Consider the following 226391-nt stretch of genomic DNA (forward strand, 5'->3'; position numbering starts at 1 on the left):
TGACTTTTAACTGAAAAAAATGGAAACATTTGAAAAATATTTGTAGTATACAGTAGTTTCTAAAGGTATTTCGATATTTAAGAAGCTGATTTTCTGAGTTGCTTTAAGAAGAAAATGTTAAATAAATGTATATCCTAAAATGACTCTTTTTCAAGATACATAATGTTAAATTTTAAGAATTATATTTTAATTTTCTTAGTATTTTCAAAATGACGCAAGACATTTTAAAAATATCTTAAATAAACCTGTGTAGCGGTTAATTTTTATAGGGGAATGAGGGGTACGTCCCTGGTATTTTCCAATTGCAATGAGCTTCACTACTCGTGTAATGAGAAAAATAATGAACTTTCAACGAAACTTAATTGCAACTTCAAGATTTATGTAGGTACTTTGAAAATACGATTCTGGAACATTCCTCAAAAACTGTAGGATATACCGCTATACCAATTCATTATGGATACTTTTTTAGCTTATTACTTGTGGCATTAGTACCTACCTTTAAATTATTAGTACCGTTGTATTACACATACACTTCTTTCCTTACCTTTCATACTACTTTTCAAGAAGCTTATTTGCCATACAAACATTTATATTTCATTACAGTGTAGTATGCAAAGTTACACCGTTTTCTTTTTAAAGAAAGGGAATAAAAAATGAAGGTAACACTGAGAAAATGGAAAAAACGTGAAAATGCTATTCGCTAGAGCAATCAGCAGATGACGTTCGAATATTTAAACCATGTCACCCTTTGAGAGCGCTCTAATCAACTTAGTTTACAGAGTTTTTGGGGATTATTTTGAGTGTATGTTCGATAATCGAGACTTACCCGACTCCACCAAAGCGGAAAAATACATCACTGCGGCTAACACAAAGAAAACCCCCCATTTCGCAACCCAGAGCATTTATAAGCAACTAACTGCTCGTGTTCTTGTTAGAGTGTATTTATTTTTAAAAATCTACGTATTTAATTGGAAATATATTTCAAATAATCTGAAAATACCAGCCGTTTGACGAATAAACGAAATCGTTTTATGAACAGCAGCAGTATTGTGTGATTTTAAAAAATAAGTTTCAAATATAACATTTTAAAGATTGATCCTGGTTTAATCCTAAAACCAAGCTGTATAGAATAATTTAATACCCCTTAAGGTCTTCGCAAGATTACTATCGTTTAATATCACGGGTAAATATTTATCCGCGGATAGTTCCAAAAGTGCCCGATCTGATATATAGATGGTGATTTTTTTGTTAAAAATTTGCTTATACTAGAACTACTGGAAAGATCTAATCTTAGAAAGCTTATGTTTGACGTTTAAGGGAGCTCCGATGATTTGTGTTTGTTTTGGAGCCTTTTTTAATTAACGCTTCAGAGACTTAGGGTACATGAAAAAAAAAGTCATCAATACGTAATTGAATACTTTCATTTCAAAGGTCTTAGTTGATCTAAAATAAAAGCCGAGTTAGATTCTACTCTGGGGGGATTTGGTCCTTCGTTCGCAACTGTAAAATATTGGATAGCAGAGTTTAAATGTGATTGTACGAACTGCTAAGACGAACCCCGCACTGATTGACCCAATGACACTCCAAATCTGACCACTGTAGATATTGTGGTCAAAATTCAAAAAATTGTGTTGGATGATAAGCATTTAAAAAAGTACAATACATCTTACTTTGACCGAACAATTTGATATAAGAAAGGTGTACGTAAGATGAACAAAAATGGGGCCGTGAGGATGTTTTAAGGGAGTGTTTGGCAAGGTTTTGCAGCAATAAAGTCGAGTTTTTGCATCGTTTCATAACCATCGATGAAACATGGGTTATTTTATACCTGAGATGAAAGGGCAATCGAAACAATGGATTCAAAGGATAGAATCGGCTCCAGAGAAACTCTTGTTTTATCAAGACAACGCACAAGTTCAGACTTTCGTCATCACGATGGTCAAAATCAATCAACTTAATTTCAATTTTTTTCCTCATTCATCCTATTTGCCTGATTTTAGCCCCATCAGAATATTTTCTATGTTTGAACTTGGAAAAAGGCTCTGTGGCAGAGATTTGCCAATAATGAAGAGGCGGATTCCGAGGTTGATGTCTATTTTGAAACATTCGAAGCTTGTTAGTGTGTGCCAATTTCAAAGGAGACCATATTGAGAAATAATGTACTATATTTTATTATTTTTCCTTTAAGGGTCATGTCGGGTACTTTTGAAACTCTCCTCGTATGACTATGAATAACTCATGTATTGAGACAACAGTTAAATAGTTTTATTAATTCACATAGATATGACATTTTAAAGGCCTATATCTCCTAATGCGAAAGGAGATTCAGCGTTGGTTTCCAGATAATAGGTCCCATCAATACTAAAATGAATAATCCAAATTATTCCTTCACTAATTTGCAATGAAAAATAGCTTACGTGGCATTTACAGAAACTCCCCCCATGACAGCGGCTTGATTTGTCTTACATTGACCATCAATATAATATGAGTAGCTATCACAGAACTTAGCAATAAACTCCACTGAATTTAGAGCTTCTGTAAAGTACATGTGTGACCTGCTATGGGCACAAAAGCCTGTTACATCAATCCCACATCCAGGCTGCGACATCCCTCCATTGGGCCAATAATCTGCATCACCCACGTCGTAATTTACTCCCAAAAATCCTGCATTGGTGTGAATTACTTGTACGTACTGCGCATCACCTTGGTTTAATCTCTCGTCAGGGTTCTTTTCGAGGAATAGTGGTCCAGCTGGATCCAGGCCTGTGATGCTGTGCAATTTTCCTTCAGTTTCTTTACCTAATAAAGTAGTAGACAAAATGGTGGAGGATTATATTAAGCAGTGAGGAATTTGCTTAAAACAACATACCAACAAAACCCGTAATTTGAGCACCCAAACTATGACCAACAATAGAAACTTTGTTTAAAGAATAGTCGTAAGCTGCTGATATGCCCTTTATAAATTGACCAACGTACTGGCCAACAGGCTTTGCTGAATCGTAAGCCTTGATGTAGAATGAAGCTGCTAGTTCATCCCAATTTACAGAGATTATGTTTGCATCAATTCCTTTCAAATAAGCATGCCCGAGTTTGGTAGGGAATGAGGAACCGTAAGCGCCGTGCCAGCCATGAATAATAAATACAGTTGGCAGATTTATATCAAAGACAGATATTTCTGTGATTTTAGCAGCCTCAGAAAATTTGACTTCAGTGGGAGTCAGATCTTTCTTGTTATAAACATAGAAAGAAACGTCTTCTTCAGTTATTTGTGGAGGATTCGAGTTCCAAGGAAGGTTTCCCCCAGACTCCTCAATCTTCTTTGTCAAGGCAACGAGAACTTCGATTTCCCTTGCGTCAGCAATTGAAATGCCTTAAAAATTATGAATTATCAATAAAATTTCCAGAAATTAAAACTTGTAGGTTCAAGTGTAAGTTTCTATAGTTATTATTATTTGCTCAAGTGGCGATCTTGCAAGTTCGTGATCAAGAACAATAAAGTACTTCAGAATATAGATGTTTTGAATTATATTTAGTTGTTTTTATTTAAATAAAAAATAGTACTTAGAAAATAAGTTTTAGAATAAAAAATATATAAGTATTAAGTTAATAATTTTCTTGATAAAAAGGAAAATGGGAGGTTACCAGGTAATTAATAAAAAGAACATTTTTGTTTTTGATCTTTTTTGGCTGTATGAAACTGTTATTCTAGTGGTTTTGATGGATGTTTTAGTACATGTTTAACAACTTTTCATTTTTTTGTCAACAAAAAAATTTCAAGATGCATTAAAGAAATTTTAATTTCAATACCCTATATATTGCAAATACCTCATTCTATTTACATAAAATGAATTGTGTCTGAAAAACCATTTCTCACAGAATCAGTCAAGCACAAAAAAGGTTGAGCATGATTGTTACTTTTGCAATAATGGTGTTCGTACGACTGTATGTATAAATTGAAAATAGAGCTTTTATTTAACACCTTTTAGGGGCCCTGGAAGATATCTTGGTACGTATTTAAGGGGTTTTTGTCTCTTGGTCAACAAGAAAATGGGTTTTCGCAAAGTAAAACAGAAGAATACCTAATTTTTTAGAGCAAAGATTGATCGTATCGTAGACAATTTATCTGGAACTAAGTGGGTTTTCAAATTAAAAATATATTTTTAATGTTATACGAGGCAACGAAAAATGTTTTACCCTTGTCATTTTTATTTTTTTCCAAAATTTTAAATTGCATTCTTCCTTATCCATTATAACATTGAAACAATTTTTTCACAAGGTGAATATTTGTCAATGATTCTAGGAGAAACGAACTTTTGAAATCTGTATTGTTCATGAAAATTGTCGGTTTTGAAATACGAGCTCTCACAAATGGCGTAAAAATGTCGATTACGAATATTTTTCTCAGTAGTTTATTAACTACTGTAAAGTCCCCTGGTGAATTAGTGCAGAGAGTTGTTAAAAATATAGAACTTCAAAAAATATTTTTACATGAGTGCAAAGTACGTGAAAAATAATAAAATTAAAAAATTACTAAAATAAACTAAATTATTAGTTTTGCTTCAGTGTAGAACAAGTCATACCTGTCTCATCATCAATTGAACTATATGGTACTCTTGCAAGGACCACGGCTGGCAGTGCAAATATCAGACAAAGGAATGATGGTATATTCTTCATCATGATGATCCGTCTCCAGGGTTCTTCAGGGAACTGATAGCAAAAATGTATGCCATTCAAGATTTAAATATACTTCGCAACTCGATGTCTCAATGATCTATTTATTGGTTTATCTTAAGTTAAGTAACAATTGCGTAGATACCAATCAAAGCGCATAGCCTTAACAGTATACAATCGCCTATTCTCCCTTATCTGATACGCATCACTCACTAGAGTGAAGTACGATTTAGTTTTATTTTGAAAAATTGTTTGGTTGTATAACAATTTGACCTTCAGCAATCAAGGCACAAGGAAATTTAAGTAAAGTGATGGGTCCTATTGTGAGTTTCGCGCAAACTTGACTTGAGGCAATGTTCACGTAATTTACTGTTAGGCATACAGGGGATAGTGTCGGGCATATCGGAGCAGCACCCGGATCTAAATTCGATGACTAAATCAAAAACAATTAAAAACAATCTTTGGATATACAAACCTATTTTCGTATTGTAAAAAATTTGGCCGTTAACTTTGAATTCTATGTTTAAAGTCAGTTCATTGGGCACAGCTTTGATGTTGATGCAATCTAAAAAGCACCATCATATAGTGAATGTGAAATAACAGCTATATAAACGCAGAAGAAGGGTTCGAATAATGAAAAAGAAAGATGCGAACGGAAAAGGTTGAACAAGGTATTCGAATGCAAAAATTTATCGGCACTAGAATTCGACATCGGAGTACTGCGCAATTTTCAGATATCGAATGGGTTTCCCGATAATTCGTGTTTTGCAAGTTATTCTATAAAATCGATATTTCTAATTTTTGACCCAATTATTTCAGTTTGCCTCTGCTCAGGGCTGTCTGTAATCGAAATAGTTTAAATGAAAAATACAATAATTGTATTACTACATTTATTTCTTTGAACTCTCGCGCCGGCTCTGCTTCTGCTAATGCAATCTAATTATCAACAAACCTATTCGAATAAATTAGGTAGAGAAACATAACTCGTTTACATAGGTCGACAAACAAAAATTTTTATTTTTGTTTTTGTGCTTTAATGGTCATTTTCTGATTTTTTTATTATCGAAAATAACTATAAACCTCGTTAGTAATTAAAGAAGTTTGCTTTTGGCCGTTTTACAATGATCAATCGAAATATATTTCGAGTTTTATGAATATTTAAAATACAGCTTATTAATGTTTAAGGATTTTGATTAGTTCGAAAACCACGTATGAAATTTCGTTTTATGTTACATTTTGCTGAACTCGTGCAGGTTCTTTCAATATAATATATCCATGCTCTGTAGTACGCGTTTATGCGAAACAAGGGCGAAGGTATTTTACGAGGATAGTCTCAGAAGCACCTGACCTAAAACTTAAAGAAAAAAAATTGGAAAATATTACATTTTTTTTCAACATAGTCTCCTTAGAGATTGACACATTCTTCCCAGCGATCTACTATACCCTGTTTATAGTAAGAAGCTTCGAATGTTTTAAAATAAGTACAAACCTCGGACTTAACCTCTTCATTATTCGCAAATATCTTTCCACCGGATCATTTTTTCAAGTCTGGAAATAGAAATCAATCTGAGGGGACTAAGCCTGGCGAATAGGATGGCCGAGGAAAAAATTCGAAACTAAGTTGATTAATTTTGGCCATCGCGATGACGAAAGTGTGGACTGGTGCGTTGTCTTGATGAAACAAAACTTTCTTTGTTGTCAAATGTGATCTCTTTTTTTCTAATTTCTTCGCTTAACTGCTGCAATAAATTTGCACAGTATTCTCCATTTTTTGTTTTTCCTTTAGGACGATAGTAAATCAAAATTATCTCACGTGTATCCCAAATAACGATCACCATCACCTTTTCTGAAGATGAGAATTCACCTTCTTTGGAGCCGATTTCCCCCTTTAAGTCCATTGTTTTGTTTGATCTTTCGTCTGAGATGTGAAACGACGGAGCCATGTTTCATCCATGGGTGTGAATCGACCCAAAAACTCGGCTTTCTTGCTGAGAAATTTTGCCAAACATTTCCTAGAAACATCCTCACGGCGCTGTTTTTATTCAACTTGCGCAAAGCTTACTCATATCTAATTGTTCGGTCAAAATACGATGTGCAGTAATTTTTAAAAAGCCTATTTTCCAGTAGATTTTTGTGAATTTTTACCACAATTTCTGGAAAGGTCAAATCTGGTGTGTCATTTGGGTTGACCACTGCGGAATCCGCTTTGGCAGCGCGTACGACCGTGTTTAAACTCTGTCACCCAACATTTTACAGTTATTAATAAAGGACCAGATCCCCCAGAGTAAAATCTAGCTCTGCATTGATAGTGAATGGACCAAGAACCTTTTGAATGAAAGTATTGAATCATATATCGATGACCAATTCGTTTCATGTTCACGAAATTTCTAAAAGCGTCCACTAAAAATGGCTCCAAAATAAGCACAAATCACGGTAACACCCTCAATCTTTAGATATAAGCTTTTTAAGATTATTTTTAAGATCTCAGTATCTCTCTTAAGATTTTTAAGATCTCTGTAATGTGGGAAAATTTTTAACAAAAAAATCACCATCTATACATATGTTAGGACGAGTATTCTGGAAACTTCTGGAACTATCCTCAGAACTCCTTTTTCAATAGCTCTAAAAATAGTAATTTCTAATTTAATTCTTTTGTAATTGGACTTTTTAATGTTGTGATTCTGCTTGCAAATGTAAGTTTAGCTTGTTCATTAAAGAGAGTTGTCCTGTTTTTTCCTGCAATAGAAGTGAGAAGAAAGAATATGTATGTAAATAAATATTGAATTTCACTCTAGCTACCACAACAGCAAGCTTTTTGGGTTAAAATGTTTTTTCTATAATTAGTTAGTTGAGAAAAATGAAAATCAGCCTACTAACACCTAAACGCAAAATTCGTGCTGTCCGATATTCGAGCCTTATAATATGCCATCACCACCTACACAGTTTTGCCAAGAATCATAGGCGTACTTACATTCACTTTCAGGAGTGTGAGCAAAATTGACAGTGGCGCAACATTCATATATCAAATTTGATATGATTTTACATCCGGATAAGCCAATGTATCTCTCCTGTGTTGCCCCTTTCGCTTTGACAATACACAGGGCAGTTATAATGCAGGAAATTAGATGGACCTCCATAGTGGACGTTGAACGAATGAATGCAACAAAGGTTGCGTGAATAGCCACAGTGTTCCAATTATTTTTTGAATTTACATGCACAGCCGTTTTGTATGTTATTAAATTGAGCTAAGTGGCATTGTTAACGCAGCTCTTATTGTTTGAAAGTTAGAAAAATTGTGTTAAGTTAGACAAATTCGCGTGTTATTTTTTCAATTGCCCTGTACAGCCATTTTGTGTACTGTTAACTTTTTAAGGTGAGATGTAAGTTTCCTAGACTCACAAATTTCAAAACAATCTATTACCACTAGTTTTGTTTACGGCCAAGTTCGAGCTTGCTCTTTACCACCTTAATAAATCTTCCTGCAGGGAAATTTCCTTGTTCTGTTGTAAAACTAGGCTTTTGGAGTTAAAGGTTCTGTCTTGGAGGGCCATTCTTTGAGATAGGTTGCTTTGATTAATTTGGAATTCGAGGTAGAAAAATGGTCTCTTTACTCCGGGGTTTGAAGCTTTTAGTTTTATTGATATTGAAGCTCGAAAGTTAAAGCACGAATGGCTAAAATCATCTGCAGTGGCAATGGTGAACAATACGGTTTCGATTATATCCTAAAAACCAAACTATTTATTTGACTTGACAGGATTAATTTGGGGAAGGACCCTAGTAAGACCTTTTCAGGGTAAAATTTGTACCCCACATGAACAACTGTAAATCAGCTGCTCTATCTGTTCGTAGACAGACCGAAGCTACGCTAAGTGACTAATGATGTCACAAGCATCTTTAATTAATTTACCACACCGATGTTGATAACTAAGATAAGGCCGAGCTGTCACCCAATACTTAGGTTTTAGGTGACCCGGATGGCTTTGTCGTAGTACCATTATTTTTATCTCACGGGTCTTTTCAAATTAAATTTCGACATTTTAACAACCCGTTTGAATTTTTGGGGCTGATTAACATTCTTAAATTCCTTGTCTCCCTGAACGTGGAATAACCATTCTCTATAATGTAACGGTTTCAGATTAGTAAATTGCACGTTGTTCTGTGTCTCCTGTATATCTAAATAAGTGAGGCAATATTTTGCGCAAAAATTGTTATGTATATGAAAGATTGCCTTCTCGACCATTCTCGGCCAGTTTATTATCACCTGCATGCCGTAGCCGATTGGCGCCTTACTGCCCACACACTTCAGTACTACTCAGTAGAAACTAAAGAAAATTCGATGTAAATTATAACTTGTTTTTAGCTTGCCATTTTTACGCCACTTAAGAGATTGTTCGACAAAATCCTTAGTATTAAACATGGCTTAAAATATTCTCTCTTGCTATGCTGACACACTTCAATTGCTATTATTACTATCTACGAAATTTTCGTATACATATACGCTTTATAGAAATCTACAAAGCCAAAAACCATGTAGGTTAAGTTCCTTCAATAAATTCAAGTGGGAGGTACCCACACGATTTTGCACCTTAGCACCAGCTGTAGAGCAGTAATTTCTTTATACAATAGATTATTGCTTAAGCAAATACATAGCCCCTAAATATAGAGTGTAGTAAGTATCACTCAAGCTGCCGCATTCTGAAGAATTTCTGATATGTCTTAAACAAAATCTACAATCTATTTTCCATGCGTTGCTTTGAATAGTTCATTTTCATGTTGTATATGCGCAAAGTGGACGAACATAAGGTGAATCGAATTGATTTTTTTCAAATGATTCTGGTCAGATAATGCTGATCAAGTGTCAAAAAAGGAGATTTTGCTGCACACTAGTTCACCAGAGGACTCCTTGTGATGATCTTCACGATCTAAGTTGAATACGGACCGGTTCAAGTTGGTTAGCCGGGCCTCAGTCGTCAGGCCTAGTCCAAATTATTTGAAAAAGCGAATAACGAAACTTTTTAATAAAAAGACGGAAATCGGTGAAAAATTCTTTGTTCGTATTATACAGGATGTTTCAAACACTGTGGCATAAGTTAATATTGGGTATTGGAAGATAAAAAACAAAGTTACTATGTTAAACATATTTTGCGCAAAAAATACTTCTTTTTATTACTTGTGGGACGTTCTAGGACAATAACAACAAAACAAATAATTGATACACAAAAATGTGAAAAAATATTCGTAGTCAACTGCGCCTTCTTGGTTCACACTAATACTACCTTTTTTGAATTGGTACTATTCGGGATGGGATTGAACATTGTCGGGCATAGACCGGGCAAGGTCGGGTCTTCAACTTTTCGGGTTCATTGTAAATCAGTGACGTCTTTGAAGCAAACCAAGGCCAGCAAGAAAAAACCTCTAGAAAATCAAGGAAAGTGGACTTTATTGTAATTCATTTATGTATTTCTATTTGGTGTTAAAATGTAAAGGATAATGGCTTCTCGTAAAGGAACGAAGATTTTTAATTAGTTTGCAGGAAGTATGCATTTTTCGCCTTAGACAAAGTATAATATTCTTTTCTCATATAATGGAGAGATTATTATCTCCTCAGGGACCAAATTGATGCATTTGGGAATAAAGAGTTTCTAAGAAATCATGTCAAACGTTGATTTCTTTATGCCGGCACCATTTCGTAAAATTACATAAGCTAAATAAAATTTTATAAAGGATAAAATTTCACTTCCACATTTGATAATAGTTCTTATTATAAAAGATTTTTGATCCAAGGGAAAGTGAAATGGACAATTATTTCAACGTGAAATATCTAGCACATTATTTATATGTTTCTTGTGGGAATAACTTTTTACATTTCACGAAGATTTCTAAAATATTCGTTTTGTTTGGTTTTAAAATTGAATAGTTCTTTGAAATTGGAAAGGTGTCGATCATCATACATTCAAGCTTTTAAAGTTTAGATTTTTAGATTTTCAGACATGGCCTCTTTATAATTAGAACTATTATTTTATAGAGAATGCTCACCTTTTCTTTTACTTTCGTTTATTGCTTCTAATTTTTTAAAAGTAAAGACAACGAGGACACGGAAACTTACGTTACAAGTCATCCATTGTAAGTACCACGAGGAAGCATGGAAATTTAACGGACATAATATAAAACATAAAATACAATATGGTCTTTACTTAATGGGACAAACTCTCTCATATACCCTTTGTGCAAAAATATTACAGTTTGGATAAATGTGTCTTACCCGAAAATTGATGGTTTTCAATATACCGGATGTTAAAGTTTCAATTATTTTTCCGAATTTTGTATATAAATATGATAATTTTTTAGATATACAATTGAAATCTCGGGCAACTAAATAAATCACAGAGTTAATAGAATCTATATGATGACATTGTTAATGGGATCGGATACATTTTAGTCCCTCCCCAAACTCTTTTTGCCACTGACAATTTCTTTCTATGAAATTCAATTCGCTATTTAGTTCCGAAAGCTTTTTATCCTGTTTATTTCAGCGCACGGTTATCATCAGTTAGCATTATTTGCTGAAGTATATGACTAAATATTCCATTTTTATTACCCTTTTTTAGGAATTGCCTCGGAAACTTTGATACTCGTTGTGCCGAAGACTGTCAACTCTTGTAAGACACAAATTTAACTAAATTGTAATATTTTTCCAGAAAAATATGAGGTTGAAGTTTGGATTATTAAGCGAAGACCACCCTGTATAAAATGCAATACTAATAATCATACATAACAAAACAACGAACAACAAAATTTGCTCAAGCAAAAATGTTTCACCAGTTTGTCGAGAATTTCGGTGTTACTTAACACACTTTCAGGGTAAATTCGCCAGTAATAATACACTTAACGCCTGAGCGCATATATATATGTATATATATATATATATAATTTTGTATATTTCAAATTTATTAATGTACAAAAAAATTTTAAACCATTATTGATAGCTATTTGTGTATATTATGAAAGAACTCTTAAAATGTTCAGTTTCTGTCGTTTCCTAGATATCACACTGTTTTTTCAGAAATTCAGGATAAAGATGTACTCTCTAGGGTTTTCGTAAACCATGAGGGATGGGGCGGTGGTTAAATTAGAGAAAAAGTGTCTTTCTTTGTTCTGCAAAATCATGTTTTCAAATTTGAAAAATTTTGAATGGATCCGAATTCTTGTTGTTTTGTGTTTAATAGAAATCAGATCATCAAATAATATTGCTCTATCAAGTGGCTTGATTTTGCAACTTTCTGCCACTCTTTAAAATGATGCAAATTAAAACCGAAACATCCTGTGGTCGGTAGAATAAAATCAGCAGCCATCAATATAAATATTTACTCATCTCAAACAAAAAAGTCCACGATGACACTTAGCACTAGAAGGCCTATAAAAATTTAGTTAAGCCTTGTAAATATTGTATGTGTTTCAGCAATTCCCACGAATTGTGAAATGTCTTAGCTAATAAAAACATAGGCGCAGGTATTTACACTAAGTCATAAAACTGATAGGCTTATTTCACGCATATCCTTTTTTGGATCTTCGGAAGATGGTAGACCTTTGTAGATGTGCCTTGTTCGTCCAAGTTAAATATTTTTCGAATAATGTCAGAGTCGGTGTTCCTGCAACTGGACGATGAAGTATTTAATACAAATACAACGTGCTGCTGTGGAGCTGAATACGGAATTGCCGTTAAATGGTTTCATTAAATATGAAATAATAACTATTGCCTGTTATTACATTTAATTACTTGGAACAATATTACCAATTTCCGGTACTCTGCACAGTTGATGTTAATATCAAACAACTACGTTGACAATTAAAACCCCTTTATAAAGTAATGCGCATTTCGGGGTTTATTAAATTTTTAACTATTCCATAAAATGGAACTGATGTTACATTTTCCAATGCATTTGTCGTGCATTTTGGAATTTGTAGCTTTCTGATCGGCAATAAATTTTACAGGCTTATTTTTTGAGACAATTGAAAGCAATCAGAAACACTTTATTTCTTGCATAGCTTACGAGGCAGAAAAATAAGCTTTTATGAATGTATCAAGCTGTTTATCAATAGGTGTCCAGAGATCCTCATTAAAATTATCCTACGCGGGGCATTGTTGAAACGGGATTAAATTTTTAAAGTATAGCGAGGCTTCCTATACATGGAGATGCAACTAGATCATTGTAATATTATTTCTCTTAGAGCTCAAACAGCTTTTAATTAACTCCACCTCTCATAGTTTATACGTACAGTGAAAGTACGGAATGTGCAAAGGTGTTGGACGAGTTGTTTGATTTTTCTTAGACCTTTTCTGGCCTCGTTAATAAATCGTTAATATTCCGTTTTCTTGATTTCGTCGAAGTTCAAAGATTCATAAATTATGCTCTATAAATTCTAAATTGACACGGAGATCTTCAGCACATAGCAGTCAAAAGGAAAATTGCTCTCTAATTTTCTGACGTTCGTTTACAGCGATTGCTTCTTGCATCGTGTCTAATCTCGCACACTCCGATTGCTGTTTATTGATTGGCCATGCTTGATTTCAGGCAATTTTCTTGTATTTCAGTTTCATCATTCAAGCACGCCGGATGTTTACCTCATTAGCGAATGTCTGAACATTTTCTGCTTCAATTTGTTACCTACATCAAAACAAATTCATTTTAGGCTAGTACCATGAGGATTTCACAAACAGACTCAAAACCAGTGCTGTTTTGCCAACTTTTCCCTGCAATTCTTGGCTGAGGCCAATAAGTCATAAAACTTATGCATTTGTGTCTCTACTGTAGTTACTGCTATCTCTCTTCGCACTTCTCTTGTCCGAAGACCGCAGATGTCCACATTTTGCTTCCTCATCTTCGATATGCGCATTTGATTTTCTTTAAAATTAGACCAATCGATATATCATGGCAACAGCAAGGATATGTAAAAATTTGGTTGCAATATGCCTTTAGGTCAACGGGGTTTTGGTGTTTTTACATATCGGGCTCGCCTCAGGCTTAACTGGCAGCCTTGTTGTCAAGTTTGGTTCGAAATAAGTGAAAGTAGTCGAGTCTTAATCTAAGCCTTTTTGTGTTGAGAGTTTTATTTTGATGATTTCCTTTTTAATATGTATTTTTAATATACTTAATACCTGATACTGTTTTACTTGTTCGTATGTTCAATCGTAAACTTTTCAAATGTTGTAGAATTTAAGTAGTAAGTATGGACATGGTACATGAAATATACTTATAATTCCATTCATATTCCGAAAACGAGATAAAAAAACAGATGTTTCCATTTCAAAACATGAGATTGACGGTCGTAACTTATTTATGGGTCAACCGGTATCATAAAAACCGCATAAATTAATTAAAAATTAAATATAATAATCGACGAATCCAAGCGTTTTTTTGAAAAAACACATCGCTGAATTTTAAATGAACTTAAACATTATTTTTGGGACTCACTGTATATAATTTTCTTCACTATCTACAAGTCACCATACATGCGTAAAATGACAAAAAAACGATTTTTAAAGAAGGAGAGCTAATTGAAGATTTTTCGTTTTTTTTTTGTTGTGATCCATGAATTATTGAAGCACTTTGAAGACTGTAAATATCAAATAATTTGCATTACACAAACGTAAAAAGTATATCATCGTGAACTCATACCGCCTGTGAGATATGGAAATTGAAAATGTAACAAATGCAGCACTTCAAACATCGATAAATCAAAAACAGGTACCAACAAGCCGAACAGGAAATTTTGGGCAGTAACTTGATCCTGACTGAACAGCAATTTACATGAAATTGGGAGTAACCAATATCAATGGGGGTTTTCATAACGTCTGGCTATCTGGATCGTCAGAAGAGGAGGTGATCGAAAATTTTTAAGTTACTCAGGGCGGATTAAATTTTTAAGAAACGTGTATAAATACAGACGCCAGAAAAATAAAATCGAAACCACGAAAACTGTTTATATTATAACCATTAACATATATTGTCATGTCTTTGATCGTGCTAGAATTAAAACAAATAACCAATTCAAAGACATGCGTTTATACCACCATCTTTGTTCAACCCATATACGCTCTCAATATCAATTTTGACCCGCTGTTCTAATATGTTGAAGGCATGCGTATTATATATCTGTCGTAGTTATTTGAATATGACGTTTCTCCACACACCGTAGGCATGTCCGTGCTACCTAATTCGATACACACCCAAAGATATAAATTACAAACTATACGTAATCTCATCCGAAGTGAACAGAAATTTTCAGAAAATTGAAAGTAATAACCCATTCTAATCTGACCGGAAACTTTTAGACATGTTCGAATAAATAATAGGATTCAATCTTTGGACGAATTTTCAAAAGGTTCAGAAGTGTTCGACAGTAGTGACGTAACTTAGATCGATCTAACCAATTCCGAATGGGAAATTTGGGCAAACCCAATGCAGGCAGAGGAATATCCTGGCATTCTGAAGTAATCTACACCGAGCTGATAAGGATCGTTCGTAAAGTTTGAAGTAATCTATTTTAACTTTAATAGAGAATTTTAGAAAATTTAAGCTAATTTCGACAGATTTAGATAGGAGTCTTTAGATATTTTCGAATAACGAACCTACTGGAGAAGGGACGACCGAGAAACTTGAAGTAGCCGGGTCTGATTAGAATTTTTTTAAAATAAATTTCAGGAAACGCTCGAATATAAAATTTCTAAAATATCAAGTAATATGGTTCGAGATGAACAGGAGCCATCCCGTCGAAAACCTCAGAAGGAATTTTTGAAAAACTTGGATTCGAAGTCCAATCTCAACACACACTATCAACAATTTTCAGCTAACACGATCCAATTCGAACTCACACGAGAGGAAATGTTCGAAAGTCTTGAAAATTTTGAAAGTAACCCGATTTAATCAGACAAGAATTTATTGAGAAATTCGCAGTGCATTTATAAACCAATCTAAATAGGAAATTTCAATAATATTTCCAATTCAGATCCCTATTCTTTAATTTGGTGCAATCTAAACAGGAATTTTCGAGCATGATGAATCAACGTCACCTCATTTTGAATTCTTGTCATTCTCCTGATATGGGTACTAGTAGGAATATCTTAAGAGTTTTAGATAGACTCATATGTACTGAGTAAAAATTGAAATTTTCTTGAGTACCACCTAAGGCAGAATATCGGTACCATGAGTTGGCAATGCAGCAGTACCAACTCTTTACGACAAAGCAGGAACCGTGGGGCAGAAAGACTGGTCGACTACACACGTCGAGAAGAACTTGCCGCCGACGTGCGTTTCTCTCAGTTAATTATTTGTTGTGTGGGCAGAGACGAAAGCAAAGAATATTTTTTTGCTGGCGAAAAATTGCCATCATATAAAAGGCAACCGCAATATGTCTGATTACTGAAAAATCAGTAGCACCTATAAGCAGGCAGCCACATAAAGAACCTTCGTTGCAATAAATAACTGTTGGCAAGAAATTTTTCTATGGTAGAAATGGCCTTAGTGTGACAATATATATCGCAGCGAATCTGTCTGTCGCAGAGCTCGAGCCAGAGCAAATTACTTTTCACACCTTTGGGTGTGAAAATACTTTATTTGTTTATATGACCACTTTTTGTTTTATTATAGGACCTGTAGCTGCCAGAAGCAGGACTCGAATATTTTAAGAGTCACTCGGAGAGGTGGAGTGAATATTAAAAACTTAAGCAACAAGTGTTGACTATTATTAACCCTCAGGGCCAAAGTTGTTCTAAAAAAACAATAGTATTGTTCAATCACTCTGTTAAAAGCCGATTGAAAATTATGCGTTGTACATTCAAATTTGCAGCATAAAATCGTCCTATTTTATTCAGAGCAAATTCGCTCCATGAAAAAAGTCAATTTCAACTTTATTTCAGCCAATTTTTACACGTGTGAGGCTTCAAACGCAAACGAACGAAGGGATAATAAATGTAGATTAATTATTCAAACTGGTAGTGCATCTGTTTAATTCGATATACATTTGAATTGGTTATTCCTAATGGTCCAGACAAAAACGTCCAGCTTTGATTTGATATCTGATCGATTGATTCGTAATTGATGATTCTCTGAAACGACTTTAACACCAACCAGATTTCACGTTACTGATAATTTCTTGCTCTAGTCAAATACTGTTGATGTACTTCTTCAGTGAGTTAAAATGGCTTTCAAGGCAGTCTGGGTAGACGTCTCGCTGTTTAATCATTCAATAAAATCTAATGACGGACTTAAAAATATAAACATCTTAATTTTATAATCTTTTGTTTTGAATCTCTGGTTTATAGTCCCGTATAGCGTTTCGTTCCGTGTACAAGAACAGTTTGTATTGTCGATGTCCGTAATGTATGTCAATGAGCCAACATCTTTCAAACTTATGACTCACATGCACAATGAAATTGTGTTGTAGGCGAAATCATTCTAACATTTTATTGTAATAGATCTAACAGGCTTTGGTATTATTAATTGATGCAAATTTAATAGTTCATTTGAATGCTGTGTTAGCTAAGAGAATTACGTTGCCTCGACATCAGATTTATGGCCAGTACTCCTGCAGATGGATTACAGGAACAAATTATTATTTCTTAAAGTCCTGCATGGGTTCATTGTGATTGGTAAATTGTATCTGTGCCGCTGATAAAATTTAGTTTAGGTTAGTTCAAATTGTGCCGATGGTTGGCGTGTGCGGCACGTTCGTCAAAATTATGAAGAGGAAGTTCGGCTTCGAGAGGAGATAGCTCTATACCAACCCTACCTGATGTAGTGCGCTAACGGAATTCTCTGGTATGGATGAGCAGTTGTAGAGAGGCAAGGGGGTTTTAGTGAACGTTAGACAAGAGCGTGTAGTGAGCCTTGTACTACCGGATCGCACAGAAATTTACTGTTAACGGCCTGGTGTGCGAAAACGCATTTCCACAATTTCTATAATGTGTTGGAATAAAAAAAAAGAAGAAAGAAATTTGGATGGATCGGCATTATAAGGGACAACGCAAACTATGAAGTACCAGAAGAGAAAGCAACAAAAGAAGACAATGATAAAATCTGTTAACCAAATAAATTTAAATTGGAAGAAGGTTTCACAAAACCTATTAAGAAAAGACACATTCGAAACAATGACAAACACTGTATTGGGACAAGCAATAAAGACAGCTTCATATGAGCTACTCTCTTTCGACATGTTAAACCACATTATGATTTAAAAATCATGTTTCATTCCTTGTTCTGAAATACTAAACGTGGATCATATATGATCATATACGTATCATATAGCAAAATAAGGACCCAGTTCTGTAACTTTTGCCTTCGCTTCCGAATCGTTAAAAAATTCTGTACTAGAGGGGAAAAGGGGGGATTTAAAGATAACGTCTTGCTCTTTTTCGACGAAAAAAATCGGGATTGTAATGGTTTGGGCCTGAAAAGTCGAAGTCACCATCTCTTGATTATGATTTCGTATGTGTCGAAAGTAAGCGACTTTGCAGTGAACAGAACGGAATCAATTGGTAGGTACTCTGGGAAAGGATTCAGCAGCAGCAGTTAAAACTGAAGATAAAATATGGATATTGTGCTATGTCTGACGAAATAAGGAAACGAACATCTTTAAAATATTCATAAATTCATTAAGCTCATATGTAAAGAAAACATGACACGGGCTAATTGTAGAGGGGCGACGTTAACGCAAAATCTGACATGTTAAGTGGACAACAGAGTGACAGACTTGACGTAATAATAAAGGAGTTTGTGGAGATCCGTGATTTGATATTACTTAACTGCACAAATTAATCCATATTCTAGAATTTACATGAAAGTTTGATGATAGAGGACAACTATTAAAATTGGAAACCAAGCCGAGAATTGGAAGATTGCCGACGAAGCCGAGAGCAGGAATAGATGACGGTATATGGAATTTGAAATAAACAAAATCCAAGACAAACTGCTTGAGAGACAGAACTAAAGTTGATGAAAGATAACAGCTTCAACAGGACTAAACAATAAGAAAAGAGAAAGGAGCAAAATGGTAAAAGTACATATTCCTTCTGGAAAGTTTTTATTTTATGTGTTGTCCTATCATAGATGAAAGTTATTAAAACAATAAAAAAGTTATTAAAAAATTGACAAGAATGAATATGCACTACAACGCTATTACAAGTTTCACATAATAAAGCAGCTATTTCGAAAATGGCATGGGTAACACAGACACAGGTTGATAGAGAATTACATTCTTTACTTGATGGTGCCTTAAGTTATAGTGTTTCATTAAACAAAAAATGGCTTTTACAACATAAAAAATATGAATGTTAGAAGCTTAATTTTGAACATCCTGTAGACTACTAAGACATATAAATAGCAAGGGTGTAAACTTAAAACTATATCTTGACATTTTGCGAAATATGGAGATTATGTTTTTAATAACTGTAGAAACACGGAGACACGTTTTTAATTCAAGGTCAAATATCTCAACAACAACAAGGGCTAAGTATAGGATATTATACAAAAAATGTGTCTGAAATATTACGTAGAATCTAAAAATAAACTCATATACTAGAGGTCCCATTTGAAGTAAGCAAGTTGACAGCTATTTGCAGTTAAACCGGAAGTGACAGGAAGTTGAAAATATTTTTTAAAAACAGTACTCGACGAAATTAACTTAACTTAAAATTTTAAAATTCGTATCACTTTTAGATCATAGTAGACTTTTTATGAAAGGGCTAGGTGAATAACCCTATATAGACAGTATCGATACTAATACCAAATAGAAACATTAAAAAAATTCTGATGAAAAGAAATATTTTTATGTTATATGTTCATGCTCGTTTAGATAAATATAAAATTATCAGTGCTTTTGAATATTTAAATACAGAAACAGAAAGTTTTCTGCAGCAACTGGCAACATTGTACTCGGCATTAACCATCATTAACACCACTTTAGAGTTTGCAATTTTCTTTAACATTGCAGTAATTTTAATTGCACATATGTGCATATGTGACGAAAAATAATTTGCTGTAATTTTTCTTACACTTCCAGCTCGCAGCTCTGAACATATAATTTATTGCAATTACGCGCTATTTAGGTGACTTTCCTAGCAACTTTCAGGGCGACAACTTCGTGCTCTCCAAGATTTCAATATTTAATGTCATCACTTATTAAGATCAGTTTCTTTTTTAGCTTATTTTTTGTGACTGTCAATTGCAAAAATTAAAAAAATAGTACATCATGCAAAACTATAAACACAAAATTTTACAAGAATGTACTTGCAACGTTCGTTGTAGTGTTTTATTGTTAAAAGCAATTTCTTGCTGCAAGAAATGTTACAGCAATAAATCTTCGGTAGGAAAATGGCAAACTATAATACGGTCTTTAAAAACAAATTCTAGGCGCCACGTTGCCGTTTCCGCTGAGTTTACTCAAAATCGTAGAATTTACAAGTGTTCGCTGCTGAATTATTTGCGAATAAAAGAGATGGTTCAATTTTTGCTGATGTACTTGAGACACATATGATTTAACATATTTCTATTCATCGCTATTCAAATGCACCAAAACGATTAAAAATGGTGATTTTTGATCTGAAACGATAAAATTCATGCAAAATATCCCTAAATCGTCCAAAGTAATCACACCAAGCTTTAAGTATGTTAAAACAGTGAAAATTTTGTGTAACTGTTTCAAAACTATCAGATATTGAAGATATTAAATAATCAAAAGATTGCAAAATTTTACTAATTAGGTCAAATCTATCAAACTGAGCTTCGTATCAGATCGAACACGGAAAATTTCTATTAAATGAATCAAAACGATGCTTTAGTTCCGAAACCATAAAAGCAATGCGCTAGAAGAATCTTCAGCAGGCGTTGGAATATCCGACGTATGTCTTGGATAAATTCATCTCTCTAATCTCTTGTCAATGTAATGTGTGATAGCAATAGTAAATGACTTAATCGATGCCCTACGTCGGCTGTTTTTGTTTTTGATCACCCGTTATATAAACCAATGTATAATACATTAGTTCACAAATGTTCATAAATTCAATCAATTAAGTGTTTCCCAACCAATCAATTAACGGGAATTTCAGATCTTTAGAAACTTCTACGTACATGTATATGAGCTATTAGATTTATGTATCCCTGATGGATTCATCAGACATCTAAATCTCTTACGCCAATTGGAAAAGGGACGTATTAGAGAGTCAAGCAAACGCAATGATAACAATTATGTGAGCAAGGGTGGAGAGAATAGTTCCTAATACGTCTACCTTCAGGTATTAATACCTCTGCATATTAATTATTAACGTATTATTAGGTTTCGCGCCCCATTTTGTTGGTGATATAGTGAGCAGTGATAAATTTGAACACGTTACATTGTCGCGAACTATTTGAAGCAGAGATTTCATCTCATTATAACTTTTTTCGGTCTTTAATTGATCTTTTGGGTTAAATTAGTGACAACTTAATCAAAATTCTTCGAGCAATAAACGAGTTCAAATAGCCACCCAGATGCAATGATGGATTTAAGCAATACTCATTAAACCACTCTGGACTGTTATATTAATGAAGGCCAATTTAATGCAATGATTTTTAAAAGACCTTATATATTTAGCTTCTCTTCGTCAATTTGAAGGGCCTGTGTTTTGAGGATGATTACATGTGACTTAATGTCAGGTTTATGAGGCTCTATTAGGTAAACCTAAGTTAAGTTTTAGCAGGGATTCAATCCCGTGAGGACTTTGATTGGTAGCGTCTTTTATATCTGTAAAAGCCCGTAAATACTGTCATATGATATTGTGTTTCCATGTGAATAATATAAGTTCTAATGCGTGTCGTTTATTTGTGGAATCCCTGAAGACCATAAATCAACCTAGAAACAATAAATTATTCCATGGCAGATAAATAACTTTTTGGCACCAAAACCTAAGTTATATATCGCTTCCTGTTTTACAATCTAAATCATAATATGTATCCAACTACCTTAATTAAAACATTTTATGAATGCCTATAATTAAGCCATTTTTAAAGTGGCCTTTCCCCCTTTGGGTCCGACTTATGATTTAATACTCCTAATAATAGTCCCATTAAATGTATATTATGGCTATTCCCACTGCCCATTGAAGTAACTTCGATTCAGCTACGTATTGCCCTTTAGGGGTTTTAGCACCACTCAAACCATTTTTTTTTAGACTGTTCTATTCAGTTTTTCATTTATTGATTTACTGAATAAATGTGTTTATAAAATCATAGGCACTTCACGAAGGTACATAGACTGGTACTCTTGCATAAAGCAATTCGAATAAGGTAAATTTACAGAGTCCTGTCCTGTAGTCAAAAAAGCGACAAATTTATACGAGTGAGAATCTAATAAAACCTAACCATTATTTAACAATAATTTATTCGGCGAATAAAAAAGAGAAACATCACTTCTTTCACGGATCGACATTGGGTGGTACTGATTTTACATCCAGTGTCAATAATGTAGTATCGATGGCGCCTGATATAAAAAAATGCGTAGGATGGATTCGATTGCCTCGAATTTTAGATGGCGCACTTTAGATGATTTTACTGCGAAATAAATTAGTTTCTAAGGTTATTAATCATCTGAGCTGTGGATTTATTCAGTTTTTCGGTTTCTTGCGTGGCGACAGCAACAATATTCATCCATGTGGAACCCTGAAGTTGTTCCAAGATAAGGGCTTAACATAAATACTCATTATCAAGTCTCCACCATCTGAAATAACACAAATATACTTTGAGACATCGAATTCACTCGTTAATCTTAAACAAGTTTAAAATCAGGTACGTTTTCCATTTTATTTAATTAGGAACTGTCGTAGAAGGTACCCGTCTAATTAAATGGAGTATTTGTCAGACATCGTCATAAATAACTGAGTGTCATGTAAAGTTTTCCTAACAAAAATTATGATCAAACTAACTTGTACAGTAAGGTATCTAATCCCAATTAGTATGTAGGACGCTGGGAAGTGTATCAAGTCCATATGTGTGTGGAATACAACGAATGGATGTCCGGACATTAGAGATTCATAAAACGATTTTTCCATATTTAGGACTTATTAACATGAGAGCACTTTGGCGGACATTTTGCTTTTCCCACGCTTCAGAGCAGTGTAAAGATTGCCGAGTTATTGCATATAGCACAATTTGATCTAGTTTACGATCTACTTGAGACCTCGAACTTCTACTTTTCTAGTTAATTAGCCGTTATTTGTAAATATTTATATACCTGCGTCTCTAAAGGGTAATATGGTGAGCTGTTGTTTCGACCAACCATAAACACCCTGTATAAAATTGAGTCCATATTTGCTAAGTATATTGCTGTCATCGCACTCACGCAAAGGCGCAACCCATAATACACAAGCTATAACGTAATTGCACATTGAAACAAAATATTAAATTTCAAAGTTAGTAGATAAAAGTCATTATGTATGCTAATTTATATGCAATTAAATGAAGATGTCAGGAACTTTAGGTTGGTAATGGTGTTAGATGATACTTTAAATTTACTTATCCTATATAGACTTTCAGTCATAAACCATCTTATTAGCACTTATGTTTTGAGGTGGGTAACTAGGAAGGGGGTCAAGTTTAGTGATAACCAGTACCAACCAATTTAGGTTTATTACGTGTCAAAGGACGTAAGATCACATTCAAATTTGCGAAAAATTGAAGTAATATTTTTAGCATTTTTTGAAAACTTGGTGGCCTGAATGTAAGAGAAATTGCTAAAACTATTATGTACAGCCATTTTGACCAGTTTCATTGAAAAATCCTAATAATCTAAATTAACGGTTTTTAATATTCAAAGAATGTGGAAAATTGACCAACGCAATTTTTCCCGATATTCTCTCAAAATCTAGTGTACCATAAATGTAATTATGATGTAGATACTCGTTATTTTTACAACATTAGTCTGCAGTTTTGCGTATTAAATGTTCCTTCCGAAAACGACAAAATCGCTCGGATTGATAAAAATATGGAGACATTAATTGTTACAAGAACACTCTGTGCTGATGTCTCGGTAGTTTGGTGTCATATTTACATAAAAAATCGCGTTACCGAAGCTCACAGTATTGTGGAGGGAGCTAGTATTGCCTAATTTCGTAGTTCTACAGGGTGTCGTACACATATACATGCATGGAATGGTTTTATGGAAACCATGGAGGGTTTTATGGACTTTAATATTTAATCGGACCAAAAATGTATCATATAAAAGTAATTTGGTATGTTTGTTTCTATTTTTTAAGTGTGTGACATTTTTCATCTGTCAAAGAATTGTGGTTATTTACTAGTAGGGTAACTGAAATATTTTTTTAAACGGTCGACTTTATAAGTCTACACTTTTTTGGAATCGCCCGGAAATTTTGAATACATTTCGTGTGGCATGCTGTGTTCGGATTTTCAATTTTTTTTTAAATATCCACGTTTGAAATATGGCGTCTTTTTCAAAATAACTAAATTTGATATGTGTCAAATTTTTAAAAACTTTTTGATTCGTTTCAAAACACGTCATCGTCATTTTCGTCTAGAAAAGTTAAAATTGAAGTGTAAATACCATTTTGCCATGATTCAAACCGCTCGAAATTTAAGACTGACGAAAGTGCATAAAGTGCTATGTTTTTTTTTTCACTCTGTAGAGGGTAGCCTACGAGAGGTGATCCGACAACTTCAAATGATACAAAAAAAATTAAATACAAAAGTTGCTTGGCTTAAATAAGTTTCTTCTTGTTGTTTTGTATATACAGGATGTTTCCATTTTCGTAGACAAGTGACGATGTTATTTTTATTTCAAATAGCATACGTTTTATATTATTGAGCTTTTAAAATTAAATTAATTTGTATGTAATCACATACAGTTATATATATATATATATATATATATATATATATAGCAGTAACTAATTAAAGTAGTTGATAAGTAATTTTTAAAAATGTTTAAAAAATGGCTGCCGTACCATGCTGTGGCTATTTCAAAGGAGTAATATGTAAATCAATTTTTGAGGGTCGTTTTTATACGGTCTTAACTTAAAGAGGGAACCAAACCGCAACGGAACCTTTTTAATGCCTTAATTTGAAGAATCAACCCTTAAGCCACGCTGTATAGTGTATTCTATTTAACATAAGTAAAGTAAGATTTAGGAGAGTTGAGGATCGCCAAACAAAAGTTGATACTTAACAGGTAAATGCAATTTGAATAACGCAAAGCATCAAGCAAGGACGTTTTATTGTTGTATTGCATTGTTATTGTGTCTGGAAAATTTCTAAACGCATTTGAAACAAGCTTACAAGACATTCATAGCATCAACTTCTATTCTTATCGACGTAATAAGTGGCAATTGATTTGTCAGATACATTAGGATATGACAAATGACTGTGACAGCATGACTTTGACAGCAAATTTGTGTTAGTTTTCTGAGAGAGAAAATAAATAATCTAACTATCATAGTGATTATTATAAAATGCTGTGCTCTCAGATGGGTAAATATATAGTCACTCGTTGAGTTTGTTTTATACATAGTGTGTAGAATCTACAAAAGAAGATTTTAAAAAGCGTTTTTAATATCTAGAGAGTGGTAAAAATGTATGGATCAAATTATAACTCAACAGAGAGTCTGTCTCAGGAGACAAACCACCGTGCAGATCTTAAAAACGATTTATTGAATTTATTTGTGCAACAAAACGTTTGCAACATCGGATTTAGATACATAATCATCTAAAGCTATCCCAGAGAATGATCTCCCAAAAATAACTTCATGCCATTTCCAAGCACCTTGCTTCTAAAGCAATAAAAAAATAATCATTTACATGTTTAAGCAAGAAATTATTGTACAAAAACATTTTTTAGTCTCTCATAGTTAAAGGTGGCAGAGACCTTTAGTGGGTCACTCTGTAAAGGTAAAACCCAGACAACTAACATTTGCATCTTGAATCGAAAACGAGAGTGTTACCTTTTTTCCGCGCATGGCTACCACCTTATTGCCAAATTTACCTTTTCGTCTCAGACCCTCCTGAATTGTGATATTTCATGTTGCTGTAACGGACATCGTGCCGCAACGGCAACTCGATAAAATATTTGATTAAATGAAACTTAAATGTGGATTTCTTTCCATTATTAAAAATTTAGCATAATTCGCGGCATGACACGAGTTCATGATATCAATCACATTTAAAACACATTTGGAAACTAAAACGTCAGTATCAAAACAAATGCAATTTTTAATTTTGGGTTGACATACTGGAGTATGCGCACTTCAAACATGTTACTCTTCCCTTTCGAATTTTTGGCCTCAATACAAATGCATTATTTTAAATGGGTCATGTGCGGGGAAATTAGAGCCATTTGTATTTATAAATACGTTTTTTAAGTAACAAACAATTAATCCCAGCTTGAAACCAAATTTATTTTTGAAACTTTGTTACTACTACAAATTTTATGAAAATATAACATTTTTTGAGAAAATCGTAATTTTCGGAAACATTTGGGATAAATTAAATCCATCAAACAAAAATAAAAAGAAACAAGAAAAGTGTGGTCAGTTTGACGATTAATTCACTTCCCTTTGTCCCTCTTTGACATGGGACATTGGATAAGGGTATACTTCATCAACATCCTTATTATGCGAGTTTATCAGCAAAAGGAGCAAGTAGTGATTTATAAACATTAAACTGTCAAGTGCATAACGATCTGGAATATCGTGAAGAAAAACAAAGGCGAAGTGTCAATGCAAAATGCGCACTTATCGCATGAAGTGAAATAAAAATAATGAGAATATCGTACTTAATTGCGTCTTCAAATCAGAGTGTGTGGGCAGTGGTCATAGTGGCCAATGAGATCCGAGTGGTGAAGAAAATTCAAAGATGTTATAGCACAGGAGGAGCTGCGGTAAGAACTTCAACACTAGAACGGAACAGTCAAACGGTGTTATTCCACGCGGTTACTTCTTTCACCGCGATAGAGACACCCACGTGTAGGCCGCCGAAATGGCCCGATTTAAATCCATGCTCTTTTTTCTGACTTTGTCTGCGACTGGGGCCTTTGGAAATTCGCGATTTCTTTCCGAAAACCCGGTTTATTTGCCAAGATGCAAATTCAACGAGCACATTTTGAAAAACGATGATAAGTTCGAAAAGGAAATTTCTAAAGCGGATTTCGTTTTTACCGGGAAGGTGACCAATGGTGAAATTTTCTATAAAGACAATTCGATCATATTTAGTGTGTCAGTGCGGCGATATTTTAAAAATACCTTGAAATATCCGAAGTCCCGGGAAGTGCGGGTTTTGAAAACGTTAAACGAGGGTGAAGGTGTGAAGTGCAGACAGCCCATTAGACCCAAGTTTACAGCTATTTTTATCGGGAGAAAGTTGAAGAATTTCAGGGACACAGACGTTTTTTTGGCAATTGGACCTGTGCCTGTTACCTTGTATAATTTGGATAGAGTCAGTGCTGCCACTAAAGGTAAGTCTGCATGAAATGGTAAGCTTTGTTCCCATATTTTCAAACTATATGGCATGGGCACGAACTTAAATCAATAACTTTGAGAACCTTAAAGTACCTTCATGGGGAGCTATTTGTAAGGAAGTATTTATTATTGCGGCGCATACTGAGATTTTGTGAAATTTGCTATAAACACAGCTTGATTTAATATTTATACGAAGGCATTGTTCGACGCGTCCTATAGGGCTGTATAGCTGCCGTAAAACATATTTTCCTTTATGTATCTACACCTTTTCTTTATGAAACTAGAGCAGTATTGGCGTGATATTATACTTCAACACCTCGGAGGCGAATGGGAAATTGTTTTTTGGCTCCTGAAAATCAAATGACGAAAAATAGATATGAATAACAGCCAAAAACAAAATTTAAAAACCTTAATTAAATTCAAGTACCTCTTGTTTAGTTACGACTCTTTAAACGTATAAATCTATGCTCAGGCGCATGCTTTTTGTTTGTTTGGCGGGGACACATAAGAACCACTTAAATTCATACTAATAATGCATCACTTGTTGAACATTAACACACTTGACCACCCATATGTTGAGGCCATGTATTCAAGGTCCATTTTGCACTCAACTGAAAGAAGATTTGGAATTGGTGCAAATGAAAGTTGATTAAGAAATGCCTAATCGTATGCTGTAGAAAGCCATGAAACGGTTGAGATATCAAGGAAAATGGTTGAATGATGGATGAATGAAGTTAATGGATTTATTGGGTAGTTTAAGTGAGTCAGATTGCATGTAGTAGCTCAATCAGTCTCATGATTGTTGATTTCGATTTCAGCTTCGCTCGGATATTCATGAACAGGCCTCTAATAAAATTAAACTGTACATAGCCGACAGAAAAAGAATGGCAGTTACACATTTCGAAATTTCTTTTTTTCCCATTTTCAGTATTTACGCGATTAACTAAAAAAGAAGTAGTTGAAAGCGCGCTCAAATTTGGCATTTTTAAATGCTTCAGAAGCTAAATTGAGTTATATCCAGGCTAAATCAATATTTGACGAATATTGATGATTTTCCTGAAAATTTTCAATGACAGTTCTAATTATTGCCATCTATCAAACTTTAATCGTTGATATTTCAGGAAGTTGAAAAAGGTTTTAATCAAAAATATATCAAATTATTAATCAATCTTAGAGCCTGCGCAAACGGGGTTAGTTAACGTTAACTAACCCCGTTTGCGCAGGCAACCAGAACTAACCTGAACTAACGTTAGTTCAGGTTAATTCAATATATTATTGCGAAAGGGAGTTGCTCTCATTCCGAGTTTTACGATTTTGGAAGTGCATGAAAATTAAATTGTCTCAAAATTTTGTTTTCACTGTTCCAGAACGTGTTTGGATCCTCCCAATAATTAGATCCAAAATTACCACCTCAAATATTTACAAAGACCACCTACTTATTCCTACTTTGCGCGCCAATATCTCGGGAACTTGTGGATTGCTCTTAACAATAGCTCCAAGTAATGGATGAGGTTTCTGATCCTGGACGAAACATGTTGGTGTATTTCTTTTGGTTTCTGACATATCACTTTCCCTCTCATTCATTTTAGGGTCACTTCGATTCCTATTTTCGCGATTTTCAAAATGTCTCAGAATGAAAGTTTGTCAAACTGCTTTTGCAAGGCTTTTGTTAGGTAGGAGTTTACTTAAAGTATTTAGGTTCAATATAGGTCATGGCAATCGATTAGATCGAATGAGTGTACTTCAAAAATTTAAAAGTTTGTGAAAATTTACAAATTAGAGAAGTATTTCATATTTCAAGGGTCGATATAATGGGAACCCCCGTAACAGCTTTAGATAACAACTAAAATTAATCGAGCTTTATAAGTCAACGCAAACCGGGTTGGAGTATCTCTTTTGCTTTCTGAAACACGTAGGTACTATTTTATTATCGCTATTTTAGAAGTGCATCAAAATAAAAGCTCTTTAGACTGCATTTTTAACACTCTGGACAGAATTAAATTGTTCAGGTTCCCTTGAGGATCTATATCAAGGGATTATTCCGAAGATCTAGAATATTTTTTGAAGGGGGAGAGGTACATACGTTTTGCTAAAAATCGGAGAAATACCTCGGACCCGGATGATCGTAGTAAGAGATTGCACTCCTATATTGAGACATGCTGCGTATTGCATCAGTGGACGCAGAATCCCACGTCGGGCCTATTAGTTTTTTGCTTGTTAGCACTCAGTACGACGACAATCGTCTGATGAGTGCCAACAAGCTCAACACCGGTAATGATCTGTCTTGGGAATCTGCGTCCACTGCTGGAATGTGGAACATTTCTCCACATGGGAAATTTTTTGATGTCAAGTATTTCCCCCAAGAAATCAGCGGAAAAGAGTGAAGTTCAACGGTGGTAGGGGTATTAGCCCCCGGAGTAGTTGTTTCTGTTTTCTCTTTCTTTATTTTTTGCAACTTCTCCGAGATTAAGGCGAATTAAGCTAAAAACAGCTCTTAAATAATTTCGAACTTTCCCCGAAAATTCCCTTAAGGCACTATTCACTTAAGAAGAGTTTATTTCTAGTTTTTCACTCAAGCCTCTGTGCTTTATTCCTTGCTGATTTCTGTTTTTCCCGTCCATACTCGCCAAATTTGGTCTTAAACTGGTCATTAAAACCGGTAATTTGAAGAAAAACAAGTAAAGCGGTTGATAATAATAAAGCAAGAAGAAACAAGATGTCGAGCTGACATGCCAGGAAAAATGATGACATGTAATACTTTGGGACATATTTTAAAGGGAAATTAAGCTCAAATAATTTTCGGTTTACGAGATACCGGCTATAGGCTGTTCAATATATAACAAGATCACGGTTGGCGTGTAAGTTGTAAAATTTGCATTTTTACTTCCTTAGGGTAAACTTTGGCAGCAATATCTCGACGTTTATTAAGCCCATGACCTTTTCCATTCCAAGGAACGTAGCCAGAAGACAAAAACGTCCTTATTTTACACACAGTTTGTGACACTTCAATTTTCTTTAATGTAGAATTAATACGCCGACATGCACAAAACCTTTGCATGGTTAATAAATTGTATTAGTTTATACTCTGCCTTCTTTTCGATCACGATGTTTGCAACTTACAAGGTCAAGTAATTTTACATGAAGTGTACGCACTTCATGGAGACCCCACTTAATATTGAAACGTGTTGTAACCCGCGATGCCCAAGATTTACTAAAGGTAATTAAGTATCACATGTCACGTGGTTTGACATCACGCATTTGTGATGTATTTGAAAATTTTTGAGGATTTAATTAAGCTATAAGAAAACGAAATTTGCTTCCAAAAGCTGCGGTACATATTTTTATCAAATACATTTTATGAGGTCTATAAACTGTCTAACCAAAGGCCACCGAACAATTTTATTAACGTTAAAGCTACAAACAATTGTATAACCCGACAGAGTCTGAATATATTTGATGTTATAAACATTTATCGTGGCGGTGCATTTTAGGTTTTGTTGATTATTAGTTTATTAAAACAATATTAACAAAACTTTTTTTTGCATTGTGGCGGATTGCACGGAAAAGCTTCAAAACAGTTTCATCACTTGCGTAAATTTGCTTTTCATATACTTTAAGCTCTAACAATTTCAGTTTAACAATATGCTTAAACTTTATTCATAATATTGTGTACATAAATAATGTATCAGTTTTCCTATGGGGATTGTGTGTTTTGGAGAGGTTTCTCAATGTTAGCTTAGCTCTCTTGCCGCACAGGAATATCGAGAAAGTTGCAGTATAAGCTGAAATTTAAATACTGTTGTTGCCCGAATGCGATATTTCAATTTCACACAAAAGAATTTAATTAACTCATTTTTTAAATATGTCGGTGAGATAAAGTTTCCTTCTTATCCTTCTATTGATTTTCACCCCAACTTAGGTACAGAGCCACTTTACTTGTCATTTTATAAGTTGTTTGGTCTGAACCTTAGAGGAAGACGTCCGATTTTCCTTTGAAAAGTCACCCCTTAAGCTGTGACCTTTTTGACCTTTCAGTAACTTCAATAACTTAAATTTAGTTGTAAATATATCCAGGAAGTTTTAACTATCATCGACAAGGAAAGAAGAAAGGATATTTTATAGTATTTTATAAGGCCAATAAATGAAAATATACGGTAACTTCGCATTCAATGTTTTATCCATATGTATAGACAAATGGTCATCACATACAGAATGTTTCTTGTGCATTCCGACAGACGTTGAGAGAATGTACAGCTTATTGAAACAAATATTTAGATTGAGTAAAGTTAGGTCCGAAAATAATTCTTTTCTAACATATAGAATCTTTAATTTCTTTTTTTTTATATTTTTTAAAATTTTTCAAAAACGGTTTGAGATAATGATATTCAATTAGGGATACGCTATGGCGGGGTAAATATGAATGTTCTGGAGTGGTCAGAATACTTCCACCTTCACCAGTAGCGTCCGTGCGGCGATTCGATGGGATTTTTTTAATGAAAAAAATGGTAGGCTACTGATTTTTTTTTAAATGCGATTATATTTTTTTTTAGTTTTATCAATTCTTAATAAAACAGGTCTCTTAATGTTTTGTTGCTCAAGTAGTTGTTTTCAAGACAAAAAATAATTTCTCATTCCTGTATCTATCAAAAAACCGATATAGGTTTCTAAGTGTAATTTTTTTATGCTTTAGGAGAAATTACTTTGATTTTTTTTAGAAGAGGTAGAAAATATGAAAGTAAACATAGATGAAACATGCCTCATGGCAAAATAATGGTTTTCTTCCAAAATATGGTTCCGTTAAATTCTGATCCCTTTACCCATGTAGAAACGCTTCTATGCGTCATAAAGCTGCACCACAGTCCATTTATATTTATATTTAAAATAAAATTGCAATAGATTTCCATAACAATGACAAAACAAGTGACTTGACTATAGTGCAGCATCATAATGGATTAAAACGTTTCTAAATGTGTAAATTTGTAATTCACAATTTAACGGAACCATACTGGAAAATATTAGTTCATAAGTAGAATATTTAATCGTAATAAATTTTACATTGTAAAAGCGAGTGGTTTGTCAAAGAAATTTAAAATTACGGGTCTTATTCTCCACCGGGGATAACAGCCTATATTATATGCTGGTTGAATAATATGTTATATACATTTTCCATTTGAAAGCTTCTAATTATGCCAGTTTAATGATATAGTCTATAGTAATAGTTGAGAATAAGTAGCTCGACCATGTCCAATGGTCTTACTCAACTAAATAACTTTCTATAGGAAGCACTTTATTTAAAGCAGTAAATGCATTAGACATCTGTAAATATTGTCATATACACCTACTACAGCACCAAATATGGACCTGTCGTTTGCAATATCAATTGGCAAGTAAGTAATATTTCTATGACTTCCATGAATCTGTATTTATTTTGGAATGAACATAGAGCAAGAAAACACAATAACTTCGTATTATATTTGTATTATTAATTGCATAATGTTTGAGTTGAAAGCGAGTTTAAAAGATACGCTCTGTCATGGAGTGGCTGTACTAATTGAGTCAGAGACATTAGGTCTGTTCTTTGCTGCAAGGCCTTGTTGAAACTAAATTATTTGAGAGGCAAACTGGTGATTATTTCGAGTAAGCAAAAAGCAAATAAACATAAATCATAAATTAACAATAATCACTTTAGCTTTAGCAGTAACGGACGGACTGGCTTGGGCAAAATGAAAAACTTGTCTTTGAGTTATAATTATTTTCGCCGTGGTACGCCCGAAGGAAAAGCAAATAAAGCTTGTAATTTACTTGAAAAAACAATTAATTATTTTATTTATTAATGCCGTTTAGGTATTGGCGCCACAACAGTCAGAAATGTAATGGCCGAGATAGAGACATCGTTACCGTTAATATTAGGTGGATCAATCAATGGTACTTAAACATTAACACTATATTTCAATCGTAAACAAATAGACAAACTTTCTTCGTAATAACTTATTTATCAAAATTTATATAATGTATATCTCGAGAATTTGCAGAGCCATTTTTTCAAATAAAATACATATACATATCACGTTATTCTTCTGGATGAGTGTCTAGGAAATCGTTTAGCACAGCATCATTTGAAAATAACCAACAGAAAAATTTGGCTTAAGATTCAAGTTACATACGATTCTCAATTTCCGAATAGAGTAAATTCCGCATTATATTCGACTTAGCCGGAGGTTATCCCAACTTTCTTATTTTGAATGTGTATATTTTTCCAGATTCGCGAGAAAAAAATGATTTATTTTAATTTAATGCAAAGCTAACTACAAAATATTGTATTATAAGCACCATTTACATTAGTATATTGTACAGTCAGCACGAAATGCTGCTCACACAGGGCGCAGGCGAGTTCAGTAAGGTCTGTCTGTGTAGAAAATGGTCATTTTGTGCAAGTTGCAAATGATATTTTTCCTGCGGCTACAAGTATTTGTGAAAAATGAAAGGGAATTACTGTTTAAAACTTGTAAATTCGATTGAACTGCCCTCGAAATTGCCGCCGTGCTATTGATATTTGTTTGCCGTGGGAAATAAGCTTATTTCTTTATTGTAGCGCGCTCAACGCGTAGGAAATGAAATTATACGGAAATCGAGGGTCTTTCGATATTATTTTTGAGTCGGTAACAATGCTATATCCTGGCAGTCGCAGGAAAATTTATTTTCTTAAAAGAACAATTTGTCTTATTTTTTATTTGGAAACTTTAACAATGGTTATTTGTTAGATATTTCAAAAATTAATAGCTTAAAGTTTACCTACAACTTCAAGTTGCGGTTTTTCAATTTAAAATTTAAAAAATATAGGGCATTGAAAAATGAAAAAAAAAAATTTAATCAATTTTAAATTTAAACAATCACCGTATTGTGTCTCTAAAGCGTGAAGATTTAAGGACGATTCGTATTAACGGTCAAGTCACGGCCTAATGCTAGAAAGTTGCACAAGGAAGTACCTATTTTTTACCGTTTTTGAAGCTTGGATTGTCAAGGTTATGGGAATTGATGGGCCAAACCGGGTCAAAAAGTATATCAAATTAATCTTCTCGATGATTTCTCCATGTTACGACAGCGCCGCAAAAATTTAAATATTGACTTGAAACTTCCATAGGAGCAGGTAAAATATTTCCTAATTTTTTATTTAAACTTTTCTCCATTTTTAAGCTTTTGTCGTCGACATCATAGGAATTTATAGAGCAATTAACTCCACAAAATATGTCGAACTAATTTTGTCTTCACTTCCTCTATGAACTTATTTCAATTTAGTTGCGATATCTCTTATAGTTTGCAAGATATTACACACATATTTACATATCAGATCTATGTCCTCGATATTGATAAGACAGTTTAGAAGAGGATCTCGCAAGAATTTATCTTTAACTTTGTGCTGACAACTGAGGTATCCAGATCCAAGTCAGCTGAATATAGACCGATCATTTTTCATTTCATAAATCGTGATGCAAACTAGATGCGACTTAAATATTAAAACAATGATTCGATGATAAAGAAACAAGAAAACATAACTTGTCGGTAATAATAATTGCTGGTACTGCCTATGTTTGGCTGCAACAATGTAATTATGCTACCGGCGAGCCTTAAACAATACTAATACAGTTGTTATCTAGCTGGTAAGATAAATCATGGTGATTAAGTGCCATGCACTGGTACACTATTAAGCGCATATTGCTGGGGCTAAACTCAAAAAGGGAATTTTTTATTGCACACCGATGCTTAACAACACACACGTGGCTTTTAAATGTATTGAAAACGGGTTAGGGCGTAGTAAAACATACAAAGTTGTGGGCTTATTGGGCAAATTCCTTATTCTCATTTGGGTTTAAACACTTGATCGTTTGCTTCATCTGACATTGCAGTACCCAGAAGTTCTAAACTCATAAATTGGCCGTTACACCTATATGATGTCATATTATTCAAATGCTATAGGCTCTCTTAACCTGTCTTCGAACTTACCGACTTCTTCGAAGCGTTATTTACCCAGAGGGGTACACGGGGTATTATGATAATTAACAGTATGTGGTATTTTCATAAAATCGAGGCCTTCGTGTGTCTGCATTAAATTAAACACACTGGACGAGTCTAGGAAAAGTGATTACGAACATCGGGATGTTTGGACAACTGTTAGAGACTTGTGAATAGAGAACTATTTGGCTGATAAAGTGATAGTGCAAACTAACGCTGCTTTCGTGCATATACATACGTGTTCAAATCAGGGTGTGTGCCTTGGAGCTGTCGGGAGAGTGGGTTAAATAATATATTATCGTCTTGCTCTAATAGGAGCAATAACTTTTGTGCCCTGCATAGTTTTCTTCCTATCTTGCATCTTATTTTATAAATTATTTTTGCTAAGCGTTCAGAGCAAAATCGTTTTGTTCCATTTGACAGTGACAAATTTACTCCCCGTTGTATTGGGAGAGGTAACACATAACCGTTTATTTGAAATCAAGTGTTGGCGAGGAAAAAATAAATGACACTTGTCAGCGACGCGATTGGTGGCGCAATCGAGATTTATTTCACGACGAATTTTCTCCTGAGTTTATCTCCTGCGTCGTTATTCGCTCCAATTCATTTTTCCTCGATTTAAGACTTTATTGAAATAAATTAATGTCACACGCATTTACGTCCAGTCCAATAGAATCGACGGCTCTAGATGGTAACTCCTTCCATCACGAACGTGTGATAGTCGTAGGTCCTTACTGCGCAACACATACGGGGTGTCCCAGAAGCAATGGTGGAAATAAGTATCTGTTGGTAGAGGGTAAAAAAACAGAGCGATTCAGCCGAACGTGTGGTGTATAAAAGTTGCAGATACGAAAAATCGACTACTCTCAAACGACTTGGATTTGAAGAATAAAAATTTTCACTGTGCATCTAGAAGAGCAAATCTTCGTCTTAGGATTAGACGCATCTATGAAGCTGTTTCGATATCATTTTAGAGCTTTTTAAAACTTGTTCTTTAACACTTTTGATTTAAGAAGGGAACATTTGTGGTCTCCACGAAGTCCCGATTTAAACCTATAGGATTTAGTTTACTTTATTTTTTCATCATTGGTATACAAATGCCTATCTGACACCGAAGAGAAGGTATGGGATAATATTTCGAAAGGTGTAAGCAGCAGTAATAACCAAATCGTGTTCGTGGTGCGACAAAATTTTTGAAAAATGTATTGTTGTAGATGGTCGACATGTCGAAAATTTACTTTAATTTTTTTTTTGTATTTTTTTTTGAAATAAAGATAAGGATCTTACTTTAACCAAAGATAGTAGGCTATAATTTTTTATTCTGCTTAACCTAATTTTAACATTTTCATGTGATGAGCGAAACCCATGAAGAAAGAAAGATATTACTTATATGAAAATATTTCGAAAACCGTTAGAGATACAAGTTTTTTTAAAATACCCTTTGGGTGTAGCAAAGTTCAGGATATCAGAGTTCGTAAAAATATTGACGTTATCGGCACTGACAAAAAGATAAGTTGATTTTTTGTACCTTGGCAAGGAAGTGTGGATGACGCCACTTGTCACCCAGCTTGAAATAGATACTCAATTTATGGAACCGCAAAACCACCCGCGTAGCGATTTCAAATTTGTAAATCAAAAACTATAAGACCAGTTCCCAATTTACAGAATTACAAAAATACTTTGACACCCTCTCAAGTATTTTCCTAATTCCAAAACAAGTAACTCCTGTATAAGACGAGCTTAGTTAAATCGCTCTGTATTTTTTCTATCTGGCAAGCAATGCTCATTTGTACTAATGTTTCTGGGACACCCTATAGAAGCACGCTTGTAACACAAATGCAAATTCTTCGCGTAAGACTGGTCACTGGTCGATTTGTTTGAAAAAACGAAGCTCTTTATCTAAACTAGTTCTGTAATGACAAAATGGAATTTTAAGTAAGCTTGCAACGTATACATATGCACATTATTGCTCTTTTACTAACTGACTATTCGTTTTTAATATATAGTTTTAATTGCGGTTTCCTATTTATGGTCTAGTTAAGATAAGGAGGTGTCAGGCTAGGTGAGATTTTCAAAGTGTTCTCATAAAAATTACATAAAGAAATAATATATGGATTTCAGCGACGAAATTTGGGGTCCTATATGTATAAAACATACAAAGGGGACTTCTCACAGTGTTAACATTAATTTTATGCAACCACCCAGGTAGAATTCTTTTAATTGTATATTATATGTATTCAGCAAATTCGCAGTATAATCAATCGTTCGCCAATATCATTTTTTACGTTTAATAACGTACGATTAAAACGCGACGAAGAGAAAGCTGTTGTGTCAATCAAAACCTCAGGCTACGTTAATGTTTCATTCTGTATATGATGTGCATGTGCAGAACCTTCGAGGGATGAAAGTGCATATGTGTTTATATGGTATGAGAACACCCTTGAGGTGCATGGTAGTTATCACTTAAATAAAACCAGTGATACCTTTTAGTTTTTTGTATCCTTCTAATCATTAAAATTCTAAAAATTCTTCTCTAAAAAAGTTTTAAAAATTTAGTGGATGTTTTTGTTCTTTTCGGAGATACGAAGGTATTTTAATCTGAAATTCATACAAATAGCCTGAATTAATTGTCTCGATTAGTATTCTAAACCTGCGTAAACCGGGTTGTAAACTCAAAATCAAAGATCCTTAAACTGTATTTTCAACGCTGGAGAACCTTAATTATTGAGGTATCCGGGTTCAATGTTCGAGAAACGACTTAGGTATTTGATCAAACTTCCAATAGGGTAACTTCGCGATATTCTCTTTTTCGCCTGAAGGCCGAAACTGAATATAAGATATTACCATATTTTTTTTATTCCACCGGTCATTCTAAGTATTTCTTATGACGAATGTTCTATTTTTATCTCCAATGGTTTTTGAGATAATGAAACTTAAAAGTTCACACTGTCACAGACAAGAAAAACAAATAGAAACATCCTATCCGAATTTCTAAAAGTCCTTTTCTAAAAATGTCAATAAATGACAAAATTTAGAAAAAAAAAACATCTTGTCATTTAACAAATCTTTAATAACTAGCATGGACAGATACAAATCGTTTTAGTCTGCCTCAAACCGCTGCGGAGCATAAGATCTTTTAAAAGTAACAAATCAAAATTCTATGCACCGTTATCTCAACAACCAGTGGAAATAAGTACAGGACTTGGTTTATAGTGTGACGAGAAGACTTTTGTTTGGTACTAGAAAATAATGGGGGGATCGAAGGATAAGATAACTCCTACTCTCTCTTCGATTGTGCAGGTTCGCTCAGATGGTTCCATGACGTTTTGAAAATAACGGGTTCGGTACCAGTAGCGATTGCATCGCCTCCAGAGAGCCTGTAATTTGATATAAACTAGAGGTACGGTTTAGGGTGTAAAAAAAAATCAAGAACGGTAAGGTCAGACTGATCAATAACCTCTATTGTTCTACTGTCTTAAAACTAAGATTTTCGTACTCTGAACGTTGCCTTAACGCCTTTTACGCTGTTTCTTGGATAGTGAAAGACCTTTCACGACTGGATTCCGGCACCAACAATTTCGCGCCCGATTTACGTCCCCGTCACTCATAGTTGGTCGTGTTTCCACGTTCTCCCAAATATTCAATTTTAGTCCTTGACGACTCGTCTACCGGCCGGTTCAAGATTCCACCTTCGAGAAAGAGTGCTTTGTGAACAGGAAGTTAGGAACACTTAAGTTGGTACGGGAAATGTTTTTTATGACAACAAAAAAGACACAGGAATGACGCACAAAATCAAGGAATGTAATAATGTCTTGGGTATCTTATTTGATATAAGAAAATTTATGCTCTAGAGGAAAAAGCTTAAAATTGCCAACATCGCCGTTGTCGTTATCCGAGCGGCAATACGTTTAACCCCACGGTAAGAAAGTTTGATATTTATACGTAAGCTGTTTTTAGAATATTAGACTATTTCCATTCTTTGAAAATATATTGTAGAATTCATATCAACCGATTATGACTTTTAGACTGAGAAATAGTTTTTCGAAAACTCGAAAATTTACCAAATTTCACCAAATTTTTAGGAAAATATTCAAATAATTTATGCGAGCTAAATTAATATATTGGTTTAGCTACTGCTTGATTACCTTCACAGGTTTGTTAATTTCTAAGGAAGTTCAAAAGTATTTTTAGTCCGAAACGGTAATTTTCTGGGCTATAGGCGGGGATTTTAACGACATTAAGATAGCTCTGTCTTATCAATTCCATTGTTAAATGGACATTTTAAACCCGAATGTTAGCAGACGTGTGGCTTTAGTTCAAAAGACAGACGGTAGTTTTTCGGAACAAAAGAAAGATAATAAACGCCCCTATGGTTGGATAAATATGAAACGTAATTTCCGCAGTGTTGGTGTGCAATTGTGTAGGTTTTCTTTATTTTGCTTTTATGCACGATACATTAATATAAATCTTAAACTTTATACTCGGTCTACCAATCATCGCTGACAAACGAAATGTCGACCGTCTTCAGCAATAATGTTCGCCAGCTCTGTTCCGAATCAATTTATTTATCTTCTGCGAATCCTCTGATGAATCAACTCCGTAAAATATTATCCCTTCATAAATAGAAGATTTTTGTATGAGTTTTGAATTTAAGTTTATGATTTGTACACTTTATTCCAACCCTCTAGTAACCGAAAGTCGCACGGTAGAAGCCGCTACATAGATGAATATCTAAATACACAGCTATTCCAATTGCGTTCTATGGCCATCGATCTTCTCTCGCCAAAAGAAAAAGTAGTAGCTTGACGAATATGCTAATCAAAGATAGGATTCTTCGCGCTTCCAATTATGCGCACAGATACAATTTAAATGATTTAATTGCTTAGTATGATATAAATCGGCCGTATCAATTCTGTTCTGTAAAAGCCGTTGTTGAGGAATTCAACGAATTAACAAACTAGTTATGTGTTAAATTTGTGTAGGCGGCCGGAATAATGTAGCGTCATCGATCTTCCATGCTGATTTTTATGGAACAATCAATTAGGCCGACGTACACAAACGATCGTGTTTTATATAAACACTTATTTCATACCTTAATTCGTTAGCTAGATCATAGCGGTTTTGCCATAAATGCTGCCAGAAGTACTCAAACTGCGACTACCGGCCTTAACAATAGCAACAGAGATTAAAATTTATGTATAAAATTACAGAGGTAGAACACACAATGTAAATAAACAGTCTAATCTGGTGTTATGTATAACAACTGAAAAGAACTAGCTCATGGTAGGTGTATAACTTGTATGTCATGCTCCGAAGTTGGAACTAATCTCCACTTGACGCACCCAGAAATGCACAGCAAAATAAATTATTTAAGGTTTTAAGTGCCTGCTGCCTATGCATCAGGTGTATTAATATTTTAATTAGCCGATTACAATAATCCCTTATTCATTAAACCCGTGGCAAGCATGTGATTTTGCCCAGCTATTTAGTGTCACGATCATTCACAGGTCGGACTTTTTAATGCTTCTAATGCCTACCTGGTTGTTACCTACACCCAAGACGTTCTACTTTAGACAGGTTAATTTAAATTAAGACTATGTGCTGTCAAGGATATTTATTAACAATTTCTATCTCACCTTGAAGAAAGCATACAAGTCGAAGCGCCTTCTGTGGCTGTTCATTAGTTCTCCATTCTACACCTTGAAATACATACAGATATACATATACAGGATGTCTATATAACAGGACTTCTACCTGATTTCTATGAGTTTATTTGTGATTTCGTAATAAAAATAGTTATGGGGCTGTATATGAGGCTAACGAAGATAAATTTAAAAATTAGTTACAATCCTACAGGGAATCCCAAAAAAGCGAGGCGTTATAAAGTGTCATTTTTATTAATGGGACCATGTGCATTTTTTTTACGCGATAGAATTTTCTTTTGATCTGGTGTTAATTCTTAGATTTTTTTTACTATGGGGTGTAGTGACTCGAAGCTAAGATGTTTTACAAGAATTTTTAATATTTGCAATGCTACATAAAAGAAAATGTATATCGTATTAAGCTTAAGATAGATTTTGATCACTTTAGGATAAATTGTCATGAAAGATTTTCGTAGAAGGAGCAAACACTTATTTAGCCAAAAATACACACAGGGTCTTCGCCTTAAGAACTTTAATTTTCACCTTTTCAACTTCAATTTTATTGATTTTTTTTAATAGCATGGTGTTGTTTTTATGACGTAAACGAAAGAAAATTAAATTGTTTTTATTTCAAAATAATGCCATGCTAATCTTAAATTTTAATAGAATTATTAATAATTTCAGGAAAACTTGCATTCATGGCCACGTGCTCAAGTGCTTAGCATGCGTTGTCATAGTTTCGATATGGTTTTGTTTAAATTTTGACAACTCATTCACCTTCTGACTAATTTCTCTTACGCTATTGCTTGCGTTTTCTGTTACTGATAAAGCGATATCCAGTTGCTTTTCCTTTCCTGAGACCCTCTTGTTCAATTTTTTATTTTCATAGTAAACATTTCCTTTATCTTCTATCATTGTTAACATATCCTGTATAAGTATTGAATTGTTTCACTTTCAAACAATTTTCAGTTGAAACCACTTACTATCAGGTCTTACTAAATTTTGAAAACTTTTTAAGCGCTTTTTTTTCACATACAGTCATTGATTTGAAATGTGTATTGACTCACAAGATAACCCATTTGGGAGTTCAGTTTTGAAATTTCTTTTTCTGTAGTTTGACCATACCTCATTTACAGATATACAGATATAACTGGATAGGAAACTGATACCATGTATACCTTGCAAACTAAAGGAAAAATTGTAACTTAATACACAGGATATTCCTAATGTCGGGTCAATATAGCTCAAATTAAGCATCGTGACGAGCCCTATAAATTCGGTTGTAATATTCAGAAATAATGCGATACTTTGAGATATAGAACCGCGTAGTCCTTTTTTTTGAATTGTGAGAATTCCTTAAAATTAAAGTTTCTTAAACTGCATCGGGGTATCCACGTACAATATATAATCCATATCGGGCGATTACGCTAGGAAACACCAACTAAAAAATTTCAAAATTTTCCTAAAAATTTGCAAAGTGTGTCAAAAATATCTACCTACTTTTTACCACGTTTCAAGTTTCGAGTGCCGATATCTCGTGAACACGTAGAGTGATTGCTTTATATAATCAATGAGCTCTCGATGAGCCTTTTCAGTATGCACGAACCGGTAATATCTCTTTTATTTTCTCAGATATGGGGTCACTTGTCAAGCGCCTTAAAGCACCTCAAATTGCATTTTCAAGGCTCTGCGATCTCAATTTAAATTCTTGGTGACTTTCCTAACGTCTAGTCTGGGTATTATGTTCAAGGTTCACTTTTTCTTATACGGTACTTTCTAACCCGACTTAAATGTTTATACATATACAGTTATATGTCTATAGCCCCGGATATCAGTCTTAAACGTCATAAAATATCTGCAAATCTTCGACGTTTTACGATTTTTAAATTCGTATTATTAACAATATTATTTAATTATCTTTTAATATCCTTATTAAAGAGCAATGAAATGCCATATGTTTATCAATCGACACTTCATACATTTAAAATAAAACCTTTATGATGGAGATAATAATTAAATATGCACTAAATTGGACATAAAAGAGTGTACATTCGTTTGAATAAATGCTGTAAAGGAATATCCCTATTTGCGAGACAATGTTCACAAGGTTTTAAATTTCAGCCAAAAAATCGGACAAGTACGTACTAAATGTCGATCTGCAGTGCGATCGGGCCAAGTTATATGTCCATTTAGGCACTCAAACTGACTTGTTTTATTTACATTGCTTGCATCTATTTATTATATTGGTTTTGTCTCAATGCAGAGGAGTTATTTCAACGTAGAAATTAGAATTCCAGTTGAAGGTACGCAGATCTGCCGCAAATACAAATATTTATTGCCAACTAAAAGAGTTCAAGTTAGTAACTAATTACTGTAATTTAATTACTTATTAAAGTTATACTTATTTAGCTGCAGTAGAGACGATTTATCACTGAAGTTGCAAAATTTATATGTCCGATTTTAAAAAGTCTATCTACACCTGGATTTCAAAACTCAACGTTTCGGTGCTTCGGAAATACGGGGTTTCACAAAAGTTCGGTCTACTGCTTTAGAAACATATTTCACATATTAGATGGGAAAGCGTTTTTTTCCTGATGCCCCAACGGTAAGTCATAAACTCTAGAAATTTCACGTAATTAGATTCGGTATAATCCCGTGGAATAAAAGTTTTAAAATAATAAGCAATGTGAAATTTAGGGGATGTACACGTTCATTTTTGTCAAAAATTGTTAAATTACCGGATGGGAGTGCCATATTCATAAAAGCATTTTTTTATAATAATTGGTTACTATTCATCAAACTGGCTAGAATTTACCTTAATCTGAGCTTTATTTTAAAATTACCGTGTAGAATACATTTCTGTAGTAACAGATCGGGCTGTTGTGCCATCCTGCATACGTACTATGTCACGATGAGGTAACTAAAATGCGATATTTTCTAGTTTAAAACGAAAACGAGCTACATCCATATGGCGCTATTGAAGTACAAATATTTTCAACCTTAAAAATAATTTTAATTTATTTTGTCTTAATTTACCAGTTTTTTCTCAATTTCGTTACTATGAATGTTTTTTAATTTTTTGTTCGAAATATCGATTAACGTCACGTAAATGGGAATTTGATTAAACATTATCGTTTTTTTTTAAGTGTCAAAGGTTGGAAAAATAACTGTCAAATGTCAACGTGTCTCTGATGGGGGAAGAAAACTACTTCTGTTTACTAACTGAAACAATACTTTGCAATTACAATTATTAAGTTTTACTGATAGTTTAGTTCTTGCTCGTGAATTGCATCGGATAATGACCGGGTGAGCACTAAAAAAACTCCATAAAAGTTGTCAGTTTTTTCTATCATTCGATTCAATTCCTGCCCATAATTACAGAGGCAAAACAAACGACTTGCGGGTTACGGGGGTAGGGACGTTTCCACTTTTTTGGTGTTATTATCGAGTAGAGAAATTGCCTAATAAGATATGTGGTGCTATCAGGAAGTCATTTGTAAAATAGGTCCCTGACACCTGTTCGGACGACACTGTCACAAACACTTCTCTCTTGGTTGGGTCTGCGGCGGTTCAACTTCTGCCCACACGAGAAATTCAGTGTAGGCTGATTAGTCTTAACATGTAACAGACCGCTATCTCTAGGCTTCTATCGGTTAAGTCCGAACATTGGGTCGAATTTTTCTAAGAAAAACTATCGGCGCCAAAATGCCTACTTTGCCACGAACGAACACTCCAAGGCACAGTTATTCATTACAACAACCTGCTGACACTTTTAAGAAAATTTAATGCATTCATTAAACCCATAGTGTGTGTTCTCGGAACACAATGGACTTAATTTATAACGAAGTATTTACTATGGGAATAGCAGTGACCATTAGGATTTTTTAGGCATGCTGGTGCATAATTTTACCAGTAGTCCTAGGGCTCCTTAACCAGAAGGAATAAACAACAGCTCTGCACCAGTGAAACAAATGACCTATAAGCATAAACCTGACAGTGTTAATGTTATTGTTATGATATTTATGCGGACATTGATTGTTCATTCATTTAAAACCAACTCACTGTGACTTGCTTCAATAACTTAGGGCTTGACTGAAACAGGTAGACCGATCAAGATAAAGCACTGGGAATAGCGATGCATTTTAATACGGTGGATCAATATCTGCCTCCACAATAATAGTACTAAAGCCAGGAATTCTGAAAGAGGCATTCCGCATTGTTTTTACGCAAAATGCAGATTAAATAGAAGTGGGTATAAATAACGAAAATTAACTCCCAAGCAACTCTAAATCCAATAAATAAATCTCCGATGCACTTATAACGCGGTTATATAAAATAAATAGCATGATTATCTAAAGTGCTATATAATTTCACAGTAGTTTGCGCACCTATAGGCGTAAGGCTAAAAATTAGATTGAGAGAACCCTGTATAATAGATAACAACACTTGTGCAAGAAGTGATAGGATCTTAAATACTGGATTATATGATGGAAATATATGTGAATACGCACATAGTGAACAAAGAGGCGTATAATTTTGCACTTCATCAAAGTGCTGACTGGAGGCGATGTTAGAAAGATTGTTGGTGTGGAGTTATTAAGATACTCTAGTTTGGTGTTTATTAGTTCTTTAATTAAGGCTTAGAGCCTTTCTTTGCAATTTTAATTTTTTTCAGTAGTAATTCGTTTACGAGTATGAAATATATTTTATTTATTTTCAATAGAATTCTTTCTGCATATATATGTATATATATAATAGCAAAAATTTCATTAAGTACCATTAGAATTTCGAAAATGGGGAAATATACAGATCTTTTTCAGGCAACACGGTTGTCTGTGTATCTGTACGGTGAACCAATACCTTAATATGAATCAGAAATAAGGAAGGACATGCATTAACTTGTTTTAATCACGTTTAAAAAATATATTAAAAATATGCCAACAATACTGCTGCCAGTTTTGCATTGAATTGTTAATTTTCTCCGGATATCTCCAGAACCACTCAATTTTTTTTTGCTTCAAAGGGGACAACTTTATCACAATTTAACCAATCTAGTATTTTTTACGGTTTAGAAGATTTCATTATATCTCTTGAATCCTCGAAAAAAGATCAGTTTAATTCGAAAGAGAAAACCAATACAAAATATTAAATAATTCATAAATACTTCCGATAAATTGAATAGGTTCTACAGTTTTTGAGATATTTAATACAAAATTTTAAAGAGTAATTTTAATAAATAATTCTGGTGGAATGTTTATGGTTTACGAGATATTGGATACTATTTAGTGGAAGAAATGACAATGCATAATGATTCATCTTCGTCACACTGAAATTTCTTTGCTTATGGCCGTACAATAGTCTATCGAGCGATTGCCCGTACTTCAGAAATAAATTTTTTATTCAGTTTTCATTAAAACTATTGGTAGAAAACTACCATTTATTGCGACTTTGACATAGATTTTTTTTCTTCTTTTTGACATAATTTTTGTTTTTATGCAGTACAAACGTGTTGAAAGTCGCAAAAATTTTCCATAAGAAACTATGGTTCGACGTGAGTCAATAAGTGAAAAATTTAAAATACCAAGTTCAAATATTCCTCTTGAAATGTTGTGGTAATAGGTAAACTATTTTTCGTTTATACCAATTGATTTAGCTTCGAAATTTTCCTTGATTAGCTCAGTTGTGGTCCCTTCGTATTAGAGCCACTTTTAAAATTCACAAATAGACCTGCTGATCCGAATATCTCCGAAGTTTAGTATTTCGTTGCCAAAATGTATATTTTGCTACGTAAAGGAAACAAAGCCGGAAAAATCAATTTTTAAAGAATTGCATAAAAGTATAAATTAAAAAATAATATTACGCTAATACTAGATCTCGGATTCAAAAATGAACCGAAAATAATTATAGCGCCAAGAGCTTCACATTACTTTTCGCTTTTTTTTAATTGAATTTATTTTGATCTTCGAATATGTTAATTATAAAAAGCTTACGATAATAAATCTCTCACCCTTTTTCAACCTAAATAAACTTTATTATCGTCAAATAGGGTAAAATCTGATTTGAGGCTGTTTAAACCTGAATTTACTCGACCTGGCCTTAACATAATAAGGGTATTTGAGGAGCTCAAACTGAAAATATGATGAATAATAAAATCAATTAACCTCTGCACCATTTTATAATTAATGTGTTCTATAACATTGTTTTAATAATTAAAAATAAATATTGATCCTGAGGTAGTGAATATACCGTTTTATCGAGAAAGAACCGGACGCTATCGTCCATCACCATTAAAGTACATTGTATTAGCAATTTTGCCAAGAAATATTCAAAGCCAAGTATTTTCTATACTTTTTTACAATGTTTTTCCTGTCAATTTCAAACAAAAACCAAACATTCTTCTTATTAAAGCCACGTGCCTTTTTTTCTGAACTTTTACCTTCGTTATTTCTGTCTGTGATTTTTGCCTGAATAAAATGAAATTCTCTAAGTTATTATAAAAATGTTGTTTCAAAGAGCTCCTTTAATAGTTCATCCAAAAAGGAAAAAGATATCTCGTAAAAGTGAACGATCGACTATAAATATGATTTGCAAAGCTGTAAAGAAATTATTTCGAAAGTGGCATCTTAAATTTATCCTTTAGCATAAAAGGGCAGAAATCTATTGTCGACAGGCTATATACTTTTTACGGTTTTTATACTGCCGCTTATACAGAACCCGTCGAAGGGATTTCAATGTGTTCAATTTTAGTTATTACATTTTATCACTCTCCTTTGTTCATAAAAGCGGAAATTCTTCACAGAGGAAAGTGTTTAAATTGGCTATTTGAAAGCAAGCAAAACTCGATTTAATTTGTTTTTCAAAAATCCTTTAAAGATTAAGCCGCCCAAGACCGGCATTCATTACCATTGTCCATATGCCTCATCGGCCTACGCTGGAAAACTAACTATTTGAATAAACTGCCTCAAACAAATCATTCACAGGGTGCATAAATGTCTCTACAATTGAATGTAATAAAGATATGTAAAAACGTGATGATTTTGTTTTTGTAGTACTGCCAGGTACTGCCAACGCAGAATACAGCACTAAACATGGAACCTTATGTTAAGAAAAGTTGTCAGTTGTCTGGGAGTGGTTTTGTATATACATATTCTTTAAACCCAACGCACCTAAAAAAGGTTTATATTGTAAATCTTTCGTTTCCAATATTAGGAATGCAGATAAAAGTACATGGAAATGGTTCTTATTTACTTCGAGTCGTAAAGATTACCAAATAATGATTATACGTAGGCCAAGGATGTTATAGCGGATATAACTGTGGTCACTGAGAATATATGCTTGTATTGAGTAAGAATCGTAAAAAAGTTTGAACATTCAGATTAAGTTAGAACTCATCTCAAAGCTTTATCCCACTTCCATTGGTTTCATTTTCAGTATCAGCATCCTAATAAATATATCTAAAAATTCTTGCAAACCACTTTCGACACACTTCGTTATTCAGCCCAGTATTTCAACTTCATTATTTTCGAGCCTCAGGCCCTTCAACGCTTTCCCATAAAAGGAAATTTAATACCCTTTTTAAATAATTTATTTTTAATAAGTATGAGGCAGGAGATTAATTCCTGCAAAAATTATACATTTTTAATACATCGCGAAAGACACATCGCCGCACCCTGAGGGAGGTTACATCTTCTTCGTACCCAGAAAAAATATTTATTGGCAGGTACCACCACTGAACAAAATCCCGAACGTGTTAAGGAATGTAAACTGTCCGCCTACATAAAGACCCAATTGATGGGTATCAATAACCGCACGCATTTATAAGCCAAATAGCATCAAAGGAACTTCCCTGGCTTCATCCTTTGATATAATAAAAATTAGTTTTCGTTATAAGTGGCATTAAAGCACAACATTATTTACCCCAGAACACGCACATAAAGTGCGTGTTCTGTATTTTTAGATGTTGGAGTAAACGTAACTTTATGATTCTGTCAGTGGTTTTGTGGTAGTGCAATGCCGAGCTATATATTGTTGTCATATCGCCTTTGCGACATGACTTGTGATATCATATCGCGAAGACGTTCGTGTGACAATTACACCTTTGTGAAACTGTGATATATCCAAATTCATTGAACTGACGAGTTACGAGATTATTATATAAAATAAAAAATATTACAAAAAAAATAAATGGGTGCTAGCAAGGGAATCCCTCCAATCTTCGTATATGTCGAGGCTTCATCGTCCAACATTGATCTCGAGAAGCAAAATTTGAAACTTCTATTAAATATCACAGCGAATAACATGGCATTTTTTGTAACGAGAAATATAATAAAAAAATGATTATAATAATTGCATTGGTAATGGGAACAAATAATTCAGATTGAAAGAGTGAAAGCTCTTTGTCGTGCTTCGCCCGATTGCTGGCCTCAGCTTCGCTTCGGCCTTTAATCACTGGGCTCAGCATAAAAAATTCCACTTTTACTCGTGGTAACATAATTTGCTATTTGATGATAATACCTAACATATGGCTTTGCAATTTTTTGTAGCCATTGGGGGAAGCTGCAAAGCATGTTGATTTGTTTTTGTATTGTTGCAATATTTTCATGTAGAAACATTTTTTAATGACGTGGCATTAATTTTAATTTTACTAAAATAATGTAAAATATATCTTTTTTCAAATGTGGTTGAAAATAAAAAGTATCCCAAGTTCGTGACTCAGCATTATGATCAAAAAAATTGTAAGAAAAACAACTCAGGTAGATGGTATTAAGAGTATATCTATTTTACATATATGCTATTTCCGTATGCTAAAAGGAAAATTAACAACTGAAAGTGAGTTGGCATATATAGTGTGTCAAATTTGATATACAGTGAGAAAAAAAAAATTTTGTATTTATAATTTATAATTTTGCTAATTTTTAGTAAGGTTTGTAACTTTAAAATTTAAAGGATTTTTTTACTCTTTCGGTTTAATTTCATGTATGATTTTTTTTTTAATACATTGCTTTCTTCATCTTCGACGCTCTATTTCCCGATAATTGCAATTGAATGCATGTTATGAAAAACTTTGTAACGTCCGAAATATATGGACACAAGATAAACTTAGGTTTGTTTAACACTTTAAAATTTCTTTTATTTCAATTGGACATTCTAAATTTTGTTTGTATTATGGGGTAAAATAAACTTTGTTCTATACCGCCATAATATCGCCGGATTAATTTATATTAGCGTCACAGGGTCGTTATTTATTAGAGGTTTAAAGAGATTTGGACGTGCAAAATATCACGACTGTTGTGAATACGTAATGAGCGTAGTCCCTGTAGGGAAAAACGTACGCACCTTGCAAAATAGATTGTATAATCCGACTATATATTCTGGGGCAAATAATGCTCATCCCCAAAGGGCTTGTTTAACTCAATTATGGATCCAATGTCTTGCTTTTATAGAAAATGCTGCAATTTTTTGTTCATGATCATTATTGAGCCTCGTTCCTTCACTCTTTCCGCATAATGTTCAATAAATATTCGCCTCGCAAGTTTTCAATATATTGTAAATTCTAATATATACATGTTGTTAATTACATGACTTGAAATGGTGGGATTGCAAACTTACGTTGCCTTTGTATTTAAACCTATTATGTTAAAGCCCACATAGGTTCATCTTTTGACATAGTGAGAGGTGGTGGGTTTCGAGAATATAATAGTAATGATAAATAACGGCAAATTGTCCGCAGAATCGGAGGCAATTCAAGCTGGCGTTTTTAAATAATGAATGCAAAATTACCGCCATTTTTATTCGTGCAGAAAGGTTGTGCCGCAGGCAAGAACACCAGACTAGTAATTTCTTCAGCGATGGTGATTTGCATGCCCGAATTTCCGCAAAACGCTTTTATTATTGGCAAAGTATGTTAATAATTAGAATAATTCCAAGGCGATTATTTGTTTGCCATCTGTTCCCCCGGAGTACTTAAATCCCAGACATATTCGATATAAAATTGCTGCCTATATGGAACTACTTTTAAGGGAAAATCCTATTCGTTCAACTTCTTTTATTTTTCCTTTAAGTGGCTAATTCTAGCTGGGAACAGATCAAGAAACTACTCAATCAAATCAAAAACTACAGTTACGGAAGTGTCTTCTAATAAATCTGAAACCTCAATAGACAAAACACAAAATACATATATGTATGTTTAGTCTACACATATATCCGAAGGATTTTCAAATTGACAATATGATAAAAATAGCTGAGATTAATGATACTTTGATTTTCACAGCTCAAACGTAAAACAGAATTTACATCGGCCCAAAGTTCTAATCGTAGTTTTAAGCATGAGATTTTGAACTCATTTGATCGATTTTGCCACGTCAAGCGATTCTGGACATTCAGATTGAGCTGTAATGATTTAAAGTTATTTTTACATGCTGTAGGAGACTTGAAATTTTAATGTAATTTTTGAGGGTAATTTTTTTTGCAAATTCCATTGGAATTCCGAGACGTTTTGACGAGTCTTCGACCGTCTAAACTGTGAATTGGCACTATTTTGGAAGCGTTTTGACTTATCTGAGTAATATTTTTAGTACTTGGATGCAGTTTCTGAAGTATTAGGAGGCATTTTCTTGAGGTGTCAATGAAATTTTGGCACTTTCCTCAAGGAACTAATCATGTTTAAAATTTTTCAATTTCGTCAATATGTCACAATTCGATACGATTTTTAAGGTTTGATTAAATTTTCTGGGGAAAGGCAGAAAAGCTTTCAACGAAATTGTAACGTATTTGGAAGAGAAATCTCAGGAAATATACTGGGTTACATAGGAAAGGCAACACCCTGTAAGAACGGTATTATTTAAATAATTTTTGGTATGTATGCTTGTATATGGGAATACAAAAAACTTTTAATTTTCAGCCGTATTTATCAAAGTATTTACGAGTTACCAGGAATTTTTTATTTTTTGTACTATTAAAATTGCAATGAAATATCAACAATATGATTGCAAAATATCATTTATTGGTGTAGTATGCCTAACAATTGTTTTTAGATTATTCAAATATATCTTAACGTAGAATATAGCGAAATTTTCATGAATTAAGCGAGTTTGAGAGAGGTTAAATAGTGAGTCTACGAGAAGCTAGTCGGTCATTTAGGGAAATAGCCACTAGATTGAACCGTATTGTAAACACTATAGTGAGACGTTGTCAGGCCAAGTTCCAATAAGAGCAAATAGGCAGAAGGAGAGGGATTGGACGATCCCGAAGAAGTAGAGAATTTCAAGATTGCCATAAGTTCGTCTCGTCGAGGACGCTGGCAGATTAGTGATTTGCGGAATATAGAAGGTCTATTGGGATTCGAACCAGTTATCGTCAGATAAGAAGTTTTGGAGTAGTCTCCAACCGTCTCCATCTTATGTTACCTCTCACCTTAAATCATCGTCAAAATCCATTACAATGATGCAAAGAACGGCTACATTGTAATCTGGAATGGGACAATATCGTGTTTAGTGACGAATCAAGATACTATGTGAGCATGCATGGTGGTGGAGTAAAAGTAAGAAGAAAACGGGTTAAAAGACAGGATTCTGAGTTTACAATACAGAGACATGTTCATCAGAATGTTGGCGTAATGGTTTGGGATGCTTTTTGGATATTGTAACAGCTCACGTTAACTTTTAATTAGAGGTAGTATGACAGACCAACGATACATCCAAGAAGTCTTAGAACATCATCTAGTGCCTTATCTAAAAACTCTTGTTAATCCAGGTTTCCAGCAAGATAATGCACGGCCACATGTGGCTAGAATGACTATAGACTTTTTTCAACAAAATGCAATCAATTTTCTACCTTGGTCACTTCAATCTCCAGACCTCTCACCGGTTGAACATGTATGGTATATTATAAGCAGAAGGTTATATAATTTACCCCATCCTCTAGAAACCCTAGCGGCACTATGTCATGCTGTCCAGTTAGCTTGTAATAAAATCTCCCAAGAGGACATCAATTGCCTCATTAAATCCATGCCTAGACGTGTACAGGAATACATAAGATACCGCGAAGGACCAACTTTTTTTTTTTTTAATTTTTAACAATAAAATTTGTTCAATTTTTTTATGAAGTTATTTTTTCGTAAGAAATATGCATACTAAAAATTATTTCAATAAAATCATTTTTACGGGGTGTTCTCTTCTTTTATGTCACGCAGTATATTACAGATGTAAGTGGAAACTTGAAGGTCGACTTAATTTTTTTCTAGTTGAGATGATTATTTTATGTTCAAGCAACGTGATAAAGAAACTCGAGTTTCACAATCACAGTTTAAAACTCAGAAAAGTGAATACCTACGAAAATGCTCCTAGGGGAATTCCACCTAACAATGAAGGGACAAAAATTGGAAAATATTACATTACTTCTCAACATAGTCTCCTTTGAAATTGACACACTCTTTCGAGCGATCTTCTATACCATGTTTATATGAGTGGTAAGAAGCTTTGAATGTTTCAAAATAAGCACAAACCTCGGACTCCACCTCTTTATTGTTCGTAAATCTTTTTCACCGAACCATTTTTTCAAGTCTGGAAATAGAAAATAATCTGAGGGCACTAAGTCGACCGAATAGGGGGTCCGAGAAAAAGTTCGAAACTAAGTTGATTGATTTTGGCCGTCGCGACGACGAAAGCGTGGACTGGTCCGTTGTCTTGATGAAACAAGACTTTCTTTTTCTCCAAAAATGTAGTTTTTTTTCTAATTTCTTTGCTCATACGCTACAATAAAATTTCTAATATTATTCGTTTATTGTTTGCCATTTAGGGAGATAGTTAATAAATATTATTCCCGGTGCATCTTAAAAAAATTGATACCGTCACCTTTTTTGCAGGTGGAATGGTTTTTGCCTTCTTTGGAGCCGATCCTCCGCTTTAACTTCATTGTTTGGCCTTCTCTTTCGTCTTAGGTGTGAAAGTATGCACGCATGTTTTATCTATGGCTATGAATCGACATAAAAACTCGGCTTTACTACCGCGAAACTTTATCAGTCTCGAAAAACATCCTCGCGGCGCTGTTTTTGTACAATTGTGCGTAATCGTGGCACTCATCTCGCGCACAGCTTTCTCATATCTAATTGTTCGGTCAAAATACGATGTACAGTACTTTTTGGAAAGCCTTTTTTCCAATACATTTTTGTGGGTTTTTACCACAATTTCTAGAGTGGTCAAATTTGGATTGTTATCGGGTCAAGCACTGCGGAATTCGTTTTGGCAGCACTTACGACCGTGTTTAAGCTCTGCCACCCAACATTTTACAGTTATTAATAAAGGACCAGATCCCCCAGAGTAGAATCTAGCTCCGCTTTGATGTTGGATGGACCAAGATCTTTTGAATGAAAGTAATGAATCACGTATCGATGACCTATTTTTTTCATATTTACAAAATCTTGAAAAAAGTTCACCAAAAACGACTCCAAAACAAGGCGAAATCAATGAATCCCCCTCAAACTTTAGACGTAACTTTTTTAAGGTTAAGTCCTTGTAATATAGGCACTTTTTAAATAAAAAGATAGCTATCTACATATCAGGTCGGGTACTTCTGGGACTATCCTCGTACTTCCTTTCCTCTGGAAGTTTTTTGAAATACCTGACGTGCTGTTCTTCGGTAAAAAGCACGAATCCAAATGAGAGATATCGTGCTATATTTACCTAATAACGGCTTCGGCTCTCCACTCACCAACTAATTTGCAGCCTTTCTTCATTGATGCCCTGATCGATCGGTGTTTTCAGTGGCTCATTCTTTCTGATTGACGCTAAAATGCTAAGTAAGAGGTAGGTGAAATGAACAGGATATATTCGTTTTTAATAGAGTTCCAGTTTGAGCAAAGCGGCTTTATATGTTTGCATATTAATAAAAGGTACAATGGAGCTGTAAAGAATGCATTTGCACAAGCTCACGCTGCATTGTAACTATAAAATCTGACAAAGATTATACCTCTATTTTAAAAGGAATCCGTTGTTTGGCAGTAAAATACTTTCTTAGTACTTTGCCGTGAAAATACGTACGGCACAGCCTTCAAAATCTAATTAACGAAGTAACTAATAACAAGTGCCGCGTTAAACAGATTTAATAAAAGGAATTTCTTTGTGCGACCCCCCTGGCTACGGTCCTGGGATAAATTAACTCATTAAGGCAGCTATTAATATGTTGTCAGGTACCAAAGGGAATGCGTAGGAAAAATATGTCAGTTAAGAAGCTAAAGCCACGTTATCGCCAGATCTGTGAAGCGACCGCAATTAATCAGGCTGAAGTTTTCGACCAAAGTCTGAAAAAATCCCTTATGCGTATTTTCAATATAAACTCTTTATAACCTTTAATCATGTAATGACTTTGTCTCCATGTCGCAATTTCTCAAAAAATTATACTTTGAGATTAAGCCAGTTTTAATAATTAAAACTTAAGTTGTTATGTAGCTTCCAGTGGGTGGACGTAATCCGGTTACTCATAGGATGAGAACATACATCGAGGCGATGTGGTAAGATTTAACGATGTTTGACGAAATTTGTATATTGAAGGACGTTTAGTTTCCATACAGTTCAACGCATCAACAGTCAGCTGAAACAGCTTTTTTCTGAAATTACCTATTTCAACCGTGCAAGTGCATACCCGCATAGTTATCTTAATTTCATCATAACAATAATGAGTCAAAATGGCAAGCACCGCAGGCCTCTGGTTGGTCGCGGACGATTCCTCAGTACCAATCAGACTTGGCTACTTTAAGTATATGGTTAATTTTTTGTTGAGCCAATTTATATTATATGATAATAGGGCGATAAATCCTGTCGCATTAAAGTAATGGTGTCGGTAACAGTTTTTTGTTTATACACATTCGCCTACGCGTATCTCCGCCCTCTACAAACGAGTTGGCAAGGCCAAAATGGCACAAAAGAATATCAATGTCGCGTATGTCTGCGAGAAAACAAGATAAAAAATCCTGTAATTTATCAAGGTGCAGATATCTCGACGTCATTATAGATATCCATTGTATATATCTTGCACCTCTTCAAAATTCACATTACGGGGGTGGCAAGATAATTATTTTTTAAACCAGATATGGCACCTCCAACGTCGCGACCCATGCAGGCTTTGTAGCATTTTATGGCTTGTATTATGTTAAACCGGTCATATACAAAGCGGCTCAAATTAAATACATTGATTGTTATAGTCCCCGATTTTTGCCATTAATTATCGCCCTGCGATGTTAAAGGCATACGGGTCCTTATCTCCATTTGAATCTGCTGGCTTTAGTGTAACGCAACTTGACCATTTTGGGTGTTTTATTGTCGCAACAAAATGCAGATTGTATAACCCGATAAGGCCAATTATCTCTTTTGCCTTTTTAATGAAACGGCAAGGATTAAACATACAGTTCCCACCTACGTTACCTTAATTGGTCGCCAATATGCTTTAATAAACAACATATCCTATCAGAGGGCCAATCTATCGGTTTCGACGGAAAGTGTGAAATGAATTTGAAGATAAAACGCGAACCCGAACAAAAACGAGTATAAATAATTAAGGTAATTAAGGTGTGTTGTCAACTTTTTGTTTTAAAACTGTTTTATTCACCTCGTCTTTAGCGAATACCGGTGACAGCGGGGCTTTTGCAGCAACTGATTCATGCAACATAAGCAAAAATACGGCATTAACTGGCGAGTATCACGAAATTTCAAATATTTCTGTGACAAATCCCAAGTTTAATGTCCGTTCGAATTTGGAAAAGGGCTTTTGTAGCTTTACATGAATTAAACTCAATGAAGAAACGTTTCCAAAACTTTCAATAAATGTGCAAAACTTGTTGCAGAAAATATGAATTTTCCAGTAAAAACGATTCAAATATGAAAAACTTCCAAAATTTAGAATTTTTTTAAAGAACCACGCATATGGGTGTCACGAAAATGGCATCTTATTATGGCGTTGAGTTAATGGAAGGGAATATTATGCTGTTGTTTTGGGAATCATAAAAGTTTAAATTTATTCAAATAAGCACTTTCTAATTTATTAATTAAAGGCAGTTTATTTCCGCCTTTAATTGAAAGCTAATGTATGGTTCAACTAGAAACTGGTCCATAACCGGCTTCTGAAACGAAAGCAAATTTGGTATGATTCAATTGTAAGTACATAATCAACATGAACTTTTCAAGCCTTTTATTTGAATAATCTTATTGATATTACCCCGGGATATTTGCTTTTAGTTTTTATGCTATTTCTAAATATTGTGTAACGATACTTGAGGCACCGTCATTAAGATGAACATATTTTCATAATTTCTATTTTTGTTCTTAATAACTTCGAACGGCCATGGTAAATTAACCTTAAGGATATTAGTTATTCAAATTGATTTTAGGCATTCAGGTGGAAATTTTTAAATTTTAACTGTAGTTTTAACGATTTGGAAATTTCTCTGAGCACCAAGAAAATTCGTAAGCTGATTTATTTGCAAAAATATTTTCAATGAACAATCTCGTATATCAACAGCCTGAGGCCCCATGTTCTACGCCAATGCTAAATAGTTCCTCTAAATTTTCAACTCACATAGCTTCGACTTCTACGAAATGACTTAAGAGTCTGCATTATTTTATGAAAGCTGATGAATCAACGGTTGTTCTGGTGGAACCTACTTAAAAAATGCTATATAACTTTTGACTTCTGCATGTTTGAGTGTTTTATGGTCTTATGGATAAAATTTATGTCCCTGATACTAGAAAATGCTACCGACGCAGTAGAAATATGATACTGGTATTTTAGATTAAGTATCTAACTTGTTGGCCTCAAGACCGCTAGGCATGTGGCAACAGAATAATTATAAGGATTTATTCATCTCAACTCATGTTTGGCTAATTTTTATTGCCCTTCCCCGTCATTAGTCTTTTATTTCAGATCTTCACACACATATTCCTCGTCGTGATGCCTTTTGATAACCTCATCAATATAAATATTCAATAAGACACTTCTCGTTTATTTGTAGCTGGAGGCTGAAGAGTAATTACCATGAGATACCATACTTCTCAAGAATGCCAGAACGAACCAAAATAACAAACTGTAGTTGAGAGAAGGGTAATAGCGGAAATTGCACGCCAGTTCTGGTGTTATAATAATATTATCCTGCGTGTATAACTATTTAATCTCGTTTTTTTAATACGATTACTGCATAAAATAAGCAGATTATTCATTATAGCATTAATAAAGTATAAGCTTCCAATGCAAATGCTTTTGCATTCTAAATATATGCTCAGCTTAAACTAGATCGTAAAAGTTCACTTTGATATATGTTTATATTGCTGGTCAATATACAAAACTGGTTTCAATTATGTAGGTAAATTGTGCTTCCTAGAGGGCAGTTTTGGCCATAGTAGGCCAAATTCATTTCATCTCAAATATCTGATGAGCAAAAGCGATTTGACATCAAAAATATCAATTGATCATGTTCAAGTCAAGTTGAGTCAGTTGAAAAACTAGAAATTTCGCTAGTTTAGTCAATATAAATTTTCATCGAGGTTGGATATAAATTAGGAAATTTGCTGATCAAATTAATTCAGGTTAGTTGAGAGTTAGTGGACAAGTTCAAAAAAACAGTTAATTCAATTTTGGTTAGGTTATATTTATGGTTCAGGCCAACATGAATCGATCCAGGAAAACTAGAACACTTTCTCAACAAGGTAATTCAGGTTGCTGGGAAATTTTATAATTTTTTTATCTGGACTAGTCTCATTTTAGTTGCAAAAAAATTTTTAATCATATCAATTCTTGGCTTCAAAAGTTGTGCCAAACTTAAATAGATTATAAGGGACATTATGGTGAACAATTTTTGAATAGAAACCCTGAGTCACAAATAAGCCGTTTTGGCTCTAGAGTTATTTTTATTTAAAAGATTTGGTATTCAATTTAAGAGAATAGAATAAAAACCATAAAAAAAAACCTTTTTTGTCTCCTGATATAAATTTATCAATTGCATTCCTAAATCCAAGGTTATTCAAAATGGATCTTAATGTTTACGGTGCACCTGTACATTTTGTCCGTCCTGTGCAATTTCATCTGAATCAACGTTTTTGCGGGCAATGGATCGGAAGAGGCGGATTTATTAGGTGACCAGCACGAAGTCCCGATTTGAGGCCATTGGATTTTTTCCTCTGGGGGTACGTCAAGTCGTTGACGTATCAAACCCCTGTAGCCAACAACAACAGGAACTGTTAAGGAGAGTGATGACACTCCTTTCGTTCGGTAAGATCCGCACATTTTCCCACGGGTGCGTGATTCAATGGTTTAATGAACAAATTTGTGTAACCAGATTGGGGTTTGTGATTTTGAACCTGTATTATATTTTTTTGTGTTATTTTTAATTAAATTGAATTAAGTATCGGTCTTTTGTTTATTTTCGCAATATTGGAACGTGTCACCGAAATAATGATTAGGACCTTAGTTGAGGTATATGTATTCAAAATATCATATTTTGTTATTTTTCGAACATTAAACATGAGTGCCTCGAGGATATCAGAACCAAGCTACCTTGACGAATGTACGGAATTAATCGATTGATAATAATTGTCTTCAACTTTCTTGAAAACATGAGTATTGCTTTCGAATATTTTTTTCTTAAGCAACTTGTGGTCGTTTCCATAGAAGTCACACTGGATTCAACGTTATTAGATTACATGAAATATTCTAAATTCCGCGAATCTCGCCCGAGTTTTTCAAATTACCCTCCAAGGACTGAGAATATACCATGAAATCCTTTAAAGTATTATATTACCCCATAGCCTTTGGTGATATTCAATTACGCGCGAACTGCGAGTGCCTTTCGAAATTGGCCTGACACAATAAAAACTGAAAACATATTTACATACGTATTAATGTTAATAAAGCTCTAAAATTTACGGTTATCTCGAATTCCTTCTGGTATTACTTAACTTAAGGATTGTACGTGGGATTCGTGTATTTAAATATCACCCTTTAAATTCTAACTGCACGGGCTTGCACACAGTTATTAAAATACTTCATATGCAAATATAATTCTACAGTAGATGCTTCACGCAGTTCTTCATATTCTTGAAAATCACCTTATTAGCCAGATGCTTTACTGGTAATATCCATGACTATAATAGAGTATAATAACGGGTCTGTGAATAACCAAATAATCCACTGTACTAAAATGTCACAATATCAGGCAGTGGTCAGAGTGACTGAACATCATGGCTAATGCATAAAATTACTGTTTGCTGAACATGTAATTACAGCAAATATGCCAATATGGCTTTTTGGTTAATGGCTTCAGAGAATATCAAAGAATCAATAAATCTTTCTAGGTTGTAGAATAGTGGCCAATATTTTCAAGGTCGTTACTGTCAACTAGAGAATCTTTATTGACAGTAAAGCAAGAGTGACGGACATTACTTCAATACCTCTATCCTGTTAGAAGGAAAATGGTGTTACTATAATACTGAAATTCGTCTGTTAGGGAATAATTATTTATTGTCTTCTGTAATGATTTTGATTAAATCTACACTATATTTCGAGGGTAATTTATTTAAGTAACGGTCTTAAATTTAGCTTTTAATAAGACAGGGCGTTATAAAACGAAGTGACGTATTATAGCAACTTTATAGTGATTATTGCTATAAATTCCTGCCTTACAAATTAACTCTTTATCGCGAGTGCTGTGACCAGATTCGAAATGAAGTTATTATGCGAAGTTTATTATTATTAATAAGACTGCAAGTGCCTGAAAGTAAAAAAAAAACATCGATATATTTTAATCATGAAGGTAAACATAAATTACAGCTAAATAGCCGTGTTGATGTCTGAGATATAAAACGTTAATAAACTTTGGAAATCATACAAGAAGCTAATTTAAAATGAAACGATGGTAATGTTTAACAAGAAGGAAATTCTCAAATGTCATAATGAGTGTTAGTCTTTAAACAATCAATTCTTTTGATGTCGGCAAAGCGAGATAAATGATGTTTATTCGGTTGCTTGAAATGAAAAGTTCTCTTAAGCGCAGAGCAATCTAAATACCTTAATCTAGGGATGATGTTAGTTCGAGATATAATTCTGGCATTTTAATCCGGGCCCAGTGTTCGAAGCAATTTATGATTGTAAGAATAGGTTTAAAGATAAAAGTAAATTAGGACAGGTAGGAAGAAGGAGAGAGACTCGAAATATCAATAAAAAATAAGGGGTCCACTCGAACACCGCTGTGAATGGGAAATTACGAGGTGGGCTATAGAAAGAAACGGATTAAAAGTGACCCTATGGGGTAGCCTAGTTTATATTTTATGTCCCCCTTAACCGAAGTTATTATTTTGTACTCATCAATTTTGCTAATATAAAATCACCGAAGTCACCATAACATATACAAAGTTAGTGAACACAAAATGATATTATTTTCAGCCCTCCAGGGAAAGCTATTTATTTCCACTTTTTAAAGGGAAAACTTGGCCAGAAACCCTTCTCTTCCTGCCCTGTCAGCTCTGCAAACAGCCAGGGACAGTTTGCAGTTTATGGGTTAACCAACATTGTTATATTTTATATCGATTTTTCGACGAACTAAGAAATACAATTAATCTTTTATGTGTTACACGTCCACATGACACCTTTTAAAAACTTGTCATCTTCAACAATTTATACGCGATATAATGGTTATTAAAATTTTGATTTATTATTTGTATTGTGCAAATATCAAGAATTCTTTTAATCTAAAATCGCCCTCTTGCTTCCAAGAGATACACGTTTTATATTACTTCTAGTCATCTAGCTATAGGGTTTTGTCTTGATTTTAGAACCTATAGAGGTCGATTTGATGGACGCAATTTAACGAATTCTAACATCCAATAAATTATAACGAACCGACTGTAAATTTTTATGGCTGGTTGTAAGTTGTGATTTTTATTAGCCATTAAACCAAAAATCATCCCTTAACCCTCATCTAGGATTTTAAACATATTTAGGTGTGTCTTTTAAAATCAGAAACATCCACACTTCAATAAAGTTATTCTGTCATTCACTCTCAGGCTTGAACTTACAAAAATCTTTGGACCTGTATCAGAGTGAGGTAACAGGTTACCGATTAATAATACGAACAAGAGGAAATATCCAAAAAAGACAGAAATATATATGAAACTTGCATTTTAGTAGTTATTTCGGTTGTAACAATGCCATCAATCAGTGATAATCAGGCCCAATGCTATATCCAGAGGCGGATCAGGCACGAATTCATATTAAAATAATCATAAGGCAAAATCACAGTTAATGTTCTATACTAGATTACTCTAAATTACTTACTGAGGATTACGCGCAGCCTCACATTAGGCATTTCAGCTCTATACGCAGACTTATTTATTATCATGTGTTAAAATATTTATAGAATTCCAGGACGGACCATGAAATGTAATTTATATAGCACTGTAATTAGATACGTACTTCTCAGAATCCTCCAGACACCCTACGATTGGTGTACATTCTCTCCGGAAAAATGACGAAGCGAGGAAATCATAAACAAAAAAAATTGGGGAAATAACGAAATGAATAAAAGCTCCTCCTAATATTTGACTGATGCTCAAATGTTCAGCATTCCAACGCAGGACTAGAGGGGCGAAACTCCCCCTAAATTAGTATGTCAATTGATATGCAAGGGAGAACTTCTAAACCTACATCAGAGGGAAAACGTCATACAATGGGGTTTTGTTCAACAGGCAGTAAATAGGGTTGAAGTCTCTTAAGCTGTTGTGAGAACTGATCGATACGAAAAAGAGTTCTTAACCCTTAAAATGCATATTAGAGGTTAAAATTTACACCCTTGGGCACTCCGTGATTTCTACTAGAAGGTAGAACCCATCCAGTAATACCCCAAATAGTTGATGACATTACTACGAATGCCAACCAATACGATTTCCAATATCTTATCCATCAAAATTACAACAACTAAAACCATTTTATCGAGATTAATACTTTATAATTTCATTTTTTCTATGATACCACCGTTCCTATTTTTATCCTTAAAAGACTGAATGACCGGGATGTGTAGCACCACTCTTTCCCTTAACATTTCAAATCTCCTGATCCTGTTTCTCTGTACTTAAATAAATGTTTGTCTCTCTCATTGATGTAGGCGTTTTTACAGAACTTTAGCACTTGATAAAGTAATAGAGGATTTCTTAAATATTTAGAATTCCTATATTCTCCAGAAAGTGGGTTAGTGGTGAAACTAATAAAAAATTAGTAAGATCTAAAAATTTAAACATGTACTGGATGTGAGAAAATTTCATTACTGTCTGCTTGTGAGGACAGTAGCAAGTTCGCTTCGAAACTACGGTGCACAGCTAAAGATCATGGAGGTTCTTGATGTGAACTCCTTTAATCTATGCTACTATATTTAATTCCGTTGGGGCCAAAATTTGCTTCTGGATCTAACACATAGAGCATCTACAGTGGCTCAAACTGAAAATGATGCATCTCATAAGTCGATAGATTTTATTCATAAATTTGCATTATAAATAATTATAAATAATGTGTTAAATAAACAACTAAACAGTTTTCTTATAAATAAACAAGCACATGAACAACTCGACTGCGAAAATAAACCTTTAAATTTAAATAGTACATATGATTAGTGAGTACATTATATCTTAGTAAGATATGTACATATATATACATATGTAATTTAGTACTTCGTCGGTAAATCTTTGTTTAGTATTACTTCTCGTTGACGATTTGGAATTGATCTTCCACTAATTTTGAGTGTAATGGGACAGTAATTTTCCCATTCTTCCATTAGCACTTTTTTAATTCCTCTTGTTGTATATTTTGTGTTTTCTAATTTCTGTTTCAAATTTGGTCCAAGATTTTTTATTACATTAATGTCTGGTGATTCATTTCACTGTGCGTTGCAAGTACCAAACAGGAATGTCGAAGTTACGTGCTCGAGAGAAACTAGGAGATGAATTTTTTGCAGTATTTATCTGATCATTCACCAAGGGTTCGCCAAACTCAAATGAATCTCAGTCAGTACAGAACTAGAAATGGGGCTCCCAGGGTTCTCTGTTTATAGATGTAGAACTAATGCCAATGTAGCATTACCCCTCACTCAAAACCAATTACTTGAACCCAAAATAACTTCTAATACATGATGGCCTATTTCCAGGTTTTCCATAGAATATATCTAAACCCGATTTAATTGAAATCTTCAACTCAACTATATACCACATTAAACCTTAACCGAACTTGACTCATGGGAGAATTTAAGGGTTTGCGATTATTTATACAAAAATTGTTCTCCAAAAGATTCGTATTTCCTCCAATTTTTTGGCACTGCAATATATCTCTTGAACGGTGGTACCTGGACCAGGACTACTCCCCCTTCAAATCGAACGTTTAAGTTAATTTAATAATTATTCTGATAATTACAGATTTAATGCTACATTAAGGTCATTGCCGATCTCTTGCTACAATCAAAACTTAGAGAATACACAGAAATCCTAATACTTTAATAACAGGACACGATAATATTAATTGTATGTGTTTTATATTATCTGTAAATATACCTTATAGCTTTGAGAAAGCAGAAATTCACTAGAGTCTATTATTCAAACATCTAATCCAAAGTGTTACCAATGTAAATCGAAACGATGTATCACAACACATTCGTTAGCATTTTAAATCAACTACCATCAGGCTAAGAGCTCCGATACTGCTCTCGATAATTTAATATGAGCATAATGGCCTGACAAATCGCAAATCTGTCATCATATAGCTATATTAAAAAGACCTTACAAGAAACTGTACTTAATTGCAATATGATGCAGACTTGGTTATGTTTGTTTTAATTTTACTAACATTGTCACGTATCGTGATTGGACACTCATAAATCATTCGAATACTTGTATGTACTGCAACCCCCAATATAAACGATAGGACATACCTTTATGTAATATATTGCCCAACGGTTGCCATTAAATGCATTTTCATTTACTTTTGCTTTCTTTAGTCCCTTACATAGAACGTTGAGTTGCCGCACCTAGCTTTATTCATAGAATTCCAGCAGCATTTATGGAAAGCTTGATCCATAAACTATCCTGGAGAATTCACTGAAAGGGGTGGTTAAATGAATTGGAAAAATATCTGTGCAAGCCGTATGATAAAGTGTCTTTTTCGCTACGTGGAGATATTATAGGCATGTGAATGGAAGGCGTTATTAAATTACGCAAACACTCAAGAAGTACCCTCATCACATTAAAACATTTCAGTTGTGAAGGCCTTTAGAGCTCAGTTCGCTTAACGAGGGTTAAAGCAATACAGGGTGTCCCTTTAACACCCGTTATGTCTTCTATAAGTTCGTTTGTGATTTTATAAAAAAAATGACTTAAAAAATTAAGGGAATCTATGTGAGGTCAATGAAGGCAAATTTTAATATTAGTGACAACCCTACAGGGTATTTCAAAAACACAAGGCGTCTTAAAGTGTTTTTTCAATGGGTTCACGTGCATGTTTTTCATTTGATAAAATCCTCTCTTGGACCTGTATTAATTCCTAAATTTTCTTTGCCCTGGAGTGCAGTGACTCGAAACTATAACGTTTAAAGGGAAACTTTAGACATTTGCAGCGCCTCATAAAAAATTAATATCGCAGTTAGCTCAAGTTAGAAATTGATAATTTGAGGATGGATTCTCATATAAGATCATCGTAGGAAGCACAAATACTCAATTAGTCAAAAAGACAGTACATACAGCGTATTCACAATAATTTTAATTTTCACTTTTCAACTTCGATTTTCTTGATTTTTTTAAATGGGATGGTATATTTTTTAAGACGTAAATCGAAAGAAAATTTCATTTTCTTAATTTTGCCATACCATAATGTCATATTATCACGTTAAAAAATAGCAAATAATTGTTCAAAAAAATGATGCTTTTTTTGAACGTCCTGTAGGGTTGCTAATAGCTTCAAAATTTACCTTCATTAGCTTTATATAAATCCCCATAATTGATTTTTTCATGAAATTACAAATAAACTCATGGGAGTCCGAGGGACTGCTAAATGGACGTCCTGTATATTTAAAAATAACCTATTCATTCATTTCGTTTTCTTTGGGCCACACGAGCTGACAAGTTAAATCATCTCGAAAATGATTTTATATCTATACCACGCACGATATATCATTTTCAATTAGTTATTGACACACGAGTTGATGGAATAAATGATTATGCAGCTATAAATGTGAATGTTTCAACACTAAATGGATAATTTCTAAATATAAGTTTTTTGTAAATAGCACAGTTTCAATTCTAATTAAATCGATAAATATTCTAGTACATACATATAAAGTACGATATTACACGGCTCAAATTTATGGCGCAAACAATTAACATATCGTGGATATAAGCACTAGGCAGAAAATCCTATTATTCACGGTTAAGTTAAAATCAAGAACGATAAAATCAATAATGGAGATAACATCTCACCTTCCATGTTCGACGCATTAGCGAGTAGCCGTTAGCTTAGTAAAGTTGTAACTATAAATTAATCGGCTATGGGGGTAAACCGTGAAGTTTTCTAGGATTATTGAGATTCTCATGGGGATTGTTCTAGGGGAGAGGCATAGGCGTATATGACGTCAAAGACACCTACCTAAGCAGCTGTGCTTGCTTCAATTAAAACAGTCGCTCCCTGAGAAGGAATAGTGAAAGCTGACTACTTTCACCATTTCCCAGATGTTCTGGTTTCCGTGAAGGGTAAGTGGAGGTTCCTTGGAAACACTTTCTGGTCGTGTCAGAGAAATGTGATTGACATTAATGTTAAAGCAATGATTTTTTTTTTTTAATTTCTTTACTAAAAATGATGAGACTTCTATATTTCATCACAGCAAGTCAATATACAAGCTAATTTACAAGAAAAACCGATAATATTCCCATACATTTATTTAAACTTTGCGTAGCTTTCGCAGCTTTTTTAGCTCCATACCTTCGTCCCTCTTATTCTTCATTAGCCCTAGTCTTCCGCCTCAATTCATCTTTTTATTCGTGCAAACTAAACATTTCATCAGAGCGAGATGTAGGACTTCAATGCGTATATGCGCCGTTTTGATATAGAAATTGCAGATTCTGGGTTGGCTTCACGGTGGTTTAGGATCGAGTTAGTGTTTAAGGCCTATGGGATAAGACATGTTTTTTGGCGATTCATTTTCTCTTTTTAAAATGTTTAATGCCAATTCTGATTCATCGCTAGACCCCGTATATTAAACTAAAACAGCAATACTTTAATATTGGCATGCAGAATTGAGCCCTGCGGTTTATCCCTCGTTAATCGTGCCAGCTTCAGAATAAGGAGAAATGTCAAATAGTTTCTGTAACTGTAATGCTGGACTTAATATTGGTTTGCAATTAATATCGGGAATTGTTCCTAACTAAAACTCTTTATATGAGCTGATTAATGCTTTGGTATTGGTATAGTGCTAATACCAACAGTTTGAAGTTGGAGTGCAAGGAAACTGTGTATTGTTAACTGATAAGGAAGACATTTCGGGATTTTGAAACTGTTTCAAACTGCTTCATGAGATCTTCAGAGTTGGGCAGAAGTTGATGTTTAAATGAAGTAAACATAGTTGGTTCTATAAGTAATATTTCACAAACAAAGGGATTTATTAAAACTGGGTGTGAATGATGATGAGTGGTTTTGGCCAATTTGCATAATATAATATTCATCGTGTTATTTTAACAAACACCGGCCGGTTATATTTGCAGATTGTCGACGCAACTTCTGCTCAGCGGTTTTGTCGACTGATCACTTCGTAAATCAGCCTTAATTATTTGAGAAATTGATTGTACACCCATTAGGCTATAACTCGAGACCTACCGCGCAGTCCTATTTACATAACATACAGGGAAATTTATCTATATGAATATCCCTTTGAAGTGACCATCTCTGCTCTTATTCGTGGTCAATGTCCAATTTATTTAAGTGACTCAAAATACACAATAAAACTTAGGATACTAAATTATACTATAATGTAAGGCGGCGTTTCTGTGGGACTACTTCTAATAAATTTCTTTGAAATAGGTACTAATTTACAGTGACGCTTAGGATTTATGCGTGTGGAGGAATTTCTTGTTATATAAATTTCTCAGGTGAAAAATCTCTTTGTCGACCGTTGATGTCTCGAACTTCTTAATTAAATAATTAACGTACCTATATCTCGAACATTATCCGCAGATTTGCAAAACAGGCGTATACCCTCGTTTACTTTAGATAGTAACTATCTCTCAGACGTACTTTAAGATATGCTGCTGTTTCATTAAACTGTCTGAGCTACTTAGCTTCTGTATATCGTCCGCTTCAACAGTTTGTAATTAAACGCTACTTACCTAGTTTTGACATTAACGCGCCTCCTGGTTTTAGAACCCAACTTCATGTAATTCTCTAGCACTCATAATATATGTATTTGCAATTACATCAATACATTCGGCAATTTTGCATTCCAGTGTTATGATAGGAAACGAAGAGTTAAATCTCCGAGAATTAGTAGAGAAATAGAGTCGAGAATAAAATAGCTTTAAATATGAAAATATCTTCTTGTTTGATCTCACCGCAAACGAAAGTGGTAAAAAGGTGGAGTGTAAATGCATCATGTTGGGTGGTGTAAGATGGACCATTTGTAAGACTACCCCATTCATTCCAGAGACATATAACCTATTGTTGTCATTCATAAAAGGTAACTTAATGCTTTATATCACTGCGTTTATTCATGGGACTTGGATAAGGTACACATAAAAAGCACAGTAGGTGTTTGTAAATTACGGTAATTCATTTATTTTATACAGCGATTGGTCGCAGTTTATAGCTTATATTAAATTATGAGTTTTTCTCACAATATCCTTATATGGTAGTGTTTTCTATTTTGGATTAGCTTACTTTAGAAAATTAATTCATGCCATGCTCTCTATCGCAACCATGTTGCGTTTGGTGTCTACAAAACAAACGCTTCTTTTTTCTATTAGTCAACAATTTTCAATAAGACTTGAAACTAAAATGCGCGAAACTCTGAAGCGAGAAATGTCTAAATACGCTGAATCCTTAAACTTTGAAATTTCGTTTTTCAACCCATTTTATGGCTTTCCTATTAAGGATGAGAGGTGAGTTTCGGGGATCTAAAAGGCGTTCTTTAAAGACGTGCTAATATTTTAGGGTGTAATAAAAATATTATAATTTATAAATACCTCGAAAACGGTATGTAACAGATGTGAGAAAAACGTAAAAGATAAAAAGTTTTTAAATCGGGCCGGGAATTCGATACGAATGGTTCGTATCATAAAAAGTTTGGAGTGATTACAAGGGTCCTGACCTTCGAAAATGGATGATATTCTATAGGTTTCCACAGTAATTTGTAGAAATTCGTCTTGTATGTCCTATATGAGGTAATATATTGAGTGTTTCAAAATTTCCTACCCGGGCTATAACTTTTCAGTTCTTATAAAGATAAAACTTAAATTTTTTTTGAAAAAAAAAATTACATACTGTATTAAAAATCTAAAGAATGCTCCAATTCTATAACTAGAGGTTAACTCAAAAGATCTGAGATGTATATAACTTTTGTTCTTCAAGCAATAGTTGTTCCTGTATTATTTTCTAAAATTGGCGTTCTCCGTACCTTCATATACGGGGTGGTTTCCAAATGTGCGATTAGGTTTAACGGAATACTACTTGGGCAAAAATAAAATAAAAATCTCCGATAATTTCTCTTTAAGGTATTTTGTAAAAATACAAACGTTGAATAAAGCAATCTCAACTGTCTAATTTCAAAAATTTTAATCACTAAAACGCCTAAAAAGCACCAAAAATATCCGTAATCATGTTTTATTTCCTTACCTCTATGATTAGTAATCCTTAAATTATTAAGAATAAACGATAATCACAACTTTCGAATTTTTCGCGAATATTTCCGGAAGTAGGTAGAAGTTTCCGAGTCTCAGAACAGATTTTAAATGATCGTTAAATTACGCATGCTTGTCTTAATTAATTCTCTTATCTTCAACAGTTTCCACCCACACACCACATGGACATATGAAATGAAAACGGGCAATTTAAATTTATTTAAATACATAGTACGAAAAAATATTACATCTGACCTCTTTTCAAGTCTCCTTTTTAATATTTTATTGTCTATAAGAAACGGTTTCCAGCGTCCAGTTAGAGAGCGACAGCTGTCAGCTAGCAATTAACTGGCAGATGAAGCGCTTCTCAAACTGAATTTAAAGCTTAACTAACTGTGGAAGTAAGAACAGCTCTCTGAAACGCCTCCACAATTAACAAAGACACTTTGACTGATGACAGAGAAAGTAATAGCTACAAAGCTTCGTGAAGTTATTATTTTCATTGCTCATGGTTACCTCTGGCTGCAAGCTACTTCATATGCAGTTTTAGCAGAACATTGAACAGCCGACCCTAGGTCGTGTAGACGTTCTAAAACTTGACGGATTTAAAGAGTTTGAACACGTTTTCCTTCCATTAGAAAGAAGCCGTTTTCTCTTTTTAATGGAAATATGAAATAAAAAATCCGTGTTGTGAAAATTCCGTAGTTGTTTGATAATTTATGATCTTTAATTACTGCTCAGCTCTCCCTCGTCTTGCTTTGTGGATTGAAATGCATTGAGGGCACCTCACTTAAATTCTTAACTAATTTTAAAACATATGTCTTGGAATCGAGGAAGGATTAGTTGATCGAATAGAAATGTAAAATAGTGGGTTTTTCTCTTATAAATAGAATATTAGTGCATGCATTAATAAGATCAAAATTTCAATATTAGCGGATAAGCATTGGTAAAGCGAATACCTATCTCTAATTGCCTTAAGTACACTAGTAATTTGCATTTTGCGATACTTATTTGACATGCATTAAATTATTCCTGCCTTTCCACGTTACATATCCTTAATCGATTAACCACGGGTTATTAATAATAATTGTATTTGAACAAGCACTTATTTATCATATCTACCATTGCCTGGTAAACTGTTTTATCTTTGGCTTGACATTTCCTTTCATATTTTTAACTGCCATTAATCAGGGGTTATTTTCAGCAGGTATGCCGCCCAATCAAGAACTGGGAGAAATACATTCTTAATATTCCAAGAGTATTATTAAGGGGTAAATTGCAAGTCACCACTAACATATTGTTTTCCTTAATCCTTCGAGCTTGACATTTAATTTATTTTGGAAAGTCTGACAAATCGTTACAGGTGAACAGTTTCGAATCATCTTAATACATCTTGCAATTAAGCTACGCATTAATATTCTTCATTTGGGTATCAATAGATAGGAGTCACTACCAGCTGATGTTAGGGTGTAATTTTCTAATCAAATTGAAAGACGGCTTGGCAAAGTGAAATTAAAAGTATGTTTCAAAACTATCGAGGTCACAACAATTTCATTGTGGTGTGTAGGCATTCCCGACAATAGAATTTAATGATAAGTTAAAATAAAAAATGCTCTGTTAGCCTCCTAATTTGGAATAAAAACAAGATATCGAACTGCACTAGGCGCCAGTGTTGAAAGATATATTAGATCCGTAGGTGTGAGATTGAACCAAATAAAAGACAACAGTGGAGCGCAAATGGAATATGTGTATTGAAATAAATTACTAATCGACGGGATGGGCGACTGATACGTCCAAGCCCACACTTTCATGAGATTCCTTTTATTTATAAAAGGTACCTTCCGTTATTATTTGAAATATCTAAACGATTTCCTCCGACATGTGGTCTAAATATTTCATTATGCAGATTTTTAAATTTCAACGCCTCTTTATTCTTGGGTGTGCCAGTCATGACATAATGCAGTTAAACTAGTCGGCGATTGAATTGGTACGTGTTCGAGTTAGTTCCAGTGTACTGTTCTTTCACGGTCAATTTAGCAAATTACTGTTTATCGCAAGGTAGTCTAAGAGGAAATTGTCACCAGCAATGTCACGCCAAACTATGATTAGTGTACTTATAATCGTGATTTCATTGTCTTTTTAAAAGGAATTTATTACGACTATTTTTTATTCGAAGGTTGTTCCAATGAGAATAATTTCCCTCCTACACCGTCCTCTGTAGCCATATTAATATGCTGATTTTTTTAGAATGCATTTGAAACAAGTTTTTATTTGTCACTCGGTCAGCATTAATTTCGAAAATATTTTAATTACCTGATATGCAGACATTCCTGGTGTACCCTTGTCACAGGCTTTAGATGTTTTATGTCTTTTTAAGTGTGCCTTTTTTGGAAGATACACGATTTTTATTCGATATTGACTTTGCGATTGCCAGTAAATTTCATTTTCAGTTTCAACAGTGTTAAATTTTCTTCTCGTGGTATATTCTCAATGGTAATAATATGCGGATAAGGACATTAGTTTAGAGGAAGAATTTTAAAAATTTTAATATCTTTTTTTGCGGTTTTGACCGGTAGTTGATCGATAATTGAGGCATCCAGTATTGACATATGATTCAATCAGTTTACTTAAGCCAAAAGCAGTTCCTCAAAAATACTTTTTTGATTTTTCAAATTTTGATTACCGATATACGTATGTATATGGAGAATTTGTGAATCAAATGTTGTTTAAAAACACATCCTATGTAATGTGAGTTGTAAGATTTGCTTTAATTTCTGCCATCCGTTGTCCTTTTGATATGCCTTAAAAAGTATTGTCAAGACTACGAACCCGCGACTGTATCCAGGGTGAAGATAGGATTAACACTAATAGATTTAAATGAGAAGCAGTTCCTCGCAAAATATCGAGAGTTTTCTGAAAACATACAAGGAGGTGCCGATATTTTTCCACTTTTCCAAGCTCAACCATCGATTCTCGCAAATTTCTGAGCCAGAAGTGGTTAAAAGATACATCAAATTAATTTTCTCTATGGGCCCCATAAGCCAATACAAAAAGGTTCTACTATATCCTTTCGTATCCAAGATACGGAGTAGCTTTGATTCCTATTTTCGTGACTTTCAAAGTGGCTTAAAATCAAGGAGTTGCCTTAAAATGCATTTTCTAGACTCCGGACCCATAAATTCGTAACAGGCAAAGCTTATTGACACATCGGGCTCAGTCTGAGCACTTTAGAAATGAGGTTTCCATTGTCAATATAGGATCCTCCAGATCAATCATTTAAGAAGAAAGAGCACCTAACAAATTTGGAAAATGGGAGGGGGGGAGGTAGCGGGCAAAGAAATCTGTTCTTGCCACTTTCCAGCTTGAACACTCGATATATCGAGAATTTGTGGTCTCAATATGTTTCAATAATACTATACATCAAATTAAATGTTGCAATGATGTACAAACTTGTGCAAATCAGAGTTTAAATGTCTTCTTCAATTTCTTATACAGATAGTAACTTTGATGATTTGGTAAGTTGAAAATGGAGGCACTTAAAAATGCATTTGTCAGATTGAAAGATAAAAAGTTGAGAGCCGACAACGTTTTTAGCTTTTTAGATATACCGGATGTCCCAAATCGAATGCACATAATACGGAATTTGGAACATAAATATGACATATTGGAACGAAGATTTCGTTAATGAAAAATGTCAAATGTCAAATGTCAATTTACTATTCGTCTCCACTAACACCAATTCTTTTTTTAATAGTAAAGAATATCTTTTAATTAAAATCGCAATTTGCGGGAAATCCAATTTTTAATTAAGTGATAAAACTTTTTGTTTGCTCCAGAAAGGTTTATTACGATTCCTTAGTTTTCGGTTGATCTGCAACAAAGCAACATTGGTTATACCCTGACAGATATGTTTTTGACGTATACAAATTAATTTAATCTATTTTTTAAATATTGCTTTTAAAACATGAGAAAAATCTAAAGTTTTTCGATGAACGGTTTTCGTCATTATTACTAAAGTTATCATCAACATCAAACATTAATGTCGTGTTGAAAAATTTGAATTTTTCAATTATTTGACCTTACGTTGGGTAACGATGAATGTTTACCTCTTCTTTAATATAAAATTGGTGGGGTTTCTCTTAGAGGTGCGTTTATCAAACAGAATATTTGGTTTAGTAAACTATTAGTATTCCATAGAATTTTTAATTTTTTTTTGTATTTTAAATCAGCAAAATTCTAAAATAGTTGTAAAAATAACCGCATAGTGATCAAAGCTCTGAAAGACATATTGGGGATAAACCAAAAGTTTAACTATTCTCATCAAAAGCATCAGTGTAATAGATCGTTGAAAAGGTAATTTGGTATAGATTTCGATTTTTAATTAAAAATTATAACTTGTCGATTAACAAACAAAAGTTAGTGTTAATTGGGACTGTTTATAAAACGATATAAGACACTTGATGACAGCAAAATGTCAGTTCCATTATGCCATTTTGATGTTCCAAATTTGAAATCTCTATCAGTAATATCAACTAAACTTGACTATGTACACTCGATTTGAATCACTCGGTATAGAAAAATTGTTAATCAGTTAAGCACGATATCTCTGGACACACAAAAAAAACTTAATTCAAAGGGGATTATCCACCTCCAATCGCCGTCAGTTAAAGGCATATAAATTAATCCGGTGCCTCGCAATTAAGCAAAAATTTTTTAAGCACATGGTAAACAGAAGTTATTAAAGGGACATGAGAGTATCGTTCACGATTTAATTTAACAAAAGCTCGAACTCTGCAATTAATTACGCGTTAAAACGTACACCATTGATGTATTAATAACCTGTCAAAGGTGTCACGGACACGTCAGGGGCGCCACAAAAAAAGCCAGGGTAGAAATCAAGGGCTCGGTTTAAGTGGAATTGGACATGTATTATGCCCTAAAGCAGAGCGCTCTTGCCCAGGGAGATTACTTCCAGCATTTCGAGGTTGTCAACGGCACCTGTTCCGATTCCATACTCGGGATCAAGCCTTATAGCGTCTTCTTGTTAATTATATAAAAAAGATCAATATGAAACTGTATGGACATGTAAGAATCTTTTATATGTTTGAGATAAAGTACACACACTTTTTAAAAAATTATTTGGGAGTAAGGTCTCAAGCACAGCAGACGTTCTTGTAGCGGTCGAATTGTACACTGTTTTCAGTTAAAATTAGTTGACAATAACATTCGCTCTTCGCAAAGGGTTCTGAAGAACACTCGTGTTAACTTTTTGGTGGCGAATCACCCACCGTTTTTAGAAAAAGGGAAAAAAAGTAGAAAAACGAAAATAAACCGTAAACTAAAATATGTGACAGATGTGTATTTAAATTGGGTGAAACATTCCGAAATTTATCTTTTGAATCGTTGAGCAATGAGAGTTCCCTTGACTCGAAGTATTTTATCATTCCAAAAAGTTGATTGAAGTCATGTTTCTTTTTATGTGTCCGAGGTTCACCTCTTGTTCAAACACAGAAGCAGGTGTTATTCGTGTTTACCAAACAACAGGCTACACATCGGTTTTTATTAAGTAAAATATATGCACTTTTTTTATTTTATACTTGTTTGATAATGGTTCTTTAGTAATGAGTAGCAAGGATCGTGCCTTTTAATCCTGTGACTATTATCAAAGACGTGCCGGAATATGTTTGACCTATGAAATTCTCTGTTTTTTTATGTAGTTTTGGTGTTTTTTAATTGTCTTTTTTAGAGGTCTAGATGTTACACCAATATAAAATTTCTCATGTTCGCAAGGAATTTTATATATGACATTTTTTGTGTATCGTTTTGCAACTACCAAAACTATATTAAAACTAGAGAATTTCAGAGGTCAAATATTTGCTAACATGCCTTTTATAATGTTCACAAAATTAAAAGAAACGATGCGTTGTTACCAAAAAAAAAACATTAACAAGGAAAGTGCTTATACAATTTTACTTAATAAAATGTGATGTGTTTTAAGTTTGGTTACTTATGCTTGAACGAAAGACAGTTTTCAACATATAAAAAAATGCTAAACACATTATTTGACTAGTGTCACAAAAAGGGTCATCCCTCGGCGATTGAGAAGAGTTTGGTCGATTTCACACAATTTAAATATTTATGTCTCATATATTCTACTTTAATGTTTCTTTTCGTTTTCCACTCTTTTTCCTTAGGTTCTGAAGACGATGACAGACTTGTCATCGAAACATTAACAAGGCTGTTTGCCCGAGTCCTTAGCAAACAGTGGATGCTTTTCTCAGTTGGTTTTAACCAAGAATAGCGTGCAATTCTACCTCTCCAACAACCAAAATTGTAAAGACGTTTGGATACTTATAAAAAAACTGTGGTTTGAAAAATTGTGTAAATATTTGAATAGAATAGGATCGGTTGGTTGAACTAATCTAAAATTTACCAAGCGTTTGGTTCACTTAGTAAATATATCTGACCAGAGACTAGAAGGGACGTAATAAATACATTTATCACTCTGTCCGGAAAGGATAATAACTTGGAACGGAAATGTCTACTAATCAAAATTTTATTAGCACGCCTGACGCGAGTAGTAATATAGAGAGTTAGTCTGTTGCTCGCAAATGGAAACTTCGGATAATAAGATTCCTTTGTCGGCATTAAAAATTGCTTTTATATGGAAAGCTCGGTACTTTTTATTATTCACAAATAAGCAAGGAGCATCTGGAAATCTTATTTTGGAATTGCTCATACTTTTCTTGTTCCAACGCCAGTGCAGAACTGGCGGAAGTGAGTACGAAAAGAAGACAATTACAATATTGAAGAGTAAAGTCTGAAACGACTGTATTGTGCTATAATTCTGTGGAAGTAATGAAAGAGAATTCTTGATGAAGAAAAACAGTTTATAAAAGGACATATATGACTGTTTGTGTTACACCAATGTTGCAAGTTAGATTATGGTTCGTTCCCACTCCTTATACGCTTCACAACTGAAATTTATTGGTATGATCTTTGAGCAGTGGCAGTCCATTTTACTAAGCATGAGGTTCATGAATTTGATGCTTTGCTGTTTTCCTTCTGATTTCCTCTTTTTGAATTATATGTTACTTTTTATAGATCTATTCAAACACACCCTGGTACATGCAGCGTCCACAGTATCGGATTTTCAGGATTCTTAAAGGACTTTTAGAACTTGGAATGTTTTTTTAAAGAAAATGCCGTAGGTAGTTTCCAGGTCCCCCAAAAATTTTTGATAATTTGAATCCTTTGATGGACAATAATCATCAACTGAATTTTCTTTGGTAGTGTATCATTGAATTCTTCTTTTCTCAGTTTTGATAATGCCTTTAATAAATAAAAGTCCCTCATTAAAAAATCTTGGTGCAATTTGGGATCAGAATTGTCGTGGAATAAAAAAAATATTCCCTGAAATTTTTCAACACTAGGAGAAGGGTTGTCGGCGTCTTTAAATTTAATCGACTAATTAACACCAACGTATACATTATATTAATTAGCTATGTCAGCTGTATACATCTAATTCAACGAGGTTGCAATTTGTAGTATTTTCTTTAGGTTTGGAAGACACTAAGGTTTTATTTAAAAATTTTTTTAAATCCATTGAAAGCAATTAACTTCTCTGAAAATGAATTTTCAAGATTCTTTGACCTAAGATAAGATAGAAGATTTATCATGGTCAAGATACGGTCGAAACCAGCGGATTTTTCGGAAAAATTTCGGAAATTTTAAAAAGCTTCGAGAGAGTACATTCCGAACTACATGAAATTTCGAATACGTTACTAAAGCCACAATATGGCTGGCGCAAAATTAAATTAAATCAAAAGCGCAAATTCAGTAAAAATTGTCGCTATTGTCGCCCAACATGATATCATTTCCTCGTTTCTTTTTGCAGACTAAAGACTGGAATTAGTCTCACGGAAATTTAATATTTCTGAGACCATTTGAGAATTATATATTCAATAATAAAATCCATGTCCCCAGTTTTAAGCATGTATAATAACACAACACGTATCCGGATCCTATTGTTATCTGATACAAAATGGGTTTGCGTGGTATCGCGGCCCATATATTCTAAACCTGGTAAAATTTGCGGTTGATAAAACTTTATAACGAATTAGCCCTATTTAAGCCCAGAGCATGTTTTATGTCCCATTAAGGCTTACAATGTGGCCGAAACATTGAAGGTTAGGCCTGCACGAGATTGCGGACTTCAAAAGGCGATGTGTGGGCTTAAAAATTAGTAAAAACGGGACCTTAATCGTCGAAAATAAACAGGCCGGATGTAAATACTGTCAACTTAGAATAAGATATTCATTCAAAATAACCTTTTGGGCCCTGATTCGTTTCGGGATAAACCAGAAATTAATACTGTCTGATTATTTTCGCATTTTTTTTCGGCTTTAAACAGCGTGCAAATGATGGTATAATTTAATCCGCGGAACACCCATACCCAGAGTAATCTCGGGACAGGATTAATTTTTGAGAAACTTGTTCTTAAACGAAGCAAAAAAGATGTATTTGGTAGCTGACGACCATATAGATAACTGCTAAATACGTCGTATGAGGGCATTAAACGTGTTCTTTTTTAATGGTAATTACAATAAGCATTTTCACCGAAGAAGAATAATCATGGTCCATTATCATCAGTGAAATTGCCGTTTTTTTAAATAAGAGATATTGTAAACAGCCTCGCAATACATTTGCAGCCACCTCCATCAAATTATTCTCCTTAAAGACAAACTGTCGGTGATTGGTCCGTTGTGATAAATAGATTAGAAGGATCAGTCTTTGCAGCGGCACTGTATAGTTTAACACCTTCCTAGAAACCGATATCTAATTAAGGATTATCCAGCAAGGGAGGATATTATCGAGACGTGCACTGTGGCTTGTCCAAACTTAATAGAGAGGTACCAGGCTTGCGATGGATCAATAGAGCAAATATTCATTGAAATGTTAGTACTCTATGTTTCTACTAAGAACTTAATTACACCCTGCAGCTGAGGGGATAGTTTATTTGCGGTAAACACAACAATACTACTGCAAATTATCTCAGTTAGGATGGAGCCGAGTTATCGACTAAATTAACTAGTTCAGACTTATTTAAATCGAATTCCCGTCTAGCCCAGCTCTAACTACCCTGTGTATATAAAAGTAGCCCAGTAGGTTTACTTCGTTTTGTTGTGAGACTCAGTGTGCTGATTTAATCCGATGGGATATCCAGTGATGTTAGGACAATTAGAAGTTGTGGCGGCTGAACAAAATCCTCTGCCAGGCAGGATTGCAGGCGAATAATTTTAATGCAGCAGGTACAATCAGGGCTGGATTCAGGATAAGTCACAATAACACCCAACCCTCTGCATTTCGTATCATCCTGGCAAAACTGTTCGTTTTATTATTACACAAAGGTGGTTTTACCTTGCTGAAATTCCTTAAAATGCGGCAAAACGTATAAAAATGGTGAGAATTATTCTAAAACTTGACTATCAACTACCGAGCGCGACCGTCTCGTCGGTACAAATGATAAGTTTCCCCCGAAGTTATGGTTATGCAAATTGTTTTAGAAGTTTCCCGAGGAGCAAAGGCGGTTTGCGACAAGAGGAGAACTTTTTTAAGCCGGTGAAACTAATTGCAATACACAAATCGAAGTCAACCAGAGGCGCAAGAGAACCCGTTCAACCCCCTTGTGGTGGTTCAAACAATATAATATAAAACTTAAAAGCTTGTTATACTTACTCGCTATAAGCTAATAACAGTTTTCAAAGAAAACTTTCCTGAGCGAAGTTTTCTAAACAAATTGGAGATCCTCTAATGCCCACTTATATTGCACTTTTAGCGAGATTAAATGTCTCTATGTGCATAAAGCAGCGTCAGGATTTTGATTTAGAACCGCAAATATTATACGAATCTCAAGTTTATTTAGATTGAATGATCGGAAGATAGGTAGGATCTGGTTCTAGAATATAGTGGTCCTTTATTTCCTGGTACATAAGCATAAAATTTAATGTGGACTCGCATTAAGTAATGAGATATACTTTAAGAATTAATTTTTTATTTGAAAATGGGGAAGATTAACAAATCCGAGTAAATGCAGTATCACATCGTGATCAAACCCTTAGAAAAATCTCAGTCGCGCGACTATTTTTGCAGTGTAAATTTTCTGTTAGCGCAGACGATCAATTAGAAGACGAAGCTGAATATGTCACATTGAATGAAGAATTACGCATTTGCATAGCTGTTTTCTGTTGGAAATTACAGCGGCGTCAAAACTCTGAAGTACAGAACGACAATATTTAGTACAGGTATATAAAAGTATTGTAAATTATTTATCAGAGATGAGGAGTGCCATACATTTGAAAGTTTAATGTAAAGAAGCTTTAAATATGCTATCTCTAAGAGAGATTAATGCACTTGCATACTACTGTCTTTTGAAAATAACATCGGCGTCGAAATCCTGTAATACAAGGTGTAAATATTTAATATGTGATGTATAAAAGTATTGTAAATTATTCAGCAAAAATGAAAAGAACTAAAGACGTGAAAGCTGAATATAAAGAAACTTAAAATTTACTATCTCTAATGGAGAGTAATGTAGTTGTATAGTAATTTTTTTGAAAATTACCGGATACTGAAAATTTAAAAATCCAAGCTGCCAATATTTATGAAGAAGTATGTAAAAGTTTAAAGAACTTAAAAGTAAACAAGCCTACAGCTTGCTGTATCTAATACAGAATGATGCAGTTGCGTATTACTTTTTTTTTTTAAATAACAGGAGTTTGAAAATTTAAAAACCTACAGTGTAAATATCTGGGAAGTGATGGGTAAAAGTTATGGAAATTATTTTTCGCGGACAGCAGCAACCTACAATTTGAAAAGAGGAAGTGCTCAACCCTCGAGTATATTAGATCGCATAAGGAACGACACAAATGTTTTTCTTTAGAAATAACAGACTTCGAGATTGTTCAACATTATCCCTTATAAACCTTTGACTTAGAAATAGAATTTTGAAACGTTGTATAAACAATGAAGAATAATGCAGTTTCACAGGTAGTTTTTTCTAGAAAAAAAAATCCTCGCTATTTTTATTCTTAGAGATGAGAAAAGTTTTTGGATTTGCAAATAATTCCTGAAATGTACTTTCCGGTAAACGTAACGGCGGCTTCAAAACAATTCATTTCATCAAGTTATAAATTTTCAAATGGTGACAATGGTAATATTTGAAAAGTTATATCTCAAAAATGAGAAGAGATTTTAATTTAAAAATGGAAATTAGAGAAACCTGAATTGTGGTAAATGAATGAACGCAGTGGCATCACGAATAATTTGAATATAACGTGTGTTTTAGAATCTTGACATTCGATGCTTGCATCGTTCCGAAATTGCAGGTATTTTTTCAGAGAATTTTTAAGAAGCTTCAAGCTAATCCTAAAAAAAAATAAATCTCACAAATGAGAGGAGCTTTCGGGTTAAAAATGGATAGTAAACAAACCTGAAATGTGCCATCCTAAATGAAAAATGAGGCAGTTTATTAGTTAAGTTTTTTAAAACTATTTCACGCAGATGAGACCAGTAGCTTATATAATGCAAATAATTTTTCTCACCCACTGTCATTTTCCGTTAGACGGTAAACACTGCAAGCAAAAGACCCTTCCTGGATCGATTATTTATTTGATTTATCCTTCAATTGTATTTGACTGACATCCACTGAACCAACAGCCATTGCAAAGACTAAATAATATTCTAAATCCATGGAGGCATTAATGTTTCAATAGATAATCCGAAAACAAAAAAAGCCGACCGACAGCGATATTTTATCCTCAATAGCACCAGATATCCAGCCATATATATCATCCTAACGATATTTGATTTCGACAGGTATAATTGCATATCCCGAAAACTTACAAAAGTGTATAGTTCCTGAACCGTATTTGCGAGTGATATTTTTCTATTCTTGTCGGTTTTGCTTTTCCATTTTCCGGAAATTAAAAATGCACACAACCAAAGTGTGATTTGATTGCTGGCTTTTTGTTACTTGGTTTGGTACTTGATGGAGCGTAATCATCCCATTTCAATAAACGAAATAAGGATCGTTATTAGGTCTCTCTGAAATAAAATGTTGCGAAGTAGCAACTCGATCCTTTTTAATGTATTTTTGTAAACCTCCCTACATCCTCGCTGAGTTAGAACGAAGGAAGAGAAATCAAATAAGACGGGCATGCACTTGTTGTTTCTAACAAGCAGCATCGTTCATCAATACGTAAGACAATATAATTTCATAAGAGTAAGCTAGAGATAGGAGGGTAAATTTATGTTGTAGGTAATCCAGTAACATCGATTCTCCGGAAAACTGAAACACAGCATGGGCAAACTAAATTATGACACCCTGGAGTTCACAAATATCGCCAAGGTTGTGTTAGGAATTTAGTAATTCACGAGAATAATGCGTATAAAGCGACTGCGATTAATTAAAATGATTGAATATGCATGAATGACTATTTGGACTAAGATTAAGCCAGAGCTGAGGAATATAATTTGTTTGGAGGGCACAGACTTTCAAAGGAGGAAATCACTCTTTGCGGTGCATTTCATTGTGCCCCGTTTCGAGCTGCAGAAACGTCCATAAAGAGATTGCAAAAATTATAACTTATAAAGTAATTTCATTCTCCACTTGGCAAGATGGATTTTTACGCCGCTTTGAAAGCTTAGACGTATTTATGAAACATTCCATTCCATCCCGATATTGTACTTAAAATTCACTATCTGTGCCGCGAAATATGGTCTCCGTCCTGTGTAAATTTTCACAGCTGGTTTCGATCTGGCAGTTCTCAAGGAGATACAAGAATTGATCATCTGGCAACAATACCTCCATTTCACACCCCCTTATTCAGTTATGAGTGTATTTTACATTTCATTTGAATTCTGACGTTGTTTACATTTTCCCAAGGTACCCTTCTCCATTAGCCTCCGAGGATATGTTTGTAACTTTTAGGCCGGTTTGGCTTCCGGCAAAACTGTTCACCTTCCCCGCATTCCGAAGGCAAGCTATTAACGGGCTTAATAAAAAAATACAAACGGAGAATAATTTGTAAACTGTTCTTCGCAGAATGGCAAGAAGACGAAGATATCGGGAAACTGTCATTTATTAAGCCAGTCAAACGACTGGTAAAAATTCGATATACACGCTATTTCAGTTTCGGTCAAGCTTGGGCATTTAGAGCACGCCTTCTTGAAGGATAGCACGACAGACGAGTATAATTGCGTCCGGACGTGATCTGAGTTAATCGGAAGTAGAATAAGAATAGGCAACTACGGTTAAGTCTTGCAGGGATAACCCAACTGACGATCTTTAAATTTTCATTTGGTACATTCATCAATTACCTGCCCTCTCTGTTCCTTTCTGTTTTTAAATTAATAAAAAAAAATTGTAGTTTACTCACGTTAATGGGAATTCGTACAGAGAATCGGAACACGAAATATACTGCGTGTCATAGAAAAGGCAACACCCCGTAAAAATGATTTGATAAATATGCCTGAAAATTCAATCGTTTTTTGTATTTCTATATGCAAACATACGTACCAAAAATTATTTGAGTAGAATCATTTTTACAGGGTGTTCTCTTTTCCATATCGGACAGTATAGAACTCGGTGCGATGAAGGATTTCTTATGATTTTCAGTTGTGAATGTTAATAGTATAATTAAGGAGATTCTATGTCCCTCTGGAGTATTATAACGTCTCAAGTAAGAAAAGTTTGTTTTGAATAATTTACAGTTTACGGAAGAAAATTCTTTAATGAGCGAGGAGTTGTCCCGCAACATCATCTCTAAATTGAAAGAAAATCTTAGTTAAACAGCTTTTCCATGACCTCACTGTCACTGTAATGCCTTGGCCAGATTACTGTTCTGTCAGATGTTTTATCTGGTCGTTTAAAAAAATAATGTTTGTTTTCATATATATCATTTGCTCGAGGTTATTTTGACAGAACCTTTGTATGGTTTTGATGGATATTATATGTTAATTTAAAGTATTTGATTAGTTTTAAATTTGTGTTATAATTTTTTCATTATTTAAAATATACATAACGGGCTTATTAATTTTATAACTTAATATGGATTACAAAACAATCGAAACAAGTTGCAACGTTAACAGCACATTCGACGAAGAAACGACTAAAGAATGTACGGTACTACGTTGGTTCCAAAAATTTGAGACATGAGACGTTCAAAGATGAGGAAGACTGTATCCGAAGGACGACCATCGATAATGACCACTTGTAGGCTTTGGTGGAGGCGAATTATAGTAAAACATTTCGAGAACTTGCAAGCAATTTAGGTGTTACAATTAGAACAATTTCGAAACACCTGAGAGAACATAGAAAGTAAAAAAAACTCAACAAGCAGATTCCACACGAATTAAATGAAAACCAAACAAATCATCGGTTTAAAGTTGCCTCTTCCCTCACTTTGCGCAACAATAATGATCCTTTTCACGATCGAAATGTGATGTATCACGAAAAGTAGATACTATACGATAACGGACAACGGTCAGCTCGATGGTTTGACCATGGATCAAGCCTCACATGATATTCTAAAGCGAAAGTTGCATCAAAAGAAGGTAATGGTCACTGGTGGTCTGCGTCCGACTTCACTCAACACAGCTTCTTGGACTTGGGCGAAATAATTACGTCAAAGTTAGACCGTCGTCAAATTGACGAATTGCACATAAAATTTTGACGTCATCCAGCATTAGTAAATAGAAAAGGGCCGATTCTGCTTCAGGACAAAGTTCGGCCGCACATCGCACAATTGATTCTACAAAAATTAAACCAGTTAGACTATGAAATCCTGCCACATCCGCTCTACTCGTCAGACCTTTCGCTCACTGACTACCACTTCTTTAAACATTTGGATAACTTCTTAAGGGATAAATGTTCTAGAAACCAAGACGACGCCAAAACTACCTACAGTGATTTCATCGGTTCCAGAACTCCGGAATTTTACGTTACTGACATAAATAAACTTGTGTCGCTTTGGTCACTGTGCATTGAATCGAATGGTCTTTATTTTGAATAATAAAGTTTTGTTTTACTTCAAATGCATATATTAAAAATTTAAGATTGAAAACCGACATTATTTTTTAACCAACCTGATACATCTAACTGATCCAGAAAACAGATATTCGATTATTGAAATACCACCACATTCCCGAATTCTAAGGTTGACAAATTTCGCCCCAATTTACACGGAATATTGATAATTTAGATAATCTTCCTGCGTAACGTTTAGAATTTTAATAACCATCCGAAGGATTTCAAGGCTTTAATTCCCATCAATCTTAACTGAGTAAATATTGATATATCCATCACTTCCCAGTTTAATAAAACACAAATTCCAATTAGACAGATCGTTTTATTTTAATTGTATTTCCTCGAGCACCCTTTCGGCTGTGCCTTTTAATTTGTGATATTTATAGCTGGGCCCAAAGCCGGTGAAGTTGATTTCAAATCCGAAATTTACTGGCGACGCTTAAATCTCGATCTGACGCAACAAAACAATGCAAATTGCCCTAAGAGTGAAACTGGCAGAAATTCGTAAAGGACTAATCTCGTGCCTTATTCCGCACGCGTAATTGCAGGCTTTACCTCTCGGTCTGGCTACGAATTATATAAATGTTGAAATAGACCAAAACTTGTGACATTCTGTCTAATTAGCTAGATGAAAAGGGTCGTTTGTTGGTATGGTTTTCAAGTGTGGATTTGTATATTGTCAAATTAGTATAATCGCGAGGATAAGCCACCGTATCTTGACTTAGCTCCGTTCTTCAAACATTATGCTTATCCAAAATAATAGAAAAAGTCGTGATCTCGAAACAAATACATTTTTCTCATGACCAATCATGAAAGTAATTTCATACAGGGAAACAAGAAGTGTTAACACACGCTTATGTTAGAAAAAATAAATGGATTAAAGAAACAATGTATTAAGCAAATAGGCAACGGCGACTTAGCTACTAGTCAATATATCTTAAAATCATCGCCTATTTGGTCATTCTAAAGCATGCGCAAATCTGTACTGACCAGATTGAAGTAGTATCGCATTTGTAATGCGATAACCCGGGTTCGAGTCTTGGTCGATTAAACTTTTTTAATCACTTTTTTTGTATATGGTCTATGATCTTTGGAAGTACTATAGCATAAGGAGTAAAAGAGTTTCTGAACACTCGCCTGATTGTTGTCCGTATCTGTCATGCGTAAGCTACATTTCACGCTCCTGCGGTAAGAGTTACTTTCTTCGCCTGTTATGGAAATAACTACATATTACCTGACTTTAATACTCAACCACAGAAGTAATATATATTTCCTTTAGCCGTTAAGAATCTGGGTAACTTTGAGAGTGATTTTCAAAATTTTTAGTTTAGTTCCAAATTAAGGTTGGTTCATAATGCATTTTTAAAAATTTCAGACTGGAAAATGTCTTATCCCGTGCTAAAATAGGACCCAAACTGGTGGATTTAAGGAAAAAAAGGTACATAAAATATTTCGAAGCTTTTCAAAAAATTTCCATTAAGCGAACTAGCTCCTTTTTGCTTTTTGGTTTAGAAATTGTCAGCGATGATGTTTCGTGATGAATTATCCTAAATATTTGAATTTTCGCTGGTTCGAAGGGGCCCCAAAATGAAGGTCTCTCAATCTCCCAGCCAACACAAAACTATGGGTTTTCTGTATTAAATGTACAGCGCGACTTGCAATAATCCACCAGCCTTGTGCAGCAAAAAGGGTAAAGAGCCGCTATCAATATGTCCGGGCAGCCGTTAAATCACCATGCTGTCATACGCCGGTACGCGCTGGTGCTGCAATATGCCAGCAGTAGACCTGGATATGCCAACGAAGTGATATTTTTATTGGTATCTTTGTGAGCGAATATACCATGGACAACTAAATGGTATTGAACAGCATAGTAGATGGGAATAGTGAATCGTTTGGTTTGTCTGGGCTAAACATCAAGACAAGAAAAACAATATGCAAAAGAGAAGGTGCATCCTAACAAGTACTAATCCATGGGTCTTCTGCATTAAATGGACATGACAACTTATAATAGATTGTCCACCCTATACTACAAAACTTGTAGTGGGCCTTTATCAGTAGGCATCTTCGGACGGCCTTTAAATCACCGTGCTGCGATACACAAATACTGAGTCGCTAATATGTACCTATCAGAAGTATACCACCATAAGCTTATGAAACATTAATTGGTTTTATTGTTGTTTTTGTGCAGTGTAATATGTATAAAGTTGCGATTCCCTCAAAATCGAAGTTTTTTTGCAAGATATCGTGTAACGAACCCGCATAAATATTTGTATATTTCCCTAACCAATAGACTATTATACAAAATACATACAGGCGATATGCAATAGAGTATGTATGATCTACATGCTCAGGTAGACCACAGTTAGTCTTTATTTCATTGTACAGGCGATTTCATACTGCTGTGAATTTGTGTTTGCTGAGCTGTATTTTTAATGCTTCAGGACTTCAACTGCAGCTTTCAAACTTTGAGCGGCGATAGCGTGGGAACCCGTGGGGCAATTACCTTAAATAACAGCTCAAATTAATTGCCTCTATGAGCTCTATAAGTTTAAGTAAATCGAGTCGTAAAATCTTTAGTTTTCGTGATAGGTGCTGAGACATTTTCATATCTAGATTCACTATTTTGAAACGTTTTCAAGTTTCTCAAATTGCATTTTCAAGGATTCAGCATCTCAGCTTAGATATTGAGGTTTAATATATGATTCATATCAGCCCATTAAACTGAGAAACAGCATCTGAAAAATTCAAAATTGAACCTGTAAATTTCTAAAGGGGAGCGCTGATATCTTGGGAATTCATAAAGTAATTTCCTCAAATAATAACTTAAACAAGTTTCTTCTCTGACGTAAGATTACTCTGATCACTGTTTTTGCGAGCTTCAAACTGCCTCAAACTATATTTCTAAGATTCCTGTGGATATGGATGTCGCTTTAGTTGTGAAACTAGTAGACCGTTTTGTATAGTTTACTCTGTATATGATTTAGGAATATGTACGATTTTATTTAATATATAGGGCATTTTTGATATAAATTAACGTAAATATATACACCTCAATGGAACATATGTATTATTCCCGAACTCATTAATTTTTATGTAAATTTATGGCAAAAACTTGCGGCAACATTTAGTGCGGAACGCTCAGTATTGACTCTCAAAATGCTGTTGAAAGTTATTAAATTTTCTGGATTTCCTTACCAAAGAAATTCGGTTAATAGATTGTTCCTATTCCCACAGTTTCCCTATTTCATTTAGAAACAATATTAGACATCGCCTGGGAACAAAAACTTGAAACAAAGTCGTGGATTAAACCAGCTTTTCCACTTTAGGGTCTAATAAATGAACTGCTGTAGCCTGATTGTGCCCAAAAGCACTGAAACTCCCTCCCTGAAGACACATATACTTAGAAACTGGAGGTGGTAATAATTCATTTCAGTTAGTTAACATAGGTCTTATATTGGTTGTATGTCAGTGCCTTGCGAGCATGCGCCAGGAGACTATCTGACACGACTGTCGAGCAAGTAATATATTTTTGTTTCAGATGAGAAAGTTTTTAACTTGGAAGTGAAGACCTACGTTCAGGACGTTGTGGGTAAGTTAAAACCCTATTAAATTTAATTCGATTTCAGCTCTTCAGTCAACTTAATCCCACTGGTACAAAGTTTAAAATTCATTTTTCCCCTTGAGTGGCTAAGCAACGGTTATTTGCGTTTATCAAATTTTGATTTTTTTAGGCTTGTAGCGACACAATTGTAATTAGTTTGTGTCTGACTTTTAATGTTTGCGCCTACATCGACCGTCAGGACATTATAAAATAATAGTCCCAACGCGACGTAATTAGTAGGAATTCATTTTCGGTCAAAGCTGAATGCACAAATTAAGCAATGTTCTGTGGAATTGAGCAATTCAAGAACCGATTAAGTAAATTGAATTGGGGAAAAACGATATTGCGGCGATCGGCTTATCGCAATCATCAGCTCTTTAACAAACAACAACAGTGAGGTATACCCCGAAACCGAAGCTCCTGAAAGAAACCGTGGTTCAATAGCTTTGTCATATTGATTTCTGGTGGTTTTATTTCTTGGCAAGTTGTTTGTTTACATAGCAAACATGCCAGTTGGTTAGTCGGGGAAGCGTTTAATAACTGAGCTTCAATAAGACCGCCACGACGCCGTCTTATATTGAATTTTAAGCTCTTTTGTTTGCTTAACAAAGGTCAGCGCAACTTTAAAGGGTACGATACACGTCTATTGTTAAATATTTCTTTCTGAGATATCTATTGCTAAAATTCCTGTCACTTAATGACGGTTAATGATGTGTTATTTTCAGCCGGCGCATTACCTATTCCGAGAGCTTTTTACGTCTTTTCCCTAATAATTGTTGAAACGTAAATAAGAGGTATTAGAGACGGATGTTCTCGCTTAGGTCATAAATTAAATAGAATGGCGTACCAGCAAGCCAGCAATGACGCCGCAAGGTTTTGCTACACAAATAATCCTTGTGTAGGCCTTAACCGGTGCTCCTTCGTTTATGTTAATATAAGGCCGGGAAAATTGCATTTTCGCGCAGACTCTAAACCTAGACTTAGTTATCTCGAATATTTAATATCTCAATAGCTTCTAACCGTTTTCAATGCAAAAAGATTCGTATGGTAGTAGTTCTCATATGAAGGAATGCGGAAACGCAAAATCAACCCAGAGAATCGCTCTAATCCCGTCCATTTGGAATTTGGCATAGCACAGCCTCAGAGGCGAAAACCGAATTCCAGTGAAACAGGAAATTTCTTAGCTGGTCTCAACATTAGTCCGTCCCGTTTCCACTCATATAGAGAAATTGGTCAGTCCTAAACCGAATGCGTACTTCATTAGGGCGAATGGAGTCAATTAAATATCAGTGACGGAGATCTAACCTCTGAAACAATACCTCACCAAATGAAAATTCCTCACGGCGCTCGTAGTTTTCATTTTAATTATAGAATTGTTGGAACACCATGCTATAGGTATTTGTGTTAATTGTTTCATAATTGTTATTTGAAACTGACTTTTCAAACGTGTTGATGAATTTAATGTCTTCGGAAGGAGCACTTTTTCGGCATTATTTAGGTAAATATGACATACATTTCTTTGTAATAGAAAATATTTCATTAAAGATTTTAAACACAGTGAGATTCAATCGATATCGAGTCACCACTAGGAAACCATCGTTCGAGGTACCTATTGTAATCCGATTAGAATCACGAACAAATACAGGGAAAAAATTGTTTATTAAATAAAATATTAACATGACGTGTTGCAGTAAGAGAATATATATATATATATATATTATCTCAAAGATGATATCACATCAATTTAAATATTGTAAATTTTAAACGTATTTTTTTAGAACAGAAACGAATAAAAAAATGCTATTCGGTTTCTTTTTTTAACATACTTTTTAATTTGTTTAATTTTTAAACGGTATTCGCTTTTGTTAATGTATCTACAATCTTTCTCTATTGATATAAATCCTAATTTTACATGAACCTAAAATGTTCTTAACTTCGAGGAAAAATCCACAGCACAGCGGCATTTAAATTGGTCTTTTCATCCAATTTGTGTAAAAATATAGGTATTCGCCATATTAAAAAGTGTGAATTACTATTCGAGGAGACAATGATTTTTTTATTTTTGAGGGAAAATTCTATTAAGTTTTAGGATCTTTTTGAGTTTTTTTTATTGATGTACGATATAACGATGAATGACAGAAAAGATCTAGGAAAAGAATTTTTCTAGAATTGACAGGTACATAGGCTAAATTTGAATGAAAATAAGTTTTTTAGTGCTGTATAGGGCAACGAAAAATGTACTGTAAAAATCAAAAAATTTTAACCAACTACATTTCATATCTACTGTAAATATTGAATTATAGTTGTAATGTCATCTAATAAGAGCCCTGGTTAATATATGGGAGCATGTTCAGTTTTATTGGTTTTTATTCCCGAGAAAAAAGACACAGGTTATTTCCAAATAAAAATGTAAAACCGACGCGTACTATTTATTAAAGTTATTAAATAATATTTCATTTGAAATGCAGAAAGGGTCCCATTAAGTGATTAAATAGCAACTAAGTTTGGAATGAATTAACACACGATTTAACAAATATTTTTTTATTAATTGGGCTTTGATGAAAACCTGCCGAAGCAAAGTTTTGTTCATTATAGCTCTATCTCACTGATTTTTTATTCAGGGCGGTTTTAGAATCAATCCATCCTCGAATTCTCGTTATAATGCCATTTTATAACCTTGGTCGATATTTTGGAATATGTTTGCTTTTTACTCAAAAAAAGTTACACGACAATTTCAAAAAGTTCTTTTTGATTTGTTACCTTATACAGTGAGTGTCTGTTATACGATTTTAATTAGATTAACTCTAAACGCCGACTGAATACAAATTCAGTGGCGTAGAGCTGTAATTCCTTAAATTTTGCTTCGGCACATTTTACCAATGTAGAAAACAAATTAATAAACAATGTTTGTTGAATAGTCTGTTAATTGATGTTCAAGTTAGTTCCCCCCACATCAAAATTTTTAATAAAATATCATCTAACAGCTTTGGCTAATATCATGGAATCGTTATGGCGATTTTTAAAAATCTTTTGGGCTGCAAAAGAAGATATGGATAATTAAAAAAAAAACATTATGTTCACGAAACAAAACGTAGAAGACTTTCAATATATTAAAATGCTCGAGTCAAACATAGTGGTTAAAAATTTTAAAATCTTGAGGCATTTTTTAGTTTTTGATTGTTCATTTAATATCTTACGGCATTTTAAACCGACATTATTAAACTTTCTATCTGAAGAAAAATTTTATTTGTTAAAATGTGACATTTTATGTTTAATAATGCAATTAACGCAGACCGTATGTATGAAGTTGTTTGCTCCGAATGAATATCATCAGGCCATGATTTTGTAGACGACTCGAAGTAACAAATCGCGCCAAACACTATAACGAAGAACAACAAGAGCATGTTATCGGTTACTGAAAGTCCTAAACTATCGCTTCGCAAAATTGAATACACCGGAGGTAACTCAAAATCAACAGTCGAGTTTGTTTTATACAAATAAAGACACCATCCAAATAAACTTAGAATTTGTCAGAAGCTTTAAACTAACGGTGAAATGTGTCAATTGTCTGCAATAAATTATTTAGGAAAATGAGTGTCGAGCTATAAAGAATTAAATTTTCAGCATGAGAAATAAATAATTTTGGTTCAGGGAGAATCTCCATATCTACAGCATTCCACGTTATTAATATTACTTTAGATTTAAAACATTGGTTCGAATATTTGATACATTTTTATAACTATTTTACGTAAATGGAATCTGGAGGAACTCTTAAATAATCCCCAGTTGGCTTTAATACAAAAGTGTTGACTCCAAACAAGATGGCACACCCTCGCATAATTCAAGAGTTGTACAGGAAAATGTATTTTTATAGATTTCCTGGAAGATGGATAGGTGCACCTTTGGCAAAAAAAAATTAAATGGGTTACATCACCCCATTTAATTTTTTTTTGAGACTGGGTCAAAAATCATGTTTATCGACATACCTTTGAGATAGAAGAAAAATTAGAAAGAGTAGTTCTTACATCTCTCAAAACTATTACCCCAAAAATGTGACTTAAAGTTTTAATTGTGGCATTCAAGCCATGTTATAAAGTAATAATCATTTGTTTGAACAATTTTTGTAATTTAGCTAATGTACAACTAGGCCAAAAATAAGCTGCGTCACTTTTGTGGCGTTAAGGACACGTAAGTAAAGTAGATAGGCACGTAAAATAATAAAAAGTAATGAGAAACCCAAACATTGCGTAAATTGCGGAATATGATACATATGTGAACCACTTTGAAATAAAAGATTGTAATAAAATTGAAAAAAACTTACCAGATTCGTATTTTGAAAAAAAGGTTATAAAAAAACTCTAAGGAACACATGGTTTTAGTTTATATCGAGCTCTTGCCATAACTGGGGAAAAAATAACTAAGGAAGATATCAATTTTGGCTTTTCTCAACCAAGTTCGCATTTGTTACCATTTTTCAAATCATGTTGGACATATTTCTTTCAAACATGCGGCATATCGAATAAATTTTTTCGAAAATTATCTGTCAAACTGAATGCTACTGTGCGATTATTTTTTCTCAAAAAAATATTTGAAGTTCGTATTTGTCTGAGACACAAATTTATATCATTATCCGAATAGAAAAAAACCTTGAACTGAATGGTATTTTTGCTAAATATGTAAAACAAATCGTCGCGTCTTGTAACTTCTGTTCTGACCAAATAGAAACGAAAAACTTTCATTTCCTAATTTACTATTGCTAATGGCAAAAATAGCGTTAAATAAAATCCTTTGCCGAAACGAGTGAATCTGGATATAAATTAATACGGAATCCATTTTGATGTTTGATTGTTCTGTTATATCGCCTTATTTCAAGTGCAATAAACAAGCCTATTCAATATAAGCGATACCATAATAGACGCGGTACAAGAACGTGCTTAGAAATAGAGCTTAATTCCGGACAATAGAGAAGCAGGTGATCGGGAGGCCGAGTGACCAGCAGGACACCGTCTTGTGAATGCGCTCCCCACCATCGCCGTTTCAGGACTAGTCCTGTAGTCCTTCGTCCAACGCAAGCCGACAGTTGAACGTAGGCTGCAGGACTCAGGCGACAATCCTGTTGCAAATCCTGTAGCGCTCCCGGCGCGAAAACACGTGTTTCTATCCGTCGCTGTTCGGTGTGGAATTAACACTAGTTCCGCTAAATATTTTCCGGAATGATTTTCCTGCCAAAGTAATTATTGTTAGGTGAGTTTTTCGGCTGCTGAACCCCAAAAGGCTGATTGTGCACTTTGTAACGTGCGGGATAGAAAAAAAGCGAAAATCAATCAAAACTTTTTTAGCCCTGGTTAGCTTTATACGATCGGAAGTGCTTCAAAGTTTTATGAGTGTGCTTCTGAAAGGCTCTTATGTATATTTCTGGATTACGGCTTCAGAAAGTGATTGTCCTTTATAGCCAGATGTCAAGAACAAAAGTTTCTGCTCTTCGTAAATTTTTCCCTAGTATGAATGAGTGAAACAACAATGGTGGCATGAACTGTGAAACGCGATACTTTGCTGCTAATTGACTTTGACTCGAATTTAATCAATTTACGGGGATCATGTTTTTTATTGTTTACCTTTCAGTTTCATTAGTGAAACCATAGAAAATAAGCTTAAATCCAAGCCGTAGAGCGGATATCAATGACAATTTGCAGCACTCTATTTTCTCTACAGTTAATTTTTAACTTACACGCTTGGTAAGGCAAATTTATGCAAAAATTATGCAAAAGATTGAGCGATTGGACCGTCACACAATAGCCTTAATTGCATTAATTTTTGAGACAAATTTGTTTATATAATAAAGCAGTATAAATAGAGACACCAGGAACAACGGAATGGTAACAAATTTTAAGTATTGCGTGTCTAGGGCAAATATTTATTTCCATTCGAGGCGGTTTTCTTATGTTAAATCTCCCGAACAGCGTGTTCAGAGATAGGGGGCTGATTTCAAATACAAATTAGGAATATCTAGATCAGAAATAAAAGAAGAGAAATTTCAATTTCATGTATGCCCTCGTAAATAACTGGGTAAATGTCTATTGAACTATCGAGTAAACAAAGAGCTATTGCAAACAAAAGTATCTGGTAGAGCCTGATATACACCGCCTTAGTCAAAAATAAATGAAATCGTCTACCCTGATTTATTGATGGGCATAGCTGTAATTTATTATTTAAACACACGCATATGTGAAACCTAGTTATAGGTCATTTACAACAACCACTCTTTGTTGGAGAAAATTGCCGATTATTGATATAATTAGGTACTTTTAAAATGGACGACCATTCAATTTCAGAATTCTTCATGTAATGTTACTATTTTATAAATTAAAAAAATTCGTATTAATATAATTACTATCCTGCGTTTCACGATTACGAACTTCCTGGAGACTAAAACACACCCATTTACCCCAATCCTCCTTATATGTATAGAGTAGAAAATAGGTCTACAAGATCGTTAATGTTTCAAAAACGGTTTGACCTAAAACGTATGACGTAAATGAAGTTAGAAATTTAATTCAAATAACAGCCTACACTCTAGTTATTGGCAGTTAATTAGTTATTACTAGTAGTAGACTTTGTTATTTCAAATGGAACGGTCTATATACAATGTGGCCCAAATTAGTGGGGAATGTGTTGGAATTTTGGAAACTCTAGGAGATTCAAAGAGGGTTAAATGAGCAAAGTTTTAGAGATTTTTTTTGGAAAACTTATATACGGTGTAAAAATTGCTTTAGCTTACTACTCTACCTAGACATAGAATAATGAGAAACGCTGCAAATTTAACTTTGTTCGACACCTTTTAATACAAGTCGAAAGTTACTTTGAAAATAAACACACTTTAATACGCAAAATACATAGAATATAATGCGTAGAATGCACATATTAAGAAATAATCTATTGGCACACGTTTCCAAGCTGCATGCGGCGACTTCGTAAATTCTTATGAACGCTTTTTTTTGAAAAGTGTCGAAATAACGACAACGGTACCAACATGGAATAATACTCTTGTTGATACAATGAAAGGGTGCTCTAGCCCTTCCAGAAAAAACAAGAAATCCAATTAGTGTTAAAAAAATGTTTGCAGAGTCTTTCCTTTCTACTGTAAGTATACTTTTCATACTACACACAAACCGGCCTTTCAGCAAAATTTTAAATTCTGAATGATGATTTTTTTTTAACATCCAGTACTAAAACAAAAACGAAGCGTTTCTTGGTGGTATATAACTGATGTGGTGACTTATTTACTTGCACTAAGATAAAGATTTCTATTGCATGCCGAAGTTCTGCTAATAAACTAACCCCTATATGGTAATATTGATTTCAGCACTAATATACAGAGTATCCTGGTTAAGATATGGACTGAAATACATTACTAATTTATTAATTAAAATTGGGAAAATTTAACAGGATTTTCTATACGAATACGCAGATATGTGATATAGGATTTTAAAGTTGATTAAAAAAGTTTTTTTTTTTAATTTGTATTAGCATATTGAGGAGTACTACAATATATAATCTCGTTACATAAATTTCTTAACTACCGCGCGTGTCTCTAATATTATTCACACACGGCTAAATTTAATAGCAACCTTTTCCATGCGTAGAATTTAATTTTTTTTGCCTCTAGCCAGTGTTTCCAATATTTATTATATATTGCATTATCTATTTCAAAGAGATATGCGTCACATTTTCAGTACCCATTAACAGTAAATTACCCCGTACGCGAATATCAAATTTTTATGAGTTTTTGAATCATAACGCGTAATAATATAATAAAAATATAATATATAGATGTAATCATACTGGGTGTACCAATTTAAGTGTGCACCTTTGTTAACTTTGTTATTAGTAGAGATAGAACCCGAGTTTAAATTGCAAAGATATATTTTCTTAAGCTGGTTGCGAAGGTGATGCTAAAAAAATATTCGAACACCGCGTTGTAAACATTATTTAAAGAAACACTTTCTTTAAATAGAAAATTGTGTATATTTGTAAAGGAAATTAAAACTAGTTTAACTTTATACAAAAAACCTAAGTAACGTTTTGATCCACAATGAATAGTTTTTGTTAGATATTATGAACGATTCTAATGTGTCACAATTTCTCTTTGCATGAAAAAAGCGCTTTAAAATATTTTTGCATATTTATTATAAATTTAGAAATGCCTCAGATTTTATATTTTATCAAACGAATGCATTATATTTGACATTTTTGACTTTTAGTCACTCAGCGCTTGCTATATTAATTCAATTTGATTGATTGCTGCATATTCAATTAGAAATAAAAATAACTTAATGTCTTAAAAAATATTCATTGTAGGAAAAAAAAGTTATGGACATTTTTTCTGTAGAATTACATTAGTTTTAATTGCGTTTATAAACATGCACGATGTTTTATTGAAAACGAGGGTTTTTCTATTATTCCTTGAAGGTGGGGATAAATTGTTTTTCTAGTATTACCGTCACAACCAGTTCAGCAAAATACAACTATTTCCAATTTAAAGTCGGTTTCTATCTCTATTAATAACAATGTCGACAAAGATGCGACTTACTTTGGTATACCCTGTATATGTGCTTGCTGCTGATCCAAAAATATACCTACAGCCCTGTTTTTAGTTTTAATTTATCTATAATTTTAAAGTAAATAAAATTTGTTTTTTTTTTCTTTTTAGTTCTCTAGTTTTCTTTTTATCATTTTCCTCATATGCCTGGAAAGATATTATGATTTTAATTGAAATAAATTGTTCATATTCCTATTGCTCCTGACCTATTATAATATCTCATTATTCCAATGAATTCTTTTCTGGAAAATTCCAATAAAGGAGTAAACTTCATATTTAATCTATAATATTTGACGATAAAGAAAGCGTGTCTAGACTTCCCAAAGCCATTCGATCTAGTTATTTTCCGGAACCCCGTACGTCAAAGAGTTGGCCATTTTGTGACATCAAAAATACTTCCGTGAAAGCTGTTTAGTAAGCTTAGGCACGTTCCCGTCAGATTGTTTTAAAGTAAAGAAGCCTAAACTTCAAAATTGGGCAAAACTTTCGGAGGAATAAAAAATGTATTAAAAGGAGTGTAGCTTCTTGGATATACAAACGCAAGGAAAAGTTTCAAGGGTCAAATATATAAAGACATAAGTAGCCTGTTGGTTTTAAAAAGCCTGTTGGTTTTGAAATTGTTCTGTCCTGCCTGTGGGTTCTGAGAGCAATAAAATCCCAACGGGGAAACTTTCATACTCAAGTTTCCGTTAAAGACAAAAGAATTGTTTCTCCCAAAACATTTGCTTTTCTCTATACACTCTAATGACAGCCTTAGGAAGGACTTTTATCCACAAGAAAAGGCCTTTTATAAGGTGACCAGACGGCCTACAAATTTAAACTCACAGTGGGGTCGTTTTATAGTTATGTATCACGATATAGCGCTATATACGTGTGTAAAATATTTGCTTCAAATGATATATCTCTGTTTGGAAAAAATATTTCGAAATCAAAGGACTTTATGATAATAGATTATTTTGCTTTAGCTATGCGAGTAGATCCAAATCTATTGCTTAATTCAGTAGGTATGCCCTGTGTCCAATGATAAGGATGATCAACATGGAGATCTTGTTAATGGTAATATATATAGACTTGGTTAAACGAAAGAGAAAAGTTGGGCATTATCGAGAATAGTTTCATGCTGCAAAAAAATCTACAAAATTATTTCTGTTTTTTCGGTCTATCAGTTTCAAGATTATGTTTTATCACAAATTCGTTGACTTTTTATATTTAATTTTGAGTGGTTTTAGATTTCGTCCAACTCTTACCACAACTCAGTGTGAAAAAAATTAAAGACATTCGAAAATTTCAGTTTTTCCTAAATAACTGCAAAAATCAAAAATTATTTTGCAGATTTGTTTATATCGTCAAACTGGTTCCTTATATTCACTATTTCCCTCCCATTTAATCAAATTTGTAACCGTTCATGAGATCGCCTACTGCTGAACACATCGTACAAAAACGTAGACATTCAAACGAAAAATCTCAATATTCTCTTAATATAGCTATATTTACATGTAAACATGTTTGTTTTATTTCCTTTGAGACTTATTTTCGTGATTTTGAAAGAACCTTATGAAAATGTTTAAAATATATTGTTAAGGCTTTACATCCACAAAAGAGATATCTAGGAGAGTAATATAGGATCTAAATCAATCAAATAAATGAAAAAATCTCGTCTCTAAAATGTTTATATTGTGAAAATTACAAGGGGTGGAGGTACTTTTTTAATCCATCATTTATTTGAATGAATCATTTGGATGAAGGGTAAAAGCTAACTTGTGTTGTAATATTTCTTTTATTTGTGAGACCGAGAGACTAGAAAACCTAGATATCTATTTTCGTTATTTTCAAAGTACCTCAAAATTTATTTATTTATCTGTAAATGTATTTTCAATAAGCTTCCAAACTGATATATAATCTACGGTCGAAATAGGATCTAAATCAAAAATCGATCGATTTAAACGAAAAACACTACCTCAAAAATATGTAATTATGGTGATCATTTGCAACGGATGGGGAAATATATCTAATATTTACTTTTAAAAAATACCAGGGTGTAACATCTCATAATTTCTGAAATGCAATATCCTCTTAATACTAATTTTCACTGAGATATTTCAGGATGAGATAGGATAAAACGCACAAACAGAAATTTGAAACATTTCCTGAATGAATCGATAAAGTCTTATTCTGAGAGCTGTTCTGCAATAAATTTATACTGCGTATTTTCTAATGTAAAAGTTCTAAAATCTAAAAAGTTTTTTAATCCAACTAATTTGCGTTATAGACAAGCTTTGTGCAAAATATCGTGAGAGGCATAATGTCCAGTCAGGCACAGCGATATTAAACATGACTATATCTGGATTCAGACTTATAATTTTATTCAAGCACACCTAATTCAACATTTTTTAATGACTTTTTTTTTCATTAGAGCAATATAAATATATATCTTCAAGGTACAGAAACAGGATGAACAATGTTGTACTTAATTTAAATGTTATTCTCAACTTTTTTCTTGAATCATTCGCACGAAACATTATTCCTATCGTTTTTCGGAAAATTATTTCAATCAATACATGTGCGTGTGCTGAAAGATAAAACGGTCAGGAATTATTAGCTGAGCGATATCAATTATTGGCATTTGAAATTCTATTATTTAGAGCTGTTTCTTTGATGCGACAAAATTTTTTAGTTCAACTCTTATGAGTCTTTAGTTCTTCCATAATTCATTAATTATATTATATTTTGTTATCATTGGTTGTTACAAAGTTATAAGGAAAATATTGAGTTTTCGCTATCTCAGGAAATGCAATGTTTGTCCAGGTTTCACAAATTCGATATTCCCAAGTACGAGGGAGGATTTGCGGTGGCTCGTGTTAAGGTAGCCCCAGCCTCACATATGATTTTCCCAAGGATATTGCTGCTGAAGAAAGATGGTCTCATATTTGTCAGGCAGGATCAAAAGTTGATGGGGAAAGATTTCTCTCGAAATTCATATGAACTATTTATCTCCAGACGGTCTAGTGTGCATGCGTTGTCGATTTAACGATGCCAGGAGAGAATCTATTTTTATCCGGTTATACCTCAGTGGAAAAATTCTTTTTCTAGATTACCCCAAAAACAGCAAAATCCTCGGATTACAACTAATATCATTCCCAGGAAAGAAGCAACGATAAAAGAGATACAATAAATAAGTTAAATCACTCGTGAAGCACTCATCTGTATAAAACTTTGTATATTTGAGCACACTGAATGGAAATTAAACTTTTCCGTTTTTCTGTTTTTCCCTCTTTAAGCCTTTAGACTTAATTAAATAGTGGTGTGGACCACACTTCAGCTGAAAAGAGTAAGAATGACCTAATCAAAACTTTTTTTATAAGTATTGTGGAGATCCTCTTAAATCTAAAGGCCATTTTACAACTTTCAGAGATGAGACGCTATCGAGGAGGTCGAATAGAAAGGTTGCCCTCACCCAACCACTACGTTATTAACCTTTTCCGAAAGGAATGTAGCCCTTTCAGATATGTCTTCCGACCTTTTCCTATAATGCTCTGTACTTTCTTTTCAACCTCTTGAGAGGACTTTTTACTGGGGAATTGAGACATGTTTTTAAATATATGGATTTATTAGATGCCAGACGTTACTGAGTGACTTTTCGTAATCAATTTAATCTCGCATGATATAGTGGAATAGTCTACTTAACTTCGGTCTACTAATGGAATAAAATAACATATTCAATAAAAGAGTTTCCAAGGTAATTCCAGATAGCGATTTGGACATGTAGACTGGCAGCGTTTAAGATAAGCATAAAGCTAGTCCAAGGAAGGATATAGGTTTCCATTTGAGACTGCAATTTCGATTAACTCGAATTTCTATAATGATGAACGATAAAATTACCGGCTTGATTATCTGCCGGGCATTTCTGTCTATATACAGGATGAACCCTACTTAGTGATTGCACATTTTTAAATAAATAATACGACTTGGTTAAATGTGTGAGATTAAAAGTTGACAAGTTTTCGACATACAGGATGTCAAAGTTTTAATTATTTTTTTTAATTTTACCGAAAGCAGTGATGTAATATTGTGGCATATGCAGATGTAAAATGATTATGACACCACTTTACTATGAAACATTAGCTTTAGACGTTTGTGACGATTATGTAATTTAACTTAACAAGTGTAGTTTATCGTAATAACGCCCTGTATACAGTTAATAAGCTGTTATTTTTTTATTACCTCTTTTGCAATGTCAGCAATTGAGTAAAATGTCGTATTTGGCGATTTTTAGGATCGATAAATCTAAAATCCTACCTTTTTGTTGTCGAGTATACAGGCCGTCGGTGGCACTATGTCGGCCCTTTTTAAAAGAGTGAAGCTTTTTGTCATTCTGCAAAACTTTGTTTAATAATATTTGTACTTCACGACATGTGTCATGTAAAAACATCTATCATATCAAAATCTTCGATGACCTCATACTTTGAGATATTGGAAGCTCCAATTGAAGAAAAGCTCTGTTTATAAATGTGAATTCCCTATTCTTTTCTATTGGTAATTATTTTTGTACTTTCTTACAGTGCAATTTATTAGAAACAGTGGATACCTTCGTTTCAGCAAGCAATCAAGACATTGCTTTTAGCCTAGACTCCACCCAATAAATGAACAAATTATCAAATTAAGTGCATAGTATTGCGATTATCATCTATTAGTTAAAAAATAAAATGCAATAAGGGAATATATGTAGGCGCCTCCTGATATAGAATAATCCATATCCCGACGTTAACAATTGGACAAGATTAATTACGAAATGAATATTTTGACTTTAACTCCTGATGTCTCAAAAAAGAAGGTTCATGGATACTTCCACAAGGTATACCTTATTTGAATAGAACGTTTTGAAGAATATGATTTTATTTGTTTTTAGTTTGAATTTTTATTAATACTAAATATCACACCGAATCATTCTATACTAGAAAGGGCTCACACTGCGTTAACGGCTCCCCCTGTACTGGGCAAAAAATGTAAAAGGAGCCCCTAAAAACCCCCTCATATGAAATTTTGTTGAACTACTTTTATTACAGGAGAAATAATAAAAAAAGTGAACTTTTGTACTAAGCTAAGCCGGGTTAAATGATCGTATATCAACCTAAAGAATCTATGTTAGAATTTTGTACAGACCTTTTAGAGACACCTTGTATATACAATAAATCAATTTATTAACCACAAAAGCATTTTGTGAAGAGAATGTAAATTTCCCTTGCGGCAAAATTTGAATTTTCCATGTAAAATAGAATAGATAGAGGTGTTACAAAGTCTTATACATTACTGGTAAGACTGTTAACCTTCCCCTAAATTGGGGCCTTATCCTTTATCTAGGTATAAAGTTCGCATAAAAATGTCAATATATCCCAGACTTAATGCTCTACAGGAGTGAGTTATTCCTAAGCGCTAGTTATGGAAACGGGATCCTAACGGATTTCCGTGAATAAAATTTCTGAAAGAGAAAAATGAGGAAAGGACTTTAATGATAATAAGGAAACATGTCCCTAGCGATTTAAGCGAAAGCTACCTTGCGAAACAAAAGGGATTACCAATGCTTTCTCGTTAGCTAAATTATTCAGGCCTGCCAATTGGCAAATATAAATGAGCAAAATTCATCAACAAAGACAGGCCATAAAAGGAAAGTTAGTTTTCGGACTTTAGGACTTTGGCCCTTTGTTGTAACAATAGGAAACCAAAACAGGATCTTAATTAGATGGCGAGATTAATTGCTACGCCCATGCGGATAAGTCCCCCAATCTCTGCTCTGGTGAAATGTAAAATTACACGTAAATTGTAAATTGAAGGGCAATAAGGTATACAGAAACTCAATTGAGGTGTACAGGTTGAAAATATAGGATCCATATCAGTAGATTACTTCGAAGAATAGCAACTAGCTATTTCGAAATCTTCTTGAATATTTCGAAACGTGGCGGAAAATCATAGATATAAAGGTTAATTCATGTTAGTTAAGCATAGATGAGTGTGAATCCTATTTTTGCGATATACGTAAACTGTAATCGTTATTGGCTAGTCATTATGCATTTGAGTTGTTGTCTATGTTTAGTTTTCCATCTTTATTTCGGATCGTGTGTGTTTTAGTGATTTTTGGTGTACTTTTGGGATTCATATGTACAATAAGCTATGTATACATTCGTAAAACTATCAACTTAACTTCGAGCCGAGTAACTCATATAATTATAATTTTTGCTCTAAAATTCAGCAACAAAATGTGCTTGAATGTTTTTTTTCTTTTTGAATTATAAACTTTCAAAATTAAAGTAACAATTGGCATTTTGGAGTTGATTTGGCCAGTAGTTCATATAATGGTTACAAAATAAAAACGTATAAAATTTCTAAACCGAAAGAAGTGTAATGATTTTTCCTATGTAAGGATATTGTGCGCATTTCCCAAATTGGAAGTTGTAAATTTTTATCATCGATAATTTATGATTATTGTTTCTCTTCTGGACACCAGAATCGGCAAAGATGGTTATTTTGTACTACGAACAAAACGAAGAAATGCAAATTTTATGAAAAATATTCTCCTGCGCCTCTCTAACGTGCCCTATCAGAAATTCATCACTTTTGACAAAAGAAATGCACTATGCAACTCTGGGAAAACTATTTACAAAATTCCAAAGGAGGCAACTGAGTTTATAAAGCTATGAAATCCAGAAATGTATTCTAGATATTGTTTTCCTCGTTCTGCAGTAACGATGGTGACAAGTTTTAATGTTAATATAGTAATCATAAAGCACTTTTGGGTGGTTAGTAATCATATTTCTTAGGAGAAATATTTATTGAAAAATCATTGACCAGCAAGATTTCGTCGGGGCATAAAAGTAAAACAAAATTTAAACAAAAATCCCATTTACAAGTGAGCAAATAAAACGAGAAACTATTGTCGCAAAAAAGGTTCGTTTTAAATATTTCTATACATTTAAGTTGGATTGTTCACTTTTTCTTTTATTTCAGTTGGAAATAACGTTTCACAGACATATAGGGGTTGTTGGCGCGGTGAAATTGCACACTATTCTCAGTTAAAACTAACTGAGAATAACATTCGCCCTCTACTAAGGGTTCGGACGGACACACCTATTAATGTTGAACTTATGAGAACGAAAAATAACAAGACTAATGTGTATGAAATTTAAGAATGTAAATATTGTGAAACTCTGAAAATTTCCCGTTTCAATCGCTGAACAATAGACATGAGCCATGGCATGATTTCTAAACGTTGATTTGAGATAAGTAATTCTTGTTTCATCATTGCACCCAATCTAACCTCTGTTGCTTAAAACTTTATGCTTCAATTAGAGCTTTATCTCGTACACACAAGAAGAAACACTAAAAAATCTCACTTATGGTAATTCATAGTCAATATACGTAACTTCTAAATAGACCGACTTAAGTAAAGAATATCACTTCAAAAAATTCAAAATTTTCTAGAAAATTTCCAGAGGGGAGGACTTAACTACTGCTTTATCACGCCAAATTTGAGCAACAGTATCTCGGGAAACCGTAAAGCAGTTTCTTTAAATAATAGCTAATTTTTTTTAATTTCTAAGGTGAATTTCATGCTTCTCCGTCTTCAATCAAAAATACTTGAAAATAGATAGAAATGGAAAATTAATAAAGTTGCCGATATTAAGCATATTTCAGAACTTTTCAATTAAGTGTGTAGGCTGGTTTCGAACTACTTCCATAAAGGATGAAACGCAATATTCGATATTGATGGTTTATGAAAGGTGTTATTTCCACTTATAACAACAAAATAACCCTCGAAAAATACATTTGGTAAGTTAGCGGTGTACAAACCGCATATAGTCGCGACATAGAGTGAATATCAAATAAGAAGTTCAGGGCTTCAGCAGCAGCTGCAAAAGGGCTGTCAACCGCATTTCTGCCTGTCCCTTAATATATACCAACTTTTCGCCTACTTTCGCAGAGACTTATTCGATGTATTTGAATACATTTTTTAGGAAGTTTCAAACTCATTTTGATTTTGAGGCGGGGGAATTGAGCTGAGGGCGATATATCACCTATCAGACCTATCCCTTTTTCGCCTCTTTCGTGTTGTGTATTTCGTGTAGATGTCTTAGTTTATGGGTGTAATCTATGTGATTATTTTCAAAAATACACAAAACTAATTCATTCTCTGTACCATTCAACAATTGATTTTTAGTTTAATTGTCTTTCACGATATTTTACTATTCCTTGGATACTTGTACATTCATAAATTTTCTCTTGACTGCTTTAAGCCTTTAACTGGGGAAATAAATTTGCTAAACGACTTTTGCGAACTTAGAGTTGCCCTTTTAACGAAACTGTCGAAGGAAAAAATATTTAGTGGCCATTACAGCTCTGTCGTTCCGCTCACTCTCATGGCAACGCTAATGTCGTGAATCGACAATTTCTTTTCGCAATTCCATTCTGCTTCCTTTTCGAATTTTCCGCAATTAATTTAAAACTTTTAACATAATTCATTTGGTTACAGAGCCGAATGCCAGATTTGTCGTCGGAAAATATTCGTTATTGTAAAATTTAATCGAAAAAACTTTAATAACACACAGAAGTTTTGATTAAAACTTTGCTACCGAGCGATAATTTCCAAGTGTCGTTACACTGGCCTACATTTGCATATAAATTATTGTTTGTCATTTGTCAGGGCTATAATAACTTAAAAATTGGTCTGGTAATTTCATCGTCAACGGAAATTTTATACGGTTTTTCAATTTCCTACTTTTGCTTATGTACGTCCATATATCATATTGTCATCCTTTCGTATTTAGCCTATTTAATTCTCTGAAATATGGAACATATTTTCTGAAGCGTTTAGGGCTAGATGACATTTGCGATTTCACGGAGGTAAGAGAATATGTTTTGACATTGCCATATAAAGATTGAAAATTGTTACGTTAAGTTATCTTAAAAATACCTTCAACTGAAGATGCCTCGAAGAATCTTAGAAGGAGTTTCACCGGCGTATTAATGGATGATAATGATATAGAGACGAAATAATTTAATTCAGATCGATATGAAAAATAACTTCAAAATTCCGGAGAAGGTACTTTATTTTTGTTATTTTTCTCCGCTTGCACGCAGTTAACTAGAGAAGAGCTCAAATTAATCATCTCGACTAACTCTAAATGTCTCCACAAAATAGATGGTAATATCTCTTTCCGTTCCTGAGATACGGGTTGACTTTGATTCTTACTTTCGCAATTTTGACAGTGCCTCTAAATGACGATTTTAGTTGAAACTGCACTTATTCAACTCTTGAAGTTCACAAGTCATATAGGATCTCAGGCAGTTGTTGTGAGCTTAAAACAGCACCTGAAAAAGTAAATGTTTTGCTGAAAAGTTCCAAAATGTAGGAGGCATTCAGGGTAAATTGGGCAAAGAGATATTGATAGTGCTATCACTCAATTACGGTATACCAAATCAAGGTAAGGAATTTTTGCTACTGATCGTTCAGCTCCTATAGATCCATATTTGAGTCAATAAGCTTTAACGGAATTTTGGATGTGATAAATCGAGATTTGGGACCACTGGGTTTAGATCCAGTCATATGGAAATGAAAGAATGAATGGTTCAAAAATTATTTATCTGCAGGCCCGCCTTGGAATAGTTTTTGTGCGAAAAAAACTTTAATCAGTTTAATCTTCGAAGTAGGTTTACGTCTACCCTTGTCCTGCAGAGCAAGGAAAAACTTTATTAAAAACTGCTTCCCAGTTGGCTGATACGCTTCACATGAAATTCGCCTCTGTTTAGTCCGATGGACTCCTGTGAATGATGGCTGTTCATCTCAAAATAAGAGCGATAAAGCGATATTGTGAGAAAAGAGATATGATTCTTTTAACACTTATGTACAGCTTCTGCGATGAACTTAAGGTCCTGTGGAGATATAAAATGCATAAGTTATGGGGCTGTTTGGAATTGCCCTGCTAAAGATCAGTGAGCGACAAGCAAGCAAAGTTAAATAGCAGCTTTTGTGTGGGAGCTTTTCTAAACAGTCGAGGGATGAATATTTTTGAAAGGGTTTTGTTTCGCTTTAAACAGCAAATCAGCTAAACTTTGTTCGCCTGCTGTTTGTTTAATCAGCGATGCATAATTAGTACAATTAGGTTTTCAGGTTTTGCATCACAATCCTAGCTAAACGTATTTGTTGGAATTATTTGAAACAAAGATGCAAAGAACTTTCAGAAATGCTTAAAGGCGCTTTGCCAAATTATTTGCAGGAAATTAAATCTGACTGTTGCGAAATCTGCCGATTTGATATATCAATTTGTCACTAGCAGTCTCTTTTAAATTCATGGTGGCAGTGAGAGTCTCCCGTTTATCAATTTCCTCCTTCGGCAATTTTTCAGATTTTTTGTTGAACGGGACTTCGAAAACTGATAAGCAATCCAGATTGATTGAAAAATTATTTAAATGGCGTTTACTTTTTTGCCAGGAGTTTATCAACATTAAAAAGCCGTTTATTTTTTAAATACAAATAATACACAGAGCAAATTCGCAGGGAGAGCATCCCCATTATGAATTTTTATTGAAGGCTTTTCGGGATTTATCGCTATCAGGTATCAGCAGCAAAAAAGCGAAAGCTCTTCAAACATACAGAACATTGCGAAAGTTAATTTAACTTTATCCCGACATAATGCAATATTTTAGTTCTAACCTGGTTAAATGAAATTCCATCAACAACAACAATTTTGTTTACTTTTGCATAATATGCGGCATGGGCTTCAAGAGGTTGTAAATAAAAAGATAAAAGTTCCGTCACGCTCTCAGTAGGAACTCAATCTCAGTCAAAATGGAGGATCTGTCACTTGATGAATTAGTCTTTGCAAGGCTGGTTATTAGTCTTCCGTCTTTTTTGCCGAAACAAGTAGACCCTTCGTCGAGAGGAAAAATTTCAAGATTAATAAAGAAGGGGGGCATTTAATACTTTTGCAGGTGTTGGTTTTTTAAGTGAACATTTCAAGGTTAATATGCAAAAAATAACTTTGCACTGTACCCTTGAGTTGATTTAAGGTTTAAATCGACACAGTTTTTAAATAACTATAAAAGTATTGTTGCAGGTTATTCAGCAACGAGGGTAGCTTGCTAAAATTCTAATTACGTCAGTGTCCCATAGCAATGCTTCACTTAAATAATTATTCTCAATATGTTTGATGTGTGAGTAAAATTTTCTGAAATCTTCTAGTATTGCCTCTAAATCTTCTATGGAATCATGTCGAATGCAACTGAAGTATCATCGTGAAACTCGTTAAAAAGAAATAGTGAAAACAAGAAATTGAAAGCCACTTTGAGACAGGTTGAAGCAAAATGAACCATTAGAAAAATAAGGTTTCAGTACCCATATTTTTAACATTCCTAGTAAATGTATCAAACAAACGAATTTGAACACTTGAACCTTGATTTCCAGCAGCTAAGATGATTGGAATAGCACTGAACGTTTTTGAAAAAATTCGATTTTAAAGATACGAAAATGTTATGGGAAAATTCAACATATCTAAGCTAATATGTTGTGAAGCCCCTCGATATCTGACAAATTAAATATCGGCAAGTCTTAGGACTTGAACATTTCAACAGAATTAGAAAATTTAATTGGTGAATTCAGGATTTTTTTCAGAGAGGTTACAAATGAAGAAAAAATGCAGGGAAATATTATTAAGAACAATATTTTTTGGCAAAGTTTCATTTAAGAGTTTTAATAGATTAAATAATTATTATATAATTAAATTTTCCTGGTGAGCCTCTCTTATATAGCATTTTAACAAATCTAAGGCGTTTTATTCATTTTTAAATGTTGTCATCATACCCGTAAAGATTCAGTATACTATTGAATGGGGAAAATTGCGTTAAAAGCCAAACATTTTTCAGGGCATATTTTTAAACCAGCAGTGGTTTTCCGTCCATTGATTTTCCTTCACCATCCCTCTAGTTGTCGCTTGTTTCATGGCTGCGCCGTTAGACTTCTAAGGTGGTTTACGATTTAAATACACCCTTCTGGTGGCATTCTTTGGTAAAATGTAAAAAAATGAAAATGCGGTATGAAGCCGTTCATGAATATTTAGTTTCAGTTTGCCTTTTATACTTAATTATAGCTGAGTTCCCTAGCGAGCAGCTAGAATCGTTCATTTCATGCATGCAACTCTGAAATCCGCAAGACCAAACTTGTCCTGGTTTTCTACGTCATACGTTATGAAATTCCTGAAGAGATGCTTTGCGGTATATACTAATATTTACTCTAAATATAGTGCCCTTATAAAGTATTCCACGTCACAGAGCGAAACGCTTTATTTTAATGGGAATATTTCGATAAATCCTTACAACCAACCGTACATTTGTCAATATTTGTGGAATGCCATTCAGGATTATGTTTCGGACCGCCTTCTTCTGTAAACGTTGTTATTTCATGTTCGAACTGCATTAGAAACCTTTCCCTATTATTTCTTGACTCTTTCCGCGTTCCGGAATAAATTCCTTTTATGGTATAACACTATCAGCTACACAATAGACATCAATATTAGAACAGAGAAGGAGCTGCGTTTTATATTTAAATTCTTTTGACTTTTGCTATTGTCTTTGTTCCCCAAGGCCTTTTCCAATTCTCACTATTTTTCTGGCAGCAGTTTCTTAACAAAAAGACACATTTTAAAGTGCCACTCTTGTCTTACTAACTACAAAATAAATACGTTTTAGTGTTTCTGTTATTTCCTTTTTCTTATGTTGAAAACTTTTGACTGCAGCTCTTCCGATTCCATTAGCTTACAAGATTGATCAGCTTTCGAGTAGTTTTTATTGATATTTAGCAGTTTGCTACAGCTCGAAGGCAGCTTAAATAGATGTAATTCTTATTTTATTGCCCGTTAGCAGTAAAACTTGTTATATCTGTAAATAGTTAAACATTATTTATAAAGGTGGGCTCAAGCATTTTATAAATATTTAAGCAAACCTCTATCTAGCTAGGAAACTCACAAAAACCTGGGATCTTGCAAGTTGAGTTAGTCAAATAACTGAGTAGAATATGTGAAAACTTCCTACGTTTAGCTTGTTCGTAATGTTAGTTAGAGAAACTGGGCGGCTCTAGGGCCGTAAACCAGGGATGTTATTTGGAGCAATAAGAAAATAAGAGGAATTTTAGGAAATGTAATGGCGTAAAAGATTAGAACTAAAAAGCATGAAATTGCAAGTTAAACGAAGTAATAACTTTCGTCACGATTTCTTGGTTCTACCGCAAAAAGTCGATTTCGTCTAAATATACTTCATTACCGCTTGGGCTTTGTCTGTCCCTTAACGAACGATCATTCTTATCGCAAATGAGATTATCAGCCTTATTACATCCATTAGTTTGCAGCATTAGGGATTCCCGTTTGAATGCAGTTTTTATTGTCGATATAACTTCACCCCTCTTTTTTTTTTAATCATATCCCCCTTTTTTCCTGATTTAGAGATGCCCATTATTTTTTGCATTCCAAGAGAATTAACTGGAAAAAGTAACCACTTCTTGCGGTAAAAGAGGCTGTTATTACAACTCTTTCGCCCGAATTAATTTTCCTGGTAGAAATTTATGAAGGAAATTTTCTTAAACCGTAAGTGTAGTTTTACGGTACATCATAAAGTTGTCAGTTACGCTTTGTGACCGAACTGCTTTGTAAGAAATTTACGCAGAACAGCAAAGGCTTACGTACCCTGTTATGACAGTTCACTGGTTCGTGGTGATTAAAGTTTATGAAACCTCAGGCTGCCTAATGCCTCATATAATAACTTTCCGGATTTCTACAGGACGTCTACTCAAGTTATATACGAAGCTGCTGTGAATTGTTACACATAACAGCTTTGTGCTTTATTTACTTCAATATTTATGAACCAGGCTTATTGAAGCATCGTGCCTGTCAATAAATTCTTATTAAAGGTTTCACGTGCTTAACCCTTTCGTATAAATTTTGCCTGCGAAGGGCAAACACTTGCGGTAAATTATAAACAATAGATTTTCATTCTTTAGTAAAACGATAAAGGGAAAAATTGGGGAGATTTTGGTTTCTCATAACACAAATTTTTGAGTAATAGTCGATTATTTAGAGTGTTTTAGGACCGTGAATTTAACGACACAATCGCACAAGATTTGTTTTATGGAGCAATAACCCCATTAAAAGTCGCTCTTTTTAAAAAATACTAAATAATTGAGATATGAGGGTAATTAGTTAACAACGTCATTACTATAGCTCGTCCGCCGTTGTAATATCATTCCGGGAAACCGAAAAATAATGGAAAATTAAACGAATACAAGTTCAAATCATCCGAGATACAGTAAACAACATATTTAATATCTAAGTTGCTGACCTTAATGATTGATTGAAAAGAAAATTAAATTTTAGTCTATACCGGAACTAAAACAACAACTCGAACACAAACATTAAACTAAAAGGTTGAGTCAGACTTGAAATTTACGGAAAGTAAAGTAACGGGAGAATCTCGGAAAAAGTAAATGAAGTATGACGTAGTGCACATTTCCATAGTCAATTATGCGCAATGATTTCTTCCTTTCAATTAAAGTTGTGGTATTTGATTATTTCTAGAGGCTCTTTCGTAAGTCTTGGATGGTTGGCGTTGGGATTGATGAAGATTATCTACTCTGTAGTTTGATTATCCGCTTACCAGCAGATTTCTCTATTTGTCCCAACATGCAACGCATTTCACGCTCACTGATATGGGTGTTAACCTAGATATTGTCAGTGACCTTTTAATAGACAGGTACCTAGTTTTTCCAAGCAACAAAAATTACAATCTTTTGGATATTTTCAAAAATATTAGCATATAATATTTTACTAGGTATTGTAAACATCACCAATTTTTACTTTTATATAACAATCTGTTTTTATAAAGCGTGGTCGTCTTTTAAAAGGACTGCAGCAAAATAAAGTACTTGTCTAGACAAATAATGAAAGTTTTATTCAAGTGTACATCTTGAGCCAGTTACCAAAAAATTATCACAATATACGAAAAATACATTATGCATATTATAAAAAATCAAAACGTTTTAACATTTTTTATAACAAGGTATTGTTTTGAAAGTAGGTTCTATTTTGAATTTTGATGTTTTTACAGTATACAAGGGCTCAGACATCCATTCAAGGAGGGGACAATCCTACTGAACATGTGCTTTAGACTCATTAAGTTCATTTAGTTATATTGTTATTTTTTATTTTTAACTTTTCAAACTCGTTATGTGTTTGTTGAAATGATGTAATTTAAAAATAATTAAATAAAATATTTAAAAAATATTAGGGACAAGATTTGTTTTGTTCACAACGTGATATTTAAGATAATCATTGGACATACATGGTGTTTTTAAAAAATACGTTCCCGATATATAAGAAAAATGGATACCACGTATTGTGAGGCAATACGCTGGCATATTTTCTGAAGTAAATGCAAAATTAAAATTTTATAATAAGAAATTAAGATAATGGAATATTTAATTTAAAAAAATAAATACAATAACTATGGCGTGGGTAAAAAAATGTTGGAAAGGTCATTTGTTTAAATTTGTTTTAACCCAAATTATAGGAAAAGTGATCCTCATTGAAGTGAGCATCAGTGCAAAATTTCATTAAAATATGTCAAGAAGCGTCGAAGTTATTAAAAATTTAATTTTAACAACTTCAACACTGTGTATACAGAATGTAAAGAACCAAAGCAAAAACTCGCATGAGAAAAATTTATTAATTTCCGCTCAAGGGATCTGCGGTTAACGGATTGGCCCACTAGTTCGCAACATCCTGTAGACACGATGTTTCTCAATGGTTGGTAAAAATTTTTAAATTGGTTAATCATTTATTATATATATATATATATATATATATATATATATATATATATATATATATATATATATATATATATATATATATATATATATTTATTTCGCATTTCGTTTTCTACCACCCACTACGAAATACTCTGTATTCGAAATCACAATCTTCAACGCAGAGAATGTGCTATCTTATGAAAATATAACAACGCGAATATACGATATTACATAAGCCTAATTTTAATAATGTATTTTCCATGAAATTTACCTTGAACTTGAAATTTGATCAATAGGGTTTTAGTGGTCACTTGCGAGCTCGTATTTACAAAAAATCGCGGCTAGACGAAATCACAACCTAAAAAAATGGCGCCATAAATAATTAGAAGCACATTTGACAAGCTGCCATCTATGAGTCGGTAGCTAAACTTACTGTTGAAAGCGATATTTGAAAGAGACTTAAAAGAACTGTGGCAAAATATACTGATATACGTAAGTTTGTATTACGACACAGACTTCATATCAGCAGTGTTGCCATATCTTTGCAAAATTAATATGTAGAAGAAATTTGTCAGGTACTGGTGCTTACATATTGCTCCGTACACTGACTGTTTAAGAACTTGGGCGTTATACCAACAATAACAGTAACACCGATAATAAATAACCAGGAGCAATATTTAAGTTCTTCAAAGAACAAATGTTTACCGCCCAAGTTGTCGAGGAAAGAACACGGTGGATTAAAACACCAAATTAAATTAAAATGTCAACAAATTAAGCGGCAACAGTGTAAAAAAAATAGGGTTATGTTTAGACATTCAAATATATCTCTATTCTTTTTTAGTATATTAAATTTATGTGATTTATCATTTGACGTAAATCAACTTTCAATAGTTACATTTAGTGATGTGTATTAAAATTCTGCGATTTGAACCATATATATTTTTTGTAGTCGCGACTTCATCTCGGTTAAGACTAAACATTCATATAAATTTCATATGTATTATATAGTACCTAAATACGCAGAGGAACAGCTGCGTGAAATCCACCAACTTCATAATTATTTAGATGAATTGGTATCCGGAATCTCTGTTAGGCATAATCATTCTGTCCAAATGCCTTCTCCATATGAATTCCCAATTCGTAAGTCTTATTTGTTTCTTAAGATAGGCACTTTCAATAACAGCCTATTGTTAACTTAGTTCATGATTTAGACATTTTTCTAGATGCTGATCAGTGTATGATGAATTCCGGTATACCATACGTTATAGATTTTCATTTGGTGCTTTAGACACGAGAACGTCTTAAAAAGATAATAGATCATTCCCTATCCTATTTCCCTTCTGAACTGAACCTACATTTATGGAAATGAGGTTCGCTAAGAATTTTGTTCTTTACTTTACTGTTATCTTTATTTAAGAATTATGTTACTTCATCAAAGATCTCTTTGAAGTGGTCGGCTAGTGCCAAGCTAAGTGGGTTTCCCATTGAAAAACTGCATGTTTCTTCACGGAAACTATCCCACCATAGAAAATATGTCGTCGTTTTTAAAATACAGTGCAATGTCGGAATAACTCGGCTATGCCTTGAGGGGAATTCCCGTATTATGTGTTCCATTGCATTTCTTATCAGTACTGTCGGGAACAGCGGAACAACATGAAAACTAAAATGCTTCCGGTCAGTGAATGCAGCTTTTCTACGAAGTATGTTGAGTTTCTAGTAAAACTATGAGTCCTAGCCTCTTTCTGGTGGCAGCATTTTTATCATGATGAAATGGAATATTTAATAAATAAAATGGGAATTCCTAGAAAAGAACTTAGTCATCTGGGAACAGTATTTGGTTAGAATAGTTATGGCGGACAAAAGGTTGCGAAAGCATTCATCCGAGTAATTGCGATGCTGATGGATGAAATGTGGAACCCGCTACTATGCGTTCATCCGGCCATATTGTTTCAGAAGGAAATTTTATATCATCTCAATATTTTCTTATATACCACTCGCACAAACTTCTACAAAAACTTCATCACCTTGTGTAAGAGCATAATAAGCTTTAAATTTATAAACATGAAAATTGTTATTTTTTAAAATACGATGGGCCGTTGACTTAGTAACACGAATACTTATCTAAATATGCCTTCATGATGACATGATGTTTCTGAAATTTCTATAACAGATTTTTAAATGCCATATTGTGCATCTTCAGTGAACTTCTTTTGGCAAGCATTTACAGGTTGCTTAAACGAATTATATTCCTTTAAATTAGACGCCAGTCTTTTAAATATGAATTTTCCTGGTGCTTTCTTTCAGGAAACTAATATAAATACATATCTTCAGAATGTACAAAATTTTTGTGACATAATATGTTGTATGAAAACATATCAAATTTCTCTTCATTAAAGAAGTTAATTTGAACTATAATTAAGCGCACATCAAACAAATTTAAGGTTTTACGATTTTAAAACATTTGGACGTTTTCATGGCATTTATTTGTTTAATATGTACCATTACCCTAAGTCAAAAATATAGTCGATTTATCAAAAAAATGTTTTAATAGTTATAATTCGTAAAGTTTCTGAGGAAAATACCAAATGTAATATATGGCTGAAAAGGGAACTTTATGACGATTTTAAAAATGTACATATTCAATATTGCACTTATATGAAAATCTAAAGTTTAACAATTTATCTTCAAAATTAAGGATTTAACAAAAAAACTGATAACACTACCAAGAAGTTCTAAAAAAAGTTTCTTAATAATGTGAAACTTTTATTTTTCTAACGGTAATCATATGAGACTTATTTACACAAAATGAAAACTGTCAAATTTGTTTTTTCCGGATATCTTCTTAATAATTCGGAATTTAGTCAGTGTAAAACTAGAGTATTAATTTGTTGTTTCAAATTGCGCAACTTTCTCCTAATTTAAACCATTTTGTATCTATTTGCTTTTCCGAGATTCCCATGCTGTTCATTCTCATCTGGGACAGATTGTATATAGAGATATTCGGAGGAATATAACAATAGCTTTAACAAGAAGAAAGAAATCACCCTTAATTCGAATTAAAAGCATATGCTACGGCACACTTTAAATGTGCAGATGCTCCACCACCCACCACCAGGGGAATGGAAAATAAACTCACTGGATTCTTGGATTAATACTTCAGTCAATATTGAGAGACACGGTAGATCACTTTATGGAATATCCATAGCAGTTACGGATGAAAACTCAAGAAGTAGTTCCTTTGAACTACGGCTTTTATCTTGGAAAAATGTTTCCAATTGCAGCCAAAAGTACCTTTAGAAAAAAATAACAACTAACGGTTATGGGAACATGTCAAGGATGTTTTGAAAACATGATATGAAGAACGTGCGAGATAATGTCAGAATAAATCATCGGGAATTCCTAACCAGAAGTGCCCTTAAAAAAACAGGCAATAACAGACTCTTACAGAGGGATATCTAAGACGCTGTAGGCAGATGAAATAAAGGACAATAGTTATTAGGGTCTGAAAACAGGAAATTAAAGACTAGTACCTCTTGAATTTCTTGTTAACATTAAGAAAGTAACGATATTTAATTTTCCCAAAATAAATAATGAATCGACTAGCAAGACTTTGATTGTTAAATTTATCTATACCAAGACAGAATGTAAGATGGTATTGATTGCTTTCTTGGGCTTGGTTTTTCTCATCACTACGGGAATATCTTTATGCATAATCGTTTCCTTGAAGAAATTTATGCGTCCCATCAAAACATGAATTATGCGACATTCTAATAGGAATATAATATTTAAGTCGTTAGTTGGCTTGGGATTTTAATTAGAGTAATTTAATTTAGAGCCAAATTATTAGAATACAGTGCTTCTGGTAATAACGGGCAGCAATTTGATCCTCAGAATTATTATTAATTCCATTCTATTTTACATAACGACCTCAGTCGTTTAGTTCTCTGTGAGAGGAGATACTTCCGAATGGGTTGTTTACCGTTTCCTCAGAGTGTTGTTTATTAAACTTAAGAAACTAGGACCAAAAATCCTACATTCGACATCTTTACTTCATAAGGCGCAACTTTCCTTCGAAATCGCGATTAAATCCGGAGATATTATATTAGAAAAGCAATTTTCTTTCCAGCCGGTATTTCTTTCACCTTGATGAATATTTGAATAATCGTGCTATGCACCTGTTAGCTTAATAGATCAAGACCTTGCATATAAACTCTGTGATTTTACACATATGCGATTTTATTAAATTTTTTAAAGGATTTAACTAAAGTTTTCTCTTGTGAAACGCCTTAAAGTGTTTAAAAACTTTGCAGAAAAATGAAAAAGACTTGGTTGCAGTCATATCATAAAGTCATTAGGAATTCTGCAACAAATGTAAGCATAGTTGAAATTTTTATAATTACTTATCCCAGTTAATAGGGCTTTCTTATTTAGCAAAAATTTAACTATCTAGTATATGCCATTTTATATATTTTGTTTCCCTTTAAACAATATGTATTTATGGATAATGAATTATTGATACTTTACAAACAAATATTGTTGTCATTTTTATAAAGCAATAAATTTTCATATAATAAATGGTTGTTCATGTAACAGACGAATAAAGGTTAACGGTTTGACCACTAACATATATTAGAGGGAGTATATTATAACTTGATGTAGTGTATGATAATTAATTAATATATATTGGAGCGATGGAGTATAGGAATTTTACAATATTCACTTCAAAGGAAAATCTTATTTATATAGTAAAGATATGACACGTTATTGTATCAAACTGGGAACACGAAATTATAATTAGCTTTCCCCGAAACCATTTTGCCTAAGTCTAGGTGGGGTTATTCAGTTGCCTGATCTACAAAGCTAATATCTGAAAGTTTATGTCAGCACTATCAGAAGCAATATTCCATCGTGAAAGAAAGGAGCTCCTCTGACTAATTTCAGCGGCATAATACGATTTTCGCCCCTTATTATCTACCTTAATGTACATAAGAGCTCTTGGCTTTTCATTTTGGGTCTATTGCTTCTCGGTTTGTGTGTTATCTTCGTTGGGTCTTGTGCGGTTTCTGTACATTTCCAAGCCATTTTCAGCCACCCGATACGCTTCTCGCCACTTCCCAATAAGTAATATGTGTTTTATTAACTATCGTTATACATTATAGCGAATGAAAGGGGCAGCTATAATTTTATGAAGAGCAGTGCTGCTTTTAGTCTCAGCGAAAGTGGTTCTCTAATAGGTTTGAACCTAATTTAATCGAGTTTCGGGTTTCGCTTCCTTAATATTCTCCCCAAGCAAAATTATACCCCGACAATGAATTAAAAGCAACTGTAGCCATTTTTTTCATATTCGTTCCCGATCTTCTAGACCGGAAATCTCAAATGCCCAAATCAAGAATTCTCCCTGCATCGAAAGGAAAAAGGTCTCTTTAATCGCCACGGTGACGTCACGACAAAGCCCCAAGAAGTGTTCTCAGTATTAGATTTATTTTCCACTAAATTGGATTTTTTCCTTCGTGTCACAGGAGTCATAAAATCAAACAACGCTCTGTCTTATTGGCTGACCGCTGCGGTAGATTTCTGGATTCACCTTAGTATTTTTATTGCCAGCCAGATTTATGTGTATCCTGGTTTATCTTGTATTAGACCACACGTGACTATCCGACGGCACTTCTCATTAAAGGGAAAGAATGTCGCTATTGCTTAAAAAAAAAAAATGAAAAGCAAGCAATAACAATTAGTTAAGCGGCTAGCTCATAAATGTCGCGGTATTTTTCAGCAAAAACCCCTATTTTTATAACAAATCGATAGCACTTAATCGAGATCAAGCGCGCAAAAATCTTGTTAACTTTTTACCTTTCCGCATCATAACTTTTTCCTGGCTTTTTTTAGTAATTTGTTTCGAATTCCCGTACTTTTTTTCCGAGAAGTTTAATTATTCGTACTTTTCGTAACAGAAAAATAGAAGATTTATTCCCAAATGAGTTATAATCGGATAAGATTCTAATTTGACTTGTTTTCGTTATGTCCAATGAATGAATAATCAAGTAACAAAGCACTTTCTCTAGATAAATTTTTCTTGAATTCAATTACCGAACCGTTCTTATCATCTCAAACAATATCAGGAATAATATCATTCACTTGAGTAAACTCTGTAAAAAGTAGTCATTACACTTTAAATACTTTTTTTATTTTTTAAATTAATTTAAATTTTGATGATTTGGAAATATCTTCCATTGAAGGTTCTTCGTACTGTATTTCTAAGACATTTTAGCATTCAACTCAGAGTTCATACACTATCAAGACAGGTTGATTTACAATAGTTTTATTGTTTGAAATTACTAGTTTCCTTCAAATATCTGATATAACTACTTTGAAATTTTAAATCGATGTACGATCTTATCAATTGGTTTCGAAGTTACAAGAGGGAAAATGTGGATTTTAGACACGCCCTGTATATGAATCAAACTGAAGTTCTGCAAAATAGATATCTACTTTTTTACTATTAAAACTTTGACCGGTGATATCTTGAGGATTTGGGGGATAAATGGGAATAAAAACATTTCAAATAAATGTTCTGGATGAGCTTTATGAAAGTCTACTTAAATTGATAAATAGTATATTCTTGAGTTTCAGAGCATTTTATTACACGTTTTAGCGATATTGAAACTCTCTAAGAACTAAAGTACCTTAAAATCGGGGTAATTTCATTTGGACATTATCGGTTCAGAAATTTGGAGGCAGTAAATTGATGTACCTTGTACATGCTATAAAGAACATGTCGCCGATGCCCTGAAGGTTGAATGTACAATTCCTAGTTCACCTTGCGAGTTCAAAACCCCTAAAGATGAATTAAATTCTGGATATTGACAATAAATTAAGAAATACTTTTGTAGCGGGGGAAAAACCGTTAACAGATCGTATGTGTAAGTGACAAATATGAGAGAGTATAGTAGGATGATAATTTAGCATTTTCTGCTCACTATGACCTAAAAATATGTCCAAGTGAAATGATCCAAGATGATTGACATACTATACATTGTTAGAAAATCAGGAATTTTCAAAGCTGTTTAGGTTTTTTTGTAAATTCAAATTTAACCGTCGATATTTTAAGAATTTTGATTCCAAATAGGGAAAAGACAATATTTGAATTAATGTTCTCTATGATCTCTTTAAGTATGTTCAAATCAGGAAGTCATATTTTGCTAGTTTCAGAGGTACAGAGTTACTTTCGTGCTTGTTGTCATAATTCTCAAAAAAAGTTAAAATAAAGATTCCTTTACATGCATTTCCATGGCCTCTGATCCATAAATAAGATACATACCTAAGATGGGTATATGATCCTACTGAATCGATCTAAGTGAAAAACATTACTTTTACCATTGATATCTGACGAGTTTGAGTTCCACGTAGAGTAGTACATCAAATTAATCTTTTCCGTGTGTCCTATATGTAGTTAATTTTCGAAATACTATAGCATTTGGTAAGATTTTCAAGCCTCCCGAAAAATAGTTTTTAAAGCCTTTGTTTTCTGCATCAGAAGCTGGTCCAAGCGCTTGTTTTGGCTTTTCATTACCTAACAATTGATTCAATATTTGAACTCATTGCCTCATTGTTTATAGCAATAAATAACCTTTTCCATACAATCACACTGAGGTCGCAGTAAATTAGCCAGTTTTGCGACGACACATAACGTCATTGAATAATATATACGTTTGCGTATCTCCCTAAACAAAACCCTAAAATTTGCGAGCATTCGAATGGTGAAATGGACCCCTTTCCGCTATGTCATATTCTTCGTATTATAGTATTAGTCTATCGAATTTGAACAGGTGCAAACAGCGTGAATTATATAATGCGCTATCTATGTAATACTTCTAATTCTATAATGTAAATTCATTACCGTTTAGGTTGCATTCAAGAGATTTATTGTTGTTTCGTGTTAATGTTAAGTGAAGCTCTAACTGCTTGAAAAGCAAGTAAAAACTGTATCATAACCAGACTTGAGAGTTTAATAATACATTATATTCCCACGTAATTCTCGCTTTGTTTTTGGACTTGCTGAGTGTAATAAGCTTTGCCCCTAGTGTCCAACTTTATAAATTATTTGTCAAAATTACATAACGAACGTGTACGCCACCAGCTTATTAATAGATGAGCGTCCTGCTTAACAATACGAGAAGTTCTTAGAGCTTTAGACACATGTACTTTCGTTGATAGATCCACACATCATGACTGAGAAGTCTAGAGGCACTAAGCTAGCAACGGTCATCAATCTTATTTCTGTCGTCCATCATTTATCTTTGTATTTTTCAACTACTCTGTGGCTGGATTCACCTTACCGCAAACTTTCAACTAGAAACGTTTAAAACGGGTCGGACCCTTTCTGAAAAACAAAATATTTGTTGTTCGTAAACACTTTCGAACTCCCAAATGGCATTTAAATGTTTGCCGAGTTTAACATGGGCCGCATAAGATGGAAAAAATAGGTCGAAAGCTAGATTGGATCAGCAATTCACTTTTTAACTTGAAACGTTGTTCTCGTTTCGTCATGACGAGTTTAGTTGTGAATTTCCAGGAAATAGAATCTGTCATTAACATTGTGCAGGAAAACTCTGTTAAATTCGATATTGCTGAAACCATTTTGGAGTTTCAATAAAATTATCAGGGTTGCCGTATACTAATTCAGGGCAAATTTTGCATGTAAGCAAATTAGTTGCATTTATTTCATTATTATGTTTACAAAAATGTGTTATTTACACTTGAAAATACTGACCCGGAAATATATATTTATCGGTATTGTAGTGAACGCACAATCATTGTTCGAGAACGGCATAGAAACTTACGAAACTCCTGACTTTTATTTGGCTAGTTAGAAATAAAAAAATGGTAGTACATAACAAATAAAAACGGTTTTAAGAGGTTTCGTACATCGGCAATTGGAAAAGAAAACAACAAGAATCAATGGTGAAGAACCCTCGCTGTTTCTGATTTTACCATTTGTTTATCTTTAGAGTATAAACTATAGACAACGCATTTCTTATTTTCAAATAGTTTTTTTTCCACGTGTGCGGAATGAACAGGGTGAACTTTTTATTACGCATCATAATATTATGTTTTATTCAAAATAGTTATCGAGAAATTTTTAATAAAATACTTTTAGACATTTAGGAGACGCTTAAAAATTATTGGATTTGGATCATTCTTTTCCACTTTTCACTGGAACTATTCTGCATCTAGCTTAACCATTTTTGATGTCGTGAAGATGCACTAATAAACGCTGCGAGTTTGCCTGTAGTGCTTCACAACTAACTGTTAATTACCACACCTAGACAACCCATTAAACACTTCGACAAAAGTCCTCCTTCGTCAGTATTGTTCTCTCACAGACTAACTGAAATAAATATTTTTTTTTCCAGATAGTGATGTGACTAACCCTCTAACCTAGGATAATGCGCCAACTAACACACACCCATGTGCGCTATGTCCGGCCGACAACGTAAACTAACCCGTCCTGGTACGTTGCTGTGGTCATGAGGCAGCATTTATACGGTCATGCGCCTCCTTCTGCGCACGCAGCTACGCGGGTTATCGACTCATACGGAGTTTATCACGAGCCACCCAGGTACAACGTGAATTTCCACGATGACCGCTACCATGATAGAAACTCCGAATATTACGAGACGCATATTACGTATACGGATCCGCTACGTGCCGAGCGTATTCCTTACAATGATGACGACGGGTTTGTTCCTCAAAGAGCGCAGGTGTCGCGCGCCGGCGTGATAGTGAACGTGTCGGGAAACGGTGGCGCGGTTCGGACTTCGGCTGTGCCTCCGAACTGTTATAGTACGCAGAACAACACGCACGCTGCGCAGAATAATAACCATAATAGTTCAAATGGCGCGCAGCAAAATACGCAGAACGCACAGGCATTGCAGCAGGCTCAAAACAGGGAGGAAAGGGAGAGTGAAAGTCCAATTTGCTGTTGCTGTAAAGGGCGAAGGAAAAGCACGTCTTCTACTACTAACAGTAGTGGAACTCCTGCGTCGATTTGGACGGTTTGGTGTAGGCCTACCATTTTGTTACTGATGCTGGTACTGGTAGCTTCGGTCTTTGTCTTGGCTTCAGGGATTATGCTTTACTACCACTGTATGTATTTAAGAGTATTGCATGTCTGTTTTAAATGTGCCTGATACAACTGTTATCCTTTAATTACGTAATTGGATATATCTCCTAACTGTGTGTCACTTTCATGTGCTTTAGATACATACGATTAGCTTATTCGAAATTCGGATCAAAATATGGGTTACGAACGGACGAAATTCGTTGATAATGTTAGAGCGAACCGTTTTGCTATTTAATTTATCGTTATATGCACCACCCCAATTCGATTTCAATTTTGCTTTGTCGCTAACTCATCGATTCTTACGTCTATTGTTGCGCAATCTATTTCCTTGCAACTTTCAGCTAATTATCTCCAGATTCTGCACCGGGCAGAATATTCAACTAAGAGCTACATGTTCACCTTTCACATAAAGCTAATGCCGACGACATATTAAATTTGTGTCAGTAATTTGCATTCAAGAAATTCGAACGCGCAAGTCTATAACCAACTAAATTCTTCTCACAAGAAATTAATGGAGTCGAGGAGGGTCAATTATCCATCCCTCTTTTTTACATTTTTAATTCAAACAGCTTAACTTTATGAGGAAATATTCCATAATTTCTTTAAAATTAATTTACGGTTAGGGAATCCATAAATGGAGCAAACAAAAAAAAACGAGAATCCTTAGGTCGTTTAAATTTTCTTTATCCCCGAGTGAAGTGCTTCAAGCTGGTAGATACGAAAACTTGCCACAGTAGTGAATATAAAGTGCAATTGTAGCTTTCACGCGGAAAATATCGTCGAGAAAAATTACTGAATATACTATCTAGAATTCTAGTTAGCAGGTTTTGATTGATGCTTTTCGTATGTACGAATTTTCGTAGCTGCATGTGTATTCACATTTGGCACTATATTTAAATTTTGAAAATAATCCAAAAACGTAAAAAAACAATGAAATTGTTCTGTACGTTTGAAGTGGATTGTTTTTTTTAAGGAAAAATAAAAAGTTAACGATCCTATATGGGAATGTTTCCAATATCAATCAGTATTATCAGCAAAATTGGTCCGTGATGGAAGTAACTTGTTTCAATAAACAATATGAGCCAGTCTCTATTTCGTCAACTCAACCAATTTTCAGTGGCTCAATATGAAAATTTTGCGCCATTTACAACTATCTAACCGTAAAATCACGGGTCATTCCTAAATTTGGACTATAAAATCCAAATTCACTTAAACAAACCTCATTTCCATCACTACGATAACTGCCCTAATGCATCAAATTGCCAACTTCAGGGTCCGTAATTTCGTATTCCAGCTGTCGACCTATGGAAGTTTCTAAAAACTAGTATTACAGAAAATTATGTAGAAATCGCTTTGATATTAGATAATTTTTGGAAAATCTTATCTAGCCAGAACCGACCTTATTTGACTAATTTTTACCAATTAAAAAAAACTATTTCAGGATTTTTTTTTGTAGAAAATCTGAAGATGCATTAGAGCTAAGGCTTTTGCATATAGAATATTGTCGATTTGGTCTATTTTAAAATAGGAATGTTTTTAGGTGCCGATTCATACAACCGTCCTGCTTGTCCAAAACGGAGACTACATCGGTTTCAATTCAATGGACCTTATTTGCCCATTCCTCTATCTTGTCAACTTAACTTTTTGTTGAGAGGGTTTCTATTATTCACAGCCTCAATTTGTCGATCTTGACACGTACCTATAAAAGAGCGATTTAATTATCGATCTATACAATTCCATCTCAATTTAGCATCATTTGAGTGAATATGAGCAATTAATTTCTGGTTTAGTTACATCGATTGGTAAAGCTCTTTATTTGGAACTATTACTTTTATAAATATTTGATTCAAATTGGTGCGATTTTTGGTATGAATATTCCGAGCATTTGCTGACGTTTTCCATATATATCTCTGTATAACTATATCGCTTTCATTCAAGAAAGGAAGTTATGACTTTTCCAAACTCATATCTAGGCAATATTCTCGAGAGTTGCTTGTCATTCACAGTCTCAATTTGCCAATTTTAAGTGCTGTACTAGGATCGTTTAACGTATCGATCTATGAAACCTTAGCTTTCATAGCTGACCTCTAACGAAATTGCTACTTGAACTATTCGAGCCCACTAGGGAATAAAATGTTCTTGCCCCCGTCAAAAAATAGTTGTTGAATTACTATAGCAGAAAAGTGGTTGGATGATAGGGCCTATATTCTTGTTGGAATGTGTTTGTATGCATTCGGGGATCTCCCAAATGAAAACATCCAACCCTCTTAGTCTGAAGCGTCTACGCGAGTTTAATAAACAAGAAGATAAATTATTATATACCGTAAAAGAGGGTGTATTTTGCATAGAGCTATCCGTGCTGACTTATTTCCCTGAAATGTGTGTATGAAGGAGAATTTTCAGTTATTTCTGGCACTAAGGGTTGTTTACGTGCAACTAATTTAACAACCAAGTTTTTGGTAATATCAACAGTTTATAGTTAACGAGAAGCCTTTAATCGGGGTAATTATTTAATATATTTTCGGCAACAAAGCCGTGCTGAAGCCAAAAACCGCCCTTAAACTGCAGTTGGAATTAAATAGCTGCAAGCATTCTCCCAATGGGTTTTGTTGTTGGCGTATTTTTCTTTTGTTCCTCTACACATTACAAAGAAGCATTTTATTTATTTCGTCTGGCACCTGCTCTCTGTCTTTGTTAATGACTAAAATTAAATGTAGGACTGCTCCGATTTCTTTAACAGATTTTGAGAAATGAGGTCTTGATTACTGATAGTAAATGATTTATGTGCGATCCAGAACACACGTGTAATTCAAGATTTTATTATCGGATATAGAAGATTTTTTTAAATTTCCTTCTGGAAAAATTCGAATTACGTGATATTCGCCAGGCTAAAATAACAAATTCGAATTTACGTTCCTTAAAGTGACGATACACCCGATTAGTTTATTCACCGTGAATGATATACAGGTGGCGTGACAATTCGTTCGAAATCTTAAGTAAGCAACTAATGAAACTAGGAAAATTTGCAAAAAATTCTATTTTTTTGCTATTTGAGTTCGAGTCCCATGATTTCTCAATTGACTGAAATTCTAATCAGTTCGTATTTGATATCAGTGTAAGAATCGGAAATTCATTTTTGGAGGTAGCAAATATATCTTTTAATTTTTGTTTCAGATATTCAGCAGAATAGACCCAACATAAATCCCGCTCCAGGTAAGACCTTTTTATACCGAACAGAAGACAAATATTTTTTCCATTTCAAATCCAATGCGCTATTGATTTAACGGCAGGTAATGTAACGACTGCCTAACAGTTTGCAGGCACGGCAAATGGTCGTTAATTTGAAAATTGATTTTTTTCTCCAGATATTCATCAAAGCCCGAGGCTTCAACCTAAAAGAAAGAAAGTGTGAATAACGTGTTAACTGAATGTATCCACAGTCAGTTTAATTCCAACCTAAAAACGCGTATGTTTGTATTTACTGTTTGTACTGCCGCCCGAAACATTTTTGCGCTAATTGTGTTCTTTTGGGTCGTTAATTCCCAACATTATTTGAGATTTAATATGAGGTTCATTAAATTAACCAACTCTACCGAACGCACTCGCTGAAGCTTTAAATCAGCCCCATTGCCCATAAACAGCTCCCTGAACAGGGTGCGGAGCTAGGAACATATTAACAGTAACATGCTTGCTAACTAGACAAATCTACAAGCTATTCATGCTGGTAGACAAGGCTGAAATATGTTTACTGCCCATCCACTGTGAATGTCACTTCAATTGGGAAATAAAACAAAGCACCATATCGGATAGTCCATTGTTTTACTGTAAGGAAATTTATTGGGGATTGAAGCTTTATGGTGTCAATCAAAAATAGAAATTTTTACTAATTTTGTTAAATCACTTTTCTATTGCTATTTTTTGTCAGTTTTTTTTGCCAACTTTAATACATGTCTGGCAAGCAATGAATTGCTTCAAATTTTGTTCAGTCTCAGGATAAAGTCTTAATTTATTGCTTTCAGTCGATAAGTTAGGACTACTCTAAACTGTTCTTGTACGGCGAAACCAACCATATGGAGTAATGTTTCAGGCAAGAGGTACTGACTAAATTGGAATCGTTCCTTGCGAGTATCTTTCAGAGGTTCTTCGGCACGAACAAACATACTAAATTAATACTAGAAAACAAAATGAAGATTCGGACATTTCGTCCCCCCTTTACAAGCGACTTTCTATCAAAATAATGAAGAATCATCAGAATTTTCATAGATCTTAGTGACAATTAGCATTTTTTTACTCCTAGAAACTGACCTAAGAGAACAGAGTGTAGGTTTGTGATATATCTATCCTGCTTTTAAAGCGAAATTTCTAATATCTTGTTTAAATCATTTTGTTTAAGAAAACTTGAAAAATCTTGACGAACTAAAATCGAACCTTTTAAGCAACACAAATCTCTTTTGGAAAGAAAAATTTGTGCACTTATCATTTATAAAATCTAAACTGGAGCCAACCTTAAAGAGCACCTTTTTAGGGTCTTTTTAATTTTCGAATTACCTAAAATAGCGTTAAAATTAAATTCCAGAATAATGACTAACCCTGATGTCCTTGAAATTTGTGCTCGAGATTAAAAAAATACACAAAGTAAAACTCACCTTAAAAAATGTTTGGGACCTTTGATCAAGTGGAACTGATATTTTTTGGCTCCATAAAGTGACTGAAATAACGCTGAAGACCAGTTTCAGTTTAGCGATTAAGCCTGCCTATGAACAAAATTTTGAAAAGTGTTGACGACTCAAAAATCTTTCAGTATATTTGAGTAACCAAAGCGATCTTAAAGAGAATGTTTAGATCTTTTTAATTTCATAAGCTGACTAAAATAACGTTAAAGAAAAAGGTGCAGTTTAGTGATTTATCTACTGACCTGACCTTAAACAATAATTTCCAGGATTTTTCAGTGATCAAAATCACCCTTTCAGTTTTAGGATTCTAAAAATTGACCAAAATAGTGTTAAAGGAGTATAAGTTTTATTCTTTTTTAATTTTTCTTCACAATCCTGAATTTTTACATCCAGGAATTAAACAATTATTAGCAAAACTATCACATGAATTTTTATTTTTAATATCGAAAAGTAATTCGATAGTTATTAAAAAGCTTTATTTTTAGTACATATTATCGCGCAGTTCAGTAGTTTAGTTTAACTTATTTGATATTTTGAAATTTTTGTGTACTTGACTTAACATTTTCTGGATATTTTAAACCGAATGATTGAAAAATGAACACCAAATCATATCTCTAGTTCGGCTAGGAATTCATCACACAAATTAGGAAATTTTCTTTGTATACTTTTATACAAGATGGTCCTTAAGTAAGGGTACAAAAAGCAACGAAAAATACCTTACATAAAAATAAGAATTTTATTTAAATTACTATTAGAGTTATTCGAAAAAAAAAACAAGGACCACCCTATGTACAGAGTGTCTCTGAAAGATCTGTACAAAATTTTACCATGGACTTCTGGCACGAAAACATGACAATTTAACCCTATTAACTTTAGCCTAAAACTGAACGGTTTTCAAAATACAGCACGTCAAAATAAAAATTATAAAAGGGGGAAAAGACATTACTTGGTTTGCAATGTTATTATCTGAACAAAGTGTCGCATTGGGTGTTTTGCAGGGATGAGAAACCTGAATCTGTTTGTTCAAAGTACATTGTAGAGAACACTGTCAGCATTAAATGAACTCTTTAAATGGGCATAACTTTGTTATCACCTGGTATAAAATTTATTTGTGACTAAATTTGTGTTTTTCTACATGTTTTATTAAAATAGATATCATGGTGCAACTCCCTACAGACATTCCTTTGTGAGAAATTTGAAGTTTAAAGTTCGCTGCGTGTCTCGAAAAAAAAACTTTGAGGAACATTTTATTTATATAGCAGAGCAAAATAAATGATAAAAAAATTGGTAGAGGGAAATGAAAACTTGAAGATAAAGAAAAACGACAAGAATTGAAGATTAATTGAATGTTTTAAATTTGTTTGTTTGTACTGTATAAGTATAATACAAAAAATGTACCTTAAAGTTATTTTTGAAGACGTGCAACGAATTTTAAACTTCAAACATTTCAAGAAGGAATGCCCGTAGGGACTTGTACGGGGTTGCCCTTTTTTTATTAAACATGTCAAAAACATAAATTTAGTCAGAAATAAATTTTATACTGGGTGATAAAAAAAAAAGTTATGTCTATTTAAAGAGAGTTTATCTAGCACTGACAGCGTCTCCTACAATGTGCATAGAAAGAAACGGATTTTGATTTGTCGCTCCGAAAAATCCCCCATGCGACATTTTGTTCAGGTAGTAGCATTACAAACCAAGTAATTAGTTTTTTCCCCTTTTTCAATTTTCAGTTTGGTGTCATCCAATTTAAAAATAGTTTCCTTTTGGACTAAGGAAAATTGGGTGAAATCGTTATTTTTTCGCCTCAAAAATCTGCGGTAGAATTTTGTACAAACCTTCTGGAGACACTCTCAGAGTACTTCTTATATTAAAATTTTGGATATGTCAAATGAAATTTTATTTTTATTTTATCCCCCCTTGGCGTGCGTTCCTCACACTGTCGAGATTGAAATGATTGGTCTGTCACCACTTCTTGATTATGACTCGAACCCTATTAAAAATCGCAGATTTTTTCACCAACTGCCGCTGAACATGTGTTTTGTATAGGTTATTAATCTTGGATAACGATCGGTGGAAAAAACCTTTAAGCTCGAGGGTGCTGTATTATATAAGGGAGGAAGCGTGCACGCTTGTAAGGAGAAAATCCACAAGATTATCAGATATGGCACCGCAGCGAATTTCATATCGAAATAAAACGAACAGTTTTCCTTCAAACCTTTGACTTGGGATTTTTTTTTTAAATATATGAGATTTTCTGCGAACGAGACATCAAATCGTATTGCGTAACTCTCCCATCTATTATCTCCGACATTTTTTGGATATGAGTAATTTTATCTTTAAGATGAGTTTTCGTGTTGCATGTTGTGAGTTATCTCAAGTGGCTTAAGGTTGGAAATTTGTGCTGGTTAAGGAAACTGAGGGTATAGCAACAATTCCAGAGTTAATTAACTCTAATTGGTTTCTAAGATACTTTCGGCCCGAATTCGAGAGTTAACGAGGAAAGAGTAAGATCTTGTTTTGTAACTCTTCGAGCGAATTTCCTAATTGTTTCTTGGAGTGTAAACACATTCCATGAAAAAATAGTTTTGAAGTATTTTCAATTATCCCATTCAAAAATACAGTGCGAGTTCCAATTCACAGCAGCATGATTGAAATTAGCCGGGTAAGTGTTACATAAGCTCAATTTAATTTAGAGCAGCGAGTTGGCTGGCAAAAATCTATACTTGACTGTACGAATTAGGGCTGATTTCCTTTCGTTAGTGGCAATCAAAATACAAAGGGTGGATTAGTGAAGGTGTGCGTTTCACCACTGAAACGTAACCGAATCGCCTAATTACCCTCACCTCGCAATATTAATAGACGATTAGGTTTTAATTAAATAAAATGAATTGCAAAAAGTAGAAAATCGGTAGTTGGTAAAGAACGCAAACTTCCGTGTGGGTTTTGTTGGAATTGCCACAATTCTCGGGAAAGGAGACAAACATATGTAATTTGGTGCAATATGCAGATTTTTATGTTTAGGGCTTTAAAATCCTAATATTAAGCTCGGGCGAGACACTGCATATAAAAATGGGACCCGTGGAGCTCCAAATATAGAAATTTAAATCTAATGAATAGCAAGGCATGTACTGAATGAGAATTTTCCGTTTTGTTGTTCTTGCATACGTACGAGACCTGTATCTGTGTGTGAAATTCATACGGATCAGCATTTTTCATGTTAAGCTTTTGAAAGCAACTTGAGAGGGGCTCAGAAAAGGGGTGCTATAAAACAAAAAATAATGAAAATATTTCAATATCGTTTGAAAATTGAGTTATTCGGTACGAAAAACTTTGCCGTTCGTCCCTTCAAACGATTTTCTAATTAATTATTATTAGAAAGGGTTTCCTTATAATCTTGAAGGGTCTTTGTGCCCCAAACATTTTGCAAAAAATCTTTTTTTTCCCGACGAACTAACGGTGACATTTATTCCTTACAACATTTCTTCTTGCATAACTGAAATCTTTGCCGAGTCCCTATTTAACTTTCTGAAAGGGCCCCATTAAAGCTTTAATTAATGAATTACCGATTTGCTATTAACACTCGAACCTAATTTTGTAGAATCCAATTTGGATATCGCTTTCTTTTAAGCACGACGGCTTATTGTTTTAATTTCGCGAGGTCCTTTCATCTTGTATTCACGGATAAGCAGTTAATTTTTCGATTTCTGAACTAAAACTAAAATAATTACGAAAATACAACTTCGCCCAAGGGAGGCGCAAGCGTTGACTCTCCCTCTAATTTTCTTGCTGAACTGTTTGAAATTTGCAAGAAACCAATTTAGACGTCTTAATTAATGGATAATAATTCCTCCAGCCAGCCATATTGTTAATTGGAAGTTGTCTATTTAATGCCATCGTATTTGTTTTTCTTAGAATGTGGATTAGGCGACGTTTTGCTCTCGATCGACTCTGGTTGTTGTCGCAAAATTAATCAATCTTTGATCGAATTTTAGTGTCACGAAAAGTTTCTAATTCCTGACCTTTCTTGTCTGCTAAAGTGAGCACTGGGTCTTCAGGGATATATGTAGACAATAACTCATTTCGATTTGAGCCGAAATAATCCAAAATCAGGTATATAACGAAATTAATTCAGTCCGAACCACAACAGTGAATGAAATTGTTCATGTCCCAAAACCAGTATAACCGCAACTGTGTATTATCCAGGTTCAAGTATCGCCGTTATTTGCGTTTGATTTTTATTTCATCTCTCCGGTTGGAAATTTCACATTCCCGAACGTGCTTCCCTGTAAAAACAAATTAAAACTTTTAATCAAAAAACAAATAGCAAGGACTCCGATGTTTAAAAATAATTTAAAGCGAATTGTAAGCGCAAAAGCGTTTACATAATTTAGTGCTTCCTGGCGTATCTTTAATTTGGTTATGTCAACTGGATACTATTTTATGCTTAACGGAAAATTGTTTTGCGTCTGGGTTATTTAGAGCATATTTTTTAATTACTTAAAATTGAAATTAACTTATGTCTCCAAATTAGGTAAATTGGTAACATCGCCAGTCTTATTCTTTCAGAAAATATTTTCACGAAATGAAGCGTACAAAAATGTCGGACATTTTTTGACAAAAATTAAGATCCATTACGACTTTATGCCCTGCTCGAGCTCTGCATTCAATTATCTCGAGTCGAACACCCCGGAGACCGGTTTCGACCCTATTAGGTCTCGTCAGCTCGTCATTTCTACCTGTGTTTAATTGACTCTTGAGATGAACCGAGCTGAACAAACCTAAAAGCGCCTATAGACATGCAACAAACATCGTATCGCAACACTGTCCCGCACCATTTTCTTGTTAGACGTGGGAAAACGGTGTGTCACGAATTTATACGTAATAGAACATCGTCGCATATCATATCAGCAGAACATGCTAGCGTTATATCAAAATCAAAAGAATAAAATTGATATAAATGCGGAAAATAAATCGTTACTGTGTTACGGAGCTCCATCAAGAGAGAAGTGGTATAATACCAGCGCTTATAGTTTCTTTGACGTGACGGGGAAATATTGATAATCCGTAAGAAGCCTCAACATTACACTGTTACGCCACGGTGTTACGCGACGCTGTTACGCGACGCTGTTACGCAGTGCCATTCATACGCGTTACTAGACGGTGTTGCTTTACATCTTCTGTACGCAGTTTAGTAGAGTCGAAACTTATCTTTGGGTTTCTCAGCTCAGATTTTTCCTACGACTCTGGCACTCATAGTCCTTAACAATTATTTTCAAGTTGGTTCCTGTATCCGCGGTTCAAAACAAAATTCCAATTTCGAAATTTTTGCAAGTTGGCGAAAGCCATTTAAAATTCCTCCAAGTTAAATTCGGATTATTTAAAACATATATCTTTGTAAAGTTATCTCCCAACATTTTAGGATGATAAGAGATATTTAAATTTAATTATTGTATTTGTAGATTCCTCCGAGTTGGCCATAACAAATATAAGTAGTTGAAACTCTTGTTCAAAATACCTTTCAGCACAGTTCTCTATAATATTCTAGAAATTATCCCTCTAAGAAACACTTTATGCTACGTTATGTATGTTTATTTCCTGTCCCGATTAACTGCCATGATCAGCGATAAAAAGAACTTGCGAACCTTACTTTAGGTAAGTTTATCAAAAAAAAAAAAATGTAAAATCAGTTCCTTCGAGTCAAAATGGCTAAAAACGCAACCTGAAATTTTGGATCGGAAAGAAACTATAAAAATGATAGTTTCTTACATAATTCTATCACATTATTTATATATATTAGCTAGCTATGAGTGTCTGATAAAATTACAGAAAAAAAACATAACTCATTTTTCCAATTTGATTTCTTCTATAGAATACAAGGTTACAATACGTGCGTCACTAATCTCGTCTAAACAAGTACTGTTTTTTAATTAAAATTTACTGGGTTAAATTCTTAAAATTGAGTAGCGTAAATTCTTTCCTGGGCTCTACAAAATAATGATCAAAAACTATATTTACAGAACATTTAAAAAATAGACAATTTTTTTAAATCATTCTCTCTTCACTATGAGCCAAGCCACTCCAGTGAAAGTTCAACAGAGTAACATTGCTGCAATTGTTCAATATTAACCTATACTACCTTAGGTAAATAGCCTTAAAAATTGTATCAGCCTTGAATGCAATGTACCGTCATCGATAAAATAGCAGAAATTTGAATATTTCGAGGGATTTCACTTCAACACCTGAACTTGCGATCATTAAACGACACATAAAAGCTCTTGTTCTATAAAAACCATGTTTACTTTATCTCCCGCTATATTTTACGTTGTATTTACTTTTGTGGGAGAAGTTTAAATAGCTTTTTCGTATAATTTCTGTCTTAAAAAAAAACATAGAATTTATATGTATACAGTGTGTTTCAGTTTCAGCATAAATCCTTTCCGATAGAGGTGGAAAAACTCAAATAAGACGACTTTATAAACAAAAAAAAAATGAAAAACGTATATTAACAAACATTTAGGGTGTCGAAATAATTTTTTTTTTCGTTTCATATCAACTAGCCTCCACAGCAATTCGCAAAATCTCCAGAGTGATATTTTTTCAAAGGTCAGTCTGCTTTTGCTGCTCTAAACGTTTTTATGATACTCTACTGACAGTTAGTAATTGAAATTTTAAATTCGCCGTTAATTTACTAACTTTTTTGTCTTTTACATTTTTTCATATATATTACGTGTTTTCCAGCAATTTTCAAAAATATCCGCATACACGCTCCACTTTTATTATGAAACTCGAATAGGTATTAGGGAATCTATAGGACCCTTCTATTTTTTCCCCAATTAATATGCTGATAACGCTAAAAATGTAATAATTTAATATTTAGTGCTAACTTAGAATAGATAAGAAACTAAACTTCAATATTTTTCGCTTTTCAAGTACTGATATATTGTGAATGCCCATCGGCGAATTGTCGTAAAAATTGAGAGTTTTTTTCTGATACTTTTGTAAAAAGTAAGTTCAAAAGACAAAAATTTTCCAAATTAAATTATTAATGGGTGTCAACGGCGTGTCATATAAAAAAGGAGTGGAAAAAGTGGGTCTCGCCCTTAAAAAAATGTATCATGTAGATTTTTGGATTGGCTTTAATACCGATTGACGAGAACTTTTGTGAAAAAATGCAAATATCAAGTTTGTACTAAATATATCAAAAATCACAATTAAAAAATATACTGAAATATGAATACCCTATATGTTTGCTAAAACTGTGGCTCTAAATATTTGCCCTAGTTCACTTTTCACTAACATTTTTTTGTTTTACTCGAAAATAGCAATAGGACAAAACAGGATAAAAATACTATCTTTTGACGTTTGTATATATTTTTAAATGTTGGTTACATAAATGGGAGGACAGAATAACCGATTTAAAAAAATTAAAACATGAGTTAAGTGACATCTGAAATTAAAGGTCTTTCAAAACTACTCTCAATGGTGTATTGAGATTCAAAATCTATCGATTAGTTTTTGAAGAGAACGGGTATAAATTTGGTGTAAAATACAATACAAACTTGGTTAAATAGTACGTAAACATCGATAAAACTTGTTGTTTGTTGTTAGGAAACTGGTTGATTTTTTATTTTGTGATCGCACACAAGTTTTTGGTAAAAAAGAATAAAGAAACGAATTTGACCAAATACTATTTGTGACCACATAATCGAGAAACAACCGATTTCCTATCAACAAACAAGCTTTTTCATTGTTTGCGCGCTATTCAACTGAGTTTGTATTGTATTTTTCACCAAATTTATGCTCGTTTTCTTCTAAAGCTGAACGATAAATTTTTGAATCTCATTACACCATTGAATGTAGTTTTGAAATATCTTTAATTCGACGTGTCACATGTCCCGTGTTTCAATTAAAAAAACTTCGACCATTTCGTCTCACCGGTGACGTAACTAGTAATTAAAAAAACAAACATACGTCAAAGATAGTATTTTTTGTCGCATGCACGCTTTGTCTGCTTTTGAATTGTTAAAAATGAGTAATTCGTTAAAAAGTTCATGGTTGGAGGGGGTAACTTAGAGCCGCAGAGTATACGTTTTTTACACAATGTTTGTTTTCAAAGTTGTCTTATTTCCACCACGCAGTGAAAGAACACAAGTGAGATCCGAAACTTGCTGTATTATTTGTCTTAAAATTGAAGAGACAAGTGCTTTTTGGATTATCGCCGTAATATTATCATTAACTTCTGCTGCGTGCTTGTTAATTTGAACAACTAATCTGGAACAACCCTTAGAAATCAGCGAAAGACTGAACAACACACATAGATGTTATTTATCTTTTTGTAAATTTTAACTTAAACAAAAGCTGCCACTTACGAACTTACATTTGCGTCTATACAAATATTAGCAGAACGGAAAAAATACGCTTTCGTTACTGAATAGGGCCCGAAGTACAATCTTAGTTTCAAAGGGATATTATATCAGCTAGCACCAAAGTTACACGTTAAAGTGATTACAAGCACAAATAATGGATTCGCTGATTTAGGAAATTCGATATCGATTTCATCTTTCCATAGCCGTCAAATGCGATTTATAATTAATTGAAAGAGCTTTTTAAAAATGAAAAAGCGAACGTCTTTGTAGGAATTTTATCACCAACTAATGAGGCAATAGAAGGAAAGTAATAAAAACCGTAATGAAATTAATTTGACTGATCCGGGCGGAAAGTCGACGCGCTCCCAATAAATGCGGTTTTTCTTTGGCTGAGAGTAGAAATTAGATAGAAACGATCCAAATCTTCAAGTCGCGCAAGGTTTCATAAATAAGGAGATAAACAAAATTAAACGTCGGCATTGTGTTATCATTTTTCCCTTCTAAAATAAAGCAGATTTATATTTAGATGCGTTAATGAGTTGCTTTCGTATTGTAGCCTATTTGGAAGTTTAAATTGACTATAAGCCATACGTTAAGTGACATTTAGAAAATAGATTTTTGAGTAACTATCAGCTTATTTTCCCAGATATAAATTTCCAACTGAGAGCAATACTGAAAAGTCTTAACTCAGTGACAATTAACTGACAATAGATAAAAGAACATTAAAATTGCACGTTCATAGTCCTGTCTGACGGATTTAGGATGGTTTATCTTATGCACTGGGTGATATACACCATAGTGACGACGGTAATTTCCAAAAACGATAAATTTGAATGCATATCTGGGGTATTATGCACGAGGCAGGTGCAGTTATCAGGAATAGGCAATAAGGCTTAGTGACTTGAATCACGATTGATTTGAAACATGTATATCCGATCCAGTATTCAATGTGTCGCAGTTGCAACACGCTAAAAAGTTCAATTCAAGAAAATGTCTCGCAGCATTGTTTATCATATTTGGCTAAACTTTTGCCCCAGCACTTACAACTTATCGCAACTCCAAATTTGATCAACATCTAGAAACTTTCTTCCGAAGAGCTTTCTTTTTCTCGCCAAAAGAGCAAAAGTGTTTAAACCTAATTTGAGATTCAAATATAACGACGAGAGAAAATTTGCTAGTTAATTTTTCCCGAATAAATTTGTTACGAATTAATAAAACTTTGCCGAACAGAAAATGCCTGAACTTTAAATGCCCTCGAGTTGTATGTCGATTCAATTTAACCCTTTTCGACATTATTGAGTACTCCTTTCTTTGATTCAATCTTATTTCACGATTAATTAAATCTTCAATTTTTGGTTCTTTGCCCTTAGCGGCGATCCCTAAGGGAGCGCGAAAGGTATTAAGTCGATGAAAAATTTTAAATTCTAATCCCTAGGACTAAGTTTCTCGTGTCCCATCCTGAAGTGCCGTTTATGTGACTTAGTAATTAAAGGACATCGCGAAGGCAGTTTTCTTTAAATCCTGATTATGTTATTTGGTTTATCTTTGCTCCTTTATTAAGGATCCGTTTTCAGAAGATAAAGTTTTCAACCTAAATATAAAAGCATCAAGAGGGACAATTTAAACCTGGGAATTACAAGTGCGTCGCAGTAAGACGACTACGTGTCGGATTTATGTTAAAATTGAGTTTTTCAAATGACGTGAGTGCCTCATTTCGATTTGTAATGATACATAAAAATCTGAAGTTGGTCCTCGTTAAAGTGAAATTTTATTTCGTGATATACTCAAAGGTCTCGTACTTCGAGTAAATAGTTTCCTGGCTGTCTGTACACAGTTTATTGATCTTACTTTCTTAGAAATTCCAGACTGTTACATTAAAAGCTGCGGTTTTCGAAGAGTAGTAAGTTCGACTTCACAGCAAAGCCACTTAGACGTAATAAAACACCAAATACGGAAAACTGGAGGATAGATAATTTTAAAAATCCCTTTTTGTTTAACGAATGTGGACCAAACATAAATCTAACTTATGGTCGTATAAAAAGATGTGGTCAAGTAATTGAATTTTATGTTGCTGACGTTTCCAGGTTTTTCTTTAAAACATATCGTGGATCTCAAGCTACAACCGGTAAAAATTGCTGGATATATCTTCGCATTCCAATCTCCGGCACGTAGTAGCCGCATTTTAGTTCTGTATCTAATAAACTAATGGGGAAACGAACTAATTCTTGTCTACAGTCCCACAAACCAACTATTAAACTGAAGTGGTCCAACTTGAAGCTTTCAAAGCTAAAAGTTTCCCTCAAAAAGTTCTAAATAGTGATGCCAGAATCGTTCGCGTTCATTACCTTCGGTTAAATTTCCAGCCGTTCAATTAGTTGCAGTTAAATTAGTTTAAGGCCGAACCAGAGATATACACACATATATGTGTATATGTCGCATTGAAATATCATTTACTATTAAATTCGGTTAGCGTACACGAAACCATGGAAAATTGATAACAAGCAGGACGATTGGTTTCCGTCTAAATAATTAGTCCCTGCTATTCGCCACTGTTGCCTTATTGATGGTATGCGCAGCAACTGAAGGGGGGTTACGAATCGTTAATGTCTTGATATTTGTATTTACAATGAGGCAGTAAGGTCAATTCACCTTTAAGCCATGTCATGGGTGAGGAATAATCAAATCTGGGCAGTTAAACAGTCTTGTGGAACTACAATCGGAAAGTGCAAATGACTATACTCTATACCAATTTGTAAAAAAGAAACAGCTGGTCATGCAAAACATGTTTGAGAGTCTATGGGAAAAAGGATATACGCATTTGTCATGGTAAATGGTGGTGGTGATTTTCCACAACCGTTATAATGTGTCTCTTTTGCAAAAATACCAGTGGTGCACTCCTCCATTTCCCTATCACAATTGACATGGTGGCCCCTATGTACGTTTACGCTTACAGCATTTTTCTCTAAATAGAAGAGTATGTACTGTTTCAACTACTGTGTAAGCATGCCGAGATTCGATAAAATATCTTGTCTCATTTCAAATGCGGAAAAAATATTGTTTTTAATATTTAACACCCTGTATTTCGGAAACCACTCATTTTGGTATATACTTTTATATAACATTTTCGTCGTATTGTGAGAAAAATCCAAAGAATCAACTTCTTAAATGTCGCAATATTCTTAGGGCCCACCCCGTATATTTCCTTATAATTTAGAAATATGCACCACTTTTTTTCTAAAATTCACTTATTCGGAAGGAGTATTTCCGCGTATTTTTGCATATTACCGTCACCCTCATCTCACTATAAGAAATATATCCTGGCACTTTGTCACTTGAATTTTGCGAACTTTGCATCGCGATTTTATTTAATTAACGGTGGTACGCTTTGTACAATTTTGAATTCCTTTCTTAAAACTGTAATTAGCATGAGACAAATGAAGAGTACGCCTGAAGAAAATGATCTTATATTCACAGTACGATGAGGTGTCTATGTATAAGTTTCACTTAGTTCAGTTTTGTAATAGATTAATGTAAAAAGTTTTCACTTTACCCGGGTAAACTTACACCATTAGGGTGCTAAGTACAGTTTTTCAGCGACATTTCTTCGTCGCTTTGCCCTGGAAATATTAAACTTTTCTAAATGTCAACCAGATACTTATAATTTTTCAAGATTTAGAGGTTGGGTACCGACGCCTTACAAATCCTTCCCATTTCGTCGAGAAATTTATTACCCACACACTTTTTCGCCAGTTATATTTTATTTTTAAATACACCGGAGGATATTTGTCATTTCAACCAAACAGAATCCCAACCATATCATTTTTAGCGGCTTAAATAAAATGGAATTTTTAATTTTAGGCATTAGAGAATGTTGGATTCGTGTAAATAAAGGAAATGAGTTCGGCAGTTGCTTGAAATTCTTTGCGCCTATTTATGTCCTCATCAATATTTATGAATAAATATGAAAATGTATTAACTCCCGCTACGCGAATGATGAGATGAAACTGCGTCTCTTTTTAATATACCCTCCATCCTTCCCCCGGTTAGGTCCAAGGACATCGCGCCTTGGTAGGTGAAAGGATATCGCGCAAATTAAACCTTCAAGTATTGCGTTATTTCGCTGAAGTAAATACGTAAATACATGCGAATTTTCAAAATAAATAGCCAATTTGTGCAAACATCTGACCCTCCAGTGACATATATCATTGTCCCTAACGAGATTTTGTTAACGCCGGACCTTATGTTTCACTGTAAAATATGGGCCATATCAGCCGGGCAAAGATAAACAGTGAATGCGATCTTTTTAGCCCAAAAGGTAAAATAAATAAATCACTGACATTTTAGAGTAAGAAAAAGAGAAATTATTCGTACAAATCCCTCGGGTGTGGGAAATGTCACATCTGCTCACCGATATAATTTCGGCAGTATATCAGCCAAGATTTGAGGGTCGTGGTTTAATTTTACAAATTTTGCTCTGGTATTGTTATTATTTTCATGCATCTTATCGCAGCAACGTTTTAGTGAGTTAACACCTCAAGTCACCTACCACACGTCCCGAAAGCAGTTTAGAAATGACGGAAATGTGTAACAAAATTAACCAATAAAAAAATTAAAATACGTGATTATGCAAGTTGAGCACGTATGTTCATCGAGCCTGATTGCAATTTGGATCGCTTTCTTTATACAGACATTTTCCCCTTTGTAGTGAAAAGCTGTTGAAATTGCGATGTTTTTAAAACACGAAACTTTTTATGGAGTATGTACGTGTTTAACATTTTAAATTGGTTTTAGCTTCATACGGTAAATACACAATGTTCCTAGGGAGACGTAATATTAAATTTAAAATGGATTTTACGCGCTATTAAAGTATACTTGAAAATGAACAGTGAGGTGTGAATTTGGCACGGTGCATGTGGGAAAAGCAATAAAGTATTACTAGGAATAAAATCGATAATGCAGCATCTGCTTTTTTCTTTATCGTGTCAAATTTTCGGGTCGCCAGGGGACGTTAATTTTATTTTAGGAAAATAAATTGCGAATTAAAACCTACTGCGGATATAATTTAACTTTATTTCTAGAAAATTGAACTTGTAAATTACACTGAAACACATTCGATCCCTGTTTTAGTCACATTCATTTAAAACAACCTTAACATCGTTACTGGAATTAACATAAATTTCGAATTTTTGGCTTCGTACCACAATATTTTCCATTTGAACTACATATATTAGAATTTAAAGCATATTTAATTCTCTTCTGAAAATATAACGATTCCGATATTTTCCAGCTTAATTGACATTTCAAATAAACATATTGCATTATGGCTATAAAACACGTTTTGTATGTTTAACACATCTGTTTGCTTTATATTCACCACTGTATAAAGCTTTTAAGTTCTATTTGCTGAACCGTAATTCAGGTCGTTACTCCACCGAATATAATTTCTATCAACAATAACCGCTTAATATTTAAGATTTATCTTTGCGATACTCCACCCGAAACAGGTCGAAAGTCAAAATTTTACTTGTGATGGGTTTGGATATTTGCGATCCTATTTCAAGTTATCACTTAGCAAAATTACTCCTGGGGCTTTTCTATTCAACGGGCTCTCGTGCTTACGTGGGACCTAGCTCAATCTTTCACCACTGTTTTTAATTTCTTAAATTGGTAGTATTTTCATGTACAACAAGGTGTCTATCTAATGTTTTCTAATGTGAGAAAATCCCAGGGCAATTTTAACAAAGTAAATTTTAGAAAACACGTCAGTTTTGATTGGGATCTCCTACGAAAGTCTGGTTAAACATGTTGTGGTTAGGTTCCTGGAAAGTCTCAAAAATATCCAGAAAGTGAAAGAAGAAAATCACGTTATTTCAGGTTGCAAGAGTTCCTTGAAATACACTTGCAGCCGTAGAAAAAGACAGGAAACTACAGAAGGAAAGAGAAATTTAAGTTCCTGTACTCTCATGTATTTAATGGACATGCCTTGCGAATTTCAGCTGTTAATGCCAGTTTGCGAATATATCGGATAATCTACACTAGGAACATTTCTCGAGAACAATTATTGGAGGAAGAAAAAATTAAATCATATATCGGGCGTTCATTAAAAAAATCCTCGCAATGGGGGACGAATACTAAGTGTAAAGCGTCGATTAAACCATTTTCTATTCATCATAAAAAATCTTCACATTAGATACCAAATGAATTTCTTCGAGACATGATTCAAGTTCAAATATGGATGTGAGTCCATATTTAAGGTTTTTGTTCTTAACGATCACTCCTTATACTAAACACCAGCAATTAACACTCGGCCGTCACCATTATCACATTAATATATAAGGTAACGGAGGTGATGGGATTTTCCCCCAGAGTTCGGTTGTGGGTCGTAACCTGTAGAAATGTGATTGTTTTCTGGAAGTAATTCAGAACACTTTTCATGAATAATTAGACAATTTGAAAACACTTTGAGAGTAAGCTATTTTAAATTTACAATTGAATTTCCTACTAAATGGAAACTTTAAGTTTTCTTTTTTAATTTAACCTGTTGAAACTGAAAATTTGCCCTCAAGTTTTTCCACTATAAAATTGTTTGTTTTTAAATTTTATTTAGGTATTCAAGAGCGTTTTGGCTTTTTAGACAAAACACCGTAGACATTGAATACTCTCAAAAAGTGAGTTGAAATTTTTGACATTATCAACCTTTGGAATGGACACCTTTGAAATGTACATTTTTGATAATAAATATAGGAATTGGGTCTTCATCAGTACACTGCAGTATTAGAACCGTAAGTTAGTAATAACAAACACTGAAAAATAAACATTTTCACTTTTGCTTCTCATTACTTGAAGGACAACCTATGAATCAATCCCTATAATTTCGGGATGAAGGTCCGAGAACGTCTCAACTTTTAAACCTAGAAAATATACTGCGTGACATAGAAAAAAGAACAAGTATAGTGTTTAGTTTGGATATTTGCATGTGAATCGAATTAGGTAGCACATACGTGTTTAGGGTGTGTGGGGGGAACGTAATATTAAAATAACAAAGACAGAGACATAACTTGCATGTCTTCGACACACTAAACTAACGAGTGGAAGTTGGTAATGGGAATGTATATGAGTTGAATAAAAATGATGGTATGAACTTTTGTCATTAAATTGATTCTTTGTCACAATACTATAACACGATCAGAGGCGTGACAATATGTGGTGATGATTTCACTGTGTTCCGTATATCTATAAACAGTTTTCGCGATATTGATATTTTTTTTCTGGTATTTAGTTCATAAATTAATACTTCTTCATTTCCTCATTCTTTTTCCTCCTTTGTTATGCCAGCTTCTTTATTTCAATCCAGAAATATCAGATTTTTGTGACGCCACTGGTCACATTTTATGTTAACCTTAATTTGATTTGACGCCTACGATTTACATATATGCCGCACATGCAAATATCCAAACTAAAAACTATAATTATTCTATATAAATGTCTTCTCACAGAGCCTCTGGATCTTACTTTCTCTGACTTCTCTCATGCCTATTTGACAGAATTTCTTTATCCAACAATATTCCATATCTGTGTAAACTTATCGTGTCCCACATTAGTGCCATCTTGGCCCATACAACCAAATTTAACATTGAAGAGGACATCAAGGCGAATTTGGTCGTTAAGATAGTATCATACTTTTCCTACGGGCAGCTAAATATTTCAAGATATACATCATGAAAAATCCAGACGTTCTTTCGTAAATAAAGTTCTAGTTTATTGTACTTTTTACGGTTGTGAAATTTCGTCTTGGGAAACTTGTATTATTGAGGAAATAAAAACAGAGTGAACATCCCTTTTTAAATCTTAATGTGCAAGAGTGTCACAAGCTTGGACAAGAAAGTGTTGCTGCCCTGGGCTCCACACAAACTAAATTGAAGTCTGACGTTGCCCGAATGGAAAACGTATTATTTAACGTTCATTTGATTTAAATGTTTTTGGCCATTTTCGTCGAGCTTTCAGGGAGATATTTCTGGAATGGAAATCGCGAGATTTCTGGTAGACATCTTGTCATTAATAAAACTACATGAACAGTTGTATAATATTTGGCGCGCATTTACAAGTACCTATGAATTTTTTTGGAGATTTCCGTGTCCTTAGCACTTCAAGTAGTGGAGTCGCACCTAACTTAAAGGAGTCGTCTGAAGGAAGACCCTATATAGCATTGAATATAAACCATCCCTGTTTAAACTCCCGGGAGTAATTTTGCTAAGTGATAAGTTGAAACGTTTTAAATGTGTGGGACAGTTGCTGAATTTCACCCTAAAATTATATGCGCCTAGCAGCAATAAAACTTCTAGAGTGAAATTAAGATTTACACGTCTTATCGTTCATTCTAACTACGCCTTAAAGTTATAATATTTTCCCTGTTAAAGTTTGTTTCTTGCATTAAACAATCTTTTATCTGTCGCAATAACTTTGTCTTTTGCTTTTCAGATCCGGAAAATTACTGGAATCATCAAGGGCATGAATATGGTGAGTTAACCAATTGTTTATTAGAGTAATAAATCCCCTCAAAAGGCTAAAACAAGTTCAAACTTCAGTCCCCTGTTAAACTTGATAATGATCCGAATTTTGTCTTAAGTCTTAATTGGTGTTTTACTTTATTCACTTAGCTTTATACCTGAAGTTGCGAAAAGTTCATGGCGACAATATAAAGTCATTGTTAAGTCCATTTTCAAATGGTATTTCAACCAAAACGATTTTCATAATCAAATTTGAGCGAAATGATAAATTACAAACTTTTATTAGCGGGGTAATGATTCATTTCAGACTCAAATGTTTTCGTAACTGGAAAACATCATGAAACAATTAGCAAGCAAGTGATTGATTCTGGCACTTCGTGCATAGTCCATATTGCAAACGAGTGTCATCAATCGACTATCATTAAAAATATTCCATGTTGAATGTGAAAACGGTTGTTAGATTTGAATTAAACATTTGTCGGTAATTCGTTCGGAAAACTGTTGGAATGTCTACTAAAATCAAATAAATATTTCTGCCGGTACACGTAAAAGAAAAGTTTTAATAGTGAAGTTCGAATTTCACAATCCATCTCTCGAAGTCAATCTATTAACTAAATAGGTCAAATTATATTGAAGTTTGTTATATGTACAGTCGTATTAAAAAAGAAATACTTTCTTCGGTGGCAGCCAAATTACTTCCGAAAATGTATTGGCTGTGAGAACTTTTTCCTTCTGTCGAAAATAGAAATTACTTTTGAAAGAAAACTTCCTGGAAAACAGGCTTACTTTTCCGTTGAGCTTCCAAATTGTCTCTCTCAAGTATAAATCGGCGTAATGAAGTTAGGCAACGTTGTTTGGCATTGTAATGGCTCCAATTAGAATTTTTAAACGTTGTCTTCTTTTCCCAACCCGCTTCAAAATTTAGATTTTCAAACTTAATTTCCCTGTTTCGGCTAATCTTTTTTATTGTCAATTAGCGAAATTTGTTCGCCGAGTTTCGACTTTAAAAATATGGTTGAAATTTTAGTGAAGGGCCCCTCCAGGACCAAGCAAATCCTAAAAAAGTGCCACATTAGAGCGATACGTTTCCCAATGTCCGCTCGAACAATATTTCATGATGTGTGCTGGACATGAATGTGGATCACAATTACTCTAAATTTTTGCGTTCACATACTTTAAAAAATAATTAAAAATAGCTGAAAATATGTATACTCGTAGCTGAGGAGATAACTAGATAAAAGAAATATGTCCGCTCCGGAATAAAAAATAAAATTACGCGTTTTTTTATCTCCTTTCTGAAAAAAACCTGATGGCACCAATATTAAGCGATCAGTTTTCATATGGGAGTACACTGTTTAAAGCAAATTTTCTTCAGACTGGATAAGTTTTTCGCGGCCCCGGAAAAATTTTTATGTACCTGTTTGATGTTCGCCTTTTCAGTTGTAGTGAATGTCCCCAATTCATATGTTTTCAGGAATTTTGTTGATCGATATATTTTCAAATTCCAGTAGGTGCATAAGTCTTCTGAGTTTGCCGTAACTCAACGAAAACTTAAAGCTTTTATTCCTGTTAAGCCTTTTTGATACTCCTCCTGAAAGTGGTTAACCACGGGGTACAGAAAGGCATTGCGAATGTCTAGAGCTGCTTTTATCTAACTTAATATTTTGAAAAGTTATTATTTCGTTTTCGAACGTTATTCTTAAATAACGGTAACTACTCATCCCTAAGGGGCCCTACAAAGGTACATGAAAATTTTATCAATTTTCCTGAAAAACTCGAAAGTGAGATCAGAGCATTTTTTAAATTTTATCCGAAAATTGGCGGAGCAATACGTAATGGATCAAATGAATCGCCTCGATCAACTTTTATAAGTATTCAGAGTGTTAATACCTTTATTAGTTCTCGGAATTGGAGGTCATTTTGGTATCTAGTTATTTTGATTACTTCGAGAGTGCTCTAAAATGAAGGTGTATTAAAAGGAATTTACAGTACTCCGGAATCTCAATTCAGTTATCCATGATAAATATAGAATCAAAATCAACGAACGTACGCGAAAAGCAGAACCTCAAATATTTAGATATTTTATTGAAAATGATCAAAGAAAGAAGCGCCTATTTTTGCAAACTTTGATATCTCGAAAATTTGTGAATCAATTGATATAAAGGAATAAATCAAAATTTTAGAAGTAACTTTAAAATAAGGGTTCAAAAAATTCATTTTCGTACTTCTAAACTCTCTTAATTAAGCTAATTAGTATCAACATAGTACCTAAATCGGCCAGAAGAAGCGAGAAATAGAGCACCGCAAAAATTTTGAAAATTTGTCTAAACATTTTGCATGAGCTGAATTTTCGTTTGGTGACCGTGGGAACCTTAAAAAAATTCTCCAAATTTTCGTTGCATCAATAAAACTTATGAGTGTTGATCTTCTATGATCTTTCAAATGTTAAGGTTCATATTAATCAAGAATAAAATTTCCCGAAATTTTGGAATATCAATAAACGTAATGAGGTATTTGTTAACTAAATTTAACATAAACTTGTAGTGTAAGTGAAAAAAAGTTACGGAGTTCGATTAATAATTGCGTTATACAATTATTTTAACACTATTGAAAAGTTTTATCTGTGGAATTTTAGCTAACCGCTGTCTAATCGCTTCGGCCTAATGAACCGGACCGATTATTTCGACCAAACATAACTTTTTGTGCTCGAATTTAAGCCAATTTCACTAAGCTTGTTAAAGTTTTTCATTTTTAGGGCATTGAATTTATTTAAAAACGAAAACTTAAGATACCTTTAAGTGGTCGATATTGAGTTGGCATTTTATTTCATCAGAAGTATTTTAGTTAACATGGAGTTATTAGGGCACTCGTGTTCACATGAAAAATAAATGGTGTTGCCCCAACTTTAGTTGGTTAAAGTCATTAAAAAATGAAAATATCAGATACCTTTTAATGATTTATGCTAGATTTGGGATTTGTGACTAAAGTAATCTATTTTTCTTACTTCCTTTAGAAGGAACTAATTTTTCAAAAATGGGACCATGTACAACAAATTTCAAGCACTATAAAATATAATTCAGAAATAGATTAAGGGTTAATGACAAATGGTAAAACATTGTACAATTTGTACTCGATGAGTATAGAATTTTTATGCTAATTCATGACTCAATTTGCACATTAGCTTGAAGAAATGTCGTTCTTCATAAAAATTCACATTTCCCAAAAATTTCAAAAATTATTTATTCACTAAGAATATCATCTATTGCCATATCTTTTCTCCAGTTCCTGCAGTATAATCTTGGGAATTAATCCCAGCCCTTAAATTCACACATTCCACATCCGTCTCTGATATGTTGGAAATATAAATAGGGGGTGAGACAAATTCTAAAAAAGTGCTACATTAGGGTGTAATATTCCCTAAAGATCGCTTTAATGATATTTCATTGGCGCAGTTCCCACAGGTGAGTGTAAAGCTTAACCGGTAAAACCTGTGATGGATGCTTAAAATCCTCACTGCTTGACCGGTTACGAAAATAAATTAGTAACAATCTCAAGCTTCGTCTTCTGAAAATGTCCGACACTTAAGCCCAAAATGTCGTTCCGAGTGACCACGATCTAGAGAGGCCCATTGCCCGGTCAAGCATTAGAATAACTCTCTTGGATCCCCTAGGAATAAACATAAGCGGTACCTATGTTGAATCTCCGACAATCTGGATATAAATTCCAAATCTTTGTTAATCAACTTAGTCTCGTCTGTAATTTCCATCAAGTCTATTTTCACCGCAAATTTAGGTAAACGTTTAATAAAATATTTGCCTTGCTTGGAAACTCTTGTGTTACGCCATTGCTCACTGAAGGAAGAAGAGAAGAGATATATAAACTCGGCTAGGTGTAAAGGTCTAATGGGTAGATTTGTCAAGAGGAAGCGACATACTTGGGCGAACGCGAGAATTTCCATTTATTTCCTATTATAAGCTGATTTCTCACCGTACATTATGGTCATCTTTTTGAGAAATCACTTCACGTTTCCAAATCCCCTTATCTTGTTGCAGCTAAACGTTCAGAAAAAGGGCTTCGCCCTTCTCAAATCGCATATTGAATTCTTAAGAGTTTGATTTTGTCTGACGATTTTAGACCGAACTTAACCATTATCGATTTCTAGCTTTTCCAGAAGAATCCCACCCTGCAGGATAAGATCCATCAACAAAGTTTCTTCGAATATTCTTTTGCAATAGACGTAATTCTTTAAGCGGCTTAAATACCTACCAGAAAATATTTAATTACTTTATATCAGAGCCGGTGTAAAGAACTTTTTGGCTTCTCCGAGGATTTACGAAATTAATACGATCAGGAGTCCTTAAAATATTTAAAGCCTGCTTAGAACAAAGCTAATAGTACCCGCTTTGCGCTTCAAACTGCCCAACTTAATCTCTTAAAAATATAGATTATTTAGCAGGGAACTACCGCCAAGTGTTTATCCTTTGAAGAATAGACCAAGTTATGTTTTTGTGAGTAAATGGAGTTGGCTAAATGGAAACAAGCGTATTAGTTAGCCCTGATAAGTGTTATGCCTTTTAGTTTTCGAATAATTCCTTCCTCTCACGAGTATCCATAAAATTATGTATACGGGCATGCTTCCTTTTAGAGTATTTGGACTCTTTATTAGATATCAGTACTGAAATAAAACAGGTTTATGTATCTAAAATTCTACAAAATTTTCCTTTTCGAAGTTTCAAAAAATGTGCATGTTCAATTGTTTTGGAATTAGATTTTGAAGATTGTTAGCTGCCAGCAGAGCTTATGTACATAGCTGTAGTCTACTATGGTCTAGATCGGGTTGAGATAAGCGATAAACAACATAATGCTGAAAGATTCCTAAGGGAGAAAATTCCCTACTTTTCGCAATTTGGATATGATAATTTTGATAATTTTATTCGTAATTTTGAAAAACTGAAGTCCCTCGACTGAAACATTTACTATTGAATCCAAATCATCGATTTAGGTGAAAAACTGCTACGCCACTGTTTCTTCGGCAATCAAGTTAAAAATACTGCTATTTCTACCTAATACTCAACGGAGTATTGTCTACTCAATTTCGCAGGATATGTCCATTTGGATCGAGAGTCTATTTGAGTTTTCACAATGTCTGCCCTTTAAGGACGTAGATGTGTGCCTTAAGATGCCCTCAAAGGCTAGTGTTTCTTTACCAGTCAAGATGATATTTTTACAACGCATGAGGCGTTATTATCCCAGGAAGTAATTGGTGTATGAGGCCTAATCTGTTAGTTATAATTTTGAAAATTGTATGAAATTTAGTTTGAGATACCTTCAAATATGGACACACGTTTTCACCAGCACATTTGAAGACGTCATTGTTTATTTGTTGCAGTTAAAAGAAATCCGTTAGCATAAAAGGTCAATTTGGATGGTCACAAAATTCGCAGGGCAATATACGCCGAATTATATATTAAATGAATCGTCTCGATGTGCTCTATAAACTTACTCAAACGATTCTATTATACCTCCTTAAGTTTCCGAGAAACGCGCACACTTTGATATTTATTTTCGTGATTTTAGTAAGAAGTAGTAAGAGAGTAAGGGTGTCCCAAATTGCATTTCTAAAATTCTCGGCCATAATTGGGGTATTCAGGATCGATATTAATCTGAAATTTAATTGAAATTTTAATGAAGTATAACCGGAACTGATGCAGGTATATTAAATAATTTTTGAACAGCGCGAAAATGTCGGAAGAACAACAATCGTACTGTTCAACAGAAAAATGGAATAAAATTTTTATCGTACTCTGCAGAATGAACTGAATAATGTCTAATAGGTCGACGTCAAATGGGCAACAAAATATCACTCGAATTAACCATGTGAAACTGGCAAATGGGAGAAAATGAAAAGTCTTTAATCTTTGAACAAAACGTTTTACAAATTAGGTCCCTTCGCTTGTTTCGGAGTTTTTCATAATTACAAGCTCTTGGATGAACAGATCTGCCGTTCCAAAAGGGATCTTGTTTCACAGAAAGATTCGGCTTAAAACTTTAATGCTGCTTCGACTTAATTGTAATTTGCTAAAATGCGAAGTATTTCTCCAGCATTTTCCCTCTTATGTTAATTCTATACCCCTTAGCCACTTCGGCAATTACGAAATATGATTTTGCGAATTTATGTACATGTAGAATATTATTTATCAGGAAAGCGAAGCAGAATCAGTTCAATGGATTGAATTATATCTGTTTTGGAAATGAGATTATACCTGCTTGGGAGTCTAATTATTACTGTTTGATATTATTCAGTAATTATTGTAACGATGCTGTGCACGCGATAGTTACAATTACGCTTCGATATTATTTATATCATTAAATTTCGATGGGCCTATTGAAACCATATTCTTTTCCGACAAAAATGTAATCTGTTATTAATTAGTCGGTGCGTGGCTCAGGGAAGGCTAACTAACTTCTGACTCGTATATAGTTAACACATTTCAAACAAAAAGCTACTCGTTGTGCCCGAGCAACTCTTAACAAAACGTAAAACTTTTTACGAACATGGAACATTAATATTAATTATTTCCGACATACATTAAAATGCTTTATTTGTGCCATTTATATTGCCCTGGGGCTAAACTCTGTATAAAGTAATTAGAACGATTAATATTGCTCATAGAATTTTTTGATTAGTTCATAATCAGAAATGGGAAAAATGTTAGATAAATCATTGCGAAGCTGTTTTTGATGACTTGGCCAAGTATGCCAGAACATATTATGCCCATTTAAACGCTGACAAAAGTAATTTTGTCACATAATTAGATGAAATTTGTCAGGCTTTTTTCCACCTCCGGATATTCCCCTCAAGCTCGGTTTGCTCACTTGGTTTTCCCCATTTGCCAAATTGTCACGTTTATTAAAATTGGAAAATACATTCTTTTTACTCTCCTCAAGGAAACATTCGGTGCAACGCGCAGAAGGAGAATTGACCAATCAATTGTCTCGGATGTTTTAATTTTCGATCTCTATTAAAAAACCAGGAGGACAACGCCTGGAAATTCTAATTGGAGACATTACAAAGCCAGGCAACGTTTCCTAAGTTCATTACGTCGATTTATATTTGAGAACGAATGCAGAGTCCAAATGGCAAAAGTAACGCTCGCTAAAAACTTTTTTCTTCGGAAACTTATTTTCGGGAATGCTCAACAGAAAACTCATGGACGATATATTGTCCCAAGTTTAGACTGAAGTAATTGTTAAAATACTTAGAGTTTTTTAAAGTCGCTCCCTTGAAAAGGCAGCTATCTTCTGCACTCGTATTGTTATATTAAAAAATAACAACCATAACAATTTCACACAATTTCCTCCCATTGAATAACTCTCCCCAAAAAATTACTTTTCCTAGCATGTATCCGATATAAATCTGTGCTATCATTGTACGGCTAGATTCTCAGTTTCCAGGCGGAGGTTTCCCATTTATTTTGTATATCATGTTCTACATATTAATATATTTCAACGCAATATGTCGTTGTGGTTTGCGAACGAACCCCTGCGTCGGGCTTTTAATAAACAGAAAAAATGGTACAATTTTCCTTTTATACCCGCCTTCGTTCCCTAAAAAACCGTTTTCCCAGCTCGTGTATTTTCCATGCGACCACCCCGCGTATTTAAAGGTGATTTTCTTCAGTCACGTAGCGCCTATAACTTGAGTTCTTATTCTATTTACTTTTGTCTGAAAGTGGGATTGATATATTCATTATTTACGTGATATGTAACTAAGCCATTGTGGCGGAAACATACGGCAAAATAGTAATAAAAGTCGGAAGAGCTGACTCAGCAAAATCACTGACTTCTGCAGCAAGCGTATCTGCCGACCTCAAACTGGACGTTACAATATTTCAAACTTATCTCATATATCTAAATTTTTACAATTTGAATAATGTTCGGGTTTTAGAACGTTAAACTTATAGCATTTTACACACATAAAGATTCCTGCGCATGCGTCGTCCATTTAATGTCCTAAAATTTTATATACTTGAATAGTTACTGCTACTTATACGAATCGTTTACGTGATAGTACATTAAAAATTGGGGAGAGGCTGAATCTGTGAATGATTTTCTTAAGAAAAAAAGTGAATATGGACGAGGGTCCATTTTCGTTTTCTGTCTGAAGTACAAGGTGATAAAAGTTTGTTTTAAATTTTGTCCCTGATAAATCCATTCCGGCATTAAGTATTTTTATCAAAATTGTAAAGTGTAAAATAGGTGTATGGACACATTTTGTACGGGAACAATAATGTTTTCAATTTCACCGGTAGCGTTCCACTGATGCAAACCTGAACATTATAAACCAAAAATATGATAGGCCACTGTTTTTTTCTAAATAAAAATAACTTTGTGAATGGATATTAATTAACAGGAATCAAACTCGGAAATTTTTGTTGATAATTCGAATAACCAGTTGTCCACGGGACGAAATTTTCAACACAATCCAACGGTTTATTGAAAGTGTCCACTAAAAGTCAGTTGATTTGTTCGCATTATTTATGGATAAACGTGATGAACTATGATTTCAATTAATGCCTCACACGCGTTAATTGAGTGACATAAAAAAACAATTTGCTTTATACTCTTGGCTGTGTACCAAAATTTAGTGTGAATTAGTTGCTCTGTACCGAAGCTATCAATAGTAAGCTCTCAAAATAACAATCAAACCATCTGTTTTATCTGCGATTTTTGGTCTATTTATAATGTTTGGTAAAATTTCCTAATTTTCTTACTGATGCGAAACCGTTATTTTATTAATAATTTCAGGTTACTGCTTTACCGGTATTATTGGTAAAGCTTCTTCATAGGTTTGCAAGTTCAGGTACAATTATTTGAGACATTATAAAATTCGATGTTTGCAAGTTGCAGCCAGTTAAATATGACAAAGTTGGCATAATTAATGTAAATTAAAAAATATAATACCACTCTTCCAAAAAATACACCATTTCCTGAATTTGTAGGATCAAAGATCTTCAAAATTGAGGAGTTGACATTAAAGGATAAACCGTAATATCAAATAGTTTGGTGTAGCTTTACTTGGAGGTGATGAGGAATTAACTATCTTTTCTGGCCAATATTTTTGTGGCATGCAATTCCTTTTGACCCAAATTTGAGAAACAACGAAAGTAAATTTAATATGTTCCAGGTTTTTCTCTAAAGGAACGAAAAATCAATTTCAATTTTTAAATTCAAATTGTTGAACATTTTTGGTATTCTGATAAAAGGATTCACTGTCTTTTCTGAGCTTTTTGCTAACTTGAAATAAGAGAAAAATCACCGTTTTTAATTGAATATTTAATAGCCCTTTCAGGTGTCAGAAACGAGCTACATCACAATCATCGTCTAAATTTTCTATATTACTAAATCAAGAATAGAAAGTAGGCATGATGGATCTAGGATCATTCTGGGAGGGAGTAACAAATCGAAGCGTTTTAAAGAAAAGCGCAATTTTTGCGTAGAGCATTGAAATTGATTCTCACAAAATTCTTAAAATCTGGATACTAAAAAGATGATCTAATGATTTACGAAGAACGTTGTTGTTTGTAAAGGAACGGAATGTTCGAACGTTTTTCGGAAAAAATCACTGTTTTCGTGTCGAGCTTTCAAATTGAACTCGAAAGTTCAAAGCATTCTCTGTAAAAGGGCAAGAAAGCGAACTTGAGAAAATCAACGTCGTTCTGCACTGCTTTTAACTTTTTGAACATTCCGTACAAATTCAGAAAAAAAATACGTCACTGTTTCATCTTGAATTTGAAAGCTCTAGGAATTGTCCCAAAAATTGAAGACTTAATACAAACCTAAACTAACCTGAGTTAACCTATTTTAACTTAAGGGCTGCTCATATCGCTAATTTCCGGGGAGATTCAGTTTTAAAAATTTTCGAAAATTCTAATACTGAATGCTTAGAAAAATTGGCAACAAGAATTCCCGGAATTATATATCAGATGTTATTTTCGTTAGACACAACTATAATTTCCTTAATGTTTAACTCAATATGCTTCTTGATTGAATTTAATTTGAGGCAGAAGATAGTTTTCCATCTCATTTCGGATATATATCCGATGATCGAATGGAAAAGCGGTCGTGATATTATGCAGGCTTTCATAGTAAGTAATCAGAAACAGAATCGATGCCGTCGTCTAAGAAAGACTTTAAAGCACACAAATAGTCAAGATATATCAAAGAAAGGCTCGACTGAGGACAATTTAGGAACGAATTCCGGTGCTTTGGGAAGAAGGGAGCCGGGATGAGATGAGATAAACGATAGAGTGAGTGGATTGTGGGAGTGAAATAAAGTGATGAGGAAATTTCAAAGTTAAAAGACAATTACTGAGGAAATCAGATAGAAGTTATCCTGGTATCCCGGCTTCAGGCAGATTTTATTCAATCATATCGTTGGGGTCATATAACATGAACGTTGAAAGCTAGCTTTATTGCTCGGAGAAGCTGAATTTAAGGGTGTTGGTCATGTAGAAATGAAATATTAACGACCACGTTTGGCTCACCAAGATCCAGAATGTTAGAAAATAAATTTTCCCTTAGTAGAAACTAGTCTCGGCTGTCACTTGTACATCAGCAAAACGTTGGATTTATTTCAGTCTACTTCCTTTAGCTTCCGTCTATTACCGTTGAAAACATAAGCCTCGAGGCATTAAAATATCAAATAAAACACCTTTTCCTCTCAGCTGTAGTTTATTTTTCCCATTTCCGCGCAAAACTAATGGTAGTGGTATTCGATTTAAATTTTAATCAAGGCAACGCAGCTAAAAATAATGAGTAAACGCCAGTTGGAATTGAATATTATCTGCTTATAAGTTCGAAATTTAAAATAGTTTTTCAAATAGTCTAAAGTTCTAAAAGAAAGTTCCTTCGTTTTAAATAAACGAATACGTTTCAATGAAAGCTGGAAGGTTAACACATTTATCTACCTCAAATTTTAATTGATGTTTATTTTTCCATTAAATATGCCCACAATAGTTTAATATACGACTGCTATTTCAATGTAATAGTGGATTTGATAAAACCATTTATTTTTTAATTTTATAGCGTTCCTATACTCAAATACATTGTTAATTTAAAGCACGAAATTTTCGATCGAGGTTCGAGTAAGCCCATTTAGATACTAAATTTAATTTTAAATGTAACACATGAATAAATGTTTTCACATATGCAGAATTTATTCGAATAGTAAATTTTTACAACGCCGGCAGATCTGCTCTTCAAATACCTCGAAGAATGAATCGAAAATTAAATTCAAAACCCCGTTATGTATTTAAACATTTATTAAAAACATGTACCACTTCATCTCTATACCCCATTGCGCCACCGAATTAAAAAACATTATTTGTTTGAGGAGTTTTATTGAATTTTAACGGGCTTTACTGGCATAGACAATCGAACGTGAAATAGGGGATTTGATTTTTAAATTTGTTTACGATGAGGTTTCGCATTTTGTCGTCCGTAGTAAATTGTATCTATTTAATTTGATATTTTCGACTTATCGTCCATTGCATTTGTTTGAGGTTGTTGTGCCGTTCGCTGAAAGCCATCAATTCAGCTCCTGAAATCAGCGACCATATAATTAAATCAGCTCCCATTAATCGTTTTGCAGCAGATCTCCGAAAAAAATCCCGACTAAATCCATTTTCGAAATCGCTTAAAGCGAATTGCTTTAACTTGACACGCGCCAATTTGCGAATTTATTTGCCTAAAACATACTTCCACCATTACAAGGGAATTCTTTTAGCGTTTGAACGTTTTCTATATAATTCTCTTCCTAAATTCGACTTGGTTTTATGCCGCAGGCTTCGCATAATTTCGAAGAACCCGACGCACGTTTGATTATTAAAATATTATTTTCATTTTCGTTTTCAGGAATGGACTATCCGGGTAAGGAAAATCTCCCTTCTTTGAGCAATAAATAAATTCCAAATCACGAGCAGGTAAGCCAGAGAATTTTGCTAAAATTGTACATTTTCCCTCGTTTCGTCGTGGCAACAGCCATTAAATTAGAGACTTCTTGTAGCGAGCTCAAATATAACATTTGGGACTGGGCTCCACAACAGTCGAAATAGGGATGGCTGCTTTTGTCAGGGATCGAAGTAAGCAATTACCACACTCCCTCTGTGATATGCCGGCTTCATTATCAGCAATTATACAATATTACGTTTATATAGAATCAGTTATGTTTAATTATTGTTGAAATATTTATTGATTTTAGGGTGGAAATTTCAGAAAAATGAGTCCTTTGAAACTACACAAGCAAATGGGTCGAATGGGACAATTATTTATCTGAACGTATCTGTTTTGGCAGCGTTTGTATTCAATTGATAAATTTTAAGGGTACAAGTTCACATCTGCCCCATTTATATTTAGGTCGGTAGATCTATATATCACGTCCGTATTTATTGCCTAACTGCCGCCTATGGATATATTATTCTGTTCTGAAACCAGCTAAAATAATATACGTACATTGTTGAGTTTCTCTTGTTTCCTTACACACGTTCCGAACTTATATCCGTTAGATGATAAAATATATTGTAATTCGTTTTTTGTCTCACCTTTTTTCCGACTAAGTATTAACTGGCACAGCTCTTTCAACACTGTCCAACATATGGTTCACGAAATCCAAATCGTTCAATTTTTGTATTATATCCTTGTAGATATCTATATAGATCGACCTGCCTATGACAGGCCGTTCTCTTTTAAATTGATTTCCGAATCATCTAGATGATAAGCTGTCATTAAATAAGCGATTGCAAATCGATAGTTTTGTACACTACAATTTCACTTGAACACATCTTTCAATTACGATGAATACAAAATCTTAGAGGGAATTAGGTATACGACTTCACAATTCAAAGTTACTGCATGAATTTTAACGTGGAACGAATATAGGAAAATACGACAACATTAAAAAAAGATATATATAGAAAACTCCCTATAGTTACATTATAACCTTTAGTTGCTATAAGCCAACTTTTACTTAATTGAAATTCTGTTTGCACAGCGTGAAAAACCAATAAAATGCGATCCCACGGCATCTGACGTAAAGAAGAAATTTTGATTAAGAGAGGCGCAGTTTTTCAAATATTTGAAGATTATTTTACAATTAGCATTAAATATAATAAGACAACTTAATTACAAGACACTCGGGTAAACGATAGCTGAAAATCCACAGTTTCTAGACCTGCATAATGGTTATTCATTAATCTGAATGATGTATATTAAAGAATATTAGTCGATAGATCTAATCGAGGGTAACACAGGCAATAAACGTATTTTTGGAAAGCATAAGTCAGCCTTACAATAAATTATTCAATGAATGAATTGGAAACATAAACCTAATAGCTGTAATCATCGTTTAAACATTGATTATAATGTAATTGAGTCATTCTATATCCTAATTCAACAAATTCGTTTTAATATTTATACGCAAATACATTAAAAATTCATTTGGAAGAATCTATGTAAAGTTCATGTATCGTTTTCGATAAAGTAGCTTTTAAGGCTATTTTTCTAGAAATTATCAAATGGTGTTTAATCGCATCTAAAACCAACAGCTTTACTCAATCGAAAATATTCAGAAATTATTTTAAATAATGCAACAACTGAAATTTTTAATAAGCGAACAATCCAAAAGAGTGAGAGGAAGATTTCCCTTAAGTTCAGAAAATAAAAGAAATTAGATTTGGACACAATCCTGGACTTTCTAAACGAACATTGAAATCAATTTAAAAAATTTACCAGGGAAATCATGAATAAACGGATTATTCATTTGATCGGGAATCAATATAAATTTTATAATCAAAATGAGTCCACGTTTCTTAAACCATCGTGAGGCAACTGCTCACTAGGGCGGTTTACCTAACAAACGTAAAGTTTCTCATTTGACCACAAGCGGCGTTAAATTAATTAGTTACTTCTGGATGGATCTACCGGGAGGGTGATAAATATTTCTAAAGTCAATCAGCTAACTGTAATTTATTTTAAATTTACTTGAAACTAGGACGAAACTGTAGATATTTAAATTACGACGTGATTAATAGGATATTTTAGTATCATCCATAGAACCGAAAAGCGTAAAAAAAAAATTCTTCAAATCTCTTTTAAATTAACAAGATGCTGGTATCTAAGAGAGGAACGATAAATCTGCTAACACTGTCTTTGATATAAAGTTTTGCAAAAATAGTAATAGGCTTGTTCTCATCTACCGAGACTCTAATGTGAAACAGTTCAAGAACCCTGTCGCGTATGCGCATCGCTGAATTCAACTTCAAGTCTGCAATACGAATTGCCTAGAAGTATTTTCGAATTGTTCTGAAATAGTTTCCTGACCGGTAGAGACGAACGTAAGATTTCCCAGTTTTTGAATTTTTTGACTCACCAAGAACTTTTGACAGACGGTTTAAGTGCATGATGTGCATCAAACTTTAGTTTGTACGCGAAATTATCTATAGGACACTTTTTGGAGAAATATCTCTCATAACTTATTAACGTATGACACACCATTTTTCGAATCACACTTTTTACGAGTCGAAGAGCTAATATGAGTTTGACAGACTCACCGGTAAGGTCCAATAGAGCTTGATGAAATTGGTCACTACGTTCAATTGGACCAATGATCTGTGACAAGATGGCTTTGCTTTTGCCATTTTACTCTTTTACTCGCCTTTACAAACTTAATGAAGCATCTCATTTGACTGAGCTCCGGAAGTATCAACGTTGATTCTCTGCTAAATTTCTAAAGATTTGATTTTAGATTTCCGTTGGTACATCTCGGAATGATATTCATCCATTTTGCTCGATTGGTAATTACCTGCTTTATGTAGCGTGGTTAATTATCATAACGCGTTTCGTTAGCTACTCGAAGTTTGTAATTGAATATAGAATTGGCCCTGTTGAATATCGCGAGTGTACTGTAGAGGTAGATAGGCCGGTAATTATCTCTTTGACGAGTTGAATTAATGGCAGTTAGGCTCAAATGGACCAACCATTAATTGGCGTCATTTATTTGTATAGGTTTTCTAGTTAATGTTAAAAATGTCGCTGAGCATCAGTCACAGGATAGGGGAATGCACGTAATAAGGGGAGCGAAGCCCGAGAATTTCCGGAATTCCACGTTATAATTCGAAATATTCGGCGTGTTTGATGCGTAAAACATTAATTCGTGACAGGCGTAATGACAAGTAATGAGGTATTCTTTTCTTTCAAGTTCAGGTGAGTTTGTACCGAATAATTTATGCCACTGGTAATTTCGTCGAATTCACGCATTAATTTGGTAAAAAATAAATTTACCTCTGTGTAACCGTACTTTTAACAGACACGCAACCCTATTATTTCTTTATTCCACACGACCTGGTCGATAAGCAAAAAGTCCGGAGAAAATTGATCGCAAAAAAGAGTGGAAGTCAATTACCTCGAATTTTTTGAGCATCAGACATATCACAATGCTCAATTGGTTCGTGTATGTAATCGTAACCACTGTAGCGAGACCCGACTCTCTGAACTAAATAGAAAGATAATAAAGGTAGAATAACGAGCGCATAATAAGTAAGTGTAGGTGACGTTATTGTACTTGAGATAATGACGTCGAAGGGAAAGGAGTTTGCAAAGCCGAATAAATCTGACGTTAACGGTGGAACGAAGAAGTTTTTATTACTTCGGGGTGACGTCGTACGTCACTGGCGCACTGTTGTAAGATTTATACATATTTAAGTGCGAGTGAGATAAAGCACAAAACTCCTCTCTTCATAAATACCAGATAAATTTACTAGAGTGTGACATCACCCTGAGAGACGGGTGCTCTTCGAACTTTAATGAAACACCGTAAAAAACGATTTGCTGAATAAGTCTTCCCTTAATTATTGTCACGAAGGAATTGCTCACCGGAAAACGTTTTATTTAATCCAATTTAGCCGGATCAATGCGGAACATCCTGGCTTTAATAGACCTATTTCATTTACTTTTATTCCCGCTAACTAACCCCAAAAAGAACATTCAGTGTAAACTTGTTTTTCCACTTTTAACAAGAAGATAGAAGCCAAGACGCTTCATCGTATAAGCATATCTGATAGATTAATATTTCCTTCATCCGTTCGAAAAGAAAAACATATTGGTTTTCTCCCGAGATTTGAAAGGGACCCAGCATGAATAATTCAGCGATGAATCGTTAGTCAGAAATGTATTAAACTGTTTCACAGCAGTCTGTAAATAAATGTCCCAGTCATGAGTTTAATACTTAATTTTACTACCAGGAGAATAAGCGAAAATGCCATAGATACGACCAAGCATTTAACGATTTTCTTTATTTGTTAAACTCTTCTTGAATTTTCGCGCAACGCAAGTCGACGGGTATTACAAAGAATAGTTATTGCTTCGGGCATACCGAGAGAACTAGGTCCTCTGGATACATATTATTTGTCTCTTTAATACGTAGACATTAAAATACTATCTCCATCAGTGTCTATATTTGATATCAATTTTCGCAATATTGAAAGTGTCTTTCAAGGAAGTGTCTCAAGCTTCAGTTCTAAAGCTCTAGGACTTTAATTGAGGTATCCAGGTTCCTAGAGGATCCACGTCAGTCGATTAGGCCGAAAAGCTGCTTCGTGAAAATTTAGTTTTCCTGAAAATTACACGATCAGTTTTGACGATCAATAAGAAATTTGGCTTGTCCTCAATTATTCCTGCTATCACCTGCACAACAGCAAAATTTCCGAATATTTTTGGATGGGCGCTCTCAGCCAAATTAGCAAGTGGATTTGTTTGACGTTTCACAAAATTACACTTGGAGAAAATTACCTGAATATTTACAAAGCGACAATTTAAAAAATTCTTTTTCTTATTAAGTACTATGCGTGCTCTTTTTAGGAAAAATTCCCGTTGTTTTGTGCCTTCAAATCAACTTCTGGAAATAATTCAGCCACTGGTGGTATTACAAGTAAACATTTCTTAAATAGATGCTTTATTGGACTCCTAACAAAAATTCGTCTTACAGAAGTCATCAATATATGTGTATATGTAAGCGCATTATAAAAGACAAAAAGTAAAATACAAGGTGTTCATTAAATATACGACAGAAATTCAGAAAGTTATTCCCTGGATTCTTCTATGGATATTTCATCCTTTAATGATTTTTGGAAAAAAAATTTTTTCAAAAATATAGGGTAAGAAAAATTTTCGATAGTAGCAACATTTTATTACTAAATATTACATGTTAAGCTTCTTAAACTGTAAGAATTCTTGAAAATAACTACCTCAAGTGAAGTACTCATTGTGAGATCCATCTCGACAAATCGATTTCTTGAGAAATTCGCTTCATTGGGAAAAAGAACCAACGTCAATACATTGATCTTTCTCCATCATATCCAGCACATTGCGGTCCACTTCTAGCGTTCTTACTATCATTGCTCTTCCTCATCCTCTATTTTCTTAACAATAACATACGGAATTGCTGGATTGGTCGAAAGAGATCTCATTTACGTTCTGCTGGATCTCAGGACTTAAACCCCCTGGACCATTTCCTATGAAGGCATGTAAAGTCATTAGTTTGTAATACTCCAGTGGAAAACGCAGTAGATTTGAATAATCGGATTATTACTTACTGCAACTCGATAAGAAACGACCTTGGTGTTTTGGAAAGATTTCAACAGTCAATGAAGAGAAGATTGGATTCTTACATCGTAGTTGAAGTTGGGCATTTTTAACAGTTCTCCTAGTTGAAGAAAGTTTACATGTAATATTTAGTAATAAGATATTGCCATTTTCTAAAATTGTCGTTATTTTGTACTTTCGGAACAAAAAACTTTTTGAAGTATTCTCAGATGGGTACATTTATTTTTATGTTTAATGGACACCCTGTATAAATTAACAAAGTTGGACAATACACTTTCAGTACTACAGTTTCAGTAATTATATATATAAAGGGTAAGGGGTTACAACTTCAAACACGATGTTACATGAAATTAAATGTGTTGGCTAGCCGGTATTCGTCAACATCATCATAGCCGTTTCTCATTAGCCATGTTTTAATTCTCACGGTGAATGCCTCGATGAGCGATATCCTCATCGAATGTGGTAACTTGTTTTAGAGTAGAGGTTCAAAGTAATTTGTGTGTTTCTACATGTCGTTTATCCCAGATATTTATCTCTAACATCGTTCGATTTTACACGAACAGACTAACGGCGAAAATCCGTATTTTTCTGGTATATATTGTAATTTAGGCGAACGTCGGGTAAAGACTTTCAAATATGTATGTTGATATAAAACCTGGCATCATACCTCTATTTCAGTCCTAACAACACTCTCAATAGTTCAAAAGTTCTTTTGGCATCTGAACTATGTCCCTAATGTAAAATATGATATGACCGTGTTAAAACGGGATCCGGATAAACTCCTAGCCATTTAATATATTCGACGTAAGCTGGTAAGTCGATTTTGCGGTTACTAAAGATCCAGTTCTTGTTTTTCACCATTTAGAGATAAACTGGTCGATAGAGACAAAAGCAACTTCTTAGATTGCATATTTAGTACCCGAAGGGCCAAGTCCTTCGACTACTTTTCAGATGCTACGAAAGGTATATCGTCGGCAAACAATACAATGTCGATACCCAGAACCCCCACCTTAATATCATTAATAAAGCTCAAAAGCAGGAGGGGTCCGAGCACCGAACCTTGCGGAAATCCATGTCGAATATCCGTGATCGCTGAAAAGTTATTAATCTTAGTGGACTGCCTCCTATGTTTGAAATACGAATGCAAAAGTTTACAACTATTTTTAGAAAAATAATAAAATATAAGTTTGCAAAGTAAATCAGAACAAAGGACACAATCAAAAGCTTTCTGCAAATCACGTGTGATAACGTTAAGGTAACATTAAGGCACTTAATGCAAAATTTTGCCAGGCTACCCCCACTAACATTTTATTTTCAAATGGAAAAGTATTCATTATAGTATGTCAAATGATAGGTAGTTTAATAAGGAATATAGTTAGAACTCAAGTGAGATTTACAGTTCCCTTAAAAAAATAAAATTATTAGATACAAAATGAAGTGACTCACTATTAAATTGAACAAAATTTCATCTCATAGGGAAAATCTCATCAAAATACTTTTTTACAGTCATAGTATAATGAGGTGGTTCAGCATCGTGGTGGGACCAAATATTCTTTGCTACTTTTTCCCGATTTTCTCCAGAAAAAATTGCGGCGATTAATGGAATTAGTTCATATTGTAATAAGTTCAAGTGTGGTACGTGATTTAGGTTACCCTTTATCAAATATGGACCGAATGTTCCCATTCGTACATTGATTTTTTGCTGATCTTGTATATGCAGAGTCCGCATCCAATGAGGATTCTCTGTAGACCAATAACGACAATTATGTCGGTGAATAGATCCATTTTGGCAAAACGTCGTTTAACCCAAAAATAAGATTCTAGAAAAAAACCTATTTTTCTGAATGCCTTTTTTTGCAGCAATTCATAAAATCTCATTCAGCGATCAAAATCTTCGTGCGTCAATTCTTGGGTAAGGAAAATTTTGTGTGGATGAAATTTTTCTCGTTTTAAAAGAGTGCTTACTGACTTTGCAGATACATCAAATTCATATGCAAGTTTGCTGGTAGACTGTATGGAGTTTTTATCGATAGATAAAAAGAATGTCTAGTGCTTTATCGCCACCAGTTGCTGTTCGAGGTCTTTCACATTTTGGAGAAGCTTTCACACTTCCTCTTTGTCGAAATTTTATATGATAAATATAATAATGCACAATTTTATTTCATAAGAAACGGCTGTTGGCCAGTTAGTTCATCTGCCTATGTTACAATTAACTGTGTAACAAAAACCAAAAACAAAAGGAAGTGACTACATTTTCAATTCGAATAATGCTCCAACACGGTCATGAGAAGGGAGATGTATCGATATTGTCTCGCCGGTTGTACTAGGCAGAACGGGCTGAGTATTGTCCAGTTGTAAGTGTTGTTTTTCCAATTTGTTTATAGTTGCGATAGTCTTTTCGTTATTTTAGTCACTTGCGTTGTCTGCTAGTGATTGAAGTATTTCTACCGGTTTCGCGGTGATTTTGTCGTGTACAACAAGACCACCCCGACGAGACGTCGAAGAGACTGACGATCCCTGTGGGAGCCCTTGTTCGGGAGAGAAGGAAAACGGATGTTTTTTTATTGATTCAACAAACTACACTTTTATCTATAAATCGGTCTGGATGTTTTTCATAAAATAGCGGACACCCTACTTCCTAAGTTATTTTGTGATCTTCATACCGTAAAAAGATGATAATTTAAATTTTTCGCTTCTCAGATAAAATACCCATTTTTTAAAAATATTTTAACTGCGGTAGATACCAACAACTAAATTCGACCACTAATGAATTCTACGAAAGCCAAAATATCCTGTGTTGAAAAAATTGTTTACATTGAAGACGATTTGAAATTTCTACGTCTTATTGTCATCAAAATCTTTCCAGGATACAGACTTTGTTCTTTCTTTTAAGGAAACTGTAGATCCCATTATAGTGCAGAGTATACCGTTGTATATCTTATTGAATTACCTCTTATTTATTATATAATACGCTAGATACCTGTCAATTGGGAACCAACGTTAGAAGGATAGCTGGACAGGGATGAAAAATTTTAACCTTGAAAACAACGCATTAAATACCCTTTTTAAAGCGAAGTTATACGTGTTTAGGCAAGCATTGCAGATAACTAGCACCTGAGAAGACTTCCCAACTTGCCTTGGTGTGATTTATGTATGACGTAGGTTTAAACTAGCGTGATAAACAGCTACTAATTTAATAAGAAATCCATTAGCAGCTAACGTTCACTATCCGATTTCCGAATAACAACAATGTCAATATATATAGTCACCCTTTAAGGCTCAAATTGTTTATACTCCCCGAAAATGAACGTTTCTGAGATAGCGCAGCAAATATTTGCATATCGTAAGACGTTAAGCATACGTATAACAAAACCAGCCCTTCACGCAAAACGTTTTGTGATGAAACTCTTTATTCGTATTATTAATTATTAATAGAGAATTGATATTTTTGGGCCATTAAAAGATTTGATTATCAGAAGTTCAGCCAGGAAAATCTTCACCGATTCATTACTGTTGTTCCGTACATAAATTCACTCTTGGGTTATGTCATCACAATTATTAATCTCACATAATATGTTGGCTTGATCGAAAGGATAATTAATTAAAGCAGCAGAACTGCGTTCCTAACGAAAAACGGTTACAAATTGGGTTGACAAATGAAACCGGAGGATATGGATTTAATATTGAAGATAAGTTCGCTTGCTTCCCAGTTATATTAAGCCGCACCGCCATATTTCAGTTGTTTTAGTGGAGACATGTTCTGTGTAAACATCTATCAAAGGGAGCATGAATTTCTGCCGAGACTTCGAAGCGAGTGTTAAAGGGAATGTGATTTCCAAGTCGTAGAACCCATATTTTATATCATAATTATGTTATGTAACAAAGCAATATACTATCGGTATGTTTGTGAAGTATTCGCGTAGAACTTAGAATTTTCAAAAATACGAAAATCAATTTGACTCCTAGAGGTATAGTGTTGGATCGGTGGTAATTACAATTTATCATCTCCGGTTCATACTTTGAAGGCGGGCCCAGTCGGCTTAAACTATTAAGGTCTTTTAATATAACCGAAATAAAAAATTGCCGCTTAGTCCCACGACCCAAAGGCAAGTGATTTGTTAAACTCAATAGAGCAAATAAATTAAAGTCACGCGTTCTGGAGCAATATTTTCGCCAAAGCCATACCTAATAAATTATTGAAATGGCTCTCAAGTTCTCTCTATCAGCATTCAATATAACTAGACAAAGGGGTAACGACAGTTGCAAATTTCCGGAAAATCTATTTCCAGGTAGGTTTTCAATTATCCGGCCTTAGGTACGACAGTCTTCTTTCTCGACTAAGCCCGCACCTTATGGCTGTCATTCTAAATTTTGCAACTTTCCAACGTTTTATATTTTACATCCCCCACGGGCTTCACTCGTCTGTGAAATATCTCCATTATTTTTAGTGGGATGAGTGCTTCAACCAATAAATGCCATCAGTCGTCTTTCATTTACAAATGTGACTAGACAGGATGTCTCAGAAACAATGGCACAAATTAGCATTGAGTGTTACAGGGTGAGAAAATAGAACGAATGAGCTAGACCTGCTTTTTTTTGTTTGAAAAATTTGTTGCGTCCGGACATAGTTGCTTACCTAGTGATAGTGCCTTTGGCGACGTCAAATGTGCCATCAAGAAAGAAAATAAAATCTTTTCTCCTCAAGATTACATACATATTATGAAAATTTGCAGAAAAGAGCGTCCCATTACTGTTCTAATTAATAGTAATTCCTATTAATGTTACTAAAATGGAAAAAGAAGACTTTGTAAACACCCTTAAACTTGAAAAAGGAATAATGAGTAGGAAAAAGATGGTTTTCAAAAACAATTAATTGGCTTCATATTAAAGTTATCAAGGTTGTTAAAGAAACAAATCAGAAAAATTATGTAAAAACAACTCATCGTGACATTGAAGAATGCAAAGAAATTAACGTACAAAATGGAAGAGGAAGATACAGATGCAAATAGGTATTATTTTTTTTACTTTTTAGAATACCTGTTGCCAAACGGTAAACCAGTTGCCGAATTAAAATTAAAGAATATTAAAAGCTATATGCATCCGGTAGCTGACCATCTATTATATATATAAATCTCATTGGCGACGGAACGATGGAAGAAGACATCGATGGGTACAATGGCAATATTGACTTTGAATTGGAACCACAAGAAATATCTTAAGTTCAGATTAAGGAACAAAGAGCCAATTGTTTCTTTTGTTAGAATATTAGCTTTGTTAATATAATTTATTAAAAAACTAATTTCATTTACATATTCAATGTTTTGATAATAAATTATTATTCATAAAGAAAGTAGATTGTTTTTCTTAAATAACTCAGAACGATTCTAATGCTGGTTGGATCTTTATTACATAACGGAGTCCAATTGATATAATATTCAAATAAAAAATGTTTGTGTTTATGCAAAAACCAAGTTGGTGAGTGCTCTTCCTGCTGAGAGGTGTCCCCTCTGCTTTCTGCCGAAAAGCTCTTCAATAATTACTTATATAAACTTATAATAAACTGGGTTGTGGTTATTTAGTTGAAAATCTCAAAACTTTCACTGTGAGGGATCAAGAAGAGTAAATCTTTGTCCGAATATTGAAAGATACTAGCATCAGACACGTGTCGGAACCGACAGAGGTCAGAACATTATTAATTTTTAGACTTTTGTGGAAAGACAAGCTGATTCCACACTATTAACCATACCTGAACTAACCTGCAGAAAATTCGCTACCAAAAGACTTCCGACCTAGAACTGATTCGGTTATTTACTACTTTAAAAGCATCTTTATAACTATTTGTTCTTTAACTAAAAATATTTTCACCCACGGAACAAGATCTAAAAAGATAAGCATATTTAATTAGACCAGCCATTCTTATAATACACAAATCCTCATTTAATGAGAAAACATCGCTGTCAACATGAATTTCCAATTAATGTGTGGTGTTGAACTTCCGGCCAAACTTGAGTTTCTTGAGAAACGAATTACATGTAGTTTTGGAGGATCCTCCTCTAGATATAAAACAATGTTTTAGGTTTATGCAGGATGGCGTTTGCATGTAAGGGATTTCCTGAATATTAATTTTCCACATCGATGAATTGGTCGGGGTAGCAAACATCTGCGGCCACCCCGAAGTTCCGACTTAAACCAATTACTTTTGTTTTTTGGTGATTTTTTGGAGTGGTTAGTGTGCAAATCAGCACCTAACAGCAGAAAGCAGTTGTGGGATAACATTCACGAAGATGTAAATACAATTAGAAACAATAACCGAATCCTGTTCAAGGCGCACCAAAATTTTAATTTAAAACTTGGAAAATATGTTGGTGTAGACGGTCAACCTTCGAAAATATCATTTATTTTAGTTTATTTTTAATAATTTTGAAAATGTGGGTAAGACTTGGAGCAATTAAAGGTATTATCGATTTCGTTAAATAAAATACGCACTAACTACAAATATCTGGATGATCTAAACGTTGCTGTTTCAAACAACAGTAGAGTATAATTTAATAAATTTTCTCCATTTAAATAAAAAAATTTGAATGACGAGGGGAATGCGTCTAGAAATTAATATTAACAAAATATTGACGAAAATACCCAAAACTACTTATTTGAAGATATGTCGGAAACCGTTAGAGATCAGACTTTTTTGCGGAATTCTCTATACAAGGTGGTCCCTAAGGGTATTCTGGTGTTTAAGAAGCTGATTCTTCGGATTTTTCTCACCACAAGATGAAAATACATATCATAAATACACATAAATACTCTTATATAACATTTTCGTTTTATAACAATCCAAAGAATGCGCTCCTCAAAAAGACTCTTAACAATCACCCTGTGCGGATAAGGGAAAATTTCCGTTAAATTCCTGAAAATTTACGAAAAGGATGAGGTACCTATTTTTTTGTTATTTTTGTACCTTTGAGCGGTCAATGTGGGAAGCTTGAAAAATCTTTCACATGAATAAGCATTTCTCGTAGTTTGGGTGGTCTAAATGATATTTGGAATTCATAAAGTTTTAAAGTCATCATAATTTCTTCACGGAGTTTGATCACCATTGGTAACTTCCTGCAATGCCCCATCTGCGTGTAAATTAACAAGTCTCGAAGTGAACGCGAACTGGCTACGTCGCATGCTGAAATGAAATTGTGAATTAGATGTCACATTCATAAATACACTAAGACCGAAAATACCCCTAAAGTTGTTATAAGCGAAATCACAACCGTCAGAGACAGAACTTTCATTTTTGAGGCCAGTCTGTATCAAAATATTTCGTAATTACGTAGACAATTAAAGTTTAATTAGAAATTCATTCTGGAGTACAGTGGGATACCCAAAATCCAGGTTTGGTAATGACACCTGAACTGGGTGAATTGGCAATAATGCTGCTCTGTGTTTGATGTTGATGAAGAGGTGCTCTTGATTGCGGCCATTATTTGAATATAATTTTTGGTTCATTTGCTTCTACACCAGGGAAGCTTTTTTAATGGGAAGATGGGATGCAGCAAAAAGCGGTTACACAGCAGGCATTGAGGACAACGAACTCAACGCCCTTTGGAATGAGCGCAGCAACCGACTGTAATCCAGATGTTAGTAATTAGATATAATTCATAGTGCTAAACTGGAGGGGTATTTGCTATGTTAAAACTTTGTGTGCTCCATAAAGGTATTTCGGGGTGAACAGTACGACACGACTATCAATTTTGTGGCAGACGTGTATTGAAACAACTCTAAAAGTTTCGTTACGATATGCAGTAAAACTGACTTGTGCATAGGAACTTCGGTGTTTGCTTGTGATATTGCGATTGAAACCTACACTGTTTGTTCCCTAATCTAACTAGAACGAGCCGGGCAGCATTTAAGTTTTGAACCAGCTCTCCGAATTATTTAAGTCAATTTCATAAATATTTATAATTTGTTAGTTGTTGGTATTAAAGGACTAGCAAATACCTTGGGATCGGACCTCTGGGGCCGGCCGAATTTCGGGAGAAATCTAAATGAGTTCTCTAGCCTCTAATTTATATAATGAATATTGGGTTGGCCCGGCAACGTATCGGATCACTGAAGGATTTATTAATTGGGTTACTCAAGTTCCCTATAGCCTCCACAATGGACGGCGTCCTGGAATAAAGGTTAAAATCACGTCATATTTGATTAGTCTTTTGTCAATAAAGGAGAGAAAACTTAGTTTATTAATGGAATAAACGAATAAACGACATACTTTTGCCTTTAAAATGCGCTCCACAGTGGAGGGTATTAATAACATTTGTCCTGGGCGCATGGTTCAAATTTTATGAGAGCTCTAAAAGTTTCAAAACACCATAAATGAACGTGAGCTTCTGTCTGAGCGTGTTCCCTGCATGCTTTTTTCTACCCTGAAAGATATAAACTTTAGTTGCTCGAATTTATTACTTCTGTAGCTGGCTTTACTGTACGAAAGTTAATAGATAAAGTATATAGTTCTTTCTAGAGTTTAAACGTGAACACGAATTTTGCTTTATCGAGAAACACATCTTACTGTCGCAATAAACACGGCTATAACTCCACTTTCGGCCTTATCTACAGAACTAGATCAAACAAAAATCAAAACTACCCTCATTAACCATTCTGCATGCAGCTTCTGGCATGAATGTTCTTGATGGAAGAGAAGCATTAAAAAGTAATAACCGATATTCGCTATTCGTTGGACCTAGGCCCAAATTTGAATAAAAATTGCATGCCCTGCTGCAATGGGTAATAAAACATGTATAGCGAATACGTTTTTAATTTTGGGGTTGTAACAGGGAATACGTCTAGTGTTAATTATTGAAAAAACATCCACATTATACCCACAAGCTTTTGCACGCGGATTTTGTCAGATCAATTAAAATTCCGAGTTGGGAAATATTGCCCGAGTAGGGGCTGTAAATATAGTATGTTTAAAGAGCGATGAGAATTTAAAAAAATATACGTGTAAAAAGTGGCCCTTCGTAATTTTCAAATTTGGATTCTCCTATGAAACTTGAAATATTGGGGACGTCGACGATCTACTGCACGATAATTTTCTTCTTGTTAGTTGTATCACAAGACGCTCCATAACTTACCTCTAAGGTGACAATGCACTAGCAAACAATACGTGCAAAACAAGCCTTGAAAACCAATACACATATTTCCATGGCAGTTCACGCCTAAGTTTTATGCGCAAGTTTCAAAAGAACAACACATATCCCAGAGAAGCCTGTAACAGTCTGAACATTGAGACGGAAGAAACTGTGAGAAATAAAATCGAAGAACACCCTCAAATCAGGACAAGGAAAGTTGTTAGCGAATTGAATATTACTCATCTAATGATGTGGCAAATTTTAAAACATTCAGAAATTATTCCTTATTATATGCAACGCGTACACACTCTATTACCTAGGGATTTTCCCCCCAGAATAGATTTCTCTACTTTGTTACGTATTCATTAGCAAGAACGCCGGATTTTCTACAGTAATGGGCTTTTCACAGATGAAGCTTAGTTTTCTCGAAACCATCACTAATTTTCACAATAACCATATTTGAGCTCCAGAGGATTCGCATGCTCTCCGAGAAAGTAATCATCGCGAATAATTTTCTCCCAATATTTACTCTGAAACTATCTGTAACAGTCGTATCGAACCTTCAATTCTTTCACAAAGACATAATAAGAAGAGTACCGAAGGTTTTTCACTAAAACCTTCCAACAGTTTTGGAGCAATAGCTTGAACTAACCTGAACATATGAAAGGGGATGTTGATTTAAGGGCCAGACAAAATACGTGGTCCATGCGCGATGGTGCACCACCACAATTACCATAGCAAGAGCTGAAACAAGTGTATGGCATCCCGGATCCCTCGATATGAACTCTCTCGATTATTTTTTATGGGATTATACAGAGACATTAGTTCAAAAATGGTATTTTCGGATTTAGAAAACTTCAGATATAAGATATCTGAATCGTGCGCCATTATTATATGCGCACCATGTATATTCGGACGAGTTCGCCAGTCGTGCCCCGCAATAGTACGAATTGATGCAAGTATAGCTAAAGGCTGGGTCATTTTCAACAATTGTTTTTAACATTAATAGTTTCTTATTACTAATACTATTTAATTGTACAACTTTAATAGTTCAGTTGTTTGATAGTCGTTATTTTAGTAGTAAAAGCACAAACTTCAAATCCATTTTCTTCAGAACTGCTGCTTTTAGTGAAAAATACATTTTGTTGGAAAAACGAGCAAGTGCCTTAGACACAGAAAGATGTCCAATGAGCTAAAACAAAATTGTATTTATTTAAATTTCATTTACTACGTAAATAAATTAAGCTATATCATAGTATGCGGAGCCCTCTATTGGCCAACAAAAAAATGACTAAACATTTTAATTTTCCACCATCAACGTTCTCAGTATTGAAAATTTCGTCAGAAAACCGTGAAATTGTCCAAGCGTACAACCAAAAGAACGAAATTATAATTTTAGTATAAATAGCCATTTCTCGAGGAATCGGCCGTTGTGTACTTACGTTAATATGAACCCTTAGCAAGGGCAACGATCTTGTTGCTCTTTTTATCTTAAAACTCTCAAATAGTCACCTCGTAAGGTCTGTATACATACTATAAACAGCCTGTTTATAGACGCTTCCAGACTGAAGCTCCCGTCATGTCTATTTATATTTCACCAAATTTAAAATTAAATTTTTTTAAAATAAAAATTATGGCGTTTTGTACCAACATTATAGAAAGCCTATGTAAAAAATACTATGAAAAAAAAACGAATCAAAAACTAAAAGCTGCATTATCTATTTTTATTTTAAAGAGGTATTAAAGTCGACTCAATTTTATAGAGCATATTTAATATGTGTACATGTATGTCTGTATCATATGTTTTTTCTAGGGCTGTAATTTTTTTTATACACTCTTTCAACTCCTTCAAAAAAATTACGTAGGATAATTTAAAAATAAAGCTCTATTCAGATTTAGAAGATTGAGCTTGTGTAAAGATGTCAACAAATAAATACCATCCCAGTTTAAAAGACTTGATTTTTTAAAATTTTGTTATCATTTTCCAACATTTAACAGTTGTTATCTCGAGCATTCAATCTTTAAAAAATATGAGATTTATTGGATCGACGAGCTCGACAACCTGCTTAAATCAAGTAATATCTCCTGTAGTTCACGTTTACTTTCGACACTCTTCAACCCTCAACTAAAATAGGTGATTGTGTCCCGATGGTTATGTAATTGGGATTAGTAGATCTAAGTGAAAAATTGCGTAATGCAACATAAACAAAATTACTTCTCATCCCACATTTTATGATTTTATTTTCATCATGTACGACGCAGTTGGCAAGCACGTATCTCACTAGAGTAACAAACATGATATATCTATGTTTTATTTACATTTTTGATTAAAATAATTATTCGTCACCTTCAATGTGCTTTATAAGGGCGGCAAACAACTGAACTGAACACCAATTTTAGCAGAATTCTCGCTCTTAGAATTTCAATGACATCTCTGAATTGAAACTAAAATTGAAGTTTGTAAACCATGTACTCGAACTAACATAAGTAAAACTTTGACAGAGCCCTGCGAGAAGACGTATTGCGCTTGGGGGGCCCAGTGTGTCAACGCTCCTGATGGAAAAGCTCTTTGTCAGTGTCTTACGTCCTGCAAGGTTAAGAGCGACCCTGTATGTGGGACAAATAATGTCACATACGACAACCAGTGCCTCTTGCGAGTGGCCTCCTGCAAAGCACGGCTGGACACCAGGGTTAAACATAGCGGGGAGTGCGGTAAGAACTTTATTCTCTAATTGGTATAATAGAATGTCAATTAGGGTAACTTTGTTCACATATTAACTACGCCTTTGTGATTTTAACGGAAGTTTGCCGTAAGTTTGGGACAGCTCCTTTGAGCGATGACGAGCACCAAAATATTCTTATGGGGTTGAAATTAATTGGGATCAAACTCGAAGACTCTCGACTCCGAGGTATAAAGGATCGAAGTTTTTCATTACTCTTTATCCAGGTATTCCGTAACAAATGAGACTATTTCCGTAAAATACCAACTCCAAAGCCTGCATTGTTTCAGTGGACACGACGATCCGTGTGTTTTGTTTGATACTTTTATAAATCCTTCCAGGCATTGAAGTAGACGAAGCCTATGGAAAGAAATAAAATTTAAATGCGGAAATGACAGTGTTTCTTGGAAAATCTCCATGAACTTTTAGCATTAAAATACTAGTTTCGGTTTAAGTGTACAGTTAGCCATATTTCCACGCTGCACCATGTTTCTATGGAGTTTAGTCATTATCAGATCTGGCACGTTGAGTATATCAAGTCAAGCGAACCCTGTCTGCTTTCTTACTAAAACAAGCAATTTTCTGAGCTTTTTATTTTTCCCAAGCACATTTCGCCCCTAGGGTGCCTTATAAATTCAGCAGATTCCCTGCTTAAAAGGAATGTGTTTTATGCATGCTTCAAAAACTAAAGGCACTGCACCACTAATACTTTTGCCTAAAATAGATAACCTTTGGAAATCCTGGAGAATTTGAGTAATATAAGTAATTTAAATTCCGTTTAATGGCGATAAAATTGGAATACGTACAAATTTTAAAATCACCAAACATGTTTTTGGCATTCTAGAAACTTATAAAGGGTGATTTGGTTACGGTGACTATAACTGGCAAAATTATTGGGCCTAAATATTTTTTTCCCTGGTAAAAAATTTAAATTCGTGTCATTTCATTTGAAAAATCAAATTACATAAGTATATGTTAGTGGGACAATGACGTTATTTTCGATTCATCCTATATTCTCAATTTAAGCGCAGGTACTTGACGTCAGATAATTAAATTACTTTGTGGATTTAGACATTCAAGATAAATTTTCACTTTTTTCTATCGATTTAGACACATTGTATTCAAGTGTTTACGGTATTCTTTAAATTTTTAAAAATTTTGATATTTATCAAGTTTTAAGAGATTCTCCGAGGTCGCTGGGATTATTAAAATTCGTACTCGACTTTTAATAATTAAAATCTGAAATTTATGGTAATTGTTTTACGTTTAAACAATTTAACTAAATTCATGTTTAGAACCGATTTTGTAATTGAGGCCAGGGGATTCAGTCCTCGCCTGGAAATATACGCCTTTTTGAAGATTGTATCTAACCGCCACTAACCGGAAATAAAGACAATGAATTCATGTTAACGTTGCTACGAAAGTTTAATTCAATTTAGATTAGTTTAAGTTATTGAGAAAGATTAAATCAACTAGTATCAATCCAGGTTACTAAAAATAACAGACTGAATTCCGATCAATGCGGATTACTGTGAAAAATGTATCCGTTTAGGTTAATTCTGACTTCCGAGGAAAATCAAATGTAACCCAGATAACTAAGAAAACCGAACTGAATATAAATTAGATCAGTTAATTCTTTAGAAAAAAAAACTAATTTTCGGTTAATCGATAGTTGAGAAGAATAGTTTAAAGGTTCTCCAGAAACATTGATAATAATGAATATAGTCACCTAGCGTATAGAGAAAAGAGCGATTCAACTAAACGAAAGTTATTTGTTGTTAATCTATAGTTGTTCTAAGGAATTTTTTTAATTCTGTAAATTGGGTATAAATTTTCATAGTTTTTGATCTATAAACTTGAAATTGCTCAACACTTACACGCTGTTCGTTGGCATAGTTACGATAACTATCCGAAAAATTCAATTGAAAATATCTCTGAATCAGTTAGAGACACGAGTTTTTCAATAGAATACCTCTTTGATGCAAAAGAGTTCAGAGTATCACCATTTGTGAAAGTATTGAAGTGGTCGACGATTTTTTGTATCTCGGTAAATATATGCGATTATATGTAATATTTGAAACGAATTTACCATATTCGAAAATCTCCTTGGGAACAATTTCAAGTCTGCAAATCAAAAACCATGAGATTTATTTTCACATTTAAAAAAATTACTTTGATGTCCTGTAGAATGAAAACAAGTTACTTTGGTATAAGGGAAGTTTAGATGAATCGCTACAGTTTTTTACCCTCTAGCATCCACATTCATTTGAATATTCTTTTTGAGAGGTCATCAATGATTGTGGTTAATTTTACATTTTTAAACATTAAATACTCTTGAAGATTTATAATATGAGAAAATTCGTTTCGGAACCATCAAAGTGTGGATTCTGTGTTTGATGAAGTGCGTTTTATAATCAGTTTGATTCTGAAGGAGTTAATCTACTTACGTGAAAATGTACTCCAACTGTAACCAAAATTGTATCAATATTTACTAATAGTATTTTAAACTGTTCGTTACGAACAAGAAATGTAATATTTAATATTATTCGAATTTCCTAATTTCGGCGATGAAACATGCATGAAGTAAGGGCTGTTTTTACTGATATTACATTCCGAACCCTTTACGTGTTACTTAAGGTTATTGATATATAAATTGAACTTTAAGTAAAATCGATTTTCTTGTACGGAGAGCTTTCGCAAGGTAAATTAATCTTGTTGGAAGACTAATGGAGAACTTATTTCTGGAAGGAGTAATAGAAAAAGAACAATTAACACTTCCGGCGTATGGGATCTTAATTTATAGCGTTCAGTTCTAGTGCGTTACCACAGCTGGGTAAAGCAATATAAAACGTGATCTAAAGTACAATAGCTGCGATAATAGTATATACCGCGTAATATATTTAAAGCACAAAAAATGGACTGATAACTAGTTTGTAGGTTTCGAACATATTTTCACGAGATAATACCAAATGTGTTAGAGTTTCATTTCCCTTGAGACGAAACAGCGACCATTTCCCGAGCTGCATGGATCCTTAAATGGATAGTTACTGCCCAGTGTGTGACCTCGTAAAAATATTATCTTGTTATAGACGCCTTTTGAGTAAGCACAATTGGGGGAATATCGTTTTCGCTTCCCGTTCGTAAGCATGTACACGTTTTTGCTTTTGAACATATTAAGGTGATGAAGGTCGAGAGTTATTGAATTCTTGATCATTGTTTGGCAACTTTTCAGTTAGAATCCAATTTCGTTAATGTATAGAACGGCCATTATAGCTTCTGTCATGTAACTGAAAAGGTATAAAGAGACAGTGCACTTTGCACTAATGGGACTTCTGATGAAACAGCTCCCCAGGTGGTCCTTATAGCCATTTATCAAAACCAGGGCAAAACAAAGGAAAAAAGCGGTGTCATCTTTGCGACAAACTAATCTGTGGTGTTATGGGAAACTTAAAATCAATATGGCGCTTGCTCGGCGTTGTCTTCATATATGCAGTCACGCTACCTGTGGTGCAAGTTATGTTTCGGAAAGGCCCTTCTGTTCACTTCAGTGGCGTTTAGACCTGTGTGCGGTTCGCGCGTTCGCCATATCGATCCCACAATTTCGCTCACACTCGGGTTTTTCAAATATGTGTCTAGTTCCCTGCTTCTTGTATCACTCCGCTTAATCAAGTCCGCCCCAGTAATCTAAGAAAAAATGTTCACTCTCTAACTAAGACTCCATGCGCATGTTTTTCTCACTACAAAATACCTCTTGAAGTTACATCTCTCAGGGAATAGATTACATCATGTCAATTAAAGCTAAAAGCGTTGCCTTTGCATGTCTTTTGCTCCTAAGCGGATACGTAAATTTATGTCGAACTTGCTATGTTTCCCCCAAAGGCAAATCAGGTGAGCATCAACTACTAAGTTGATGCACTGAAACAAGACTACACGCGACAACACAACATTAACACAGAATTGCAAACTCCACGTGGAAACAGCACGTGCTTTTTGGGAGCATGCGCACCGCGACTCATTTAGTTTTAATGTAATGAGGAATGAAACTACATGGGGTGATTTTCTTTTGCAGTTGAAAGCGACTTGTGCAGAGAAAAAAACTGCCACTTTGGGGCTAGTTGTATCGTGACTCCAGATGGGCGAAACGCCAGCTGCGTCTGTCCAGAGAAGTGCCATAGTTACGGTGACCATGTTACATCTCATCCTGTATGCGGTTCGGATGGGGTCGACTATAAAAATAAATGCGAACTAGATCGAGCTGCTTGCAAAGCGCACGCCAATATCACCGTTATATTTAACGGAAATTGTGGTAAGTTTGGTGTTGGAATGTTGGAGAACATATATGTAAAGATGGTTCAGAAAAAAAACGAATTTTTCTTCCGGTTATCTCAGGTTCATTTGTAAAATTGAATTCAGGTGGTCCAGGTCGGTAAATTCAAATGAGGTAATTGGGATTGCTTCACGTACCTACCTCAGTGTAATTAAGTTTGCCCAGTGAGTGCAATCGAATTAAGTTGGGGATTACACGTAGATACCTCAAAACTGGTAATATCCTGAAAATGGTGCGTTTTCTATGAAAAGACGAACTAAGTGTTAAAACAGAATTACAGAAGATCCACATTTTTCGTTAATCCAAGAAGATTCTCACACAAACGGTCAAAAATATTCTTCTAAAAGTTTCTAAGAAAATTTGTAGAGTCCAGTTCATTAAAAGGAAGAAGCAACTCATAAGTATCCTTTCTCTTCAAGCTGGCAAGGAAATTTTTGATACGATATGTAAAATCAAAGAAAATTCCCTATTAAACTAATTCCACATGATCTGACTGAAGCTCTTTTTTAGCAAATTATTTCATATTTCACCTGGAAGTATGTTTAAACGAAAATACTTTAACATTGAAACAAAATTTTTTAGGAAAAATTGCGCATCAATTAAAATTATCAATATTTTTAAAATTCAGAATATTCACTTGATACGCAAAAGATAAATCTTTTTTTAAACCTAAAAGGGTACTTATTGCACAGTCATAAATGTTGTAAAGATCCTAGAAGGAGGTCCATGTAAACTGTTAAAAATTCTCGACGATTTTTCCACAGTTCACGTACTGAAATTAAGATCCAAGATCAAGAAGGTAAATTACTTCTTAAACTATGAACGTCATTTAAATTGCAGGTTTATATGATGAAGAAAATTCCCTAACGAAAAATTGATTTAGACTTGGTCGGTATTCTCTCTTGGAAGATTCTGCAGAATTATTTAATTTTAGAATATCGAAAATCCTAGAGACCTAAAATTTGCTTTTGGCTTTAAAAAAATTCATTGTAACGTAGATTTGAATTTTGAAAAAAAATCCTAACTCTCAAATAGCATTTTAAATGTTGTTAAATCTCAATGGATGTGCGGTACTGACACAACCTTAGAGCTTTTCTTGTGGTCTTATGCGCTTTATGCAGCAAAAACGGGAACGGCATACTCCTGATTTAATTAAATTCCTCGGAAATACATAAATGTTCGCATGATTTCAGAAAAAATCATTTTCAAAATGATGAATAAATTTTGCAATAAAAAATAAACAACTTGGACCTGCTTGAACATCCGAAAGAGTCATTTTTAATTTGTTTCAGATCCATGTGCTGGTGTTGAGTGCACGGAGCCTGAAGTATGTCAGTTAGACCCTCAACGCAATCCCGTATGTCAATGCGGTGATACTTGCCCTTTAGAATTCACCCCTGTCTGCGGCTCAGATGGGAAAACCTATCCGAATGAGTGTACTTTACGACAAGAGGCTTGCCGAACCAGAAAAGCCCTCAGTATTATTTACCGCGGAAAATGCAGCTCAGGTTTCTACATTTTTCTTACGTTTGTATTTCTGTTTCGAGGCTAAAGCCAATTTTCACCTAAAATAAAACGAACTCCTATTTAGTCCGGTTTCAAGATGGAAATCAATTAGACGACTTAGAACTGTCCATAGAAAGACTCGATAGGTTAGAATTGACTTTGGCAATCGTTTCCGCTGCCTATCTGGAACAAAATCAGACTGGTCCAGAAACCCTGGATTAGTTCCTAATTCTCATTTATTAGAACCGATTGTGTTATTGCCAGAGTTAATTCGCTATACTTTTTGAAAAGCAAATAATATTTCCCCTTGTGGGAGCATTTCTCGTAAAATATGGCTTTAACCTACATCCGAGAGAACATAAATAACTGGAGGTCGATTATCAAAAGACATTTTATAGGTATAAACCCATGCACGAGTGCTCGATGTACGGCGGGTCAAGAATGTTCAATAAATAAATTTGGCATAGCGGAATGTGTGTGCCCACCAGAATGTGAACCGACTATGCGACCAGTCTGTTCGAAGGATGGCCGAACATTTCCATCTGAATGTGAATTAAAAAGGGCCGCCTGCTTATCTCGCACAACAATCGAGATAGCATATACAGGGGTGTGCGGCGAAAAAGGGCCCTGTAGCGAACACGAGTGTCAGTTCGGTGCAACTTGCGTCGAAAAGTCGGGCTCCGCACATTGCGAGTGCCCCGTGTGCTCTTCCGAATTCGACCCTGTATGTGGCTCAGATGGCATTTCATATGGAAACGACTGTAAGCTTAGACTGGAAGCCTGCAAACACAGGAGGGATATAACGATCTTATATGGCGGACCTTGTAGTAAGTCTTTATAGGGCTGTGATAAAGTTTCTGGGTCGGAATTAATGTTGCTAGAGGTAATCCGTGAAAGTAGGCATATGACTCGGTTTTTATTGTTATGGCTCGGTGTTAATTTAGTTTAATGTCTTAAAACTAGTTTACGTGCTTAAAAAGCGAGCACATAACTTAACGAAACATGATACACACATATTTTTCATTTTCCGCCTTTTGCAAATTGTTCGCGTGTTTATTCATAAAGCAAGGCGAATGTGTTGTATCGTCAAAACTCCTCAGGGCTTTGACTTGGAACATTTAAAACTGTCTTACAACAAACTTCACTAATGGTTTACATAGCATAATTTTCAACACACATTCATCGAGTTCGCCTCCAGCTAAGACGTGAAAACTAGCAATATTTTCCACGATTAATTCTAACTTTCTAGTCAGATCATATTGTTGGCAACTATTTTATATATAGCATTATTATGAGAATTTTGTTGTTTTGTGACTTAAAGCTCGACTTGGGCTGACACGTTAAACATTCAGTAGCTTATATGAAATCTCTCATTTGAAGAGGGTCCGGACAGCTGCAAGCTGTTTATATTGCAATTTAGTATAATAAACCGTTTTTTCGCAAATTCACAGATGGTTGCGAAAACAAGAAGTGCGAATTCTATGCAGTTTGCGAGAGCGACGGGGTTGCAGAAGGGCGTTGTGTTTGTCCGCAAACATGCACCGACAATAAGGTAGGGCTTTTTGTCAGAATTTAGTTCCTCAATTTCATTTTAAACTATCGTTCCGAAACCATTTAAGTTTAGTGTGCATTTGTGTATGTATTTAAGGGATGTCGCTATTGGAATTTAGTATTAGGGGAATGGCTACTAAAGACTGAAAATTGAAGACAAGGAAAGGCGATTTGCTGAGCCAGATGAAATATTATTTTAATGAAAGTATACTTATACAGGGCGGCTGCGGAGCAACAGAATAACCGATTATAGTTTGGTAGTGAATAAATTGATAGAGCGACTCAGCTAAATTCGCCTTACGCAAATGTTGCTCGTTCTCGTTGTACGGGGTATTAAACTATTTTTTTAATTAGAAATAAGTCTAACAGTTTTTGACATACAGATTCCTATGCTCGGAAATAATTCGATGGCGCACTAAAAACGGCAATTCCTTATTTTTAGCCCATCGATTTTTATGCCGCACATTGTAACGTGAAATTCCGAGTCCTCGTTTTTTCTTACGCTTTAACCATCATCTTTAAGAATTTTAAGCATTTTAATTTTGTATGTCATTCTTATAATAAAGTTGCGTTAATAACACAAGAAAGTTTTCCTCAAAGAGTAGTAAAATGAGCGGGGTTCTAGGTCAACTCCTTTTATTAAAGGCAGAAGCACCTGAAAATTTACTACAGGGAAGCGGGGAAACGTGCCTGCTAAGATCACACCTATTAACGTTGGTCGCTACTTTTCATAAATCACAATTTTCTTATCTGCCTTTAAGTAAAACGTATGAATAAATCGTTAGGGAATCGAGCCGGTAAAATCTAAAACCGGCAGGGAATCGCACTAATGAAAAAGAATCTTATTTAAATGTAACTATGTATATTTGGGTCACGTAGGGATTTATTGAAATGCCGTGTTTATATTCCAAGCTGGTTCTCATAATTCCGGCCAGTGCATAGATGATAGTTAAATACATTTGTTCCCTTAGCTTAACAAGGGCCCGGTCTGCGGAACAGATGGAGTCACTTACGCAAACGAATGCGAGCTCAGGAAGAGCTCCTGCAGTACAAAACAACACATTCAGGCCGCTTATAAAGGAAACTGCGGTAAGATATAATTCGAATTACCTAATTATATTCGTAGAAGTTGTGTGTGGGTATCTGGAGGGCAAATAACACGGTTAAATTAACCGTACTATAGTTACATGGGCAAATAAAATTTTTAGAAACGCTTTAGGTGCAATAGTAGTGTTGACACACCAAACAATGATTTCAGATTTATGCGAGAACGTAGAGTGTAAATATGGGGCCCGATGCGAAGCAGGGGAATGTGTGTGCCCAACGAATTGCGATGGTTCCGGCGACGAGCCTGTTTGTGCATCAAACATGCGGACGTATCTAAACGAATGCGAAATGCAAAAAGTCATGTGTCAAGACTCGAATTCGGGGCCTTTAAGTGTCGTTTTCTATGGAGATTGCCGGGAACGCTTTCCTGCAGGCAGCAGTAAGTCTTCTTCATATCCAAATTTACTAATACACCTAGTTGACGCGCAGAGTTCATACAAAACTTATTTCGTTGCACGTCCGCGACACGCAAATCAGCACTTCTACCGAATTGGCAAAAAGAATTTTCAAAACTACAAAATATCCAAGTTGAAGCCATACAGAGTGTTAATTCGACGTTTCAACGTATTTTAAAGAGTGATTTTTTTAAGAATTTTTGGGTGAGAAGCGAATTTATTAACTGGGGTCCACATCGGCTAAGTTTTCGAGATACAAGATATGTAAATGAGATTTTTCATTTCATTTTATGATTATATTTTTTGAGGCATAGCATGAGGGTAAAATTTTTCGGAGCGGTAAAGTTAACGATGAGGAACTCAAATATTTACTCAGTTCTTCTTTACTGATAGAGGGCACCCTATACTGTAAGATATCCCCCAATTTAAATAAGTATAATTCGGTGCATCTAATTTTTGAGTAAAAAAAATTATTTGGGATTAAATTTTACCGATAAAATAACTCTTCATACCGCTAAAGTGTTCTTCCAGATTATCCACATTCTTGAACTTTCAAGACGTTTCTTTACCACTTTTTCCCTAACCCTGCAAAAGATATCGGCGACTTAGAGTCTTCAGGATCATCGCTTTTAATATAAATTTTCTTTAATCCTAATTTTAAAATAAATTAGTCAGGTCGTGATCTCTATAGACCTTTATCACTGACAGACACGTCTTAAACGTAAATAATAAAATATAGTTTGTATGCTAACCCATAACAGGTCCATCATATTTATCATCTCCTTTCTCATATATCACTTACGTATTGAGCGGGATAAAAATTTCAGGGTCCCGACATAACTGGAAGACATTTTCGATATTACTGCTTATTTTGTTAAAAACCTAATCAGCTGATCCAGATTGTTTATTAATTTGTCACAGATCTTCATATACGATATTTTCGATGCTTTATGAAAACCAAGCGCTCAGTCGCGGCTTCGGAGGAGGTCGAATAGTGCTGCTCAAATCATGACGGATGAATACTAAAATTATCTAGAAAAACTAAACGAATAATGTAGATTCTGCTATTAAATGGGCTTGAGACACGTTTCACGTGCATCTTTCCATGCCAGAAAAATAATAAAGGTTATCCATAGCGGATTTTAAGAACCTAACAGTGACCGTCAAAACCTGAACTAATTGTGTGTTAAAGAAAAAAAAATGCAAAAATCGTCCAATTTGCAAACAGAGATATGACAGACATGAATATTGCCTACGAAATAGCTCACGGTAATGCTCAAGCTGCAAAACGAATGTATTAAACGGGATTTCCCCATTGAGTTTCTCCAAAATTTTATTAATATTCACGCAAAACTTTATGAAGCTGGCTCAAGTGGACAATACATATCCCAAGAAGTCCTGCATGAATCCGAACAGTTAAGATTGAAAAAGCTGTCATAAATAAAATTGAACAAGGCAAACAAAGTAGTGCACGAAAAATTGCTGGTGAAATGAATATTACAGATGTAACTGTGTGGAAAATTTTAAAATCTCAACACCTTTATCCTCATAATATGCAAAGTGTGCAGGCTCTATTACGTAGGAATTTTCCTCTCAAACGAAATTTTTGCGCTTGATTATGTACGCGATTAACAGCAACCTTTATAAATAATATATTTTTCATATATGAAGGTTTTCTTAGCACCATCACCAATTTTGACAATAATCATATTTGAGCTCCAGAGAATACGCATACTTCCATAAAATACCATCAACTCAAGTATAATTTTCTCTGGGCATTTAGATAGGAATTATCACTGGTTATATTATCGGACGTTGCCGGCTTCCACAACACCACGGAAGGTTTTTGGAATTCGGTCTTCCTGATCATTTAGAAGACATTGAATTAAGGACCAGACAAAGGATGTGGTTCATGCACGATGGTGCACCACCACAGTTTAGTTTAATTGCGCGTCAATTTCTGGACAACTTCCCTGACCGTTCGATCGGAAGAGCGAGACCGCATGCATGGCTTCCCGGATTACCCGATTTGAATTATTTAGATTTTTTTTTTGTGGCGTTACTTGCAGTGACTAGTTCATAAAGCAGCAACCGAAAATGGTGATAACGTGACAAACAGGATATTTAAGTCGGGTGCCATTAGCCAACGTACATAATGTATATTTGAAATGAAGGCTTTCGGGGATGATTGGGTAAGAGGGTTCACTGGAAATATTAGTTCATTATTAATGATACTATTTAATTTTGTCATTTTCCTAGGCTAGTTATTTGATAGTTATTGTTTTGATGGTGAAAACTTCAACTTGAAACTCGTTTATATTTCAAAACAGCTACTTGTAGCGAAAAGTACCAAAGAGTACTTTCGACGGGTAAAAATAAATGGGGAATGATTTTTTATTGAAAAATTAGGTACAGTAAGCTCGAAAAAAGTTATGGCTATTTAAATATATCACTGTACCCAGTGCCTACAGTCAGTAAACAAAACACTGAGTAAATAATGATAATAATAATAATAATGACAATATCACTTGTGTGTCATCAGTGTAAATGTTTCTAATTTCTTGTCGAGAATAGAATTTGAGGAGCTTGCTTCTCAAACCTGTGTCTATTACTAAAGATTTTTAAATAAGCAAAATATACGTTCATAAATAAATATTTTTCTGCAAGATTTTCTAAGTTTTAAGTTTAGTATAATTCTTAACGTCCTCTTCGAACAAATAAAAACTTTTAGTGCATACTTACTACTTCCATCCATAACAATCCCATATCTAATGATACTTTCGAAAGTTGCATAATAAATTATTTTCCTAACACGAAACTGAATATATTCGCAAATTACTCTCATTGTATAGCATATCGAGTTTAGCCTACTTACTACGTTGTGTACGTGATACTCCCCCGACATACATGTATAACTATCGATTATCAATCCTAAACGATTTATTTTTTTTTTTAATCGGAACTTTCGCTGTTTGTAGTTCTATATTAGTTACCTCCTTCAATAGGAAAATTTTAACGACTTTAAGTGTGTGATGTTGGCCTTTCTTCCATTTAATGTTAACCAATTTTCTGCAAACACAATACTATTGTCTGACGTGCCCTTTTTAATGTCTTGTTTAATTTTATTTGTATTGTTTCTCGCCATTTCAACGTTACTGCCTCCGGCGCAATTCGCCAGTTGGCGTAATTCGTAATTACGTCTAACTTAAAACAAATTGTTTACATAAAAAATAAACCAGACCGGATCCTCGGCACCATCCTGTAGCACTTCCATTTTGTAATTTTTTTTATTGCCACAGTACTCTGCTTTGACCTCCAACCAGAGCAATAACCTATTTCTTTCCGGACAAGTACGATTTGAGTTGAGTTGCTGAGTTTATACCAGGTGTCTCTTATTGGTAGACCGATCCGCTATCCCGAGATTGCTTATGGAAAAATAATTAGACTTTCTTTATGGCACTTTATGCTCATTATTCAGGGTGTTGAAGTTAATTAAAAAAAATTCTTTTGCCAATAATTTGGGTAATTCTTAACATATTTCAATGTCATTTGGCAGCAATGTATAGTACGATGATTCTTATAATTAAGATAAAAATGTTTGGAGAAGCAATGGGGAAGCTGGGGGGTCGTTTACAACTTTTCCTCCCCACTTTATTTTGCGGCCGTCAACGGTGCATTTGTTTAGTTATGCAAATTAGTTGTTTCTTTATCGAAATTTCTTCATTATGGTAAAATTCTGATTTACATCTTACTTTAGAAGATATTTTTATTTATTGCCCCCCAATACGTGGCTTTCGCTATTTATTTATTTAATTACTCTAGGAGAAAGACGAAATTTAAGAACTTGTCCATAACAATCCGGGTATCAGCACACAAATTATTGCTTTTCACGTGTAAAATCAAGACATGAACAAATGTAATGTACTCTAAGCACTAAAACAGCAATGTTTGTTTTAGAAGTATGTTTTCGATTAAATAAAAAAAATGAAAGCCACAAATTGGGATTCAATATGCAGAAATATTTTCTATAGAAAGCTAATAATAAAAATTTTACAAGAATGAAGAATTTCAGATAAAGAAACATCTAATTTGAATAGCTAAATAAATGCACCGTTGGCATGCGCAAGAAAAGGATGGAAGGAAAACTTGTACACGACCCCCATTTACTCCATTGTTTCTTCAAAATTTTTTACTCAAGTCATACGAAATGTGCGCCTATATATCACTGCAAAATTTTATTAAAATATGTTGCTGAACACCCAAATTTAATAAAAAGATTTTTTTTTACTAACTTAACATCATGCATAATAAGTATAATGCGTCAAGGGAAAAAGCGCCATAGGGAAAGTCTAATTATTTTCGCATAAGGAGTCCCCGGTTGGCGGATTAGCCTGCTAGTACGAGACATCCTGTATAGTGTAATGTCAATATCCCTTCTGTCATAAACCTTACTTAAGTTAAAACCCCCACACTGCTCTCCTATATCGTTTCCAAAACGTTCGCAGTGAATTCGAAAATTGCCACATTCGTAGATCTATCCAGTCCATTATCGGGTTGATTTTTTAAAACATGTGATGTTTCATGACAAAGCTACGGATAGACTTGCATGTGAACTTGCATGTGAATATTTCAACTATAATAGACGTAACAGACATCAACCTAATCGGTCCATATTCCCCATTGCTTTGGAGTCACCTTTTTTTTTTTTTAACAAAGGAATGACCAATACCTTTTCGAATCGGCCAGGACATATCTCCAATGTAATAGCGTTACTCAGTACTATCAGAAAACCCCATGTTTGATTCATCACAGATTTCAGGCATGTCGTCAGGACCAGCGGTTGATTTATCTTAAAATTTATGTAGAATTGATAGAATTTCTTCCCTGTCCCACAACTCCAAACTAATATTTGCAACACTAAATCCCACGTCACTTTCAAACAGCATTACTTGTAGCTCCGGCACTAATTTTGGAGCAACATTGACGAAATACTCATTAAAGTTATTAGCTGCAGCATATTTACAACCGTCGGTTTTTGTTTCGGGTTTGATCAGATCAATATTTGATTTTCCCATCAGTAACTTTCCCGGTATGCAAAATTTCGTCCGAATGCCGCGTTATTGCGGCATTTGGACGGTTATTGAAAATATAATCAAAAGATGAAATTAAAATTTTAATTTGAATACCTTGTATCTTGCGAATTTAAACGTGCGCTTTCATTGCACGTTTAATTTTGCATATACATAGCGGCCCAAATTGAGCCTCGACGTATGAACACCTTGGGAACTATAAGAGCTAAGAAGATGGTTAAATAGGAAAAGTTAAAGGAACGTTAAATGTCACTCCAGTGCAATTTTCAAAACGTTTTGAAATGTCCTCTTTTCTGATTTCCTTCCGAAAAACCGGAAACGGCTTTCAAAAAGTACTGCCGTTTTCCGAATTTGAAATATTCCTCACATATGTATAACGGTTGGTAGAACAGTTTTTTGCTAGCCATCCAACCATGAATTAAGATTTTGGTTGTGACCTTTTGGTCTCGAGGAGTCAACGTCAACTTGTTTTTTTTTTATTGATTTAATAATGCTGGGGGCGTGAGTCTTCGAATCTTTTTAAATTCTGATCCTCATGCCAAGTTTCTCTTGTCTGACTTGAAAAACGTGGTGCCTTTGCTCAACTAAAATAAACCCAGTTGTTCGTTTCGGGACACTTGTGGGTACGTACAGCGTCGCGAAATGATATTTCGTGATTTGGAGTAACTAATAGCTCTAGATGCTCCTCTGGTCCTTCGCTACAGTGTTCCTGCCTACTTGCCATTTGGCTGAACTCGTTCTTGCCAAAACTCGGGAACAAAATTGTGCACGTGCGACGTCCTTGTCCCGGACACTCTATATACGTGTCTATCTTCTTCTAACGCGTCCTTTTAAACAAACACAAGTGACAGAATTGTTGTGATCGAAAACCGGTGTAACGGTACGCTATTTAGTAACTTGCGATTCAAGTGGCATGCAACGTGTTTTGTTCCGTACGACCTATATACACCCATTAGTTGAAACCGTCTATAAATTTTTAAATTATCGATGAGTCTAATCCCCCCGGAAAACGAGATTTCCTCGCATAAGTGATTTAGGATTAGGGTGAAATCGGCTGTTTCAGCAGAGCTAATGAAACGAAAGTGCATTTCACTTGGGACGCATAATCGCCTTAGTTTAGTTAACTTCACGCTATTAACTTCTAATGGTGCCCTGTAGCTACGCTGGGCTCATTGACGAACGCTCCACCAACCGAACCGGTCACAGGACAAACGGACAACTTTATTTCGAATACGAGCTCCAATGCAAAGGAGGCTTGCAGGGACATTCACTGCGATTTCGAGGCTACGTGCGAATTAGGACCGGACAACTTTCCACGTTGCACCTGCAAGTTCGACTGCGCCAGTGCGGCCCTGGCAAATCCAGTTTCCACTAAGCCAGTTTGCGCTTCCGACTTAAGAATTTATCCCTCCATATGTGCGATGAAAATGGAGGCCTGTCAAAGACAAGAAGAGCTGCGACTCAGACCACTAGAGCTTTGCCAAGGTTTGATTAACTGAGCACTCGGCACTTCTATCTATCTTCGTGTTTCGATTAAGTTTCGCTCGATCTTAAGAGGTTTGCCTAAAGTAGACTTCACTAATGGTTTACCGCGTTTTAGGACACTTTACACATGAAATTGGTCCTTATTATGTTTGTTCCCCCTCTGATCGCTTGAAATTACTGGAACGCAACCAACGACCGAGTTCGTCTCAGGTCTCTATGCCAAATATTGTCCCGAAGCGACTAAATTAATTATTCGAAATGTTTCAATATAAGATAAACGTTTAGAGTAGCTTCAGTATCAATTTCTGGAATTGGATTAGGCATTCAGGAGCGTTGACGTCTTTACGACGAAGCTTCTCTAAAAAGGAAAGCTAATAAGTAGTTCTCTGCGTTCTTTAATTCCTTTTTCTAATGTAATCCGATTCGTTCTCGAACTGATCTCAAGTGATCGGGGATTTATCAAATAAACACATTTCGCTTAACTGCTTTAGTGAAGGCTGCTAGGGCACAGCAAATAAATGGCCTCGGCTTTCCTTTTCATTCACTTAGGATAGATCTTACCGAATGGTTAAAATTTCTCTTTTTGCAACGTTCAAAATACGCCTCATTATCAAATTAAAACTTTCCCGAAAACGAAGTGATTTCTCCGATCTCGCCAAAATTGAATAACTGCCTTAGACTGTCGGCCAGGATTTATGCTCCCCACCTTCGAAATTAAATTAAAACTAATGAAGCTTCCACGTTTAAGGTTATTATATGAACCTAGTGGAAGATCGGGAGCATAAATCCGCCAGCCCTTTTTTTGTCCCATCTGTAGTGTTTTAATAGGGATGGAAGTGAAACCCTGTAAGGGTGAAAAACCCGTAACGGATCCTGCAACGGGGCGGGAATTGGATTGTGGTAACGGCCCTTTCCGGCAAGACTGTCCTTCTGGCACTTATTGCCACCAGACGACCCGTTTTTCGAGGTGCTGTCGCAAAGGTAAATTGAGAAGTTTCCTTTTAATTATTTCATTAAAGCAAATAATACCGCCTCCAATTCCTTCATTAATATAGCATTTGTACGGAGAAATTGGATTTCCCACGGAATATACATTGTTGAACTGCTCAACTTCGCTTCATCGATCTTTGAAATGTTTACCGTGAATCCACTAAACTAAATCTTTTTGTTTTCTCCCATCAAAATCGCAATGTTGCACTTTGCATCTATATCTTGAGACATATGCGGGATGAGTCGGGATGACCGTGTCAAACTTCAGGAGCGTGTCGTACCTGAAAACTAAACGTAAAAACACACAGAAGTTGTCATCCGATTTTCATTTGTTTACAAGTTATCAAAAAATTCATATTTTTCGTAAAAAAATTCATAAATAAACATTTCGGTTCTTACAATGTTTTGTTTATAAATGTCATCTAACACCTACGGTGACTTCTAAACATTTTCTAGTTACTTCCTCTATGGAGAGCATTCGTTGCGCTCCTAATTGCCTCATTTCCTTCTTTAATATCAGCTGCAGCATTTCTAATGCGATCAACTGGTGCATCTCGAGTGTGCACTTTTACTTTGTACACCTCATTTTTTAACCATCACTACAAGTAATATTTTAATGGTGTCAGGCCTGAATATCTTGGAGGCCAACTAATTGGACCACCGCGATCAATCCAACGCCCTGAGGAACTTTCGTCTAAATGTTGCTTAACCTGTCGAGCAGAATTTGCATATTCTAAATTTGAATAAATGTTTGGCACTTTGCAGCACATTAACTGAATTAGAAAATAAACCTAAAATCGGCGTCAGTATCATTAAGAACAAAAGTACCTTTATCGTAAATAGAACGTTAGTTGAAAAAACATTATTTACGGTATAACTTGTAAATAAATGAAAATCGAGTAACATTTGGGCATTTTTACATTTATTTTTCCTTTCAAAGGCCGTGCCGAAGTTTGGCACGATTCTTCCGACTCGTCCTGTATATTCATATGTAGATCGTGGAAAATATTAAATTGCAACAGGTTTTTTAGCGTCAAGTTTATCCGTCCCATTGAACTCTCGGTAGTTGATTTTAGTGCGCCGGCAAACCTTATTTTACCTCTATTTTGCTCTTTCTCAATCGTTCTCTTCTACAACCCCATTGGTGTCTTGACGTGTTAATACACAGATGACGGCAGCACTAATCCAAAGAAATCGATTTTTTAAGTAAGTGTATCCACAATTTCTGTTTTTGAAAGCGTGCATTTTGGTTGAGTAAAATCAATCAAGCAAGTTTATTTCGAACAAAAGCTCAGGAAAGAGATTTGGTAATGATTTATTCTCTCAATTTTCTCTCCATTCATCTAAACTCCGCCGGACTTTCAAGTTTTCATTTCTATTTTGAAAGAACACTTTGTCTGATGTCCTTTATTTTGATCCAGTTTTTTGAGGCAGGTGCTTCTCCCATGTACTCGTTAAAATGCATTTAAGTCGTCCCAGTGACTGGGTTTTCAAGGGTTCACGGAATTTACTGTTCAAAATTATCTATTTCTGAGCACGCTCCCGCCATGCATTTGGCGAGACTTTTGGCATAAACCAGATTTAATTACTTCGTAGTCAAGATTTTATGTTTTTTTGTTTTTTTTTTTTTTTAATTTATCGAAAAAGTTTCCGAGACATTCTTATTTAATTGCAATATCTCTTTAATGGAACTTACGTAATTAATTCTTAATGAGATCTCTTTGTATGTCAGTCAGTTTGGACATTTATATTCCTGGAAAAAAATGATTTTTTAAATGTGACCCGTAATACTTGATTTTGAGTGTTCGTGTTTGTTTAACCTTCCGAGACACGAATTAATGCGGTCCCAACAAGTGTCGAATCTTATTAGAGTGACTCACAATAGTTTCGAGACTTAGTTGCAACAACTCTCAAAACGTGCTAATTATAAATAAAGAAAATACCTCGGTAGGAAAATGCCTGCTGTAGTCCAGGGAGCTGCCTTTAAGGGCTCGTTTTAATTAGTTGTTACTACAAAGAATCGCCTGTTTGGAAATATTAATAATTTGAGATGCCGCCGACAAGCTAGTGTCTTGGAAAAGTTTCCAAGTTTTTATTAAAACATCTTGAGAGTCAGGTTTAAAGCTACGTTTAATATCAAAAGTTTTTTTTATATAAAATTTCGGTCGTAATATCCAGCGCTAACAAAGTGGGAATGTTTTACTTGTCGGACAAACTTTAATTTTAAAATCGGAAAAATTCGTTCGGGCTTTAGAAGTTTTTATCACGGATCAAAGCCGTTTCACATAAAATCAATTTTTAACACAAACATGACTTTTTTTTAGATAAAAACTTCATAGAAATGAAAAGCTGTGAGGATAGTTGGTTCGGTTGTTGCCCCGATGGTAAAACCCCTGCGGAAGGGCAAAATTTCGCAGGATGCCCGTTGTCGTGTGGTTGTAACCGACTGGGGTCCTATTCTGAATACTGCGACGTAAAAACTAATAAATGTAAATGCAGACCTGGAGTAGGTGGAGACAAATGCGACCGTTGCGAACCTGGATTTTGGGGTCTGCCGAAAATATCCTCGGGATTTAAAGGATGTTTACGTAAGAGTTTCCTTTGTTTTTATAATTTTATTTCGTAGGTAGAAAACGGTAGGCAAATTTGTCTTGTGAAACGTTCCCGCCGAAAGACATTAGAATATACAGCAAATTACATTTATTTTTCTTTCAGTCAATTATTATCGCCCTGTTCCTTCTTTAGACGGGAGCGATTTATTTTGTAGTCGTAGGCACAGAAATTAAATTATAAGTGGAGAATGTTCTTTTTCTAGCTTGCGGTTGTTCCATGTTCGGATCCGTAAGAGACGATTGCGAACAAATGACCGGGAGATGTGTTTGCAAGCCAGGCGTTCAAGGTCAGAAATGTACAGTCTGCACTAACCACAATAAAGTTCTCAGCTCTAATGGATGTGTCTCAGGTAGAAATTTCAGAAGAATACGTCATCATCAAAAATGTAGCGTCTAATTGAATTTCTAATAATATTCTATAGCTGATCTGACGACGACTCCTCCGGCTACGTGCAAAGAATTGATTTGTTACTTTGAGGCGACATGCGTTGAAAGAAGCGGATTCGCTGTATGCGAATGTCATGAACAATGCCCCCAGGACAATGAGGTGCAAGTACGTAACCCGAATATATTATTTAGAAAGTTTTATCAACACCACTTTTTCCAACAACGCTTTACAAACCCTAAGAAACCGGCGATTCCTGCGGAATTCCAAGTCCTGAGAATGGGAAAAAATGTATTTCCGACGCTGACTAACTTTATTTAGCTTTGTTCAAACTCCCTCTGAATTTGTAATGGCTTCTTAACCAGGGATATTCGGAGCTGACATTAACATAGGAACGAAACGTGAAGGTGAACAACAAAAGCTCTTGTTAGATTTCGCTGCAGTTCTGAACTAGTTTTCACGGAATTGAGGATGAACGAACGAAAATATTTTCAAAATATTAGTATTCATCACCCCTGTCCTTTTGCATCCATTAAAAATTACGTATTGGTCAATGATAGGCCGCATGATTAAATATATATATATATATATATATATATATATATATATATATTTTTTTTTTTTTTACTGAAGAAAAGACGTGTTTCAGACGGTTTGCGGCAGCGATGGACATACGTACAATTCTCCTTGCGAATTGAACGAGGTGGCATGCCGGCTACAAAAAGACATTGTTGTTCAAGCATTTGGAACCTGTAAGGGTAAGTCACGGGGAAGAATTTCATATTTAATTTTATCTTGAAGTCGTCAATATCTTTACACTTCAAAAATGAGTCATTCCCAAAAAACGGCGCAAATAAGTTCCAAGTTCGACTCTCTACGGTGGTCTCAACATGAAGTCGCTTAAATGAAATCTTTTACACTCAGTTATGACTAAAAGAAGAGTATTCGATCAGTTAGTTATATAAAAAAAATATATTAAAAAAAAATGCGATTACCTTCCAGAACATCTGAACGAACCGCAAATTTGCATTTTATTTGCAGTGGTGGTCTAGCTTAAATCAAAGAGAAACATAAAAATTAATATTATTTCCATATGGTTTTTTCACTGGTAACAACCTATAAATGTTTTTTCACTATGCGACGTTTCGGTTTTCCAATACCATCCTCAATTTTTTTTACGTAAAAAGTACAGGTTGTCCTTTTCCGAAATTCGACTGTGAGGATCTCGGTAAATGTAAAAGATGCGAAGTCGGTTAAGTTGAAGCAAAGTTGCGCAAAATAGAGGTCGAGAATAAGCCATATTAAAATTTTCAAAATTTACATAAATTTCTGAGGTATTTGAAATAAACTGAGGCCAAAATAAAAATGTCTGATTAAAGTTGCAGTTTTTCGTACCTTTTATGGTTATCGAGTAGATAAAAGCACATATGTAATTATATGCACCAATCCTTCGGGCGTAGTATTTATCAACCTGTTCAACTGTGTTTCTAAACATTTCAAGCATCGAAACTATTTATTCAAACAGACGATATGATTCCTGGAACCGACTGGCCTCTACGTCGGTATACCCCTCTTCAATTTACCCAACCAGATGAGGCAAATTCTCCTCTATCGAAGTCAACAAGGCACCTCTTGGTGCCGGATACTCGGACCTACTATGGAAGTGCAACCAGACCTTTAAGTTCTGATACCAAAGACACCAGGGGTGAGATTTTCACAAATTCGCTTTAAATCCGCTTGGTTTAATAATGTAACAACTAGTATTGGCTCGTGTAACTACTCAGTTAATATAAAAATTGCCTAAACGCTGGTGTAATCACTACTTGCATTTGCTGTTCCCGAAATTCGCTGCTCTGGTGCTTTGTACGTTTTCATATATAACTTACTAACGGCAAACTTTGCAAAACTAACCACCTAACAAGGAAAATTCGTACAAAACTCCATGGGCTGACTTAAACGAATATTTCTAGATGGAGATATTGCTCTAGCTTATAGACCAACCCCGGCTACGGTCAGGATAACGGCGTTACTAGGAGACTTGTGCTCCAAGAGCTCCGAATGTCTGATATTAAACAGCTATTGTGTGGCGGGGGCTTGCACTTGCTTACCGGATTATTACGCTTCGAACGATAGACAAAATTGTATAGGTAAGACGTCTCTTCACTCTATTCAATTGAGCCGACGTTGGAGGGATCGATGAGTTCGTTTGTCCAAAGCAATACAACTAAAATAAGGCCCATTTGGCGGATGAGAGCTATAGGTGCTTCTGGCTAAGTGCATTGGCTTACCTGTTCGAGATAAAGAAAAAAAGAAGCTATATTAGTAGATAAAAGGTTTGCTCTACAGTGGATCCAGTCATTAGGAATAAATACAAATATTCAACGAACGGGAAAAATTTTCCAAGGAACAGTTAACGTCATAAAAAATCAATTAAAGAATGTTGACGAAGGGGGAAATTTTTATGTGGCTAGACGAAGAAGAAAAAATTCTACAGTTTAAGTTATTATATTTAATATTCCAGGCCTTTCAACTCATTCAGTCCGAAATTAAGAACATTCTGCTTTTGAATTAGTAAAGTCGTGCCCATCATCACCAAACATCAACACATGTTTAGGTTTTTATAATTCATTTATACTTAGTGTCCAATCTTCTCATCATCGCTAAGATCCAAATATGTCATTTTTAATGGTGCTTTCCAAGTATCATTATCACAACAAATTAATATATTTCTTTGCATGGATGTTTCGTGTTTACAATATCATGGTTCATATTACGATACCTGGTTTTCTCTTGTTTTGAATCCAATTTTTCTTGATTGAACTTATACCAAGCATACTTTAATGGGTTTAATCAAATATAAGGCACCTAAGTTTAAACGTGGAACATTATATATAAATAAATGAAAGCCGTCTAAACCGAGGATATTACTCTTAAATAATAAAACTTATGAGAAATGCTAGAAATTTCCCCTAAGGAGGAAACCTTTTGAAGGCGATGTAATATCTTCAAGTTTTCCCTTTTTCAAAGTGTAGCATTTTTTTCTATGTTATTTGATATAACCTTGAATTGTCCCTTCAAGAAGATATTTTCTATAATTTGAGTTATCTAAATAATAGTAATAATCTTGGAAATTGCACAATTTCTGTTCATTAATTTAAAATTATTATTTGTTGTTAGACGTTGATAAATTTTCAATTTATCTCTAATAAAAGAAAAGTCAATAGTTAAAATCCCCAGAATAATATATGGTGATCATGGTTTGTGAATAGCTCCTTGATAATCTGTTCCTCAAAAATAGGTTAAAATATAATTGAAAAAAAAAATGAGTACCTTTCTTAAAATAAACATCTCTGAAAAAAACCCTATACCAAAAACCTGTTATATTCTTTTAAGGCAAGGTTTTTTAAGGTTCTGAGTTAGACTCAGAATTCACGCTAGGAATCCCTATAAGAAAGTCGATTTTTTTAGAATTTTTGAATCGAAATCTGTTTTCGAAGTTTCTTCGAAATAAGTCCCTCTTTATTAGATTCAGATTTCACTCCAGAAGTTTCTCCTAAATGGCTGAATTTTAATGAAGTTTTATTCGTATCGAATAATTCAGGTTCCATCTCACAAAAAGGCTGCCTCACAAAATTATAAACTTTTCCAGCTTCCTATGAAATGCGTCGATAAACGAGTAGGTATTCCAAGTTGAATTTGTAAATAGAATTTTTGGAAGTTTCTGATGGATTGTAGGAAGTTTTATTTTTTTTAATAAACGCCTTGACTTAGTCTACATTTTCAGCTATTTTTTTTCCCAGAAAACCGAATTCTATAATCAGTTTTAACGTACCTCGTTATTTTGAAACATAGATCCATCTAGTTGGTCTGTTTACCGAACAAACAGAATTTTAGTAAGCCAAACATATATATAAATAAATTTTATTAAGAAAATTGAAGAGAAGTGGAAATTTTCATACTGTAATGGCTACGAGCTCTGAAACATGTTAGATAATCATTCATACAAGTGCAATTCGAGACACACTTTCTGAAAGTAGGAAAATTGAATGCCTTAAGAAAATTGTTGAAATGTGAATTTTATCATCTTATAATAGAGAAGAAAGTTCTAACCAGCCATACTTTGTCGCATAATTGATACTAATTTAAACGTGTTTACAGTGAATGAAATAGAAGCTGTCCCGATCTCGTTTGGAAAATCGCATTTGAAAATTCATTCATTTTTATTTAATATGATTTTTTTAACTTACTTTTTCGGACTCTCATGAACGGTCCACCGGTGCCTTATCACGCAAATTCCTGATTTCCTACAAACTAACCGCTAACAAAAACTAATCTCTTCTTATCGAATTCTTCCCCTTCATCAATTTGATATCTATATTTTCTTTTCTGATATTATTTAATTTTCACCTACTGTCCATCTTTTTAGCTTCGTTTAGCAACATTTTAAAATAAAAATATCTATATAACCTGGAGATGTATGGATACTGTTGGTCTTAATTGTTTTAAAAATAGTGTTAGATATGCTCAGTCAAGACTAATCTGAAACGCATATAAATGATAGTAACTCATTTCGCTCTTCAGAATCATTCTTCGATACTCTCTTGACCTATTCTTTAGATCTTTGTATAAAAATATGTATTTGAAAAGTAATTTTCTCCAAAGAGGTCTTAATATTATGTTGTGCATATATAGTATTTGAAACTCCGCAACTACTAAAACTCTCCTGATGCATCGAACTCCCCACTTAACCCCCTTGTGCTTCTTTTCCACTCACCTCGTCCCACTACTAGCCTGTATTGACTCGTTATGTAAAACTTCACAATGAAAGAGTTTGTCATCTAACAAACAAATGTACCAAAAATGAGTTATACAGTGTATCCCCAATTGGTTCTACATACCGGCCCTGACAACTATTCAGGACGTTCCTTAATATTGTGCGGATATTTTAAGGTGAAGTTTTACATGAGAAAAATAACATTAATTTGTCATATATGGTTTGTATGACAAACTACCATTATTTTTTCATATAGAATATCGCCATAAAATATCCGGACATCGTTAAAGAACGCCCTGAATAATGGGACAAACCAAAATTCTACAATATTTACATATTTTAACGGTTCATTTACGATATAATTATTTTTTATTATTGAGTCATGTTAAGTTAGTAAATGAACAATAATTTCAACAATCGAAAGAGCAAAATACTTTACCTAGGTTTTCCACATTACCCATAAAGATGTCCATTTTATGTGGCAACTAAATAATGGAACAATGTCGAAGCTTTGGCCCTAAAATGGAGTAACATCACCTTTTGCTTTTGTTATGTCTTGTATTCTTTTAGGCATTGACTGGCCTCATGATCTGCACATTTCTGAGGTAAAATCATTCCGAATTTGTTCTATTTTGGCCTTAAGTTCGGGCAATGTTCGTTGTGGGTTATTTATTACAGATTGTGTCATCTTATGCCACACTGCCTCTATGATATTGAGGTCTGAACTGCTCGAGAGTCAAGATAGAACATTAAGGTTGCGGTCGCCGAACTATTTTTTTTTGTGGTTTTGACGATGCATCTCATACTGTGGAAAAATGAAATTAACGCCAACGTTTAGCTCCGGCATACCGGGAAGCAAGGTGTTATCTAAAATTTTATGATATTTTTTGGGGTTGACGGTACTGGTAATAAACTGAAAACATCCCAATCCTGCAGCTGACGTGCAGCCCCAAATCATCCCCCCTTTGAGAAATTTCACTGTACTTTTTAAACAGTCCTTGTGGAATGTTTAATTCTTAGTGCGAATTATCCGTTTCCTATAGTCACCAACACATACATCGAATTTTGATTCATCACTAAAAACTACCCTGGACCAATCTTTCACCGACCATGACAGTTTGGATTATGCCCACGTAAGCCTGTTTTGGTTTTGTTGCGACGTTAGCAGTGGCTTTTCCTTTGTCTACAAGAAAATAATAGTCTTAACGGACACTCCTTTAATATGTTGTTTATATTTCAACCTTCTAAAATTAAAGTCCACATTCATGAACCCACTTGCGACAGCATTCCCCCGAAACATTTAACTTGGTTGCCTGATTCCAGTCCACCGTAAGTTGCCTTAAAGTATTTCTTCGACCTTTTTTGCATAGTTTCACTAATGTTCCTTCATCTCCATCGGATATTAACTTTGAACGCCTCGGACTTTTACTTTTTTTATTTAAAATATTTCCTCTTTCCCCATGATACTTAATTATGTTCTACACTGAAACTTTAGGAATATTAAATTCATCCGAAACTTCACGTATAGATTTATTACGACAGTAGTTCTTAAGGATTAATTCTCGAACTTTTGAATTTGCAGACACCCCACGTACCATTTCTTTGAAAAAGGGCGACGATTCAATAAGTGCACACCGCATAATTGGATAAACAATATGGGCATTATGTGTCATTGGCGTGGCTTAGTCCTGTTTACAAGTGTATTTTTTGTCAGTTAGTTTTTACTGTTCCATTGTTTAGTTGCCACATAAAATGAACACCGTCGTGGGTAATGGGAGAAACTTAGGAAAAATATTGTGTTCCCTGGGTTTTTTTCGTTGAAATTATTGTTCATTTACTAATTTAATCCCACCGAATTATAAAAAATAACTATATAATAAATTAACCGTTAAAGCAGGTAAATATTGTATAATTTCGGTTTGTCCCATTATGTAGTTGTTGGGGCTCGTATATGGAGTTGCCACAAAGAGACAGGACGGGCGAAAGTATTCAAGAAATTTACGAAAAACGTATTTAAAAATGGCTCGCGATTTTAGCGTTTCTTCACGTGACATTTTTTTCCATTGGAATGATTTGCTGCCATATCGATAGAAGATTTTACATAAAAGACTTACAGGCACAACTTTGAAACTCAAAGGGTTAAAAAAGGGTAATTTGGTACTGAAGAAACGAGATAATGCCATTAACCACTAGGTCGGCGAGAGGTTTTTTGAGCACTTTCTGAAAATGCAATACGTCACTAAGGCGTCCACTAGGCAAGTTACCATACAGGAGTCAGTGACAAATGATACCACATTTTCGTAAAAAATTGCCCCAATAGGGCTACATTTTCAAAATCACTTCATGCTTAGTTCAGGAACTACAGCGCAAAGTTTAAAATGCAATGTATCGCTTTTTTCCATTTTTCTGGAAAACGGCAAAACTTAAAGCAATTTTCAAACCGGGTGTGAGTTTCTTATAAAATGATCTAGAACTTTCTTTATTGATCTGTGTATCTCTCACGGTAACCGGGATCCCCCTTAAAAAGGGAAGAAGCAATTTGGGACACACTGTAGACTTTCGAGTAATCCGCAAACTTATGCTTTTCCACTTCCTTATTCAGCGACTAACATAAATCCTTACACTAATGATAAAATATAGCGCCCAACAACAATACATAACTGAATTTCTTCGCATGCTCTATATATTTCTTATGTCATAGTTTGGGTTTCGGAGGCACATATTTTATTCAAGATTTGCGCTTTCTTCTTAGAGTTTGATGGATGCGCGCATTTGCATATATTTTTTCCTGCGGGATAAGAACAGAAAGGGTAACGACGTACAAACTGTATTTGTTTTTCCCTTCTTTAAAATAAAATGACAAATGTTCAGCTACAAAGTCTGACTTTTTAGCAGGATGCTTTCCAATTTTAGATCATTTATCATAATACGCTCAAACGCTCTTTAGAATCTAGACTGGACAAATCGAATTTCGAAATCGGTGACGTTTGTCGCAGGAAAATTGTATGTATTATATTGTTTATTTGGTGGTGATATTAATGCCCTACATATGTAGGTGTAATTTTACAAAATGAGGCTGATCAATCATTCAGGAGAGGCTCGAAATTGTATATTTACAAGTCACTAATGTATCCATCCAGTTTTGATGTTGTGTTGCACGCAGTGTTGAAAACAATAATAAGTATTAGTGCTACTCTAATTGCGTTGCGCATTAGCTGAATACACAAAATTTGACCTACTAAATTCTTGAAAAACGATCTGTTTGATTAATGCCCATCAAAAGCAATACAGAGATATAAAGTGTTTTATGGCGCACTGCATTGAATTAACTTATAAATCACGACTTTCGCCAAAAACTAATAAAAATGAAGGCTTTTAGAGGGCATTTAATGACCCTGCTTTGAAAACTGCTCTAAACATTTTATGATGCATTAAATTTTCTCACCGCGGCCTTTTGTTTGAGGGGGTAACCTAAGATATATTTAATTATCTTTTGTGTACCCACATAAATACAGCCCCTGCATCCTTAAGCTCATTAAATAATGGGAAATTGACGAATGTAATCGAAGCCGCTTAAGGGGGTCTTAAAAAACTTTTACGTTGATAAAATCGATGTTTTCACGCCGTTCGCAGTTCCATCATAAACTCCATTAACTGTTAGTAACAGTCAATTAATTGGAATACTTTAAAATTAGAACACGCATACGTTTATTCCTACCTTACACGCGAATGCACAGTGTTCCGTTGAAAACCTTGTCAAATCGAGATTTACAACCCGGATTTCCCCCACCCTTAATCTATAATTTTTTGCTTGGGAAATATTGCAGCAAAATGTTTACGCTCTTTGAAACTGGATTTTAGGACAGAGCAGCTTTTCGACACTTCAAAAAAAAAATGATACATAAAATTAAACGAAACATCAGTAAAATGTTGGAAATTGTCAAGTCTCCATCCGATTTTCCTAGTTCAAAGCTTGAAATTTAAATCTAACATATTATACTATTGTTAAATATTATACTCTGCAACACTTTGAAATCTCACGTGTCGAGTTACTTTGAGTTCAGTCAAATTTAATTCCGACGAGAATGTGTATTTGAGTTCGTAGAGGATTAAAGAGTCGAAAACCTGGTGCATAATGCAGGCACGTTTTGGAGCTGCTAGAGCTAAAGCAACATGAGAATGTGTCGTAAAAATGTAATCTTCCATGGAAAGGGTTTATTACCTTCGACGTAGGAAAATGTACCATTACAATAATGGATACATTATTTATTGCAAGCGAAATTCCATTAGTTCTGATTGTTAACAGCGCGAAGACTTTAAGCAGGACGCAAACGTCTCTATAAAGCGGGGACAGGAGACAGGGGAGCAAATTCTTTCCCAGCAACGCAAAAAGCTTATGAAAAATGGCCCAAGATGATATCGATTCCCTATACAGGAAATAACTGTATCACGTAAATTTATTGTCTTCTTTCCAGTTTACTCGTAATTTTGCTTGATGTGAAAACTTACGTTATGAATTTAATATTCATTTCTCGGAAATATGGGTCATTTCATTAATATGTCGCTTCAGTCCATTAATAACGGAGGTATCGGACGAAATTAAAAATTGTCAATTTATCTTTTCAGGAGGGAAGCCAATCTTGAACGCGATTAGATAGATAAATTGCAGGATGTTCCGATTTAATATGATTTATCAGGAAATTAAACGTTTTCTCTCCAAAGCCGAAATTACAAAATTAGAACAATCCGGCATTCAGTTTCAGTCAGCTCTAATTCTAAATCAGCTTCGGGGCGTAGCTCCTCTGGATAATTTCGTCGAGTATGTTAGCAACACAGGTGTCAAATCGGAAAATAGTTTTTGAAGCTAAATAGGGCCGAAGATATAAACTGCTAAACACTTGAAGGACCACTGAATGCTTTTTTCTTTTGCACGGTGGCAAGACTTTATAATAAATGTGGAGCTTTGTCAAGTGGATAGTACATCATTCTTGCAAAAACGATCCTTATTTTCTTGATAAATGCAGGAAAGTGTCTTGCGGATTCTTGGGTTAATTCGTTTTTGAGTAACGCGTAACGTAGCTGCTTGCAATATATGTTTCACGTAGATTTCAGCGGATAGAGTTGGTGGTAGGTTAACACATGAACCTCAAACTCTAAAATACCTGCAATTATCGTGAACGATTTCTCGTCATGCTCTTTAGATACTTGGTAAACATAGACGTAGACAAGTCATAAGGGGCTAATAGTTGATTTCTTGTTTCTCACCATATCGAAGAAGTCACGATTTAGGTCTCGTTATTCTCTTTGCATCCTATAATTTATCAGCGAGACTTGGTGCAAATGTTTAAAAAAATATTTCAATCCTTTTCGGTATTCGTAAACGTTATGAATCATAATAAAGTTCGCATTGACAATTTGCAAAACTCCCTCTTAATGTTACTAAATCTATGGGGGAATTATGATTCAGTATTAATTGCTCTATTGATTTTCGCCCGTGAGAGCTATGCTTTGAATCCATGGTCTCCTTCAGGTCCCTTAATCTTTTTAATGGCCGAAGTCATAAGGTTCATAATCAAAGGATTGATTAATGTACTCTTTAGTAATATCTCTAAATTCCGTTCAAGTTTGTTCTTATCCTTCTCTTTGTTAGATTTGACCGAAATGAAAGCGATTCAAGAAATAAAGAAGTTGTTGGACTTTGATCCTGAGACGTTTAAAATTCTTGTTAGTTAAACTAAACTGCTAAAATTTTGTTCTATGTATGAATAAAATCTGTGACTTTTGCGATTATTTGTGGTGATAAAATTACTGAATTAAAAAGCCACTTATAATTTTAGAACCCTTTAAATCTAAATGTGAACATGAACTAATAATGAAAATGAATACTTTTAAAAGAGGATACGACACATCATATATTGCCACAAAAAAATTCTGCCACGAATTATACATATTTAAATCTCTAAATGAACACGTTTTTGCATTCGCCCTAAATGTCCACATGTCAAGAGTAAGAATGGCCAGTGTGTGGATCTCGTGAATAGTGAGAGACACAAGAGTGGTTGTTATATTAAAATAGGTTGCCCAGTTTGGAGGTCGTAAAGGTGATGCTTCGAAATTTGTATTTTTTCTGCTACTTTCGCACGTAGTCAGGAAAAACGTTCCTCTTTGTAAGGGGCATTTGTTTTCCCTACATAGTTCAGGACCTACATATAACATAAAGAAAACAATAAGGCCGAATAAGACCTTGTAATAACGGGTTTTTCTGCGGCGCGAATATCTGTTCCAAGATACAGCAGTCAATTTTTTTTATGTGTTCCACATTTTCCATGCAATTTTTGTCCTTATGCTTTCAGCCATCAGTCACCTGGTTTTGACAATTATCATTGATTTTGGTATAAGACAATTTTGGAAAGGTCGCTATAAAGGCAGTTCTTTAGACCTTCTTATTTTGGACACCTTAGCAACTCTCTTCCAACTCATAATTACGTGTGAAAACATGTTATTTTATTTTACGATCAACAGTTCCGGTTTTCCATTCGGTTTATCAACTGATTTTTCAACCACAACGTATTTTGATCCGCAACGATAAGCAGGAAGAAAATAGCTTAGGTACAACTAAAAAATTAATAATAAAAAGCAATCGATTATTTCTTTCAATGGTCCATCAGTTTTGTGTGTATTTTCACATAAAATTAGAGAAAATTGGAGGGTTATTCCAACTTTCGTCGAAGCATAAGTTTCTTAGACGGGTCGTGACGCAATCTAAGCTGTTGGGACCCAATAAAGTGATAAACTGAAAGGCAAATTACTCGCCGGGTAATTTTACATCGAAATAATTTAATTTCGAAAACTTGCAGCGTGATCTCTACATTAACGGCTTTTATGTGAGACCCTTCTGGGGTTAAACGTACCCTCCATGGATAAATCAATTAATATAACTAGATTTTAAGTAATATGATATCCCTGAAAATTGGTTTGTCCCTTTAATCGGTCTTAACTAAATTACTTCATGGCTGGTTGTCCTTGATCCCAGTAAACGTTCAGGGCGAATTGCGTCAAAATGCCTCGAATTCTCTTCTTTGGGATATTAGCGTGGACAAACGAACTATCGATGGCTTTTCGAAGCGAAGTTTAAAATGGGGGAATTATTTTTTAGAAGACTCTCGACCTACAAAAGAGTTTAGGGCGTGTAGCTCGTCACCCTGTTTCCACTTGAGCACATGCATTGACCTGCCCGGAGCGACCTTCACCTGCATCTGTCCGGAAAACTACACAGGGCCCTCCTGCGAAACGGAAGTAGTCCTAAAGCAATACGAAACTCCCTCTTTTAGTGGCAGATCTTACGTTACTCTCAAGACGATAGAGGCTTATAACAAGCTAATTATAGAGATGGAATTTAAATCTTACACTTACGATGGAATACTTCTTTACAATGCGGAAAACGAGGACGGAATCGGAGATTTTGTGTCTCTTTCTCTGGTTAATGGATTTGTCGAGTTCAAATATAATTTGGGACACGGACCGGTTATTATGCGCTCTCTAGACAAAATTGAACTTGGAAAGTTCCACAGGGTTGCAGTTAAGAGATACAACAGGGACGGACTGCTTAAGCTCGACGACGCTGATGATGTGGCTGCTCAGGCTACCGGATCCACCAAAGCCCTGGATTTGAAAACTGACACCTATGTTGGATACATCCCCACAAATTATTCAAGGTTCGTATTTCAAAAAATTCAGAACAAAGCGGTGATAAAGCCACAGTGCAACCCTCTTTATTCCGAGCGAATTTCGGCAAATTGTTTTCGACGAAGCTAATTGAACGAATCAATATTAATTAGGGAAACAATTTTAACCTTTGAGGCCGTAAAGTAATAAAGTTTCCATTGGGGAAGTTTTTCGTTATTAAGGGAGGATATTAAAAATGTAACATTCGGTTTAGGTTAGTGGGCTGAACTTCTCATAGTTCATACTTCAAGCTTAGATAAACCTTTTTTTCACGAATCGTTTAATAAATCAAGAAAAGGAATAATATAAAACATCGAAATTTTGACACCTTGTATCTCAGTAAGGCAGTAGACCAATCACATGAACATAAGGTTATTATGTTCATACGAACCTTTATTCATAAAAGACCCCTACCTTGAATTATTATCACATCATTAAAGATCACCCTGTTGATCCCCAAAAGTTACTTCTCTAGCGCAATGGCCCTATATGTACTTTGGCAACTTTAGACCTATAAAATGTCATTGTACTTCATCAGCTCTTCAAGTCTGATTTTAGGTCTTTCTTGAGTTGAAGTAACAAGATAATTCAATTTCTCTTAAGTGCAAAAGACGAATCCCAAAATTCCCTTATTTAAAATCTTTCACCAGGATTAAAGTTTTAGATCTAGTTCCAAATAAGCATTAGTATCATCCAATTGATGGTCTATCCAAACATACCCCCTTTAGAAATCTTATAACTGAATAATTAATTTCAGCCCAAAACTCATCAGAATGCATTGTCAGTTTCCAACACAAAAACATTTCATCCAAAGCTAAACTTCGCGAATTTTTCCAATAACGGGACGTGTCATTTAAAATCGGGCCCCTAAACACCCCAAAAAAGGGGAGAATAGCCCGCTTATAAAAGATCTGATACACGTCACAGATTACATGGGTAAATCTGTAGCCAAAATAATTAAATCCGATTGGCTAACTTTCAGGGTTTTCGAGAACATTGGAACCGACAAAGGCTTCGAGGGATGTATTAAAAAGTTGAAGATTGGCAGGGAGGAAATTGAACTTCATACATTCAGGCATGAAATGGTGCTGGAAACTAAAGACGTCTACGATTGCAGCGAACACGCATGTGACCACTCGCCTTGCCAGAATCAGGCCAAATGTGTCAAAATGGATGACCTGTTCCGATGCGAGTGCCCTTCCAGATTCTCTGGACGGTTCTGCGAGAAACTCGAAGACCCGTGCATGTCCGACCCGTGCGCCTTTGGATCCATCTGCCAAGCTTTTGATCATGAATCTTATGTTTGTCAGTGCAAGCCTGGACGAGCTGGAAATAGATGCGAAATTGGTAAGAAAAATACATAATGTATACACGGTGAGTTTTTTAAAAGTATAAATGTCAATATCTTGAAAGTTGGGCCACCAACGGAAAAATCCAAAAACACGTCTACCATAATATGATGGGGGGAGATGATTGAGAGTATAATTAACACACTACCAAATGCACCCCAGCCACTCCAAGTACTTTTTTTTTTATAGAACGGGCACATAAGGCAAGAAGCCTTTCAATGATATCAAATTTCTGGAATTTCGTCCTCAAATGTCCCCGATAATACCTAAAATGTAAAATCTGTAAGTAAGACACCTAGTCGTAGAATTAAATGTTTTCAATCAGGAATGAGTAATAAAACTGATAATTAGTTCAAAGTTTTATTGTAATTGAATCAGATCGCAGGTTTTACCGCCTTATATTAATATTTTTATATAATAGATGATCGTTATTGTCTTTGAAAGTCTACAACCGACATTCACCTTCTTGACGCTCTAAGTTGGCAAAGATTTAATAATGTTAAATGTAAAAAATTAGGTATTTTTCATTTATTTGTATTTATGGAAATTTTTCAACCCAATAAAACATCGAATCCTGTTTACTATCTGAGATTCACTTCGTGCTTCTTCTCGCAAATTTTCAATCGAAAAATGGTTTATTCAATTGCGGAATGGGTTGAAATCGTTTTTATTTATGGTGCCGAGACACGTTGTCTTTCACGAACCACAGAAGTATTTCGCCAACGATATCTTGAGACGAAAATTAATCTTTTTTATGTTAGAAAATTAATACACAAATTTGAAGAAATCGCTTCTATGATCAATGAAAAAAATGAATCAATCTAGGATGATGGATGAGTGCACTAAAATTAAAATATTTTGACAATTTGCTCAAAATCCGTCATTGTTTATTCTTCAAGCCTCTACTTTGACTGCACTACCAACAGCATCGGTCCGAAAATTTCTAAAATTATACAAATTTCATCCATACAAAAATCAACTTTAACAATAATTGAATGAAGATGACTCAGACCAACCAATTGAACGTTGTTAGGCGATGCAAGCTTTATCAGTAACGTTCGTTTCAATGATGAGTGCATACATTGTACTTGAATGATACACTCAAAAGGTAAAATTGTAGAATATGGAGTAGTTCATATTCTCATGTTACGAGACAGAAGCATTCAATATCCACAAAAACTGAATTTTTGAGCCGAAATCCTTGGAGATGGTATCACGAGACATTTGTTGATTGACGGTAATTTAAATAGTGAAATCTTCCGTGACCTTTTAGAAAATGCTATTGAACCATTGATAATCCATGAGCTAAAGAATGGGCAGGACGAAAATGATGAATCTCAACGGGAGGACAATTTACTAAGATTTCAACAGGATGAGGCACCGCCATATTTTATTTTACCCGTAAGTTTGAATAAGAATTACCCTCTGAAGATAGATTGGGAGGAGGGAAGTGGTAGAATCGTCCCCTAAGTCCCCGATCGGACATCCTCGGAATTTTTTTTTGTGGAGGCACTTGAAATCTGTATCGTTCAAACGCCAACCAGACACAATTGAACAGTTAAGACAACGAATTATTACTGAGTGTCGTGTAATTTTGTAAAGGTACTTTTATCCACCTTGCGTGAATAATGTGATTATCGTTTGTATGTAATTATGAATGGAAAATCTTACGGTTTGATTGAATTACAATGAAGCTTTGAATTAATTATCAGTTCCATTACTTATTCCTCAACTCGATGTGTGCCTAGATGTCTTACTCATGAATTTTGCATTTTAGGCATTATCAGATACATTTGAAGACGGAATTCCAATAACTTTGGCACCATTGAAAATTCATTAAATGACCGTGCTATTTAGAGAAAATCACTTGGGATGTCTGGAGTGTATTGGATAAATTCATTATATCCTCAATCATCTTGCCCCATTATATTGTGGTTAAAACCTTTTGGGATTCTTTCATTGTCGATATAATTTTCAAGATATTTTCATCTACACTTTTAAACAACCCACCCTGTATAATGTACATAATGTGTGAATTTGATATTGTTGGGTTAAAAGACAACATCACAAGACAGCATTATACTGTTACGCCGAGACTCTAAAGCAATCTGATATAACATAAAAGCTTTACTATTTTACTATCACTACAAAACTAATAACCCAGGAATTGCGTAATCGATCTAGCAGTAGAAGCATTCTAGGTGTTGCCATTTACAAGGGGAATTTGATTGCAGAGTATAAAAATGATAAAGTAGTTATCCCGGAGTTCAACGGACGTAGTTTCATTCGATTTCCTCCAATGGAAGGCATCGAGAAGACATTTTCGATTGAAGTTTCCTTTATGCCCAAAGCGCCTAATGGTCTAATTCTGTACAGCGGCCAAATGAAAAATGGCCTCGGAGATTTTATTTCCTTAAATCTCGCCCAGGGCTATTTGCAATTCCGATTCAGTCTGGGCGGAGGTAACGTGGATCTAATGTAAGTACATATTTGATTTTCTTAATCTTGTAGCAAAGTTTTTAACTACACCTACATATTTAACTTTCTTATTATTTTTTGCACTTTCCAAGCATAATTTGTCTTTTAGTGTCACAAAAGGCCTTCACATATCAGAAAGTACGAAAATAAACATATATACATTTATATATATATAAAAACGTATCTTAAAAACTATAGCAGCGATAACGGAAAGATGGAGAAATTTCCACTTCGCCACCCTATATCTGAGCTTTATAGTCCAGACTATTTAACAATAAATAGGAATTTTAACGACTTCTCCATTCCGTTAAACGTGTTGTAAGAAAATTGCTATTGTGAGTTCTTTCTCTTTTTTGGTTGGAATATTCTTTAGAGTTTGACCGTAGTCTGTAAGTAACTGTAACTTACATGAGGAACAAATAGGAAGGCTAATTTCGTCTCACTATAAGCGTCCGCGAATACCATTCAATTATTGATTAAAATACGAGGTCGATCTGCCGACATTCGCGAAAGTTTTACGAGTGAAAGTGGTGTATTTTTGTATTATTGTATTTTGCTGTTGTGCCTATCTTGAATTGGGTTAATCGGGCTGTAGCTCCTAAACCTTTAGGTCACTTTACGTTTCAATATTTATCTAAGTAGTTTGGGTTGAGCGAAATGGCTTGCACTGTACTATTTTAGCTTTGACAGATCCACCGAATGACTGTAATTATCAAATTTTTCGAAACTAAAATTAACGTGCTTTGACAAATCTGCCAAAAATAAGATAGTACCGCGAAAGGCGTTTTGCTCTGAACCAAACTGTTTGGAAACTACAATCATTAAAATTGAAAAAAATTTAAAAAGCATCCCACGTAAAAAATGCTTTTAGTATTGAGATTTATCGAGAAACTTTAACCCACGCCGTATATTTCTAAAGTGTTAAAATGTATTCCCATTCATCTCAAATATATCTGTTAAATTTTATCAAGCCATTATAAACTGATTTAGCAAAATTATCTAATAGCAGTTTGAAAAAATTCACTTTGTATGGAAAATCAAAGCGTAATCATTAAAAAGTTTGTAAATCACCTTTTCATGCGTCGCATTGAAAAAGTTCTTATTTCCACATGGGAAAAAATGAAATTATTTTAGGCAATGATAACTGTCTGAAAATTCGATTTAATTGATAAAAGTTATAAAAATTCCATTTGGTACAATCCAAATGACAAAAGCGAGTTTTAATAATTATAATTTCCATGTCAAAGAATCGAAATGCTGATCTCATTACGTTTACGATTTTTTAAGTGTCAAACGCAGGATTATTCACTATTTTCAAAATATTTTGGGAGACATTCGGACCTTATCCAATTTTAACAGATATTTCAAATCAGCATTAGAACACATGCATTTTTCCAAAACCTTATTACGTATCTTTTACTTTTTTCAAGATCCTTATATACCTACTTAAAAGGAGGTTGCATTATCTACTACGTCATGTTATCGTAATTATCATATTTCAAGATAATGCAGTAAAGAGGTATGTCAGCGAAACTATCAAGCCTGTGCATAAAACTTCGCTTTTATTTTAAAAGTTTCAAACATGAACTTTCTTCAATTCAAATCCAACCTCTAAATATCCCATTTCTTTAAGGGGGTCGTCTAGTGTGACAGGTCAAAAAAATTGATTTTTAGTGTTTTTCGATAATCTATAGTCATGAAATGAATATTCCATAGTCAGTTGCGTCCTTTTCGACTAATAAGAATTCAAAGCAGTGGCACCAAGAGCGCGCGCTACGGATTCCGGATAGGTAAATAGAGTATACAGGGTATCCCGTAAGTGTTTCATTACATTTCAGGAGGTGATAATACATTGAAAAACAATATGGTTCTTCATATAAACCATATTCCAATAATGACTCATTAGGAAAATACAGGGTGTTCAAATTTTATTTAAAAATCCAATTTTTGTTCATATTTTCAAAATATTGCGGTTTTCCCTATATATGTTTGTTTGAATATTCTTCTACAGGATAATCGTATAGAATATTATAATTTTTGATTATTTGTACAAACCGAGTTGCAAACGAATGTCGCTTGAATTTCGAAGAGGCCGTGTCCTATAATCAAAATTTGAACTTTGAACTGCGACTTAACCAACAAAGAAACACGAGATTTGTCATTTTATTGCTAATTGGCGATTCCACGACATCGTGATTTAGTGAAGCACATTCGAAGAGCAACATGGGTTACTTATTATTACAAAAGTTGTACGGACGAAAATTCTCAGCATCAACTTTGTCCTGAAGATGAAGACTCGTGGTGTGAGTAACGTCAGCATAAAGCCAAGGGCACTACGTATTCTCATTCGCGTGTTTTCAATGAAGAAACTCAACAAGTTTTGATGCCGATATATGGGGATTTGGACCAACACGATCTTTACGAGAGATGTTTAGATTCCAACACGTAAAACTATAACGAAAGGTTCCACTTCTGTGTTTGACACCTAAACATGTATTTTGCGACGGAAAAATCTTGGAAAATGCCATTCGTACTTCTGCACGTATACCTGACGAAGATCACATAGTCATTGTGAAGATTTTGGGACAATAAGATGCGTACTTGGGCCAGACAGCTTACGCTTCGTTCGCAGTACGACCACGACTGCGTTCACCAAACAGCCCAGCGCAGCTCCGATTCTCAAGCGAAGGTCGAAAAATACCAAAATAGCTGAAGATGAGTTTTGTGATGCAAGGAAGGGACTCATATATGTGCTCCAGGTATTGTCGATTAATCGTAAAAGTAAGTTTTCTTATGAGTTTTTCATTTGAAAACTTTGAGCGCGTTTCTCTTAAAACGACGTTTTTGCACCCGGTGTAGGAAATTACTCAAAAACGGGTGAACATATCGACTTCAAAATTTAACACAAAATTCAGGCCATTTATGGCCAGCGTTTGTATCTCAATCATGTGGAAACTTTGATTCTAACCCATAATTTTTGCCGCATATGCAACGCATTTTTTTTCCTTTTGTAAAAAATGCCGTTATTTGGTCAATTTACAGTGAAACGTAAAAATTTTGGTACGGACGATAGCGACGTTGCTACTAGATTAAGAATATCTTTCGATTTTTGTTTCAGATATCTAAGAGAACCAGAATTACCTGTGCCAGCAGGACTAATACGTTTTTGATCGATGTGAAAGCGGTTTTATAAATAAATAAATACATATTTTGAAATTATAAAAAAAAATAACTCCGCTGTCCTAAACGATACCTTTCCATGCAAAAAAAACTGTCCAGTTATGTGCAATACTTTCTGAAAAAAAAAAATGTTGAAAACGTGCTTATTTTTAGGCGTTCCCACTAGACCACCCCCTTAAGTTGACAAAATACTGATACACGTTAATACATGTTAGCAGTGAGCTAGTTTCTACGAAGAAACAAAGAGTCTGACCGACACCTATTAAGCCTCTATTACAAGTCTCCATGGAAATTAGCTCGCAGATAAAGTAAATAGTACATTAATAATTTGGCCCTAAATGAGCGTAATGAGTAAATAAGCAAATAATTAATTAATTCTGAAAGCCAGTATAATGCAAATCCGATGCAAAGAGCGCACCTGACGGGGTTATAATATATTTATGGGTTCGGAAAAGCCGACTATTCCCCAGAGGGTTGAACTTTCGTGGTTATTAAGTTAGTTTCGATCTATATGTTAACCTTATACGACACAATATTAGACTGACAATTTCAGGCCTACGTTTTCAAAGCGAGGCAATTCTCCGGCAGGTTTATTCTCAAACGATGCAAGTTTTGATGCAGTGCACATAATCCATCTCTTATTTGCTCAAATACGCTGCCAAGTTTGCTTACATTTTTCGCAATTTTTTGTTGAAATACGTTACGTCAACTAGGTCGTCACATTCTGACCAGACGCGTAAACCAGGGGCATCTCCGATGATAAATGATTCCGAAACATATTCAAAAACGGAGTTGTTCCCGGTTTCTCTTACGAGAATTTATCATTCAAGTTTACGCTATTATGGTTTTTTAAAAACGCGTTATATTTCACTGGGGCTCATAATCCGTATCCTTTTCGTTTAGGACTCTGGATCCCGTCGTCATCCGCAAATGGCACAAGGCCCGCATATCTGGAAAAGGGAAAGAGGGCGTTTTGCAAGTTGACAATTCGAGCATAGTTTTTGGATACTCGGACACCCCAATGAAAGATTTCGTGCTCGAGTCGCCGCTCTATGTTGGATACTATCCGTAAGAACGATAAAAAATAGGAACAGACTTTTGTATCGGCAGACGTCTTTTTTTCGAATTTTGAAGAACTCAATAAAGCGAAAAACGTGAATTCATATATTGCTACCTCTCATAATCCTTATACTCATGTCTGAGAGGATTAGCTGCTAAAATCTGTACAATCGAAACTTACACTATAAAAAAAAAAAGAATATTTTAGGGTAACCTTTGTGTTTCGACCAGTCGTCCGGATTGGACAGACTGAAAGAGCGTGCATAAAAATATAAAAGGATTTTCCACATTTTAGTTTAGTATAAGGACACTTAAAAGTCCTATGTTCCCTCCGGCTATAAAATTCCTGTTTTGAATAAGCGCGTTTGCTAGTCACCCTTAGCAGTTAACTATCAAGGGCGTCTGCTCGATAAAAGGCTGCGAAATGAAAAAACGACAAATCATCGACCATTTCCGGAAATTTCAGGGAAAGGGAAGACGAGAACAACAATCTGTTCTCCTTTCCCGGGTGGAATAAGGGATTTCGGGGAATCATTCAAGGACTAGCCGTAAATGGAAATCCGTTGCCGATAACCAACATATTATCGGACTGCTCATACAATCCCTCCAACAATAGTTGCGCCTCGAATGTGGGATTCTATGAAGGATTACCCTGTCCCTTGTACAAAAATCCCTGTCTAAATAACGGCGTCTGTGTTCCAGACCTGGACCATTACACTTGCCAATGCTCTGCCAAATTTAAAGGGAAACGATGCGAGATTGGTAAGTATTCTATTCTAGTTTTCCCATTTATCAGTAATAGGATTTTACTTGCAATTTCTGACTCTATTTGGCTAGGGAACTTACAAGGGGGAAATAACCGGGGAACCAGCAAATTCCCTTCCCCTCCCCCTCACTATTTATCAGAAAGAATTTCACTTACTTTCATAAAATATCTCGAATTAATGCTGTCGATGCCTACAAAAAACGGATTATAACATCTACTTTGGTTTCTAATATGCGGTTTACTCTTAATATATTATTGCCTTTTGACGACTTTAAAGTTGCTCTTGAATGAAGGTACCTAAAAATACATTTTCAATATCCGTACTCTTCGAGTAGACCAAAAAAGTAACATTTCGAAAAATTCGACATCTTTTTGGTTTCTACGATGCAGAATTCCATTGATACAAATTGCTTCGGCTAATATAAAGTCGCTTAACTTGTATTTCTAAATACCAGCTTAACACTAATTTCGAACTCCAGGCCATTTTTTAAGTTCTGAGCGCCGATGTCTCAGGAATTGATGGAGTAATTTACATAAAAAATACTTCAATAAATCGTCCAGCTGAGCTTTATAAACCTGCGTAAACTGCATCTTCTATTTTCCAACTTTAAAGGCTAAAACTGGTAAATATTCCATTTTAGTTTCTCCATTCATCAATAATAGGATTTAACTCGCAATTCCTGACTCTATCTGGCTGGAGAACTTATAACAGGGGAATAACCGGGGAAATGAGTCAATCCCACCCCCCTTCAGTCCGTATCACTGAAAGTTTCAATAGTTACCAAATATTCAAAATTTATCATTAAAACGGGTTTTGTACGGGAAGCAAAATTTTAAGTAAGTTAATAAGAATAGGAATTCATGAAACTGAAGTAAATTTTTATTTCAAAATAATGAGTTATGGAAATTAGTTTTGGTTTGTCGATGGTCTTAATTTGGTGAAACATTCATTACGTATTCCAGGTAAACCAAATTTAATCAATTTTTATTATATATATTCTATTTTAAAGGAACTGTAAGCCAATAGCATATTAGAGAAATTTCTGTGTAATGCTCAATACACGTTGCATATGAAAAATTACAAACGAGCTAATTAGAGTTTTCAAACAGACGGAGATGTTTGTTTTCTATGCGACCGTTAGTCTTCCCAATTTCGAAGGCCTACGCAAGAGGTACAAGTAGTAGCTTCTGGTAATTTTCCATTCTTAAAGGAACAAATTTACAAAATAAATTAACTTTGATTCCCAATAAACATCTCTTTCTAAGCAGTTGTTTGGTTTTTCACTCTCGACTACAGGGCGTCCCGGAAATAATGCCCAGCATTAAAATTCGCAAGAATATTGGGGTTATTACCTCTGATGAAAGAAAAAAAGGTCATTTTTTGGTCATCGTAAAAATACAGGTAGTGCCACCGATCAATGGACTTACAACGAGGTATGTAAAAATCTCTAATATTTGTTCTCCCTTTACACAATAAAAAGTATACTTAACCATCTTGTAGAATGAAAACATAGGACTTTTTACAAGGTATATTTGGCTCGATTTTTTCCTCTTCTAGCGCACTATACTCGTTTGAACCGATGTTTCCATGACACTGTGTAGAACATATACAAATTCGTCTTTATTTATATTTTTTCTTACCCATCCGAACTCAAGTAATTTTCCTGTATCCCTTTTAGGCTTCTTTATAATACAGAAATTTTGAGTCAATTTCCTGAACTCCCATAACAAACAGCCTCATCCCTCCGCCTTTCCAAACAAATCCCAGAACACACTACCAACGGGAATACATTGGTGTAGTATATTGTGAATTCCCCATTGAACCTGACAGTACGTAATTATATTATGTTAACCAGACAATATTCATTACTAACATAAATTACAACAAATCGTCTGGTAGTACCGCCGCTGCGCACGATTTATTGGTGAATTAGGCCGGGCATAATGTCAAGCTTTATTGAAAAGATCGTACATTTATCTCTGTTAAAACGCACTTATAGAAATTTTCAGAACTAATGTGGATTTTGGAGGTTTATTATTGGGTAACGCATTTAGCAGGGTTAATACTGACTGAGCCCTGCAAACGAGGAATGGCTCCACTCCATATTTTTGTTCAAAAACGCAATTACTATTTAAACTCGAAAAACATTTCCCCTATTATGCTATCTAAATAAAGCGGAAAAATACTAAACAAATTTGAATGTATTGCATTTTAGAGTTTTCCATTTTATTAATGACTACTTTAGTGCGTAACGTCAATATGTAAATTGCGCTTAAAAAAAAAAAAAAAAAAAACTAAGCTGCGTCCAGGATTGATGGGGAAAAACTTTATTATATTAGATTTTGCAGGGTAATTAATATAGAGCGGAAAATCGCCTTAATAATCTAGATCTTGGCCAACCCCCACTGGTTAATCGTTATAGTAATTCAAATTTATAAACAACCGCCATCAATTAAAAATGGTAATGGTCATAAATTTGCGTCACAAAAAGTAACATGGGAATTAATCTTAATTCTAATATGAGTTGGGGCGATCTTAAGAGCCCTGGTAATTCGAAAGTTAAATGGAGATTTTCTAACGCAAATTATTTTTCATTAGAAAGCAAAAACGAGTCGAAAGTTTGAGTTAATAGCTCACATTTTGACGGCATGGTCCTATTTGAATATCCAATTTGAAGCTTATTCTAGTTCGAGACTGCCTTATGTCACTGCCTATACTTTATATCAAACTCTCCAACGTTAAAGAAGTTGAAAATTGCACAGAGAGCGAGCTTTTACGAGGAATCAAAAGAAAAAAAATTTTGCTCTGACCTTCTGTGCATGAATTACTTTATATTAGATAAAATCGTGGAAACTAAAAGTTTAAAGAGAGGGTAGTGAAAGGCACGAAACGACAAGAACAGAAATTATTTTTAAATTATTGCAACGAATAAGAGTATGAATAAAATAAGAGCGTAATTAGTGGGCTCGATGAGCTCTATATCTGGGGGATCAGGAGAGTAATTACTTTAAAAAAACCTCAAGCTAATCGTATCAAAGAACTCTGTGAGCTCGCACAAACTAAATTGTAATAGCTCTGTTAGCTTCTGAGATACGAGTCTAGTTTGTTGCCGTTTTCGCGTTTTTGAAGCACCTCTAAAATGAAGATGCCCCAATCTGCATTTTCACGATTCCAGTAGAACGTTATTTGAGACATGCAGGATCAATATACTCCACATGAATCATTTTACCGCAAAACAGCACCTTCAAAAATCGGTGGAGCTCTTGCCTTGAAAATAACTCAAATTACGTCCGACGCTGTCCAGAGAAACTAGATCCCGAACTATATCGAGAATCTAGAGCACATTGCTGAAACTTTTATTTTTCGATTTCAAATAAATTCTAAGTTATTTACTATAAGCGAGAGCCTGTGACACTTACGTATGCGCCGGAAATCTTCTTGTTTAGGCCAGGGGCTTCCTGAGTTCCCACGTAACAGTAGTGAGTGCCTCACTAGGCGCCCACGGAGGAATCAAAATACGCTGGGGGGGTTTTTTACTCAAGTCGAAGGACCAGTCATGAAATAATGGAGGTCCGAAGGTTCGAGAGAGTACGTCAACGCTGTTACACGAATCACATTAAATTTAATCACAGACTAGTCGAAATACTGGGTCGACTGGTGATTAAACTATTAACAATAATGCCCGTGCAGAGATTTCTATTGCGAAGAGATGCGGTGGAAGTTCGCACTTCATAAATGGGAGTGGAAGTAAACTAGATGAATGGTAATTTGCGCGGCACTCATGGTTCGACACCTAATGGTATGTCGAGGTTTGGGTTCAGTTTTCTATCGATTGTTATTTATTACCCAGACATTAGGGCATTGCGTGAGAGCGATCTTTATGTTGGAGTTTCTCCAACACTTCTTAATAGACCTGACTTTCTAAAACTTAATTACCAAGCTCAGCAAATACCAGCGTTATGTGTAGAAGAAAAATGTCAAATGACCATAAAGAAATTCTAGATTTTTTTCAAAGCAACACACTGACTGTTCTTTCATAACAATCCTCAAACACATATCGTTATTTTCTCCCGGAAAATAAGGATCATTCCGAGGACTATCGCCACTTTGTGCTGCGCCCAAAAGAACATTGTCAAGAATATCAAATAGTCATAGAAATAGTATTCCCGTCGTTACTGTAATAGCCCGCAAAATTAGGATAAATATCAAAACCTCTAGCTGCTTGTTTCCTTCGCTCTGTCTGCTGATAATCTGCCCGTTAAACCTTAGTTACGATATGTTATTTTGAAAGAGATTTTATACTCGCAAAGGTAAATTTCACGCCTAAAATGCGAAATTTTCAATTAAGAAAATAATTGAGGTTTTATGACTGATGAAGAGGAAATTGAAAATGTTTGTTGAAACTTTAGGATGCATGAGTAAGACTCGAAAAAGGCAAAATTCATGATTAAGCCTTTAAGAGCAAAGTGAAAGACATGAAACTGTTTGAGGTTACTCTTTAAACTTTGTAATAAAATATTTAATTGGAGAGACCAACAGTCGCTTTGAAAGCAAATTTCTGTGGGGATGCAAAGGCAACCCTCGCTTCATGACAAGTTAATTAGTATGCACCTATGTAATGAGCGAAAAAATTGCTTTCTCGTCGGTTTAACGAAATTACTTCAGTATTGAACAGTGACTAAAACTTGATATTTCTTTCCCATCAATTTTATCCTGCACAAAAATTGGTAACCGAGTTATCCAATTAAAAAGACGAAGAGGAAGAAAGACAGGCGCAAGACGTAACTAAATCAATTTTTTTCCGTCGCTTTTCCCCACAAACTTAAAATATAACCGGAAGCGACTCGAACGATTCGAAGTAATATAAGTTATTCTTTGGGTGAGTTTCTAAAATGAAAGGGGCGAACCCATAATAAGTTAGTTATTGATGGAAACGACTGTATAATTAATTGTGTCTCAGTCCTGACAGGGCTGCGAATAAAAGCTAATTAATTAATATTTTTGGCACGGTGAAAATTTAAAAATCCTTTTGTGGGGTCGTCCAAGCGTTGCGAAGACAAAAACAGCGGGGTAGTCGAAGCGACTTATACTACAATATATACAGTATCCATCAGATACATATATGTATATATAGGTGGAATGCTGGTAACAACTTTTGAAAAAATTTTTTCATCAAAACCATTTTTTTATTAAAAGCTGTAAAACTAGCGTGATCGCTTTTTGATGACCTTGAACTTTTCTCTTCTTACCCCATAACAAAACATGGAAGTTTAACTTTTGGTTTTTCACACGCCACCCTCTATTTCCCAATTGTTTTGTAGAACCTACAGTTGTCTACCCTTGCGTACATATCAAATTTTATTGGGGTTAGATGAAAAAAAATTAGTGAAAAATCATGTTTTCCGTATTTTATTCGAAAACATTTAATTTAATTAGAAAAGCAAAATTTAAAAAAGGATTTTTTTATTTTTCCAAAGTCGAGTAAATAGCATTTCAGAAATTTAAATTTTTAGCTTAAAAAACGGACCACCCGTTTTGCTTGGTTGAATATAGCGGCCCGCTTGGTCACTTGATTTAAATCCCTGCGATTTTTGCCTCTGGGGCCATTTAAAAGATCAAGATTGTAAGGATCGGCGAAATATCGTAGATGACTTGGGGGCTCGTATCGTCGGTGTGACGCAATCATCAAGCAAGATACCTACGTTCATGTGCGAAGATTATTCATACAAAGAATAGCACTGTATTTGCATAACAACGGAAGACATTTTGAGCAAACGTTTTGAACCTTAAATAACGATTAATTGTTGTAAGCGTTAAATCGTTGCTGTGCTTTTTTAATCAAATATGTTCTTTTTAAATAAAATAAGGAAAATAACATTTTTCCCCAAATTTTTCTTATGATAGCCCAACAAAATTTTATACGTCCGTATGCGCAAATAACCGTCGATTCCGCAACACAACACGAAAATAGGGGGTGATATTTGAAAAACTTCAGTTGGATTTCGTTGACATATTTTTTGGTAGAAAAATAGTTAAGTCGCAAAAAATGACAAAAAATCAACCTTCTAACTTTTACTGGAAACATTTTTTGATGAAAAATTTATTTAAAAAGCTATTGCCATTATTCCACATATACGACTGGCCCAGTATATGCCTCGTGTAATTTAATTGAAGAGAGCAGATTTCATAAACTAATTTAATTACGCAGCTTTGTCGAAGTCGTTTATGAGGTATGGGGCAAAAGAATACGGGTGTATCCAAAAACTTGGAGATCGTTTTACCTAAAATTCCCCTTATTGGAGTCGGAATTCCTGAAAACGTTTAAATCTCGATTTAAACCGTGCTTAATGAATTAATTATTCCCTTACAGTAAGTTTTTATGAAACGGAAAATTTTTTAAATTCGTCCGGGTAATTGTTTTTTTATTCAAAAACGTGTGTCTCTTTCTAGAGGACTACGGGGCCGTCAAATTCACTGGCAACACGCATTTACAGTACAAGTTAAAAGGATTTAAAAGGTAAATTTACCCCTTTATTTTTACTGCTTGCTTTTGTTTATATGAGCTTTATTTCTAACTCAGCCATAACCATACTGACAACGAAAATCAAGTCGTAGTCCAATTGAAAAGAAAAAGAAAACAAAGCGGGGATCTCAATTACAGTGGAGAGGAGGAACTGTAAGTTTCACTTAACCAACTAACTTTCCTAATAACTATTAGAAATATGGGTTTAAGTAGATAATTTATTGGAACTAATTCGGTTGATGGAGCGAAATGATTAAGTCTTAAATTATATTCATTAACCATTAATTAACGCGATGGCTCTAATTACCCTCTCTACGGGGATTCAGCAATATGAACGGCGATTACCGGTGTTCAATGGACTTGCCAAAAGTCAAAGCTCAAGTTATTTTGCCCAGGCCCACTTGGAGAGAAACTCGTTTAAAGTTTTCTCTGAGGCACAATAAATTTTTTAGTTCATTTCATGCGACCTCTAAGGAGGGGAAGAGCCAGTACGAAAATCCTTAACAAAGCTTGATTGTAAATCAAACTGCAAGATTTATTTTCTAGGAGAAAAGCCGAATTGGGAAATGACTACAAATTCGAAATCCAAACCTTCGTAGCCGATGGCTTGCTCTTATGGAGGAGTAAAAGCAAGATGATACCCAAGGAATATTTCGCGATAGCCATTGAAAACGGATATCCACAAGTCAGCTTTAATCTTGGACGAGATAAGAGGTTTCTCTCCATTAGGTCAGCACCGTTAAATTTTCTTCTCGGCGCATTAAACAAGGGAATTTTCAGGGCTAATAAAAGGATCGATGACGGGCACTGGCACACCGTACACGTGAGGCGAAAAAAGCGAATTGGAATGATATCAGTAGATGGAGAAAGAATAGTTAGAGGCAGATCTACTCCCGGATCTAAAAATTTAAGGACAACAGCTCGGCTGTGGATCGGTAGGAACGTGTTCCCTGCTAAAACAAAAGAAAAAAGCAAATAAACTTTCTTTACGACCCATCTTATCTCCCCTGGAAGATTTTCTTCTTCCTTTGCGGCCGTTTTTTATCCAAAATATAAAGAAAAATATTTTAAAATTAGCAGGGCGACAACAACGCTGCATAAATAAAACCCGAAATGGAGCCATAGGCGACTACGCTTTAAAGAAATTACAAGTTTAATGTCGCGTAAAAGATAAAGTGTAAATTATTAGGCAAATAAAAAGAATTCGCTGTAATGAACTTTGCAAGTTGAGACCAAGTTTCCTAGTTTCGTAATCCTGAAGAAATTCTTTTTTTCTAATATAGATTGTTGAGTTCGCCCAAAGTGTCTATTTTTGAACCTATAACGACACATTCAAATGAAACTTTCACAAAGGCAAAATTTTTTATTGTTTCCATGTACTTAGTTACCCAGATTTGCATAAATGAATAAAATCCAGTTCCAGCGAGAAAAAATGAAACCCGTCTGTGAAATGGAGCTAGCGCAAGTTTTCCAATTTAGAGCCCGTTGATTATAACCCATTTTTCCTCCGAACCCAAAAGAAACTATTCTCAGTCTCGTCATTAGATTAGAATTCTGCTTCTGTTTTTCAATGTTTCCTGACCTCATCGTAATTGTTTCGTTTTGTTCCAAGGAGGTGATCTGTTGTGATCGATATGAAACAGAATTTTAATCTTAATTGGATGACGCTTTATTGTGTGGGCCTGAGTTTTAAAGTATTTTCTAGCAAATTGAGAACTTATTTTTATCGTTTAGAAGTCATTTTCCTCCAGACCGTTTACACATCTTTACACCTTAATTGTGTAAATTTATTTCGTAATGATTTATTTATTCTGGCCAATTCAGAACTTTTTGGCAAATTTAGCTATTCTTTTCTTTCTGTCTCTTCTTGTTCTCGGCATTATTTTTTATAATTAATTTAGGTTAGTTCCGGTTTTAAATCTCATTTTCTAGATTAATCTTTATAATCAACTCAGAACTTTTTTCAATCTGAATTTATCGTGTTAAAATCCCGTAAAAGCTAGTCTGTTACGTAAAAATGAAACCCTACTTTTAATTTTGTCTCCTCTTGTGTTTCAAACTAACGCGGCAATTGATCTATTCTCGCCAATTTGCAACGCATTGTTTTTCAAATTTAAAACTAATTTTTAACGTTGATTCGCCCCTTTCTGTTGGTGTTTTGTCCCAAATTAGACGCAACTCTACTTTTTTCCCATAAACACCTCTTTCCTATTTTGTGTATCTAGTACGATTTTCTCGAGAGAAAATCGTACAGAATTGTCCTATTTTAATCCCAACTTGAGAATATGTTTTATTTCAGCTTTTTCTTCCTATTTTATCTTAAATAATTCTCTTCTTAGGCGGTACGTCGTCCTTGCCACCAGGACTGCCAGAAGCCTACTATAAAGGGTTCTACGGTTGTCTCAAAGAGTTGTTAGTCCACAACAAACCTTTTGACCTTCTATCGAATGTCGATGGTAAAAAAGTCAGTTTTTGCCACGTAAACGACGTCTAAAAGAAACCCCACCAGCAAAATTTATACTTTGCGGTATTTTATGTGAGACTGATACTTATTGACTTTCCAATAACGTCTAGGCTAGGGAATTATGTATTGATGTATATAGTATTATTATGATCTTAGATATTAACGAAGCTAATAGCTAAACTGATAAGTTTTCATCTAGTCCTGATGTAAAAATATTTTATAGCTTCCAGGATTTTGGTTGTAAAGAAAATTTTCATTTCTTGGTGGTAAAGTCGGTAACAAGAGATCGGTATAACAGTTGTAGATGGGTTTTGCTACTGCTTGATTTTCAGCGGCTTTGCGGAATTACGATATATGTAATATGTAATATAGTGATATTGCGTGTGGTTCCTTCCAATGGCTTATTTCGAGCAATTAGCTAAACTATAATTAATTTCGTGTAAACGGCAATAAACTCGACATATCTTTTACTATCGTTCATATGTAACGCCATATCGAATTAGGCCCAAATTCATATCTTTTGGCATATCCCATTTAAATTGTTTCTTATTAAAATTAAAGGGATTTACGAAAATATTGCCCACGTGGGTCTTTGATATCTTCAAAACCGTGTCCAGAAATCAAAGTGTGTTAGACTTTTAGATTTGAATAATCCGCAAGAGGATGGCACTGAATGTATTTTCCTCTTGACAAAGGGCCGTAATCAAACTTCTGGGGCGTTTTTGAGTTATCATTGATATACATATTTGTATGTACGTAGGAACAAACTATTTATACAATATTTATAAATATTATTTCTTAGAGGTAAATTACATAAAACAATCACTAAACGGACTTACTGTGTTTAAGAACACGTAACTTCCTTAGTTACAACTAATAACAGTAGTCTTACTACAGAGAAGGGTTGATATTTTACTTGTTAGCCCCATTTGCGGTGTCTAGAATTTTTGTTAAGCGATGTTATTTAAAATATCAAGTTTATGGATTGTTCGTATTATATACGCTTCGATGTTGATTGTACATATATTTTTAGTAGAACTATAACTAACATTTTTAGATTATGTTAAGTTTTAGACGATTATTATTAAGAAATTGGACTATCTAGGAGTTTTAGGCAATAACAGATACCCTAGTTTAATTAGAATATTTTTATTTTTAAAATAGCGTCTGTACATTCTATTGCAATAAATATATTTTTTTCCACTGAAAATTTCGATTGATGAACAAACCTTAATCGCAAGAACAGAGCTAAAATCTCGGCGAATAAAGAACCCGAAAGCCTCAAAAAGTGCCTTTACTGCGTGTGTGCCTCATGAATTAGCCTGGCACATCTCCCCTAAGTGGAATTACGGCAGTCCCGTTGGGGCACCGGACGCAACTCCTCAATTCCCTTGGGCATCAGGGATAATAGATTCAAGTAGTCCCTTCCGGTTCCACGAGAACTGGATATACCGCCTGGACGTGCCCCCACATCTTGTGGTGCATCACTCAGTTGCGTGTGTTGCCACAGGTTAACCCGTAGACTAACCTTTACCTTCATGTTCCCGTCGAAGGAGAAATTCCTCCCGCATGGCTTTTAGAGGCGTTCCATGTTCCGTAGCCTCCCACATGCCATGGGCAGTTATCTAGCGATAGAGGAACGTGCACTCATTAAAATATGGAGGGTAAGGATGCACTTGGAGTGCACTGTTTTGAATCCCTCTTTCCCCTGATGTACGCTGTAAAGAGTACGGATAGCCAGCAAGGTCTTTACTCGGCGACTCTTCGATTTGCAAGAGTGTTGGAGAGCACCGTAGGGGAGTCGCCCTACTGGATAGGTTGGGAGGGGGCTACAACCTTGGTATTCCCCACCGAGAAGCCAACTTCAACCTTCAGAGCTGTTGAACTGTAAAATCCCGCGACCGGGCAGCAACAGTAAATCGCCGCACTAGTGACGTTCTGCTCTGTGGTGGGCAATTATTGTACATTTACGGCCACGAAATCGCTCGGTTCCATAGGCTATATGGAGGCCAATTTCTCGTCATTACGGACAATTTCCGAGGAAGTCTTACTATTAGGGTAGAGAGTCACCCCTATGGCTACCCTCAAAATTCACGGGTATTTTTAGAGACATTTAACTTTCAAGTGCCAATCTTATAATGGTCCACAAATTGTAGCGAATGATAAGGGCTATTGTAGCTAGCACGATCTTGCGAATCGTTGCAAAATGAGTGGTCATAATGTGTAAACTGACCGCTGGAGATCGAGTTTTAGCCTCCCCAGCTTGTTTATCTTAACAGGTCTGTGATTAAATTCGCAAGAGTCCGTCCTCGGATGCAGGAAGGGAGGTTGCTGGGAGGTGCACGTAGCAAGATTGATTAAGGGAGGTTATTTGAGTCATATTGTTTTAAAGTTCAAAGTTTTCGTGGTAGTCATTTACAGATTTTGCATTTTGACATCCATCGATTAACTACTTCAGTAAAAGCTGATTGGTACGTGAGGTTATTTGGGGCGCGTCAAGCTGTTTCGCCCCACGACTTGTTTTGCTAGTAAAATGATAAAACGTGGAAAACATGCGAATGAACATAAATGTAGGCAAAGTTATTGGCAAGGGAAGAGAAATCGAGCGTTCTAGAATGG

The 226391-nt window shown here is 34.4% G+C and overlaps 3 protein-coding genes and 1 long non-coding RNA gene across 15 annotated transcripts; 1 reads left to right on the top strand and 3 right to left on the bottom strand.

Moving 5' to 3' along the window:
* Positions 1-2243: 2243 nt before the first annotated feature.
* Positions 2244-4745, bottom strand: LOC136348495 (phospholipase A1 2-like). Its single transcript, XM_066299371.1, has 4 exons — positions 4581-4745; positions 2870-3370; positions 2418-2799; positions 2244-2361 (listed from the first exon to the last, which is right to left on the bottom strand). The coding sequence occupies exons 1-4, from the start codon at positions 4675-4677 to the stop codon at positions 2292-2294; spliced, it is 1050 nt and encodes a 349-aa protein (XP_066155468.1). The 5' UTR covers positions 4678-4745; the 3' UTR covers positions 2244-2291.
* A 42-nt stretch (positions 4746-4787) lies between these two features.
* Positions 4788-7810, bottom strand: LOC136348498 (uncharacterized). The gene is made up of 3 exons (XM_066299377.1): positions 7643-7810; positions 5147-5236; positions 4788-5091 (listed from the first exon to the last, which is right to left on the bottom strand). Exons 1-3 carry the CDS (start codon positions 7806-7808, stop codon positions 4907-4909), a joined length of 441 nt encoding a protein of 146 aa, XP_066155474.1. The 5' UTR covers positions 7809-7810; the 3' UTR covers positions 4788-4906.
* Positions 7811-26381: 18571 nt separating this feature from the next.
* Positions 26382-224982, top strand: LOC136348488 (agrin-like). Of its 12 annotated transcripts, none has more exons than XM_066299338.1 (30): positions 26382-27162; positions 88337-88387; positions 126137-126175; positions 144480-144518; positions 156425-156439; positions 173788-173997; positions 178075-178311; positions 179625-179840; positions 180237-180665; positions 181290-181390; positions 182361-182478; positions 182648-182875; positions 189140-189466; positions 190295-190447; positions 192781-193044; positions 193272-193418; positions 193491-193621; positions 194103-194211; positions 194979-195158; positions 195424-195600; positions 205384-205942; positions 206935-207299; positions 209536-209779; positions 213863-214027; positions 214485-214780; positions 221236-221302; positions 221366-221461; positions 221855-222037; positions 222089-222243; positions 223648-224982. In XM_066299338.1, the coding sequence occupies exons 1-30, from the start codon at positions 26688-26690 to the stop codon at positions 223800-223802; spliced, it is 5931 nt and encodes a 1976-aa protein (XP_066155435.1). In that variant the 5' UTR covers positions 26382-26687; the 3' UTR covers positions 223803-224982. The 12 variants fall into 12 exon arrangements, with proteins under 12 accessions (XP_066155435.1, XP_066155437.1, XP_066155442.1 ...); XM_066299347.1 differs by lacking the exon at positions 26382-27162 and adding an exon at positions 66566-66575; XM_066299335.1 differs by lacking the exons at positions 26382-27162; positions 88337-88387 and adding exons at positions 93491-93643; positions 122253-122985.
* Positions 34970-35586, bottom strand: LOC136348552 (uncharacterized). Its single transcript, XR_010733681.1, has 3 exons — positions 35415-35586; positions 35168-35332; positions 34970-35108 (listed from the first exon to the last, which is right to left on the bottom strand). It is a non-coding gene; the product is annotated as an uncharacterized lncRNA (long non-coding RNA).
* Positions 224983-226391: the final 1409 nt, after the last annotated feature.

Source organism: Euwallacea fornicatus, chromosome 33 (assembly GCF_040115645.1).
Source record: "Euwallacea fornicatus isolate EFF26 chromosome 33, ASM4011564v1, whole genome shotgun sequence".
Classification (NCBI taxonomy): Eukaryota; Metazoa; Arthropoda; class Insecta; order Coleoptera; family Curculionidae; genus Euwallacea; species Euwallacea fornicatus.

What these genes read in the sequence shown, in the direction of transcription:
- LOC136348495 (XM_066299371.1), bottom strand. Translation starts at nt 4,677, where the DNA reads ATGATGAAGAATATACCATCATTCCTTTGTCTGATATTTGCACTGCCA. An exon ending in TTCAATTGATGATGAGACAG is followed by an intron (nt 3,371 to 4,580) that starts GTATGACTTGTT and finishes ATAATTTTTAAG; the next exon opens with GCATTTCAATTGCTGACGCA. An exon ending in GGAGTTTCTGTAAATGCCAC is followed by an intron (nt 2,362 to 2,417) that starts GTAAGCTATTTT and finishes TATTCATTTTAG; the next exon opens with TATTGATGGGACCTATTATC.
- LOC136348488 (XM_066299335.1), top strand. Translation starts at nt 122,367, where the DNA reads ATGAGGCAGCATTTATACGGTCATGCGCCTCCTTCTGCGCACGCAGCT. An exon ending in CTTATATGGCGGACCTTGTA is followed by an intron (nt 180,666 to 181,289) that starts GTAAGTCTTTAT and finishes GCAAATTCACAG; the next exon opens with ATGGTTGCGAAAACAAGAAG. An exon ending in CCCAGGACAATGAGGTGCAA is followed by an intron (nt 193,622 to 194,102) that starts GTACGTAACCCG and finishes GACGTGTTTCAG; the next exon opens with ACGGTTTGCGGCAGCGATGG.
- LOC136348498 (XM_066299377.1), bottom strand. Translation starts at nt 7,808, where the DNA reads ATGGAGGTCCATCTAATTTCCTGCATTATAACTGCCCTGTGTATTGTC. An exon ending in TCACACTCCTGAAAGTGAAT is followed by an intron (nt 5,237 to 7,642) that starts GTAAGTACGCCT and finishes GGTGCTTTTTAG; the next exon opens with ATTGCATCAACATCAAAGCT. An exon ending in TTTTTACAATACGAAAATAG is followed by an intron (nt 5,092 to 5,146) that starts GTTTGTATATCC and finishes CATCGAATTTAG; the next exon opens with ATCCGGGTGCTGCTCCGATA.